Source organism: Pinus tabuliformis, chromosome 1_2, assembly GCF_031772625.1.
Source record: "Pinus tabuliformis cultivar Carrire ecotype Pingquan chromosome 1_2, CPIR1, whole genome shotgun sequence".
NCBI classification, from domain to species: domain Eukaryota; kingdom Viridiplantae; phylum Streptophyta; class Pinopsida; order Pinales; family Pinaceae; genus Pinus; species Pinus tabuliformis.
The window spans coordinates 838,493,043-838,765,378 of NC_142298.1; the positions used below are offsets into that span (position 1 = coordinate 838,493,043).

Here is a 272,336-nt window from a genome sequence, read left to right on the forward strand (position 1 = left end):
TCGATGCTGCCTTTTTGCTTCTGCAGGTCAGCTCGACTTCTTCTCTCTGCTCTTAGCTTTCTGCGTCTAACTTACTTTCTCTCTCTCTCTCTCTGTCAGTTCGTGGCTTTAAAGCCAATCTACTTTCTGACTGTTCGTTTCCACTTCCCAGCTTTCCGGTTTCCCTGCCTTTGTCCGTCTGAATCCCTCTGTTTTGCGTAATCATTATTGTATAACGCCTCACAAGGAGGTGGCCACCTATTTCGTAATGAACTGAGTGTCAGTTCTCTTGGACGTTTCAAAACGATCGTTTATTCCGTTAACTCCAAGAATGCCCGCGAAACACAACTTTCTGCCAACGCATCATCCATGTCGGACTTCAAATCTTATACAACTCTGCATGTTTACTTCGTCAAATCCGGTCACCCATCGGAACACATCTCAGCCGTTGATATGGAGCCTGCAGATCCAACGATCATCGTCCATATCAGGCGAATAAGTAACATGACGTTTACCCGTCTGATGTGAGCACTTTTCTCTCTCTTCAATCGGACACATGGCACCCATTGTGTGGCATCGGGTGGGACTCGGTTGAAACTGCTTACCGCTCGAAGCCCTTCCAATATTCTGTTGGTTTTTGTGGGACCCTGCCTCTAACGGAATCGGCGCAATATCCGTTACATTTTATAACTTTTTGGCTCTGGGCGCTCGGGGCTTTTCCTTCTTTGAGGGGTCTGCCCGGCGATATGCGATTAGCGACTTGTATCATAAAATACCCCCGTTTCTTAAATTGAACTTTGGTTTTGCTAATTTGTGTCAGCGCGCGTTACCATGGGCCGACAGCCTGCACGCTTGACCGAGGGTCCTCGTTGCTCCGCGTTGTTCACAAATTGCAACTGTTTCGAGGATATCTCTGATAAGCTTGATCTTTATAAGACTTTGAAACTTTGGCATAAAGAGTTCATGAAAACTTAGAGAGTGTTCTAGGATCCAATTCAGATCACTTTACCTTATCATCTCCTTCGTAACTGTTTATAAGCTTTTCTCACATCTCTTTTGTTGAGTCACAATGCATGACTTTAACAAACTCTAATTCTACAAGGCCATATAGGATAACATTCATAGTTTTTTCATTATTTGGAAAATAATTCTTACAAGCATCCTCAATTGGAGGAGTTGTTAGAGTTTTCTAACCATCCATCACAACTTGCCAAACTTCCACACCAAGAGACATCAAGTAGGCACTCATTTTCATTTTCCAGAAAGTAATTTTTTTTCCATTAAACCGAGGAGGTGTTTTTGAGGAATAACAATATTGGGTGGCCATTTTCCTTGTAAGATCTTCCTTCCAGTTGTTAGATTGTCACTAAAGTAAAATGCCCTGATACCAATTGTTGAATACTGAGAGGGGGAGGCAGGTGAATCAAAATTATTCAATCATTGCCTTACTTAACACATTCATTCATAATTAATTAAACTGGTTACATGATCTTAAGCATACAAGTACCATACAACATCAAGCTTAACATAAGACATAGTACTCAAAAATTTACATGGAAACCCATCCAATAGAAAACCAAGAAATTGCCTTGTTTTTATTAATGGATGTAGGCACCAACCTACTGTTACAATCATTGCAAGCACCAACTTGCAAGAGACTTCAATCCCCTTTCACATTTGCGGGGACCAACTTTTTTAGAGACGCCAATTCCCTTTCACATTGGTAGACACCAATCCCCTTTCAAATTGGGCGCCAACCTATTGGAAACACCAGTCCTCTTTCAAAGTTTTGCAGACACCCACTTATAGGAGAATCCAATTCCTCTTTCAGATTTCAGATTTCTAGTTAATTTCTTGTTGATCCAATTAACTCCTCTTCGATCACCTTCATTGTTCTTTAGATCTTCAATCTTAATTGTTTTCAACAGCTTACAAGATTTTGCTCTACTACAACTCTTTGTTTTGCTACAACTCTCTAAACAACGCTAGTCATTCAATCTCTCCTTTCAGCACTCATACTAACTGTCTCTCCGCTCAATTTGTTCAACCATATATTTATTAGTTGTTGTTTTATCATGTCTAGTCTTTGCAATGGTTTGGCACCCATGGTTTAAATTGACACATGATATTGTACCTTGACTGTAGCATGTATTCTCTTCTCCCTTGTACAATATTGCAAAGGGTTTTATTCCAAATAATTACAATAGAACAGATTGGATGATCATTTCAAATATACCAAGATATAACACCTGCCAACAAAACCATTCATTCAACAACTATCCCATATCCTGAAAACCGGTGATGCCTTTGTGCAAGATCCAACTCAACAGAGTCTGTAGACATAACTGTCTTCTTATCCTTTGGAACCAAGCTATCAACATGCAATTTTAGTCCCTTCAAACCTATTTGCCTGGCATGATTTACAGCTACAACAATGTCGCAGCCCCAACATCGATATAAATGACTCAGACCAAATATACCATCTAAATTCCCTTGTATAAATTTTGGTTTCGATAAAGAGTAACGCCAGGATAGTACACCAAGTGATGCCCCTGATTAGCAAAGTTACAACCACGAACGGAGTAAGCTATGCTTGCCCATCTAGATTAACAACAAATAGCCCCATGATGATCCTAAACAGTAGCTCAGCCGTATTATAGACTGTGACTAAAGCCAATCCATAGTTATAATAGCAAGATTGCAGGCAAAACATGTTGATGGAGAAATTCTTTTGGAGGAAATAAATCTCATAACAAATTAAGCACCAAAGAACCAAATGCGACAGAGAAACCACTATGATTACAGTGGCCCAGGGCATGTAACAGCCGAAAGAACTTTTCACTAAGCTTATCCATTCGTTGTTCACCTCGGGCGTTCAGTCTCACCCTAGGAAATGGGTTCCATAAACCATTGTTGGGCAAAATGAGCTCGTGTCAATTCTTGATATATCAACAAAGCGTTTGACCATTGAGATATTTATAGTTGGATATTTCGGAGGATTAATACTTGGATCATAAACTCTGACCAATGTACTTAGTCAGGACTCAAGAGGCTGAGCGAAGCGGAGCCTGCTAGAGTTAACTTAGCTCAACCAGCTTCTTTTGTTGCAACAATTGTTTGCCTCGGAGCATCAAGAAGTGACATTTTACCATGATTAACATGTCCCATGACTGTCACTATTGCAAGATGTGTTTCAACTTTTGCACCCTTCTAATATGCTGTTGAGAATCTCATCACCCATGCATCCTTGCAACTCAGGTTGCATGATGTGTTGTATTGCCTACATATTTTTCATGGTGCAATTCATGTTGCATGATACGTTGTATTGCCTACATATTGTTCATGGTGCACTACATAAGTCTCACTTCGCAATAAGTACTTGTTAAGTTTCCATCAACATCAACAACAACACATGTTCAACAAAATAATCAATAATAATACATGTTCAACAAAATAATGGTTAAAGTATAGTTAATGATAAGATTTTGATTAACTACTAAGTATAATGTATCTAATAGTGCCGCTATAATCTAGAGCTATAAAAAATAAAGACCAAATATTAGTATCTACATTTATGTTATATGAACTAGTATTAGTTAAATTTACCATTGCATAATCATACTCATCAATTTGAGTGCAATGAAAGAGTTTGGACTATGTTTTTATTTCAAGGGGCAATTGTTGCACTGCATAACACTAAAAGTCATTTTCTAAGAAATAATTACCCCAAAATTCAAGGACAAAAATTATAGGTTTATTTTGACCTTCTAACTTTGTGATAGTGTGTTTCATATGTGCTTCCATGTCTATCCTAATTTGATTTATCTTTCCATTGCAAGGCATCCACGAGTGTTTCATGTAGTAGCAAAATAGCTTTGCAACTTCTATGACCAATCTATTTTCAACAATAAGCCACAATCCTCAATAATGTCAACAACAATGATATCAATAATTTGGCCAACTCTAATGTTTGAGGCTAGTCTTATCATGACATCTTTGAATTCAACCCATAATTTTTACATCATGCTTATCCAACTAAATGATCAACATTAATATTTTGACAAATAAAATATGGCATCACAAAAGGATGACTCTACTAAATGTGCATGAGTTTTGAGCTTTTTAATATCTTATTTTAGGATCAAAAGACAATTTCAACCTAGATAATATCCACAAGAAAGCTAGTATCCCTTATGGTCATCATCTATAATACCTCTAATAAAATCATGTACTTTGGAGTAGCCTCTAATTTTAATTCCACACATGAAATTAAATTATAATTTAACCTCTTATCCATGAAATTAACTACTTTTATACAAAAACGATAAACATGAATAATTGAAATATTAATTTTTATAATAAAGTATAATAATTTTTATATTAAAAGAATATGGAGAAGTATACTATTTTCAGAGTAACCTATCCATCACAATTTTTTACCTTTTTGTTCGAAGATAAAAATAAAAATAAATAAATAAATTTCGTGAGATGGTGTATTTTTTGGGATGAGGACAAGAGTTTATCATCGGGACAAAGTAGCTTGAAGAATGAATAAATATAATAGAGATGCAACAACAATAAAATATTAAAATGAAAGGTTATAAGAAATGAAAAAAAATAATAATAATAAAATATTAAAATAAATTTAAAAGAGATAAAAAAAATGAAAAAAAAAATTGAAAAAAAAACCATAAGTAATGAAAAAATGATTAAAAATAAGAAAACGTTAAAAAATTGTAAAATAGAAACTAAATCTTGGGAAAAATGGAAACTAACTAAAACATCATTAAAAAACACAAATAATAGTAACAAAAAAAATCAAAATAATAATACTTATATATTCTTATTTTGTATATATATTCTTATTTAATATGTATAAATGGATGTATAAAAAAGAATAAAATAATTCAACTTTATAAAAGTTATTTAATTTAAAACAAAAAAAATCTAAAATTATAAATATATATATATATATATATATATATCAAAAACAGAAAGAAAAAAAAAATTAACGGTTGGAAACAAAAACAAACAAAAAAATTAACAAGAAAATGAGAGGAAACAAAAACTATTATTTTAATGAGAGGAAATAAAAATAGAAGGATTATAAAATAATAATTTTTCTTTTTATTGTTTAAATGTTTTTTAAAATGCATAAATGGATTCAAAAAGAAAGATTATTTTAATGAAAGGAAGTAAAAAAGAAATTATAGAGGAAAATAAAATAAAATTTAATGAGAAAAAAAAAAAAAAAAAGATTATAAAATAATAATTTTTCTTTTTGTTATTAAAATGTTTTTTTGAATGCATAAATAGATTCAAAAAAAAAATTATTTTAATGAAAGGAAACAAAAAAAAAGAAATTATAAAATAATATTTTTTCTTTTTGTTATTTAAAATGTTTTCTGAATGCTTAAATAGATTAAACATTCTCGTAGATCACATAGCTCAAACTTAGCATTCCAATCCTCCGCAAGATTTCATATAAAATTGGAAAATACTACCAATTTTGTCCTAAAAAAATGAACCATATTTTTTTGTAAGCTGGTACAATTTTTTTCCATTAATAAGAAAAGATTTACATAGAGAGCATACTTATCAAAAAAGACTAATTTGGGAGTGACTCTAACCAGATATCTCAAGATAACATCTAAGTTGTTAAAAACTAAAAAGACTAAACTAGATCATCATCATTGTTTTACAAAATATTACCCATGTATTAACAAATATGTTCCCAAACCAAGAAGTAGCAAGATTTTGGGTATGAAATTTCAAAACTAAAAAGGGAATGTCATCTAGTACACAAAAGCCCAATGAAGGTCGACCATCAATTTGCCGGGTTGATTTCATGTTATCCATCAAAGCCACTAGCATGCAATCGACACTGAGAAGAAAAGCCAAAACTGAACTTTGTAAAGAAAACGATATCCTTAGTCTAATATGACCATCGAATAAAGGGGAGCTCCATTACCTGGTCGATCAATATTGGGAGGTGGAACTAAGTTGATCGGTTGGACATCGATTACTGTAGTAGTGTCAACGAGGTCCTTAGAATCAGAATTAGATTCAGAGGCTACATACTTTTCCACCTGTTATAGACGTATGATTATGTCATCCAAACAATAACAAAACACTCCTTAGGAGTCGTTTGATGTCCTCCTGACCTGCAAAACTTTTATAATTATCCACCTGTTTGTCACGGAGCACCAAGCAAAATAAGGTGTCCAACTGTTGATGACTTGCGACAAAGTGTAAGAAATGCAGTCTTCTTCTTCAAAATTTTCCAGGGTCGGGAATCCATTTGAAATCTTGATTACCCACCTAAGAATTAGAGAAATATGCATTATTGCCAAATTCTTAGGATTCAAGTTGTCGAATATCCTTTCTGATCTCCGGAGGAATTGAATCAAATAAGGTTGCTACTGAATTCCATCCAAATAGACGTTTAGAATAAGAAATGGAGCTCCTAGTGGTGCCTCCCCAATGACTTTCCATTCTCTAACGAGGTGGCATAATGACATGGAGATGCGCAAGACTTGCACTTTGTTGACTGACCCCAATATTGACCCCAGGATTTAGAAACAAACACACAAAGTGATAAGTTGGAGAGCTCCCAAACATGACTATATTGTCCCCAAAACCCACAGAGCACAATACTAAACAACACCCAAAACAATTGAAATCCTTGTAGTACACAAACCCAAGCGGGGTTAAAAATTTCACCAAGTTTGAAGAGAAATCCTTTTTGGATTGTAGTGACCCTTGATAATTTCCAATTGCTTGTGGTAGAAAAATAGTGTGGGAAATAATCATGGTTTTTATAGTGGACAACTTGAGAGGCTTGGAGAGCCAATACTCTTTAACCCCGTAGAGACAATTTGAAACAATAAGAGCACCCACCCAGTACACTAACTCATCATCCTTACCTACAGACCAAATATTGTTACCAGACTGAACAAAAGGAGATTGTTGGCGACAAATTGACACAAATGAACAACCCACATGATAGAAAGGTAGAGAATTATCTGTTGGGTTGTGTTATATTGTTTCCACGACTAGCCCTAGTAGTTAAGTTGAGGAGTTAGAGGGGGGGCGAAGCCCCCCCTTCGTTGTGTCAGGCACAACGGAGGGTTTGAGGGGGGTGGTAGGCCCCCTCTACGCGGTCCGGGGCAGCGCCATGGGAATATTTTTTTTTTGATCCTATATTAGGTGGGCGAACCTACCTATGGTTTTGTGCATGGATTTCACACATGGTTTTCGGTCCATGGTATTTTGTAGATGCGGTCAAGGGAATTATGGCTATGTTCTAATCCAGGGTTAATGGATTAGGGTTTATGGATGCTTCAGAATGTATATATATGTATTGTAACATTGAAAGGAATATAATGAAAAAGCAATCTGGTAGTCCCAATTTTGGGATCCAGGGGAAAATCTCTGTGTATATTTGTTTTATGTGTTATGCTCTCGCCATTGTTTATTTTCAGTTTTTAGAATTCGTATGCAGGTAATTTTTGTACAGGGTTAAAACCTACATTTGGTATTAGAGTTGTTTTGGGTTCAAGGGGACAACTTTTTTGCTTAGGGGTTTTGCTCGGCCCTGTGGTAGACCCTGTTCAGTGGGAGATCTACAGGATCGATTCTTATGGTGCAAGAAGATGTCGAACAGTGCAAAGATAGAAATCGATAAATTTAATGGTCAGAGTTTTGAGTTGTGGAAACTCAAGATGGAGGATCTGTTGGTGGATAAAGATCACTGGATCACAGTAGATCCAGGTACTAAACCAATGACAGTGTACGATGAAGAATGGAAGAAGTTGGATCGGAAGGCAAAAAGCACAATATGATTGTGTGCCTCAGATTCAGTATTGCTGAATGTATCAGGGGAAGCTACGGCAAAGGCTTTGTGGGACAAGTTAGGGACTTTGTACTAATCTAAGTCTCTAGTGAATAAACTGTTCCTACAGAAAAATCTGTATAACTTGAGGATGAAAGATGGAGACTCAGTGACAGAGCATCTGAACGTATTTAATATTGCGATAAGCCAATTATTATTTGTTGATATTAAAATTTCAGATGAAGATAGGTGCATCAGTTTGTTGTGTTCTCTATCATATTCGTGGGATAGTTTGGTTGTTGCAATAGGTAGTAATGCAACTGCCTTGCAGTTTGATGAAATAGTCTCATCCTTGTTGATGGAGGAAATGAGATGAAAAGATATGGAGAGCCAGAATGGTGATGCCTTATTTGTATGAGGACGGTCCCAAAACAAAAACAAAAATAAATCCTCGAGTGGGAGATCTAAATCTCCAGGAAAACCTATAAAGGTGTGATGGAAATGCGGAAAGGAAGGGCACTACAAAAGGGACTGTAAATATAAAGCTCCTGAGAAAGGAAAGGGATCTGATGATGCTCCTTCTGTAGAGGCAAAAACCACCTCAGATGAAGGTGGGGATGTGTACTTGGTTTCTTCTTCAAGTACACATGTAGATCATGAGGCATGGTTGATTGACTCAGGTGCATCCTTTCACTTCACTTCCCATAGAGAGTGGTTCTGCGAGTATGAGAAATATGATGGTGGTGATGTCTTCTTAGGGGATGAAAAGAAGGCTAGAATAATTGGTCGCGGAAAAGTCAAGTTGAAGTTGCAAGGTGGAAGGATTATAACACTTCTGAGTGTTTTCCATATTCCCGCATTAGCCAAAAATCTGATTTATATAAGCAAGCTAGATGATGCAGGTGTAAAAACAGTGTTCAAGAAAGATATCTGCAAGATGGTTCGAGAAGCACTGGTATTGATGCGAGGAGTTCAGATTGGAACTCTGTACAAGCTGCAAGGTAGCACTGTTATTGATGGGTGCAATAGTTCTGTGGTTCTTGAAAGTGGAGCATCAAATCTAGTGGTCTCTTGAGAAAAGACCATGCTATTGCATTAAAGACTTGGACATATTGGAGAGAAGGGCTTCCAAATACTTCATGGTAAAGGTATGGTAGAAGATATGTCTAATAGCTCTCTGGATTTTGATTTCTGTGAAAATTGTGTATATGGGAAGCAGCGGGTGAGTTTACCCTCTGGTGGTAAGAGGGTGAAACAAGCCTGTGCATAGTGATGTGTTTGGACCTGTGTCGATTCCATCACTACGTAAGTTTGTGTACTATGTATCATTTATAGATGACTTCTCAAGGAATACATGGATATGTTTCTTCAAGAAGAAATCTGAAAGCTTTGACAGGTTTAAAGAATTTAAGGCTCTGGTGGAAAACCAGACAGAGAAGAAGATAAAGGTGTTGAGGATAGATAATGGTGGAGAGTTTTGCAAGAAGGAATTTGAAGAGATATGTAAGAAGTGTGGTATAGCATGGCAGAAGACTACATACACACCTGAAAAAAAATGGAGTTGCAGAAAGAATGAACAAGGTGTTGATGGAAATGGCAAGAAGCATACTCAGTGGTGATGGGTTAGGACAAGAATTTTGGGCAGAGGCAGTGGAGACTACATGTTACCTGATCAACATATCATCTTCATTAGCGTTGGAGGATAAGACTCCACAAGAGTTATGGACCGGTAAGAAACCTTCTCTTTCACATATGAGGGTATTTGGATGTGATGCATATGTACATGTTCCAAAGGAGAAAAGAACAAAGTTGGATAGTAAATCTGAAAAGTGCATCTTTATTGGGTATAAGGATTATTTAAAAGGTTATAAGATTTGGAACCCGGTAACAAGGAAGGTTGTGTACAGTCAAGATGTGGTGTTTAGAGAGGTGAAAGATGTTATTAAACATGAATTTCTACCAAAGGAACCTGAGAAGACAGAGTTTGAGCTAAAGGAGAAAGAATCAGACTCTACAACAAAAGATGAATTAGAATATGAAGAGTCACAAACTCCGGTTGTGAAAAGATCAGTTCGAGAAAGAAGACAACTAGAAGGGTATAGTCCATCTGCTTTCTGCTCAAATTTTGCTTTATCTATTACTGATGATGATCCCAGAACTGTGAAGGAAGCAATAGAATCAGAGGATGGAAAACTCTAGAAAGACACCATGGTTGATGAAATGACATCTTTGCACAAAAATGAGGCTTGGGATGTAGTGGAGTTGCCGGCTGAAAGGAAACCCATTGGTAGCAAATGGGTGTACAAGAAGAAGATGAATGCATAAGGAAAGGTGGATAAATACAAAGCTTGTTTGGTAGCAAAAGGTTATTCCCATGTGCCGGGGATTGATTTTGGTGATATTTTTTCTCCTATTGCCAAGGTAGCTTCTCTTAGATTATTTTTATCTATTGTTGTTGCTTTTTATTTTGAGGTAGAACAGATGGATGTGAAGGTATCATTTCTTGATGGGGATCTGGAAGAAGAAATCTACATGAAGCAACCTGAAGGCTCTGCGGTGAAGGGTAAGAAAGAACTGGTATGCAAGTTAAAAAGGTCTTTGTATGAGTTAAAATAGTCACCAAAGATGTGGTATCAAAAATTTGATACATTTATATGGGTACTTGGCTTCACTAGAAGCAAAACAGATCACTGCATATATTTTAAATTAATTGGTGACCATGTTATTTATCTGGTCTTGTATGTGGATGATATGTTGCTGGGTGGAAATGACAAAGAAATTATCCAAGATTCGAAGACCCAATTGTCCTCCAAATTCGACATGAAAGATCTTGGTACTACAAACTATATTTTGGGCATGGAAATTAAACGAGATTGGGCAAAGAGGAAGCTTTGGTTAAACCAAAGGAAGTATGTCGAGACAATACTGTAGAGGTTTAATATGCAGGATAGTAAACCGATGAAGTTCCTATTCCTGTAAGTGAAAGTTATCTACTGAACAGTGTCCCAAGACACAAGAAGAGGAAGATGACATGTCCCGTGTTCCATATGCAAGTGCAGTCAACATTCTGACGTTTGCAATGGTTTGTACTAGACCAAACATTGCACATGTAGTGGGAGTATTGAGAAAGTTTATGTCAAAACCAGGGAAGGAGCATTGGACATCAATGAAGCAAGTTTTCAGGTATTTGCGTGGCACTAGTGATTAAGGTTTTTCCTACCAAGGAAGACGAGGATTGGATAGAGTTTTGGACATCCATGGCTTTGTTGATGTAGACTAGGCTGGAGATCTAAATCAGAGAAGATCGACAAGTGGGTATGTGTTTAACCTATTTGGAGGCGCAGTCAGTTGGATGAGTAAGAGACAATCTATAATGGCAATGTCAATTACAGAGGCAGAATACATGGCAGCCACTCATGCAAGCAAGGAAGCAGTTTGGTTGCAGAGATTGTGTTCAAGTATGGGGTTAATACAATGAGCTATAAGGATATACTGTGATAGCCAAAGTGCAATTTTCTTGGCAAAGAACCCTTATTATCATTCAAAGACAAAGCACATTGATGTTCAGTATCACTTTGTGAGGGATATGGTAGAAGACAAAAAGGTGTCGCGGGTAAAGGTGGACACTTTGAAGAATACTACAGATGCATTGACAAAGTCTGTGAGCACTGAGAAGTTCTCTTGGTGTAGATAAGCAATGGGCATTGTAGGGTTGGATCAATGACTAAGCTCTCTTGTGCCCCCCTGTGGAAACAAAACAACAAGTGAGATAATGTTGGGTTGTGTCATATTCTTTCCATGACTAGCCCCAATAGTGGGCAGACCTACCTATGGTTTTGTGCATGGATTTCGCACATGGTTTTGGGTGCGATGGTTTTTGGTCCAGGTATTTTGTAGACCCGGTTAAGGGAACTACTACTATGTTCTAATCTAGGGTTAATGGATTGGGGTCTATGGATGCTTCGACATGTATATATATGTATTGTAACATTGAAATGAATATAATGAAAAATCAATCTGGTAGTCCTGGTTTTGGGATCCAGGGGAAAATCTCTGTATATATTTGTTTTATGTGTTATGCTCTCTCCATTGTTTATTTTCTGTTTTTAGAATTCATATGTAGGTAATTTTTGTATGGGGTTAAAACCTATATTATCCACTACAGACGAGACTTTGCTACCAAACACCAACATTAGACATTGGCCCAAAATTAAGCACATGAAGCGATAAAATTCCTCATTGTAACATCAGAAATCCATGGTAAAGGAGACTACTAAAACTAGATTGAAAAATTCCCGAATACCAAACCCCACATACCAAGACCGGGCAATTAAAAGAGATACATGGAAAGTGTAGGCCTTGGAGTGCTGATGAAGGAAGCACAACCACCAACTCGAAGACGAGCCCTGAGGATGCACATGCAGGAAGAGGATGAAAAACATTGACCTCCTTCAAAATTCGAAGGCCTTTGAAATAGGAAAAACTTGAAACCCCAATTTCCTCCTCCGTGTAAGTGTATTTCAGTCCACCAAGAGATGGCTTCCAACACACCCAATATGTAGTGCCAAACATCACATGATAAACTAAAGCACATACATCGTAAATCCTTTCTACCCCTCTCAAGAATCCAACGTACGCTCACCAACCTGTGAATGATCCATCCCATTTATAACAACCAGAGGAGGAGAAATGCCATAAAATCAAAATATCGTTAATCTTCCATTGAAGGACAAAGATAAGACACGTGTTAATCGTGGCACACTTGTTAAGGAAGACATTCCTTCTATGCTACAACATGCCATAAATGATCTGAGAGTGTGCATCCTTCTCTCCCATAGTGGAGCATGTCTGAGCCATTATGGCAACCCCGCCTAATACTAAGTGAAACACACCAGAGATGATGAACAAAAACAACAACTTGTAAGGTTCCTATCCCATTACCCTCACATATTGATGAGAAAATGCCACAGATTGTTGATATTCCTTGCTCACACTACAATGCTTCCACGTATTTCAATCATGTAGACACTCAACAACACACAATCCAATAAAGATATGATTATGGGCTCGTTCCCACCCATCGAGAAAAAATGAACCACACTTAAAGATTACAAACATAGACACAAAAAATCTACTTCAACACGAAAAAATCTCAATATAATATATCCATAATATGAAATGGAAACCTCAATTTTGAAAAATCCAAAATATCTCACAATTTTGAAAAGATCCAAAACATTTATTCTTTTCTAAAACATCTAACCATAACCACTCAAAAAAATCATTATTTAATATTTATTATAAATGTCATATTTATTTGATAGTTATTTCATTTGGCCAGGGGCTTTACAATTTGTAAACATTTACATGTCCACTCAATTCAATAATAATAAAATGTTAAAAGTAATATAGAGTTCAATATGGAGAGATGTTGTACTTTCCATAAAAAATTAAAGTAATAAAAATAATAAAATTCAATTTGTTATAAGTTAAAATAGATTTTAGATTATGTAACATATTTAAATTTAATTAATAAACACATAAAAACTTTAATACTTACATTAAACTTACAATATAACAATATTTTTAACCATGGATATCCATGCCCACTTTAACAGTGTGCCCAAAAACTATTTCTCATTTTATAATCAAAATATTTTATAAATATTTTATTTCAATTTAAGTTTATAACATTTTTTTAATTAAATCTAAAAGCAAAAATATTATAATTAGTTTTAAGATATATCTAAACCCCTATCACATTAAAATATATAAGATATAAATAATAGCTATGAATTAAAATCCATTTTACCACATAAGTTAAATTAATAATTTTGTAATCATATTTAAATTTAATGAATAAGCACATAAAAACTTAATACTTATAATATAACAAAATTTTTAACCATAAATATTCACTCCCACTTTATCATGGATATTATTAAGTTGTGAATATGATTTGTTACAATACCATGGCTTATTGATACCATTTGCCCAAAAACCATCTCTCATTTCAATCAAAATATTTATAATTTTTTTTTTCTTTTATTTTAATTTTATTACATTTAATATGGAAGATATTTTGTAATGTTAAGTTATGTTATGTTATCTAAACATTTTGATTCAATCAAATTATGTAAAAAAATAAAAAATTTAAAAAATATATATTAATTAAAATATTTTAATTCAATGAAATTAATAAAAATGGAATTAAAGTAATTTGTTTTTAATAATTGTAATTATTAATTGTTAATAATTAAACCTAGATCCATTTTAATTCTAAATCTATCAAGGGCTTACAAAAAGTTTACACCTAATTAGTGATAAACAGTGTAGTGGTTGGAATATTTACAACATTTATAACTTTATTTTGCAAATCTTAATTTGTGTTCCGGGATATTTTGAGAAAATCTGGCAAAGATTTTTGTAAATCCAAGTTACATTGGGTAAATTTTAAAATTTTAGTGTCCTTTTTTGAGAGTGCCGAATCTATTTCCACCATCAAAAACATTATTCAAACACTACTTTTTTGGTCGAAAAGTCATAGAAATTCTGGGCATATTTTGAAAAAATATGACAAAGATTTTTGTAAATCCAAATTACAGTGGTTAAATTTTAAAATTTTAAGTGTCATAGAGGTTTTTGATGGCACTGAATCTATTTCCACCATAAAAAACATGATTCAAACACTGCCTCTACAAAATTTTTTGACCATCCAAAAAATTCTAACCATCCAGAAAATTACTCAGTAAAACACTGCTTCAAATATATCCCATATCATATTTAATTATTTTTTACAGAATACATTATACAGAGTACTGGAACCAATACATTTAAGTCACCCAGACAGATGACGTCTTGTTAACGGGTGGATTTCATGAATTCAACCCATGCAGAGGTCATAGTTAGATTGTGACTTTAATGAGTTCAACGAATAGATGGGGCCGAGGAGGAAGATGAGGCCTTGGTAGCTTATGGATTTCATGAATTCAACGACTTCAACTAATATTCTGCCAGTGCAATACGGACACTCGATATGATTGATGTAAAATAAAATAAAATATTTTCCTGCAACAATCATACCTGCTGTGCTCGGGCTGATGACGCATTTTACCAAAACACACTGAATCCAAATATACGTGGCGGATTAGGGTTTCGAGCATTCGCAAAGGATTTTTATGATCGTAGGTCTCGAGTTCAGGCTTTTCTTGTTTTATTTACATGCAGTTTGGCACGTTTCTGATAGCATATCACTTCTTGACTAGAGCTCTATATTACTATGCTGAGGTATTTTGGCTGAGAAGTGCGCAGAGATGTTTTGAACGCTAAATGATATACTTCACAAATGAACTCACAGACCCAAATTCAGAACATCAATTCCGCAGGATTTGAGCCTCTGAGAATTATAACGGGCAAATAACATCTGAAAACCTAAAGCAGTAACTAACATCCTCAGGAATGGCGTATGCAATGCACGGTTTGCTCTTTGCGCCTTTCCATCCCAGAAACTTCTCCATGAAACCTTGGCAGTCCGAATCCATGCTTAACAGTAAGCTTCTCGTGGGGAATGGCTGGCTGAAAAGGCAGAATAAGCGTTGGAAAGGGTTTTCAGTTGTGTTTGAGATGGAGAATTCCCGGCAAACGTTAATACAGAATCGGCAGCAACAAAATCTGATGCCATTTCAGCCATAGCTGGCGACGGAATCAGGGTTTGGAGCGCCGACTCGAGCTTGATGGAGATTGATACCGTGAGCGAAGCGGAACTGAAAGAAAATGGTTTTCGTAGCACGCGGAGAACGAAGATTGTCTGTACAATTGGCCCTGCGTCCTGTCAATTTGATCAGCTTGAAGCCCTTGCCGTGAGTGGAATGAACGTTGCCAGAATTAACATGTGCCATGGTACGAGAGAATGGCACCGCAGGGTCATTAGGAATGTCAGGAAACTGAATGATGAGAAGGGCTATGCGGTCGCTATTATGATGGATACTGAAGGGAGTGAAATTCACATGGGTGACCTCGGAGGTGCCCCTTCTGTTAAAGCCGAGGTTCTTATTCAATCCCTCTACTCAGTATTCCAAATGTGCTTCTTCTTGGCCATCCGAGGGTTGTTTGTTACTCCAAATATGCGTCATAAACCTTGAACATGAAGCTGAATGGAACCATTTAGATATTGGTACCCTGCTTTTATTATTGTTTAATTCTTTCTCGTTGGAATTAGATTCATTAGCATCAGAAGTAGTAGTCATACTAAAGAGGAATGAAATCCCAAACAAGGGCTATCTTGATAGACTTGCGTCGCAAAGACAAGAAGCACAAGCAAGGAGACCCACAAAGAATAGAGATCCACCACCATCCAATGCTTCTACTATTTCAGAGACAGTGTATAATCGTTTTGTTCTGATTTGCATCGGATTACAAATGCTCCACCATTTGTCTGTATTTGTATGGGATGACAAATGCCCTCTTGGCTTTCTTCCTTATTTGTTCTGACGTCAGGTATGGAACCAGTCACCTTTAGTCCTGTTAAATATGGAGCTACTCTATCATTTGTTTTTTCAGCACACGATCCAAATTTAGTTCTGGGATCAAGTCCAGAATAGGTTGTCTTTACTATTTAAACCGCCTATGTAACATGTTAAACATAGACAAAAATAATGGACAGCAGCGTTCATTGCGTTTATTATTCAAAATAATGTACATTTATACATTTCCTTGTGACTCTTGGTCTTCACATATCAAGTGGTCTCTTGGACTATGGGGACTGTTCACATTCCACACCAACCCTTAGTGGATTAGGTGTCCAACATTCCCCCTTAATCCGAAGGGGTATATACGAGTCCAAGAAGAGAGCTCTAATACAAAAATACAACAATGCATGATAGTATTAAGTTGAAATGTGCTCTCTGAGACAATGTTTTAAAACTCCGACTCAGGTTCGGAACCAGCTGAGGGTCGACTCCGACTCGGTATCAACTCGGCCGGTTTGACTTCAATGAGTCGGTTGTTGTAAAAAATACATTAAATATTTTTTTTATTTATGAAAAAACATAATTTTAAAGATTTCCATTCATGTTTCCAAACACAAAGCATTAGAATATTTCAATATAGAGAGAAGACAACATATGATCAAAGTAGGCTCATGAATATATCCATTATATCAAAATGGCATCCAATGCACTGCCCAATACATACATGATATAGAGATCAAAACAAAAACACATAACCAAGGAGGCTCTAAATGGCCTCTACAACAAAAGTAAACTGTAAAACATCACTATTCACTAGTACTATTGACAACTGCTAGAGAAGCCAACATTATCTGGCTCAGAGTCTGAATGAGAGTAAGACAGGGAAACCCATGGCTCCTCCTCCTCATCACCCATCTCCAACTGCAACTATAGAAGTCGTAGAACTAGCAGGCGCATCAGCTGCACACTGAGATAGACGAGATATGCGCTTCTGTCGTGGCCGAGAAGAGGAAGTGCCTGCAACTGGAGGACTTGGTGCTGGGCTTGGTACAAGTGGATTTGCATTCAACTGAACATTATGCTCAACTAATGCCTCTGTTTGTAAGTCCAAATCAAGACCAATATCCTCATCAGAATCAAACTCTACTGGATGACTCTCCACTACCCAATCTAATGTTGGATCAATATCTTCCAACACAATGGGATTTGTATCCAGTCTTTTGTTCAGCAATTGGTTGCGTCTTAGCTGGAGGTTGTATTGGACATAGACTAGATCATTTAACCGTTTTTGTTCCAAACTGTTTCTCTTCTTCGTGTGAATCCTCTCAAAGATAGACCAATTGCGCTCACACCCAGTAGCACTACAAGTTTGACTCAAAATACAAATTGCAAACTTCTGCAATTGAGGACAATGGCTACCAAATGCCTATACTGCAAAAAACATAGTTGTGTAATGAGTTGTCTCAACAAATTATATCCAAGTTTCAAATTATAAACAATTTAACAAAATAAGAATTTGAAAATTGAAATTGTTTGTTTACCTAGCTCATCTGCTTCCCTTGCAATTCTTGCTAGGTTCTTGTCAAAGGTACCTGTGGCTCTGCTGAAACAAGTGATCTGTCGGTATATCTCCAGCTGATCACTCTCCTTAGGGATCATGTGGTCAATGGAGTGAATCAATCCATCTCTAACCTACTGAGTCAAAGCTTCTGCCTCCAGAGCTTTATAATGATATCTTGGGTTCAAAAAAAACCCAGCTGCATGTATAGGGCGATGGAGTTGATTGTTCCATCTTTGATCATTGATTTCCCAAATGGGCCCATACTTAGCCATTCTATCCTTGTATGTTGCCTTTATTTGTTCCTTTGCTTGATCCATAGCCTAATAAATGAAGCCCATATCCAATCTTTCCCCCTCCACCAATCGCAACACCTTTACTAGAGGCTCAACAACCTTCACAATCTCTGCTGCCTTTTTCCAAAATATTTCTTCATTAACTTTCTTTCACATGCTTGCCATCCAGTTTACGAGACCATTGACATTCATTCCATTCATCACTGAAAAACACCCTTTGCAAGTTTCTACGCTGGGAAAGCATAGATTGCAATATCAAAAAATGAATTGCAAATCTAGTGATGGCAGGCCTAATAATATCCCTGCCCTCTGTGTGTTTCCTCATCAGGTTCAAAGTCCATGAGTGATTGTAGATATATTTTGTTATGCTTTTGGCATGCTATACGGTGTTCTTGACCCAATGATGTCTATCCAATGTGCAGCACATGGGGTCCAAAAGATGGTTTTGTGTTTTTCCTCTAACATTTTACGAGCAAGAACATAGTTAGAGGCATTATCTGCTATGATTTGAACAACATTAGCCATCTCCACCTCTTCAACAACCTCATCCAAAAGCTGAAACAACAAGTGTGCATCTTTCACCCTATGAGATGCATCAATTGATTTTAGAAACATGGTTCCCTATGGACAAAAGATAAGAAAGTTTATGATGGTACAGTTCCTTTGATCCAGTCCATCCATGTTAATTTTAGATAACAATGGTACTATGCTTTAGAACAATTTTACTTCAATTTTCTTATTAGCCCAATATCAATATCCAATTTAGTAATCACATCAACATGATAGTAAAATGCAGATAGAACATAAATAATAATAGTAGAAGACAAGCCAATACAAGAGGACACAAGATATGGCACCAGCCAGGGACAAACCCCAATGTGGGGAAACCCTTGATCAATTCTTCTTATAATTCTTTAGAAGTTCAGGAGAGAGAGAGTACAATATACAATTTTCACTTGCCCAATCAAAGTGAAATCTGACCAGTCAAACAACAGTAACAGAAAGCCCTAACCAGAAAGTCAACGCTGGTCAACAGGGTAGATTTTGACCTCCAAAACAGCTCGGTCAAACTTTGTCAACTCGGCCTCCAACAGCTAGACAAATTAGCCCAAAAATAGTCCGAAAAAGTCTAGTCAAATCTGGTCAACAAAAGTTAATGCTACAACAAATCCTTCTGTAGTCAACGCTGGTAAAACAGTGTCGATTTCTGTGCCTAGAAATGCGGCCTACCCAAACAGAGATCCTCCACACAAAACCGCAGTCAAAATAGGTCAATGCTGAGTAACGCAAGTCAAAACAACCCTCCTGCAATTTCGGTCAACCTTGGTCAACGCAAGGACATAAAAACCCTTCTCTTCTTTGCACGTGTGGAGAGCTGCCTCTGAAATTTGTACCCAATCAACGAAGGAGAGAGAAGAATGTGTGTGAGATGAGGTGACAAAATGAGGAGGAGGCTCCTTGTATTTATATGCAACGTTGTGGGCGTGAGGGTGCAAATTATATGGTTGGCCGACCTTGACAATTTGCCCATAATCAATATAAATTCATAATTCCATTTGTACATGTTAAAATGGGATGATCTTTAGATCAATCCTACACCTCTCGGAGAGAGGAATCTAATAAAAATATCAACTGCCTCATATGAGCTGTCTAAGGTGAAGTTTGGCCTTATTTGCCAAATTTAACACTCCCTCTCAACTAGGGAGAACTTCACTTGCCAAACTGTCTGACAATCTGTATTATCCATGTCTCTGCTCTGCTCTGCTGAACCATGAAGAAAGAATAAATGATCGAGAATGTATCATACCATTCTCCACTGACCCGAAGTTAATTTCCAATAATAGAGAGTGTGTCATACCACTCTTAACTAACTCGAAGTCAGTTTCCATTTATCCCAGATCAATATCAACATCCTAGCATAGGGAGTATGGTAGTACACGATGCGTCCATCAGTGGTACTATGGCCCTTATCCTCATTTCCCTACTCATTGGCCAGATGAGAGGTACTTTCCATGAGTCTCGGACTGCATGGGTAGGGTGTGCTAGCAGGAGAAGGTGAACTACTCATCCTGCTCATATGCCCTAGGAGAAGGTGAACCACTCATCGTATGCATATCTCAACATGGTGTATCACAGGGGAAGGTGAACCACTCACCCTGTACATCGCGCACCATTAGGGGAAGGTGAACCACTCACCCTATGGTTGCTCATCGCTCCAAGAAGTACCCCAAGCCTCCCGGAGCCCCCAGAGCTCAACATCCATCTCATATAGGACCCTCATAAGAGGGTCTCTCCATGACTCCAAGTCGTTCACAGAAGGTTAAGAATTTACTTTCCCCAGGGGCTTTGTAAAAATATCGATGACCCGATCATTAGTCCTAATGTGCTGGAGCCTTATTGCTCCCAGTTGTACCATATCTCGGATAAAGTGGTACTCGATATCAATATGCTTGGAGCGGTCATGAGACATGGGATTCTTAGAAAGACGGATCCCACTCTGGTTGTCGCAGACGATCACGGTGGTATCCAACACATGTCCAAATAGCTCACTAAAGAACTTCCATAAACAAATAGCTTCACAGGAGGCCATACTAGCAACAATGTATTCAGCCTCAGCGGTGCTCAAGGCAACCGACTTCTGCTTCCTGCTCATCCATGATATCGAAGCAAAACTTAGAGAGAAGCAACATCCATATGTGCTTTTACGATCCACTAGATTGCCAGCCCAGTGTGCATCAGAGTAACCATGGAGCCTCACATTCCCGGCAGTGTATCTCAATCCATAAGTGATTGTGCTCCAAGATATCTCGAGAGATTCTTGGCAGCAATCTAATGTATGTGACGAGGTTCGACCATAAACTGAGTCAATGTATTCACTGCAAAACATATGTTCGGACGAAAGTTCACCAAGAACATCAGGCCCCCACGAGTTGATGATACTCGGAAGGATTTCCTAAATCGGGCCCAACAGCACTTCCGCATAACTTCTTGAAGTTAAGTTCCATTGGAGTAGTCATGGACTTGTAGTTCACCATTCCAAATCTTTCAAGTAGCTTCACAATATATTTTCCTTGAGAAAGGAAAATCTCACTTGGCTTTTGCCAGACCTCCAATCCTAGGAAATAATGCATTAGTCCTAGGTCCTTCATTTCAAATTCGGAAGCCAACTCTCTCTTACATTGATGAATAAGAGGGCCTACACCTGTCAGAAAGAGATTGTCCACATAGAGTACCAAGATGAGAGAGGTCTATTGTTAAAATTGGCAACTAGGGCCCAACTCCATGTGAGTCACCTCATTTATGGCAATTGATATTTTTCCTAGATTCCTCTTGTCGAGAGGTGTAGGATTGATCTAAATATCATTCGATTCCGACAAGTATTTATGGAGACATGAATTTATTTGTATTTACTTGACAAATTGTCAAGGTCAGCCAGCAGTTAAATGTGTGGCACACATGCCCAGTGAATCATATAAATACAAGAGAGGTTGATTCATTTTCTCATCATCTCATCTCCACATCTCTTCTCTCTCCTAGTCTCTTGGGTATGCATAGGAGGAAGAAGACTCTCTCATGTGGGAAGAAGAAAGAGGACGCAGTTAGGGCAGCAAGCTGTGACGTGGAAGAAGGAGGACGCAAGAAGGTACAACAACATGTTTTGGGTGCTAGAGGACTGCATTGACCAGCATATAGGCTCCCTTGACTGCAGATTTGTGTGGGGAGTCTCTCTCTTGCTAGCCGCAATTCAGATCAGCCTTGTTGACCTCTGTTTGACCACTGTTTTGGGGCAACGTTGACTGGTTAGGGCTGACTGCAGGAGCTGATATATTGACTGTTGTTTTGACCATGTTTTGAGGACTGTTTTGGGCTGCTACTTATTGCTGTTGAAGACCGAGTTCTTCAATTTGACTAGAAGTCAATCCGGGGTTGTTTGACCAAGTTTGACTTTGCTGATCTAGGGTTTGCTGCTGCTGATATAAAATTACAGAATTCTGATTTTGTACTATTTCTCTCTGTTGAACTATTGAAGATAAAAGAAGATTTGATCAAAGGGTTTCCCCGCATTGGGTTTGTCCCTAGCTAGCCGCCACATCTTGTGTCTCTTGTCTTGGCTTGTTTTCTGTTGATCGTTTAATGTTCTATCTGCACTTTACTTAATGTATATGTGATTGCTAATCTGTGGCTAATAAGAAGAAAAAAAGTAAATTGCTCTAAGCATAGAACATACCATAATTTAACATGGTAACAGAGCTGAGGTGAAGACAAAGCCCAAGCAAGAGCAATCACCGAAGGCTATTGAAGCAATCTTAAAGAAGTCATGGGGTCCTTAGCACACTTTCCCGCTGAAGACAAACTCTGTGAGAAGTCCGACTATCACGGATGGAAGATGTTTCTTGATCTAACATTGGAAGAGCAGGAAATGTTGAACCATGTGAGAGGCAATATTGTTGCGCCTCCATCAAATGCATCCGCTGTTGCTAGAAGCAAGTGGACCAAGGGAGAAGTCAAAGCAAGGAAGATCATCCGGGACTCTATCGACAAGTGCCTGGTGGCCTATGTTTTCGAGCTGACCACCTCCAAGGAAATCTACGATAGACTGGTGAGTTTATTTAAAGTTAATGATGCAAATCAAGTTTTGTTCCTTAGAAATAAGCTGAAGGAAATTAAGAAGGGCAAAGATGAGAGTATGCAAGCATATTTCTTAAGGATCACCGAGATCAAGAATGATCTCCTATCTATTGGGGAAGTAGTTCCTGACAGGGAAATGACACTCACAACTCTTGGAGGACTGCCACCTGAATGGTATATATTCAGGACTACTCTTCTCAACAATAATGTAATTCCTAGATTTGAGGAATTGATGGCAAGATGCATTCAAGAAGAAACAAGGATGGAAGAGCAAGAAATGCCCACACTTAAAGGCCATCCCTCTGCCTTTTCTTCTCATGCTAAAAGAAGAAACAATTCTGGGGCTAAATCCAAAGGAAAGGCTGGACCAAAAGGTGGAAGAAAAGGTCGATGTTACAATTGCAACAAAATGGGCCACTATGCGAGGGAGTGCCCTGATAAAAGGGACTCACACCATGACGATGATCAAAATCACTCTCAAGGCAATCAAAGGAATGGCAGGTCCAATGGTAGAGGTAAAAGAAATGTCGGAAATCAAGGAAGAGGACAACCCTTCAAGAAGGCAAGAAACTCCAGGTATGAATCTAATGTTGTTAACAATAAGCAAGATGAATATTATCTACCAGTGGCCCTCTCTACTACTGCTCCCCGGACTCGTTGGGAAATTGGCTTATTGATAGTGGTGCCTCAAGGCACTTCACTAGTTACAAAGAAGCTCTCTCTAATCTGATAGAGAAGGAGACCAACTTGGAAATTGTTCTTGGGGACAACTCAAAATATCCCATGAAAGGCGTAGGGAATGTCACTCTTCAATTGAATCAGGGAAATAAAATTCATTTACAAGAAGTATTATATGTACCTGATCTAAAAAAGAACCTGGTGTCCATTTATGGAAGACAAAGGCTACAAGGTGGCTTTCATCGATGGCAAGGTACGTGTATGGAAAAATAACTTTAAAGGTGCTTTCACTCTTGGGTTTCGAGTTGATTCATTATATCAGGTCGATGGAAGTCCGCTGGGTGTCATGTCTTGTGACACATCTCTTCAGTCCGAACTATGGCATCGGAGGTTTGCTCACCTTCATTATAAAGCTCTGTTCGATGTGAGAAAAATTGTGACCGGGATGCCCGAGTTCAGATTAAAGCAAGAAGGTGTATTACTAGGATGCGCCAAAGGAAAACTCAAAAGGGGACCATTCCCCTCAAGCCAAAGCAAGACCTCTGATATATTGCAGTTGGTTCACTCAGACATATCCGGTATGATGCTTGTGAACTCCTTGGGAGGATATTTATATTACCTCACTTTTACAGATGATTATTCTCGCAAGACTTGGATATACTTCTTGAAAAAGAAGGATGAAGTGTTCTCCTGGTTTCGTCACTTCAAAGCCTTGATCGAGAATCAAACCGAAAAGAAGATCAAGATCTTAAGGACTGATAATGGGACTGAGTATGAATCCAATGAGTTTCATGACTTTTGCAAAGAGACTGGCATTAAGAGGGAGACTACTACACCATATACTCCTAAGCAGAATGGTGTGGCAGAAAGGAAGAATCGTACGATTGTGGAAGTTGTCTGTGCTATGCTCCATGATCAAAGACTTCCGAAGTTTCTATGGGCCAAAGCTGCAAATACTGCCGTATATGTACAAAACCGATGCCCTCATCAAGCATTGGGTTCCAAGACTCCCGAAGAGATGTTCACTGGTAAGAAACCTGACGTATCTCATTTTAGAATTTTTGGAAGTCTTGTATATTTTCATGTGCCGAAGGAGAAAATGAATAAATTGGGTGCATCTGGAAAGAAAGGAATCTTCGTGGGCTATAGCGAAAATACTAAGGGCTATAGAATCTATGTGGCTGGTCAAAGGGAAGTCGAGATTAGCCATGATGTCACCTTTGACAAAGATATGGCTCTTAGCAAAGTTGACAATCTTCCTACTCTAAGGGGATCTAAAGAAGCTAACACTAGGGAATCAAAGGAAAAGGAAGATGAGACGATGCCCGATGTGGAATAACCTATGGATCCTATTGATCCCCCTTCGTAAGAGCCCTCCTCTTCTAGGAAGAGGCCTTCATGGCTTAGGGGGACACTTGATGATGCTGAAGGGCACGTTGCACCCAGGGGAACCTTCTAGGAAAGTAAGAAGCCAACCAGGTATCAGGGATACTTGACCATCATGAGCACAATCATCCAAAATGAGCCTTCGTCATTTGCAGAAGCTGTCAAGCATCAAGTATGGAAGGATGCTATGACTGAGGAATATGAGTCCATCATGAAAAACGATGTCTGGGATGTGGTCCCTAGACCCCAGGACAAAGCAGTTGTCACTTCGAAATGGCTTTACAAGATAAAGCATGCAGTTGATGGAAGTGCGGAAAAGTATAAGGCTTGTTTTGTCGCTCGTGGCTTCTCTTAGAAGGAAGGTATAGACTATGACGAGATATTTGCACCTGTTGCCCGATATACCACCATCTGCTCGATCATAGCCCTTGCTGCTTCGCAAGGATGGAACCTACATCAGATGGATGTCAAGATTGCGTTCTTGCATGGTTCAATCAAAGAGGAGGTCTATGTGGAGCAACCCGAAGGATTTGAGATTCATGATCGAGAATCTCATGCGTGCAGGTTGAAGAAGGCACTCTATGGGCTGAAGCAAGCACTCCGAGCGTGGTATGAGAGGATCGATAGCTACTTGATAAAGCTAGGATTCACTAGGAGTGAAGTCGACCCTAACCTTTACTTTAAGGTTGAAGATGACAATCCTCTCATACTGGTGTTGTACGTTGACGACCTCTTTCTAACAGGGGCAGACCCTCTCATTCACAAATGTAAGAGGGAGTTGGCTTCTGAGTTTGAGATGGAGGACCTAGGATTGATGCACTATTTCCTAGGACTAGAAGTCTGGCAGAAGCCAAGGGAGATTTTCCTATCTCAAGGCAAAGATGTGTTGAAGATATTGGAGAGATTTGGTATGGTGGATTGCTAGCCCGTAACTACCCCGATGGAGCTTGACTTCAAGAAGTTAGGCGGTAGTACTGCTGGATTTGTTTTACGAAATGCTACCGAGTATCGTCAACTCGTCGGAGCATTGATGTTCTTCGTGAACTCCCGTCTGGATAAATGCGTTGCAGTCAACACATTGAGTCAATATATGGTTGAGCCTCACCACACACATTGGATTGGTGCCAAGAATCTGTTGAGATAAATTCGTGGCACAATCACTCATGGGTTGAGATACACTGCCGGAGATGTGAGACTACTTGGATATATCGATGCTGATTGGGCAGGTAGTGTGGTGGATCGAAAGAGCGCTTTCGGGTGTTGTTTCTCTTTGGGATCTGCCTCGATATCCTGGATGAGCAAGAAGCAGAAGTTGGTGGCTGTTTCTTCAGTGAGCTATTTGGATTTACATTGGATACCACCGTGATCCCGTGTGACAACCAGAGCGGGACTCGTTTATCATAGTATTTCATGATCACTCCAAGCATATTGATATCAGGTACCACTATATTCGGGATATGGTGCAGCGGGGAGCAATAAGGCTCCAACATATCGGTACAGATGAACAGGTCGCCGACATTTTGATGAAGCCCTTGGGAAAGCTCAAATTCTTGACTTTTCGAGAATGACTTGGTGTCGTTTAGAGACCCTCTTATGAGGGTCGAGTATGATGTATTGAGGTCTGGGAGCTTTAGGGGGGCGCGGGGTACTTCTTGGAGTGACATGCGACCACAGAGCGACTCACCATCCCCTGGTGATGCATTACGTATAGGGTGAAAGGTTCAACCTTCTCCTGTGACACCTCGTGGCGACTGTAGGACAGGATGATTAATTCTCTTGTGGTCCAGGATGATTAGTTCTCTGTGGCAACTGTAGGACAGGATGATTAGTTCTCCTGTGGGCCAGGATGATTAGTTCTCCGTGGCGACTATGGAACAGGTTGATCAGTTCTCCTGTGGGCTAGGATGATTAGTTCTCCTGTGGCGACTATTGGACATGATGATTCGTTCTCCTGTGGATAGGATGATTAGTTCTCCTGTCGAGGCATCCTACCCATGCAGTCTGGGACTCATGGGAAGTACCTCTCATCTGAACAATGAGTAGGGAAATGGGGTTAGGGACCATTAGTAGTACTATCGATGGACGCATCGTTGTATCTGGGATTAGTGAGAGTGGTATGACACACTCTGAGATTGACTTCGGGTCAATGGAGGATGGTATGATACATCCTCGATCATTTCTTCTTCTTCATAGTTTGAGCAGAGTAGAGCAGGGCCAAGCTGTGCAGGGCAGTGCATTTGATGGCTGGGATAGTAGCAACGGTCAAACAGATTGCAGATGGAGTTCTCCCTAGTTGAGAGGGAGTGTTAAAATTGGCAACTAGGGCCAAAGTCCATGTGGGTCACCTCATTTATGGTAGCTGATATTTTTCCTAGATTCCTCTTGTCGAGAGGTGTAGGATTGATCTAAAGATCATCCGATTCCGACAAGTATTTATGGAGATATGAATTTATTTGTATTTACTTGACAAATTGTCAAGGTCGGCCAACAGTTAAATGTGTGGCACACATGCCCAGTGAATCATATAAATACAAGAGAGGTTGATTCATTTTCTCATCATCTCATCTCCACATCTCTTCTCTCTCCTAGTCTCTTGGGTATGCATAGGAGGAAGAAGACTCTCTCATGTGGGAAGAAGAAAGAGGACGCAGTTAGGGCAGCAAGCTGTGATGTGGAAGAAGGAGGACGCAGGAAGGTACAACAACACGTTTTGGGTGCTAGAGGACTGCGTTGATCGGCGTATAGGCTCCCTTGACTGTGGATTTGTGTGGGGAGTCTCTCTCTTGCCAGCCTCATTTCAAATCAGCCTTGTTGACCTCTGTTTGACCACTGTTTTGGGGTAGCGTTCACTGGTTAGGGCTGGCTACAGGAGCTGATATATTGAATGTTGTTTTGACCATGTTTTGAGCACAGTTTTGGGCTGCTACTTGTCGCTGTTGAAGACTGAGTTCTTCAATTTGACTAAAAGTCAATCCGGGGTTGTTTGACCATGTTTGACTTTGCTGGTCTAGGGTTTGCTGCTGCTGATATAAAATTACAAAATTCTGATTTTGTACTATTTCTCTCTGCTGAACTATTGAAGATAAAAGAAAATTTGATCAAAGGGTTTCCCCGCATTGGGGTTTGTCCTTGGCTAGTCGCCACATCTTGTGTCTCTTGTCTTGGCTTGTTTTTTGTCGATTGTTTAATGTTCTATCTGCACTTTACTTAATGTATATATGATTGCTAATTTGTGGCTAATAAGAAGAAAAGAAGTAAATTGCTCTAAGCATAGAACATACCATAATTTAACATCTCATTCTCAACCTTAAAGTAAAGGTTCAGATCAACTTCACTTCTTGTAAATCCCAACTTCATTAGATAGCTATCGATCCTCTCATACCAAGCTCGGGGTGCTTGCTTCAACCTATAGAGGGCTTTCTTCAACCTGCATACATGTGTCTGACGATCTTGAACTTTAAACGCCTCAGGTTGTTCTACGTAGACTTCCTCCTTAAGTGAACCATGCAAGGAGGCAGTCTTGACATCCATCTGGTGTAGATTCCATCCTTGCGTGGCAGCGAGGGCTATAATCGAACGAATGGTGGTGTAGCGGGCAACTGGTGCAAATATCTCATCATAATCTACACCTTCCTTTTGAGAGAAGCCTCGAGCAACAAATCTGGCCTTGAACTTTTCAGCACTTCCATCAGCACCATGCTTGATCTTGTAGAGCCATTTCGAGGTGACAACAGATTTGTCCTCGGGTCTAAGGACCACACCCCAAACATCATTCTTCATAATCGACTCATACTCTTCGTTCATTGCATCCTTCCAAACTTGGTGCTTTGCAGCGTCTTGGAATGTGCAAGGCTTAGATTGAACAATGGTGCTCATTGCAGTTAAGTGAACCATGCAAGAAGGCAGTCTTGACATCCATCTGGTGTAGATGTCATTCTTGCGAGGCAGCAAGGGCTATAATTGAATGGATGGTGGTGTAGCGGGCAACTGGTGCAAATATCTCATCATAATCTACACCTTCCTTTTGAGAGAAGCCTCAAGCAACAAATCTGGCCTTGAACTTTTCAGCACTTCCATCAGCGCCATGCTTGATCTTGTAGAGCCATTTCGAGGTGACAACAGATTTGTCCTTGGGTCTAAGGATCACATCCCAAACATCATTCTTCATAATCGACTCGTACTCTTCGTTCATTGCATCCTTCCAAACTTGGTGCTTTGCAGCTTCTTCGAATGTGCAAGGCTTAGATTGAACAATGGTGCTCATTGCAGTTAAGTACCCTTGGTACCTATTTGGCTTCTTGCTTTCACAAAATGTCCCCCTAGGTGCAACATGTCTCTCGGCACCTTTGAGAGTCTCCCTAAGCCATGAGGGGGTGGATCAATGGGATCCATTGGTCCTTTAGCATCAGGCATCAACTCATCCTGTGGTTCTCCCTACTTTCCTGAATCTGCTTCTTTGTCCTTCCTTGGAAGAGGAAGGTTACTAATCTTCCCAAGGGCAGCATCCTCATTGAAGGTGACATCATGACTTATCTCCACTTCTCTTTGACCAGACACATAGATTCTATATGCCTTAGAAGTTTCACTATAGCCCACAAATGTTCCTTTCTTGCTAGAAGCATCCAATTTGCTTCCCTTTTCTTTCGGCACATGAAAATATACGGGGACTACCAAAAATTTTAAAGTGAGAAACATTAGGTTTCTTACTTGTGAAAACTTCTTCGGGATTTTTGGAGTCCAAAGCTTGATGAGGGCATCTATTTTGAACATACAGGGCGGTGTTTGTAGCTTCGACCCATAAGAACTTTGGAAGGCTTTGATCGTGAAGCATGGCATGAGTGGCTGTTCTATGATAGAACAATTTTTCCTTTCGGCAACACCATTTTGCTCAGGAGTATATGCGTTAGTAGTCTCCCTCTTAATACCAACTTGTCTACAATAATTATTGAACTCATTTGATTCATATTCGGTTCCATTATCGGTCCTCAATATTTTGATCTTCTTCTCGGTTTGATTTTCGACCAATGCTTTGAAAGAACGGAACCATGAGAATACTTCGTTCCTCTTCTTCAAGAAATATATCCAAGTCTTGCGAGAGAAATCATCCATAAAGATAACATAATATAAATATCCTCCTAATGAGTTCACAGGCATCGTACCAGATAGATCAAGATGAACCAATCGCAATATGTCAGTAGTCTTGCTATCACTTGAGGGGAATGTGTTGGAATTTCTAAGTCTAACTGTTAGAAACCCTTCATGTACTTTTCTGATTTATTTCTTCCTACTTGTTTTGATTAATTAACAAGTTATTTACCATGTAAATACTGAAAATAAACACAAGTAAATGCTCAACACATTATAGATCATCAACCGAAGGAAACAAAACAAGCACACAAGTGACACTGTTGTTTTTGGACCAATGTCCCCGGAAAAACCCAATGCGAGAAAACCGGTGCAGCTATTTGAGGGTTTTATTATTATGCGGTTTCTAAATACAATTTGGGTGCCAAAACCGGCTCACCACCCAACAGAGAATAATCTTGGTAGTAGTACCTCTCTACTCGGAAGCAAATATTCCGACTGAAACCCCGGATAAACACTTCGACAGCTCCCAGCTCCAATCTGCCCCACGAAAACCCCAACGTCTACCTCCAGGGACTGCGTTAGCCCTTTCTGGCCCAACGTCAGCCCTTTCTAGCCCAACATCAACCTCTGGACTCCGGCAGCTCCCAGCTCCAATCTGCCCCACGAAAACCCCAGCGTTTGCCTCTAGGGGACTGCGTCAGCGCTTTCTGGCCCAACATCAGCCCAATAACCCCTGTATCAACCTATGTAGGCATTGCGTCAACCTCTAGAGCCTCTGCGTCACCCACGTTGGCTCTCTGAGGCACTGCGCAACTCTTGGCTGCCTTTGCATGGGCCCTAGTTGGCTCTGCGTGGCCTCTGGCTGGCTTTGCATCCCTCTTTCTTGACTTCTGCGTTGATTCTCCCGGCACCCTCTCTGCGTTTGTGTTCACTGCCCCTCACTGCTGATCACTGATTCTATCTCTCTTAGCAAACCCCACTCTAGGGAATAGAATGACTGATCACTCTGGTGTATTCTCCAGTGACCCTCAAGCCTCCTCTTATACTTTTCTCGTTGACAATTCAACGAGCAAGATTAAGTCCCTAATCAACGACTAAGATTAGATCTAGCTTGATCCATGACTTTTGGACCCTTCTAACACAGTTTTATATTAATTCACATTAATATTTTATTTTCCTAAATTTAGACTTAGGGACTGCATTAAAAATATTAATTATTTTAATATCTCCCAAATTGTTTAGAATCTGCCCAAACCATTTATGGGTATTGGAGATCTCATGTGCTTTAGCCTCTCCACCAATTTTCGTGGCTAGAGCACATTCGATGCTACCCCAAATCAACACTCCCTCTTAGCGAGGACTGTGCTCTAGTAATACTCCTCACTGAGCATCACCTTGATCATCCGGCATCGGTCCTTGCGCTGATGCTAGGCCTGCTGCCCAACATCCTCTGCACTGCTGCATCATGTACTGCTACCCATGGCCCTACCACTGCCACTGCTGCATCTGTACGACAACTCCCTCTGCATCCGTGCTGCTGCCCATGGCCCTGCCACTACCACTGCTGCATTTGCACTGCAACCCCTCTCATCATGCTGCATGCTGCCCATAGCATTGCCATTGCTAACTACTGCACTGTAACTCAGTTACTGAGAAGTAAGTAACTGATCTCCCAACTCTGACATCTTCGTCAAGCTAGAAACACTCCCGATGCTGAAGCTCCCTCTGTCACTAACAAGTGCTCCCTCTCTGACCTCCGCGTTGCTGCAACAACTCTGTGCATCTCGCACTGCTGCTTCATGCTGTCTTGGGACTTCTACACTGTAGCTCTCCTATCGCTCCATTCGCATCCATCTCTACTGACATCCGCCAGTCTTGCTACTCCTCTTCGGGGCTCCCGTAGCAAGGTATAATCCAAGAGGTTGGGTACCTCAAGGATTCTTGCCCCTCATCGCCTGTAGTCTGTCTGACTACAGCTCGATGTCTCCCCACTTCTGCTCAAGTGGCGTGTGAGCACTCATGGCACAATCATCATTTGTCTCCAATTCCTTCTCCGCCCTTCCTGGCGTAGCCTTGGTCTCGGAAGCCTCTCCCTTGCTCTTCTTCCTCGGACACTGGCTCGCATAGTGACCCAGTTCCCCACAGCTGAAGCATTTGACCTTGGAGAGGTCCTTCTTTCATTTCTCCTGCTTTCCCTCAGATGCTAGGGCAACATCCTCCTCTTCCTCCTTTTTGATTCTGATCCCCTTGGCGCTGCTTCCCGCCTTGCTTAGCCTTTTGATCTCTGGACAAACACCTCCCAGTCTTCTGAGACTGCGTTCAGGGCTGTTCTCACCATCAATTTTTGATCCGGTCTAGCTCCTATGGAAGTCAACTGATCCCGGGTCTCCTTCAATCAACTGAGGAAGGGGTCGATCTGTTCTCCCTTTTGCATCTGGTTTGATCACAACTGATTTTCTAGTAGCATCTTCCTCTGCACGAAAGTATGCTGATACAACTTCTTTAGGGTCTCCCACATCTCATTTGTCGTATTCTTCTCGTTAATGTGTGGTACTACATGGGTGATACTACATGGTCCTTGACCCCGTCAAGGATGATGCTCTTGGCCCTCGCCATTGCATCGTCGTACTTATTGTTATTAGCTGGGTCAACTGGGACTGCTATTGTCCTCAAGGGGAATTGCTTGAGACAGTTCCTATCTAAAACGAATAAGATTCTGGCCTTCTAGACTACGAAGTTTGAGGCTCTGTCCAGTCTGTCTTGGTCTCTTACCCCGTTCACTACCATCTTGCTGCTCCTCTACTTCCCTTCTGGAAGTTCTCTATGTGACTCCCTCTGAGCCTCGATTTCCCTCCTGGAAACCTTTCTGCCAATGTCGAGATGCCCCCACTCCGATCCTTAGTGCTGCTGCACCACTGATTCAGATTTCTTGGCTAGAAACCCTCTGTAGCAACTCCCTCCTCCTTGGTCTTGCCCTGTTAGGTACTGTTCTGAATACAGTACCCCACCAGCTTCACTCTGCAACTTACCCACAGCCTCCTAAGCCCCAACAAATTGAAGGTTAGAGCTTCTAGGCTCTATGCAATCCCAGCACCAACAAAATTCGCACCTCCTGGCCACGAGCGTCAATCCTTCCTAATTGAGAAAGATGACTGGGCATTGCGTAGGTCGAGTCTGCTCCCCTCTGCCACTCTGCTGATCCTCTTCCCGGCTCAAACTTGATGATGCAGGCACTGCGTCACCTCTTCCTTGCTGCTTTTCTGCTAGGAACAACTTCTGTCACTCGGGACAATTGTTTTCTGCTGCTGCTGCTCTGCTCGGCTGATGTCCTCAGTTCCCTTGTGATTTGCAACCACGCTTCGATACCATGTTGCAATGTCTAAGTCTAACTGTTAGAAACCCATCATATACTTTTCTGATTTATTTCTGCCTATTTGTTCTGATTAATTAACAAGTTATTTACCATGTAAATACTGAAAATAAATACAAGTACATGCTCAACACATTACAGATCATCAACTGAAGGAAACAAAACAAGCACACAAGTGACACCGTTGTTTTTAGACCAATGTCCCGGAAAAACCCAATGCGGGAAAATCGGTGCAGCTATCTGAGGGTTTTATTATTATGCAGTTTTTGAATACAATTTGGGTGCCAAAACTGGCTCACCCAAGAGAGAATAATCTTGGCAGTAGTACCTTTCTACTCGGAAGCAGATATTCCGGCTGAAACCCCGGATAAACACTCCGATAGCTCCCAGCTCCAATCTGCCCCATGAAAACCCCAGCGTCTGCCTCTAGTGACTACGTCAGCCCTTTCTGGCCCAACATCAGCCCAATAACCCTTGCGTCAACCTCCGGAGGCACTACGTCAGCCTCTAGAGCCTCTGCGACACCCATGCTAGTTCTCTGAGGCACTGCGCAGCTCTTGGCTGCCTCTACGTGGGCCCTGGCTGGCTATGCGTGGCCTCTGGCTGACTTTGCGTCCCTCTCTCCTGGCTTATGTGCTGATTCTCCCAATATCCTCTTTGTCTCTCTGCTTCTGTATTCACTGCCCCTCGCTACCGATCACTGATTCTATCTCTTTTAGCAAACCCCGCTCTAGAGAATAGAATGACTGATCACTTTGGTGTATTTTCCAAGTGACCCTCAAGCCTCCTCTTATACTTTTCTCATTGACAATTCAACGACCGAGATTAAGTCCCTAATCAACGACTAAGATTAGATCTAGCTTGATCCATGACTTTTGGACCCTTCTAACACAGTTTTATATTAATTCACATTAATATTTTATTTTCCCTAAGTTTAGACTTGGGGACTCCATTAAAAATATTAATTATTTTAATATCTCCCAAACTGTTTAGAATCTGCCCAAACCATTTCTGGGTATTAGAGATTTCATGTGCTTTAGTCTCTCCACCAATTTTCGTCACTAGAGCACATCCGATGCTACCACAAATCAACAGAATGGTCCCCCTGTATGCTTTCCTTCCGCATACCCCTAACAAACACCTTCATGTTCTACTTTAAATTCGTGCATACCTGTCACCCTCTTCCTCACATCGGATAGAGCCTTATAATGTAGATGAGCAAACCTTTGGTGCCATAATTCAGATTGAAGTGATGTGTCGCAAGACATAGCTCCCAATGGACTTCCTCCAACTTGATATAGGCTATCAACCCTGAAGCCAAGTGTAAATGCATCTTTGAAATTTTTACTCCACACACATACCTTTCCATCGATGAATGCCACCTTGAATCCTTTGTCCTCCATTGCCAAGATAGATGCCAAGTTCTTCTTTAGATCAGGTACATATAGTACTTCTTGTAGATCAATGGTGTTGCCTTGATTCAATTGAAGAGCAACATTCCCAACTCCCTTCACGGGATAGGTGGCATTGTCTCCAAGGATAATTTCCAAATTTGTATCATTTTCAATCAGATTTGAAAGAGCTTCCTTATACCCAGTGAAGTACCTTGAGGCACCACTATCGATCAACCAATTTCCCAAAGTGTTCGGAGGAGATGCAAAGGAGAGGGCAGATATAAGATAAATTTTTTTTGCTTGTTATCAACAACATTAGATTCATCATACCTGGTGTTTCTTGATCTCTTGGGAGGGCGACCATTTCCTTGATGAGGAGTGGGAGCATTCCTTTTTCCTTGGTTGTTGAATCTACCATTCCTTTGATTGTTGTTGCCCTTGAAATTGTTGTTGTTGTGGTTGTCATCATCATGAGGTGTATCCTTTCTATTAGATCACTCATTAGCATAGTGGCCAAACTTGTTGCAAATGAAGCATCTTCCCTTTCTTCCATTTTTGAAACTTGACCTTCCTTGACATTGCTTCTTTGAACTCTCATTGTTTTTCTTTTTAGCATGAGCGGAGAATGCAGTAGGATCATTCCTATTTGAAGGCATATCTAGTTCTATCATCCTTGTTTCTTCTTGAGAACATCTAGTCAGCAATAGCTTCTCCAATCGAAAGAAGATCATTTTTGATCTCAGTAATGCTCATGAAGTAAGATTGAATGTCTTCATTTCTTCCCTTCTTTATATCCTTCAGCTTGTTTTTGAGAAAGAAAACTTGGTTTGCATTGCTAGATTTGAACATGCCAACTAACCTGTCATATATCTCCTTTGATGTGTTCAAACCGGAGATGTAAGCAACTAAATGCTTATGAATAGAATCCCTGATGATCTTCTTTGCTTTGACTTCACCCTTCTTGTACTTTGTCTTAGCAGCAATCAGTGCATTTGAAGGAGGTTCTGAAATCTTTCCCTGCACATAATCCATAACATCTTGCTTTTCTAAAGTCAAATCAAGAGACATCTTCCATGCATGATAGTCAGACTTATCATGAAGCTTATCATCAAACTTGAAGTAGGATGTGGAGGTCATTGAATCTTGTCCTTGATCAGTGATTGCTGCTCTTAGTGATTGCTCTTCTCACTCTTGCTTGGGCTTTGTCTTCACCTCAACTTTGATACCATGTTAATTTTAGATAACAATGGTATGTTCTATGCTTAAGAGCAATTTTACTTCAATTTTCTTATTAGCCCAATATCAATATCCAGTTTAGCAATCACATCAACATAATAGTAAAATGCAGATAGAACATAAACAATAACAGTAGAAGACAAGAGGACACAAGATATGGCACCAGCCAGGGACAAACCCCAATGTGGGGAAACCCTTGATCAATCCTTCTTATAATTCTTCAAAAGTTCAGCAGAGAGAGATTACAATATTCAATTTTCACTTGCCCAATCAAAGTGAAATCTGACTCACTACACAAATATGTTTTTTGCAGCACAATGGTGGGAGGCATTTGGTAGCCATTATCCTCAAATGCAGAAGTTTGCAATCTGTATTTTGAGTCAAACTTGTAGTGCTATTGGGTGTGAGCGCAATTGGTCTGTCTTTGAGAGGATTCACACGAAGAAGAGAAACCGTTTGGAACAAAAATGGTTAAATGATCTAGTCTATGTCCAATACAACCTCCGGCTAAGACGCAACCAATTGCTGAACAAAAGACCTGATACAGATCCCATTGTGTTGGAAGATATTGATCCAACATCAGATTGGGTAGTGGAGAGTCATCCAATAGAGTTTGATTCTGATGAGGATATTGGTCTTGATTTGGATTTACAGACGGAGGCATTAGTTGAACATAATGTTCAGTTGAATGCAGATCCACTTGTACCAAGCCCAGCCCCAAGTCCTCCAGTTGCAGGCACTTCCTCTACTCAGCCACGACGGAAGCGCATATCTTGTCTATCTCAGCGTGCAGCTGTTGTGCCTGCTAGTTCTACTACTTCTACAGTTGTAGTTGGAGATGGTGATGATGAGGAGGAGGGGTTTCCCTGTCTTACTCTGAGTCAGACTTTGAGCCAGATGATGTTGTCTTCTCTAGCAGTAGCCAATAGTATCGGTGAATAGTGATGTTTTACAATTTACTTTTGTTGTAGAGGCCATTTAGAGCCTCCTTGGTTAATATGTGTTTTTTTTTTATCTCTATATCATGTATGTATTGGACAGTGCACTGGGTGCCATTTTGATATAATGGATATATTCATGAGCCTACTTTGATCATATGTTGTCTTCTCTCTATATTCTAATGCTTTATGTTTGGAAACATGAATGAAAATGTTTAAAATTATGTTTTTTATAAAAAAATAAATATTTAATGTAGTTTTTACAACGACCGAGTCATTGAGATCAAACCGGCCAAGTCGATATCGAGTCGGAGTCGACCCTTGGTCGGTTCCGAACCCAAGTCAGAGTTTAGAACATTGATTTAAAGTCTGTTTTGCATTATGTTACCCACTTTTTGGGTGTCCCCATAGTGTTGCGAAACCAAGATGCTAGTAGATTAGGGTTGATTTCTCTTAACTTGATAATTACTTGTGAAGGTTTATTGGCTTCTTATTAAATTTATATTTCCTTCATCAAACAATTACAAAAAATGTACAAAACATGAAGATCGCAAAGAGACAAAGGATACAAGAAATTAGGCTCCAAGAAAGGGCAAAACCCCACAAGGGGGGAAAACCCAAAAAATCCTCTTCTTATAGAATCAGATCAAAGTGAGATATCCAAGACCCAAGACCAAGACCAAGACTGCCACAAAGACCCAAGTCAACCCTCCTCCAAGTCGTCTCCAAGTGATGGTCAATAAAAGTCAACACTGGTCAAATCTCTGAAATCTAGTCAACTCTTGAAATTTCGGGCTTGTAGTAGCACAGAGTCTGCCTTAGGAAAACTCACACGTGTGAATAGAACTAGGGCAGAAATCAGCCCATTTTTTCTCTCCTTTGACTTTGGTTGTTTTTCTTCTTCATCCTACACAAGAATCGATATGAATGAGTGAGTGAATGGTTGAGGTTGAACTGCTTTTTATTTATACATGTCCAGGAGGTCGAATAGCTACCTCTTTAGGCTGACTTGACCAAGTAGGGCTGATTTGGTCTTGTGAATGATATTTTGACTCTTTGACTCAAATAAAATAATTTTTCCTTTTTTCTTACAAATCGAAATGGGACTTTGACTCAATTGCATTTCTTTGATTCATAATAAATTTTCTTTTGACTCAATTGACCCTATAAGCATAAATAACATGCTTTGACTATAGATAATGAATATAATAAATGAATAAATATATCAATAGTATATTTGAATTACATTATGAAGACCGACACTAGTTACATTTTCAACACTCTCTCTTAACAAGGGAGGTATTCATAATGCCACAACATGATACTTTCAAATTGAAATATTCATATAAGAAGGGTTTGGATTGATGAGTATCATCATAACCAACATTGTAGCAAGGCCTTGACTAACAAGCTCTATGTAATTAGTCAAGCATATAGCTTGAGGCATAAATTAGCACAATGCTAGGAGGCATAAATTTGGACACCACCACCTCTCTAGGCACATACCCCATCTGAATGTTCACCAAGTATGTCCTCATAGGACTATTCTTTTCTTAGATACACATCCTCAAAGAATATCGGTCCTCGGCGTTGAAAATCAAGGATCTTGTATATTATTGTTGACTTTCCTTACTTGATAATTACTTCTGATGTTAGTTGGCCTTTATTACTTTTATTTCTTGTTCATCAAGCAATTACCAAAACAATGAAGATCACAAAGAGACAGAGTACACAAGATATATACTCCAAGCCAGGGAAAAACCCGCCTAAGGGGAAAACTTTGAAAAAATACCTCTCTTCTTATAGAATCAGTTCAAAATGAGACTTCCAAGACCCAAAGACCAAAGCCAAAATTCCTCCCAATCACCAAGTCAACTCCCTAGCAAGATCTCTTTCAAGCAAGATGTAATTTTCAAGGTCAACTAGGATCGAACCTCTTCAAAGTTTGCTCCAAGATAGATGTCGGCCTCTACTTCAGATCTGCAACTTCGGCTTGCAATTTCGGCCCTGCAATTAGCCCAAAAACCCTAGTTTTCGCACATGTGGACAAAAATAGGTCTTCTTTCGTCCTTCCTTCGCTAGGTATTTCTCCTTGCTTTCTTGCCCTTCACACTTGCTATTCTTCTTCTTCAATTGCAGATCGAACTTGTTGTGAGTGAGTGCTTCAAATGAGTCGAAGTCCTTATTTATAGCTTTCTGAGAGCTCAAATAGGCTTCCTTTGAGCCGACTTGTCCTTGTTAGGGCCGACTTGGTCTTGGAGGATAAATTAGGTTTCTTGACTAAAAAATAATTATTTTCTTTTGTTACAATGAGTCAAAATGGGACTATAATACATGAAAAAAAGTCTTCATTTACCCAGAAAGCCCTAGAAGCATGACAAATAAAATTTCTTTTTCTCTTTTTATATACGAAATATACAATGTCATGTTTACAAAGGTCATTATAAAGACCGAATCTAGTTACTTTTTCCAACACTCCCTCTTAACTAGGGAGTTATTTATAATCCCGTCGTGAATATACAAAATATACAATGTCATGTTTACAAAGGTCATTATGAAGATCAAATCTAGTTACATTCTCCAACACTCCCTCTTAACTAGGGAGGTATTCATAATCCCATCATGAAGTACAAGGAATCTCAAATTGAAGTATTCTCATAAGAAGAGTCAGATTGATAAGCCATCTTTTAAACATCTATATTACAACCAACATTGTCAACAAGGCCTTAACTTGACAAGCTCTACTTATATGAGAGCATAATGCTGGGAGGTTTTACGTGAGACACCACACTACCTCTAAAGGCACATACCCCATCCAGATGTTCACTAGGTATGTCCTTTTAGGACTATTCTTATCTTGGATTCCCAATCCTCAAAGAATATTAGTCCTCTTCGACTACTCTTATCTTGGATGCCCTACCTCATCCTCAAAGAGTATCGGTCTATAAGTGTTGAGAAATGTAACTAGTATTGGTCTTCATAATTGTTGTCTAGCGCATGACATGATGTAATTATTATGTATTTGTCAGAAGAAAAGAAGAAGAAAAATTATTGTAAAAGAAAATTATTTATAAGCATGGGTTTCATGCTTTATTTATTTTGTTTCTAGGTCAAAGCACCCATTGAGTGCTTCTAGGGTTTATGTCATAAGTCATAGTCCTTGTCATCATGTAATAGACCCTTCTTGGGCTTTTTATATCAAGAAAGAAATTTGTAATTGAGTCAAAAATGTATTTTGTGCCTCCTCCACCAAGTCGGCCTCAAGAGAAGACAAGTTTGCCTCATTGAAGGGATTCGACCACCTTGAAAAGACTATAAATAAGCTAAGCATTTGACCTATTGTGGCATCTATTCAAGCAAGTTTCGATTTGCAGTTGCAAGAGGAAGAAAAGAAGTGCAAAATACCTAAGAGAAGTTTAAATCATCACAAGAGAAGGAGAAACATAGCAAAGAAGAAAGAGACACTTGTCTAGCAAAAAGACGCTAAAATTCTCTCTTTTCCTGTAACACGTGCGAGAATCTAGGTTGCATGAAGGGGCCAAAATTGCAGGTCTGCAGTAGGTTGAAAATCTGATGCAGGAGGGCCAGAATCTGTGCTTGATGCAGTATTGAAGAAGGTTGACTTTTGTTTGACTAGAAGTTGTTCTTTGTCATCTTGGAAGGACTATCTTGGGAGGCTGACCTGGTGGATTGGAGGTCTTTGTCTTGGTTGTCTCATTTGATTTGGTTCTAAAGGAAGAGAAAATAATTTCTGGGTTTTCCCCTAGAAGAGGGGTTTTGCACTGGCTAAGAGCCTATATCCTGTCTCCTTGTTGTTTTGATCTTCATGTATTTATGTTTTTGGTAATTGCTTGATGATAAGAAGATAAAAGAAGACATAAAAGAAGCTAATAAGAATTCAAATACATCACAAGTAGTTATCAAGATAAGGAGATCTTTCCGCCTTTCTGATTTTCTAACAATAAGTTCAATTCTATCTTGGATTTTCTAATCCTCAAGAAGTTCGAATCTCAGATGTTTATCCAATCCTCCAGACCCCATTCTTTCTTCATGGCCTTCACTAAGACTTACGATTGTTAGTCCTGGTCTAGTGCATGAGACATGAAGAAAAGAATATATTGTCCATCATCCCTCCCTCTCAATCAAGGAAGAGATATCTACCAAACCAAACCTGCTTCTCAAGTACTCAAGCTTCTTGTTTGGTAATCCCTTGTCAGAATATCAACTACCTATTCATTTGTAGGTATAATGTAGCTTCACGATCCCATCTTGTACCGGGCTTCTGATGTAGTGGTACTTATTGTTTATGTGCTTTGTCTTATCATGAAACACTAGGTCCTCTGTCAATCTTATGCAACTTCCATTGTCACAATGTATACATGTAGGGCTTAGTGGTCCTTCAAATAAATCTGATAGCAACTTTTCAAGCCAAACAACTTCTCTACAAACTTCACTTGCAACAATGTACTCGGCTTCAACACTACTCAAAGCAACAATATCTTGCTTCTTGCTCATCCATGAGATCATGGAAGATCCCAAACTAAAGCATCCACTTGTAGTGCTTCTTCCATCTGTCTCATTGCCACCCCAATCAGAATCTGTATATCCCATGAGCTATATTTCATTACCAATATATCGAAGGCAATGATGTATGGTCCCATGAAGATATCTTAGGATGTGTTTGTTTGCTCTCCAATGGTCATGCTTTGGTTCTATCTGAAATTGATTGAGGACATTTACTGCAAAACAAATGTCAGGTCTAGTATTCACAAAATACATCAAAGAGCCAATCAACTATTTGTAGCAAGTGGGATCCACCGGACTAGAATCTGAACTTCTCAACTTCTTTAGATTAGTAATCATAGGAGTTGTCATTGGCTTGTTATCCATCATGTCAAATTTTTGTAGTATCTTGATCACATATTTTCCTCGAGTGAGATATATTTATCTTGGTTTCTGCCAAACTTCTAGTCCCAAATGGTAATGCATAAGCCCAAGATCCTTCATGTCAAATTTCGCTGCCAATTGCTTCTTGCATTCTTGAATTCAATGTTCCACACCTGTAACAAGTCGATCATCCACATATAAAAGTATGATCACTGTTTCATCCTTGATCACTTTGATGTAGAGTTTAGGATTTGCAAATCTCTTGACAAATCCAAGCCTCAATAAGTTTGCATCCATTCTAGCATACCGTGCTCTAGGTGCTTACTTTAAGCCATATAGAGCCTTCTTCAATCTATAGATGTGTCTCCCTTTCATGGACTTCAAAACCTTGAGACTGCTCAATGTAAACCTCCTCATCAATGTTCCCATTTAGAAAGGCTGTTGTAACATTCATTTGATGAATGTTCCATCCCATAGTAGCAAACAAAGAGACAAGTGATCTGATTGTTGTATTTTTAGCTATAGGAGCAAAGGTTTTTTCATAATCGATGCCTTCCTTTTGTAAAAAGCCTCTAGCTACAAATCTTGTTTTGTACTTATCAATGCTTCCATCCACAACATGCTTTATCTTATGTATCTTCATTTTGAAGTGACTATAGATTTGTCACTCGGTCTAGGAACAATTTCCCAAACATCACTCTTCATAATGATTGGTAATCTTCTTGCATTGCATTCCTCCACTCTTGATGTTTAGCTGCATCTTCATAGGAGGGTTCAATTTCAATGAGTTTTGGTCATATAAGCTGCCTAACCAAAATACCTTTAGGTCTTTTACTTTCCCTAAAGGTTCCTTTTGCTGTGTGACCGTCTGCTTCTTGTAGAGTTGCCCTTAACCAAGCAGGCCTCTTACGGATTTTAGGAACAATAACTTGCTATATAGGTTCACGAGGACCTTCAACATCTTCTTGAATTGATTTAGGATCTTGACCATTGTTGTCCATTGAGATATCCTAAAAAATGGGTACCTCTTCTTCATCAGAATCGACTAGACTATCTTTGGATCTCTTGTAAGCTACATTTTCATAAAAAATGACATCCCTACTTACTTCAATACGACGATCCTCTTTAATGTAGATTGTGTAAACCTTTGATGAAGCACTATATCCAACAAAGATGCCTTTTGTACTGGTAGGATCTAATTTCTTCCTTTTGTCCTTTGGAATGTGCATGTAAATTGGACATCCAAATATTAGAAGATGATCCAAACTTGGCTTCTTTCCTGTAAATGCTTCTTCTAGAGTCATATTGTTGAGAATCTTATGAGGACTTTGATTCTGCAAGTAGACAACTATTACGCATGCTTCTCCCCATAAGAATTGAGGGAGATCTTGATCATGTAGCATGGCTTTGACACATTCTTCAATTGTTGAATTATTTCTTTCAGCCACACCATTTTGTTTAGGATTATAAGGAACAATTTGCTCCCTCTTAATCCCTACTTCCTTGCAAGATGCGATAAGCTCTTTGGAGGTATATTCTCCACCATTATCAAAGCTTAGGGTCTTGATCTTCTTTTTTGTCAGATTCTCCACTTCATTCTTGAATTTTTAAAATTTGTCAAATACCTCATCTTTGTTTTTGAGGAGGTATAACCATATTTTCCTTGAGATTTCATTGCCATAGGTCCACACACATTAGAGTGTATGAGATCTACGATTTCCTTTGATCTGGTGTCACTTCTTGCAAAGGGCTTCTTCACATTCTTGCCTAGAGTGCAATTCCTTACAGATTCCTTCATGATCTTCCTTCAATTCAGGGATGCCATTGACCATTTGATTTAGAGATGGAAAAACGTTGTAGTGCAGGTGTCCATATCTTCTATGCCATAATTTAGAAGGGCTAATATCTAAGTGTACTAGGGCTTGAGGGAGAGTTGTAAGTAGTCTACACAAAGTTCCCTCATGAATCCCAATTATCTTAGCATGATCAATACTAGAGCCCCTTCCCCAAACCCGAAATTTGCCATCAACTAAAGCAATCTTGGAAAATTGGATTCGTGGGGCCCGATCCGCGGATCCGGAAAGGGTCAGGTGCGGATTTGTGGAGGTTCGAGTGTCTATCCACTATGGATCGCGAGCGGATCCGAGAGAAGGTGGACGGTTCACATAGTTCCACGAGGCTTTTTTTGTTTTTTGTTTTGGAATTTTCGAACTGTTATGTGAGAAACTACACTTTTCGAATACTCCCAAGGTGCCCCTTGATGTTCCCTAGACGCTTCCTAGATGCTCCCTAATGGTAACGTTAAATTCTTAAAGTAAAAGTGACATTCTCCTTTATCTTTCGTTTCCATCTTTTTACTTAAATTTTTAACATTGCCATGAAATGACTTAGGATGTTTGAGAGTGGTTCCAACTGTTGAAGAATCTAGGGCAAAGTCGTATTGTGTTATTCTTCGTTACTTGATAAAAATTTGTGGAGTCTTTTTACTTTTCTTGTTAGCTTATTTTTCTTCTTCTTCTTATTAGTGCATATGTGTGTACTTCATCAAACTGCTACCAAACATAAAAACAAGAACACAAGATGTTGGCTCTCTGCCAGGGCCAAAACCTCTCTTTTCTTGAGAGGAAAACCCTTTGGTGAATTTCTCTTATTGAAGCTTCTATTGATCAATGCCAAAACCCTAGACCCTTGACAAAGAGATCCTCCAAGCACAAGTCAAGTCTTCACTTCTTTCTACATCATATACCTCGACACTTCTTCTGGCAATTTGTTTCCCGACACTTTGTCCTCCTTGTTCCAGCGCTATGTTCTCTTACTATGAATCTTGTTCTTCTTCTTTGAGTCTTCTAGATGAGATGTTCTTCCTTGATCCCTTGCTCAAATATACTTCAACTTTGACCAACCAAAATCCTTCTTGAGTGGGTGACTGTTCTGCTGTTCTACTGCCCTAGTTTCTAGCATGTGTGTGAGGATCACTAGGTTCATATGCTCTTCTTTCCTTTGCTTGAGAGTCTTCCTTCCACGCTGGAGTAGGAGGCCTTTTTAGGCCTAGTTACTAGCTCAAACCAGAAAGAATATACCACTGCAATTTCACTGCTGATCTAGCCGCAAACTGTCCCTCATTCCTTCGCACATGTGACTGTTTTCTGCCCTTGAAAACAGTCCTGCACCTCCGCTGTCCTTCCTTCTTTCTTCGCTGCCCTAATAGACCTTTGATCTTGGCTTCCTTTTATCTTCTTGTCTTCTCTTTGCTTGTGGATTTCAGAGCCCAAGTTGTGCATTCTAATTGGAGTGGACAACCTTTATAAATAGAGGACTGTCCCTCCATTTAAGCCGACTTGTAGGTCGACTTGACTGGCTGCTTTTAAGCCGAATTGGAGGGCTGTTTGTACGCTGACTGGAGGGTAGTTTGGTGGCTGATTTGCTGAGCAGAATTCACACATTTTCCATGGCGGTGTAACATGTTTGAAGGAGCTTCTTGAAGGTGTCCTTACATAGGATTAGACTTGACTTTGATTGTAGGTTTCCCTTTGACTTTAATATATATTTATACATAGTGTAACATGCCCTTAAGGCCTTCAATATTTTTTCTTGACTATTTCACTCACCTATAGCTCTTTGACATGTGCTAGACCTACTTCAATGAGCAAGAAACTCATTGACATATATTATAATTTTTTTTTTCTTGAATAAGTACAACTATCAAAAGTACATCTATAAAGACCGAACCTAGTTACACTTCCTTCAACACTCCCTCTTAACTAGGGAGGTATTCATACAACATTACAAGGTGTTTGGCTATTATCAATCTTGAAAAATTCACATAAGAGAAACCGGATTAGCAATCCCTCTGTTATAGCATCATATTCATCAGCATTGTCATAGTGCAAGGCCTTGACTAACAACTCCATCTCTTTACGAGACCATGAGCTACAATGCTAGCGAGACCAATGATTTATAGACACCTTCATCATTGTCTCTCAAGGTACATACCCACCCGGGTGTTCTCCGAGTATGACTTTCCAGGACTATTCTTATCTTGGGTTCCCAACCCTCAAAGAATATCGGTCCTCTTGCCTACTCTTGTCTCGGATGCCCTACACATCCTCAAGAGTACGGATGCCAGATGATTACCTAATACTCCCATTCTTTCTTCCCAAATGAAGACAAGAATGTTGTGTCTATCTTGTGTCTACATTTCCATTCATGGTCTTCATCTAGACTTATGGCTGTTAGTCCTGGTCTAGTGCACGACCCATGAAATGGAAAACACAGTTGTCACTCCTTTGTAATCAGGGGTGATTCAAAACTCCCTCTTGATTAGGGACCTGTCAGAGCTCCCTCTTAACTGGGGACTCTTTCCTTCATCAACAACTTCTTTGTGGGTCCTTCAACTGCTTGATCTCCTTCCTTTCTTGATGTCATGAAGTCTTTGTTCGAACTCCTTCTAGGTAGGGCGCCATCCATCGATCACTTTCTTTCTTGGTTTATCATGTCATTGCTTCGTGGAAAGCAACTATCAGGTTTTCTTGTCATCTTGGCTACTCCTTTGTTACCTTGTCCATGCTTCAGAATATTCTTCTCATGGATGCTTCGATGTACTTGCTTGATTACATGTTTTGACCTAGTAGCTCATCATAATTTCATCCTGATATTGCTTTAACATTGCCTTTTCTTTTGTTGGATGGCTTCTTCGTCACGACATCTTTGTGGAATAGAATCAGTTATCTGCACCTTTTATATCTCCAAGGCCTTCATAGGTGTCAAGGGTCTTTTCTTCCTTTATCAGAGTTGTCCTGCCTTCTTTCGGGAGATATCTTTCAAGGCATTTTGTCAGATAGTGATTCTTGGTGATCATGGTGTTCTTCACATGCTTGATCTCTTTCTTCATTAGCTTCTTCTCAGATAGATAGGTCAACCATCTAATGCTTCTTGTGAGAGCATTCCTTTATTGTTTGCTTTCTGGACTTGTCAACATTTCTTCTTGCTTCTGAGTCAACAATCTCATGCTCCTTATGTGAGCATGTTCTTTTGTTGACCTTCATTGCAGTGTGGTACATGCCTTCGAGCATGTTCTTGGTGAAAGAGATTCTTTCTTGATCATGTTATAGAACTATACCCATGACTTAATAATATACAAATGATAACATGAGTTAAACTTTGATGCATACATACCTCATCTTGGTTCTCCTATGATCATCCTTTGGTGTGACCCTTCTTGCTTCATCTTAGCTTGCATATCATTCTTTTCTTGAAACCCATGAATGGGATTCCCAATGAGACATTTGCTTTGGTCCATGAACCTTCTTTTGAAGATTCCATCATAGGATCTTAAAGATCCTTGCCTTGCAAATGTTTCATTTCTTTTGATGATGTAGGTATTCTAAGATTCTTATCATGATCAATTTTTCTTTAATCGTGTATGAGGTCCTATATTAGGTATGCTTCTTCTACACGAATATCTTGAACTATATCTGCCATGCTCCTAGATATTTCTACTTGTGCATTTTTGTTCTTATCATAAATGCTACATCTACATGAGTATCTAGAACTCTTTGTACATCATGTTGCTAGATTCTAGAGGATGTTTCTAGCCATGCAATTTTCATTTATTTCTACATGCTCCTATCCTACTCAAAACTTTGAAAGAAGTCTAGAAGTAAAGATTTTCACCTAGTCATAGTAGAGATCCGGAGGATCTTCCTTCTTTTTCTTCTTTCCTTCTTCTTTCATCTATTGAGTTATGTGAGCTTCTTCCCTCTTCCTTTTGTTGTTGTCCTTTTAAGCTTAGGACAATTCCTTTTGTAGCGTCCATATTCTTGGCATCCAAAACATTAGATTTTGGACATATCTTTGTTGTTTGTTCTTCGTGGACCAAACTGGCCAAATTTACCCTTTCTTTTGGCCATGGTAGCAAATGCTTGCTTCTTTGATCCCACATCTTCTTTTGCCTTAAGTCTGGTTTCCACTGTCTTGCATAGAGACCACATCTCACTGAGAGTGGTTGCTTCTTTCTTGGCATATATGCTAGATGTGAAGTTTCCCCACTCCTCAGGTAGAGCATTGAGTACTACAGTTGTCATCTCTCTATCAGACATGACTTCTCCAAGCTCTTGAAGTTGATCTCTCATTTCAGAGATTTTCATGAATTAGGGAGCTATTCCTTCCTTTGTTATCTTCATCTTGTATAATTCATTCCTCAGAGATATTACTTCTCCGGTTGTGGACACTGAGAATAACTCTACTAGCTTATCATAAATTTCTTTTGATGTCTCAAACTTGGAGACGTAAGGAATGAGAGAGTCTTTGATTGATTCTATCATAATCCTTTGAGCTCGTCTCATCCTTATTGTACTTGGCTAAGGCTTGAGTTTGTTCCTTAGCAGGGATAGTGATATTCCCTTTGACATGCTCTAGGAGTTCATTCTCCTTGAGTAGTAGATCAGTCCTCTTCTTCCATGCAAGAAAGTTATTGGTACCTACCAATTTATTGCTTTCCTTGCAAAAAGACATTGATGTATATTCAGAAGGGGACATGTACTTGATAGATTTTGAGATGTAATGAATTTGCTTCCTCCTTGAAGGCTCGATGGCTTCTCTTCCCTGGATCTTGATGTTCTTCAAGTTGCCTTCTCCAAGTGGACTTGCTTGGTGATGATGTTTGCTTGAAGACTTGTAGCTTGATGTAGGTCGTGCTTCAATTTGCTCTTCTTTGTAGGTGCCTTTATGTAAGGTTCTTCTTCTAGCTTTGTAGACCTCCTTGATGGATGATGGATTGTAGACCCTTCTTGACCTTGAAGTGATTGAGACTTCTAGGCTTGATGTTTCAATATTGTAGATGCTTCTCCTTGATGAGTGTTCTTGATTTGCCCTTTCCTTGATGTGTCACCTTAGCTCTGATACCATGTTGAAGACTCTAGGGCAAAGTAGTATAGTGTGATTCTTCGTTACTTGATAAAAATTTGTGGAGTATTTTTACTTTTCTTGTTAGCTTAATTTTCTTCTTCTTCTTATTAGTGCATATGTGTGTACTTCATCAAACCGCTGCCAAACATAAAAATAAGAACACAGGATGTTGGCTTTCTGCCAGGGCCAAAACCTCTCTTCTCTTGAGAGGAAAACCCTTTAGTGAATTTCTCTTATTGAAGCTTCTATTGATCAATGCCAAACCCTAGACCCCTGACAAAGAGATCCTCCAAGCACAAGTCAAGTCTTCACTTCTTTCTACATCATATACCCCGACACTTCTTCCGGCACTTTGTTTCCCGACACTTTGCCCTCCTTCTTCTAGCCCTTCGTTCTCTTACTATGAATCTTGTTCTTCTTCTTTGAGTCTTCTAGATGAGATGTTCTTCCTTGATCCCTTGCTCAAATATACTTCAACTTTGACCAACCGAAATCCTTCTTGAGTGGGTGACTGTTCTGCTGTTTTGCTGCCCTAGTTTCTAGCACGTGTGTGAGGATCACTAGGTTCATATGCTCTTCTTCCCTTCACTTGAGAGTCTTCCTTCCACGCTGGAGTAGGAGGCCTTTGTAGGCCTAGTTACTAGCCCAAACCATAAAGAATATACCACTGCAATTTCACTGCTGATCTAGCCACAGACTGTCCCTCATTTCTTCGCACATGTGACTGTTTTCTGCCCTAGAAAACAGTCCTGCACCTTCGCTGTCCTTCCTTCTTTCTTCGCTGCCCTAACAGACCTTTGATCTCAGCTTCCTTTTATCTTCTTGTCTTCTCTTTTCTTGCGGATTTCAGAGCCCAAGTTGTGCACTCTAATTGGAGTGGACAACCTCTATAAATAGAGGACTGTCCCTCCTTTTAATCCGACCTGTAGGCCGACTTGACTGGCTGCTTTTAGGCCTACTTGGAGGGCTGTTTGTAGGCTGACTTGGAGGGCAGTTTGGTGGCTGATTTTCTGAGCAGACTTCACACATTTTCCATGGTGGTGTAGCATGTTTGAAGGAGCTTCTTGAAGGTGTCCTTACATAGGATTAGACTTGACTTTACTTGGAGGTTTCTCTTTGACTTTAATATATATTTATACAGTGTAACATGCCCTTAAGGCCTTCAATATTTTCTCTTGACTATTTGAGTCACCTATAGCTCTTTGACATGTGCTAGACCTACTTCAATGAGCAAGAAACTCATTGACATATATTATAATAATAATATTTCTTTTCTTGAATAAGTACAAATATCAAAAGTACATCTATGAAGATCGAACCTCATCAGGGTTCATATGCAGAAAATAGAATTTCATATCCCATTCAAAATTCCGCAGACTTAATAGTTTTCAGGATCAATGGGATTGTGGCGTTTCATTGGATTATATCATGTATGAGGGCATGCGATTGGCATTTAATCAAGAGCACCAAGCCCTATATGTACCCTAGTGTTGGTGTTATTGATTGTTGAACTCCTTTGTCACGACCTTAGCAATTATGTGCCCTTCACTCAAGTCAAAATCATTGATCAGGCATGTTAAGCTTTCTCTACCATATTATAAGGCTTGGATTAAGCTGTTTGATCAAAATTAGGCAATGTTGACTAAAATCCCTATAGAATTGAAGTAGAGGCAAAGGCTAGACAAGAGAAGAGGAATCTAGATTCTAGATGGTTGATTCTGGAATAATTAATCATTGATGTACAATGGATGTCATATCTATCTTGATTTATGTAAAAATATGCATGTTTTCATGTCTTTTACAACTAATTTGGTATTTTGGATTTTTTTTTTTAAATATAAATGCAAAAAAAAAATATATATCTATATCTATATCTATATCTATATCTATATATATATATATATATATATATATATATATATATATATCAATGTTTTAAAACTCCGACTCCGACTCCGAATCCGACTCGGTATTGACTCCGCCGGCTCGATTTCAATGACTCGGTCGTTGTAAAAAATACGTTAAATATTTATTTTTTATAAAAACACATAATTTTAAAGATTTTCATTCATGTTTCCAAACGCACAGCATTAGAATATAGATAGAAGACAACATATGATTAAAGTAGGCTCATGAATATATCCATTATATCAAAATGGCACCCAGTGCACTGTCCAATACATACACGATGATGATATAGAGATCAAAACAAAAACACATAACCAAGGAGGCTATAAATGGCCTCTACAACAAAAGTTTGTGACTAGTACTACTGGCTACTGCTAGAGTTGCCAACATCATCTGGCTCAGTGTTACTTGGGAGTGGGAGCGAAAGTGGGGAGTGAGAGCGAAAACGGGAGCGGGAGCGACATTTTCAGAAGCTCCTGGTTTGGGAGCGAATCTCAGTGGAGTTCGACAACCAATGTCACTAACATCAAGGTACATAGAGGGATTGGTGCTCTTGATTAAATACGAGTTCCATACCTTAATACATGACAAAATTCAATGGAAACATTGCAATCCTCCAATCCTGAAATCCTGAAAAACTGATAAGTCTGCTGGATTTTGAATGAAATCTAAAATTCTACTTTCTCCATATGAAATCCAATGAGGCCGGAACCACTCTCAAACATCCTGAGTCATTTCATGGTAATGTTAAAAATTTAAGTAAAAGGATGAAAATGAAGATTAAGGAGAATGTCACTTTTACTTTAAGAATTTAACATTACCATGAAATTTGAATAGCATATCAATACTAGGAGAGGGGAATGGACCCCAAATAGCATTTAACTAATTTAGAAAACACCTTGGAGTCCAAACCAATCAGCAAACACTTCAAAATTTCATTAAAAAAATGACAAATCACTGTTTTGATGGGGTTACGGGCCGCAGGTTATGACTCGGCCGAGTCAATACGGAAACGGCCGAGTTGGCCGAGTCATGGCTGACTCGGCCTCCCGAACCGTTTCCTCCACCGAGTCACAATTCTGGGCATTGAAACGGATCAACTCGGCCGTTTCCGTTTCGAATTGGCCGAATTTTAAAACTATGATATATATATATATATATATATAGTAGACGCTTCCAAGACGCTTCACTTCCTAGATTTTTGGGAAATGACGCTTTTGCGTCCCCGCTTCCAAAAAATGTCCTCGTGCAACGTTGGGGTTTGACATGTTGTCCACCAACCTCTGCGCAAATGCTGCATCTATACTGCTGCTAACCTTGCCACTGTCAATACTGCATCCGTACTACGACTCCCTCTGAATTTTTGCATTCGTGTCACTGCTGGCAGTGGCATTGCCAACTGCTACTGCACTGCAAACATAAAAACATCCCAAATTACTGAACTAAATGTGTTCAGTATGATACCATGTGAATGCTGGAGCCTGAATGCTGCTAGTCTCTGCGTTGACCCTCTGAATCTACTGAGCTGTTGCTGACCTTTGCTCTGTGCCATCTGTACTGCTGCCAACTCTGCTCTGCGCAGCCCAGTCTCTGGCTCTCTAGGCACTGCAACTATCTTCCCGACACTCCTCGGCACCATCCGACACTAGTCCATCTTGCTACCACAAAATTGGGCTCCCGCAGCAAGGTATTGATCCAAGAGGTGGGCTCCTCAAGGATCTCGCTTATCTGTAGCTCTTTCGAACTACAACTTCAAATTAGCCCACCTCCCTCCTTGAGGTATCTCGACTGTCATGGCGAACTCCTTCTCTTTGATCTTTGCTGGCGCAACCTTCGGATCGTGTTTCTCATCTTTGTCCTTCTTCCTGAGAGGACACTGTGTAGCATAGTGACCCATCTCACCACACTTGAAACACTTGATCTTCGAGATGTCCTTATTACGTCTTTGCTGCTCCTACTATCCCTTCAATGAAAAGGCTGCATTCTCCTCCTCCTCCTTGGGCTTCGACCCACTGCTGCTGCTTCTGTCAAGTTTAACCTTGACTAAGTCTTTCCTTAGCTCCTCTTGTTTTAGAGCTGCCCACATCTCATCCCAATTCGACAAAGCTGCTCTGCCCAAGATACTCTGGACAAAGTCTTGCCACTCATCTGAGACAAAATTGAGGGCCAGTCTAACCAACTCTGAATCTTGAGGTGTATGCCCCACAACAGACAATTCATCACGGGTTTCCTAAAGCTTCGTGAGGAATGGATCCAAACGCTCCCTCTTCTGCATCTAAGTAGATCTCAACTTCTGTTCAAGGTACATCTTGCGCTGCACGGAAGATCCCTGATACAGCATAGACAATGCTTCCCACATCTCCCTAGTAGTCCCTCTGCTAGCGATGTGACAGACGATATGATCCTTCACTCTGTCGAGGATCATCCTTTTTGTCTTTGCCATCTCAACCTTGTATTTCTTCAACGGATTTGCATCTGTAGGGACAACCACCACGCTGTCGACATATGTCTTGAGGGCATGCTCATCTAGAAGGAATGACATTCTTGCCTTCCAAATGACGTAGTTGGATGCCCCATCCAACTTGTCCTGATCCCTCAAGCCACTGGTTTCCATTTCTACCACAAGAACTGTCGAATGACCTCCTCTCTCCTTTGCACAACACTAGACTGGCCTATGCACTCCCTGCTGGAGCTTGTAGATCTGCCTCTCTCTGCTGCTGCTCAGCGAGTGAGAATTTAGACTCCTTGGTTGGAAGTCCTTTGAGGAGAAATTTCCTCAACCGTGCTCCTTCCTTCTCCTCTGACGTCTTTCTGCCAACAAAACAGCCTGTAGAAAAGACTGTGTCCCACCAACTCTCCTCACATTAAGGCTTCTGCACTGCTCCCTCTACCCCGACAAAAACTCGATCTGGAAGCCCTTCTCTCTGTTGTCTCACTCTGAGAGAGACTGCCTCGAAATTTCAACCCTCCAGCGAGAACTACGCAAACCCTTTAGGGTTTCGAATTGTTGCCTCCTGCAGCTTTTTCTAACTCCCTCTTCTGCTTAGCATCGGGTCTCTGGTACTGTTCTTTCTTGCTTCCCCTGCAATGCTCTGATACCATGTGAAAATTCGAGAATCCCACCTGAATCACCTACTGCAGCAACTGATTAAACTTCTCCTATCTGTTAAATACTGAAAGAAATTATTTACTGTTTCCTACAACAAATATCGAAGCTAACACATTGCAACCTTCACTTAATTAATTAATTTGCCGAAAACAAGAATAGGACAAATAGAGAAAGATGCACAAGTGACAGTATTTTTTGGACAAATGTCCCTAGAAAAATCCAATGTGTGAAAACCGGTGCAACAACTATGAGGGTTTTTATTATTATGTAGTAGTTTTTGAATACAAGTGTGGATGCCCCTTCCGACAATCTAGTTACAAAGAAAATAATCTGGCAGAAAAACTTAGTGAGATTACCTCACTCTACTAGGCAATTCCGGCTGTTCGGCAGCTGAACCAACTGTCCTCGGCTATCTTTGCGCTGGCCCTGCGTCAGCTTCAATAGGGTCTGCGTCAGCCCAATTGGGAAACGTCTGCCCTTTGGAGCAGTTTCCAACCCTCCTGACTCAGAAATCTCAGCTCCCCGACAAATTTCGGATTTCTGCACTAGAAGATTGCTCTGCTTCTGCATGAGCTCTTCTGGCTTTGCGTCAGCTCTGCGTGGGCCCTTTTGGCCCAGCGTCAACCCCTCCTGGGTTTGTGTTGCCTCCTCCTGGTGTCTCTCTACCTCTCTGTTGCTGATCCTGGGTCTTAGAGAAGATACTCCAACCCAACTATCCCTGCCTCTCACTGCAAAAGCCCACTATCAAAAATCTCCCGGCAGCTGCTTTGCTTCAGAAAATCGATTCTCTTAACTCTCTCTCTCTCTGTTTTCCAAGTGACCCTCAAGCCTCATTAAATAATCTCCTCATTGACATTCAACAACCTAGATTAGAAGCTAATCAATGGCTAAGATCATTTTTGCTTGATCCTCGTCTTCTTCTAGAAGTTACACCCACAATTTGTATTAATACCCTTTAATTATTTTATTTTCCTAAGTTTAGACTTAGGGTCCCATTAAAGATAATTAATTGTTTTAATACAACTGTTTCTGGGTGGAATTTCCCAAAACGATTTTTGGGATCTTTGGAATACATGTGCCTAAGCCTCTTTGCAAAATTTGAGACTTAGAGCACATCCGATGCTACCTGAAATCAACAACAGGTCTGTTCTTTATAAATGTTCCTTAGGTCCTCGTTTACAGTGCCTTAGAGTTCGCATTTTTCATCATTTCGAGTGCTTCAGGGAAATGTTTCTATAGAGAATTTTTGTAAACTTCAGTGCTGTAGTAAGTGTTGTTGTTTGGTGTCATCATGGATGCTTGTTTCTGTAACTCGCATTACAAATATCAGTCTCCTTGTAACTCGCATCATTAGAGATCGTGTTCCTTCTGTAGCTTGTATATTTGTAGAGATAACAGACTTCCTCATACAACTTCTATACTTCTGAAATTTTACATTGTTCTTCATACTTGTTACTTGCTTCAACGAATTGTTAATGGCTTCAGAAATTCTTTAGTGACTTGTTAATAGTTTTAGTTCATAACATTATAGTCCACAGAACCTTAGAACTTTGCATATAGTGTCATAGGAGATTCGATCAAGCTGCCATAGAATAGATTCTCGAATTCTTCCACAGAAGAAGTTCATTTTGTGTATTCCTAGACTTGTCTACACATAAAATCTTGTATGGTTCAGATCTAAGTGTCATCGATGCTTTCAAGGAGATATCTTCCATGCTCAGTCTAGTTACAAATGTCGGATGTCGTACATAGTCTTCTTGCTCATACTTTTATAAAATTCAGATGCTTTCATTTTGAACAGAGTGATGAGACAAGATATAGTACAGACTTCGGATTTCTCTGATCATCACTCCTATTGTGAGATAAACACTGCCCCTATGTTCTAGAATTACTTCGCACTTTCAGGGTTTCCATAGAGATATAGCTTCGCTTTCACATATATACAGTTTTGTGTAGACCTTGTATTGTGGTTTCTAGATGCCTTGAATCTTTAAAAATTCATTGCTACAGTAGGCTTTGGATGCCTACAGTTTTTTTTTTTTTTCTTGCTTAGAATGAGAATACATAGTACACAAAGATTTGTGGATATGTCACAAGGCTTATATAGTTTTGTTTCTCTTTTATATTTCAGATCTCAGAACCATCATTGAAACTTCATAAGTATCATAGAGAGCATGCTTGTAGAAAACAAGGTACCATTGGAACTTGCATTCGCATCACCATCGATAGTTATATCATGAAAACATGCTACAAGAATTTGTGTCACAGGGAGCCTTATATACAGTCAATAAAATCTTTTCATTCCATAGGAAACAATTTCAGAGATCTGTCCTTGTTTGAGCGAGTGCCTATATTCTTACTTCTTAAAATTTGGTCTTGAACTAGATCTCCAGATAGCAATACAATTTGAGCAAGAATTTTAATTTCGAACCTTCCACTAGGATAAAGAGTATACTACAGACCTTGGCATTCTGTTCAGAGTAATGCCCTTAAAACAATATATGGGTCAAGGTTCTCATATAGAATTTGCATAGTCCTTTGCTTAGGGTGCCACAGAGATAAACCTTTTAGATAATAAACTTTGGTCTTCTATGCAGATGGATGTCGTCTGATATAAAGTATAGGAGAGCACGCACTTGTAAAAGAACGAGACACTGTCATGACAATGTCTTCAATAGTGAGTGATGGCTGCTACAAGGGTGATGATTCTTCAAAACTTCTTCGTTTGCCTTTGATAGAAAGAGATATAATTGCTGCAATAGTGTCCTCAAATGTAACCGCTGTAAGTGTGTCTTGAGAAGGAGATAACTGCTGTACGAGTGTCTTCAAATTTGCCGACAAGATGTGATCTTCAAACTGCCTTCCTTTCACCTTAGCTCTGATACCATGTTGAGAAACCAAGATGCTTGTAGATTAGGGTTGATTTCTCTTAATTTGATAATTACTTGTGAATGTTTGTTGGCTTCTTATTAAATTTATATTCCCTTCATCAAGCAATTACCAAAAATGTACAAAACATGAAGATCACAAGGAGACAAAGAACACAAGAAATTAGGCTCCAAGCCAAGGAAAAACCCCACAAGGGGGAAAACCCAAGAAATCCTCTTCTTATAGAATCAGATCAAATTGAGATATCCAAGACCCAAGACCAAGACCAAGACTACCACAAAGACCCAAGTCAACCCTCCTCCAAGCCATCTCCAACAAGTCATAGTCAACAAAAGTAAGTGCTGGTCAAATCTCTGAAATCTGGTCAACTCCTGAAATATCGGGACTGCAGTATTACAGAATCTGCCTCAGGAAAAGTCGCACGTGTGAACAGAACTAGGGCAGAAATCAGCTCATCTTCCCACTCCTTTGACTTCGGCTGATTTTCTTCTTCATCTTGCACAGAAATCAATGTGAATGGGTGAGTGAATGGTTGAGGTTGAACTGCCTTGTATTTATACATGTCTAAGAGGTTGAATTGCTGCCTCTATAGGCCGAATTGACCAAGAAGGGGTGACTTGGTCTTGTGGATGATATTTTGACACTTTGACTCAAATAAAATAATTTTTCCTTTTTCTTACAACAAGTTCAAATGGGATTTTGATTCAATTACATTTCTTTGTTTGATAATAATTTTTCTTTTGACTCAGTTGACCGTATAAGCATGAAGAACTTGTTTTGACTAGAGATAATGAATATAATAAATGAATAAATATATCAATAGTACATTTGAATTACATTATGAAGACATACACTAGTTACATTTCCAACACATAATAAAATTTTTCTCCTAGATATCTCTTCATCCAACAACTGACAGCCCTCGATAGCCGTCGATGTAGTCGATATATTGTGCCATTTGATCACCACTCCATGCATCAGTTGTATGTCCCCTCGCCCATCTGTCAAGACCATATGTTAGAAGGTGGGCAATCCAACCCAAAAGGTATGTTTTTCATTGTGCAATCAGGTGCTTATGCTTCTTTTTCTTGGGCATATTGGGCATGGATTATTGGGTGACTTGGAAGAAGGACTTTGACCGTGGTTTTGTTCCCTCACCTTAAATGTGGGGTTAATCTTCAATCCTAGTCCCGTGGGATCTCCCCTATTGACCTATGGTTTTAGGAAGATCATTAATTGGGAAACCCGGATTTTGGTTGTGTTCCCATTTTCCCATTCCACATTTTTCACTTTCCTCTGCACATTACAAGCCATATTTCATCATTTTATTTCTCTAGGTCCACAAGGCATTGACACCCCCCCTTCCCTTGTCCACATATTTGGGTTGGGCCTAGAAATGTTGCCCTGGAGGTTAATGCAACTAAAAAAATGTTAAAAGCATATCATGTCCACAACTTACAAGCAAGAAACAAAAGAAAAGAATAATATAAAATGCAAAAGATGGCCTAGACATTTAATATAACAAGTGGGCAAAAGCCAAGCATGATCTCTACCCCTTATCATGGCCATCAACCTGGTTCTTAATGCCCCATGAGTACCCCTACATCACCAAGGAACCCATGCACGTCCCAACCCCTGGTGGGCGATGAACTGCCCCACCTTAAGGGGGTAATAAATTCTTTACATCATACACAACATGCTCTAATTTCCCGGAGCCTTGAGCAGTAATACCAAGAAAAATCAATAAAAGGGAAAAGGCATATAAAGAGCGGTGGAAAAACAAAGGCCGGGGTAACTCATGTATCCACAATTTCTCCCTTCTATGTCTATATAACCAATATGTGGACATCCTGCATTATTGCTATCCTTGTACCCATGGCAGTTGGCCTCGAGACCCCTGTGACCCTACCCATTTAAGCATCATTCATATGCCACTTATCAATCGAAAGATGTACTAAGGACCTATATTTCCCCTTAGGGGTTGGGTGTTGAAAAATGTATAACTGGGTTCGGTCATCATAAGTATGAGAAAAGAAATTATTATTATTGTTGGAGCATGGGTTTCATGCTCAAGTTCTTTTATTTTATAGGTCAAGCACCCATTGAGTGCTTCTAGGATTTGTCTTTGGTAGAAGAGTCATTATCATATATGGAAGACCTTATGGGCACATTGTAAATTGTAAAGAAAAATTTATTTTGTCTTGAAAGTGTCAAAATACCTCCAAGTTCAAGTCGGCCTACATGAAGAGCCACGTCCACCCTTGAAGAAGCCTATACATAAGAGGAACTCGTCCTCCATTTGGATCACTCATTCTCTCATCTCTTAGTTGAAGAAGGAAGTGCGAAGAAGAGGAAGTCAAAGTGTTTCTAGGCCTTATCTATTCTTCTGGGAAGATCGAAGTTAGGGTTTTTTGCATTGGATCTTCTGGGTTCGATTTTGGAAGCAGAAAAGAGAGGAAGGCAAGCGAAGGTCTCTCAGGGAATCTTACTAGCCCTAGGACTCGAATCAAGGCAAGCGAAGTCAAGAGGAAGGCTATCAGAGGGAGATCGAAGTCTCCTATAGAAGCAACAATAGTTGCAGCAGTTGCTAGGGAGCAGAATTTTAGATCTACTGGGAGGTCGAAGATATTACAGCAGGAGGTCGTGGTAGACTTGATCTTGGAGGGTATTTGTCTGAGTCTAGGTCATGGTATTCGTCAATTGAAAGATCTGAAAGATAAAGAAGAGATTTACGAGTTTTCCCTTCAAGAGGAGGGGTTTTGGCCCTGGCTTGCAGCCTATATATTGTGTCACTGTTCTTACTGTTTTGGTAGTTGTTTGATGTATTGCACATTGGAATAATAACGAACAAAGCTAATAAGTAAAAGGTAACACAAACAGTTATCAAGTTAAGAGAATTAACATATTCATTGCCCTATTGAATTCTCAACATGGTATCAGAGCTTTGGTTCTCTAAGGGCATCATGAAGATCTCCTCTACAATGAAGAAGTTCATCAAGAAAATTGCAAGCCATCTCAAGAAAGCATGGAGTTTCTTTCTCTTCAAAGAAGACGTTAATCAATGAAAGGGATGAAGGTCTCTTTCGGCTCTCTCTGGTACATTCCAAGATGAAGACATTTGGGTAATTAATAGTGGTGCATCAAGGCACATGACTGGTCACTCCAACCAATTGAAGACCTTATCAAAAGGAAATTCCGCTTACTCTGTGGAACTTGGAGACAAGAAAAGCTATCCGGTGAAGGGCATTGGATCAACTTCCATAAAACTCAAGGATGGAAGCAACATCCACCTCAACAACATTATATTTGTTCCAGGTTTGCACAAAAAAATACTTTCTATTTCAAGTTTAGAAGATAAAGGAGATAGAGTAGCCTTCGTTGATGGAAAAGTAGTTGTTTGGGGAAAAGGCTCAAGCATATATCAAGCTAAAGTTATTGGTATCCGAGAAGGAAGGCTTTACAGATTACCATCTCTCGTAAACCAACCCCTACTTCACGCTGACATTATGTTGGAATTTCGAAGTCTAACCTGTTAGAAACCTTTCATGTACTTTTTGATTTATTCCGACCTACTTGTTCTGTTAATTAACAAGTTATTTACCATGTAAATACTGGAAATAAATACAAATACATGCTCAACACATTACAGATCATCAACTGAAGGAAACAAAACAAGCACACAAGTGACACCGTTGTTTTTGGACCAATGTCCCCGGAAAAACCCAATGTGGGAAAACCGGTGCAGCTATCTGAGGGTTTGATTTATTAAGCAGTTTCATAATATAATCTGGGTGCCAAATTCGGCTCACCCAACAAAGGAAAATCTCGGCAGTAGTACCTCTCTACTTGGAAGCAGATATTCCGGTTGAAACCTCGGATAAACACTCCAGCATCTCCACAGCTCCAATCTGCCCCACGAAACCCCAGCACCAGCCTCTAAGGACTGCTTTAGCCTTTCTCTAGCCTAGCGTTAGCCCAACGTCACTCTGGCTTAGCCTGTGTCAGCCTCCGGAGGCACTGTGTTAGCCCCTGGCTGCCTTTGCGTGAGTCCTGGGCTCTTGGCTGGTGTTGCGTGAACCCTTGGCTGCTTTTGCGTTCCTCTCTCCGGTTACTGCGCTGATCATCCCGGTGCTATCTTTGCCTCTCTGCTTTTGTATTCACTGCCCCTCAGCTGCAACTCTGATCACTCTCTCAACTTTCTCAGCAAACCCAACTCCAAAAAGTCGAAACCTTGATCTCTTGGTGTGTTCTCCAAGTGAACCTCAAGCCTCCTCTTATACTTTTCTCGTTGACAAATCAACGGCCGAAATTAAGTCCCTAATCAACGACTAAGATTAGGTCTAGCTTGATCCATGACTTTTGGACCATTCTAACACATTTTTATATTAATTCTCATTAATATTTTATTTTTTCTAAGTTTAGACTTAGGGACTCCATTAAAAATATTAATTATTTTAATATCTCCCAATCTGTTTAGAATTCACCCAAACCATTTCTGAGTATTGGAGATCTCATGTGGCTTAGTCTCTCCACCAATTTTCGTGGTTAGAGCACATTCGATGCTACCCCAAATCAACACTCCCTCTTAGCAAGGACTGTGCTCTAGTAATACTCCTCACTGAGCATCACTCTGATCATCCGACACTGGTCCCTGTGCTGATGCTAGGCCTGCTGCCCAACATCCTTTGCACCGCTGCATCTTGTACTGCTACCCATGGCCCTACCACTGCCACTGCTGCATCTGTACTGCAACTCCCTCTGCATCTGTGCCGCTGCCCATGGCCTTGCCACTGCCACTGTTGCATCTGCACTGCAACCCCTCATCATGCTGCCCATATCACTAGCACTGCTAACTGCTGCACTGCAACTCAGTTACTGAGAAGTAAGTAACTGATCTCCCAACTCTGACATCTCCGTCAGGCTAGAAACACTCCTGATGTTGAAGCTCCCTCTGTCACTGACAAGTGCTCCCTCTTTGGCCTCTGCACTTTTGCAACAACTCCATGCATCTTGCACTGTTGCACACCTCTCTGTGCCATCCTGCACTGGTGCAACACTCCCGTGCCTCTCACATTGTTACAGCCTGCTAGCCTCGTGCTGTCCTGAGAATCCTGCACTGTATTTTTCTCTGTCGCTCCATCCGCATCCGTCTCTACCGACATCGCCATTACTGCTACTCCTCTTCGGGGCTCCCGTAGCAAGGTCTAATCCAAGAGGCTGGGTACCTCGAGGATCCTGCCCCTCATCGCCTGTAGTACTTCTAACTACAGCTTGATGTCTCCCCACTTCTTTTGAAGTGGCACATGAGCACTCATGGCACAATCATCGTCTGTCTCCACTTCCTTCTTTGCCCTTGTTGGCGTCGCTTTGGTCTCGGAGGCCTCTCCCTTACTCTTCTTCCTTGGACACTGGGTTGCATAATAACCCAACTCCCCACAGTGGAAGCATTTGACTTTGGAGAGGTCCTTCTTCTTTCGTTTCTCCTGCTTTCCCTCAGATGCTAGGCCAACATCTTCCTCCTCCTCCTCCTTGATTCTGATCCCCTTGCCGCTGCTTCTCGCCTTGCTCAGCCTTTTGATCTCTTCTTGGTGAAGAGCAGCCCACATTTCCTCCCAATCTGGAAGGGTCGCCCTACCTAGTATGCTCTGGACAAACACCTCCTAGTCTTCTGAGACTGCATTTAGGGCTATTCTCACCATCAATTCTGGATCTGGTGTTGCCCCTATGTAAGTCAGCTGATCCCGGATCTCCTTTCTTCATCTAGTATGATCGCAACTGATTTTCTAGTAGCATCTTCCTCTGCACGGAAGTATGCTGATACAGCTTGGTCAGGGTCTCCCACATCTCCTGTGCCGTGTTCTTCTCGGCAATATGTGGTACTGTCTGATCCTTGACCTCGTCAAGGATGATACTCTTAGCCCTCGCCATTGTGTCCTCGTACCTGTCATTATCAGTCGGGTCAACTGGGACAGCTATCGTCCTCAAGGCGAAGTGCTTGACACGATTCTTGTCTAGTACGGATAAAATTCTGGCCTTCCAGACTACGAAGTTTGAGACTCTATCCAGTCTGTCCTGGTCTCTTACTCCGTGTAGTGCCATTTCGTTCCTCCTCTACTTCCCTCCTGGAAGTTCTTGGTATGACTCCCCTGAGCCTCGATTTCCCTCCTGGAAACCCTTCTGCCAATGTTGAGATGCACCTCTCCAATCGTCTGTGCAATTGCAACACTGATCTGGATTCCTTGGTTAGAAATTCACCTCGGCAACAACTCCCTCTACCTTGGTCTTGCCCTGTTAGGTATTGTTTTGACTACAGTACCCCACCAGCTCTACTCTGCAACTTACCCATAACCTCCTAAACCCCAACAAACTGAGGGTTAGAGCTCCTAGGCTCTGCGCAATCCCGACATCGGCAAATCAGCCTCCTCAGCCAACTGCGTCAGCCCTCCTAGCCTCTACGTGGCTCTACGTGAACCTGTCTTTGCTCGGTGATGTCCTTAGTTCTCCTATGATCTGCAACCACGCTCTGATACCATGTTGGAATTTTTAAGTCTAACCCGTTAGAACCCTTCATGTACTTTCTGATTTATTCCTACCTACCTGTTCTGTTAATTAACAAGTTATTTACCATGTAATAAATACTGGAAATAAATACAAGTACATGCTCAACACATTATAGATCATCAACTGAAGGAAACAAAACAAGCACACAAGTGACATTGTTATTTTTGGACCAATGTCCCCGGAAAAACCCAATGTGGGAAAATTGGTGCAACTATCTGAGGGTTTGATTTATTAAGCAGTTTCAGAATACAATCTAGGTGCCAAATCCGGTTCACCCAACAAAGGAAAATCTCGGTAGTAGTACCTCTCTACTCGGAAGCAAATATTCTGGCTGAAACCCCAGATAAACACTCCGGCAACTCCGCAGCTCCAATCTGCCCCACGAAACCCCAACGTCAACCTCTAGGGACTGCGTCAGCCTCTCTCTGGCCCAGCGTTAGCCCAATGTCACTTTGGCTTAGCCTGCGTTAGCCTCTGGAGGCACCGCGTCAGCATTTGGCTGCCTCTGCGTGAGCCCTGGCTGGCGCTGCGTGAACCCTTGGCTGCTTTTGCATCCCTCTCTCCAACTACTGCGCCGATCCTCCCGGTGCTATCTCTGCCTTTTTGCTTCTGTATTCACTGCCCCTTAGCTACAACTCTGATCACTCTCTCAACTTTCTCAGCGAACCCAGCCCGAGAAAGTCGAAGTCTTGATCTCTTGCCTCCTTTTATACTTTTCTTGTTGACAAATCAACGATCGAGATTAAGTCCCTAATCAACGGCTAAGATTAGGTCTGGTTTGATCCATGACTTTTGGACCATTCTAACACAGTTTTATATTAATTCTCATTAATATTTTATTTTCCCTAAGTTTAGACTTAGGGATTCCATTAAAAATATTAATTATTTTAATATCTCCCAAACTATTTAGAATCCGCCCAAACCATTTCTGGGTATTGGAGATCTCATGTGCCTTAGCCTCTCCACCAATTTTCATGGCTAGACCACAACCGATGCTACCCCAAATCAATAGATTAGTCCATGTGAACTTTGGCATCAAAGGTTTGGTCATCTACATTTCAAAATACTTCCAACTTTAAGTTCCATAGTAGATGGAATACTGAATTTGAAGGAGGATCATGAAGGTGTCTGCAAGGGATGTGCATTGGGCAAGAATACCAAGAGACCATTTGGAAGCAGTGCTTCGCGGTTGAAAGAAATCTTGGATCTCATTCGTGTTGATTTGGGGTAGCATCGGATGTGCTCTAGCCACGAAAATTGGTGGAGAGGCTAAAGCACATGAGATCTCCAAGACTCAGAAATGGTTTGGGAAAAATTTAACTAGTTTGGGAGATATTAAAATAATTAATATTTTTAATGAAGTCCCTGAGTCTAAACTTAGGGAAAATAAAATATTAATGTGAATTAATATAAAACTGAATTGGAATGGTCCAAAAGTCATGGATCAAGCTATATCTAATTTTAGCTGTTGATTAGGGACTTAATCTCGGCTGTTGATGGATCAATGAGAAAAGTATAAGGAGAGGCTCGAGGGTCAGTTGGAGAACACATTGAGGGAGACTAGTCAGTTTGGTTTCTGGAGCGGGGTTAGCTGAAAAATTCGAACTAGTGGCCTGGAGAGCAGTAGGAGGCAACTAGTACGGAGCAGAGAGTCAGGATCAACAACAAAAGACCAACGCAAAGGTAGGAGAGGCAGACGCAGGGCCTTTCAGGCAAATGCCAAGGCAGCTGGAGACTGCACTATACTAAAGGGTCTACGTGTGTGATGCATAGAGGCCCAGGGTTGACGCAGACAAGCAGGGGCTGACGCAGAGTGTCTGGGAGCTACGCAGAGGTCAGCCAGGCTGACGCTGGTACTGGGAGAAGTGCTGAAGAATTTTTTTCTCTGTTGGGTAAGTCAGTTTGGCACCCGGTTATACTGAAGAATTGCTGAATAATAAAATCCTCCCTTGCTGCACCGATTTTCCCACATTATGTTTTTTCAGGGACATTAGTCCAAAAACAACGGTGTCACTTGTGTTCTTGTTTTTTTCCTTCAGTTGATGATTTGTATGTGTTGAGCATGTATTTGTATTTATTTTCAGTATTTACATGGTAAATAACTTGTTAATTAACATAACAAGTAGGAAGAAATAAATCAGAAAGTACATGAAGGTTTTCTAACAGTTAGACTTAGAAATTCCAACATGGTATCAGAGCATGGTTGTAGATCACAGGAGAACTGAGGGTGTCAGCCGAGTAGAGCGGCAACAACAGAAACAACTGTCCCGAGTGACAGACGTTGTTCCTAGCGGAAAAAGCAGTAAGGAAGGGGTGATGTAGTGTTTGCGTCATCAAGTTTGAGCCAGGAGAAGGATCAGCGCCATGGCAGAAAGGAGCAGGCCTGACCTATGCAGTGCCCAATCATCTTTCTTAGTCAGGAAGGATTGACGCCCGTGGTCAGGAGGTGTGGATTTTGCTGGTGCCGGGATTGTGCAGAGTCTAGAGGCTCTAACCTTCAGTTTGCTGAGGCATAGGAGGCTGTGGAGAAGTTGCGGAGTGAAGTTGGTGGGGTACTGTGGTCAGAATAGTACCTAACAGGGCAAGACCAAGGAGGAGGGAGTTGCTACCGAGGATTTCTAGCCAAGAAATCCAGATTAGTGGTGCAATTGCACTAATGATCGGAGTGGGGGCATCTCGACATTGGCAGAGGGGTTTCCAGGAGGGAAATCGAGGCTTAGAAGGAGTCACACAGAGAACTTCTAGGAGGGAAGTAGAGAGACTCAAAAGAGTCGAAAGAGGAGTAGCGAGATGGCAGTGAACGGAGTAAGAGATCAGGACAGACTGGATGGAGCCTCAAACTTCGTAGTCTGGAAGGCCAGGATCTTGTCCGTTCTAGACAGGAATCGTCTCAAGGACTTCGCCTTGAAAACGATAGCGATCCCAGTTGACCCAGTTGAGAACGATAAGTACGAGGAGTCAATGGTGAGGGCCGAAAGCATCATCCTTGACGGGGTTGAGGACCATGTAGTACCACATATTGCCGAAAAGGACACGACAAATGCGATGTGGGAGGCCCTGACGAAATTGTATCAGCATGCTTTCGTGCATAGGAAGATGCTACTAGAAAATCAGCTGCGGTCATATCAGATGTAGAAATGAGAATAGATCGACATCTTCCTCGGTCGATTGAAGGAGATTCGGGATCAACTGACTTCCATAGGGGCCATGCCGAATCAGGAATTAATGGTGAGGACTGCATTGAACACAGTCTCAGAGGACTGGGAGGTATTTTTCCAGAGCATACTGGGCAGATCGACCCTTCCAGATTGGGAGGAACTGTGGGTGGCTCTTCGTCAGGAAGATATCAAAAGGCTAACCTAGGCAGGAAGTAGCAGCAAGAGGAGGATGCTGCCCTAGCATTTGAGGGAAAGCAGGTGAAACGAAAGAAGAAGGACCTCTCCAAGGTCAAATGCTTCCACTGTGGGGAACTGGGTCATTATGCGAGCTAGTGTCCGAGGAAGAAGAGCAAGGGAGGGGCTTCTGAGACCAAGGGTGCGCCAGCAAGGGCGGAGAAAGAAGTGGAGATAGATGATGACCGTGCCATGAGTGCTCATGCACCTCGTTAGAGGAAGTGGGGAGATATCGAGCTGTAGTCAGATGGACTACAGACGATGAGGGGTAGGATCCTCGAGGCACCCAACCTCTTGGATTATATCTTGCTACGGGAGCCCCAAAGAGGAGTAGCAGAACTGACGGAGATGTCAGAGTTGGGAGATCAGTGACTTCTCAGTGACTGAGTTATAGTGTAGTAGTTAGCAGTGGCAATGCTATGGGAAACACGATGCAACATGATGAGAGGGATTACAATGCAAATGCAGTAGTGGAAGTGGCAGGGCCATGGGCAGCAACATGGATGCAGAGGGAGCTGTTGTACAGATGCAGCAGTGGTAGTGGCAAGGCCATGGGCAGCAGCACGGATGCAGAGGGAGCTGCTATACAGATGCAGCAGTGGCAGTGGCAGGGCCAAGGGTAGCAGTACATGATACAATAGTGCAAAGGATGTTGGGCAACAGGCCTAGCAGCAGTACAAGGACTGGTGCCGGATGATCAGGGTGATGCTTAGTGAGGAGTATTATTAGAGCACAGTCATCACTAAGGGGAGTGTTGATTTGGGGTAGCATCGAATGTGCTCTAGCCACAAAAATTGGTGGAGAGGCTAAAGCACATGAGATCTCCAATACCCAAAAATGGTTTGGACAAAATCTAACCAGTTTGGGAGATATTAAAATAATTAATATTTTTAATGGAGTCTCTAAGTCTAAACTTAGGGAAAATAAAATATTAATGTGAATTAATATAAAACTGAGTTAGAATGGTCCAAAAGTCATGGATCAAGCCAGATCTAATCTTAGCCGTTGATTAGGGACTTAATCTCGGCCGTTGAATTGTCAACGAGAAAAGTATAAGAGTAGGCTTGAGTGTCACTTGGAGAACACACCGAGTTGATCAAGAATTCGATTTTTTGGGGCAGGGCTTGCTGAGGAAATCGAAGGAGTGATCAGATTTGCAGCTGAGGGGCAGTGAATATAGAAGCAGAGAGGCATAGAGGGTACCTGGAGCATCAACGCAGAATCCGGGAGAGAGGCATGCAGAGGCAGCTAGAAGCCATGCAGAGGCAGCTAGAAGCCACACAGAGGCAGCCAAGAGCTACGCAGTGCCTGAGGAGAGCCAGCGTGGGTGACGCAGAGGATCTAGAGGCTGACGCAGAGCCTCTAGAGTTTGACGTAGGGCTAGTTGGGCTAACACTAGGCCATAGAGGCTAACACAGTCCCTAGAGGCAGACGCTGGGAGATTTCGTCAGGGAGATTGGAGCTAAGAGTTGTGGGTTGTTCATCTAGGTTTTTTAGCTGGAAAATCTGTCTCCGATTGAGAGGTACTACTGCTGAGAGCATTCTCTGTTGGGTGAGCCATTTTTGGCACCCAGATTGTATTCTGAAACTTCTTAATAATAAAACCCTCAGATAGCTGCACTGGTTTTCCCGCATTGGGTTTTTCTAGGGACATTAGTCAAAAAATAACAGTGTCACTTGTGTTCTTGTTTTTTCCTTCAGTTGATGATCTATATGTGTTGAGCATGTACTTGTATTTATTTTCAGTATTTACATGGTAAACAACTTGTTAATTAACATAACAAGTAGGAAGAAATAAATCAGAAAGTACATGAAGGATTTCTAACAGTTAGACTTAGAAATTCCAACAATTCACTTTGATGTGTGTGGCCCTATTGTTGATTTTTGATAGCATCGGATGTGCTTTAGCTTCAAGATTTTGCAGGGAGGCTAGGACACGTATTCCACAATACCCATAAATCATTTTGGGAAATTCCACTCGGAGGAGTTTTAATTAAGATTATTAATTATTTTTAATGGATGCCTTAGTCTAAACTTAGGAAATTAAAATAATTAAAGTGTATTAATTAAACTGGGTGTGAATCTTCTAGAGAAAGACGAGGATCAAGTCAAGATGATCTGAACCATTGATTAGAATCTAATTTGGGTTGTTGATTGATCAATGAGAAGATTATAAGAAGAGGCTTGATGGGCATTTGGAAAGACACATCGAGTGAGATCAAGAGATCGATTTCTCAAGAGAGTAGCGCAACAGTTGCCGGAGAAGTCATCGAGGAGATTTCTTGCAGTGAGGGGTAGGGATAGTTTTTTGGTTGGAGAGTTTCCTGATCCGGGGATACATTGCAGAGGAGGCAGAGAGAGATCCAGAAGAGGTAGCGTAGAGCCATGCTGGGCAGTGTAAAGCCACGCTGAGGTAGCGTAGAGCCCTTGAGGAGATTCACAAATTTGCTGAGGGGCAGATCAGATCCAGTGCCATGAATCGGGGTGTGAGCCCGGAGGGCCAGAGGATCGAGCATCCAGCTAGCGGATCGATCAGCCAAAGGTAGTAACGCAAAGCAGTGTAGTGACTACACAGAGGCAACTTGGGGCTAGCCATTTAGTGGCTGGATCAGTGCCGAATCGCCAGTGATAGTGTGAGGTATTTCTCACTAATTTCTTTGCCAGTCAGATTCTTTGTATTAGATAGCCAGTAAGGCATCCAAAGATTGTATTAAGAAACTACTGCATAAAAATTAAAACCCTCAGCTACTGCACCGGTTTTCCCACATTGGGTTTTTCCAGGGACATTGTCCAAAAACAATGGTGTCAATTGTGTGTGTGCTATTTCCTTCTTGCTCAGTACTTGTTTCCGCAATATTTTATGTTGTGAAGGCTGCAGTAGATTTTATTTCGATGTTTATTGTGTAACATTGTAAATAACTTGATTTAGAAATTGACAAGTAGGAGAAATTTGATTAGTTACTGCAGTAGGGAATCGACTCATCGATTTTTCACACTTATGACTCCAAAATCTCTTGGAGGCCATCTATACTATGTCACATTCATAGATGATCATTCAAGAAAAACCTGGGTTTACTTAATGAAAACCAAGGATGAAGTATTTACAAAATTTCAAGAATTCAAGGCTGAAGTGGAGAACCTTACAGAAAGAAGAATCAAGATACTAAGATCTGATAATGGAGGAGAATATACATCCAAAGAGATTATAGCATTCTGTAAGGAGTCTGGGATTAAGAGGGAGCTGATAGTCCCATACAATCTCGAACAAAATGGAGTCGCAGAAAGAAAGAACAGATCCATTGAAGAAAGTGTAAAAGAAATGTTACACGATCAAGATCTACCTAAGTTTCTGTGGGGAGAGGCAACAAAGACAACAATCTACATTCAAAATCGATGTCCTCACAAATCTCTAGATAACAAGACTCTGGAAGAAGTGTTCACTGGGAAGAAGCCATCTGTAGATCATCTTCGAATCTTTGGGTGTCTTGTGTATATTCATATACCAAAGGACAAAAGAAAGAAACTGGATCCTTCCAGTATGAAGGGGATATTTGTTGGGTATAGTAACTCATCAAAGGCCTATAGAGGAGAATATACATCCAAAGAGATTATAACATTCTGTAAGGAGTTTGGGATTAAGAGGGAGCTGATAGTCCCATACAATCTCGAACAAAATGGAGTCGCAGAAAGAAAGAACAGATCCATTGAAGAAAGTGTAAAATCAATGTTAAACGATCAAGATCTAACTAAGTTTCTGTGGGGAGAGGCAACAAAGGCAACAATCTACATTCAAAATTGATGTCCTCACAAATCTGTAGATAACAAGACTTCGGAAGAAGTGTTCACTGGGAAGAAGCCATCTGTAGATCATCTTCGAATCTTTCGGTGTCCTGTGTATATTCATATACCAAAGGACAAAAGAAAGAAGCTGGATCCTTCGGTATGAAGGGGATATTTGTTGGGTATAGTAACTCATCAAAGGCCTATAAAATCTATATGAAAGATGGACGTCACATTGAAGTCAGTCGTGATGTCATATTTGATGAGAGTATAGCATTCAAGAAGCCAAAAGAACTTTCCATAGATTTTGATGACGAAGAACTTTTGATATTTGAGGAGGAAGTTGACAAGGAAGGAGAAGGATCACACCGTGAAGAAGAAAGGTCAAGTGAACTTGTTCAACCCGTGGTCATTCCTGAAACAAGGAAAAGACCTAATTGGTTGAAATCCACACTACTTGATGTAAAAGGTCATGGGGCAGCACAAGGATCATTTAGAGAAAGTAAGAGACCCAAGAAATATTCTGGGTATGCTACATACATGACAAAATTAATAGAAGTAGAACCATCCACCTTTGAAGAGGTTGTAGAACATTGAGAATGGAAGGATGCCATGAATGAAGAGTATCAATCTATAATGAAGAATGGAGTCTGGGAGATCGTACCTAGGCCTGAAGACAAATTTGTGGTTACTTCCAAGTGGATCTATAAGATCAAGCATGTAGTTGATGGAAGTATAGATAAGTATAAAGCAAGATTTGTGGCTAGAGGGTTCTCTCAACTTGAAGGCATCGACTGTGAAGAAACATTTGCTTTAACATCAAGATATATAATGATTCGATCATTAGTCTCTCTGGCAGCATCGATGGGATGGAACATCCACCAAATGGATGTCAAGACTGTGTTTCTGAATGGCACTATAGATGAAGAAGTCTATATAGAACAACCCTTGGGAATCGAAGTCAAAGATAGGAATTCATATGTTTGTAGATTAAAAAAAGCATTATATGGCCTTAACCAAGCACCAAGGGCATGGTATGCTAGAATGGATGCATACCTACAGAGAATAGGCTTCACAAAAAGTTTTGCTGACTTGAACCTTTATATTAAGGTTGTAAACAATGAACCTGTAATTATTCTTCTGTATGTAGATGATCTTCTCTTGATAGGTGTAGAAGGTCGAATTGAAGAATGTAAGAAGCAACTGGCAGCAAAATTTGACATGAAGGATCTTGGGCTGATGCATTACTATTTGGGACTAGAAGTCTGGCAAGGACCAAATGAAATCTATTTGGGTCAAGGAAAGTATGTGATCAAGATTCTAAAGAAGTTCGACATGATGGACTGTAAACCTATGACCACTCTGATGATCACAAACTTGAAGAGACTGAGGAGTTCCAAATCAAGCCTTGTGGATCCTTCTAGGTATAGACAACTTGTTGGCTCATTGATGTACTTGGTGAATACTCGACCAAACATGTTTTGCAGTAAATGTACTCAGTCAATTCCAAGTGGAGCCGAAGCATGATCATTGGATAGCAGCAAAGCATATTCTGAGATATCTACGAGGAACCATTAATTACTGTTTGAAATATGATAGAAGGAATGATGTCTAATTGATTGGTTATACAGATTCCGATTGGGGAGGCAATGAATATGATTAAAGAAACACTTCAGGAGGATGTTTCAATTTAGGAATCTCCATGGTCTCATGGACAAGCAGAAAGAAAGACACCGTTGCTTTGCGTAGTGCTGAGGCTGAATATGTTGTAGCATGTGAAGTAAGGGGAGAAGTAGTATGGTTAAGGAAGTTGCTATCCGACTTATTTGAAGGGCCGATGAACCCTACAGTGATAATTTGTGATAACGCCAGTTGTATTCATTTGTCTGAGGATCCAGTGTTTCATGGAAAGACAAAGCACATCAACAACAAGTATCACTATATTCAAGAGATAGTACAAAATGGTGTGTTGCAGCTACAATATATCTCCACTGATGAAAATATTGATGAAATCACTTCCAAACAAGAAGCTTGTATACTTAAGGGACAAGCTTGGTTTGGTGGATTTTCCCTCCCTAATTGAGAGGGAGAGATAGACACTACATTCTTGTCTTGACTTGGGAAGAAAGAATGGAGGATTGGGTAACCATCTGGCATTCAATACTCTTTGAGAATGTGGTAGGGAATTCAAGACAAAATAGTTGTGGATCGATATTCTTTGAGGATTAGCTACCCAAGATAAGGATAGTCCAATGGGAGGTCATACTTTGTGAACACCTGGATGGGGTATGTACCTTGGGAGACAATGATGATGGTGTCTATAGTATATACATCATTGGTCTCACCAGCATTGTGCTATGATCTTGTGGAGAGATGGAGCTGTTAGTCAAGGCCGCTATGTGACAATGTTGGTTAATATGATGCTAGACAGATGGGTTACCAATCTGAATCTTCTTACGAGATATCTTTAGATTGAGAATAACCATGTACCTCTTATGAATACCTCCCTAGTTAAGAGGGAGTGTTGAAAAATGTGTAAACTAGGTTCGGTCTTCATAAGTATGAAATGTATTCTTGTAAATATAAAATGGAAAATAGCTTATTATTATTATTGGAGCATGGGTTTCATGCTCAAGTTCTTTTATTTTATAGTTCATGCACCCATTGAGGTGTCAAAATACCTCCAAGATTAAGTCAGCCTAATGAGTTGTCAAGTCGGTCTACATGAAGAGCCACATCCACCCTTGAAGAAGCCTATATATAAGAGGAACTCGTCCTCCATTTGGATCACTCACTCTCTCATCTCTTAGTCGTAGAAGGAAGTGCAAAGAAGAAAGTGTGAAGAAGAAGGAAGTCAAAGAAGGAAGTGCGAAGAAGAGGAATTCGAAGTGTTTCTGGGCCTTATCTATTCTTCTAGGAAGATTGAAGTTAGGGTTTTCTGCACTGGATCTTATGGGGTTCGATTTTGGAAGTAGAAAAAAGAGGAAGGCGAGCGAAGGTCTCTTAGGGCATCTTACTAGCCCTAGGACTCAAATCAGGGCAAGCGAAGTCAAGAGGAAGGCTGTTAGAGGGAGATCAAAGTCTCTTAGAGAAGCAACACCAGTTGTAGCAGTTGCTAGGGAGCAGAATTTCGGATCTATTGGGAGGTTGAAGATATTGCAGAAGGAGGCCATGGTAGACTTGATCTTGGAGGGTATTTGTCCGAGTCTAGGTCATGGTATTCGTCAATTGAAAGATTTGAAAGATAAAGAAAAGATTTATGGGTTTTCCCCTCAAGAGGAGGGGTTTTGGCCTTGGCTTGCACCTATATACTGTGTCACTGTTCTTACTGTTTTGGTAGCTGTTTGATGTATTTCACATTGGAAAAATAATGAACAAAGGTAATAAGTAAAAGGTAACACAAACAACTATCAAGTTAAGAGAATTAACATATTCATTTCCCTATTGAATTCTCAACATTGGGAACACCTAATACTGTTGTTTTTTAGCCACTGCTACCTAGGGTGGTAACACTATTACGTGATTAAAGCCCCAAATTTGGAAGGGAAGCCCAATATGGAGTTTCAGTGTGCCCTTGGCTAACAAACTTGGTTCACTTAGATGCACTAATGGATTGTTGTACCTGATGGTGAGGATGCAACACTGGACATTATATGTGATTGGTAGGTGGTTTCACCATGGGTTGGGCAACTTAATTAGGGTTTGAGTCCACTAGAGGATCATATTGTCACCCCTAGGTGAAGCGGTGAGAGCCATGGGACTCCCATCATGTGCAGAGCATCGTTTCATGCCGCGGGCACCCTCAACACCCTCAACAGTTTGCTTATTGCCCCACATTATTCTTGAGATGATGCACTTGGACTAGTGTGCCCCAGCAGACTAAGCATTCACCACGTGGTGTGGTAGCTGATCCGAGGCCCAGAGGAGGTTTTTCTCACCTCTTGAGGCATGGAAGGGTAAGCACCGTTGTCAGAGCTCTTAGTATTGGAGCATTACAAGATATTATATCACTAGGAGACCCATGAGATCAACTTTGGTGCCCCAAACACAAAGTTGGGACCCACATGATGATTTAAGTGGAGAGTTAGGGGCTATCCCTTGGTTTGAGATTTATGGAGCCCTCTCACACATTTTGGCATAAAGATGACTCAATGTTGCCTTCCAACGACCCTACATCAGGATGACATCATCATTTTGGATAACATTTGGATGGCTAATTCATAGTTTCATAAAGATACTTGGTCGGCTTGTGACCAAGCGATGTTTCTTGCCCAATCTTGTAATGCTGTGGGGCTTCTAGGCTAAAAATTCGACTTAGTAGATCATGTATAAATAGATGAGAGCTCATTTGTGCTACTGATCACCATCTCTTATGATTTCAGATCTCATTAGAGAATTCCGACCTGCACCTAGGGTTGTTTTTGGAGGATCTTAGATGCACTTTGACATATGGAAGTTGATTTTGACATTATTTTGGAGCTATTTCTTGGTCTAGTGGATAGATATATTGCATGCCATCTTGTAAGTTGAATATTTTGTTGAGTACCCTTTTCTTGAATGTCTAATGCATGGAATTATTGATTCTAGATGGAATTATGGTGCCCTAATTAATTGAAGATCATTTATTGAAGTAGATCTAGATGAAAATTTCATGTGTTATTCATTGTGACATGTAACGGATGTTCCTAGTGGAAAATCTGTTGAATTTGTCCATGAAACTCCATTATTGCATAGAAGTGGGTAAATGTTGAATGTTGATCCCTCATGCATCAATTTTAATCCTCCTTAAAGGGAAATCTTGCTTATTTAAAGCATTCAATTCTCCATACACCCATTGGGCAAGGCACTGGTCCTTTCACTTGATTATCACTTTGAAATTTTATCCATAAATTTTCCTCTCTTAAAATTCGGTCCCCTAAAGTAGGATGGCTAAGGTAGGGAATACAACGAATTGCATTGGAGGAGGATTTGGTGAATTCTAGGAGCATAGACACCAAGCCTAGTATCTTGTCTCCTAGTCCTCAAAGTTTGGTGAGAATCCCATATCCATAAAATCTCTTGCCCTAGGTGTGCCCTTAGAGGGAAACTCTAGCTTGTAGTTCCTAAACTTGGGGACTTCTTTGAGGGCTATATGAGCTTAGTACTTGGTAAAGTAAATCACAAGAAGCCATTTCTCCTCCTTGCCTTGATATTGGAAGTGCCTGTATCCACGATTATCCATAAAACCCTAGATCTTGCACAAGACATTTATAGGTTTCTTTGAGGGAGCGAAACACCTTTAGAGGCATTATTTCATCACCTTAAACTTCCCTTGAGAGGTCCTACCCATAGTTGCAGGAACCCCCCCCCAAGGATCTGGAGGCAGAACCGCGTCCCGTACGGATTCGCCACCGATCCTTCGGCGGAACCGCGGATCCGATTTTCGAATCCACAGTTCCGCCTTTTTTTGGCGATTCCTGGAAAATTGGATCTGTGGGGGCCTGATCCACAGTTCCTGTCGTCTGATCAGTGGATCCAAAAAGGATCAGGTGCGAATCTGTGGAATTTGGGGCATGTATCCACTGCGGATCGCGAGCGGATCCGAGAGAAGGTGGACGGTTCACACTGTTCTGTAGGGCTTTTTTTGTTTTTTTATTTTGGAAATTTCGAATTGTTATGTGAGGAACTACACTTTCCGAATACTCCCAAGGTGCCTCTTGATGCTCCCTAGACACTTCATAGATGCTCCCTAATGGTAATGTTAAATTCTTAAAGTAAAAGGATGGAAATAAAAAATAAAGGAGAAAATAGAATTTCATGTCCCTCAGAATTTCATATACCATGAAATGACTCAGGATGTTTGAGTGTGGTTCCAACCTCATCAGACTTCATATGGAGAAAATAGAATTTCATATCCCATTCAAAATTCAGTAGACTTCACAGTTTTCAGGATCAATGGGATTGTGGCATTTCATTGGATTATATCATGTATGAGGCCATGTGATTGTTGGTGTTGTTGATTGTTGAACTCCTTTTTCATGGCCTTTGCAATTATGTACCCTTCACTCAAGTCAAAATCATTGATCAAGCATGTTAAGCTTTCTCTACCATATTATAGGGCTTGGATTAGGCTGTTTGATCAAAATTAGGCAATGTTGACTAATATCCCTATAGAATTGAAGTAGAGGCAAAGGCAAGACAAGAGAAGAGGAATCTAGATTCTAGATGGTCAATGCTGGAATAATTAATCATTGATGTACAATGGATGCCATATCTATCTTGATTTATGTAAAAATATGCATGTTTTCTTGTCTTCTACAACTAATTTGGTATTTTGGATGTTTTTTTCAATATAAATGCATATATATATATATAGTAGACGCTTCCGAGACGCTTCACTTCCTAGATTTTTGGGAAATGACGCTTCCGCGTCCCCGCTTCCAAAAAACGTCGCCGCTTCATGCAACATTGGTCCTACCACATCAACTAGCGCCATAAACCCTAGAATATCTATCAAAGGTGATTATCCATCTTACTGGGACTCCTCCCATCGGTGAAAGTTTGTAAAGAGTAGGGGACATTCGCTGTGGTGACAGTGGGCCATTGTTCCATTGTTATCACTTAGTCTAGCTCTTTGTTCTATAGGCTTTCCCTCCTTAGGGCTTGCTAGATTTTGTGGTTAACACATTATAACTTATAACTAGTCTATTGCCCTCTTTAATTTGCAATAGATGTAACTTGCCTCTTGTATGCTAGCTTAATTCTTGGGTGCCTTCTATGTGTAGAATGTTGCCTTAGTTTCGATGTTACATCTTGTGCCAAGCTTTAAATCAGCATGATTCTTTGACGACTCTGGATCAAGTGGTTGGTGTGATACCACTGTTAGAAATATTTAACATGCGCAGAGAGAGATATTTTGGACGAATCAATAAATGTGCTCATTCTAGTCAATGACATATGGTAAATACATATGCATATAGAAAGAAGCCATGTTCTGTGTTTCCCGTAATGTATGACTCGGATCTTATTGCATCATAACCATCTTACTACAAAGATTTCCTGACATATCATTATCTTTGTATTAACATTACACTTGTATCATTAACTTAACATTCATGACTCGCTGGGACCCAAGTATTACAAAATAGACATTACATAAATTCTCCAACAATAAGTACCAACATTAAAATAAAGCACAGTAAAAGTACTCAATGAGTATTTGTGACTTACTTAATTTGGCTCAAGATAAAAATGGATCACTTGCCTTAGACTGGGCTCAACATGATCATCATGTTAAGACCTTAGCTAAACTGGGCTAAATTTTTCATATCTCAGACGGCCTTGTATAACCTCAGATAAACTTGCAAAACTCGAATAAACTTGGCAAAGCACAACTTGCAAGTTGCCATTGAACTTGAATAGTTTCATCTAAAGTGTTGGAATGAAATCACGTTTTAATTATTTCTGTCGTAATTTCACTTTGTTTGCTGAGTTTTTCATCGAGTTTTGCCAAGTGGTGAGTTGTTACTTACTCTTTGGCTTTCTGAGTCGTCGCAGAGTCCAAGTTCCTTTACTACAGAAATTGTTGATGTGCTAGACTTGACGCTTACTTTCAGTCTTAAGATATCGTTCTTCCTCTGCTTTCAATGACTGAAATTGGCAAACTGTTACTCGAAAAGAGAGTTACTTGTGTGCAACACTAAGAGTCATGCAGAGCATAATTATAGTAACAAAATCTAGCTTTAAGTAACAAAACCATCTCCCACTATGGAGCTATTTGAGAAAAACTTTAAATTTGACGTTGAGTTGTTCAATCATAGTATTTGAAGCAGGAGCTCTGAAGCATGATTGAAAAAGCATATAATTCTAACATGATTTTGGTTTATTTAAAGAGATGCTGTCGCCTTTACAAATTTTACTTTTATTTGCAGTTTAGTGTTTTCATTCCCTGGAAGTTTTTTATGTCAAATTTGTCAAAACGAGGTAGCTTATCTGATTTGAGTCTGTTCAATGTGTCAAGAATGAACAACACTGAAGAAACTGATACATTTATTGGGCAGAAGGAAGGGTTAGAGTCTCTATTGTAATTTGTGAATTGCTTCCAAGGTATTGGTTCTATGGCTCAGGTGCATATTTCTAGCCCAGAGCTGCAGTGACATCTATCTCCATATTGAAGTATCTATTGAAAAATACATGTGGGTAGATTATTGCAGAATTCAGTAGGTTTCTTAGATGTATATGGAGAATTCTAATATTTAGTTCATATCTAGAAGCAGCAACATCTCACACTTGGGCATTGAAATAGCTTTCTGAGATTTCTTTTAGAGGCAAAGTTTGTTGTGCACTGGTTGAGTGTGCAACCAGTCAGGAAAGTTTCTGCCATGTGATTGTCTGAGACCTGTAGTAATTAATAGCATTTTCCCTTGTGTTTATTGTCAGCACGGTTTATCTTCATAGTATTGCCTCCTGATGTTAATAACATCATGTTATAGAGCTATAAATGGTTTTCTTTGAAGAGTAGTTGATTGTTTAGAGCTTCCTTATTCAGGAGACAAAATGTAAATTTAAGGTAATCTCTGACAAAGATGGTTGCATGCTCATATTTTTCTTCTTTTATCAGGCAACAAGATCGAATTGATGTTTATATGAACTTGTTTACTTCTCTGTACAAGAGACTGAATTGAAGTGGTATTCATTGTGGGTTATGCCTATGGCAAGAACCACTGTCTTGATGTTCATGATATTATGTTTAGACTTTAAAGACATTCAAGGAAATTATAATTATGATATGGTTCCTTTATACAAGTTAAAATTTCTTGTTTATATGATAGTAAAGAGTGAAAAGTGCTGTATGGAATTCTAGGCACCAGTGTTATGTAAGAAAAGTCTGAATGTTCTGATGAGTAAAGGAGCTATCCAAATTGTGGATAAAACATTAAGCAATTTAAGGTTGAAATTATGATCCATCTGATATGTACATTTATTTGTTTATGACCTTGTTAGTAGATTATCATTTAGAATGTTCGTTATCAATTATGTCTCAGTTGATGCTTTTGGAGCTTTAGTCAAGTATGGATTTTGATCCTTCTGAATTATATAGGATGGTGAGGTTTGGACTTTCAGCGTGCGAGATTTCAAAGTGCCTCTCCCTGCTCATACTATTCATGTCAGCTATGATGGATTTGCAGAGGGTAAGTATAAACATTCTTGATTAATATTAGTAGGTAGAAGTCTTTATTCAAACTTCTTCGGCAATAATATCTAATTTGTATGCGAATTTTACTAAGATGCATTTCTTCTATTTAAGTTAGTACACATGTAATGTCCTCGACCATTTACGAAGCTTATGACGGAGTCCGCTAGCCTAAAGTGGTTCCCATAGGCTAAAGCACGGAAATATTTAATAAAGGAGAATTAAATTGCCTAAGGAAAACATTATAAAAGTCTAAAAAGGAGAAAGGCCCAAAGGGTGATATTCCCTAGGTAAGTAAAAAGTCACTTTAACTTTATAAAATGAAATATCATAAAGTGACTTTATAAAAAGTGATTTATTAAAAGGAAGCTGACCCTAAGCTCATAAAAGAAGGAAAATTAGGAGACTCTCCTCATTCGTGCATTTGTGAGTTTGGAGAAAGAGCTTTTGGAGAATGTTGAAGCAGAAACTTAAGGTTTTGGAACCCTAGCCACCATAGCAGATTTCAATGTTGAAACTAGACACCTTAGTTTGAATTTGAGAGTAAAATCACTCAGATTTCACCACTGAGCTTCAATGGAGAATATGATTTCCGAGGAATATTGAGGCCTTCAAGTGTTATTAGTTGATTTTAAAGGCTCATTTGGTTTTCTTCATTTCATTTGATAGGTTGGGGAAACAAGTGAAGGGGGCTAGCCCCAATTCTAGAACTGAGGTTGATTTTGTGATTGAGGCATACATAGTTAAAGGAAACAAGTATTATGGAGTCGCTGGACGAATTCTTGTGACATCAAGGTTGGAACCACATTTCTCTCTTTGCTGGACAGAGTTTTTCCTGAGAAGTAGACGAGAGTCGAGTTGCCTCCCTTGATAGCCGAGGGAAGTATAAACTGCTAGAACAAGCTTCTGCTAAGAGAAATTGAGTTCTGGTCACAAGGGAGTTGTATTCCCTTTTATCAGCTCAGGCCGTGGGCTATTCTCAACTCCTGGGCATGTATTTCCTCCACAAAATGCCGCATTCTGCCCTTAATAAACTAGTGTGACTTGGATGTGGGTCAGTGAGGAATAAGACTTAGATTTGCTGGACGAGTTGGTATCAGAAGGAGCAAGAAGAGTCTCTGCGTTCTGGTCTGGAGCCTCATACATTTCCTTTGTTGGTGTACAAGAGTTCTGGGTCAGTTGAAGGCTATATCAGCGAACAATCTACACAATACAGTGATAACAACCACTCGGTACATGTTGCTGAAGCCAAATTCGAACTTGGTCAAGGTGCTGGAGGGTATCTTACTGATTCGAGTGCCATGTTCATCTGTTCCATTGTAATTTGTAACGCTGTAATTTTCCCTTTCACAAATACATGACTGATGTGGTTCACTGCTTATTTGAATTGAATGTGAAATTGTTTGTGGGCTTATACTTTCTGTTTCTAAGTTGTTCACACTTCTGGGTGCACTTCCAAATCAGCTTAATATATATATATATACTACAATGTTTTTATATTGAATGAAGACCATTGTGTATACATGCAATGTCATTTAAATGAAAAAAAACACTCATCTACATCAACATGTCTAAACTCTAATTTTGATAACCTGAGGAGGGAGACTCATAAAACTTAAGTTACCAAGATTCGGATACGGATCCGGATCCGGATCCGCTAGTTTTTTGAAAATCTAAGATCCAGATACGGCAAGGATACGTCACGTACAATATATATATATTTAAAATTTTCAAAAACACCTTAGAGCTAAAAAATCAAATACTCCATGAAACCATCAAACACTTTTAGAACATTGAATGATAAATATGAAGATTTAAACATTGAAATGGTGCATCGTCCCTCATACAAAGTAACAAAAAGGATCATGATTCATAATATCATAAATGATAATAGTATATACATTTACAGATCCTCAAATGGATCTATATTTTCTGCATATTGCAACTCTACATCATGAACAGATGATGGGGGTCCTGGAATGTAGGAAGTTGCATCAGTAGGCTGGACTGGTGGTGGAACAATATCCTCAAGTAGGTTGAGGTGAGTCATGGCATTCAGTATTGGGTTCAAGTCAGAGATCTCAGGCTCCACATCCCACATCCTGCTCGGACCTTTTTTATACTCTGTTTCAACATGTGATAGAAGACGGAGGTTGGAATGAACATAAACAAGGTCCTCAGCCTTTGCTGCTCCCAACGTGTTTCGCTTCACTGAATGGATGAAGCCATATGTACTCCAATTCCTCTCAGCTGATTAGGAACTAACAACCTGTGATAACAACCTGGTGGCTAGAGTAGAGAGATGAATGCTATCCCCACCGTGGAAGCCCCACTAAGTAATAGGATCAAGATGTCCTCGATCATCCATAGCTACTGGATCTGAAAAACTACCAGTAGACTGTACAAACCCTCCAAATTCTTGGCGGACTTCCATTGCAACTACCATATCTCTATAAATTTTCTTCAAGGTTGTCTTGTATCTTTGTACCACTTCAGAATCTTTATTTGGTGCTATTCTACCAGGTAAAGACAAAATTTTAGAATGATAGTATTTAGGGTGCAATGCATATGCCAGAAGGTGTAATGGCGTGGTCATTTTGTTCCACCTTTCTGTAACTATGTCCTTCACTAAATAATAGAATGTTTCATGAGGGTCATTTTCACTTGCCCTGATAATTTCCCTTATCCTCTCCAACATACTATAAATGTTTTCATAAACTTCCCCCAAGCAAGGTGTATCTGTATCAAATGCCCTGATCAAGGTCAAGATTGGTTCAGTGAACCGTAGAAGATATTGAATCTTGTCCCACCATGCATCATCAAGAATGATGGACTTGATTTTTTGCCTTCTATCAGAAGTGGAAATCCTCCATGATTCCCAAAGAGGGTCAATGACCATTGCTTGTAGTGCTTGTCTCACCTCTGCAAGTCTCTTTATGACAAGAGTGTGGGAGGCAAAACGAGTTTCAACAACCTACAAGTTTCAAAAAGTCAAATCTCAAATGAGAAACCATATGTAAATTTGTAATTAAAAATAAGAATTTCTAATACAAATAGTATTGATTAAAAAAAGTACCTTCAGTAGCTCCAACTTTGCAAAACCCCAATAAATGGCTTGGGACATTGAATGATTTGTTATGAACATTTGAATTTCTTTTGACGCTACATATATTTCATTAATTCATTCAATCTCACCAATCTTGGCAAGCATAAGGTTCAATGAATGTACTGCACATGGAGTCCAAAAGATGTGATCATATCGACCCTTCACAATCAAACCTGCAGCTTTACAAACCTGTGCGTTGTCCATAATGATTTGGACAACATTATGTGGCCTCACACTTTCTATTGCATCAATAAGAATTGTGGATATGAAAGATGCATCTTTCTCTATTCCACTGCAAGCAACAACATTCAAAAACATTTCCCCTTGGGGGCATACTGCAACAACATTAATTAATGGGCGGTTTCTTTGGTCTCTCCATCCATCAGAAATGATGGACACCCCTGTTTTTGCCCATGTATCCCGGATTGCCTGTAGCTGTCTATCCACGGATTGTCTCTCTGATGCCAACAAGGTAGTGTGGACCTTTTCATATCCAGAGCTTTTGTACCCTTTTGGCGCTTCATTAACTGCCTTAATCATTTGTTGCCAGTAAGGGGAACGCACCAAATTGAATGCTAGCCCATTTGCATAGATGCAACGAGCTACATGTTCATCAGCTATGTCTCTACCTTGATTATTGAAACACGCTTCAAGAGGGCCTAGAGTGGCCCTTTTATTAGATGTGGCAGCAGGCCTAGATGGCAATGGAGGCCTAGTTGTAGAGCTTTGCACAGGGTGTTTTCCCTTAGCAAGCTTCCTATCAACAGCTTCTTGTAAAGATGCATAGAATTTCATTTTTCCAGGACTCAAACCTTGGCCAGGTTTGCCATTTGCATTTTTTGGCCTGGTGCATACTTGCACCCCTGTGTTAGTTTGACCGGTGAAATGGGCCTTCACTCTACTATATGAGCCATTTTTTATATCTTGGCATTCATTGCACTTCCATTTAAATGAACCACCTCTGGGATTTTTTCCAATAATCTCCACATACTGCCATAAAGGAGATTTTGGGTCTGTTTTGATGATTTCCCCTTCACCATGCTCATGTTGTGAATCTTGTGATGGTTCCATTATGATAATGGTATAGACTCTATTGGTTACTTGCAACTGCATATAAAAGTCAAATTATAATATATTATCAATAAACAATTAAAAATTAAATTGTAAATACATTAAAAAAAATTAAATTTAAATTTTAAATACATTTTAAAAATTTAAATAGCATGATGGCTTAGGACATTGAATGATGGCTTGAGACATTGAATAGAGTTAAATTAGTAATTTAAAATTACCACTAGACAATTAAAAAATTTAAATTAGTATTTAAAATTTAAATTTTACTATAGTCTATGACTCGTAAACTGTAAAACTAAATACTAAATACAGTGAAAAATATATATATATATATCTATTATTAAACACTACATCTATTATTAATATTAAACACTAATATGATAATATCATATATTAATATTTAATAATAGGCAATTTTTAGACAAATGCATAAACACTGCAGTAAATTACTAAATTTTTAGACAAGTTAATAATACAGTAATATTATTAATTATTACCTAAACAGTAACACTACAATAAATTAGTAAATTAGTAAATAATAAATATTGTAAATATTATAAATTATAATGAATTAAATTTGTATTTGACATTTGTACAGAATATATATTATCCGATGCATAAAATTAAATTAAATTAAATACACTACACTATATAACAAGAAATGAATATTAAAAATTTAAATACCTTGTTAAACCCCTAATTCCTCTGGTGGCAGAAGACAACCTGACGTTTTAACTTTTGTGCGGGCCTGACTGTGTGCTGCTTGACTGTGTGCGGGCGTGAACAGTGAGTCAGTGCTGCTGAGTGTCACTGTGCTGTGTGCAGGGGGCCAGCAGCGTGAATAGAGGTGCTGCGTGCTGCGTGCAGGGGGGCCAGCAACGTGAACAGAGGTGTTGCGTGCTGCATGCAGAGGGGCTGGCGGTGAGCCCGGAACAAAATAGTGTGTGCAGGAGGGGCTGGTGGTGAGCCCGGAACAAATAAACGTGTGCAGGAGGGGCCGACTGGTGAATGCAGACAAAAGAAAATCGGACAAAGGAAAAGCAGAGTCCCGACAAAGGAAAAGGTTATAATATATACGCGGACCACATAATATCTAAACCTATAGCGAAAATCGAAACCTAGAAAAATTTTGCTTTTTCTGACTTTTTCGGCTACCATTTCATCGCTTCTGGTAGCCACCAGCGGGATCCGTATCCTGGGAAAGTTGTCCGTTTCCAAAAAGCGCATATTTAAAAAATACGTATTTTAGATGTATTTTTGGCGTATCTGTATCCGGATCCGGTTCAGATACGTGGATCCGACAATACTCCTCCTGCCCCTGTCGGATCCGGTAACTTAGCATAAAACTTGACAGAGACAATGGTATTTTTGGAGTCATTTTTGAGCAAGAACCTTACTGTGGTATCAGAGCCTTAATCCTGGCTCAACCATGGATTGTTGTTGAAAAACCAGAGCTCAAGAGTTTATTAGTAGCCTGATAGTGGTTACATGACAGAAAAAAATCCCTTCACATGGATAACATATAGAAGGAGACACACCTACAGGGAACCAAATCCCCTTACAGAAGAAGATATCCTTGATACTGAGAGTGAGGAGACACCAGGAAGGGAAGAGGTGATAGAGGAAACACCTGAAGTAGAAGGGCCAAACATAGGTGACAAAGAGGAGCAAGCTTTTAACAGTTTACTCAGGGCCATAAATGACTTGGCCAAAGGCCAAAAGGCGATGGTAGACTTGATGAAAGGCATGATCAACACAAGGACTTCCACAGGGAAGGAGCCATTGAATGGGGAAGGGTCCAACAATGCTGAGCGTAGTCAGGCCTGTACTCATGTGCAGAATCAATCACGCACTGCTAGTAAAATGCCCAGACCCAATATGCCTCATTTTATACATGATATATTAGAGGACATACTTGAGCAGTCCAGTCATGGAATTCCCTATGCAAAGTATGTTAGTGTCTGTTAGTCATGTCAGTCATCGACGACCAAATATGCTCTTACATAGTTTTTTTAATTAGGGTTTCAGGTCAAATTTTTATAGTTTCAAAGAGCTTTTCAATAAAAAATCTAATCACTGGTTAGGAAGGTCAGTCTCTACTATTCCTTTCAGTTCCATGGACAAAGAACAACATCTTGGTCAAGTCAAATCATTGTTAGACGAGTCCCATAGTCATTATGTTCATAATTCACCTAATAAGCCCATGCTAGGTCAATAGGTAAATCTCTGAAAACTGGTCTTTTTACCATTAAAATCCATTTTATAAGGAATAGTAGAGGTTAAGTTGGCAATCAAGGTTTTAAATCATTCTTTTATTTCATTTTCTTAAATGAAATACTTTCATAAAGGTCATGAAGCTGCAAAGTGTCAAGTTCAAGTTACAAATGTTATGGTGGGTCCACTACCACTTGTAAAGAAAAATCGATTTTCTCAAGTTATAAAAGGCTTTCACTCACTATCTATTTTCCCATTCCATTTTTTCCATCCAATCAGGGCGAAATTGTCAGGCAAGTAGAGGTTTCTGCATGCCTAAGTTGAGTTCTTCTTTTGTGCTGCGCAAATAACTTTACTGTGCTACGCAAATACCAGGCAACTGCTACATTTCTATTCCAAGGTTATAACCTCCTTGCAGTGATTTCTTCCATCATTTTCATAGCGTGCTGCTACAAATACAAGTTGCTGGTTTATCATAAAGCTCAATTATCTCTTAGTTCTCTCAATTGTGATTGCTAGGCTTCATTTCCCTCTCCTAGGGTTTTGAAAATAATCTTCAAAGATTTCATCATTTCCATGTTGAATTGCTGTTAAAACTTGTATCCAACTGTTTATACACCTTCTAAACCACAGGATCGTGTTTCTCTTGTTTGAAACCGTTCCACTCACCCAAATTCTAAATTTCCACTTTCCCTAGCTCCCTAACCTCCCTCACTATCCCTCCAAAATTTTCTAGAATTTTTTCATTTTCCTATCCCCCTCATTTCCCTAAATTTCCTCACAGCTATAAAAAATCCCTTGTTTTTCCTACAAGCAAAACCCTAGTTTCTATCCTAAGAGCTAGGTGTTGTCATGGAATCTGAAACCTCTGAACAAAGGAGGCATAGAGGAGGACATATCATCAGATATGAACCCACCTCAACCCATGAGATCTTGTCATCTCCCTTCATTAGAAAATCATTTGAAGATGCAGGCTGTCTTACATTTTGCCAAAGAATTGAGCAATTGAAGTTTCATGATCAATTGACCAGTGCTTTTGCCACCAAACTAAGAAAGGATAAAGTGACCATAGCAGTTGTTGATTTCACTGTTTCAAGACAACTTATCTCCACAACCACAGGGATTCCAAACACTGGAGAAATTTGATTCAAGAAAGAAGACCTTGACATTCAGAATTACGAAATGTACCTAAAAGCACCATATAAGGCAACTCCAAAACATGTTTTTCCATTCAGACATTTGCTGGAAAGATATACCCCTCATGAAATTGATCATGAAGTACTTCACATGTGAGGGTAGGTATTCAAGGCTGTATAAGTACCACATGAAGCTTTTGATGCATTTCACCGGTGTTCAACAACTCAATTTGTCTCACTATCTGTACAAAAGTCTGATTAAAATGACAGAAAAGGTACAAAGGCTGGGAGAGAATCACCATAATAGTCTATTTCATCATGGTTTGGTGAAAGTGCTAGTTTGTCATCAATTAGCATAGGTAAATTTGTCTTGGGATGACTTTTCAAATTCAACTTTTCCTCCATCTTCTCCAGCTATGTCTAGTGATGAATCAACACCTCCAAACTCACCAGTGCAACAAGAGGTTGCTTCTTCAAGCAGACCTACCAAGAGGAAATATAGGGTAAAAGTGGTTAAGACATACTCCAGAGGTGATAGGCTTGTGTTTGCTCCAAAGATTGTTGAAAGGGCCAAGCCTACAACAGGTGAACAGAGAGCATCCTCACAGCATGAGGAATTCACTCATCCAGGGACAAATGTGTTAGAGGTGAAGAAAGACCATGAGGACAGAATTGAAAATCAAATCATAGGAGATAAGGACACTGAGATCAAAAGGTTGGAAAATAAGTTGATAGAGGCAAATGCTTTAATAGCATGCTTGCAACAAGAGAATATGCAATTGAAAGTAAACCAAATGATCCAAGATCAACAAGCAGCCTATTCAAAGAAAGAAGATGTAAAGGGAAAAGCAGTGGCTCAGTTGAAAGTGTCAAAAGGCAAAGGAAAGCAAAGTACATCAGGGAGACCAAGAACAAGAGCCTCCAAGAGAGCCCTTGAGCTACAAAGGGAAGTTTCTCCACCAAGAGAACAAATCACTGTAGATGACCTAATCACTAGAGAAATCAATGAAGACAGAGTATATTGGCTTGATAAGGTCAATGGACACCTGGAGAAGCTCCTCAAGAAGGCAAATAGGGACAATAACTTGCAAAGGCATATGGCTATGCATTACTACACAAGAAACAAGGTATCCCAAGTCAGAATCAAACATTTGAAGAAGAAGCTCAAGGAAACCCTAACAAGACAAAAGGACAAGGAAAAGCTTGATCTACTTGCTGAGGCCTCCCTCATGGCATAACATATCATATTATAGCTTCACTCAACAATTTTGAGAAATTTTTGTCATTTTGAAAATTTTGATGGTTTTTGGTTTGTTTTAAAAACACAGTGGCAACTTGGCATTGCGATTTCTCTACAACCATCCAAATGCCTAAAAAGTTATATGCTTGGGTAGATAATCACCTCTACTTATCAGTTATCCACTTTTGTAAGTTTGTTAGTGGATAGATTGGGAGAAAAAGCTCAAAAACAGGTCAAAAAATCACTTTCTGCCACTGTTTTGAAGCAGGCGCTGCACAAATAGTAGTCTTGGGAAAATCAGTTTTTCTCCTAGCTGGATTGTCCAAATCACTTGCTTTAGTAGTCAAATGACAACTAGACACTTACAGCTTTCCAACGAGCCATAAAGTTCTCAATTTGGAGCACGGGAAGGCCTCCAAAATCCTCCTGCAAGATGGCGCTGCGCTTTTGCCTGAGTGCACTCCGCAAATGCCTGAATATGTTGCACTTTTGCCTGTAGTAGTCTTTCTTAGCATGTCTTCACCAGATCTTTGTTTGATGATGTAATTTTAATATTTTGAATTCTTGATGATGTAATTATGAAATAAATTAGCATGATAAGTTGTTTTTATGCTTAACTAGGCCTCATAAATGAAGCAAAACTCAAATCAAAGTCTAAGAGAAGAGTTTGTTTTCAACCTTCTCACTCTCACTTGTTGGTTGAGATATTCTTAGAAACTATTCCACCACTTAGGGATTCGACCCCTGAAGGTGGGGAAATTGTTTATCTTAGTCTATATGTATCATTTCTCATTCAGAGAGAAGGGTTGGACTTCAGAGGAGAGAATTTGTATCTTATGCTTTCACTTGGCTAATCAAAGGAGCAGTTACAACTATTTTTCAGGAATTCATGTGCAGTGAGTTTGTGATGTTGTTTTCTTTCTATGTCAGTTTCTTATGAATGAATCCATCTTTCTTAACATGCTTTGCTTTCCTCAGTGATTTTCCTTACAGTTATATAGGAAGAATTATTTATATTAAAGCTTTGTTTATGTGGAAAATCATTTCTGTGTATTTCTTCTAGATTAATGAATTCATTGCGCACATGCTCATTATGACTTTCTAATTTTCTCAGACCCTACACTACATTGACCAAACTCTCAGATCCATTACATTGACCAAACTCTCAGATCCATCACAAGGCACTGCTATCTTGCTCCTCCTTATGCCCGCCACTGCAACCTTTGAGGCCTTGACCTAGCTGGTTTTTCTCATCCCTGATCCAATAATCCAAAAACCCTAAATTTCCAAAAACTCATCAGAAACTATTGTATCTAGCCTAAAATCCATCTTTCTTCCAGTCATTGACTGTGAAATCCTTAGAGAGATCCCTCTCTGGTTTAGCAGGGCTAGCTGCTGAACTGCAAGTAATTTGAAGTTACCTCTTTCGATCTCCTCCTTAGCCTGGGACATTGTAGAGGATAACAGAGTACATGGACGAGTACAGGGCATTGGGACGGGAGTTTTAGTCTGCCATGAGCTTCATTGATTCTACCACCTTCAACTGAAAAGCAGACCCAAACCATTTCAAAAGGTTTCAAACCAGAATTAGGAGCTACAAAAAACTTTGGGGAAGGTGACCATCCCTTACTTTGATGGGTTGACCAAGTGTTCAACTTGATCATGGGTTCAAAAGCTGGATACATATTTCTAGTTACATGAGATGACCGAGGAGGAGACTATTAAGCTAGCCACATTACACTTGGATGGCAAGACTCATGAGTGGTGGTACCATGGGCTGGTGACGTTGGAGCATAGCAACATCATCTCATACACAGAGTTCACTTAGAGACTTATTGAGCGCTTTGACAGGAAGGATCCGAAGATTCATTTTAGAGAGTTGGCACAACTCAAGTAGACAGGTAGTCCAGAGGTTTATATTGCATAATTTCAGAGGTTGGCAGTCATGGTCACGAATATTTCAGAGATCAGATTGGTGATGCTATTTGTAGAGGGGTTGGTAGAACCTCTATGTGGATGGGTCAAAGGTTCTGACCCACTACTCTTCATGCGACAATCAACAAAACTAGGGACTTACAGGATGCCGCTTCTAAAAATAAATTCACTCCTAAACCTTCTTTCCCTCAGAAGGGTAAAGAGGTCAAGCCCTTTCAAAAGGCGTGGATCGGGAAACAAAAGATGGATGAGGGGCATCAAGGCAAAAGTGTGCTGGCAAAGACAAAGTGGGAAAGACTGAGTCACTACATTGAGGTATTCGGGGAGTGACAATGAAGATGGGGATGAGCAGCTAGTTCAAGGACCGATACAGGGACAGTTGCACCGGGCAGTTGGGGTGAGTCTTCACATGCCGAGGACAAAGCTCCTATTATTGCACCTATGTCAGGATTTCCTACATATCACACTTTTAGAGTTAGAGGGGTTGTAACAGGGCACAAGGTGACAGTATTGATTGATAGTGGGGCTTCCCACAATTTTATAGATGTGGAGATGGTGGAGCAGAGAGGGATTCCTACTCAAGAGTTCAATGGATTTACAATTGTCATTCATGGGAAACATCAAATGGACTGTAATAGATACATTCTTAAATTATAACTCACCATGGGTAACTATACAGTGACAGAGGATTTCCTTGTGGGGGATGTACAAGATACTCATGTGGTGTTGGGTTGTCAGTGGCTTTACTACATCGGGAAGTACACTACGGAACAACGAAACATGCAAATGGAGTTCAATGATCCCGTAGATGGCAGGAGAGTAGTTTTGAGAGCCATGCTTCAATACCCGCCAAAGCTAATTTCATCCAACCATATGGAGGCAGTTTTGAGACGAGGTGATATTGAGTGGGCAGTAGAGTGCCTTATTACCTAAGTAACCTGACACGAGAATTCAGGATTCGTTGGATATGGGGATTCGAGTGTCAGATTTAGACACGTTAACCCCCCGGAACAAGACACGTTAGGACATGTTATATATATATATATTAAAAATTAGATATTTCTTACACAAATTCCATTATTGATACAAATTCATTGATTTCAAACATAGATCTTTATCTAGATGTAAGTTTTACTGTTTACAAAGTAAGTTAGTAAGTTAGTAACATTATAGCATGCATAGTACATACAAAAGTCAAATACATGTCACATAAATGATAAATCAATGAATCATAAATTCTAAATCCATAAATGATAAATCATAATACATATTCAATTCATCAATGATCCAATAGGAGAAAGACAAGATAGTAAGATAAAGACACTGACAACTGTAGTTTTCTCATTAAGTCATCAAAATCAAAATGTGTTACATAGGTAGTGCAATGCCAATGGCAAATATAAATAGAAAATACAAAACAACTACAGGTATACAAGCCTCAAGGCAGTGGGTAGACCATGACTCATGAGTCATCAATCCTCATAGTCATCATCAGAATCAGCATCACTGTCCTCATCATCATGGTCACCACTGCTCTCCTCTGCATCCTCCTCCTCCCCTGTATCCATAGTCGTCTCTGCATCTATTGGTGTGGAGGATGACCCCTCTACAGTATCACCATCATCAAATCTAACAGGCTCTAGCACTGGATCATTGAGATCCATGTTGGCCAATGCCAACTCAACACTGCTGTCCAGACCCATATCATCAGGAAAGACATCCCACATCTTTGTCTTTCCCTTCAACCACTCTTCCCTCTGCCTGTAAATAAGACGAAGGTTGGTGTGCACATACACCATTGTCTTTGCCCTGGACTGCTCAAGCCTGCTCTTCTTAACACTATACAAATTCCCATATGTGCTCCAATTCCTCTCGCAACAAGAGGATGAAGTCACCTGAGAGGAGCCTCATGGCTAACTGCTGTAGAGGAGGGCTTGTTGCCCCATGATTTTCCCACCAAGAATAAGGCTTCTTAGCCCCCCTGTCTCTAATCACATCATATCATGCAAATCGACCAGTGCCAGTGGAAAACTCTGTAAAGGCATCCTCCACCTCATCAAGCAATGCTCTATCCTAAAAAACCCGCCTGAATGCATCTTTCCTCCCCTGTGAGATTTCACCATCCATGTGAGGAGGGAATCTGTGGGAAGGTCCACCATTCAGCCACTCATCACTATAGTATTTTGGGTTCAATGAGTGAGCCAAACAATGTAAAGGTGTGCAATTCTTGTCCCATCTGCTGACAAGAATATCCTGTATAGTACCACAGAAGGCCTCTGGTGAATACTCGGGGCACTCACTCTGTAGAATAATGCTCCTCACAGACTCAATCATGGAATCCCATCCCTCATAAACCTCTGTTAGGATGGGTTTGTCTGTATCTGCAAATCAAAGCAAAGAAATTATAGGGTCCATGATTTGAATAATTAGATATACCCTCTCCCACCAAGCATGATCTAGCAATGTGTCCTTCACTCTTTTAGAGGCTAGTTGATTTGTCTTTCTCCAAAAAGACCAAAACTCTGAAATAACCATGGCCCCAAGAGCGGTCTTGACCTCCCTCAACCTCTTCAACATGATGAATGAAGAGGCAAACCGTGTATCAACAATCTTCAACAATGATAGATTGATGTACTCCTTGTAGATAGTGATGGAATTTGTATGATTTTGCACAAAGTTACAGATATGTTGTGTATCCTCAATAATGTTACCAATCCAAAGCACATCAGAAGCAATGGATTTTAGTGCTAAGTTCAATGAATGGACAATGCAAGGTGTCCAAAACATTTGTGGATATTTAGCTTCCACAATCATGCCAGCAGCCTTGCAAACAGGTTCATTATCTGTAATGATTTGCACACAAGAATCAACACATACATCTTCAATAACTTAATAAATAACTCACCCATAAATTGTGTATCCTTGATTCTCCAAGTGTATCCACTGCTTTCAAGAAAACTGGACCATTCAAGGAAGACACCATGAAGTTGATGAGTGGGTGTCGTGCTAGATCTGTCCATCCATCAGAAACAATGCTAACCTCAAATGTTGGCCATGATGCTTTAATAGGCTCAAGCATTTTTTGCTCTTTTTTTTTGCCTTCGTTAACAATGTGGTTCTAAGCTTCTTTGAATCAGGAGGCACATACCATGATGGAGACCTGTGAGTTAGAGCTCGGCACATCTCAATAAATAGAGGTGAGCGTGCAACATTAAAGGATATGAAGTTTTGATAGAAAAAAGGCAATGGTGAGATCAAGCTCTTCCCGTTTCTCTTTTTGAAAAATCTTGTCCATTGGACCAAGTGAAATTGCCTTTCTTTTTGTTGCTTGTCCCCCAATAGAACTCTCAAATGGAAATTTGGTGGTGCCTTTCCTCAAAAATGGAAGGGGGTCATCATTCTTGGTTTTTTTATTTTGTTGCCACATTTGCCATATCAACAATGAACTCTTTTTCCATTTCTTTCCTCTTTTGTAAAGAAACTTGTGTACAAGCTCCAACTCCACAACCTGGTAAAGCCAACAAATGGCCTTTCACACGGTAATATGTGCTTGTGAAAGTATTGTGGCAAAAGTTGCATCTCCAATTCACATTGCCTCCTCCCTTCCCCTTGCTGCTTGGCCCATCCTCTCTTGTGACATATTTCCACAAGGGATATTTCTCAATGTTACCTTTAGGAGGAAGCCTTCCCTCAACATTACTTGCAACAGACTCTGATGATATTGAGGGAGGAGGGGCATCTTCAATGGGGATATTCTTCCCCTTCCTTTGCCCCCTACCTGCTGCCCTTGATTGAGCCATGAATACTGTAAAAAAAATAAACAAAACATGCACAAATTTGTAAAATAAATGCATATACAAACTGCTGTAATACAAATGCAAAAAAATAGAGAGGAAATGCACTTACTTGTTGCTTGAATCTCCTTGGAAACGCTCCAAACCCTAGGCTTCTTGCTCCAAACTCACAACAAACCCACAACTCGACTATTGCAAAAGAAATGACAACAAATGAGGAAAAAAACAGTCATTTATGCCCTTTATTGGCCGCATGGGTCCCAGAATTCCGGATTCATGTCCGAATTTCGGGACATGATCTGGATTCGATAGTGCTCCAATCGGACACGACGTGTCACAAAATTCGGACACGATTTAGGTCAAATTGTATAGGATTCGACGGATTCAGACACGTGGCCTTCTAAGAGCGAATCCGGTTTCAGAGCTTATTACATATATCAGGCAGCCAAAGAAACCACAACAACACTCAAATGACATTTAGGTATTACTTCATAAAAATCATAAAGTTTTTGCTGACACTCCTCTAGGTAGACCACGAGACAGAGATTTTGAACATGTCATAGAACTTGAGGAGGGTGTGCAAGCAGTAATAACCACTCCCTATTAGCATGCCAAGGTCTATAAATATGAGATAGAGAAGGCCATCAAAGAGATGTTGAGGTTGGGCCATATTTGATTGAGCTCTAGTCCGTTCGCTTCTTCGGTAGTGATGGCTAAGAAGAAGGACGACACCTTGGGGATGTGTATCGACTATCGGGCTCTCAACGAGAAGAAACAATAAAAAATGGTACATTATTCCCCGGATCGATGAGTTGAAAGGGGCCAAATATTTTTCGATGATTGATCTTTGTTTTGGCTATCATCAGATCTGGGTTCGGGAGCAAGATATCCTGAAGACAACTTTCCGGTGCCACTATGGGCACTACAAGTTTTCGGTTATGCCATTTGGGCTAACCAATGCTCCAGTGACCTTCCAATCCTGTATGAACCATGTGTTTAATAAGCAGTTGTAGAAGTATTTATTGGTCTTCTTCGATGACATGTTGGTTTACAACAAAACATGGGAGGACCAGCTGAGGCACTTGGACGAGGTGTTGGGAATTCTATGCAAAAGAATCCAAGTGTGAATTTGACATGACAAAGATGCTCTATCTCGGGCATGTGATTGGTCATGATGACGTACAGGGGCATCAAGAAAAAATCCGAGCAATCATTGAGTGGCCCACCCCAAAGAATATCACAAAACTGAAGAGCTTCCTTGGTCTTTGCACTTACTACAAGATATTTGTTAAGGGGTTTCACAATTAATAGCTCCTCTTATAGACCTCACTAAGAAGGGAGCCTTCAGCTGGTTGGAGAAAGCACAGGAAACATTCGAGAGGATGAAGGAGGTGATGAGCACATGCCCTGTGCTTGCTTTACCAGATTTCACCCAGTCATTCTTGTTGGAATGCGATGCTTTGGGGATGAAATAGGAGTAGTTCTTATGCAGAATCAACACCCCATAGCGTTCGAAAGTCGCAAGATCAGAGATTATGAGTTTGACTATTCGATCTATGATAAGGAGATGTTGGCTATAATACATGCATTGGCCAAATTTAGGTAGCATCTGGTGGGAAGCATATTTAAGGTAAAAATAGACCATAATAGCCTGAAGTTCATCATGGAGTAGACAAAACTGAGTAAGAGGTAGCAGAAATGGATCAACAAGTTGCAGGCCTATGACTTCGAGATAGAGTACGTCAAGGGTAATAACAACATGGTGGTCGACGCTCTATCAAGAATGCCACCCACCTTCTCACTCATAGAGATGACTGAAGATTGGAGGTCACTGCTGTTGGTGGAGTATTCAAAAAATAAATTTGCTTGTGAAATTCTTGAAGGTTTGATCCATGATGATAGGCTATGTCACATGGTTCAGGTTCGAATTCGAGTTCGACAACGATTAAGTTCGATTCGAATTTGAATTTTCCGATGAGGTTCGCCATTAAATTCGACTATACATATTATTCAACATATATATGACATAAAATAATAAAAAATCAAAATCAATCAATAAAGCTATATGAGTAAGAATTCTTATTTGTAAACATACATGAATAACTTAATCGTGATAGCATTGAATTATCAATGAAATTAGTTAAATCAAAATGTAAACATACACCATAGTAGTTTGCAAATACAAAAAAGAATGGCATAATTTTCAATTTCCAAAATTTAAAAGAAAATAGTATGTATAATGTCAAATAGTTATAATCTTGGAAAAAATCACATAATTAAAACATAATCAAAATTTAAACATACAAATTACAATAGAACTATATTGCAAAATCATGGAGAAATCACGAGCCACAAATCACGACCACGATTCACTTCATGCTCCAAGCGGTAGGGACTAGCAATGTCTAGAAATTGAATTCAGGAAATCGTATAGAATACAACACACAACAACAACACTGAGCACAATAGAGTGAGTACACTCAGACTGAAGTTGCCTTGTGAAAATCTATCGACAACCATGGTAAATAAAGCCAAACTAGTGGATAGCACGGGAAACTAATTGGCGGGAAGTGGAACAAGAGAAAACCATGTGCTGCTTATGGTTCTTCTCATAAACCTTAAAACAACTAACAAAAACCGCCCGAACTTTAACTTTGAACCCCAAAATTTTTTAAAAAAATATCTTAAAATTTGGCTTCAGGTTCGTCTTTAGGTTCGCCTTCAGGTTCGAATTCGTTGAGGTTCGACTATCAGGTTCGTCGAACCTGAACGAATTTGAATTTTTTTTTGGGTTCACTGAATTTCGAACCTCGAGGTTCAACTTCAGCGAACCCTGTGACATAGATGATAGGTACTAGGTTATGAATGACATTATTTAGTATAAGGTCTAGATCTATCTTGTACTAGAATCAAAACTCAAAGAGAGAATCATGCAGGAAGCTCACCCTTACCAGGACATCCGGGATATTTAAGAGCTACAAGAGGATTAGGAGGAGGTTCACCTGGAAAGGCCTCAAGATGGATGTGCTGAGATTTGTAAGGGAGTGCAACACTTGCCAACAAAACAAAACAGAGCACGCTCATCTAGCAGGTTTACTGTAGCCCCTCCCCATCCCAGAGCAAAAATGGGAGAGCGTTTCCATGGACTTTATCACTGGCTTACCTTCGGTGCGGGGCAAAAATTGCATATATGTGATGGTAGATTGACTCACAAAATTTTCCCATTTCTTTTCCATACCGTCAAAATATTCAGCTTCGTAGGTGGCTGAGCTATTTTTCAAGGAAGTCTTTAGATTGCATTAGTTGTCGAAGACCATTGTCAGTGATAGAGATAGTAGGTTCATGGACGATTTTTGGTAGGAGCTTTTCACACTTGTGGGACTGAACTAACTCCAAGCACTAGTTACCACCCACAGATTGATGGGCAGACAAAGATAGTCAACAAGTGGTTGGAAGGCTATCTCAAGAATTATGTAACTGACCAACAAAAGACATGGGTGAAGTGGTTGCATCTGGGAGAGCATTGCTACAATACCACTTTTCACATGGCCATTGGCATGACTCCCTTCAGAGCTTTGTATGGGTAATGACGCCCTGAAATTTGCGTACAGGATATTTGGGGATAGTCGGGCACCATTGGCCAAGGACTAGATTCAAGAGAGCCATGACATCTTAAAAGTCTTCAAGGACAATCTACATATGGCTCAGAATCAACAAAAGTTGTAGGCAGATAGGCATAGGGTGTACCTCTGTCTTCAGCCCCACAAGCAATCATCACTAAAAATAAAAAGGGAGGAAAAGTTGAAACCCAAGTTCTATGGGCCATTCAAAATTCTGAGATGAGTGGGAGAGGTGGCCAATGAATTCGAGCTTCCTGAAGGATGTAAAATTCACAACGTCTTTCATTTCTCATGCCTCAAAAAGGCCTTGGGGCGGCATGTTGTTATTTCCACAAAAATCCCGCCATTGGATATGAGGAAGGAGAATTGATCTTGGTTCCTGAAAGATCCTAGATACAAGGAAGAGGAAACTGCGGAATAAGACAATCAAGGAGTACCTTGTAAAGTGGAAAGATTTTTGGGTAGAAGATGCTACCTGAGAAGGTGAGTAGGTGCTCAAACATCCTGAATTTAAATTGCTTAAGGACAAACAATCTTGGGTGGGGAGCACTGTAATGTCCCCAACCACTTGGGAAGCTTATGGTGGAGTCCGCTAGCCTAAAGTGGTTCCCATAGGCTAAAGCAAGGAAATATTTAATAAAGGGGACTTAAATTGCCTAAGGAAAACATTATAAAAGTCTAAAAAGGAGAAAGGGAGATATTCCCTAGGCAAGTAAAAGGTCACTTTAACTTTTATAAAATGAAATATCATAAAGTGACTTCATAAAAAGTGATTTATTAAAAGGAAGGTGAAAAGGTGATCCTAAGTTCATAAAAGAAGGAAAATGAGGAGACTCTCCACGTGCATTTTTGAGTTTGGAGAAAGAGCTCTTGGAGAGAGTTGAAGGAGAAGCTTAGGGTTTTGGAACCCTAGCTGCCATAGCAAACTTCGGTGTTGAAACTAGACACCCTAGTTTGGATTTGAGAGTGAATCACTCAGATTTCACCACTGAGCTTCAATGGAGAATAGGATTTCTAAGGAATATTGAGTCCTTCAAGTGTTATCAGTTGATTTTAAAGGCTCATTTGGTGTTTTTCATTTCATTTGACAGGTTGGGGAAACAAGTGAAGGGGGCTAGCGCCAGTACCAGAACTGAGGTCAATTTTGTGGCTGAGCCATACACAATTAAAGAGAACAAGTATTATGGAGCTGCTGGATGAGTTCTTGTGACATTTCAGGGTTGGAACCACAATTCTCTCTCTGCTGGACAGACTCTTAGCTGGGTCGAGTTTTTCTTGAGAAGTAGACAAGAGTCGAGTTGCCTCCTTGATAGTTGAGTGAAGTATAAACTGCTGGAGCGAGCTTCTGCTAACAGAATTCGAGTTCTGGTCACAAGGGAGTTATATTCCCTTATGTCAGCTCAGGCCGTGGGCTATTCTCAACTGCTGGCTGCGTATTTCCTCTACAGAATGCCGCATTCTGCCCTTAACAAACTTGTGTGACTTGGACGTGGGTCAGTGAGGAATAAGACTCAAATTTGCTGGACGAGTTGGTATCAGAACGAGCAAGAAGAGTCTCTGCGTGCTGGTCTGGAGCCTCGTACATTTATTCTGTTGGTGGACAAGAGTTCTGGGTCAGTTGAAGGCTATACCAGCAAACTGTCAACACAATACACTGTACAGTGATAACAGCCACCTGGTACACGCTGCTGAAGCCAAATTCGGACTTGGTCAAAGTGCTGGAGGGTATCTTACTGATTCGAGTGCCAGGTTCATCTGTGCCATTGTAACGCTGTAATTTTCCCTTTCACAAATACATGACTGCCTGATGTGGTTCACTGCTTATTTAAATTGAATGTGAAATTGTTTGTGGGCTTATACTCTCTATTTCTAAGTTGTTCACACTTCTGGGTGCACTTCCAAATCAGCTTAATATATATATACTACAATGTTTTTATATTGAATGAAAACCATTGTGTATATCTGCAATGTCCTTGTAACGAAAAAAAACACTCATCTACAGAAGCATGTCTAAACTCTAATTTTGATAACCTGAGGAGGGAGACTATTAAAAATTGACAGAGACTGGTATTTCTGGAGTCATTTCTGAGCAGGAATCTTACAACACAATTGTTTTTCTGTTATCAAATTTGCATTCAGATGCTGCTGCTAATTTAAATTAGTAAGTTCAATTTATGTTTTTTTTCTCACATGTGATCTCTGATGACATACATACTGTTTGAAGCTTATCCACCAACATTTTCCATATTCAACATGTTTGATCCATAGACTGCTAAGATGGGATTTCTTTGGTGATTGAAACATCTAGTTTGCTTTCTGATAATTTTTAGCAGATGTTAAGGTTGGCGATGAGCTACTTGTGGATGGTGGCATGGTGAGGTTTGAGGTGGTTGAAAAACTTGGACCAGATGTGAAATGTCAGTGTACTGATCCTGGGTTGCTGTTACCACGTGCCAATATAACATTTTGGAGGCAGGGCAGGTTGGTGCGTGAAAGAAATGCCATGCTCCCCACAATTTCCTCCAAGGTTGGTTGTTCTCAAGTGAGACTTCTAGATGAAATTCTAAAATGTCACATTTCTGACAAAGTTCTGATGCTATCTTTTCTTGCAGGACTGGCTTGATATAGATTTTGGGATTTCCGAAGGAGTGGATTTCATTGCTATATCTTTTGTGAAATCAGCAGAGGTGATCAAACATTTGAAGAGCTACATTGCATCTCGATCTCGTGATGGGTAAGGATATTTGAACCTTGTACAAAATATTGTTATCTAGAATATTACCTGATTTTTCAATTGACATCTACTGTATTATAAGTGTTTTTTACTGTCATTTATGCAAAGTAGTAAAGTTTTAGCCATGTTCATATAGTTTGCAGTTTAAAAGAGATTCTTGTTGAGAATATGCAATCCTTAGAACATATTGGCAGTATGTAATACCCCAATTTTGACACTTGGGAGGTATTAGATTAGATTGTGGATAAATTGTAATGCATGTTTGTAATGATGGGTGTCAAGCCATGTGAGCTTGGATAAATGACCCTGTAATGTAATGTTGTAAATATGCTTTTCTAGGCTCCTAGTGCAGAGATCAAGGAAAAGATCTGACTAGAGAATGGTTAGGCATATATAGACAGTAAATATGCTTTCTATTGGACTGTGTGGTAGAGTTACCATGGTGCAATTATATGCTAAAATACAATGCTAGAATATAATATAATATACAATGCTCCAAGTGTTGGAAAATCCATATAGGTGGCAGTGAAATTATTTTCCTTATTAATGACATTAACTTGTGATGTTTTCATTATTAGTATTATCTTTTCTTATCATCAAGATTAATGCAAGCAACAAATAGAAGAGAACACAAGATATAGGCACACTGCCAGGGCAAAACCCTCCTTAAGAGGAAAACCCAGTCACAAATTCTTCCTTCAATAGATTCAAGATGAGACAACCAAGACCCTTACAACTTAGACTTGAGACTACCTCCATCAAGTCATCCTACTTTCACTGTGTTAGCACCAAGACATCATCATATCATTGAGACCTTCTTACTGTAGGTTCACCAAACTTCTGTCATTGTAATACTTCCGAACTGAGGTCGTTGCATTGTCATTGAACTGAAATGGCACCCAAACTGTAGCACCCAATCACTGTGACATCTTTGAAAATATGTGACCTTCAAACCCTTCTTACTGTGATAATTCTGAACTGTGGTAACACCGAATTATTAGAGCAGCGAAATAGCACCAGACTGTAGTTGACATAGCACCGAACTGTAGTCTCTATATTTTATTCAAGCTCCTGCACTAACACCGAAAAAACTTGTCTCTTGTCCGAACTGTTATCTCTGTGATTGCCCAACTTGATTTCAGAGAGATCTGATTTTTTCTTGACTGCCTTTTATGCGAAGTCCTTACTTGTATATATAGTGGTTTGACTATTACAAATGATCCAACATGTCTTCATGAAAGGTTGCGTCTCCATTTTAAGTTAGGTTGACATGTAGGCCGGCTGGTAGGCTGGCACATAATAACTCAGCTATTCAGCAAATTCATATTTTTTATTATTATTAAACAGATAGAAGATGATTACAATTTGTGAGAGGCCCCTAGCTTTATGCTGCCTTGGGTGCCTCTTGGTGAATGGGTATGAACTTTGATCATGCCCTTTGCCTAATAACTACTAATTAACTAAATATTTTTATATAACATTGCCTTCTTCCCAAAAAATGCTTTGTCATCAAAGCATACGTAACGACAGATGCTGTTGACGAAATGCTTCAGTCTCCCAAGAAGCTTCTTCTTTTGGTAAGTCCTTCCACTTGATCAAGTATTCCTTGATTACACGAGATCGAAGCTTCTTTTCCCTAGTGGATATGATACTTTCTGGTTCTAAAATGACCCATCCTTCATCATCTAAGGATGGAAGCGTTGTTTATGTTGATTGATGGTCGCCTAGTGCCCTTTTAAGGCAGGATACATGGAAGACGTTGTGAACACGACTTTTATCCGGAAGGCTTAAACTATATGCAACTTGGCTGATCTTTTTGTTGATCTGGTATGGTCCATAGAACTTTGGTGCTAATTTATTTTTTCCTTTTTGTTTCAAGGACAACTGTTTGTATGGTTGGAGCTTGACAAATACCCATTCTCCAACTTCAAATTCTCTCTCGGTTCTGTTTCGGTCAACTTGTTGCTTCATACGGTTTCTTGCATTATTTAAATTTTCTTTTAGGGTTTGGATGATTTTTTGGGTTTCTTCTAGTTGGTTTTTAACAACTGGTAGATTTGTCTGGACGGTAGCTAGATCCTTCCATTTCGGAGGTTCGTACCCATACAAAGCTTGGAATGGAGTCATTTTTGCTGACGTATGGTAAGTAGAATTATACCACCATTCAGCGAGATGCAACCACTAAACCCACTTATTTTGTTTTTCTGTAGCGTAACAACATAGGTAGGCTTCCAAACATTTATCGACAACCTCCGTTTGTCCTTCTGTTTGAGCGTGGTAGGCAAAACTCATATTTAGGTAGGTTCCTATATGGTTGAACAATTCCTTTTAGAAATTACCCTTAAATTTGGCATCTCTATCATTCACAATGACTTTCGGAAAACTGTGTAATTTATAAATATTTTTTCAAAATATCTTAATGATTTGTTTAGTTGAGTCTGATTTCTTCATTGCAATAAAGTGAGCATATTTGGTGAGTCAATCGACTACTACGAAAATCTTATCCTTTCCCTTAGATACAAGTAATCCCTCAATAAAGTCCATTGATATTTCTTCCCATTTCTGATTTGGAATGTTTAAGGGGTGAAGTAATCCAGGTGTCATAATATATTCACTTTTATTTCTTTGACAATTGTCACATTCTGCTACATATTTATAAATATCATGACTCATCCCCTTCCAAAAGAATGATCGATGTGCATTGTAGTAATTCTTAAAGAATCCGACATGTCCGACTGACAATGAATCATGTGACTCCTTGAGTATCTTGGATTTAAACTTGGAGTTTCAGATAGATTCATCCTTTGTACCATAGAATATCGTTCTTCCATTCAAATTTTGAGTTGTTTGGAAGGTTATTGATTATCGCAGTTATTTCTGGATCCTTGGCATACTCACTTCGAATCTCATTAAGCCATTCAGGAACAACAACCGAGACTGCAAGTAATGTTGGTTCTTCGTCCTTCCTAGACAGGGCATCTGCAACGACATTGTCTTTTCCCTTTTTATGTAATATCTCCATGTCAAAGGCGACAATTTTTCCAATCCATTTTTGTTGTTCCTTCGGAAAGTGTCTTTTGTTGGAGGAGGCGTTGGAGACTGTTATGGTCTGTTTGAATGGAGAACTTACTTCCCAAAAGATATTGGCTTCACTTGGCCAGTGCGTGCATAATAGTGAGCATTTCCTTGTTGTATGTGGATTTAAGATGTTCTCGTTTATTGAGCTTCCTACTTTCAAAAGTTATTGGATGCCCTTCTTGCATTAACACTGCACCTATATCGAACCCAGAAGCATCACACTCAATGATAAATGGTTTAGAGAAATCTGGAGTTGCCAATACCGGGGCGTTAGACATAACTTCAATTATTCAAAACACCTTCCTACTTCATTCCATTGAAATGAATTCTTCTTTAAAAAGTTTGTTAGAGGTGTAGTTATATGTGCATAGTTTTTAATAAATCTTCGGTAATATCCAGTCAATCCTAAGAACCCTCTTAGCTTGGATATATTAACTAGTTTGGTCCATTCCTTTATAGCCTTGATTTTATTAGGGTCCACTTTTACTTCTTCATGGGATATTATGTGTCCGAGATATTCTACTTCTTCCTTCCCAAAGGTGCATTTGGATTTCTTGGCATAGAACTTGTGCTCTTTCAGTAGTGTAAGAACTTTATCCAGATGTTGTAGGTGCTCCTTCCAAGTTTTACTGTAAATTAAAATATCATCAAAGAATACTAATACAAACTTCCTAAGATATGGACGGAATAACTCGTTCATAGTGGCTTGGAATGTTGCTGGTGCATTAGTTAACCCAAAGGGCATTACTTTAAATTCGTAGTGATCTTCGTGTGTTCAGAACGCAGTTTTTGGTATGTCTTCCAACCTGATTTTGATTTGGTAATAGCTTGACCTTAATTCCAATTTTGAGAAGTATTTTGCGCCATGTAGTTCATCGAACATTTCGTCGATAAAGGGAATTGAGAATTTCTTTTTAATCGTTATTTTGTTTAATCCTCTATAATCAATGCATAGCCTGAATGACCCATCCTTCTTCCTTACCAATACCACTGGAGCAACATAGAGACTCTTACTTTTCGAGATGATCCCACATTTTAAAAGGTCTTAGATTAATTTCTCAATTTCAGTCTTTTGGTGATGCGGATATCGATACGGTTTGATGTTGGCAGGTTCTAATCCTGCTTTGACTTCTATTGTATGCTCGATTTCCCTGTTAGGCGGCATTTTCATGGGTAGATCTTGGAATACTTTTTCGTGCTTCTGAATTAGCTCTTGTACTTCTGGTGACTCTTCGCTGATCACTTTTGCAGATAACATTTCTAATTGGTGACATTGTACTACATAGTCTGGTACTCCTTTTCGAATCATTTTCATCATTTGGGATGACGACACGATTTGATTTTCTGGTGCTTGAAATCCGTATAACTTGTACCTCTTCCATTCCCATTTAAAGCTTATAAACTGCTTTTGATGGTTGGCAAAGTAAGTGCCTAGAGTTTGTAGCCATTGGATACCTAAGACCACATCTACTCCTCTTAATGGTACAGTGTAGAACGAAGATTCTAAATTAAAGTCTTGAATCTACAATTTGACTTTATGGCATTTCCCTACCTTTTCAATCTTCTTACCGTCGACTACTATTACCTTCATGTTGGGCATGGAAAATGTGAAAATGTTGAGTCTCTTTGCCATGGTTGAGTCTAAAAAATTGTGGGTGCTACCGATGTCGATGAGAACCATTACGTTGTCCTTCCTGATATGTCCTTTTAATTTTAAAGTCTGGGGTTTTGATATACCTGTCATAGCCGATAATGACATTTGCGGAATGCTTTCGTCATCTAATTCTGGAGATAATTCTGGGGCATCTTCTATTCCTTCTATGTCCGATTCTTCACTATTTGAATCATTAGTTGCTTCACAGTTATATAGGTTCTTTGTCTCTTTTCCTTTAGCACACCTATGTTTAGGGTCCCACTTTTCACCACAGCGTTTGCACTTGCCTTCTTTCATCCTTTGCATTTCCACATTAGATTTTTTGCCTTCACGAAGATGTGGTGGAACATATTTTGTATTGGATCCAATTCCTGCCTTCCTTCTTTGTTCATCCCTATATGTACTATTACATTGAGGGATTACATCACTACATTACCATGGACCCAATACCATGGTTTCCAAAATACAAAGGACTATGGTCCAAAAGCATTCAACTTTTACAATATTATATGCTTTTACAAAGAGGGGCTTCGCCGCGAAGCCCCTATATTGCGCTGTGAGTTTGCTGTGCGGTCCTCGTTGTGCTCCGCTGCTTTGCTATGTGGTCCACTTCGCACTCCGCGACATCTTTTCTACTGTGCGCTCTACCCACAAAATTCGGATTCCTTGCCCAAAATCTGGCCAAGTTGGGCTGCACCCAACACTTCTCCAAAATCATAATCTAAAGGCTTAGGTGATTTGAATATAGAATCAAGGAGGAGCCTAATCGATTTCCTTAGTATCGTAGATTGGGCCTTTCCTAACAGGAAAATTGATCACTTTTAACTACCCCTCCTTATGCAAGGGAAAATAAAATTTCTCCTTCAAGGGCCTCGATGGATATGTCATCATAATTAATACCCGAGAGAAAGGGAGGACCAATTTCAGCCTTGTCCTCTTTGTTGGCGTCATAAATGGGAGCACAATCAAATTGAGGACCAACAATTTCACATTTCTCCTTTTCAATATGGAAGTAATCTTCAATATCATCTTCTAAGGGGCAAATGGGATCACCTTCCTCAAGGTTCTCAAAAGGAGAGTCATCAGGAGTAATATCCTCGAGAAAGGTAAGGTTAGTCTCAACTTCATCCTTCCCAACACGTGTTCTCAAAATCATCCTTTTCTTCACATGGGCCTGAGGAGGACTTGTCTTCTTGCTCATTTACTTAGATTCTCAATGTCTTGATTATGGTCAATGAAGGCTTCCTCTTGGAAGCTTAGTGTGGAGCATACTTGAAAATGTCTAAGAAAGCCATCAACGAACTCCCTAATATATGAGATGCTCTTAGGGTCATGATCATGCAACCGGAGTTATGACCACTGAGAGATCCCATGAACAACAACACAAGGACATCTTGTTGAACAACCTTCTCTCTTGAAGCATGTGCATTAAATCTTTCTACCTGGTCAATTGCGGAGAGTGGATGACCATCAAACACGGGCACCCCACGTACCATCCTTCCCGTGACATGATTAGGGTGCCTAGGGATGCTAGTAATGTCCAAAGCGAGAAATTTATCAAAGAAAGACAACCTATTTGAGATATACATGAAAAATACGTAGGAGTCGCTAGGGTGGATTTAAAGATGCCTAGAAAAATGCTTGCTTCACCCTACAAGCATCAACCTTAAAGTTCAATGAAGAACTAGGGCTTTGTTCTTCCAATGGAGTCGCCAATAATGTTATGTCAATATGTCATATGGGGAACAAAACACACATTTCGTGTCCCCGACAATGACGCCAAAATGTTACCGCTCAAACTAGCAGGGGTCCTAAAAGGGGATCCTTGAAGGGCTACTACTAGACTAAGGGCAACAAATGGAGGAATAGCCCACTATCACCTTAGCTAAGTCTCCTTGCTCTTTATGAACTTTCACTGATGGGAGGAGACCCGATCTATAGAGAATTACTTATAAAAGATAGATCAACTAAAATGGGTGTAAAATGATCTCGGGGACCCTTTCATAGGGGAGGCTCAAGAATGGGACTTGCTTCTTAAGCAAGGTACAAAGCTTTCTAGGAGAAGGGGATTAGGATTTAAGTGGGCCTAGGTTAGGTCAAGAGGAAGGAGTTTAGCAACCAATGATAGACTTGACCTAAACAAGGAGGAGAAGGGTACCAAATGATTGTTTTTCAGTTGAAGGTGCAAAAATGATCCCTATGAGGAATGAACCTAGGGAAACTTAGGGCAAAAACCAATCTCAAGGCTAGGGCTTGGGATATCTCTCATAACCCCACTGTCATAATTCCCTCAAATTTGGAGGAGGCCTAGGAGAGACACTAACGCAGTTGAGGCCAAGAGATCGAAGTTTTTCTTTGGGTGGTTTGTCAGAAAAATGATGCCTTAGGAGCCCTAATGTGGCTAGACCTAGAATAAAGAAGGAGAGGTGAAGAAAAATGTTTCTTTAAGTGATCACCTTATGGTAGACCAGTGCCTAATCCTTTGGGGAGATTGGAGTCAAGAAGAATATGAAGATAGACTTCGTTTCTAGGTCAAGGAGGCCTTAAGATCAACTTCGCTTGTCATTAGGGCAAAGTCGAGTGACTTTAAAAGATTTTATACTTCGTTTTGCAAGGTGAGGTGGCTTATCAAGATAAATTCAACCATAGAATTATCCCTAGGAGAATTCGTTCAACATACATGGCCCATACACAGAGATGTGCTATATAGAAACATAATTCCACAATTTCGAAGTAAATGCATGCAACAACTAGCCTAGTATAGTGATGTTATGAATATAATTCATATAAAAATAATAAATATAAATATAAATATAATAATAATAAATAATAGTTAATTAACTAATGGTTAGTTAGTTAGTAATGAAGAGGCATGTCTTAGAGACATGACCATTCATGAAGGGCATTTGCTTAGGGTATATAAGCAGACCCTCATTCTCATTTGTAATCATCTCATATCTCTATACAATATTCAATATATAGTTACATGTCTTATAATGGACATTTACGTCTTTGAAGTATTTAATTTTAAAGATTTCCGCTGCATATACGAATTTTGGTCGTTACAAGAGTAAATCTCATTATCAATGCATGTGGCAAAGTAAAAAAGAATAATAGCATTAAATTTGCACTTACATGTAAGAGAATATATCCAACTACCAATAGACTTGCCAATCGTAAAGCTTCAAGGTAAGAAAAAACAATCCATACATCAAAATTCATCCATGCTCCCAAATTTTGTCCTCCAAGAAGGAATAACGAAAATCTCAAGAGAGATACAAGTCCAAACCAAGTGATGATGCTAAAATAAATCCTCATCACTTCTATTTATACTATTTATACACTTCTAATGAGTTCGATTTAGCTACTTGGGCCTACATTAGCCCCTAAAATAAAATAATGTGCAAAACAACTAACTTTTGGTGACAAACCCACCAAAATAGCTCATAAACAAAAGAATAAGCCTCTCAAGAGGTCGAATGATCAATAATACATGTTGTTGGGCCTTCTAAGAAGCCTGATGAAGTGCACAAGTGCCATAATGATGAATAGGACTCCCAAGAGTAGTGGACAAGGGGTTGGCCCCTTATTATCCAAATAATAAACCTGTGGTGATCCTAATGGTGTGAGGGCACACAAGTAACCTCATGGGCCTCAAAGTAGGTCAAAGATGTCTGTAGATCATCTGTAAGGGCTCAGATGATGGTGTAAGTGATGCCATGTCAGCATACAAGTCCTGGGTCATCTGCCAAGTGTATGGTACAACTGTGGGGCCGACTGGGCATGGTGAATTGGGTGCATCTTCCTCGTCCAATAGGTGAATCTGGAGCAACCTATGAAGATCTTTGGGGATCCATGGAGTGCTGTCTACTGCTATCGAGGTCCATGTCTTTCAACACACACCTTGCGTGTGCCAATGTAGCCCTCGAGAGGGTTAGGACCCCGTATAGGGAGACCAAACCCAAAAGGGAGACCATCAGCAATCCTGCATAAGATCCAATGCGTCCCCTAGCCTTCCTGTATAACAAGTCATCAAAGGAAATCGAGTTAAAGAGCTTACAAACCATGGACAACAGGGGAGCACTTCATAATGGCATGCCGCTCCATAGTGGGATTTGGCATGTGCTAATGTCTCCAAGCTCCAAATGGGGTTAACCAAGTATCCTATTAGGTGGTTTCTACCTTTAAAGGGGATAGTATGTCCAAGGTACATTTTTCAAAGGGTGGTGGCATGTGATAAAGAGATGAATGGAGTAGGGAATGAAAAGGGGCAACCCTGGGGTACTAGGGTAGCTAGCAAAAGGGAAGCCCACACTTTAATGTATAGGAGGGAGAAATTGTGGTACATGAGGTGCTCCGACCTTGATTTTTCCACCCTTCTTTATATGCCTTTTGCCTTTTATGTTTTTTCTTTGAATAACTGCTCGAGGCTCAAGGGGTAAGAGCATGATGTGTAAGGTATAACAGTGGATAACCCCTTTAGGGTAGGGAGGTTCATTGCGCATTAGAGGTTGGGACAATCATGGGTTCCTGAATGATAAAGGAGGTTCATCTAGGGCCAATAGGAACTAGAGTGATGGCCATGATAATGGGATAAAGCTCAAATATTGGTTTTTGCCCACATGCTAAATGTGTTTGTCCCGACCATCTTTTGCATTTTGTGGTGCATTTTCCTATTAAATGTGGCTAATTATGCGTTTACTTTTCTTTTCAGTTGCATCAACCTATGGGGTATCGTTTCCGGCCCGACCCAAGGTGTGGGGAAGGGGAAGGGAAAGGCTAACCCTATGTGGACCCGGTGGAGGAATGTGGACCCAGGTGGGAGGAATGATGAATGGGGCTATAATGAGCAGAAGGGGAGTGATATATGTGGCTGAGGGAGCAAAATCACGCAACCAAAATCAAAGTTTCCCATGAAGTACCATCCCTAAAGCCTAAAGGTCAGTAAAGGAGATCCCACAGGACTAGGGTCCAAGGTTAACATCCAAAAGAGGTCTAGGGGACAAGAGCAGAGACCTAGCCCACTCTTTCCGCCGAATACCCCCATTTATCCATGCCCAAAAGTTTCCATGATAAATAAACTACAATACTCAATTACCTAATGACAAGGCATACCTTAATATTTGGGAGGCTCAACTTCAAACATATGAACATGACAGATGGGTGAGGAACCACATGGCTGGCTTAGGTGGCCGAGAAATGGCACAACTGCGCTGGTGTGTCCTCAAGAAGCTCTCCAAGTTTCATGAGATTCTGACGGTGGGATCTTGAAATATTGTAAACCCTAGCTTGAAGACCAATTTTGCCCTTGGTTTCCCTTAGGCTAGAAACCTCACTGGGATCCTTGCATTGCATTTCATTGAAAATTCACTCCTTGATCCCTTTCCCCTCCCTAATTAGGTCAAGCATATCATTGGTTGCTAAATCCTATCCCCTTGATCAAACCTCGGGTCCACTTGGTCCCGTGTGGTCCCATGCACTATTAAGGTTACTTCTTCAAAGATTACTTGGAATCCAAGTTTCCACAAGAATTTTAGGGCTTAGGGATCTCCTTTATAAGACACATACTCAAAACCTAACCCTGGGAATTTTCCCCAAGCCCTTCCTAAAGAGCCTTCCGTCTTGTCTTCCAAGACAAGCAAGCTACATATTTGAGCCTCTCTTGTGAATAGGCTTCTAGGATCACCCCTCACCCTATCATTGGTCCATCCAGTTCGTGATCCTTATCATAATGGGTCTCCTCCCATCGATGCAAATCTGTAAAGAGTAGGGAGCCTTAGTCGAGGTGATAGTGGGCTATCGCTCCATCGTTGCCCTTAGCCTAGTAGAAACCCTTCAAGGATCCCCTTTTAGGACCCTTGCTAGTTTGAGCGGTAACACTCCCATCAGTGAAAGTTTGTTAAGAGCAGGGGGTTTTGGCTGAGGTGACATTGGGCCTCTACCCCATTGTTAGCACTTTGTCTAGCTTTTGTCTTGTAGGATTTACCTCTTCAAGGCTTGCTAGATTTTGTGGTAACAAGCCGGTCAACCATGCAACTAGCAGCCCTTGACAACCACCACTAGCTGATGATATATATCTCCACCACTTGCATCAGCCGTATGCTTTTCAGCCATCTAGGATGAGCACATGGACAAAGGTGAGCTTCCAATCAAAAGGTATTTTGGTCATTTTGCAATCGGGTGCTTATGCTTGTTTGTTCTTGGGCATTTGGTATGGGTTATGGGGTTATCTGGAAGAAGGAAGGGCTTTGACCGTGATTTTGTTCTCTCACATTAAATGGGGAATTAATCTTCGATCCTAGTTGAGTGGGACCTCCCTTAATGGACCAATGGTATAAAAGGGGCACTACCTGGGAAACCCTGATTCAGATAACGTAGTTCCATTTTCCCTTATATCATACTTAATACTTTCCATCTTACATTACAAGCCCATATCTCACCTCCATTCTTTGGGTTCAACATGTCATGAGTTGTTTAGAATTTGGTTCCCATATGTCCACATACCTAGGTATGGCCTGAAAACTTTGCCTTGGGAGGTTCATGCAGCTAAAAGAAACAAAAAGAACATATCATGCCACAACAAATTTAAAGAAAGAAAAATCAAAATTCAAAAGATGGCTAGGAACATATAGATTAACATGTGGGCAAAAGCCTAGCATTAACTCTACGTCACTCATTATGGCCATCACCCGATGTCTGAGCAGATGTTGCTCCATTACATCAAAGGAAGGAACCCTTGCATGTCCGAACCCCAATGAGCGATAAACTGACTCGTCATTAAGGGGTAATACAACTACCACTTCATTCAAAGAAAGCTCTAACCTTTGAGCAACGAGTAGTAATACAAAGAAAAATCAAGAAGTGAAAGACGCACAAGAGGGGTGGAAAAACAAAGGCCAAATTGGTAACTCATGCATCCACGAATGCTCCCTCCTCACATCTATACACTCAGGATGTGGATACCCCCATCAGCTGGTCGCTTTGACCATGACACTTGGCCATGAAGTCTTGCCTCCTCTGTTGCCATCATTCTTATTCACTAACAACTATCAATTGAAGGGTGGATTGAGGAAATGTTATTTCCCCTTAGGGGTTGGAAACATCTCATAGGGTTGTCCTTTAGCGACTCTTACCTAGGGAGAAAACACCATTGTGAGTTCAAGGCCCTGGTTTTGGAAGGGGATCCTTATTTGAAGTATTAAATAGCCCATGACATTGAAGCTTGGTTCACTTAGATGTAATAATGATTTGTGTCTGTAATGAATGGTTGTTTTCCCTAGAATCCGTGTTATGATTGTGAGGTGATTCAACAACCCATGTCTTGGGCACCTCCTCCATAGGTACCCAAGCCATTAGAGAAGTAAACTGACACAAATAGGTCAAGCGTTGAGACTTTTGGACCTCGTAGCAGTAGCAATATATGACACATGTTCCAAAGCACCTCATGCACCAAGGACTTTGGAGACCTTTGCATCGGATTTGATGATTCTTGAGGATGACACACCTGGACCTAACATGCCCCCAAGCTGGCCTTAGCACCAATTGATGAATGGTAGCTGATTCAGGGCCCAGATGAGGATGGTGTCACCTTCATAGACTAGGAAGGGCTAGTTGCACTTGAGAAGTCCTCAATGCTGGAGTAAAGAAGGCCACTTTGAGTAGTTGAAAACCTATGGAGACCATTTTGTGGTGCCTCAGCTAGATCTTGGAACCACAAAGGAGCCATTGACGTGAATTTGAGGGCCAACGCTCAAATTTTGATTTTTACATGATTCTACATCATCTTGAACAACTCATATCACTTGGACATGCCATTTGGGGCTCAGTTTTAGTGTGACGTCAACCCTAGAGTGCTAGCGGCTCACACGTGTGTTAATTTCCCATAGTGTTCTATGTTGTTATAATCACTTAAAACAATGTCTTCCAATTTCAATCACCCTAATAACAAGCAATTATAGATAGAACAATAAACAATAAATACACAATAGAAGATGGCCAAGGACAATGAGACAAAGATTTGGTCAAAGACCAGGCAAAAACCCCACAAGGGGGAAACCCTTTAGTCAATTCTTCTTCTTCTTGTTGAAGAATCAAAGGCAATTATGTATAGTAGGATTCTTCTAGACTTGATAACAAGTTGTGAAGCACTTTTCCAATTTATCTTTGTTAGCTTTATCTTCTTCTTCTTCTTATTAGTGTGTGTTTACTTCATCAAACTGTTACCAAAACACAAGAAACAAGAACACAAGATGTTGGCTCTCTACCAGGGGAAAACCTTTCTCTCGTAGAGAGGAAAACCCTTTCATAAATTTCTCTTATTGAAGCTTCTATTGATCCATGCCAAACCCTAGACCCTTGACAAGAAGATCCTGCAACTGCAAGTCAAGCCCTTTCAAGATCACTTCCTCTTGCAACACTTTGTCCTCCCTCTTCTGGCACTTCGTCTTCCTCCTTCCGAAACTTTGTTCTTCTTCTTCCGGCAACTGTAGAAACCCTAGATGGTATGCCCTAGAGTGATCCTTGTCCTTTTTCTTCATTTGCTTGAGATGGAGCCTTTCTAACTTAAGAAGATGAACTTGTCACCTCCCAACCGGGCCTTCTTTTCTTTACAAAGATTGCAGACTTAGAGCAGCAGTAATACAACCCTAATTCTTCGCACGTGTGAAGGGGTACCTTAACAAAAGCTATGTTAGATTCCTTCTTCTTCCTTCACTTGTGTAGCCTTCTATCTCGCTTGAATGAGAGGCCTTATAGGCACTCTTTTCTAGCCCAAACACTTCTGCTTTATGACTGCAATAGAAGAGCTTGATATGACAGCAGAATAGCCTTCTTGCCTTCGCATGTGTGACTACAATTAGCCTTGGAATAGTTCCCAAAAACTCGCTTTACTTCCTTCCTTCTTCACTGCACTTGTAGACCTCTTTCCTTGACTTCTTCGTACCCTTTACTCGTCCTCTTTATCTCTGATTTAAGAGATGATATGATAATACTTTAAGGAGGTCGAATGGTTCCTTATATAGGAGTCTGTTTCCTTCTTTTAGGTCGACTTGAGGTCGACAAGAAGACTTGAAGCTGACTCTAATACATATTATTACATAGTGTAACAAGCCCATAAGGGTCTTTAATAAATACATTGACTCTTTGACTTCCTAGAAGCACTTAAATATGTGCTTGACCTAATCAATGAGCAAGAAACTCATTGTTATAAATAACAGAAATAATATTTATTTTTCTTTACAAGTACAAAGATCAAAATTACATTTATGAAGACTGAACCTAGTTACACTTTCTTCAACACTTGTATTAGTCAATCAATGTTCAACATGAGATACATAGTCCAAATAGTATGTCCACTAAGCAGTTAAAGTCAAATCTTTAACTATCCAATTCAAACAATCCAACCAATCCAATGAGAGAGAAATAGTCAAATATGGTCAAAGATACCAGTCTGCAATTCTTGGCTTGTGGAGGAACAATCAACAACAATCAACATTCTGCCCTAACCAGTCAAAGTCAATGGTCTAGCCTGCTTAGAAAAGTTCGGTCAACCCAACAATAAATTCGCCCTTACTCAGTTAAACTTGGTCAAAACAACAACAAAAATCTCGGTCAAAGGAGAGAAAATATTAGGTCAAACTTGTGGTCAAGCCCTAGTCAACCTTGCAGTCAACCTCAGTCAAAGTGCCTAGAAAATCTCGGTCAAAGTCTACCTCAATTCGACCTCCCAAAACAGAAAGAAATTCAGTGAAATCAAGTCAAATCAACCCAAGTCAAATAGAGTCAATGCAATCCCAAAATAGAAAAAGTCAACGTAGATCAGAACTTTCTCTTTCTCCTTCACACATGTGAATGTCTCCTGCAATTTCAAAGATGTACGAATTTTTTTGTGATGTGATGTCATGTCCAAATGAGGAGTCAACTAAGGTCTATTTATAGTTGGCTTAGGAGGGTCGATTTCCCTTGAGGTTGACTTGGTCAAAGTGCCAAAAATCAAGTTTTCTCCATCAATTTTATAGATGAAATTCAGACCATCGCTGCCAATTTTAACGCTTCCTGTCATCTAGGGGGGAATTTCTAGTTGCAACATAAGACTCATTTTGGATGTACATGTCTCGACTCTCAACATTAGAGAAGCTCATCTCGACTCATCTCATCTTAGTTGAACAATTGATGGCTTGATCCATAGAAGAAGAATAATGATCCACACGACAATAGGGGAGATTGATTTACCACAACCAAGTCCATGGCAGTCATAAATGACCTTGGTAAAGATCACACACCCTATGTCCATTGATTGACCCTCACCCAACTTGATCCTTAGTAATCAAGTGGTAGAATATTTGTATCCAATGCTTAGAGGAGATCAATTTACCACAACCAAGTCCATGGAAGGCACGTTGGCCCTTGGTAAAGATCACACACCTAAGTCTCCTCTCTCATGTGGCCAAGATGGGAGGGAATCCCAACAGGCTTAATGGAGTCCATGACCTCTTTATAAGGGTGAATTGTGGGTAGGATGCATACTGGGGTATCTACTTAGCCAAGTCCATGGCTTTAAGGAGTACCCTCACACCTAGGAGCTCTCATGCTCTTCCCTCCCTCATCAAGTCCATGGCTAGTCAAAACACTGGGGGTCCGAGCATAGCGCAGTGTTCTTGAACAATAGTGTTCCCTGTCGGGGAGGGATATATCCTCCTGCAATCCAAGTTTCTCTCTGAAGAGTAAGAACTTCGCTTTTAGCAACAACTTGGTGAGAGTGTTTGCAACCTACTCATCAGTCGAGATGTGTCAGAGCCTCACTGCGCCTCGTAGTACCATATATCTGATAAAGTGGTACTTGACCTCGAAGTGCTTCGACCTGTCATGGAATATTGGATTCTTTGAGAGTTGTATGTTGCTTTGATTGTCACAATATATCACGGTCGTATCAAGCACTTGCTCAAACAACTCTGCAAAAAGCTTCTGCAACCACTCTGCCTCACAACTAGCCATACTAGCTGCATTGTACTCTGCCTCGGTTGTACTTAGAGCGACAAATTTCTACTTCCTTCTCACCCAGGAAATCATGGCAGACCCCAAGCTAAAACAATACCCTGATGTGCTCTTCCTGTCAGTAATGCTCCTAGCCTAATCTGCATCTGTATATCCATGCAGTCTCAACTCATCGTCGAAGGTATATCTCAAACCATAGTTGATCATCCCATGTAGATATCTCAACACATGTTTTTTGGATACCTAGTGAACATGCAAAGGTTCCACCATGAATTGGCTCAAGGTGTTAATAGAAAAACATATGTCTGGTCTTGTGTTGACTAGAAACATCAGAGCCCCAATCAGTTGTCGGTACAAAGAAGGATCTGCTAGATCTGGTCCCGTAGCTTCACCACATAACTTCTTGAAGTTTGCCTCCATTGGTGTGGCCATGGATTTGCAATCCACCATCCAAACCTCTCCAAGATTTTGACAACATATTTTCCTTGGCTAAGGAAAATCTCACCAGGTCTCTGCCACACCTCTAAGCCCAGAAAATAGTGCATCAACCCAAGATCTTTCTTCTCAAATTCAGAGGAAAGCTTCCTCTTACACTGGATGATGAGAGGCTCTGCTCCTATCATGAATAAATCATCAACTTATAAAACCAGAATCAAAGGCATACCTTGGACAGCCTTGAAGTAGGGGTTTGGATCGACATTGCTTCTGGTGAATCCCAACTTGATCAGGTATCCATTGATCTGAGCATATCAAGCCTTGGGGGCTTGCTTCAATCCATAGAGGGATTTCTTCAATCTGCAAACATGGGTTTCCCTATCATGTTCCTCAAAGCCCTATGGTTGTTCCACGTACACCTCTTCCTTAAGTATGCCATGAAGAAAGGTTGTCTTCACATCCATCTGATGAAGACTCCAACCCTGATTAGCAGCAAGAGCAATGATGGACTGGATGGTAGTGTATTGGGCAACAAGTGCAAATATCTCATCATAATCTTCTCCCTCTTTCTGGGAGAATCCTCTAGCCATGAATCTCACCTTGAACTTCTCAATGCTACCATCAATTACATGTTTGATTTTGTATAACCACTTGGAAGTCACAACAGACTTCCCCTTAGGTCTCGAAACCACCTCCCATACATCATTCTTCATGATGGACTCATACTCCTCGGCCATGGCATCTCTCCAAACCTGTTCCTTCACTACTTCTTCAAAGTTGCAAGGTTCAGACTGTATGATGTCACTCATCAAGGAAACATATCCCTGATATATGCGAGGTTGCTTGCTCTCTCTGAAAGTGCCTCTCGGGGCTAAATGTCTCTTTGCATCTTGTAATGTATCACGAAGCCACAAGGATCTCTTCCTCGTGGGAGGATCACATGGAGGAGGATCCAAAGGATCCATGGGTGCCATAGGCTCATCAATAAGATCAGGCTTAGGGATGGATGGCTCAACATTTTCATCCATAGAATCATCTCTTCTATCAGAGATGGTAGGGGCAGGAGAGTCCCTTGCTTTTCCAAGGGCAAAATCTTCATCGAATGTCACATCTCGACTAAACTCAATGTTCCATTGACCCGACACATATATCCTGTAAGCTTTAGAATTTTCACAATAACCAACAAATGTACCTTTCTTTTTAGAAGCCTCTAGCTTTGACCTCTTCTCCTTCAGTGCATGAAAGTATACAGGGCAACCAAAGATTCTCAAATGTCAAACTTTCAGTTTCACACCTGTAAATGCTTCTTTAGGAGTCATGCTTCCCAAGGCATGTTGAGGTCTCCTATTTTGGACACACATAGTAGTATTCATAGTTTCTCCCCACAAAAACATAGGAAGCTTTTGATCATGAATCATGGCTTTGGCGACTTCCAAGATGGATATGTTCTTCCTCTTGTTGGAAAATCAAAGATATTATATTAGTGTTTGATTCTTCGAACTTGATAATTACTTGTGAGTGTGTTGGCTTCTTTTACTTCTTTATTATCTTATCTTTCATCAAGCAATTATACATACACGAAGATCACAAAACATGAGACACAAGATATAGGCACATGCCAGGGAAAAACCCCCCTCGAGGGGAAAACCCAGTCAAAGTAATTTTACTTTTCAATAGTATTCTTTGAGACTCTTCACCCTATACCAAGACTAGAATTTCCCTCCACACCATGTCAGCATCTAAGATCTTTGACATCCCTTTTCATCAACTTCGACTATGCAACAAATCCTGACAACATGCATCTTTTGGCAACAACAAAACCTTAGGAGACTTCGATCTCCTAAACCAGACCACGAAACAGAGAGAAAGAGGCACCAAAACTTCGATTTTCCTCTTCTCTAGAGATATCCACAAACTCACACTTATTTCCTACTTCCGGCAGCAGACTTCGCATCCCTGACACTTTCCAACACATCCCAGAAGATATCGAATTGCTTGTGAGAGTAAATGCTTCCATATGACTCTGAATTCCTTCTAGTGGGTCCAATGAGGGTCTCTAGGCCGAATTGATCTTCCTTAGGCCGACATGATGTGGAGGACACATAATTCATATTTTGCTTGATACAAAACCTTTTTACATGATCCGAAAGCCCAAGAAGGGTCTCTTCGAATGTACAATAATTCTATAGACCTAGAATAAATCCTAGAAGTCCTCAAAGGGACTTTGACCTAAAACATGGTGACCCAAGCATGGAACCCATGCTTTAATAAGTCACAATAATAATAATAATTTTTTTTTTCTTTATTCTTTTGACAGGTACATTACATAATGACTCAAGTACATTATTGAAGACCGAACATAGTTACTTTTCCCAACACTCCCTCTTAACTAGGGAGGTATTCATAATGTACAAATACAATGGAAGATCTCAAACTATATGAAAACATGAAAAACCTTTAGGCACCAGAATGCCATGGACTAGATTCCTGACCAGGGCAATCAATCCAACCAGTCATTTCAAAATTTAGGCACCTCAATTCAATGGACTAGATTCTTGATCAGGGCAATCCATCCAACCAGTCACTTCACAATTTAGGCACAACAATGCCATGGACTAGATTCCTGACTAGAGATATCTATCCAGGTGGGACTAAGGTGGACTCAAGCTTTCAGCCCCTCTAGGAACTATCAGGCTTACTTGCTAATCACCAACCCAGACATACAGGCGTGTATTCAAAAACTGAGCTCAATAAACAACACCACCTTTCCCATTCCAGGATTCCTGGCATCAAAACACAGTGCCGGCCTGATGTCTCCCCAGACAATGCTTCACTCACAAAGCTTCAACAAATTTCTTCCATTCCATTATCATCAATACAATCACCAATATCTACCAAGCCCATCACACTCCTAGCCTCATGATCCCATCCCGCACCAAGTTCCTAATAAAGTGGAACTTATTATTGATATGTTTCGTCCTTGAATGAAACATGGGATCTCCAGACATTCTAATACAACTTTGATTATCACAGTTAATCACAGTAGGACCCAGAGACTTTTCGAACAAGTGCATCAGAAGCTTCCTTAGCCAAGCAACTTCTTTTCCCACTTCACATGCAGCCACATATTCTGCCTCAGCACTACTTAATGCAATGAGATCTTGCTTCCTACTCATCCATGAGATCATAGCAGCTCCTAGACTAAAGCATCCTCCGGTAGTGCTCCTTCCATTGGTCTCACTACCACCCCAATTAGGGTCTGTGAAGCTAATCAACTTGACTTCCTTACTATCATACTTTAGGCTGTGATGTATGGTGCCACGAAGATACCTCAATATATGTTTGGCAACTATCCAATGATCATGACGTGGCTCCAACTGAAATTGACTAAGAATGTTTATTGCAAAACATATATCTAGCCTTTTGTTTACCAGATACATCAGGGAACCCAACAATTGTCGATATAAGGTGGGATCCACGAGACTCTAGTTAGAACTTCTCAACTTCTTGAGATTCGTGATCATAGGAGTAACCATCGACTTGGATTCCATCATCCCAAATTTTTGCAAGAACTTGATGATGTACTTTCCCTTCCTCAAATATATCTCCCCAGGTCTCTGCCATACTTCTAGACCCAGGTAGTAGTGCATTAGTCCTAAATCCTTCATCTCAAATTCCTCTTCCAACATCTTCTTGCATTCTTAAATTCTTCGTTCTACACCAATGATGAATAGATCATCCACATATAGCAGAATAATGACTGGCTCATTATTCACAACCTTGATATATAGATTCGGATCAACAGTACTCTTCATGAACCCAATCCTGAGAAGATATGCATCCATTCTTGCATACCATGCCATAGGTGCTTGCTTCAAGCCATATAGAGCCTTCTTGAGTCTGCACACATGAGAGTCCCTGTTGTTCACTTCAAATACTTCAGGTTGTTCGATGTACACTTCCTCATCAATGGTCCCATTTAGAAATGTGGTCTTAACATCCATTTGATGGATATTCCACCCCATTGTAGCAGCTAGTGAAACCAATGATCTAATGGTAGTGTACCTAGCAGTAGGTGCAAATGTTTCTTCATAGTCAATGCCTTCCTTTTGAGAGAAACCCCTTGCAACGAACCTTGCCTTGTACTTGTCTATACTTCCATCAACAACATGTTTAATCTTATAGATCCACTTCGATGTGACAACCGATTTGTCACTAGGTCTAGGAATAATTTCCCAAACCCCATTCTTCATGATGGATTGATATTCTTCCTGCATAGCTTTCTTCCAAACCTCTTCATGCTCAACTTCCTAAAATGTAGATGGCTCGACTTCAATCAACTTTGTCATATATGCAGCATAACCAGAATACCTTTTCGGTTTCTTACTTTCCCTGGAGGACCCTTTCGCAGCTTCATGTCCTTCAACATCTTCTAATGTAGATCTCAACCAATATGGCCTTTTCCTTGTGGTTGGGACAACCACTGATTGAATAGGCTCACTTGGTCCTTCTTCTTCATCATTTGGAGTAGAGTTCTCATGAACTTCATCTTCTTCAAATACAGGAACTTCTTCGTCATCAGAATCAATAGGGATATCCTTTGATTTCTTGTAAGCTTGATTCTCATCAAATATGACATCCCTGCTTACTTCAATGTATCTTCCCTCCTTTATGTAGATTCTATAAGCTTTTGAGGAGAGACTATAACCAACGAATATTCCCTTGATACTTGTCGAGTCCAACTTCTTTCGCTTGTCCTTTGGAACATGGACATATGTTGGACTTCCAAATATGCAGAAATGATCCACACTTGGCTTCTTTCCTGTAAATACTTCTTTGGGTGTAGTATTATCAAGACTCTTATGAGGACTTCTATTTTGAACATACACGACAGTCATCGCTGCTTCACCCCATAAGAACTTTGGTAGATCTTGATCAAGGAGCATAGTTCTAATACCTTCTTCAATTGACCTATTCTTTCTTTTGACCAATCCATTCTGCTTGGGATAGTAGGGAACAATGAGCTCCCTCTTAATACCTGCATCCTTACAATATGCGATTAACTCTTTAGAGGTGTATTCCCCACCACTGTCAGACCTTAGAGTCTTTATCTTCTTTTCGGTTACGGTTTCCACCTCAGCCCTAAACTCCTTCAACTTATCAAATACTTCATCTTTACTTTGTGTGGATAGAGCCATGTCTTCCTTGAATGGTCATCAGTGAAAGTTACATAGTAGAGATGACCTCCAAGTGTCTTGTCAGACATGGGCCCGCACACATCAGAATGGATGAGATGTAATATTTCTTTAGATCTAGATTCACTATGATGAAGTGGCTTTCTAGAATGCTTCCCCAAAGAGCATCCCTTGCATACACCTTCATGATCCAACGTCATATTAGGAATACCATTAACCAATCGACTAATGATGACCCTATAATGAAGATGGCCATACCTTTGATGCCATAGTTCAATGGGACTTATTTCCATATGAACAAGAGCTTGAGGAGATGGAGTGATAACCCGATAATGACTTCCTTCTCGAACTCCAATAACCCTAGCTTTGTCAATACTAGGGTTCTTTCCCCAAACCAATACTTTTCCATCAACAAAAGCAATTCTTTCCCCTTTATCTTCTAAACAAGAAATAGAAGGTAAATTCTTTTTCAAACCTGGAACATAGAGAATGTTATTGAGATGCAACTTTGATCCATTGTCTAGCTTTAATGATGTAGATCCCAGGTCTCTAACAACATAACTTTTGTTGTCACCCAATTCCACTGCATGGGAGGATGGTTCCTTTGATAGTGTGTGTAGTTGCCTACTTTCACCTGTCATATGTCTCGATGCTCCACTGTCAATGATCCATGCATTGTCATCAGTAAGAGATCCCGTAAGAGCAACCAAGAATCCATGACTCTTGACTTTGTTGAATAGGTAGTAGATGATCTTCTTGATCCATCTTCCAACAGAGTTGAACCCAATCTTATGTAGTTCACCATAGAGGGAGAATCCATGCCAAAAAAGTGATCTTCGACTTCTCTTGACCTTAGCTCTGATACCATGTTGGAAAATCAAAGATATTATATTAGGGTTTGATTCTTCGATCTTGATAATTACTTGTGAGTGTGTTGGCTTCTTTTATTTCTTTATTATCTTATCTTTCATCGAGCAATTATACATACATGAAGATCACAAAACAAGAGACACAAGATATAGGCACATTCAAGGGCAAACCCCCCCCCCCCCCCCTAAGGGGAAAACCCAATACCAAGACTTTCCCTCCACACCATGTTAGCCTCTAAGATCATCGACCTCCCTTTTCATCAACTTCAACTATGCAGCAGATCCCGACAACATGCAGCTTCCGACAACAACAAAACCTTAGGAGACTTCGATCTGTGAAAATTCCTAGTCCTCAAGGAACCCCTACTGCAACAAATCTGAACCTACTTCACCTACTTGATTTTAATTACATTCATCAAGTTATTCTTCTGAACAGTGAAGCAAATTACTTCTGCAACCTACACTACTTAAATTTGATCTGCATGAAGCAAGGAAACTGAGCAAAGAACAAGATACATAGGACAATTATTTTTGGAAAAAATAGTCCTCGAAAAAACCCAATGCGGGAAAATCGGTGCAATAGCTCAGAGGGTTTATTATTATGCTGGAGAAAATTCTGAATAAAAATCTAGGATGCTCAACTAGCAATCCTTTACATGGAAAATACTGGACAAAAGACTGGGGAAATAATCTCACCCTGTCACTAGAGAATAAGTGATTGATCCTTAGCTCTGGGAGGCTTTGTGTCACCTTGTGAAGGCCTTTGAGTCGAACTACGTCACCCTAGGCAGCTTTTGCCTCACCCTTCCTGGGTATTACGTTGCCTCTCTGCTTTGGATCTTCTGCTGGTTGAGAATTCAACTTTCTTTCCTCCAGTCTCACACCCTGGCTTCTAGCACTTGAACTTCGAATTCCCTCTGCAGAATTTCAACTTCCCCTCAATGACTGCGCTGCCTCTACGTCAGCACTGCATAGGCCAGCGTCAACCCTCCTCTGGACGTCTTCTGTCCTTTCTTTGCCTTGTATTCTTCGGAAAGTCCTCACGGAATCTCACTGCCCCTCAGCTGCAAGATCTCCCTAATCGATTTTCCTCCTGAGAAATTCAGCTCTGGGAGGCTTTGTGTCACCTTGTGAAGGCCTTTGAGTCGAACTACGTCACCCTAGGCAGCTTTTGCCTCACCCTTCCTGGGTATTACGTTGCCTCTCTACTCTGGATCTTCTGCTGGTTGAGAATTCAACTTTCTTTCCTCCAGTCTCACACCCTGGCTTCTAGCACTTGAACTTCGAATTCCCTCTGCAGAATTTCAACTTCCCCTCAATGACTGCGCTGCCTCTACGTCAGCACTGCATAGGCCAGCGTCAGCCCTCCTCTGGACGTCTTCTGTCCTTTCTTTGCCTTGTATTCTTCGGAAAGTCCTCACGGAATCTCACTGCCCCTCAGCTGCAAGATCTCCCTAATCGATTTTCCTCCTGAGAAATTCTCACCTCAGAAAATCGATTTCCTCAATCTCTCCGTGTGTTTCTAAATGAACCCCAAACCTCATACTTTTCCTGTTGAGACTTCAACGGTCGAGATTAAGTCTCTAATCAACGGCTAATATTAAAACATGACTTGATCCGCCTTCTAGATCATTCTCACCCACCCATATTTTGATTAATACCCATTAATATTTTAATTTCCCTAAGTTTAGACTTATGAACCCCATTAAAAATATTAATTGTTTTAATAAAATACAATCTGGGTGGAATTTTACCAAACGGTTTCTGGGTTCTTTAGAACTCATGAGCCTTAGCCCGTCCACCAATTTTCAAGGCTAGAGCACTTCCGATGCTACCAAAAACTAACACTCCCTCTTAGCAAGGAAAGTGCTCTAGCAACAATGTCCACCTGCATGTTGCTCTATCTTTGAAGCACCTCCTTTCTGCATTGTCGCTGCCACCAACACTGTGCTGCTGCTTCTACTGTACTACCGTCCATGACACTGTCATTGCCACTGTTGCATCTGTACTACAACTCCTTCTCAAATGCTGCATCTGCTATGCTGCTAGCACTGCATTTGTACAACAACTCAGTTGCTGAGAGAAGCAACTGAAAAATATCCAAAATTAGTTGAACTTGACTGTGTTCAGCATAATACATGAATGTTGGAATCTGACTGTTCTAGTCTCTAACCCTCTGAATCTTCTGCATTGCTGCCAACCTTGCTTTGCACTGATCAGGCTCTAGTCTCTGGCTACTGCATCTATCTTCCAAACAATCCACTGCATCATCTGACACTAAGTCCATCTCACTATTGCTGAATCTTGGGCTCTCGTAGCAAGGAATTGATCCAAGAGGTGGACTCCTCAAGGATCCTGCCCACATGTAGTCCTCCCGACTACAACTCAATATCGCCCCATCTCCCTCCTAGAGATGCGTGGGCACTCATGGCAAACTCATCTTCGTCAATCTTTGCTGGAGCAGCCTTAGGATCATGTTTCTCATCCTTATCCTTTTTCTTCAAAGGACATTGGGATGCATAGTGGCCCATCTTGCCACAACTGAAACATTTCACCTTCGAAATGTCCTTCCGCTTCTGCTTCTGTTGTCCCTTTGATGCTAGAGTTGCGTTCTCCTCCACCTCCTTGGTCTTTGTGCTACTCCCACTGTTTCCATTGAGGTTGACGTTTACAAGGTCCCTCCTTAATTCCTCCTGTTGAAGAGCTGCCCACATCTCCTCCCATGAAGGTAGTCTTTCCCTGCCCAATATACTTTGGACGAAGACTTGCCATTTATCGGAGACTCCATTAAGGGCTATCCTCACCACCACGGTTGATTGAGGAGTGGACTCCACTGCATCAAGCTGGTCTTTGGTGTCCTGAAAACGTTGAAGATAGGAGTTCACCCCTTCTCCCTTCTGCATCAATGTTCGCTGCAACTTCTATTGTAGGTACATCTTCCACTGTTCAGAAGAGCCTTCATACAGTGAAGACAAGGTTTCCCACATCTCTCGCGCTGTATCCTTGCCCTGCAAGTGTGAGACCACATGATCTCGAACTCCATCGAGAATGACCCTCTTCGCCTTCCCTTGGTCGGCGTTGTAATTTTTCCTTTGATCATTGTCAGCAGGAAAACTACAACACTTTTGATGTAGGCTTCGAGATCGTATTCTTCCAGAACAACTAAGATTCTGGTCTTCCATATGACATAGTTGGAAGCACCTTCCAAACTGTCCTGATCTCTGAGCCCATGCAATGCCATCTCACCCAACTGTCGAACTGAATCCTCTAGTCATTGTTCAGCACTGCTGCTCGGCAAGTGAGAAATTCGAATTTTTTGGCAAAAAGTTCGATGAGGAGAAAATTCCCCTTTTATGTGTCCTTGCTCTTTTCTGGGGTATTTCTTCCCCTGCAGAAACTGCACCCTTCAAGCACTACGTTGAGGCTTTGCATCACTCCCTCTGCCTTTGCCTCTGCAAACTCACGAACTAGAAATCATACCTCTCTGTCAACTCTCAGAGAGAGAGATTTCCTCAGAATCTCTGCTTCCCGGAAAGGATTGCACAATTCATTTAAGGGGATTCGAATTGCTGCCAAATGCAGCTTTCGGCTTCACTGCTCAGTGTTGGATCTGCTCTTCCTTGTTTCAAAATCAATGCTCTGATACCATGTGAAAATTCCTAGTCCTCAAGGAACCCCTACCGCAGCAAATCTGAATCTGCTTCACCTACTTGATTTTAATTACATTCTGTTGTCGCACACATCGTCACGACAACACTCAGATCGGGGGCTGTCACCCTGATCCCTGATCTCTCCGTTTAAGCCTGTCTCCCGCGGCTGAGGGGGGTAGACCCTATGGGAAAACGGATCACCAACTGTGAATCAGTTGGTTTGGGAGACACAAAGGGAAGCCAACACTAAAATGATTTTATTAAATTAATAGACCAGTGCCTTATGAAGTTAATGTTTAAATGATTACTTATTAAATGTTGCAGAAATGTAAACCATGTAGAGTAATCATTTATCATCAAATAACTTAAACAAAGATTAAATTTTATCAAATGCGAGAAAATGCTTAAATGATACTCCAACAATTCAAAACTTCGAAAGATAAAGTTCGATAATCAACCATGTAATTTTAAACGCTAACCAGATATCTCATTCATGATCATTCAAGCATGCTAAATCACACATAAAAATGATAAATGTTTTTTCCACATCAAAATTTTAGCCTCAACGAAAGAGATAAAAAGTAATAGATTCCTGGGCTAAGATTCAAACTGGCAAAATATTTCCAAAATATTTTTATGTTTTCAAATAAAACAAGACTAGGTTAACTAAAGTCTAAATAAATGAGACTTTTAAATCTAAAACCTAAACTATAGAATTTTTTTTTTTTTTATATGATTTTTATGATTTCTAATTTTTATACTTTTTTGTTTTTTATGATTAATAAAAATAAAACTTAAACTAAACTATAGAATTAAAATCTAGAACCCTTTTTTTATGATTTTATAATTTTTATGAATTTTATGATTATAAAAAAAAGGACTTGAAATCAAAATTTAAACTGAAACTAAAGTCTAAAAAGGATTTTTATTATTATTATTTTTTATTTTTATTTTTAAATGAACATAAAACTTAAATCAAATATAACCTAGAGCCTTTACAAACTAAGCTAAGCTGAAAGGATCTAACTCTAATATCAAAAGCTAATCAAAAAAGATTTCAAACTTGAAATATATATACATATATAACCTAAGAAAAAAGGAAATAAAAATGAATTTCAATATATATATCAAAATCTAAAAAATCTAAAAGCCAAAACAATTTTTATTTTAATTTTTATCAAGCCAAAACCAAAAAAAAAAAAGAACTTACGCTAATCCCTAACCATATAAAAAAAATGAAAATCGTATTTACGCTGCACCAATCTAATCTTAACTATGCACGTACCCAGACGCAAATCAAACCAGGCCGTAAGAAAAACGTGGTCTTGCAGGGTTTGTGACGGCGGGAAGGGAATGCTTGCAGGTTGGTGGCTCGACGGGCAGATGCACGCAGGTGAAAATTTGGCAAATGGACGTGCACGCAGGAGGGGTAGGAAACGATACAGGACTGCAGTTTAAGAAGCCACAACAATGGACAGGAAATCATTCACGATGGCAGCATAAGATTTGAAACGAATTGCTGAAGATAAGTGGGGTTTCACGTGAGGGGTGAGAGGATTGAGATGGAAAACGCGTGGAAGAGCTCGGCTTCGACCAAGGAGCAAGGGAAACCCTGAAATTTATCGTACATACACCCAAAAACAACGTGAGTTTGCTGTGACGTAGTGTGTTCAGGTGAGCTTGCAGTGGAGGCGGAGGATTTGAAGAGGGAAATTGATTGTGCGTATCAGGGAAAGGTGAAGATGCAGCAGTTGTTGGAGTGAGGATGGCCAGCGTAGGAGAACTGGGTGAATGGTCAATTCTGCAATTAATTTCCAGCTTTGCAAATAACTGAATCTGAAACCCTCAAACAGCAAAATCGAGACCCTGCAAAAAAAAAACTGATTGTGAGGCTAGATCTTGCCCCAGGGCCTAGATCTGGCTTCCAACGAGGAATCTCTTCCTGAAACCTGCAAAAGAAAAGCCCAGAAGTGATATGTGCATAAAACAAAATCAAAACCCTAGATCAGCTAAACAACATTTACAACTTTTGACTCTTAAACAACCAGATTTATGAATAATCAGCAGTAATATTATCAAAATTTCAGATTTACTATAAAAAAACTTCAGAAATCTCTCATGCAAATTAGAAAACAAACTTAAATGATAAACCCAGGATCGAAACTGGCTGGGCTCTGCAAGAAAATGCTTGCGGGAGTTGGCTGGTTCAGTCGAGAACTTCCCCAAATGCCCACTGATTTTCTTCAATAAGGGTTTCCTGCACAGCTGACTTCAACCATCAATAAAGAGAGAAAAAACAGTACTAGATCTCAAATGCAATGGAGATACCTACCATTACTTCAGAAATTCTAACACCATTCAAACACTAGCAAGTGAACAAGATACCTGTGTTCAACAGTGCTCTACAATAAGCTGTTACTAATCGCTGAAAATCAAAATATGCAGAAAATAAAATAGCTCACAACACTTCCAGAGAGTAACACCAGCAGGATTTCAACCCCAAAGTCTTTCTTTATTAGCACCAGAAAAGTTTACAAGAGATCTTCTTCAGCACAAGACTCACAGATCGAATCTGATCTCAAATGACCCCTAGCACCCTATTTAAAGGAAAAATTCCCAACGGCTAGTTCGAGTGATCCACGTCAAAATGATCTCGACCATCGATGAGGATCAAGACATTTCTTAATCTCATCCGTTGAATTTTTTAATGCATTAAAAATTGAAATTCTGCATTTATTTACTCAAAAATATTATTATTTTATTATTTTTAGGTTTTTACTTTATTTTATTATTATTATTTTATTTTTATTTTTATTTATTTTTTTAAATTTATTTTATAATTTTTTTTTTTTTTAATTTTTATTTTTCAGTTATTTTTTTTAATTTTTAATTTATTTTTAAATGGATCCTCGAATTTAGCCTTTGGAAAAATCACCTAGGACCTAGGACTTGGGACTTATGAGGGGATTAAAACATTTTCTAACCCTCAAGACACTTTACATCATGGCTTTTACAACTTTACATCTCAAGGGGGAGAACCCATTTGACATAGACCCTCATAAACCACCCAGTTCTGCGACACAACTATAATCTAGCAGATTAACACACTAGGATTCTCCTAAGATTCTAATGACAAAATCCATTCCGGCTTTGGGGTTAGGCTGAAGGAAAACTCTGCCGATCATAGATCGGTGAGACAAAAAACCTTCCGGAACGTAGATTATCACTAGGAAATTAGGTCCACCTAAGCAATTTACATACATGACTCGTATCTGCTAAGATTATTTTCAATTCACACATGCAAACTGGGTTTACAACATAGATTGATTAAGTCGACGATGACTGTCGAATGGCACGGACACGTCAATCAAGCGCTATCCCTTTTGCAAAGAAAAGGGGGTGTACTGCTATGGGAAGTTGACACGTAGTGGTCAACATCTGGCTCCACTTGGGGACACGTTGCTGCACTGCAGGAATGTGAGAATCCAGAATCTGCATCCACGCAATACACAATAAAACATAAGTAGCTTCCATCCAAAAAATCATCATATAACGTTAAACACAGGAAATATATAAGCTCTTTATTTATTAACTATCTAGTAACATGAAAAGTAAATTTAATCCTAAAACAGAAATGGAAATGCTGAAAAAACAAGGAGTAAGGTTAGAAATACAGGGGATGCCCCATGGCATCAGATGTGTTCAATATAGCGTATACTGAGCATTTGCCTGCTTTCAAGCAAATCTGTCGGCTGCTTGTCGGATGTGCCATGTCCAATTCTACATATGGTAGGACTTTTTCCTATCCGAAAATCAAGCTGCTTGCGGCCGTCTGATGCATCAAATCTTCTTCTCATTTTCTTTCTCTTGCGCTTTTTCTTTGTGGCAGGTTGTATTACTGATGACGTGGAACTTTCTGTTTCAAAGCTCTTAGATGAAGTATGTAAGATATGTGTGACATGTCTTTCTTCATCTTGCATCTGATCTTTATCGTTTTTAAGTTTATCTGGATCACCTTCAATTAACCACCTTTCAATCGAACCAATGACCTCCTCATAATAAGATGGAGCTTGTTGCAGCAAATGAGAAGGCTCCTGATCTATTGATGTTTCCTGGTTTCTCTCATCCTTAATCCGCTGTTGAAATTTATGTACCTGTATTGTAATGGCATTTATCTGGCTAGAATGTTCAACTTTCATAGCATTGATTTCCCTGGCATGATCTTCTTCCATGGTCAATAACTTTTTCTGAAGACATATCTGATTAGCTTCCATATCTTTTATTACTTTATCGTCTTTTTCCTTTATGGTCATTAAGCAATGCTGCATAGAGTTTATCTCTTCCTTATGATTTGCTTGCATGGTCGTCATTTTTTCCTCTAAGCCTGATAACTTGCTTTGCATAAAACTAATTTCTGTGTCATGATTAGTCTTCATGGCCTCAATTTCCTTAGTATGCTGATTTTGCATGATCTCTATCTCCCTATTACGCTTTTCCAGATGGGTGCATAAAATTCTCACATCATTGGCGCAATTAGTTTGATTGACCTCCATATTTTTTACCAGCAGTATTAGATCTTGTATAATTTGCTTATGATCTTTCTTTTCATTGTCAACATTGTTTTTACAATTTGTTCCTACTTTTCCACTATGATCTGCAATGGTACAAGTGGATGGCAAATTCTGATATGAAGCATTGTCTTGAAATCTTTCATTGACAGCTGGACCTTTTATAAGATTATTTTCATTCTGTTGCACAATTTTAGGGGCACAAGGCGAGCTATCTGGATTACCATATCTATCTTTAAAAGCATCGACAATGTCTTGTAAAGAAGTGAAGGAATCTTCAGAATCTTCAGGACAACTATTAAACCAATTCAAAGCATCATCTTCTAAAGAAAGGACAAATAGACGCATTTTGACATCTTCATGATTATACTGAGGAGATCTACAATACATGATCATTATACGAGTAAACCCGCCTAGATGCTTTTTAACAGCGACTGAATCACCACCCGAGAACACAGGTAATTTAGAAATGGCCACCTCCGGAATATCATGGCGAACATTAGTAAAATGACATGGTTTAAACGAATAATCCATGATGAATAATAAGGGATCAAATGGATGATAGAAAGAGATCTCTGCTCAAGAAAATTAATAAATGAAACCAGTGGAGTCGCCACTTGAACAATGAATCTAATTCTAGGATCCAAAAAGCAACCAATAAGCAGATATGAAGGAGGCTTCTTGTCTGGGAAAAATAAGAAAATGGAGTCGCCACCCAAACAAGAAACGAACTGAAGAGAAGTTGCTGATATGACGAAAGATAAGGTGATGAAAAGATCCAAATGATGCCAAAAAATGTTGACTCTGCCAGCTCAAATGAGATATGCGAAAGATGAAAGAATGATAAATGTCGTTGAAACGCCAGGGCCAGAAAAACTCTGTCCCCGGCAACGACGCCAAAAAATGTTGTCGCACAGATCGTCACGACAACGCTCAGATCGGGGCTGTCACCCTGATCCCCGATCTCTCCGTTTAAGCCTGTCTCCCGCGGCTAAGGGGGGTAGACCCTATGGGAAAACGGATCACCAACTGTGAATCAGTTGGTTTGGGAGACACAAAGGGAAGCCAGCACTAAAATGATTTTATTAAATTAATAGACCAGTGCCTTATGAAGTTAATGTTTAAATGATTACTTACTAAATGTTGCAGAAATGTAAACCATGTAGAGCAATCATTTATCATCAAATAACTTAAACAAAGATTAAATTTTATCAAATGCGAGAAAATGCTTAAATGATACTCCAGCAATTCATAACTTCGAAAGATAAAGTTCGATACTCAACCATGTAATTTTAAACGCTAACCAGATATCTCATTCATGATCATTCAAGCATGCTAAATCACACATAAAAATGATAAACGTTTTTTCCACATCAAAATTTTAGCCTCAGCGAAAGAGATAAAAAGTAGCTGATTCCTGGGCTAAGATTCAAACTGGCAAAATAAACGCTAACCAGATATCTCATTCATGATCATTCAAGCATGCTAAATCACACATAAAAATGATAAACGTTTTTTCCACATCAAAATTTTAGCCTCAGCGAAAGAGATAAAAAGTAGCTGATTCCTGGGCTAAGATTCAAACTGGCAAAATATTTCCAAAATATTTTTATGTTTTTAAATAAAACAAGACTAGGTTAACTAAAGTCTAAATAAATGAGACTTTTAAATCTAAAACCTAAAATATAGATTTTTTTTTTTTTTTTTTTTCTTGGTTTATTTATTTATGATTTTTATGATTTCTAATTTTTATACTTTTTTATTTTTTATGATTAATAAAAATAAAACTTAAACTAAACTATAGAATTAAAATCTAGAACCCTTTTTTTTATGATTTTATAATTTTTATGAATTTTATGATTATAAAAAAAAAGGACTTGAAATCAAAATTTAAACTGAAACTAAAGTCTAAAAAGGATTTTTATTATTATTATTTTTTAATTTTATTTTTAAATGAACATAAAACTTAAATCAAATATAACCTAGAGCCTTTACAAACTAAGCTAAGCTGAAAGGATCTAACTCTAATATCAAAAGCTAATCAAAAAAAATTTCAAACCTGAAATATTTATACATATATAACCTAAGAAAAAAGGAAATAAAAATGAATTTCAATATATATATCAAATCTAAAAAATCTAAAAGCCAAAACAATTTTTATTTTAACTTTTATCAAGCCAAAACCAAAAAAAAAAAAAAAGAACTTACGCTAATCCCTAACCATATAAAAAAAAAATGAAAATCGTATTTACGCTGCACCAATCTAATCTTACCTATGCACGTACCCAGACGCAAATCAAACCAGGCCGTAAGAAAAACGTGGTCTTGCAGGTTTTGTGACGGCGGGAAGGGAATGCTTGCAGGTTGGTGGCTCGACGGGCAGATGCATGCAGGTGAAAATTTGGCAAATGGACGTGCACACAGGAGGGGCAGGAAACGATACAGGACTGCAGTTTAAGAAGCCACAACAATGGACAGGAAATCATTCACGATGGCAGTGGAAGATTTGAAACGAATTGCTGAAGATAAGGGGGTTTCATGTGAGGGGTGAGAGGATTGAGATGGAAAACGCGTGGAAGAGCTCGGCTTCGACCAAGGAGCAAGGGAAAACCTGAAATTTATCGTACATACACCCAAAAACAACGTGAGTTTGCTGTGACGTAGTGTGTTCAGGTGAGCTTGCAGTGGAGGCGGAAAATTTGAAGAGGGAAATTGATTGTGCGTATCAGGGAAAGGTGAAGATGCAGCAGCTGTTGGAGTGAGGATGGCCAGCGTAGGAAAACCGGGTGAATGGTCAGTTCTGCAATTAATTTCCAGCTTTGCAAATAAATGAATCTGAAACCTCAAACAGCAAAATGGAGACCCTGCAAAAAAAAACCTGATTGTGAGGCTAGATCTTGCCCCAGGGCCTAGATCTGGCTTCCAACGAGAAATCTCTTCTGAAACCTGCAAAAGAAAAGCCTAGAAGTGATATGTGCATAAAACAAAATCAAAACCCTAGATCAGCTGAACAACATTTACAACTTTTGACTCTTAAACAGCCAGATTTATCAATAATCAGCAGTAATATTATCAAAATTTCAGATTTACTATAAAAAAAACTTCAGAAATCTCTCATGCAAATTAGAAAACAAACTTAAATGATAAACCCAGGATCGAAACTGGCTGGGCTCTGCAAGAAAATGCTTGCGGGAGTTGGCTGGTTCAGCCGAGAACTTCCCCAAACGCCCACTGATCTTCTTCAATAAGGGTTTCCTGCACAGCTGACTTCAACCATCAATAAAGAGAGAAAAAACAGTACTAGATCTCAAATGCAATGGAGATACCTGCCATTACTTCAGAAATTCTAACACCATTCAAACACTAGCAAATGAACAAGATACCTGTGTTCAACAATACTTTACAATAAGCTGTTACTAATGGCTGAAAATCAAAATATGCAGAAAATAAAATAGCTCATAGCACTTCCAGAGAGTAACACCAGCAAGATTTCAACCCCAAAGTATTTCTTTATTAGCACCAGAAAAGTTTACAAGAGAGCTTCTTTAGCACAAGACTCACAGATCGAATCTGATCTCAAATGACCCCTAGCACCCTATTTAAAGGAAAAATTCCCAACGGCTAGTTCGAGTGATCCACGTCAAAATGATCTCGACCATCGATGAGGATCAAGACATCTCTTAATCTCATCCGTTGAATTTTTTAATGCATTAAAAATTGAAATTCTGCATTTATTTACTCAAAAATATTATTATTTTATTATTTTTAGGTTTTTACTTTATTTTATTATTTTTATTTTTATTTTTATTTATTTTTTAAAATTTATTTTATAAATTTTATTATTTTATTATTTTTTAAAATTTTTATTTTTTAGTTAATTTTTTAATTTTTAATTTATTTTTAAATGGATCCTCGAACTTAGCCTTTGGAAAAATCACCTAGGACTTAGGACTTATGAGGGGATTAAAATATTTTCTAACCCTCAAGACACTTTACATCATGACTTTTACAACTTCACATCTCAAGGGGGAGAACCCATTTGACATAGACCCTCATAAACCACCCAGTTCTGCGACAACTATAATCTAGCAGATTAACACACTAGGATTCTCCTAAGATTCTAATGACAAAATCCATTCCGGCTTTGGGGTTAGGCTGAAGGAAAACTCTGCCGATCATAGATCGGTGAGACAAAAAACCTTCCGGAACGTAGATTATCACTAGGAAATTAGGTCCACCTAGGCAATTTACATACATGACTCATATCTGCTAAGATTATTTACAATTCACACATGCAAACTGGGTTTACAACATAGATTGATCAAGTCGACAATGACTGTCGAATGGCATGGACACGTCAATCAAGCGCTATCCTTTTTGCGAAGAAAAGGGGGTGTACTGCTATGGGAAGTTGACACGTAGTGGTCAACACATTCATCAAGTTATTCTTCTGAATACTGAAGCAAATTACTTCTGTAGCCTACACTACCTAAATTTGATTTGCATGAAACAAGGAAACTGAGCAAAGAATAAGATACATAGGACACAGTTATTTTTGGACAAAATAGTCCCCGGAAAAACCCAATGTGGGAAAACCGGTGCAACAACTTTGAGGGTTTATTATTATCCAGGAGAAAATTCTAAATACAAATCTAGGATGCTCAACTAGCAATCCTTTATAGAGAAAATATTGTACAAAAGACTGGTGAAATAATCTCACCCTGTCACTAGAGAATTAGTGACTGATCCTTAGCTCTGGGAGGCTCTGTGTCACCTTCTGAATGCCTCTGTGTCAAACTTCGTCACCCTGGGCAGCTTCTGCGTCACCCCTCCTGGGTATTACTCTGTCTCTCTGCTCTGGATCTTCTGCTGGCTGAAAATTAGACTTTCTTGCCTCTAGTCTCACACCTTGGCTTCTAGCACTTGAACTTCGAATTCCCTCCGCAGAATTTTGACTGCCCCTCACTAATTGCGCTACCGCTGCATCAGCACTGCGTAGGCTAGCGTCGGCTCTCCTCTGGACATCTTCTGTCCTTTCTCTACCTTGTATTCTTTGGAAAGCCTTTCTCTCGGAATCTTAGTGCCCCTCAACTATAAGATCTCCCTAATCGATTTTCCTCCTGAGAACTTCTCACCTCAGAAAATCGATTTCCTCAATCTCTCTGTGTGTTTCTAAATGAACCCTAAGCCTCTTTCTTATACTTTTCCTGTTGAGACTTCAACGGTCGAGATTAAATCTCTAACATGACTTGATTTGCCTTCTAGATCATTCTCACCCATATTTTGATTAATACCCATTAATATTTTTAATTTCCCTATGTTTAGACTTAGGAACCCCATTAAAAAAATTAATTATTTTAATAAAATACAACCCGTGTGGAATTTCACCAAACGGTTTTTGGGTTCTTTAGAACATATGAGCCTTAGCCTCTCCACCAATTTTCAAGGCTAGAGCACTTCCGATGCTACCAAAAACTAACACGATCTCCTAAACCAGACCATGAAACAGAGAAAGAGGCACCAAAACTTCGATTTTCCTCTTCTCTAGAGATTCCCCAAACTCACACTTATTTCCTCCTTCTAACAGCAGACTTCGCATCCTCGGCACTTCCCAGCACATCCCAAAAGATATTGAATTGCTTGTGAGAGTGATGCTGCCAAATGACTTCGACTTCCTTCTTTATATAGCCTTCTAGTGGGTCCAATGAGGGTCTCTAGACCGACTTGATCTTCCTTAGGCCGACATGATGTGGAGGACACATAATTCATATTTTGCTTGATACAAAACCTTTTTACATGATCCGAAAGCCCAAGAAGGGTCTCTTTGAATGTACAATAATTCTATGGGCCCATAATAAATTCTAGAAGTCCTCAAAGGGGACTTTGATCCAAAACATGGTGACCCAAGCATGAAACCCATGCTTTAATAAGTCACAATGATAATAATAAAAATTATTTTCTTTATTCTTTTGACAAGTACATTACATAATGACTCAAGTACATTATTGAAGACCGAACATAGTTACTTTTTCCAACATCTCTCAGCAACTCCATTTTGTTGAGGGTTGTATGGAACAATTACCTCCCTCTTAAACCCTACCTCTCTGCAAAAGTCTTTAAAATCATTTGAAGTGTGCTCTCCTCCATTATTTGTCCTCAGGATCTTAATCTTCTTTCCTGTTTGATTTTCCAGAAGAACCTTGAAATCCTTGAACACATCAAAAACCTGTTCCTTGGTCTTCAAGTAGAAGATCCAAGTTTTACGAGCAGTCATCAGCAAAGATCGGATAATGCTAGCCTCACTCTCTTAATAATCAATTAATAAATCCAAAAATTAAATTAAATTAATAAAATCATGAGAATTCCTCAAACTAAGGAGTCTAGTTTTGGATGAGAGATTTTCTCCAACTAGCTCTCCTAAATTAGTGTGTAAGTTGAGAAATTGTCTCAACCAAGTGAGTCTAAGATAGACACATTATCTTAAGACCACTTGCTCATGTATTTAAATGTATTATAAATTATTTGAATAAGAGAGAATTACATGAGCATGAGAGACCACATGATGGCTCTCTGCCTGTTCCGCTAGTTTATTGTTCTGTGAGTTAATTTGCTGTGCATATGATTTTATGGCTGTGTGATTCTCCTTCATGTGGTATCAGAGCTATACAGTAAAAGGTCTCACCATCACTCTCGTCTTTTAACAACCAATAATCACCCCAAATAATCACAGGAGATGGCACAAGCGTTCTTATGCCGCATTGGCACAAACGTGATTGCGAATGCTTGAGTAAAAATTTTGTTTGAATGTGGGATCTTTTATCACTTGTTCAATAAGATTATGAAGCCGATCTCTGTTTCCGCCCATTAGGGTGCGATCTTCATCTACATAATTAGATAATAGTCTCTTGCATAATCTCTGTTTTCTTATGGCCTCTCTTCTTTGTTCATGATCCTCGATTTCTAGAAGCAAAGCAAGCTGAGACCATTCTTGTATGGTCCTATCCCTTTTAGAGGCTTCAGTTCCTGAGGTTTGATTACCATTTGCAAAAAATCTCGGGTTAGTTGAGAAAGAGTCCATAGAATTCCCCGGCGACAAGGAAATCTCCGCTTCGAGAAAAGAGATCTGCCAGAATCTTAAGAATTGATGGTGAGTCGAACCCTGGACCTGAGACGATTTTTGTATTCCAGAAAGGTAAAGAGGGAATCCACCGGGCGAGTATTGTTGCATGAGAGGAGCGCTGCATCTCTTCTTCTTCAATAAAAATGGAATCTCTCATCAATCAATGAATGAGTGCCAGCATCTTCACAGCGACCATCCAGTCTTTTGTTGACCACAAACGTTCTTCAATCGCATGTTTCAGTCGTGATCTTGAGCAGAGTTTGTTACAGACAACGCGGTGAAGATAGGTTATCGCTGGGTTTAGTAAAAGCAGGATTCGAGGTGAGTAAATATGTTCCGTTTGGGCTTGTGGAGAAAGTGATCCCTTTTCTTATCAGAAGAATTGAAGAAAACCGCGGAATGCATGCTACAACCTTTCTGGACATTCAGCGTATCAAAAAAGAGTTGAAACGAAGGTTCAGAAGTCCAGAATTTTAATTCTGAGATACGCAGCTCGATAGTAGCAGCAGTTTTTGTAAATCAGTGAATTTGAGTAATGTTTTGTTTTTATTAGTCTTAATTTAAACAAACTTGCATGCAATTGAATGTTCTGGACACTTTCGCTGAGCTTATTGACAGCGTCGGCTAGATCTGGGAAATTCCCCAATGATACTCTATTCAGCCACGCCATGATTCCTGCTTTGCTTTAGAGGGGCACCGACAACCCCGCCCTTTTTCAGAATCTAGGAATCCACCATAAGCTTTCAACGTTGCAGACAATCATCTACTTGCTAGTGATCAGATCTGGAAATTGAAGACGGAGCCTTTGAAAGCATACGACAAAACCCTACAGATCTCCGAAGTTCTTCACAATTGAATTTGAATTTTATCAGGGAAAATATATGAATGGTTGGCTCTGTATCCTTATTTCCTATCGCTTTCCTTTGACATTTGGATGAACCCTGCCACCCCTGCTGACATTACAAATCACCAATGGGCTTTATTGTATTTTACTTGCTGAATGCCAGTTGTGTCATCAGTAAAGCCACTCTCGGAACTCGTACTTACTGGCAATAATCCCTGCAAGTTAATTTTTATGTCTTAGCCAGCCTAAGTTAGGGATTGGCTGAAGCTCATTTTCAAACCCTAAGATCATACTTGCCTGAATGTGGATTGTCGTGCAAGTTGAGCAGAGCAACACCATAAAAAAGGGAATCAAATAAGAGATCCGACATTCAGCATCCTGGCCCTTATTCTGTCACTGTTAGGTGAGGTGGGCGATTAAGCGAGTGCATGTATTCTGCTGGTCATTTTTGGAAGACAATTTGACGCCAAGGAGTTCTCAGTTTGTGCTTGAGACGCCTCACTGAAGACATTGTCATGATGATGTATCTTGAAGTTTAATAAAAACATATTTTTTTGTGGTGTTTGTGTCTTAGATCCGCCCGAAATTGAATAAGGGGATCATAGGTACACACTGTGTCGTGGATGTGTTTGCATGACTTGTGTCGAGTTTGTAAAATGCTCTTTTTCTTATGCTTCAACAAAACAACTACATGTAGATAAGAAAAGTTTACATATACAAGTCATCGATCAAGTTCCTGAAATTAAAGCTCCCATAATCAAGATTAAGTTCATAAGCACAAAGCATCACATCATCAACTTGATAAGATGATCTTCCAAGCAAGCAAATTTCACATCATGTAATCAAAGCAATCAAGTTAAGGACGCTACAAAATCAAGCATTTCAAGTCAAGACATTTCTGCTTCAACATCCAATCCAGCTGTCATCTACATCAACAATTTTTGTAGCAATTCAACAACAATTTTTTGGAAATTGCACTTGCACCATTTCTTTAATAAGCTCAATACAAAACTGCAACTTGCAAATCATAATTTGTAAGTTGAATTGTAATCAAAGTCAAATTCAGTTGAATTGTACGGGTGCATTCTCGGTTGTAACCGACACCCTAATTTGAATTGTTAAGGTGAATACATTAAGTCAAGTAAGTCTTCAACTGAGTCATCAAGATTGAACTTGTCATTTGTCTCTTGGGTGCACTTTCGACGGTGTTCGACACCCTTCCTTTTTTAAATCAGCACATTCAGTGAGTACATTCAAGAAAGCACAAAGTGTTAGTAATAAATCAAGCAAGTTCAAGCAAGCCATCTAGCAAGCAATCATCATCAAACAAGTGTGAATTCTTCAAGTGAGCATCAAATCAAGCCAATGTTTTAAGCAACAGATCAAGCGAGCGTGTCAAGTAACCAAATCAAGTACAATAGTTCAACGCACAACAAGCGAGCATACAATTAGCAGTTCAAGCAAGTGTTTAAAAGCATCAACAATCAACAACCAGTACAAGCGAGTGTGTCATTTCAGTGATCGACTCAAGTGAGCAATTTTTTCAAGCACAACTTCCACGACAAGCGAGCCTGACTTCAAAGTAAGCAAGGCAACATGGCGACACACATTCAGTTGTCCCAAATTATTAACAATTTATGCTATCATCAGCCGGTGACATGGTGCACATCAGCAAAACCACTCTTGCTGACATTCAAATGCATATTCAACATGCACATGAAACAATTGAGTTCCTTCAACTAGAATCGCAACTGCAGAGAATTGAGTTGCAAGAGAAGCGTGTTGCTTCCAAGTCTTTTCCAGATACAACGGATCATTCGAACTCATTCATCCAACCAGCGTCAAGTGTTGAAGTTGTTCCAGTGCAACTTTCTTCCAAACTCATCATCAAGCCATGGGAAGAAATCCAAAGTAATCGAAATCGACAGGGCTTAGGATATGTTGAAGATGATGACAACTTACATATCCCTGATTATTCAAAGCCCATTCAGTTCGTTAGTGCCAGATTACTTTAACATATCACCTCAGCAAGTTCTTCGCAAGTTGCAGACAGACATCAATGCACACAAACTGAAAGTGCAGACAAACAGAAATGCACACAAACTCAAGTTGCAGACAAACCGAAATGTTCTTATTGTCAAAGAACTGGTCATCTGGAAGATCAATGTTTTGATCTCCATCCTTGTCACCATTGTGGCAAGTCAAATCATTCAGTAGAGAAATGCAGCAAACAGCAACAGTCAGCCAGATTGAAGATAAATTATTCATGGATTGATCCCTGGGAATGGTCATCCACAGCTAGAAGATTGTACAAGTTTTACAATTGGATTCACTCACATATATTGCAACTAACAGTCAAATAAAGATGGTACTCTCGTGCAGTTGAATGGGGGAGTACAACAGTGAAACTCTCCTACAACTGAAGGGGGGAGTTCAGAGTTCTGATATATTTTGAAGAAGATTGCCTCTCCTTTTAGCTGACAAAGGGGGGACAATGTCAATGAAATTGACAAGTGGTTGTCAAACTGAAAGTCTCGACAACATCAGCGAAGCAGCCAGAGGGCATCTTCATTAGCCAGTGGGCATTTTTCATCAGCAGTGAGCATCAACAAATTCGCCAGTGGGTGATCGACAACAAAAGCAACAGTGAGTGGCTTTCATCATAGCAAAAGCAACATTGAGTTGTTTTTCGATCATCACCAGCAGATACGCCAATGGACGTTCATAAAATTGTGTCAGTGGACACCGGATGCTGTTTTCAAGCAAAGGACAGTTGGATCCTTTTGCAGCTTGGCACATGATGGAGTTGTCAAGCAACATTCAGAGATGAATCAGACATGCAGCTGATTCATGTTCTCTTAAGATTTGAGTTTTTTCAGCATCCAGCTTTGGAGGTTTTTTCAAGAAAATGATTTTTGAGGATCGACTTGAGAACTTGGAAGATGCTTCCTTGTTCGTTTTGGATTTATCATTGAGGGGGGAATGTTAGCCTCACTCTCTTAATAATCAATTAATAAATCCAAAAATTAAATTAAATAAATAAAATCATGAGAATTCCTCAAACTAAGGAGTCTAGTTTTGGATGAGAGATTCTCTCTAACTAGCTCTCCTAAATTAGTGTGTAAGTTGAGAAATTGTTTCAACCAGGTGAGTCTAAGATAGACGCATATCTTAAGACCACTTGCTCATGTATTTAAATGTATTATTAAATTATTTGAATAAGAGAGAATTACATGAGCATGAGAGACCACATGATGGCTCTCTGCCTTTTCCGTCGGTTTATTGTTCTGTGAGTTAATTTGCTGTGCATATGATTTTATGGCTGTGTGATTCTCCTTCTGATAATATAAATCTCCTCCAAGGGATTTCATTGGCATGGGCCCACAAAGATTAAAATGTATAAGATGAAGAATCTCCTAAGATTTACTGCTACCAGAACATAATGCTCCCTTGATATTCTTCCTGTTGTTACTCACTGCTTTACAAGTTATCAGTTGCTCAGAATACATAAGAGAAGTGAAGTTTGAAGCCATTTCCCAAGCCACAGAAGCTCTCAGGGTTTAATCAGTCCCTCTCTGTTAAAATTGGCAACCAGGGCAAAACTTCATGTGGGTCATCTTATTCATGGCTAATAATATTTTTATTAGATTCCTCTCGTCGAGAGGTGTAGGATTGATATAAAGATCATCCAATTCCGATAAATATTCATGGAGATATGAATTTATTTTGATTATGGAATTATTATCAAGCCGACCTACAACTCATGTAGGCTCAGAAGCCCAACAGTCGCATCTATTCACCCACCAACGTTGTGTATAAATATAAGAGGACTTTTCCTCATTTAGACTCACTCATCTCATCACATCTCTCTCTCTCTACTGCGTAGATATGAGTCTTTTCTCTACTGCGCTGAAATGGGTCTCTCTCTCTCACACATGTGAAGCCGGAAGCTGTTGAATTTGAAGCTGCAACTACAGAAGTAAAGATTGACTTGCGTGGCCTAGAAGATCTCCTCTTTGGAACTGCGCTGTAGGTTCATCTGAACCTCCTCTGGAAGCCGAAACTTTTGGTGGTGGAATGAAGTCAATCCAACGAACGGTTTGCAAGATATCGACTGCCTTAGTTTGAAGCCGGAAACTGCTGAAACTGACGCTGCAACTGCAGAAGCAAAGATTGACTTGCGTGGCCTAGAAGATCTCCTCATCTGAACTGCGCTGTAGGTTCATCTGAACCTCCTCTGGAAGCCGAAACTTTTGGTGGTGGAATGAAGTCAATCCGACGAACGGTTTGCAAGATATCGACTGCCCTAGTTTGAAGCCGGAAACTGCTGAAACTGAAGCTGCAACTGCAGAAGCAAAGATTGACTTGCGTGGCCTAGAAGATCTCCTCATCTGAACTGCGCTGTAGGTTCATCTGAACCTCCTCTGGAAGTCGAAACTTTTGGTGGTGGAATGAAGTCAATCCGACTGTCGATTTGTGAGATATGGTCTGCCCTAGTTTGATAATGAAGCCGCTAATGCTGATGCTACTGATCTAGGGTTTGCTATTGCTGATATGAATCAGATTTATTGTACTATTTCTCTCTGCTGAATTATTGAAGATAAAAGAAGATTTGATCAAAGGGTTTCCCCACACATTGTGGGGTTTGTCCCTGGCTAGCCGCCACATCTTGTGTCTCTTGTCTTGGCTTGTTTTCTGTTGATCGTTTAATGTTCTATCTGCACTTTACTTTATGTACGTGTGATTGCTAATCGGTGGAATAAAATAAGAAAAAGAAGTAAACTGTTATAAGCATAAAACATACCATAACTTAACATGGTATCAGAGCTGAGGTGAAGACAAAGCCCGAGCAAGAGCAAGAGCAATCATTGTAGAGAAGATTGGCAAGGCTATCCTAAAAGAACTATGGGGTCCTCAACACTCTTTCCTGCCGAAGACAAGCTCCGTGAGAAAGCTGACTATAACGGATGGAAGATGTCTATCGATCTAACCCTTGAAGATCAAGGAGTGCTGGACCATGTAAGAGGCAATATTGTTGAGCCTTCATCAAATGCATCCGCTGCTGCTTGGAACAAATGGAAAAATGGAGAAGTCAAAACAAAGAAGATCATCCGGGACTCTATCGACAAGCGCTTGGTGGCCTACATCTCTGATCTAGACACCTCCAAGGAAATCTACGACAGACTGGTGAATTTATTTAAAGTTAATAATGCAAATCAAGTTTTGTAGAAATAAGCTGAGGGAAATCAAGAATGGTAAAGATGAAATTATGCAAGCATACTTATTAAGAATCACCGAGATCAAGAACGATCTCCTATCTATTGGGGAAACTATTACTGACAGATAAATGGCACTCACGACTCTTGGAGGATTACCATCCGAATGGTACGTGTTCAGGACTACTCTTCTGAACTATAATGTAATTCATGGTTTCAAGGAATTAATGGCTAGATGCATTCAAGAAGAAACAAGGGAAGAAGAGCAAGAAATGCCCATGCCTAAAGGTCCTCCTGCTGCTTTTTCTTCTCATGCTAAGAGAAGAAATAATTATGGGTCTAAATCAAAAGGAAAGGATGGATCTAAGGGTGGAAGAAAAGGACGATGTTTCATCTGCGATGAAGCAGGTCACTATGCAAGGAAGTGCCCTGATAGAAAGTACTCACACTGGGATGATGATCAAAATCCCTTTGATGGCAATCAAAGGAATGACAAATTCAATAGCAAAGGTAAGAGGAGAGCTGGGAATCAAGGAAGAGGACAAGCATTCAAGAAGGCTAGAAATTCTAGGATGTATTAAATGCACCTGACCTCAAAAGGAACCTAGTGTCCATCTTGGAAATGGAAGACAGAGGCTACAAGGTAACCTTCAGCAATGGCAAGGTATGTATATGGAAAAATAATGTTAAAAATGCCTTTACTCTTGGGTTTAGTGTTGATTCATTATATCAGGTCGATGGAAGTCCGCTAGGTGTCATGTCTTGTGACACAACTCTTTAGTCCGAACTTTGGCATTGGAGGTTTGCCCACCTTCATTACAAAGCTCTACCCGATGTAAGATAGATGGTAATAGGGATGCCCGAATTCCAAGTAGAGAAAGAAGGTGTATGTCCGAGATGTGCCAAAGGAAAGCTCAAAAGGGGACCATTCCCCTCAAGCCAAAGCAAGACCTCCGATATATTACAATTGATTTACTCAGGCATACCTGAGGTTGGCATTAAGAGGGAGACTACTACACCACATACTCCTGAGCAGAATGGTGTGGTGGGAAGGAAGAACCACACGATGATGGAAGCTGTCCGGGCCATGCTACATGATCAAAGACTTCCAAAGTTTCTATGGGCTGAAACTACAATCACCGCCGTATATGTACAAAATCGATGCCCTCATCAAGCATTGGGTTCCTAAACTCCTGAAGAAATGTTCACCACCGGTCAAAGGGAAGTCGTGATTAGTCATGATGTCACCTTTGACAAAGATATGGCTCTCAGCAAGGTGGACAATCTGCTGACTTTGAGTAGCTCTCAAGAAGCCGACACCAGGGAACCGAAAGAAAAGGATGATGAATCAATGCCTGATGTAGAAGAACCCATGGATCCGATTGATCCTCATCCACATGAGCCTTCCTCTTCTAGGAAGAGGCCTTCATGGCTTAGTGGGATACTTGATGATGCTAAAGGACATGCTGCACCCTGAGGAACCTTCCATCAAAGTAAGAAACTTAACAGGTATCAGGGATACCTGACCATCATGAAAACGATCATACAAAATGAACCTTCATCATTCTCAGATGTCATCAAGCATTAACTATGGAAGGATGCTATGACCATATAATATGAGTCTATTATGGAGAATGATGTTTGGGAAGTAGTTCCCAGACCCTGGACGAGACAATTGTTACTTTAAAATGGCTATACAAGATAAAGCATGCAGCAAATGGAAGTATGGAAAAGTATAAGGTTCATTTTGATGCTCGTGGTTTATCCCAGAAGGGAGGTATAGACTATGATATTTGCACCTGTTGCCAGATATAGGACCATCCGCTTGATCATAGCCCTTGTGGCTTCACAAGGATGGAACCTACATCAGATGGATGTTAAGACCGCGTTCTTGCATGGTTCTATCAAAGAAGAAGTCTATGTGGAGCAACCTGAAGGATTTGAGATTTATGATTGAAAATCTCATGTATGCAAGTTGAAGAAGGCTCTCTATGGGCTGAAGCAAGCACCCCGAGCATGGTATGAGAGGATCGATAGCTACTTGATGAAGTCGGGATTCACTAGGAGTGAAGCTGGACCTAACCTTTACTTTAAGGTTGAAGATGACACGCCTCTCATACTGGTGTTGTATGTGGATGACCTCTTTCTAACAGGTGCAAACCCTCTCATTCACAAATGTAAGAGGGAGATGGCTTCTAAATTTGAAATGAAGGACCAAGGACTTGAAGTGTGGCAGAAACCAAGGGAAATTTTCCTATCTCAAGGAAAATATGTGGTAAATATATTGGAAAGATTCGGTATGATGGACTGCAAGCCTGTGACTACCTCAAGGATCTTAACTTTTAGAAGTTATATGGTAGTGATGTCGGACCAGACTTGGGAAATGCCTCTGAGTTTCAAAAACTCATTCGCATTGATGTTCTTGGTGAACCTCCGTCCGAACATATGTTTTGCAGTTAGCATTGTGAGCTCATATTTGGTTGAGCCTCACTGGATTGATGCCAGGAATCTTCTGAGATGTCTTCAGGACACAATCTCTCATGGATTAAGATACACTGCCGGAGATGTGAGACTACTTGGATATACTGATGTTGATTGGGCAGGCAGTGTGGTGGACCATAAGAGCACTTCCGGGTGCTGTTTCACCTTGGGATCTGCTTCGATATCCTGGATGAGCAGGAAGCAGAAGTCGGTGGCTTTGAGCACCGCCGAAGCAGGATATATTGTTGCTAGCATGACCTCGTGTGAGGCAGTCTGGTTGCGAAAGCTCTTCAGTGAGCTGTTTGGATTTACATTGGATTCCACTGTGATTCTCTATAACAACCAGAGATGGGATTCGATTATTGAGGAATCCCGTATTCGTCAATTGCTCCAGCAGATAGACATCATCTGGGATATGGTAAGTTGATGAGCAAGGAGGCTCCATCGCATTAAGATGATGTATAGGTTGATACACCTTGTCAAAGCCCCGAGGAAAGATCTAATCTGTGATTTTCCCAAACGACTTGGAGTCGGCAAGAAACCCTTGTACAAGGGTCCTGCATGTTGCATACATTGAGCTCTGGGAGCTCTGAGGGCTTGCGGTTCCTACTGGAGCAACATATGACCACAGGGTGACTCACCCTCCCCTGGTGGTGCACACTGGAACAAGATGATTCGCTCTCTTGTGGGACAAGATGATTCGCTCTCTTGTGGAACAAGATGATTCGCTCTCCTGTGTAGCAAGATGATTAGTTCTCCTGTGAGGCCTAGATTGATGTGTTCTCCATGGCAGCCTGGATTGATGTGTTCTCCATGGCAATTGTAGCAGGATTGATGTGTTCTCCTGTGAGGCCTGGATTGATGTGTTCTCCATGGCAATTGTAGCAGGATTGATGTGTTCTCCTGTGAGGACAGGATTGATTAGTTCTCCTGTCGAGGCATCCTACCCATGCAGTCTGGGACTCATGGGAAGTACCTCTCATCTGATCAATGAGCAGGGAAATGAAGTTAGGGACCATAGTAGTACCGATGGATGCATCGTTGTAACTACCGTACTCCCTACGCTAGGATGACCTCCATTGATCTGGGATCAATGATACTGGTCTGGGACCAGTGGTAGGAGTTGTACCATACTATGACGCTGACTTCGGGTCGGTTGAGACTGGTCTGGGATCAGTGGTACATACTCTGAGACTAACTTTGAGTCAGTGGAGGATGATATTGGTTTGGGACCATTGGAGTTGTACTCACTATGACGCTGACTTTGGGTTGGTTGAGACTAGTCTGGGACCAGTGGTACATACTCTGAGACTGACTTTGAGTCAGTATGATACATCCTCGATCATTTCTTCTTCTTCATAATTCGGACAAAAGCAGAGTAGAACAGAACAATGCAAGAGCAGAGCAGAATAGAACAAAAAAGTACAGATCAATGCAGGGCAGAACAAGACAAAGCAGAACAGGCAAAATAGAGCAGAGCAGGGCAAGGGTCAGGCTGTACAAGGCAGTGCATTTGATGGATGAATTGTAACGACCGATAGACAGATTGCAGATGAAGTTCTCCATGGTTGAGAGGGAGTGTTAAAATTGGCAACCAGGGCAAAACTTCATGTGGGTCATCTTATTCATGGCTAATAATATTTTTATTAGATTCCTCTCGTCGAGAGGTGTAGGAATGATATAAAGATCATCCAATTCCGATAAGTATTCATGGAGATATGAATTTATTTTGATTATGGAATTATTATCAAGCCGACCTACAACTCATGTAGGCTTAGAAGCCCAACAGTCGCATCTATTCACCCACCAACGTTGTGTATAAATATAAGAGGACTTTTCCTCATTTAGACTCACTCATCTCATCACATCTCTCTCTCTCTACTGCGCAGATATGAGTCTCTTCTCTACTGCGCTGAAATGGGTCTCTCTCTCTCACACATGTGAAGCCGGAAGCTGTTGAATTTGAAGCTGCAACTACAAAAGTAAAGATTGACTTGCATGGCCTAGAAGATCTCCTTTTTGGAACTGCGCTGTAGGTTCATCTGAACCTCCTCTGGAAGCTGAAACTTTTGGTGGTGGAATGAAGTCAATCCGACGAACGGTTTGCAAGATATCGACTGCCCTAGTTTGAAGCCGGAAACTGCTGAAACTGAAGCTGCAACTGCAGAAGCAAAGATTGACTTGCGTGGCCTAGAAGATCTCCTCATCTGAACTGCGCTGTAGGTTCATCTAAACCTCCTCTGGAAGCCGAAACTTTTGGTGGTGGAATGAAGTCAATCCGACGAACGGTTTGCAAGATATCGACTGCCCTAGTTTGAAGCCGGAAACTGCTGAAACTGAAGCTGCAACTACAGAAGCAAAGATTGACTTGCGTGGCCTAGAAGATCTCCTCATCTGAACTGCGCTGTAGGTTCATCTGAACCTCCTCTGGAAGCCGAAACTTTTGGTGGTGGAATGAAGTCAATCCGACTGTCGGTTTGTGAGATATGGTCTGCCCTAGTTTGATAATGAAGTCGCTAATGCTGATGCTACTGATCTAGGGTTTGCTACTGCTGATATGAATCAGATTTATTGTACTATTTCTCTCTGCTGAATTATTGAAGATAAAAGAAGATTTGATCAAAGGGTTTCCCCACACATTGTGGGGTTTGTCCCTGGCTAGCCGCCACATCTTGTGTCTCTTGTCTTGGCTTGTTTTCTGTCGATCGTTTAATGTTCTATCTGCACTTTACTTTATGTACATGTGATTGCTAATCGGTGGAATATAATAAGAAAAAGAAGTAAATTGTTATAAGCATAAACATACCATAACTTAACACTCTCCATTGCATAGTGCTCGGAAAGAGCTTTCCAACGGTATGTGGAAGTCCTAAAATGGACTTTTGGATCCGAAGATAGAGCATGTTGAAGTTACCTTTCGAAAAGCTAGAAAACAAAAGAAAATAGCCCAAAGGAAAAGGCTCAACACAAATCGCAATCGGAGCTTCCTTTGGCAGTAATTGAAGGTAGTAAGATCAATGATTAGCTGAGTGCCGATATTGCAAATCACAATGGGCAGGTCCAGTCTTATCGTAAATTGACTATCGGCGGGGTCCCAGGCATAGGCTTACGATTTATTGGTGGTTCATAAGGCAGAGTGCCGATATCGCAGGTGCAAAGGGGCACACACCAATGCAGGGCCAGAATCATTGCCGAACGTCAATATCGTGGAAATCGTCGATAATTCGGGCCCTTAGTGTTAAAGCGCCGGGAGGGGCTGATTTCATTTAACATAGAAAATCACTGAAAAACCAAGGGCAGGAAGACCCCTTTTCTCTCTCCTCCAGGGGGCGACGTGGCATACTACCATTGGTCCTCACAAATGACATGGCAACCAACGTCATCATGACGTGGCAGTACAGAGGACACGTGGCATGCAGATTCGATATTTTCAGGGGTTCTATGGGGGCATTTTCGGATGACACGTGTCACCACTGACAAAGTGACACGTGGTAGGGATGACGTCACCCATTGCTTATCAGCAATCGGTGATTGCACAAAGCAAAGTATTTCTTCCGTTGAAGTTCCTTCCGAGTTGCGATTGCGATATGCAAAGGATCCCCCCGAATGCGATATTTTATGTGTCACACTTTATGAAAGTTTCGCGTCCAAACAAGTCGGCCCGCTCTATGAAAAGAAGTGGAAGGGTCTCCCTCTCCCGTGTTGCAATTGCGATACCTCGGGTGGGCCTGGTCCCGCAAATCGATGATCGCAGGTGTCAGTGGGTGTTATCAAAGGCAAGTGCTATAAAGTGCCAGTGTGCGTGATATTATGCAACAAAGGAAAAAGGCCCCTGGACAAGAGTCTAAAGGCTCTAGTGCCTTAGGGCTAGGCCCCACGTCATAGCCCTCGATCTTATTATGCAGAAACATAGAAGGGGGCTAAGTCACAGGGGGCCAAAGGCGATTGGGACCGTTGTTCTGTGACGTCTTTTAGAGTAAAGGCCCCGATGCGGTAATGCTTCGATAACATTGTGCAGAGCTTTAAAGGGCAGATGGGTCGGCAATTGTGGTATTGAATGAAGGCATGGGGTAGTGGTACACCGAGATGGGCTAATCCTGTAGAAGCCCCTACAACAAGAAACCAAGGACTACATAGGCCGCAAAAATGGGTTCGATGGCTTCATTGCACGACTACTGTGAGTAAATGACAGTATGGGAGGCTCAGGAAGACTTAGCGCCTCAGCATGGTGCTCCACTCCGTCACACAACAAAGGACTACCACGACACGCTCCATTCCCACTCCACGATAGGCATTCACAATTGACCCACTCCCTACTCCAGAGAATGAGCTATTCAGGTAGTTAAGGCGGAAGTGACAGGAACCGGCCGAGCAGCAAGAGAAGCACATCACAATTGAGACATGGCTTGACCAAAGGCCACTCACAGGAACAACAGAGGGGACACTTCCTCCATTTTCTTTCCATTTTCCTCTTTCTTTTCATTATTTTGCAATTTCTATTTATTTCCAAGAAGGGATCAAATCCCGATTGTAATCATTTTGGGCAACAGAGCCTTGCACGTCGAGATAACTAGTCTATGAGACAGCTGGAACTCGGGCAAAGATATTTTGTAACTGTAATCCAAGCTCCCCCCTCTTCTTATAAATAAGGAGGAGAAACACTTAAAAAAGGTTCCAGAATTTCTCACCTGCAGGGTCTGAATTCTGAGATGTCACTTTGGTTCTATTTGCTCATTCATGGGGTACTTGATTGATGTTATGTTGAATGTTATGGACTGGTATGTTGGACTAATATTGGATTAATGAAACTCCCTGGTGATTCCAAACATGATCAATGTGAAACATGTTTCCTCTTGGTAAATCTCGTTTCATTTGTGTTTTCCCTTCTCTGAAATAGTGTAATGAAGCTGTGGTTTCTCCCTGATTGATGGATTTATCTAGGCCGCTAAATAGAGAACAATACTTGCGTTATTATTACAGATTTACTTGTGTCATTTAGTAGCATACAATACTTGTAGCAATTGCATATTTATTTGTGTTATTCGTTTAACCTACAATACTTGTGTGAGCCCAGATTTACTCATGTTGTTTGGTGCTAATGATACCCATGTTATTTCTGGCATGAAACCTTAATTAGTATACTGCTGTTTCTACCATTTCACCTCCTTTCTCTTCCATATTTCTGCTAGAACATTGTTGCTGAGGATTCTGTTTGTCTACAACCCTACGCATCTATTTCCCTCCTTCCTCTGTTCCTGTCCACCATCTCTACAACTTCAGTGTTAAGTTGTCTCATTGTTGTGTGTCGGCCACTAGAAGAAGACATTTCTCTTTGAGATTACCCCAATATAACCCCCGCATTTGGATCCATGTGTTGTCTTGAGTCTACCTTAATGAAGGTCTATTGAACCAAGCCCCCTTTATAACCTTTTTAACTACGTGACTATTGGAGTGCAACAGAAACCTCACTCATAGTCTTCCATGCACTCCTCTACCTAGGATGTCCTAGGCACTAGTCTACAATCAACCCAGAGGCTGTCTCTAGGAGGCTTTCTATGTCCCCTGAAGCACTCGTGCTACAGGTGCTAGAATTAGCCACAACATCTTTCTAGCGCCGTTGTCGGGGAATGGATTAGAATATTTTTCTCTGGGCACGACAAATTTTTACATTTCCTTTGTTAGGTGAGCAAGGGAAGTGTGGGTTGAAAATCTCTCACCTTGGTGACTCCACTATTTCAATTTTATGGTAAAAATCCTAGCGACTCCACTGTCCATATTTCCATTTGATCATCTTAGCTTTCAAGCAGCCTCATACTCGCTCTGATGATAGAGCAGCTGAAAACTTTCCCCACCTGTGAAACTGAGATCACTCATCTAGGAAGGTTTTCAAAATGGTCATTCCTCCTGGCCAACAAATTTGCCCCACTGGATTTTTCTTCTATCCCTGGTTATCCCAATCATGTCCCTTCGTTTCATGAATGGTATACCTATTTGCCTATATTTAGTGGGAGCACAGATAGAAGGCTTGACCATCACCTCAAAGAATTTCATGAATGCATGGAACAACAGGGTATTTTTCTTGAAGATGTACAAATGAAGTTGTTCTTGTATTCTTTAGAGGAGGATGCTAGAGTCTGGTACAAAACAATACGTCGTGATAGCATATCTTCCTTAAGAAGTTTTCATACAACATTCTTTCACTGTTACAAAAGACTATATCCACCGAATTCTCTATTTGAAGATTGCTGCGCATATTTTAATGATAAAGAAAAGCTGGAGGTTGATGACCCTGCTGAAGATGTTTGTGGAGCTCCACTCCAAGAAAACATCTACTCGCATCAAGAAGCATCGCCCAATGAGCAAGAAAGAGAATAAGGAGAACACATCGGGCTGCTAATAAACTCTCAGAGATCTTATTTAGTCTAGTCTAATGTTCCACCTTCTTATGATATATATGACTCCAATGGAGAGTCAAGTGATGCAGAGCCATCGCAATCCCAATCATGGGAAGCGAGGACTGTGCTCTAGTAATACTCCTCACTGAGCATCACTCTCATTATACGACACCGGTACCTGTGATAATGTTAGGCCTCCCCGCCCAACATCCTCTGCATTGCTGCATCCTGTACTGCTACCCATGGCTCTGTCACTACCACTGTTGCATTTGTACGACAACTCCTTTTGCATCCGTGCTGTTGCTGGTCCTTTCTCCCAACACTGCATCTTCACTGCAACCTCTTCTCATTACGCTGCATCGTGCTACTGCTAACCGCTACTGCACTGCAACATCATACCCATTTCTGCTGCTGAAATGGATTCTTTACCATCCCCATCTTCTTCTTGAAATAATCAAACTTGGTTCTTCCAAGGGCCTTGGTAAGGATGTCTGCCACCTGTTCACCTGTAGGAGTGTAACTCAACTGTACAACGCCTCGTTGGACACAGTCTCTGATAAAATGACACCGAATATCAACATGCTTTGACCGATTTTGAAACACTGGATTCTCAGAGAGCTTGATGCAACTCTGATTATCACACATGATCCTGGTCGCCTCTATCTTTCTTGTGAATAGGTTCACAAGCAGTTTTCTAACCCATATGGCCTCGCACGAAGCTGTGCTTGCAGCCATATATTCTGCCTCAGCTGAGCTCAGAGCTAGGATTTCTGTTTCTTACTGCACCAGGAGGTCATTTCCGATCCAATGTTGAAACAATACCCAGAGGTACTTTTCCAATCCTCTAAACTTCCAACACAATCTGCATCAGTAAATCCACTATATCTGATATCCTTACTCCTGGTGTACAAGAGTCCATAATTGATTGTTCCTTGTATATATCTGAAAACATGTTTGGTTGCTGCCCAGTGCGCCCTCTTCGGCTCCAGCATGAACTGATTGAGGGTGTTGATAGTGTCACAAATGTCTGGCCTGGTATTGACCAGATACATCAGGGACCCTATGAGTTGTCGTATAAGGTGGGATCAACATCCTTGTCTTCTGATGCATCAATTTTCTTCCAGTTGGTGATCATTGGAGTACCTATGGGTCTACAATCCTCCATCTTGAATCTCTTCAAATTTGTGTAGCATATCTCCCTTGTCCAAGGAAGATCTCCCCTTTTTGCTACCAAACTTCCAACCCCAGGAAATAATGCATCTGTCCCAAATCCTCATGTCAAATTCCGTGGCTAGATTCTTCTTGTAGTCCCCGATGAGCCTGGATGATCCTGTCAGGAAGAGATCATCTACATATAATACTAATTTAGAGACTCATTCTCTACAACCAAATAGTAGAGATTTGGATCTGCATCACTCTTTTGACAAATCCCATCTTCTACAAGTAGCCATTAATTCGGCCATATCATGCTCTAAGTGCCTGTTTCAGCCCATACAAGGCTTTCTTCAATTTACATACATGAGACTTCTTCTCATGTGTCTCAAAGCCTTCTAGTTGTTCAATGTATACCTCTTCTTCTATCACCTAGTTCAGAACTGCCGTTTTGACGTTCATCTGATGAATCTCCCATCCCATCTGTGCTGCAAGAGATATCACGGTTCCAATAGATGTATACCTGGCTATTGGGGCGAAGGTCTCTTCGTAGTCAATTCCTTCCTTCTGAGCATACCCCTTAGCCACAAACCTGGCTTTGTATTTTTCCACACCGCTGTCTACAGCGTATTTAATCTTGTAGATCCATCTCGAACCTACCACTGATTTGTCTTGAGGCCTTGGCACTACCTCCAAGACATCGTTCACCATTATGGAGTTGTACTCCTCTACCATCGCATCCAACCAAACCTGATGTTGAGCAGCCTCCTGAAAACTGGCAGGCTCCCCATCCTGAGCTACTAATGCCTGATATCTATCTGGCTGTTTTTGCTCCCTCTTATTGTTCCTTGGTGCACCGATGAAATCCTTTGCATCTCGCAGAATCTGACGAAGTTCCCTGCTCGTTCTTCCTTTGCCAGCAGGTGCTTCTGTTAGCTCCTCCTCCTCCTGTGATTCTTCCTGATCCGAGGAAGAATTCTTTACTTCCGTTGGTTGAAGAGGTTTGACCAACGACTCCTCTTTTGACTGCTCCTTGGAAGACATTTCTTGAGATTTTCTGAAATCCCTGTCCTCCATGAACTTCACATCTCGTCGAACTACTACCTTCCTACTCCTTGGAAGATAGATTTTGTATGCCTTAGCATTCTCGCTATATCCCACTAGATATCCTTTCTCTGCAGTTTGATCCAACTTCTTCCTCTTTTCCTCGAGGATGCGACAATATGCTAAGATCCCAAATATCCTGAAATGACTGACTTCAGGCGTCTTCTTGGTGAAGACTTTCTCTGGAGTAATCTTGCCCAATGCCCGATGAGGAGTTCTATTTTGAACATAGACTGCCGCGTTGCATGCTTCTGCCCACAAGAATTTTGGCATATGCTGATCATACATCATGGCCCTAGTTGCTTCTATGATAGTCCTGTTCTTCCTTTCTGCTACTCCATTCTGCTATGGATTGTAAGGAGTTGTCCACTCTCTTCTGATGCCCTCCTTAGTGCAAAAATCAGTGAAGTCCTTATCGACATACTCTCCACCATTATCTGAGTGCAAAACTTTTATTTTCTTCCCAGTCATATTCTCCACCAGAGCCTTGAACTCTTTGAATCAACATAAAACCTCATCCTCGGTTTTCAGAAAATAAATCCAAGTTTTCCTTGAGTGGTCATCAATGAAGGTGACGAAGTACTCGGCACCACTAAGAGCTTTAGTGGACATAGGTCCGTAGATATCTGAGTGTATCAATCCTAGTACACTCTTGGACCTGTTTTTACTTCTAGGAAATGCTGCTTTGGCATACTTTCCCAGAGCACATCCTCTGCATACAACATTGCGTTCTGTACTAAGATCCGAAACTCTTGTTACAGTATTTGTTAAGTTATGGTATGTTCTATGCTTATAACAGTTTACTTCTTTTTCTTATTATATTCCACCGATTAGCAATCACAAGTACATAAAGTAAAGTGCAGATAGAACATTAAACGATCGACAGAAAACAAGCCAAGACAAGAGACACAAGATGTGGCGGCTAGCCAGGGACAAACCCCACAATGTGTGGGGAAACCCTTTGATCAAATATTCTTTTATCTTCAATAATTCAACAAAGAGAAATAGTACAATAAATCTGATTCATATCAGCAGTAGCAAACCCTAGATCAGTAGCATCAGCATTAGCGGCTTCATTATCAAACTAGGGCAGACCATATCTCACAAATCGACAGTTGGATTGACTTCATTCCACCACCAAAAGTTTTGGCTTCCAGAGGAGGTTCAGATGAACCTACAGCGCAGTTCAGATGAGGAGATCTTCTAGGCCACGCAAGTCAATCTTTACTTCTGCAGTTGCAGCTTCAGTTTCAGCAGTTTCCGGCTTCAAACTAGGGCAGTCGATATCTTGCAAACCGTTCGTCGGATTGACTTCATTCCACCACCAAAAGTTGCGGCTTTCAAAGGAGGTTCAAATGAACCTACAACGCAGTTCCAAAGAGGAGATCTTCTAGGCCACGCAAGTCAATCTTTACTTCTGCAGTTGCAGCTTCAAATTCAACAGCTTCCGGCTTCACATGTGTGAGAGAGAGAGAGACCCATTTCAGCGCAGTAGAGAAGAGACTCATATCTGCGCAGTAGAGAGAGAGAGATGTGATGAGATGAGTGAGTCTAAATGAGGAAAAGTCCTCTTATATTTATACACAACGTTGGTGGGTGAATAGATGCGACTGTTGGGCTTCTGAGCCTACATGAGTTGTAGGTCGGCTTAATAATAATTCCATAATCAAAATAAATTCATATCTCCATGAATACTTATCGGAATTGGATGATCTTTATATCAATCCTACACCTCTCGACGAGAGGAATCTAATAAAAATATTATCAGCCATGAATAAGATGACCCACATGAAGTTTTTCCCTGGTTGCCAATTTTAACACTCCCTCTCAACCATGGAGAACTTCATTTGCAATCTGTCTATCGGTCGTTACTATTCATCCATCAAATGCACTGCCTTGTACAGCCTGACCCATGCCCTGCTCTGCTCTATTTTGCCTATTCTGCTTTGTCTTGTTCTGCCCTGCACTGATCTGTACTGTTTTGTTCTGTTCTGCTCTGCTCTTGCATTGCTCTGTTCTACTCTGCTTTTGTCCGAATTATGAAGAAGAAGAAATGATCGAGGATGTATCATACTGACTCAAAGTCAGTCTCAGAGTATGTACCACTGATCCCAGACCAGTCTCAACCGACCCGAAGTCAGCGTCATAGTATGGTACAACTCCTACCACTGGTCCCAGACCAGTATCATTGATCCCAGATCAATGGAGGTCATCCTAGCGTAGGGAGTACGATAGTTACAACGATGCGTCCATCGGTACTACTATGGTCCCTAACTTCATTTCCCTGCTCATTGATCAGATGAGAGGTACTTCCCATGAGTCCCAGACTGCATGGGTAGGATGCCTCGACAGCAGAACTAATCAATCCTGTCCTCACAGGAGAACACATCAATCCTGCTACACTTGCCATGGAGAACACATCAATCCAGGCCTCACAGGAGAACACATCAATCCTGCTACAATTGCCATGGAGAACACATCAATCCAGGTTGCCATGGAGAACACATCAATCCAGGCCTCACAGGAGAACACATCAATCCTGCTACAATCGCCATGGAGAACACATCAATCCAGGCTTCACAGGAGAACTAATCATCCTGCTACACAGGAGAGCGAATCATCCTGTCCCACAAGAGAGCGAATCATCTTGTCCCACAAGAGAGCGAATCATCTTGTTCCAGTGTGCACCACCAGGGGAGGGTGAGTCACCCTGTGGTCGTATGTTGCTCCAGTAAGAACCACAAGCCCTCAGAGCTCCCAGAGTTCAATGTATGCAACATGCAGGACCCTTGTACAAGGGTTTCTTGATGACTCCAAGTCGTCTGGGAAAATCACAAATTAGATCTTTCCTCGGGGCTTTGACAAGGTGTATCAACCTGTACATCATCTTAATGTGATGGAGCCTCCTTGCTCATCAACTTACCATATCCCAGATGATGTCTATCTGCTGGAGCAATCGACGAATACGGGATTCCTCAATAATCAAATCCCACCTCTGGTTGTTATAGAGAATCACAATGGTATCCAATGTAAATCCAAACAGCTCACTGAAGAGCTTTCGCAACCAGACTGCCTCACACGAGGTCATGCTAGCAACAGTATATCCTGCTTCAGCGGTGCTCAAATTCACTGACTTCTGCTTCCTGCTCATCCAGGATATCGAAGCAGATCCCAAGGTGAAACAGCACTCGGAAGTGCTCTTACGGTCCACCACACTGCCTGCCCAATCAGCATCAGTATATCCAAGTAGTCTCACAACTCCGACAGTGTATCTTAACCCATTGTGCCACGAAGATATCTCAGAAGATTCTTGGCATCAATCCAGTGAGGCTCAACCAAATATGAGCTCACAATGCTAGCTGCAAAACATATGTTCGGATGGAGGTTCACCAAGAACATCAATGCGAATGAGTTTATGAAACTCAGAGGCATTTCCCAAATCTGGTCCGACATCACTACCATATAACTTTTAAAAGTTAAGATCCTCGAGGTAGTCATAGGCTTGCAGTCCATCATACCAAATCTTTCCAATATCTTTACCACATATTTTCCTTGAGATAGGAAAATTTCTCCTGGCTTTTGCCACACTTCAAGTCCTAGGAAGTAGTGCATCAGTCCTAGGTCTTTCATTTCAAATTCAGAGGCCAGCTCCCTCTTACATTTGTGAATGAGAGGGTCTGCACCTGTTAGAAAGAGGTCATCCACATACAACACCAGTATGAGAGGCTTGTCATCTTCAACCTTAAAGTGAAGCTTAGGATCGGCTTCACTCCTAGTGAATCCCAGCTTCATCAAGTAGCTATCGATCCTCTCATACCATGCTCGGGGTGCTTGCTTCAGCCCATAGAGAGCCTTCTTCAACCTGCATACATGAGATTTTCAATCATAAATCTCAAATCCTTCGGGTTGCTCCACATAGACCTCTTCTTTGATCAAACCGTGCAAGAACGCAGTCTTGACATCCATCTGATGTAGGTTCCATCCTTGTGAAGTCACAAGGGCTATGATCAAGCGGATGGTCGTATATCTGGCAACAAGTGCAAATATCATAGTCTATACCTTCCTTCTGGGATAAACCACGAGCAACAAAATGAACCTTATACTTTTCCATACTTCCATTTGCTGCATGCTTTATCTTGTAAAGCCATTTTGAAGTAACAATTGTCTTGTCCAGGGTCTAGGAACTACTTCCCAGACATCATTCTCCATAATAGACTCATATTCTATGGTCATAGCACCCTTCCATAGTTAATGCTTGACGACATCTGAGAATGATGAAGGCTCCTTTTGTATGATCGTGCTCATGATGGTCAGGTATCCCTGATACCTGTTAAGTTTCTTAATTTGACGGAAGGTTCCTCAAGGTGCAGCATGTCCTTCAGAATCATCAAGTATCCCCCTAAGCCACGAAGGCCTCTTCCTAGAAGAGGAAGGCTCATGTGGATGAGAATCAATCAGATCCATGGGTTATTCTACATCAGGCATTGATTCATCATCCTTTTCTTTCGGTTCCCTGGTGTCGGCTTCTTGAGAGCTCCTCAAAGTCAGAAGATTGTTCACCTTGCAGTGAACTTTTCTTCAAGAGTCTTGGAACCCAATGCTTGATGAGGGCATCGATTTTGTACATATACAGTGGTGATTGTAGTTTCAGCCCATAGAAACTTCAGAAGTCTTTGATCATGTAGCATGGCCCGGACAGCTTCCATCATCGTGCGGTTCTTCCTTCTCACCACACCATTTTGCTCAAGAGTATGTGGTGTAGTAGTTTCCCTCTTAATGCCAACCTCAGGTATGCCTGAGTGAACCAACTGTAATATATCGGAGGTCTTGCTTTGGCTTGAGGGGAATGGTCCCCTTTTGAGATTTCCTTTGGCACATCCCGGACATACACCTTCTTTCTCTACTTGGAATTCGGGCATCCCTGTTACCATTTGTCTTACATCGGGTAGAGCTTTGTATTGAAGGTGGGAAAACCTCCGATGCCAAAGTTCGGACTAAAGAGTTGTGTCACAAGACATGACACCTAGCGGACTTCCATCAACTTGATATAATGAATCAACACTAAACCCAAGAGTAAAGGAATCTTTAACATTATTTTTCCATATACATACTTTGCCATTGCTGAAGGTTACCTTGTAGCCTCTGTCTTCCATTGCCAAGATGGACACTAGGTTCCTTTTGAGGTCAGGTGCATTTAATACATCCTAGAATTTCTAGCCTTCTTGAATGCTTGTCCTCTTCCTTGATTCCCAGCTCTCCTCTTACCTTTGTTGTTAAATTTTTCATTCCTTAGATTTCCACCAGAGGGATTTCGATTTGCACCACTGCATACTGTACCATGCTTCTCTAATCATGATTATCATCATGCTGCTCAAACTAGTGTGCATCATCATCATACTATCCTATATGTCCATGATCTCATGTTGCCCTTTATGTCCATGATCTCATTCATCATGATGCTCATGATCTCATACATAGTGACTTGCTTTATCGCAAATGTAACATCGTCATTTTCTTCTAGCCTTAGGTCCAACCTTTCCTTTTGATTTAGTCCCGGAATTATTTCTTTTCTTTGCATGAGAAGAAAAGGCAGCAGGAGGACCTTTAGGCATGGGCATTTCTTGCACTTCTTCCCTTGTTTCTTCTTGAATGCATCTAGCCATTAATTCCTCAAAACCAGGAATTACATTATAGTTCAAAAGAGTAGTCTTGAACACATACCATTCAAATGGCAATCCTCCAAGAGTTGTGAGTGCCATTTCTCTGTCAGTAATAGTGTCCCCAATAGATAGGAGATCGTTCTTGATCTCGGTGTTTCTTAAGAAGTATGCTTGCATACTTTCATCTTTACCCTTCTTGATTTCCCTTAGCTTATTTCTAAGAAACAAAACTTGATTTGCATCATTAACTTTAAATAAACTCACCAGTCTATCGTAGATTTCCTTGGAGGTGTCCAGTTCAGAGATGTAGGCCACCAAGTGCTTGTTGATAGAGTCCCGGATGATCTTCTATTGTTTTGACTTCTCCATTTTTTCATTTGTTCCAGGCAGCAGCGGATGCATTTGATGGAGGCTCAACAATATTGCCTCTCACATGATCCAACACTCCTTGATTCTCAAGGGTTAGATCGATAGACATCTTCCATCCGTGATAGTCAGCTTTCTCACGGAGCTTGTCTTCAGCAGGAAAGAGTGTTGAGGACCCCATAGTTCTTTTAGGATAGCCTTGCCAATATTCTCTTCGATGATTGTTCTTGCTCGGGCTTTGTCTTCACCTCAGCTCTGATACCATGTTAAGTTATGGTATGTTCTATGCTTATAACAGTTTACTTCTTTTTCTTATTATATTCCACCGATTAGCAATCACAAGTACATAAAGTAAAGTGCAGATAGAACATTAAACGATTGACAGAAAACAAGCCAAGACAAGAGACACAAGATGTGGCGGCTAGCCAGGGACAAACCCCACAATGTGTGGGGAAACCCTTTGATCAAATCTTCTTTTATCTTCAATAATTCAGCAGAGAGAAATAGTACAATAAATCTGATTCATATCAGCAGTAGCAAACCCTAGATCAGTAGCATCAGCGTTAGCGGCTTCATTATCAAACTAGGGCAGACCATATCTCACAAATCGACAGTCGGATTGACTTCATTCCACCACCAAAAGTTTTGGCTTCCAGAGGAGGTTCAGATGAACCTACAACGCAGTTCAGATGAGGAGATCTTCTAGGCCACGCAAGTCAATCTTTACTTCTGCAGTTGCAGCTTCAGTTTCAGCAGTTTCCGGCTTCAAACTAGGGCAGTCGATATCTTGCAAACCGTTCGTCGGATTGACTTCATTCCACCACCAAAAGTTGCGGCTTTCAAAGGAGGTTCAGATGAACCTACAGCGCAGTTCCAAAGAGGAGATCTTCTAGGCCACACAAGTCAATCTTTACTTCTGCAGTTGCAGCTTCAAATTCAACAGCTTCCGGCTTCACATGTGTGAGAGAGAGAGAGACCCATTTCAGCGCAGTAGAGAAGAGACTCATATCTGCGCAGTAGAGAGAGAGAGATGTGATGAGATGAGTGAGTCTAAATGAGGAAAAGTCCTCTTATATTTATACACAACGTTGGTGGGTGAATAGATGCGACTGTTGGGCTTCTGAGCCTACATGAGTTGTAGGTCGGCTTGATAATAATTCCATAATCAAAATAAATTCATATCTCCATGAATACTTATCGGAATTGGATGATCTTTATATCAATCCTACACCTCTCGACGAGAGGAATCTAATAAAAATATTATCAGCCATGAATAAGATGACCCACATGAAGTTTTGCCCTGGTTGCCAATTTTAACAGTATTCCTGAGAATTCTCAGAGCCCCATGGTGCAAATGTCCCATTCTTCTGTGCCATAGTTCGTTCAAATCTTTGTCTCCATGACTGCCTATTAGTGCCATTGGTGATTCTCTTTGTAGTCTGTACAACTTGTTACTTCTGATCCCGATCTGCACTTTCTTTTTCCAGCTCGGGTGTTTGACATATACTTTCTCCTTGATGAAAAAAACTTCATAGCCTTCGCCTTGGAGTTGCGACATGAAAAGTAAGTTCATCCTCAATCTTGGTACATACAGCACATTGGTAGCACGGAACTACTCTCCCGTTTTTGTTTGAAAAACTATGGTACCCTTCCCTACTAGAGTACACTTTGTCTTATTCCCCATTGTGATATGAAAATTCATCCTTTCCTCCTGATAATCTAAGAAACATTCCCGGATTCCTGTCATATGCCAAGAGGCTCAATTGTCTATATACCATACCTCTGATGATGCAGAGCTAGTCACACAAGCCACTGCTTCTTCTAGCGGGGAAGACAACATAGAGAAATCGAAATTACTCTCTTGTGCAATTTTCTGAAAAATTGTGCAAGTCTCCTGACGTAGATTGTTAATTTTAGGTATGTTCTATGCTTAGAGCAATTTATTTCAATTTTCATAGTTAGCTCAATATCTTTTCCAGATTAGCGATGACATCAACATTAAAGTAAGCTGCAGATAGAACATAAACATAAATCGCAAAAGACAAGCCAAGACAAGAGGACACAAGATGTGGCGCTAGCTAGGAACAAACACCAATGTGGGGGAACCCTTGATCAATTCTTCTTATATGTTCTTCAATAGTTCAACAAAGAGAGAGAGATAGTACATTTACAACAAAAGTCAACACTTTGACTTATCTAGATACGAATATAGATCATCTCTAAGAAGATGATACTTGAGATCAGTTGAAGACATGCTGGTTCAACTGATTCTCCAAGGTGATTTCTTCACCTATCATTGTGCTGCATCTCATCATCACGCTGCACCTCACCGTGCTACACCCATCATCACAATGCTGGACCTTATGACCATATTGTACACATCATACTACTGCACCTTATGCTGCACTGTTGTCCTAGTGTTTAGCACTGCTTTTCCTTGTGCCACTGCTGCACCATGCTATCACCCATGTGCTTGTTGCACCATTACTGCTTCATGTACTTGCTGCACCAAGTACCATACTGCTGTCCCAATGTGCTTGCAACACTATGCTTGTTGCACGTGGTTGTTGTTGCTGTCTCATGTACCATACTATTACAACACCATGAACTTGCTGTACTAAATACTAGTTGTCCCATGTACCATACTATTACAGCACTATGAACTTGCTGCACTAAATACTAGTTGTCCCATGTACCATACCACTATGTACAACCACCAATTTGGCTCCCACAGACTGCCCAACAATCTGGGCCAAACTAATCCTCAACACCTACAAGAAATGTCTTAGACAACATACCTTAGCTCACTGTTTTGAGGTCTGATTTGTTTGCTACAACTTAGGTTTGGTTAGGGCATATCATAGTGCCTTTGCCAACCTTCTTTTCTGCCTAAATTTGCTCCAAGGTAATGCGGTTGCCCTTCCTGGTGGGGATGAGACCCTTCACAATAGTCCTGGGCAGTTCTAGCCTTTACAAGGTCCACGACCTGCCCTCACAACAAGCTTCCATAGATTTGCAGCAAACTCATTAAGGGTTTCCCCGTCCTCTAAACAATTGATGCGGCTGCCCTTCCTTGCAATAATTCGGTCACTTGAGATGGCCTAAGACAGCCCTTCAAACCTTCGCTAGAATGCTGCCTTAGCTGCGGCCTTGTCATCCCTTTACTTGGCCTGTTACAAGAGAGAACAGTCCTCAAATACATCCGTTGCTTGACCTCCTGGTCTCCTCCTCATCATGCTGTCCAGAATCTCCTTGGCCTTTTTAATAGCCTCCAAAACCCACACTCTTCTGTCCTCTTTTGTTGCGGCTAAAACAGAGAATGTTTAGGGTGGCTGAACAACATTTAGGGCAGCTTCGATCTGGACAGCGTATAGCCTTGTGTCCACCATAAGAGTTGCCCTCCATGTAAGCTACCACATTAGGACGTAGAGCCTTCTCTTCATTGCCTGCATCTAGATCTAGGGCATGCCTTCTCTATGACAACATTGAGCTAGGGCATCCTCTCCTTAAGGCTGCGTAGATTCTTAGGATCTCTTCCTCCCACCAAAAACCCAAAGACAAGTGCAGAGGAAGAGAACACAAGAAGTGTATGTGAGAAATGACTGTCAAGTCATCTCCTTTTATACTAAAACGTTGAGCACATGTGGGGTTTATTTGGTTGCTGGCCGACCTTGACGAATTGTCTTATAACACAAATAAATTCATAACTCCATGAATACTTATCGGAATCGGATGATCTTTAGATCAATCCTATGCCTCTTGATGAGAGGGATCCAAGAAAAATATCAGCTGCCATAAATAAGATGACCCACATGGAGTTTGGCCCTAGTTGCCAATTTTAACACTCCCTCTCAACTAGGGAGAACTCCATTCGCTGATCCATATGTCCGACTGTACTATCTTTGCCATCAGTGCCCTGCACTGCTCTGCTCTGCTTTGTTTTGCTGAACCATAAAGAAGAAGAATTGATCGAGAATGTCTCTTACCATTCTCTAATGACCCGAAGTCAGTTTTATTTATCCCAGATCAATATCACAAGAGAGTGTGTCAAACCACTCATGCTAATCCCAGATCAATGGAGGTCATCCTAGCATAGGGAGTACGGTAGATACAAAGATGTGTCCATCGATAGTACTACTATGTTCCCTAACCCCATTTCCCTACTCATTGGCCAGATGAGAGGTACTTCCCATGAGTCCCATACTGCATGGGTTGGATTCCTCGACAGGAGAACCATTCATCCTGTCCCTAAGTCGCCACGGGGTATCACAGGGGAAGGCTGAGCCATTTACCCTATACACAACACACCATTAGGGGATGGTGAGTTGCCCTATGGTCGCGTGTTGCTCCAACAAGTACCCCAAGCCCCTCCGGGCTCCTAGAGCTCAATGCATGCATCATACAGGACCCTCATAAGGTCTCTCAACGACTCCAAGTCGTTCAGGAAAGTCACAAATTTGACCTTTCCCCGGGGCTTTGACAGAATGTCTGCAACCTGTACATCAATCTCAATGCGATAGAGCCTCCTCGCTCATCGACGTACCATATCCCAGATAAGGTAGTATTTGATGTCTATATGCTGGAGCAATCATGGAATACAAGATTCCTCAACAATCAAATCTCCCCCCCCCCCCTTGGTTGACACAAAGGATCACGGTGGTATCCATCATGTGTACAAACAGCTCGCTGAAGAGCTTCCACAACCAAGCAGCTTCACACGAGATCATACTCGTAGCTATGTATTCGGTCTTAGCGGTGCTTATAGCAACTGACTTCTGCTCCCTGCTCATCCAGGATATCGAATAGAACCCAAAGAGAACTAGCACTCGAAAGTGCTCTCACAATCCTCCACACTGCCTGCCCAGTTAGTATTCGAATAATCATGCAACTTTATATTTCTGGCAGTGTATCTCAATATATGAGAGATAGTGCCCTGAAGTTATCTTAGAAGATTCTTGGCACCAATCTAGTGAGTCTCAACCATATATGAGCTCGTCTTGCTAACTGCAAAACATATATTCGGATGGAAGTTCACCAAGAATATTAATGCGAATGAGTTTATGAAACTCAGAGACATTTCCCAAATCTGGTCTGGCATCACTACCACTTAACTTCTGAAGGTTAAGCTCCATGAGGTAGTCACGGGCTTGTAGTTCACCATTCCAAATCTGGAATCCAACTCCCTCTCACTTCTGCGAATGAGAGGGTTTGCACCTATCAGAGGTTGTCATCAGAAGGTGCCGGTATGAGAGGTCTATCATCCACAACCTTCAAGCAATGGTTTGGATCGACTTCACTCCTAGTGAATCTCAATTTCATCAGACAACTATCAATCCTCTCATACTATGCTCGAGGTGTTTTGCTTCAAGCCATAGAGGGCTTTCTTCCACCTGCATACATGAGATTCCTGATCATGAATCTCAAACCCCTCGGGTTGTTTCAAACCTGTGGACCTGCTACATGAGGGGAATGGTCCCCTTGTAAGATTTTCCTTCGGTACATCTCGGACATGTACCTTCATGCTCTTCTTGAATTCAGGCATCCGAGTCACCATTTGACTCACATCAGGTAGGGCCCCATAATAAGTAGACTTCCAGTGCTATAGATGAGATGATCCCCAATTGACATGATCCCCAATGGATCATCCTGCAACTTGAAACAAATTGCCAACCCTGAACCCATGAGTAAAAGCATCTTTGGAAATTCTATTTTCAAACATGTACCTTTCCATCGATGAATGCCACTATGAAACCTTTGAATTTTATTGCCAAAATGGACATCAGGTTCTTCTTCCGATCAAGTACATAAAAAGATTCTCGTAAATGAATCGAGTTACCCTTATTCAATTGAGGGGTAACATTCCCTACACCCTTTCCACGATAGGTGGCATCGGCTCCAAGTATAATCCCATGATTGTTTCCATCTCTACCAAATTAGAGAGAGCACCCTTCTATCCGATGGAGTGCCTTGAAGCACTACAATCAATAAGCCAGATTCCCAAAGAATCTGAAGGAGAGGGCCAATACAAGATAACGCTTCTTTATCTTATCAGAAACAACATTTGATTCTTCATACTTGGGGTTCCTTGCTTTCTCTAAAGAGTCAGCTGTTTCCTTGATGATCTGCATTACCTGTCATTCCTTTGATCATTGAAAATGTCCCTGGAATGATTGTTATCATCATCAAGTGATTTGTCCCTACCATTCAGACACTCCTTCGCATAGTGGCTGAACTTATTATTCCTTTCCTTCTACCCTTAGATCCAGACTTCCCATTGAAGTGATCTTTAGGTAGGCCATTAGAAGCTTCTGCTGTGCCATTCTGATAATATTCTCTGCTTCGACTTCACCCTAGGTGAATTTGAAGAGGGATGAGGAATCCACTGATCCTTTTGTCCTTACCCAACCGTCTTTGGTGATTTCTCATTCACTCTTGCTTGGGCTTTGTCTCCACCTCAGCTTCGATACCATGTTAATTTTAGGTATGTTCTATGCTTAGAGCAATTTATTTCAATTTTCATAGTTAGCTCAATATCTTTTCCAAATTAGCAATCACATCAACATTAAAGTAAACTGCAGATAGAACATAAACATAGATCACAGAAGACAAGCCAAGACAAGAGGGCACAAGATGTGGCCTTAGCCAGGGACAAACCCCAATGTGGGGAAACCCTTGATCAATTTTTCTTATATGTTCTTCAATAGTTCAACAAAGAAAGAGAGAGATAATACATTTACAACAAAAGTCAACACTTTGACTTATCTAGATAAGAACATAGATCATCTCTAAGAAGATGATACTTGAGATCAATTGAAGACATGCTGCTTTAACTGATTCTCCAAGGTGACTCCTTCACCTATCATTGTGCTGCATCTCGTCATCATGCTGCACCTCACCGTGCTGCACCCATCATCACAATGTTGGACCTTATGACCATGTTGTACACATCATACTGCTGCATCTTATACTGCACTGCTGTCCCAGTGTTTAGCGCTATTGTACCTTGTACCACTGCTGCATCATGTTGTCACCCATTTGCTTGCTGCACCAAGTACCATACTACTGTCCCAATGTACTTGCAACACCTAGTGGTTGTTGTTGTCCCATGTACCATACTATTACAGTACCACGAACTTGCTGCACTAAATACTAGTTGTCCATGTACCATACCACTATGTACAACCACCAATTTGGCTCCCTTTGACTGCCCAACAATTTGGTCCAAACTGATCCTCAACACCTACAAGAAATGTCTTAGACAACATACCTTAACTCACTGTTTTGAGGTTTGATTTGTTTGCTGCAACTTAGGTTTGGTTAGGGCATATCACAGTCCCTTTGCCAGCCTTCTTTTCCGTCCAGATTTGCTCCAAGGTAATGCGAATGCCCTTCTTGGTGGGGATGAGACCCTTCACAATAGTCCTGGGCAGTTCTAGCCTTTACAAGGTCCACGACCTGCCCTCACAGCAAGCTTCCATAGATTTGCAGCAAACTGGTTAAGGGTTTGCCCGTCCTCTAAACAGTTGATGCGGCTGCCCTTCCTTGCAATAATTCGGTCACCTGAGATGGCCTAAGACAACCCTTCAAACCTTTGCTGGAATGTTGCCTTAGATGCGGCCTAGTCATCCCTTTACTCGGCCTATTACAAGAGAGAACAGTCCTCAAATACATCCATTGCTCGGCCTCCTAGTATCCTCCTCATCACGCTGTCCAGAATCTCCTCGGCCTTCTTAACAGCCTCCAAAACCCACGTTGTTCTATCCTCTTTTTGCTGCGGCTAAAACAGAGAATGTTTAGGGTGGCTGAACAACATTTAGGGCAGCTTCGATCTGGACAGCGTATAGCCTTGTGTCCACCATAAGAGTTTCCCTCCATGTAAGCTACCACATTAGGACGTAGAGCCTTCTCTTCATTGCCTGCATCTAGATCTAGGGCATGCCTTCTCTATGACAGCGTTGAGCTAGGGCATCCTCTCCTTAGGGCTGCGTAGATTCTTAGGATCTCTTCCTCCCACCAAAAACCCAAAGACAAGTGGAGAGGAAGAGAACACAAGAAGTGTGTGTGAGAAATGACTCTCAAGTCATCTCCTTTTATACTAAAACATTGAGCACATGTGGGGTTTATTTGGTTGCTGGCCGACCTTGACGAATTGTCTTATAACACAAATAAATTCATAACTCCATGAATACTTATCGGAATCGGATGATCTTTAGATCAATCCTACACCTCTCGATGAGAGGGATCCAAGAAAAATATCTGCTACCATAAATAAGATGACACACATGCAGTTTGGTCCTAGTTGCCAATTTTAACATAGATGCCTCTACATCATGGTCTCGACCCATAATTGATTTTCCTTTCCTGTCTCTGATTACTTGCTTTGATACCATGTGAAAATTCTATCACTACAACAACTAATTTATTTTACCTACTTATTTCCCAATAAGTTATTTACGAAAAGCGTTTAGTAAACATTAAAATAAATTCTGTTGCAAATATCACACCATAATACAGAAACAAATACATGCACAAGAATCAGACACATTAACACAAATATTTTGGAAAAACCCAATGCGGGAAAACCGGTGCAGTAGAGGAGGATTTTTATTATTCAACAATTCTTCAGTACAAATGGCTGCGAACCTGGATTACCCAACAAAGAAAAAATTCTCCAACACTTCTCTCAGCGTCAGGCTTGCTGGCCTCTGCACAGCTCCCAGACCCTCTGCGTCAGCGCCTGCCTCTCTGTGTTAGCACTGGGCCTCTCTGTGTCACCCACACAGGCGCTCAAGTGACTGCGCAGTTCTGCTGCCTCTGCGTATGCCTGAGAGGCTCTGCATTTGCCTCTCCAACCTCTGTGCTATTCCTCTGGTGCTGTTCTTGACTCTTTGTTCCGTACCCGCTACCTCTTGCTGCTCTCCAGACTACTAGTTCGAATTTCTCAGCTAACCCCACTCTAGAAATCGAACTAACTGGTCTTTCTCAGTGTGTTCTCCAACTGACCCTCAAGCCTCTTCTTATACTTTTCCTGTTGGTCCTTCAATGGCCGAGACTACATCTCTAATCAACGGCTAAGATTAGATTTAGCTTGATCCATGACTTTTGGAACCTTCTAACCTAGTTTTATATTAATACCCATTAATATTTTTATTTTCCCAAGTTTAGACTTAGGAACCCATTAAAAATATTAATTATTGTAATATCTCCCAAATCGGGTACAATCTGCCCAAACCGTTTCTGGGTCTTGGAGATCTCATGTGCTGGTGCACATCCGATGCTCTCCATCAATTTTCATGGCTAGAGCACATCCGATGCTACCTCAAATCAACAACCCTGACCAAGAAGACATCGGTCAGTAGGCAGTTTGTGAAAAAGAGGCAGCTGCAAACTTTCCTTGCCAATTCCATGACCCTGTAGCCGAGTACATGAGCATATTCGTAAACCAATAGCAGAGGTCGGTTCAACAACATGTATCAGGTTCTTTGTTTGAAGACTTTTCATGGTGCATGCTTGTTTTAAATTTTATTTTTCAGCAGCATGAAGGCACTATGTCTAGTACTCTAATACTGGCCTGGCTCCATTGGAGGGTGGAACTTACTTAGGTGAACTGAGCCTTGTGCATAAGTAGGAATGTATATAAATAAGCTCACTAGCTGAGCATTTACTTTCCAGAAGATAGAATTTATGTTTTCTGCAATTTAGTTTGATGGAGAAAGGACCCCTTACACATAAAGTTTCATGGAGATTTCATGGTTGTACAAGTTCATTATATTTCTGACTCCATGCCCAATGATGAAGGATACTAGTCTGCAGGTTCTCAACACCTTGCCAGCAAGGCATTGTCCCTAGTAGGAGCCAATGTTGTCACTCAATGCTTTACAAGTTATCAGTTGCCCAGAATACATAAGAGCAGTGAAGTTTGAAGCCATTTCTCAAGCCACAGAAGCTCTCAGGGTTTAATCAGTACCTCTCCATTGCATATTGCTTGGAAAGAGCTTTCCAACGATATGTTGAAGTCCTAAAATGGAGTTCTGGATCAGAAGATAGAGCATGTTGAAGTTACCCTTGGAAAGCTAGAAAACAAAGGAAAATAGCCTAAAGGAAAAGGCTCATCGCAAATCGCAATCAGAGCTTCCTTATGTTGGAAATATTGAGGGGGGGTGAATCAGTATTTCTTTTCAATTGTTACTTTTACCAGTTAAATCAATTATATTTACAACACAAAATGAACAATAGGAATAAATACTTTCATTAATATAATCTTTACAATAAATTAGGTACAATATATATAGGGCTCCAACCCGTCTCCAAGCACCAACTTGGTATTTTGTGAGGCTCCAACCTCTAGGGCACCAACTCTATCTTGTCAAGGCACCAACCTTGGATTTAGGAGCACCAACTCCAAGGACACCAATCCTTCCAATTTTGAGGCAACAACCCCAAGGGCTTCGACCCAATCTTATCAAGGCACCAACCTTGTTTGTTCAAGGCTCCAACCTTCAAGTCACCAACCCTCTGGGATCCAACCCACTGCTATATTTTGTCTAGATATGTTTGATAGTAATTCTCAGCTCCCAATTTTTTATTCACTGAATTCTGTCAATCTATAGCTTCACTGCTACATCAATGACAATCTGTCTTCATATGAAGGAGTCTTCACAAGTCTTCATATTGCTCAAACAGATACTCCAAGTCACATCATGATGACTAACACACCATGGTCTTCAATAGTCTAGACTCTATACACTATTGTCAATGTATCTTCAATGATCTTACACACACACAACTCTTTGTTTCAACCCTCTGTTTTAATAGTCTCGATAACTGCTTCAGGAGTAATTGCTTCAAAAGAGTGACTATTGCAGCTTCAGGTTGTGCGCACAATTATAAAACAACCCTGTCTTATGCAATCTCTTTAACAGATTGTGGGCTGCGCTTCTACGGATTCATTATAAGTCCGAACCTTCAATGATTAACCTAGTCAGCATAATGTTTTTACCTTCGTCTTCCACTGGACCTTCGGCTTTCTTTCTACTCTTCCTTCATGTTCACGAGTTGTGAACTATCGTTTTGTTCTATGATCGATGCACACAATCGATTGGATAGAAATGATACGTCTTAACTTATATTTATATGGGTTTCACCAATGACTAGAAAGACACGTTTATTGGAAGGAGGCCGACTTGTATATTAAAACATATTGAAGAGTTTTTCATCCATAGACTTGATTATTCACGGAAACCATATAAGAGAGGCTATACCCACATGCCACGTCACTACCTCAATTGCAATTGCAACTTTCGGAGGTCTCGCAATCGCAACTCTTAACATCACCAATGTAACATGGCCGATATTCATACTGCCGATGAAATGGACACGATATAATATTAAACCATCGTCAATAGATCTGTCGGGTCCACAACAAATATCGCAATTGACGGTCGGGTTCACAAGACTTATTGCAATCGGCGGTCAGGTTCACAACTCTTATCACAATCGGCGGTCCGACAGTGACAACCCTTATGATTTGCGTAACTTCCTCGATACTTGGACGCGATATTACATAAAGGTATATTCTATGGAGCTATCGGGTCCGCATATTATATCGCAATTGGCGTTTTGACATCCCTTTGAAACTTGCAATTACTAATGATGTGATATTTCATTAAGTTGAATTGTAATGGTCCTGCGGGTCGGTAATATTATCGCAATCAGAGGATTTAAGTGGCATTCCTTTGTGATGCATAACTTCCAATGCGGATGCGATATTCCTTAGGGTGTGTTGTAATGGGACCATTGGGTCCTGTTGTCGCACAGATTGTCATGACAACGCTTAGACCGGGCGCTGTCACCCTGATCCTCGATCTCTCCGTTTAAGCCTGTCTCCCGCGGCTAAGGGGGGTAGACCCTATGGGACAATGGATGACCAACTGTAGACCAGTTGGGTTGGGAGACACGAAGGAAAACAAGCACTTAATTTGATTTTATTAAGTTAATAGACCAGTGCCTTATGAAATGAATGATGAAACGATTATTTATCAAATGCTGCAGAGATATGAGCTCATCAACAATCATTTACCATCAAACAAAGCTTAACTTTTTTACCAAATGCGAGATAATCAATAAATGCTTAATGGCTTAATGATACTCCAGCAGTTAAAATTTCGAAAGATAAAGTGCTTTGAACAACCACGTAAAGTGCTAACCAGAGATCACATTCATATAGTTAATCTTCAAATGAACATTTAAGCATGTTTAACCATATAAATATTTTTCCCACATCAAATTTTAGCCTCAGCAGAAAAGATAAAATATACCAAATCCCTGAGCCAAGACTGAAACTGGCAAAAAATTTCCAAAATATTTTTATATTTTTAAGTAAAATAAAACTAAACCAACTAAAGATGGACTTTAAATCTAAAGAAAATTCTAAACTATAGAACAAAAATAAGAAGTCTAAAAACTACTTTTTTATGCCTTTTTTTTTTTGAATTATTTTTATTTTATATAAAGCTAAAATATCAAAATAGAACTAAATCGAAATCCTAAATTAAAAACTATAGAATAAAACTTTAAATCTAAAAATTAAATAAAACTAAAATCCTAACTAAAGTCTAAACAAGGGGCTTTTTTTTAATTTTTTATGAATTTTTTATTTTTATGATTATAAAGTTGAGATCCAAATAAAACAAAGGCTAAAGCAAATTAATGTAAATGATGATAATTCTACACTATATAGAAATAAACGATCTACACTATATAGAAATTTAATGCACCCAAAAAAAAAAGAAAAATGAAAACGAAACTGAAAACGCTTCAAGCTAGAACCTAAAATCGGAATTGGAAACGCCTACATACAAAGAGCCCCAGCCGCAAACGTTACGAATGAAGGAAAATCGAAGCCAAAAATTGAACGCTGACCCTAACCAACCCAGCACACACGTGGTGATTAAAAAAAATGAAAAACGTGAATGTCTGGTTGCTTGCTGTCTTGTACAGGAGCTCGATGAGGGAAAGAAGAACTCGACGGAAGAAAAAGAATGACGCAGAGGGCATGAACGCAGGTTTTTGAATCTGAAAGCACAGGGAAACAACTGCGTGGTTCAGTGAGAGAGCAACAGATAGCGTGGAATGGAGACGCAGGCTTAAAAAAAATGTGCGGCTGCGATTGCTGATATGATTTTTGGACTGCGATTTGTATCCACAGGGCAGCTTTGAATGACAGTGCCTTTTGCAGGATTTAAAGATGGATTCGAGTGAGGCAGCAGCAAAAGAGGCCTGCGTGAAAATGATTGGAGCTGCAACAGGTTAAACGATGGAAACTGCGTGAGATTTGGGATAGCATGCAAAGCATCAAACCCTCAAATAAAACTTCGAAAAGAACTATGCCTGAACAGATCCCAGAGGGCAAACAAATATATGTATTTTTTTTTTTGTATAAATTTTCCAGAGAAATATAATATGCAGCCAGAAACTGGTAAACCCTTTAAAATTCCTCAGAAATTTGCAAATAAAGTGATATTCCTCCGCTTCAGCGCTTCCAGTTATCAAACCCCACAAAGATTTCCAGCTCTGAAATAAGTATTCCTGCAATAGCTGATTCTGAGGCCAGATCTTACCCTCAGGGCCTAGATCTGGCTTCAAAATCCAATTTCGACTTTAGATCCGCAACCTGCAATGTAAAAACAAAAAACCCAGAAATGATATGTGCAAGAAAAAAAAACAAAATCCTATAAACCAGCTACAAAATTTACAACTTTGTGACTCTGCAACAGTCAGATTTGTCAGTAACTACAGTGATATTATCAGAATATCAGATTTACTATGAGATACTTTCAGAAATCTCTCATGCATTCATAAGACAAACTTAAATGATAAACCTAGGATTGAAACTGGCTGGGCTCTGCAAGAGAGTGCTTGCGAGAGTTGGCTGGTTCAACCGAGAACTTCCCCAAACGCTCACTGATCTTCTCAATAAGGGTTTTCTGCACAACTCACTTCAACCATCAATAAAGCGGGAAAAAACAATACTAGATTCCAGATACAATGGAGATACCTGCCACTATTTCAGAAATACTATTACCATTTCAAACCCTAGTAAGTGAACAAGCTACCTGTGTTCAACAATACTCTGTATCAAGCTGTTACTAATGGCTGAAAAATAAAAATATGCAGAAAATAAAACAGCTCACAACACTTCAAGAGAGTAACACCAGCAAGATTTCAACCCCAAAGTCTTTCTTTATTAGCACTAGAAAAAGTTTACAGGAGAGCTTTCTTCAGCACAAGACTCACAGATCGAATGATCTCAAATGACCCCTAGCACCCTATTTAAAGGAAAAATTCCCAACGGCTAGTTCGAGTGATCCATGTCAAAATGATCTCGACTGTCGATGAGGATCAAGATATCTCTTAATCTCATCCGTCGAATTTTTAATGCATTAAAAAATTGAAATTCTGCATTTATTTACTCAAAAATATTATTATTTTATTATTTTTAAGTTTTTATTTTATTTTATTATTTTATATATATATATATATATATATTTTGTCTTTTCAATTTTTTAATTTTTAATTTTATTTATTTTTAAATGGATCCTCGAACTTAGCCTTTGGAAAAATCACCTAGGACTTGGGACTTATGAGGGGATTAAAACATTTTCTAACCCTCAAGACACTTTACATCATGATTTTTACAATTTTACATCTCAAGGGAGAAAACCCATTTGACATAGACCCTCATAACCACCCAGTTCTGCGACACAACTATAATCTAGCAGATTAACCCACTAGGATTCCTCTAAGATTCTAATGACAAAATTCATTCCGGCTTTGGGGTTAGGCTGAAGGAAAACTCTGCCGATCATGGATCGGTGAGACAAAAAACCTTCCGGAACGTAGATTATCACTAGAAAATTAGGTCCACCTAGGCAAATTACATACATGACTCATATCTGCTAAGATTATTTACAACTCACACATGCAAACTGGGTTTACAACATAATATGATCAAGATGACGATGACTGTCAAATGACACGGACATGTAAATCAAGCGCTATCCCTTTTGCGAAGAAAAAGGGTGTGTACTTGCTATGGGAAGTTGACACGTAGTGGTCAACAGGTCCGTAACTCATATCGCAATTGGGGGTTTGAGTAGTGTTTACATAACTTAATATAATAGAACCACTGATAAGATTTATGCCGATATTATATATTGTCAAAAGGGTTCCCATGGCTTATTACTTCCTTTGATATGGCTCCTCCGACGTTTTCTTCTTTGCTCCTCCGATATCATTGTTTCTCTTTGTTCTGTCGATGACACTTACCCTTGGGCATATGTGATAACCTGCTTCCTTGATGGCTTCTGATGAACTCTTCCTCTTACTCTTTGGCTTCATGGCTTCTCTTTACTCTTTCTCCTCTTCTGATGGCATCCGATAGTTCCACTGTTTCTATTATGTTTGTATTCAATCCTTGGATCCTCCATGAGCAGTATTATGATCAATGGGCATCAATGGGCAACCACACATGTCACAAGAATTTTCCATCACAAACACTGCCATATTGACATCAATGAAAACCTAGATTAACAATCTCCCCCTTTGTCATTGATGGCAATATTCTTCTTCTCTCCCCCTTTGACATCAATGGCAAAGGAGTGCACAAGGACCCCCCTTGTCAAACTGCTTCTGTTCTTTATGAATAATAGATTTTTATGGGTATGTTACTCCCCCTGTCGTGGTGCTCTTCTTTTTACTCAAGATGGAAGGATTGCTGCCTCATCATCAGCTAGCACATTATCTCCTCTTCATGTCTCCGAACTTCCTCATCATGGCTTCAACAGTGCTTAAAGGTGCTCCACTTCAATGCTTCAAAACAGACTCCAACTAGTCATACACTAAATGTCCAGGGCCAATTTTTTTATGCTTCTACATCGTATTCTGTTGTCTCCATAGTCAGAATTAAGAGGCCTTCACAGTCCAAATCAAGAGAAAATGCCACTAAAATTGTCATTCTCGCTATCTTTCTTCAAACCAGGATTTCTTTTTATCTTTGTGCTTCTCCTTAAGTTGTTGAGCTATATTCGACAGCACAACATTCTGCCCTTTTTGATATCCAATCCGTGACTGTTTTTTTTTTTGAATTTTTTCTACTGGTTGACAACTTTTTGCAATGCTTCAATTATGTTAGATGTTGCCAACTGCTCTTGTTTGAAGCTTCATTCTGAGATGTATCTGTTTGTTTGAAGGTTGCCTCTATTTGTGTTCATAATTTACTTGTTCTCACATCAAATCCCTGAGTCGAAATATTCAACTTCTGTAATAATAGCAACATAGTTATTCGCTTATTAGCATTAGATGGCCTCCTGCTGCTCCAATTTCTGTTTAGAGATCAAGTGGAAAATATTTTTAACAACAGTCCATTGGATAGATAGGAGATCATGTTCTTTCAAAGGAATTGCTCCTGAGAGGCGATCTATCAAAGGATGATTGTCCATGTGGCTCATCAAGGATTTCATAGGGCCCATTCACGGATAGCTTTTGCAAGAATGCTTAATCATCATAAGCTCCCCCTAACTATATGCATGATCTTCCTTTTGGCAGAGTCTCCCCATCAAATGCTTAGATTGTCGAAGATCAGGTCAAGAACATGTGTTGTTGGCTAGAGAGTTCAAGGGACTTTCGAATTGTATTTGCTTCCTTCTCCATACTTGTGTAACTTTCTTATCTGGCATAGTTCTAGCTTGAGTAGGTGCCCAAATCAAGTTACAATTATGTGCCATATGACCAATGTTATGAAACTTGAAGCATTCTATGTTGTTCATGAATAAGAATTCTTGACTTCTTCTTGTGAAATTGCTTCTCGGAGATTGACGGGGATCATTATAAACCCTACAATCTTTCTCCATGTGTCCAAAGTTTGTACAAGAATAACAATAACCAAGAAATAAACTTTGGTACCTGGGAGATTTCCTTGATGTACTTCTGAAACCTTTCTGCCTTGGGATTTGTTGATAATATTCACCACCTTTTGTATTCTTGACATCATCTGTAAGTCTTGTTGGAGTAAGATTTCTTCCATTGTTGCCTTGACTCTTCTCCTTGCCTTTTCTGGAACTGGGAGCATCATTATTTCCATCAGGCTTCCTCATGTCCTTGTTGTTTGAAGTATGGTCACCCTTGCTTGAGGATTCACTTTCATAGCCAAGAACTGATTTATCAAATGGAGATCTTTGATTGCTGAGCATGTCATCCAAGGCTTGAGAGCTCTTCAAGATTTTGTCCATCCCGCTTTTTCTTGAGGGAGACAATCTCTTCTTCCAATCTTTTGCAATCATTATTCTTCTTAGCAAGTTGTTTTTCAATCTCTTCCTTAATACGTATTGTTTGCTTCTAATATAAGGGAGATGATATCTAACTTCATTTTCCTTTGCTAGACTGCTCTCAATTTCTTCCTTGATCCTTGTAGCTTTACATGTTTCGGCCTTGAGAAGGTTGATGTCAGATTTTAATTTGAAGATTTCTTCATCCTTTGCTTTTAGTTGACATATCATGGTGTTTCTCTCCTTTTCTGCTTCATCAACCTGTCCTTCTATGATTGTCAATGCTTCCATTGTCTTCTCAGCTCCTTGTACTAGATTTCTTGCTTCTTCTAGTTGAGATTTAAGAGAGGATACCTCTTCCTTGTATTGATCAATCTCTACTTCAAGTTTGTTTAAGCTCTTGTGCCTTTGTGCAAGGTGGCTTGACAAGGTATCTTCCCATTTCTTTGCCTTATCCAATTGATTTGTCGTGGATATGACTTCTTCATGATGCTTTCTCTTGTTTTGGTGAAATTCTTCCTTAATCTTGGTGATCTCCTCATCTCTTTCTTGTACTTGAATCTTGACAAGGTCAACTTCCTTCCTTGGCTTGTCTTGGTCACCAACTTGTGTTTTCTTCTTAAGTTCCTCATTTTCCTTTTTCAGATTGTTAATCTCTTCCATGGTAGCCATAAGTTTAGTGAGGAGATCTTCAAAATCTTTTTCATTCTCTTCATCTTCTAGGTCTTCTTTAGCCTTGATGTTATCACTCTTATCTTCACATTCCTTGATGGGCTTTGGATTTCCTTCTTGTTTTCCATCATTTTCTTGACTAGAGAGATCATTCTCAATGCTCCTTTTGAGTGAAGATCATGAATTTTATCCCATATGTTTTTCGCTGACGAACATTTTTGAAAATTGGCCATCATAGAATCAGGTAGCCCATTCAAGATTGCTTTCATTGCTCTTGTATTATGTTCTTTGGATTCTCCATCCATAATGCTATCAACAATCACTGATTTCCAGACTTCAATGCCTTGAGTCTTTAAGAAATTCCTCATTCTTGCCTCCCATATATCAAAGTTTCCATTGGACAATGGAGCTTTCATAAATTGATTGACTTCAATTTTGGTGGTTGAGGGAGACACATCTTTAGGAGGATTGGAGACTTTCTTCCTTGGCTTCGCCATTTGTGTTCTAATGATCAACCTTCAAGCTGTTAGGCTTTGAGTGAAGGTACTGGCTCTGATACCAATTGTTGGAAATATTGAGAGGGGGGGTGAATCAGTATTTCTTTTCAATTGTTACTTTTACCAGTTAAATCAATTATATTTACAACACAAAACGAACAATAGGAATAAATACTTTTATTAATATAATCTTTACAATAAATCAAGTACAATATATATAGGGCTCCAACCCGTTGCCAGGCACCAACTTGGTCTTTTGTGAGGCTCCAACCTCTAGGGCACCAACCCTGTCTTGTCAAGGCACCAACTCCAAGGACACCAATCCTTCCAATTTTGAGGCAACAACCCCAAGGGCTTCGACCCTATCTTATCAAGGCACCAACCTTTTTTGTCAAGGCTCCAACCTTCAAGTCACCAACCCTCTGGGCTCCAACCCACTGCTATATTTTGTCTAGATATGTTTGATAGTAATTCTCTGCTCCCAATTTCTTCTTCACTGAATTCTGTCAATCTACAACTTCACTGCTACATCAATGACAATCTGTCTTCATATGAAGGAGTCTTCACAACTCTTCATATTGCTCAAACAGAATCTCCAAGTCACATCATGATGACTAACACACAATGGTCACAATTGTCAATGTATCTTCAATGATCTTGCACACACACAACTCTCTGTTTCAACCCTCTGTTCTAACAGTCGTGATAACTACTTCAGGAGTAATTGCTTAAGAAGAGTGACTATTGCGGCTACAGGTTGTGCACACAATTATAAAACAACCCTGTCTTATGCAGTCTCTTTTTAACAGATCGCGGGCTGCACTTCTACGGATTCATTATAAGTCTAAACTTTCAATGATTAACCCAATCAACAGAATGTTTTTTACCTTCATCTTCTGCTGGACCTTCGGCTTCCTCTGCACTCACTTGACCTTCGGATTTCTTTCTACTGTTCCTTCATGTTCAAGAGTTGTGAACTGTCGTTTGTTCTATGATCGATGCACACAATCGATGCATAGAAATGATATGTCTTAACTTATATTTATGTGGGTTTCACCAATGACTGGAAAGACACATTTATTGGAAGGAGGTCGACTTGTATATTAAAACATATTGAAGAGTCTTTCATCCATAGACTTGATTATCCACAAAAACCATATAAGAGAGGCTATACTCACATGGAGGTTCCACATGCCACGTCACTACCTCAATTGCAATTGCAACTTTCGGAGGTCCCACAATCGCAACTCTTAACATCACCAGTGTAACATGGCCGATATTCATACTGTTGATGAAATGGACGTGATATAATATTAAACCATCATCAATAAATCTATCGGGTCCACAACTAATATCGCAATTGATGGTCGGGTTCACAAGACTTATCGCAATCGATGGTCGGGTTCAGAAGTCTTATCGCAATCGGCGGTCCGACAGTGACAACCCTTATGATTTTTGTAACTTCCCCGATACTTGGACGTGATATTACATAAAGGTATATTCTATGGAGCTATCGGTTCTGCATATTATATCGCAATTGGCGTGTTGACATCCCTTTGAAACTTGCGATTACTGATGATGTGATATTTCATTAAGTTGAATTGTAATGGTCCCGCGGGTCCGTAATATTATCGCAATCAGAGGATTTAAGTGGCATTCCTTTGTGATACATAACTTCCAATGCGGATGTGATATTCTTTAGGGCGTGTTGTAATGGGACCATTGGGTCCGTAACTCATATCGCAATCGGGGGTTTGAGTAGTGTTTACATAACTTAATATAATAGAATCGCTGATAAGATTTCTGCCGATATTATATATTGTCGAAAGGGTTCCCATGGTTTATTACTTCCTCCGATATGGCTCCTCCGACGTTTTCTTCTTTTCTCCTTCGATATCATTGTTTCTCTTTGTTCTGTCGATGACACTTACCCTTGGGCATACGCGATAACTTGCTTCCTTGATGGCTTCTGATGAACTCTTCCTCTTACTCTTTGGCTTCATGGCTTCTCCTCTTTACTCTTTCTCCTCTTCTGGTGGCATCTGATATCTTTCCTCCTTGGTTCCACTGTTTCTATTATGTCTATATTCAATCCTTGGATCCTCCATGAGCAGTGTTATGATCAATGGGCATCACTAGGCAACCACACATGTCACAAGAATTTGCCATCACAAACACTGCCATATTGACATCAATGGCAACCTAGATTAACAATCTACCCCTTTGTCTTTGATGGCAATATTCTTCTTCTCTCCCCCTTTGACATCAATGGCAAAGGAGTGCACAAGGACCCCCCCTTGTCAAACTGCTTCTGTTCTTTATGAGTAATAGATTTTTATGGGTATGTTACTCCCCCTGGTGTGGTGCTCTTCTTTTTACTCAAGATAGAAGGATTGCTGCCTCATCATCAGTGAGCACATTATCCCCTCTTCATGTCTCAGAACTTCTTCATCATGGCTTCAATAGTGCTTAAAGGTGCTCCACTTCAATGCTTCAAAACAGATTCCAACTAGTCATACACTAAATGTCCAGGTCCAATTTTTTTATGCTTCTACACTGTATTTTGTTGTCTCCATAGTCAGAATTAAGAGGCCTTCACAGTCCGAATCAAGAGAAAATGCCACTGAAATTGTCATTCTTGCTATCTTTCTTCAAACCAGGATTCCTTTTTATCTTTGTGCTTCTCATTAAGTTGTTGAGCTATATTCGACAGCACAACATTCTCCCCTTTTTGATATCCAATCCGTGACTGTTTTTTTTTTGTTTGAATTCTTTCTACTGGTTGACAACTTTTTGCAATGCTTCAATTATGTTAGATGTTGCCAACTGCGCTTGCTTCAAGCTTCATTCCCAGATGTATCTGTTTGTTTGAAGGTTGCCTCTATTTGTGTCCATAATTTACCTGTTCTCACATCAAATCCCTGAGTCGAAATATTCAACTTCTGTAATAATAGCAACATAGTTATTCGCTTATTAGAATTAGATGGCCTTCTGCTGCTCCAATTTCTATTTAGAGATCAAGTGGAAAATATTTTTAACAACAGTCCATTGGATAGATAGGAGATCATGTTCTTTCAAAGGAATTGCTCCTGAAAGATGATCTATCAAAGGATGATTGTCCATGTGGCTCATCAAGGATTTCATAGGGCCCATTCACGGATAACTTCTACAAGAATGCTTAATCATCATAAACTCCCCATAACTATATGCATGATCTTCCTTTTGGCATTCTCCCCATCAAATGCTTAGATTGTCGAAGATCAGGTCAACAACATGTGTTGTTCGCTGGAGAGTTCAAGGGACTTTCGAATTGTATTTGCTTCCTTCTCCATACTTGTGTAACTTTTTTATCTAGCATAGTTCTAGCTTGAGTAGGTGCCCAAATCAAGTTACAATTATGTGCCATATGACCAATGTTATGACACTTGAAGCATTCTTTGTTGTTCATGAATAAGAATTCATGACTTCTTCTTGCGAAATTTCTTCTCAGAGATTGACGGGGATCATTATAAGCCCTACAATCTTTTGCCATGTGCCCAAAGTTTGTACAAGAATAACAATAACCAAGAAATAAACTTTGGTACCTGGAAGATTTCCTTGATGTACTTTTGAAGCCTCTCTACCTTGGGATTTGCTGATAATATTCACCACCTTTTGTATTCTTGACCTCATCTGCAAGTCTTCTTGGAGCAGGATTTCTTCCATTGTTGCCTTGACTCTTCCCCTTGCCTTTGTTGGAACTGGGAGCATCATTATTTTCATCAGGCTTCCTCATGTCCTTGTTGTTTGAAGTATGGTCACCCTTGCTTGAGGATTCACCTTCATAGCCAAGACCTGATTTATCAAATGGAGATCTTTGATGGCTGAGCATGTCATCCAAGGCTTGAGAGCTCTTTAAGATTTTGTCCATCCCTTCAACCTTTTTCCTTAGGGAGACAATCTCTTTTTCCAATCTTTCGCAATCATTATTTTCTTAGCAAGTTGTTTCTCAATCTTTTCCTTAATACGTATTGCTTCATTTGCTTCTAATTAAGGGAGATGATATCTGACTTCATTTTGAAGATTTCTTCACTTTCCTTTGCTAGACTGCTCTCAATTTCTTCCTTGATCCTTGTAGCTTTACATGTTTCGGCCTTGAGAAGGTTGATGTCAGATTTTAATTTGAAGATTTCTTCATCCTTTGCTTTTAGTTGACATATCATGGTGTTTCTCTCCTTTTCTGCTTCATCAACCTGTCCTTCTATGATTGCCAATGCTTCCATTGTCTTCTCAGCTCCTTGTACTAGCTTTCTTGCTTCTTCTAGTTGAGATTTAAGAGAGGAGACCTCTTCCTTGTATTGATCAATCTCTACTTCAAGTTTGTTTAAGCTCTTGTGCCTTTGTTCAAGGTGGGTTGACAAGGTATCTTCCCGTTTCTTTGCCTTATCCAATTGATTTGTCATGGATATGACTTCTTCATGACGCTTTCTCTTGTTTTGATGAAATTCTTCTTTAATATTGGCGAGCTCCTCATCTCTTTCTTGTACTTGAAGCTTGACAAGGTCAACTTCCTTCCTTGTCTTGTCGTGGTCAAAACTTGTGCTTTCTTCTTAAGTTCCTCATTTTCCTTTTTCAAATTGTTAATCTCTTCCATGGTAGCCATAAGTTTAGTGAGGAGATCTTCTTCAAAATCTTTTTCATTCTCTTCATCTTCTAGGTCTTCTTTAGCCTTGATGTTATCACTCTTATCTTCACCTTCCTTGATGGGCTCTGGATTTCCTTCTTGTTTTCCATCATTTTCTTGACTAGAGATCATTGTCAATGCTCCTTTTGAGTGAAGATCATGAATTTTATCCCATATGTCTTTTGCTGATGAACATTTTTGAAAATTGGCCTTCATAGAATCAGGTAGCCCATTCAAGATTGCTTTCATTGCTCTTGTATTATGTTCCTTGGATTCTCCATCCATCATGCTATCAACAATCACCGATTTCCAGACTTCAATGCCTTGAGTCTTTAAGAAATTCCTCATTCTTGCCTCCCATATATCAAAGTTTCCCTTGAACAATGGAGCTTTCATAAATTGATTGACTTCTATTTCGGTGGTTGAGGGAGAAACATCTTTAGGAGGATTGGAGACTTTCTTCCTTGGCTTCGCCATTTGTGTTCTAATGATCAACCTTCAAGTTGTTAGGCTTTGAGTGAAGGTACTGGCTGTGATACCAATTGTTGGAAATACTTGTGGGGGGGTGAATCAGTATTTCTTTTCAATTGTTACTTTTACCAGTTAAATCAATTATAATTACAACACAAAATGAACAATAGGAATAAATACTTTTATTAATATAATCTTTGCAATAAATCAGGTACAATATATATAGGGCTCCAACCCGTTGCCAAGCTCCAACTTGGTCTTTTGTGAGGCTCCAACCTCTAGGGCACCAACCCTGTCTTGTCAAGGCACCAACCTTGGATTTAGGAGCACCAACTCCAAGGAAACCAATCCTTCCAATTCTCAGGCAACAACCCTAAGGGCTTCGACCCTATCTTATCAAGGCACTAACCTTGTTTGTCAAGGCTCCAACCTTCAAGTCACCAACCCTCTGGGCTCCAACCCACTGCTATATTTTGTCTAGATATGTTTAATAGTAATTCTCTACTCCCAATTTCTTCTTCACTGAATTCTGTCAATCTACAGCTTCACTGCTACATCAATGAAAATCTTTCTTCATATGAAGGAGTCTTCACAAGTCTTCATATTGCTCAAACAAAATCTCCAAGTCACATCATGATGACTAACACACCATGGTCTTCAATAGTCTATACACAATTGTCAATGTATCTTCAATGATCTTGCACACACACAACTCTTTGTTTCAACCCTTTGTTCTAACAACCGCGATAACTGCTTCAGGAGTATGCTTCAGGAATAATTGCTTCAAAAGAGTGACTATCGCAGCTTAAGGTTGTGCGCACAATTATAAAACAACCCTGTCTTATGCAATCTCTTTAACAGATCGTGGGCTGCGCTTCTACGGATTCATTATAATTCCGAACTTTCAATGATTAACCCAGTCAACAGAATGTTTTTACCTTCGTCTTCCGCTGGACCTTCGGCTTCCTCTGCGCTCACTCGACCTTTGGCTTTCTTTCTATTGTTCCTTCATGTTCACGTGTTGTGAACTATCGTTTTGTTCTATGATCGATGCACACAATTGATGGATAGAAATGGCACGTTTATTGGAAGGAGGTCAACTTGTATATTAAAACATATTGAAGAGTCTTTCATCCATAGACTTGATTATTCACGGAAACCATATAAGAGAGGCTATACCCACATGGAGGTCCCACATGCCACGTCACTACCTCAATTGAATTGCAACTTTCGGAGGTCCCACAATCGCAACTCTTAACATTGCCGATGTAACATGGTTGATATTCATACTGTCGATGAAATGGACGCGATATAATATTAAACCATCGTTAATAGATCTATCGGGTCCACAACTAATATTGCAATTGACAGTCGGGTTCACAAGACTTATCACAATCGACAGTCGGGTTCACAAGTCTTATCGCAATCGGTGGTCCGGCAGTGACAACCTTTATGATTTGCGTAACTTCCCCAATACTTGGACGCGATATTACATAATGGTATATTCTATGGAGCTATCGGTTCTGCGTATTATATTGCAATCGACGTTTTGACATCCCTTTGAAACTTGCGATTACTGATGATGTGATATTTCATTAAGTGGAATTGTAATGGTCTCGCGGGTCCATAATATTATCGCAATCAAAGGATTTAAGTGGCATTCCTTTGTGATACATAACTTCCAATGCAGATGCGATATTCTTTAGGGCGTGTTGTAATGGGACCATTGGGTCCGTAACTCATATCATAATCAGGGGTTTTAGTTGTGTTTACATAACTTAATATAATAGAACCATTGATAAGATTTCTGTCGATATTATATATTGCCGAAAGGGTTCCCATGGTTTATTACTTCCTCCGATATGGCTCCTGCGACGTTTTCTTCTTTGCTGCTCTGATATCATTGTTTCTCTTTGTTCTGTCGATGACACTTACCCTTGGGCATATGCAATAACCTGCTTCCTTGATGGCTTCTGATGAACTCTTCCTCTTACTCTTTGGCTTCATGGCTTCTCCTTTTTACTCTTTCTCCTCTTCTGGTGGCATCTGATATCTTTCCTCCTTGGTTCCACTGTTTCTATTATGTCTGTATTCAATCCTTGGATCCTCCATGAGCAGTGTTATGATCAATGGGCATCAATGGGCAACCACACATGTCACAAGAATTTGCCATCACAAACACTGCCATATTGACATCAATGACAACCTAGATTAACACCTTCGGCAGTAGAGGAAGGCAGTAAGATCAATGATCAGCCGAGCCCCGATATCGCAAATCGCAAAGTCGCAAGTCGATCGCAAATTGGTGGGTCCAGTGTCCGGGCACAGGCTTACGGTTTATCGGTGGTTCATAAGGCAGAGCGCCAATATCGCAGGTCGACGATCGCAGGCGCAAAGGGGTGCACACCAACACAGGGCTAGAATCATTGCCAAACCCTGATATCGTGGGAATTGCTGATAATTTGGGCCCTCAGTATTAAAGCGCCGGGAGGGGCTGATTTCATTTAACAAAGAAAATCACTGAAAACCAAGGGCAAGCGGACCCATTTTCTCTTTCCTCCAGGGGGCCACGTGGCGGACTACCATTGGTCCTCACAAATGACATGGCAACCGACGTCATCATGACGTGGCAGTACAGAGGACACGTGGCACCCAGATTCAACATTTTTAGGGGTTCTATGGGAGCATTTACGGGTGACACGTGTCACCACTCACAAGGTAACACATGGCATGGATGACGTCACCCATCGCATATCAACGATCGCACAAAGCAAAGTATTTCTTTCGTCGAAGTTCCTTCCGAGCTGCGATTGCGATATGCGAAGGATCCCCTCAGATGCGATATTTTATGTGTCATGCTTTATGAAAGTTTCGCGTCCAGACAAGTCGGCATGAAAAGAAGTGTAAGGGTCTCCCTCTCCCGTGTTGCGATTGCGATACCCCGGGTGGGCCTGGTCCCGCAGGTGTGAGGGGGTGGTGTTATCAAAGGCAAGTGCTATAAAGCGCCGGTGTGCGGGATATTATGCAACAAAAGAAAAAGGCCCTTAGAGAAGAGTCTAAGGGCTCTAGCGCCTTAGGGCTAGGCCCCAGGTCATAGCCCTTGGTCCTATTATGCAAAAACACAGAAGGGGGCTAAGCCACAGGGGGCCAAATGCGATCGAGACCCGTTGTTCTGTGACATCTTTTAGAGTAAAGGTCTCGATGCGGTAATGCTTCGATAGCAGTGTGTAGAGCTTTAAAGGGCGGATGGGTCGGCAACTATGCTATTGAACGAAGTCATGGGGCAGTGGAACACTGAGATGGGCTAATCCTATAGAAGCCCCTGCAACAAGAAACCAAGGACTACATAGGCCGCAAAAATGGGTTCGACGACTTCACTGCACGACTGCTGTGAGTAAGTGACAGTAAGGGAGGCTCAGGAAGACTTAGCGCCTTAGCATGGTGCTCCACTCCGTCACACAACAAAGGACTACCGCAACATGCTCCATTTCCACTCCGCGACAAGCATTCACAGTTGACCAACTCCCTACTCCAGAGAACGAGCTATTCATGCAGTTAAGGTGAAAGTGACAGGAACTGGCCAAGCGACAGGAGAAGACATCACAACTAAGACGTGGCTTTACCATAGGCCACTCACATGAACAATAGAGGGGACACTTCATTTTCTTTCCATTTTCCTCTTTCTTCTCATTATTTTGTAATTCCTGTTTATTTCCAAGAAGGGATCAAATCCTAATTGTAATCATTTTGGGCAACAGAACCTTGCACGCCGAGACAACTAGTCTATGAGACAACTAGAACTCTGGCAAAGATATTTTGTAACTGCAATCCAAGCTCCCCCTTGTTCTTATAAATAGGGAGGAGAAACACTTAAAAAAGGTTCTGGAATTTCTAACCCACGGGTCTGAATTCTGAGATGCCACTTTGGTTCTATTTGCTCATTCATGGTGGACTTGACTGACGTTGTGCTGAATGTTATGGACTGGTATGTTGGACTTATATTGGATTAATGAAACTCCCTAGTGATTCCAAGCATGATCAATGTGAAGCATGTTTCCTCTTGGTAAATCTCATTTCATTTGTGTTTTCCCTTCTCTGAAAGAGTGTAATGAAGCTGTGGTTTCTCCCCGATCGATGGATTTATCTAGGCTGCTAAATAGAGAACATTACCTGCATTATATTACAGATTTACTTGTGTCATTCAATAACATACAATACCTGTAGCAATTGCAGATTTATTTGTGTTATTGGTTTAACCTACAGTACTTGTGTGAGCTCAGATTTACTCATGTTGTTTGGAGCTAATGATACCCATGTTATATCCGGCATGAAACCTTAATTAGTATACCGCTGTTTCTACCATTTCACCTCCTTCCTCTTCCATGTTTCTGCTGGAACATTATTGCTGAGGATTCTGTTTGTCTACAACACTACGCATCTATTTCCCTCCTTCCTCTCCTCCTCTCCACCATCTCTACAACTTTAGTACTAAGTTGTCTCATTGTTGTGTGTCAGTCACTAGAAGATGACATATCCCTTTGAGATTACCCCATTATGCTCCCCGCATTTGGATCCATGTGTTGTCTTGAGTCTACCTTAATGAAGGCCTATTGAACCAAGCCCCCCTTTATAACCTTTTTAACTACGTGACAATTGGAGTGCAACAGAAACCACACTCATAATCTTCCACGCACTCCTATACCTAAGATGTCCTAGGCACTGGTCTACAATCAACCCAAAGGTTGTCTCTAGGAGGCTTTCTATGTCCCCTGAAGCACTCGTGTTGCAGGTGCTAGAATTAGCCATAACACTTCCCACTGGCACAAACTTGACACACACCTTCATGATCCACCTAAATCATGGGTATCCTTGTAACCACCTTCCTCAAGTCAGGCAAGGCCTTGTAATGAAGTTGAGCAAATCTCTGGTGCCAAAACTCACACTAATTTGTAGTCATCTAGAAACTCTGTAAAGGCCTTCATTTCCAATACCAAGAGTGAACGCTGCTCTCAAGTTAGATCCCCTTGGCCAAGTAATGGATTTTCCATTGATGAATGCAACGCTAAATTCTGTGTCTTCCATGGAAGACATGGAGACAAGATTCTTCATCAAGTCCGACACATATAGCGCATCATGTAGATGAATGGTTTTACCAGAATTAAAATGAAAAGAGACAAAACCTGATCCTCTTAAGGGAGGAAGAGAATTATCTCTAAGGATAATTTTCAAATTAGACTCCCTCTCAACCAAATTTAAGAGGACTTCACGATACCCAGTAAAATGTCTAGATGCCCCACTATCCACTAGCCTGTGAAAATTCCTAGACTCGAAGGAACCCCTACTGCAGAAAATGTGAATCTAGTTCACCTACTTGATTTTTTTTTTAAATTACATTCATCAAGTTATTCTTCTGAATACTGAAGAAAATTACTTCTGTAGCCTACACTAATTAAATATTTGATCTCATGAAATAGAAAACATAGCAAAGAACAAGATACGTAGGACACACTTATTTTTGGACACAATAGTCCCCGGAAAAATCTAATGTGGGAAAACTGGTGCAGTAGTTCTGAGGGTTTATTATTATGTAGGACAAATATCTAAATACAAATCTAGGATGCTCATCTAGCAATTCTTTACAAAGAAAATACTAGCGAAAATCTGAGTGAGTTTTACCTCACTTCACCCGACAGAATTTCGGCTAATCCAACCCAAGACTAGCTAACCCCGACTATTTCTACGTTGGTTCTGCGTCAGCCCTGCATCACCATATCTGCCCTCTGCGTCAGCTCTCCTAGCTGTTTCGGCAGTTTCCGACAGTTTTGGCCGTTTCGACAGTTCTGGATTCTGTGTGACAGACAACTTTTGTGCATCAGCGCTCTCGACTACTGCGCTGCCTCTGTGTCAGCTCTCCTGGCTATTTCGACAATTCCTGGCAATTCCGGCAATTCCGACAATTCTCGACTGTTTCAACTGTTCCAACAGTTCTGGATTCTGCATGACAGACAACTTTTCTGCGTCAGCTTTCCCGGCTACTGCGCTGCCTCTTTGCAAGCTCTCTCTGCCTCTCTGTCAGTATTCTCCGAAAAGCCCTCCTCCCAAATTCTCACTGCCCCTCAGCTGCAAGATCTCCCCAATTGATTTTCCTCCTGAGAACTTCTCACCTCAGAAAATCGATTTCCTCAATCTCTTTGTGTTTCCAAATGAACCCCAAGCCTCCATTTTATACTTTTCCTGTTGAGTTTTGAACGATCAAGATTAAGTCTCTAATCAACGGCTAAGATTAAAACATGACTTGATCTTCCTTTTAGATCATTCTCACCCATATTTTGATTAATACCCATTAATATTTTCATTTCCCTAAGTTTAGACTTAGGGACCCATTAAAAATATTAATTATTTTAATAAAATACAATCCGGGTGGAATTTCACCAAACGGTTTCTGGGTTCTTTAGAACTCATGTGCCTTAGTCTCTCTACCAATTTTCAAGGTTAAATCACTTCCGTTGCTACCAAGAACTAACATAGCCAACTATCAATGCTATCTGAAGAAGAGCTAGAAAGAGCAGCGATAAGAACATTTTCAGATTGAGAACTTACAACCTTATTAACGTACCTTGTATTTCTGGTCCTCTTTTGAGGGCACTCGGGCTCTTCAAAACTTGCATGGGTAGCAGGATCTCTTCCTCCCCTACTATTGTTGACGTTGTTGTTGTTGCCATTATAACATTTCTTCTATCAAGACAATCTCGAGCAATGTGGCCAAGTTTGTCATACCTGTAGCATTGGACTCTTGAAAAGTCACTTCTATTGTTGTTGAATGTTGGGGGGTTGGCTTCTTTGGCTTCCCTTTCCTTTTCTTGACATTGGCTGCAAAGGCTGTAGCCTCTCCTTCTTGTGCCCGGATTCTTCCTCTAGAAATGAGCTTGGATTCTTCTTGAGTACAATTGCCCTGTTGACCACTGAAGTGTACCCAATTTTTTTTGGAAGACTCCATGCCCGAGGATGTACCATAGGCTTCATGTACCATCAAAGTTCACTATATCATCAGAGTTTTTCGACTCTACTTCTTCCTTTCATTTTCTGTTGTACTCAAATTCCACAAGCCCTGCAAGGATGATGTAAAGTGATGCTAGTATGATGATTCGAGTCATGTAACAGGGCTATGTAACTTTGACCTTGTCATCAAGTGAGTTTACTCTAGGAGGTTTTTTTTTCATTTGGTTAATTATTATGTTCTTATGGGTACTTAATAGTTAATTGGGTTTTTTCCTCCAAGCATAACCCCAAAGCTGGAGTACGGCTTGAAGGCGATGCCTTGGTTGAGTTCTAGTGTCTAGAGTCATTGTATATTACCATACTAGATCACTTGTAAAATTTCGTGGAATTTGATTAGGTCTAGGGTTCGTTTTTAAATTTTTTAAAATTCCCTGCGGGGTGGAAATTTGAATAAAATCTGAATGTATAATGTAATAAGTGATGTCTAGAGAAGTTGTATGGGGTATGTGTGTTCAAAATTACATCTCTCACTCTCATTTTTCTACTATGACACACTTTGAGGGGTAAAAAATAAGTTATATGTTAAAATTTAACAGCTCAAGGATGAATTTCTCCTAGAAGAAATCATATCTTTCAATTTTGTTTGAACCACCTATAATAAAATTTCATTTCTAACAATTCTAATATGAATTTCCAAAAATAGTAAGTCACATCTCAATTTGGAAGTGACTTTCCAAAAATAGAAAGTCATGTCTAAATGATCAAGGATGATCTCGACATATGGAATCCTTTTTAAAATCAAATCAATCATGAATATACAAGTCAATAATCAATATTTTTATCCTTGCTAGTATTATTATTATTATGATACTATTATCATACAACATATGCTACCACCCAATCTCACACAATTTGCAAACATTTCGCAATTGAAATGTTTTTTAATAAGGATGGTTATTTCAAAGAAGGTCCTAACAAGTTACCATGAATGAAAGAAGCACCATTTCCTTGGTCTATGCTGTAAACTCTATTTGAACTTGACATGAAAGAAGCTTTCCTTAATTGTAATCTAACTTTATGTTTCCATTGTATTTCATATCATGCATGCTTGGAAAATTTGATTGTATTTAATTATTTTATATATTGTTCTTGGGATTTGCAGTGAAATTGGTGTCATTGCGAAGATCGAAAGCGTTGATTCTTTAAAGTTTCTTGAAGAGATAATTCACATATCTGATGGAGCGATGGTAGCGAGAGGGGACCTTGGTGCACAGATTCCCCTGGAACAAGTTCCTTGTGTGCAGCAGCAAATAGTTGAGCTATGTAGGCAGCTAAATAAGCCAGTTATTGTTGCCTCACAGCTACTTGAGTCCATGATAGAATATCCACTGCCAACAAGAGCCGAGGTGATTTTTTCCTATATATCTTCTCTTTTTGTACTTTGGACTGGAGAGGATAAATAAATCAGAATACTAACCTGCTTGAATTTTTCAAAATTGATCCCTTTGCACATTTGACATCTTTTGTTGTTATTCATGCAAAGTTAAAGTCAAACAACTTTATAGCAACATCCAGTAGTGAAAAAGTACTACTTTTGGAAGTCTTTTGAAGGCACCACCTATCTGTTCATTGAATGTAGACTAGCACTGTTAGATCTTTGATTTTTAATTTACCTTTTACTGAAAATATGTATCTCCTCTTCTTCATTAGCTTTTTGCTTTTGCTGATTCAAAACCTCTGCTTGCAACTGTTGTCATCTTTGTAGCATTACATAACCATCCTCTTTCAAGAAGCCATGAATGTTCATAGTTTGGAGTTCAAAAGATCTTCATTCCAAATGATGAACTTCTGGTGGTTAAGGACTGCAGAAGCTAATGGCCATGGGTTAGGTTAGTATGAATGAGGGCTGTTATCTTAGTTAAGCAGGGCTTTAAGTTTACGTATGTTGCTATGCAACTTCTGGAATTGCAAAAGAGGAGAATTTCAAAATACTAAGCAAAATTGAAGAGGAAATCAGAATTGGAAAATATGTATAGGATCTCAAGGGGCCTTTAGACTCTGGAGATACCTGCAGCTCGTTGGATAGGCACAATTGGAGACAACTGTTGAGATATATTATAAGAACTTTACAATCAAATTGAGGAGGGAAGGAAAGAAAAATTCAGTTTCGGCATTTAAGCAAGACAGGTGGGTTGATAAGGCAGAAAAAAGGGCTCAGAGACTTGCTGAAGTATGGAATTTAAACTTGACAGCAGAAGAATTGTTGTACATAAAAAGTTGTTTTACAACATAGGCAAAACTTTTGCCACTATATACAAGGCTGTTGAATGTACACTGTAATCCCATTTCTTAGAAGGACCTTTCCTATTACCCTGGTCTTTGCAAGCGAGTAGAAGACAGATTGTTAATTTTAGGTATGTTCTATGCTTAGAGCAATTTAATTCAATTTTCACAGTTAGCTCAATATCTTTTCTAGGTTAGCAATCATATCAGCGTTAAAGTAAACTGTAGATAGAACATAAACATAAATCGCAGAAGACAAGCCAAGACAAGAGGACACAAGATGTGGCGCTAGCCAGGAACAAACCCCAATGTGGGGAAATCCTTGATGAATTCTTCTTATATGTTCTTCAATAGTTCAACAGAGAGAGAGAGATAGTACGTTTACAACAGAAGTCAACATTTTGACTTATCTAGATAAGAGCATAGATCATCTCTAAGAAGATGATACATGAGATCAGTTGAAGACATGCTGCTTCAACTGATTCTCCAAGGTGTCTCCTTCACCTATCGTTGTGCTGCATTTCGTCATCATGCTGCACCTCACCGCGCTGCACCCATCATCACTATGCTGCATCTCATCACGCTTCATTAATCATGACTGTACCCATCACTGTATTGCATTATGTGCCATTGCTGCACCATGTTGCCATATTGACCTATGTGTTGGCTGCATTTTGCTTGCTTGTTGTCCCTAGCTTGCTTGCTGTCCTTAGCATGCTTGCTATTGCATGCTAGCTGTAACATTGCATGCTTGGTGTATTTGCTGCTAAGTACGATACAACTGTCCCAATGTTAGTTAGATGTCCCTTGCATGCTGCTCTCCTTCGGAGACAGATGCTCCGGTTGTTCCGGCAGTTCTCGGCAGTTCCAGCAGTTCCAGCTGTTCCCGGCAATTCCGACAGTTCTCGGCAGTTCCGGCAGTTTCGGTTGTTCCCGGTAGTACTGGCAGTTCCGACTTTTGCCCTTTGTGTCAGCTTTCCCGGCAGTTCTGGTAGTTCCCCCTAGTTCTGACAGTTCCCGGCAGTTCCGGTTGTTTCGGCTTTTGCCCTTTGCGTCAGCTGTCTCGGCAGTTCCAGCAGTTCCCAGCAGTTCTCGGCAGTTCTGGCTGTTCCCGGTAGTTCCGGCAGTTCCGGCTTCTGCCCTCTGCATTAGCTTTCCTGACAGTTCCGGCTTCTGCCCTCTGCGTCAGCTTTCCCGACAGTTCCGGCTTCTGCCCTCTGCATCAGCTTTCCCGGTAGTTCTGATAGTTTCGGCTTCTGCCCTCTGCATCAACTTTCCCGGCAGTTCCGATAGTTTCGGCTTCTGCCCTCTAGATTAGGGCACCGTTATTCCTTAGGATCTCTCCTCCTACTAAAACCCAAAGACAAGTAGAGAGGAAGAGATCTCAAGTGTGTTGAAAGGACTTGAAGGCCACCTCTATTTATACTAAAACGTTGAGCACAAGTGGGGTTTATTTGGTTGCTGGCCGACCTTGATGAATTGTCCTATAACACAAATAAACTCATATCTCCATGAATACTTATCAGAATCGGATGATCTTTAGATCAATCTTACACCTCTCGATGAGAGGGATCCAAGAAAAATATCAGCTTCCATTAATAAGATGACTCACATGGAATTTGGCCCTAGTTGCCAATTTTAACACTCCCTCTCAACTAGGGAGAACTCCATCCGCTGAACCATATGTCCGACTATACTATCTCTATCATCAGTGCCCTGCACTGCTCTGCTCTGCTGAACCATGAAGAAGAAGAATTGATTGAGAATGTCTCATACCATTCTCTATGGACTCGAAGTCAGTTTCATCTGAAGAGAGTGTGTCACATCACTCTTATTGGCCCGAAGTTAGTTTTATTGATCCCAGATCAACATCACAAGAGAGTGTCTCAAACCACTCATACTGATCCCAGATCAGTTTCATTGATCCCAGATCAATGGAGGTCATCCTAGCATTGGGAGTACGGTAGATACATCGATGTGTCCATTGATAGCACTACTATGGTCCCTAACCCCATTTCCTTGCTCATTGATCAGATGAGAGGTACTTCCCACGAGTCCCGGACTGCATGGGTAGGATGCCTCGACAGGAGAACTAATCATCCTGTCCACAGGAGAACGAATCATCCTGCCCCAAAGTTGCCATGGGAGAACTAATCATCCCAGCCCATAGGAGAACTAATCATCCTGTTTCATAGTTGCCACGGGAGAACTAATCTTCTCGGCCCACAGGAGAACTAATCATCCTATTCCACAGTTGCCATAGGAGAACTAATCATCCCGGCCCACAGGAGAACTAATCATCCTGTTTCAAAGTCGCCACGGGGTATCACTGGGGAAGGTTGAACCTATCATCCTGTACATAGTGCATCACCAGGGGAGGGTGAGTCGCCCTATGGTCGTATGTTGCTCCAGTAAGTACCCCAAGCCCCCCTGAGCTCCCAGAGCTCAAATGCATGCAAAATGCAGGACCATTATAAGGTGGTCTCTCAACGACTCCAAGTCATTCGGGAAAGTCACAGATTTGACCTTTCCCCGGGGTTTTGACAAAATGTTTGCGACCTGTACATCAGTCTCAATGCGATGGAGCCTCCTCGCTCATCGACTTACCATATCCCAGATAAGGCAGTATCTGATGTCTATCTGCTGGAGCAATCATTGAATACGAGATTCCTCAATAATCGAATCCCCCCTCTGGTTGTCACAGAGAATCACAGTGGTATTCATCATGTGTACAAATAGCTCACTTAAGAGCTTCTGCAACCATGCAGCTTCACACGAGATCATACTCGTAGCTATGTATTCGGTCTCGGTGGTGCTTATAGCAACCGACTTCTGCTTCCTGCTCATCCATGATATTGAAGCAGAATCCAAAGAGAACCAACACTGAGAAGTGCTCTAGTGATCCTCCACATTGCTTGCCTAGTCAGCATTCGAATAATCATGTAGTTTCATATTTTCGGCAGTGTATCTCAATCCATGAGACACTGTGCCCCGAAGATATCTCAAAAGATTCTTGGCACCAATCCAGTGAGGCTCAACTAAATATGAGCTCACCATGCTAATTGCAAAACATATGTCTGGACGGAAGTTCACCAAGAACATCAACACGAATGAGTTTATGAGACTCAGAGGCATTTCCCAAATATGGTCCAACATCACTACCATATAACTTCTGAAAGTTAAGATCCTCGAGGTAGTCACAGGCTTGCAGTTTATCATTCCACATCTGGAATCCAACTCCCTCTTACTTCTGCAAATGATAGGGTCTACACCTGTCAGAAATAGGTCGTCCTCATAAGGTGCCGGTATGAGAGGTCTATCATCCACAACCTTCGGGTAATGGTTTGGATCAGTTTCACTCCTAGTGAATCTCAGCTTCATCAGACAGCTATCAATCCTCTCATACTATGCCCGGGGTGTTTTGCTTCAAGCCATAGAGGGCTTTCTTCCACCTGTATACATGAGATTCCCGATCATGAATCTCAAACTCCTCAGGTTGTTCCAAACCTGTGGACTTGCTGCATGAGGGGAATGGTCCCTTTATAAGATTTTCCTTCGATACATCTCAGACATGTACCTTCATGCTCTTCTTGAATTTAGGCATCCCTATCACCATTTGACTCACATCAGGTAGGGCCCCATAGGTAGACCTCCGGTGTTATAGATGCGATATGTCAATTGACATGATCCCCAATGGACCATCCTGCAACTTGATACAAATTGCCAACCTTGAACCCATGAGAAAAACATCTTTGAAAATTCTATTTTTTAACATATACCTTTCCATCGATGAATGCCACCCTGAAACCTTTGACTATCATTTCCGAGATGGAAACCAGGTTCTTCTTGCGATTAGGTACATAAAAGAGATTCTTGTAAATGAATAGAGTTACCTTCATTCAATTGAGGGGTAACATTCCCTACACCCTTTCCAGGATAGGTGGCATCGACTCCAAGTATAATACCATGGTTGTTTCCTTCACTACCAAATTCGAGAGTGCACCCTTCTATCCGATGAGGTGCCTTGAAGCACTACGATCAATAAGCCAGATTCCCAAAGAATCTGAAGGAGAGGGCCAATACAAGATAACGCTTCTTTATCTTATCAGAAACAACATTTGATTCTTCATACCTGGGGTTCCTTACTTTCTCTGAAGAGTCGGCCGTTTCCTTGATGACCTGCATTACCTGTCATTCCTCTGATCATTGAAGATGTCCCTGGAATGATTGTTATCATCATCAAGTGATGTGTCCCTACCTTAGACACTCCTTCGCATAATGGCCGAACTTATTACAACCAAGGCATCTGCCTTTCCTTCCACCCTTAGATCCGGGCTTCCCATTGAAGTGATCTTTAGGTAGGCCATCAGAAACTTTTGCTGCGCCATTCTGATAATATTCTCTGCTTCGATTTCACCCTTGGTGAATTTGAAGAGGGATGAGGAATCCATTGATCCTTTTTTCCTTTCCCAACTGTCTTTGGTGATTGCTCTTTCACTCTTGCTTGGGCATTGCCTTCACCTTAGCTCTGATACCATGTTAATTTTAGGCATGTTCTATGCTTAGAGCATTTTAATTCAATTTTCACAGTTAGCTCAATATCTTTTCCAGATTAGCAATCACATCAGTGTTAAAGTAAACTGCAGATAGAACATAAATATAAATCGCAGAAGACAAGCCGAGACAAGAGGACACAAGATGTGGCGCTAGCCAGGGACAAACCCCAATGTGGGGAAACCCTTGATCAATTCTTCTTATATGTTCTTCAATAGTTCAAGAGAGAGAGAGAGAGATAGTACGTTTACAACAGAAGTCAACATTTCAACTTATTTAGATAAGAGCATAGATCATCTCTAAGAAGATGATACATGAGATCAGTTGAAGACATGTTGCTTCAACTGATTCTCCAAGGTGACTCCTTCACCTATCGTTGTGCTGCATTTCGTCATCATTCTGCACCTCACCGTGCTGCACCGTGTTGCACCCATCATCACTATGCTGCATCTCATCACACTTCATTAATCATGACTGTACCCATCATTGTATTGCATTATGTGCCATTGCTGCACCATGTTGCCATACTGACCTATATGTTGGCTGCATCTTGCTTGCTTGTTGTCCTTAGCATGCTTGCTATTGCATGCTAGCTCTCCCTTGCATGCTAGCTGTAACATTGCATGCTTGGTGTATTTGCTGCTAAGTACCATACAACTGTCCCAATGTTAGTTAGCTGTCCCTTGCATGCTGCTTTCCTTCGGAGACAAATGCTCCGGTTGTTCTGGCAGTTCTCGGCAGTTCCGGTTGTTCTCGGCAGTTCCCGCTTGTTGACCACTACTGGTCAACTTCTCATGCAGTACACCCTCTTTTCTTGGCAGAAAGGGGTAGCACCTGAACGACATGTCCGTGGCAGCCTACAGTCATCAGCAGCTTGATCATTTCAATTGTAAACCCAGTCTGCATGTATGAATTGTAAATAATCTAAGCAGATCAGAGTCATGTATGTAAAATTGCCTAGGTGGACCTAACTTTCTAATGATAATCTATGTCCCGGAAGGTTTTTCGTCTCACCGATCTATGATCGGCAGAGTTTTCCTTCAAACCTGACCTCAAAGCCGGGATGCATTTTGTCATTAGAACTTTAGGAGAATCCTAGTGTGTTAATCTGCTAGATTATAGTTGTGTCGCAGAGCTGGGTGATTTATGAGGGTCTATGTTAAGTGGGCTTGTCCCCTTGAGATGTAAGTTGTAAAAGTCATGATGTAATGTGTCTTGAGGGTCGAAAAATGTTTTAAATCCCCTCGTGAGTCCTAAGTCCTAGGTCCTAGGTGGTGTTTTCGAAGGCTTAGTTCGATGATCCATTCTAAAATGAATTAAGAAATTAAAAAATTGATAAAAATAATAAAATAAATAAAAATTAAAAAATGAAATAAATAAAAAATAATAAAAAATTAAAAAATAAAGCAAAAACCCTAACTAATAAAATAATAATATTTTAAGTGAATAAATCGACGGATGAGATCAAGAGATGTCTTGATCCTCATCAACGGTCGAGATCATTTCTACATGGATCACTCGAACTAGCCGTTGGGATCATTTCCTTTATATAGGGTCTTAGGTGGTCATTTCAATTCATTGGATCTGTGAGTCTGATACTGAAGAAGCTCTCTTGTAAATCTGTTTCTGGTTAATAAAAGAAGACTTTGGGGTCCATATCTTGCTGGTGTTACTCTCTTGAAATGCTGTGAGATTGTTTAAATTTTCTGCATATTTTATTTTCAGCCATTAATAATAGCTTTTTGTAGAGTATTGTGAGCACAGGTATCTTGTTCACTTGCTGGGGTTTGAGTGCTGTTAGGGTTTCTGAAGTAATGGCAGGTATCTCCATTACTGTTTGAGATCTAGCAGCATTTTTGCCCTCTTTATTGATGGTTGTTTTGAGCTGTGCAGAAAACATTTTCTGAAGGAATTTTGTGGGCGTTCGGGGAAGTTCTCGGCTGAACCAGCCAACTCCCGCAAGCATTTTGTGTTGAGCCCAGTTGGATTTGATCCTGGGTCTATCATTCGGTTTATTTTTTTTAAGTTTGCATGAGAGATTTTCTGAAGTTCTTCACAGTGACAATCTGAAATTTCTGTTCTTTGAAAAATATTTCTGTGCCTATTGCTGAAATCTGGCTGTTAAGGGGCCAAATCTGTACATTAAATTAGCTGATCTAGGGTTTTCAAATTTTTGTTTTATTCAGTCTTCATTGGGGTTTTGATTTTGGTTTTATGTACCTATTATTTAGGTGGTAGGCATCAGAGAAAGAAAAATATTTTTGACATACGCCGGTTTTCACATCGATACATTTACTGTGCAGAGAATCGATCCACCATTGCCACGACTTGGATAGTAGCTTCGAAATATCCACGCGTTCCATTTAAGCACTGCAAAATCTATGCGGATCAATGTCAGCGTGAGGTATCGAAGCCATAAGGAAATATCAGTAGACGGTTTGGGTTTCATATGCGTATCCATTATTGTGGTTTTGTATCGAATGCATAAGATCAGCCGCCGACAGCCACAAGATCAGATTTCCAAATCGAATTTCATAAGTCTTTATTGAGCTCGTGGTCCATCATTACATCCTACGTGGATTCAATCTATATGAAAAGGGGCCGACCCAAAACGCCGTTAAAAAAGAAAAAATCGCATTTCCTTTGTCTCCTGCATAGATTTGTCATCAAAACCGCCGGATCAACCCTGCTCTCACTTCGGATTTAATAAGCCTGCGACTGCGAATTTGGTGAGGAATTTTCGGGTAGTTTTGAATCAGCTGGGCAGCGAGCTTCATTCACGCCGGCAACAGGTAATCTGCGGCTCAAAAAAATCGTTTTGCTGCTACGGGCCAGGTAAAATATCCTTCTGCCGTCGACTGTAAATTTTTTTTTCTAAGCTTCGATGCTGGGTTTTCCTTCCTCCGGTGGCCGAGAGAGTCGTTTTGCGGTTTGCGTCCAAGTAGCAGGTAAAATCGATTTCTGTTGTGGTCACATAAATGCGTATTGTGTTAGCGTAGATTTTACGTAGGGTAATTTCCATTCGATGCGTTTCACGTAGGTTTCATTTTTTTTTAATACGTTTAGTTTTTTTTTAGATTGATTTTATTTATTTTATTAGGGTTTTTAATAAAATGTAAAAAGATTCATTTATAAAAAAAAATTAGGCTTTACATTTAGTTTTAATATAGTTAGGTTTTAGCGTAAATTTGAATTAGATTTTTAATTAGACTTTAGGTTAGATTTTAATTTATTTTTAAGTTTAGTTTTAAGCTTAGTTTTAATTTTTGTTTTGTTTAGATTTATTTTAATTAAATTTTTAATGTGTTAGCCTTAGTTACTTTTTGTTAGATTTTAATTTTTTTTAGATTTTAATTTTTGTAGTTAATCATTTTCTTTTTTTTATAGATTTTTATTATATGAAAATTAAAAAAATATAAAAAAAAAAATTTAGGTTTTGTTTTAAATTTTCATAGTTTAGATTTTTTAGTTTTAATATAAAAAATAAAAAATATTTTTAAATGAGTTCTTTTTAGGGTTTTAGGTTTAGATTTAGAATTTTGCTTTTTTTAGTAAAAAAAAAAAAAATTCAAAAAAATATAAAAATTTTTGAGGAAAATTATTTTTGCCAGTTTTAGTTGTTTATCATGTTATACCTTTCATGCTGAGTTTTCAAGCCGAGATGCGAATACGATGTCTGGTTAATAATTCATGATTCTCGTGGTGACTTAAGGCATTTATCTCTTCAAAATTTTCAGTTGCCGGATATCGTTTTAATCATGTGATTTAGCTGATGACAAATGATTGCTGTTCACGGTTTATTTTTCTACATCATCTAACAAGTAATCGTTTTAATAACAATCTCATAAGGCACTGGTCTGCTAAATTAATCAAATCCATTGAGTCCTTTTTATATCGTATCTCGTGTCTCCCAACCAACTGGTCGACAGTTGGTCTCATCATCTCATAGGGACCACCCCCCTTAGCCGCGGGAGACAGGCTTAAACGGAGGGATCGGGGATCAGAGTGACAGCCCCCGGTCTGAGCATTGTCGTGCCAATCCGCGCGACAACACCGCTGTTCCCAATAGTTCCGACAGTTCTAACAGTTCCCGGTAGTTCTCGGGAAGTTCCGGTAGTTCCCGGTAGTTTCGGCAATTCTCGGCAGTTCCCGGCAGTTCCGGCAGTTCCAGCTGTTCCCAATAGTTCCGGCAGTTTCGGTAGTTCTTGCTTTTGCCCTCTGTGTTAGCTTTCCCGACAGTTCCGGCAGTTCCAACAGTTCCTGCAGTTCTGGCAGTTCTCGGCAGTTCCAACAATGCTGGCAGTTCTGGCAGTTCCCGACAGTTTCGATAGTTCTGGCAGTTTTGGCAGTTCCCGGCAGTTTCGGCAGTTCCGGCTTCTGCTCTCTGCGTCAACTTTCTCAGCAGTTCCGGCGTCTGCCCTCTAGATTAGGGCAGCGTTATCCCTTAGAATCTCTCCTCCTACTAAAACCCAAAGACAAGTAGAGAGGAAGAGATCCCAAGTATGTTGAAATGACTTGAAGGCCACCTCTATTTATACTAAAACGTTGAGCACAAGTAGGGTTTATTTAGTTGCTGGCCAACCTTGACGAATTGTCCCATAACACAAATAAATTCATATCTCCATGAATACTTATCAGAATCGGATGATCTTTAGATCAATCCTACACCTCTCGATGAGAGGAATCCAAGAAAAATATCAGCTTCCATTAGTGAGATGCCCCACATGGAGTTTGGCCCTAGTTGCCAATTTTAACACAGATACTATAAATATAAACCAAGTTGTCTACCATCTTATATCTCAATCAATTTCTCTTTACTAAATGAATAGAACTATAAGTATTCCAATTCCTCTTGTAGGCCGAGGAAGTAGTTACTTGTGAGAGAAATTTTATCGCTAATGCTCGTTGCTGTTGAACATGTGTACCATGAATGGTCCACCAATATTCTGGATCTTTTAGATGATGTCTATCACACAAAGTGATAATTGTGCCAAACTCATTGACCATGTGAAAATCATGCAATTTGGATTTGGATAAGGGATGTGTCTTTTGAATATGGGCCATAAATCTTCTTACTTGCTGTCATGAATCCCTTCATGTTCTCTATTATGAAGGGATGCATATATTGAGTATGGATCAAAAGTCTTCTTTGTTGTTGTCATGAATCCATTCATGATTTCTCTATCACTTGAAGGAGACCACTTTTTTCATTGCTTAATATCATTACCATTTTGGAGTCTTGTTAACATGTAGATTTGCCCCTCTTGCAAATCTGGAGGGTTAATGACCAGCACATTTCATCGGGCTGGAGGTTCAGACTCTAGACACATATGCAGATACAATATTGCTTGGGCTGGGGGTTGGCTCCCAGGAAGACTAGTTGCAGTATGGATTTATTGATGTTATGATTATTTAGACACAACTTTTTCAGAGACTAGAGAGAGTTGCTATTTTTAGCTGGCCCCCTCCCTTTTAGGAGACAAAAGGAGTTTGCATAGTAATATTGATTACATATTCATAGTCCTTAAGAACTCAAGATTCCAGTGAGACTTCTCTGGGTGACATACATGGTACTACTTATTTTTAGCAGGTTTGGTCCGAAGCCTTGCATGTAGGATTTACTTGCTGCTTTTTATTTACATATCAATTTCAGTAAGTTATTTATTGGGGAAAATAACAAAATTGTTAGATCTAAACCCCATTTTGATACAAGTTATTTTTTTCCCCATTTTGCACTAGCCTTTTGGTTGCACCTGTAGGTTAATAAGGGTGTTTTCCTGGTATTTGCATTTTACAGCCACCAGAAAAAATTATAGGTCTATAGGTGAGTATGCTACACTATAACTTGGTATTTTCAATTCTACATAAATTTTTAGTCACATTCTTTATGGTAGTGTTGACTTTCTTTCATTTTCCAGTTGTTTAAACTTTAAATCATCAAATATTTTTCTGGAAAATCTAAGGGTAAACAAACATAACCCAGAAGTTTTGAAAATCAATTTCCAGTTAGCTGGCAATTGCATTTTTAGTAAAAATTTAGTAGAGGGGAGGCCATAAAGGCTTTATAATTACCCTCTGTCTATTTTACACTTTAGGGTAACTCCTTAGAGGTGTTTTTCACACAGTGAATTGGCTGATAAAACAAAATAGGTTGAGGTCCCTGCGTTTTTACATAGGTTTTACAGTGCCATACATGACAACAAACTATTTTCCCATATAACTCAACCGTACATCAGAACTGATAATAATTACATTTTTTGTTAGGATAAATTTAGTATAGCAAAATGCATACCTCATATGCCATATCTTTGAGTTGTTTTGGCTACTAACATTTGTTGTCAGAAATCTGCATTGTTTTATAGCACTGTTTTTATGCAGAAAAATAGACAGATCAAGAAAACCTTCACCCCATTGACTTTATATAAGGCATTGGACACAATGTTCCACCAAGGTTCCGGGACGAGGGGGCGAGGGAGCGAGGATACGCGGGAGCAGCCTATGCAAAAGCTCCCCACCAATTTTTAGGAAACGTGGGGGGACGTCAGGGTCTTAAAAACTTATAAATATAAAATATAATTTATAAATTGAATCCACTATGACAATTGGGTTTGAATTGAAAAGCTGCAAAGCATGATCATTGATATGAATATCATTATCTAATATCATATAAATTTAAAATTCTAATTTATAATCATACATCATACATTATGATTAAAGTTTAAACCATATTGATGTTCCACTTCCTACTATGAACATTGAATACTGAATAGTGAATATTGACATAAAATTATAAAAGTCAAGTCTGATACATCATACATCAAGAGTCGAAATTTTATAGAATTATAAAAGACTAAAGTCAAGTCTGATATATCAAGAGTAAAAATTTTATAGACTCAGAATAACATAAGAACATCAACATATCAAAAGATAAACTAGCATAATTTTTCTCAAGCCTCAAGGTAATGCCCCGCTAGTCTCTGCATCCAGCTACTGCATGAATAAATTAGGATCAACCGTATCAATATCTGAATCTGAATCACTAGCATTCTCAAACATGCTAAGTGGCACACCAACCAACCCCATCTGTCTCTCATCAAGTCTCTCCTCCATATCTACCTGTGCATCATCCTCTGGATCAACATCCCATCATGTTGTTGGTCCCTTCAAATACTTAGGTGTCTTCCTATGCTCAAGACGTAGGGCACTGTGCACAGTAACTAACTTCTCCGCTCTTTTAGAGGTAAGCTTGTTCCTCTTGATAGAGTGGATGAAGCTATATGTGGACCAATTCCTCTCTGCTGCAGAGGAACTAGGAACGTCTTGCGAATGGAGTGAGGGGCCAGGGCGAATAATGAATTAAATTTATAAAAAAACGAATTGAAACCCTAAAGTATTAAAAATAATGTTAAATTTTAATTATAAACAAAAGTTTATTTAAAAAAATTGGGCCCCTTGACCCCCCACGTCCCCCCTCAATCCCCCACGTTCCTCCTCGACCGCCCCCTCGACCCCCCATGACCCCTCACAACCCCCTTTTCGGAAACGACCCCTTGGCATGTCCCCCTGCGTACCCTGTTTTTTGGGAGTGTGGGGAAACGACCCCTTCTCGTCCCCAAGTCCTCGGAGCGCGGGGGAGCTAGGAAACTAGACCCCTAGGGGGGGGGGGCGAGTCCCCGTGGAACACTGATTGGACATAAACTGCAGTTGTTGGGGGATATTTAGGGACTCCTCCCTTGGCTATTTATGGGGTATTGGGCCTAAGTAGTAAGGGCTTGGGTTGATGTACAATGGGTCCCTGCCTTTTGTGTGCCTAGCTCTTAGCAGCATTGCTAAAAAGATTTTTAACAATTTTTTCACATTGTTTCCAAGGAGAAGTTCATTCAACTTGATCATATACGACACTACTCCTCTTTTGGTAAGCTTGTTATTTTCTATTTGTGCTTGATGAGATATTTGTTTAAGGGCTAACTTGCAGTATCTCATCTGGCAACTCCACTTCAACAAAACATAAAAAGGTTCAGTACAAAAGATTGCTCTCCAAAGGTAAGAATCAAAGTTTTGGTGAACCCACATTTATAATTGGTGAGCAAATTTCAATTTAAAGGATTATCACTCTAATGTGTGAAGTATGGGTTCTAATAAGGGTTAATTTTTTGACTGTATATACGTTCCTTTGGATTATCATGCATTTTGAGATATCGACATCCTCCCATAACTGATTTGTATATGCAAATTCCTAGGTTTAATGAAAATATATTGTTAGCTTCGTATTATTTAGAATCTTTTATTAATTTTAGTGTAGATACTAACCTTGTCTTTTAGGATGAAATAATGAAAGCTTTTGCATTAGCAATGCAAGGATATGAAGCGTGGAAATGGTATTGTAGCTTTGAACCCAAACAGATAAAATCATTCCCACAATGCATCAAAAGTTTTCAGAAACGGTGGATTTATGGGTATGAGGAGGTTGAAGACATTTATGTCTTCATTGATATACAAAGGAGAATGCAAGAAAATATTAATGACTTGGTTGCAAAATTTGGTGAGCATCCTTCTAATGATCTTTTCATGGAAATAGAGCAAAAAGAGGTGCACTCAGTTTCTTGACAAACTATGTCAAAGCACAATATGGTGAGCCTTGTATGCAAAGGATAGAAGGAGGTTTCCATAAAGTGACTTGTAAAGTTTTGTAGATGTTCTATGCTAAGAGCAATTTCACTTTTCTCACAGCAATCATACAAGTAGATAAGCAAAATGCAGATAGAACATATAAGCAGATCTTACAGAAGACAAATCAGAAACAAGAAAAATGTATGTGTTTGTTTCGGCGGTCAACAGGATGCTTCAACCAGCAAAGTCTCCTTTGGTCAGCCAGCCCAGCATGTGTCACAACAACCCTCCAACCAGTAGATGAGTCAACCCAAGTCAGTTCTACAAAAGTCAACGCTGTCCTGAAAAGTCATCGCAGGGGCAGCAAGCTAAAAGTCAACGCAGCAGCAAAACGGTCAACCCTTTGACCTCGATTTTTGTGCCAGGTAGTATGGCCTTCAAAAATCGAACCTCCCACAAGTTTTCAGCTTGTTTGGACCAAGCATTGACCAAAGTCAATGCTGGTCAAACTTCTGCGAAACCCTAGCAGCAGAAACCCTAGCAGCAGAAAAATCCTCTTCGTCCTTCCCACGTGTGGCTGAAATTCGTCCTCCAGGTAGCTCGTACTTTTTAGGATGAGAGAGGAAGATGTGAGTTGTGTTGTAATCTAATTCTCTCCAACTTTTCCTTTATATATATATCCATCAATGAGGGTGTGTGACACATCTGTTGGGCATGTGAGCCTACATTACAAAACTGGCTGACCTTTGCACATATAATTTATTAAGAATAATAAATTCAAAATATAAGTTCTGCTCATCGGATTAAGACTATTTTTATATGGATTTTACACCTCTCAGAAAGAGGAATCCAACAAAAATATTAGCCTCTTAATCTGAGCATCAGAACATGGAGTTTGGACCTAGTTGTCCAAATTTAACACTCCCTCTCAACTAGGGAGAACTCCATCTATTAGTGCAATTAACATCGTGAGTCATCCCGCCGAAACTTGCTTTGCTGGCTTCTTTATTTCAGAACAGAAGTGGGTCAGTCACAAAGACATCATTCCCCGACTGACATAATCAGTCCAGAGGTCCCAGACCTCACAAATCTTGATCCCAGATCAAGTGGTTGGACCATGCCATCCTAGATAGAGAGTACGGCAATCTCTGATGCGTCCATCAGTCTTTGCTAATAGTCTCTAGCTTTTCCACACCTCATTGGCCAAATGAGAGGTACTTCCCATGAGCCCTGAACTCAATGGGTAGGATGCATACGGGGCACAGATTAAATGAGTGGCGAACCAGCTCAATAATCACAAGAGTGGGGCAGAAGCATTATGAGTGCTTATAGCTCCGAGAAGCTATCCCCAAAGCCCCCCAGAGCTCCCAGAGCTCATCGTCCAACAGGACCCACATCATAGGGTCTTTCCACGACACCAAGACTCTCACGGAAGGTTAGGAACTTGACCTTCCCCAGGGGCTTAGTGAGAATATCCGCGACCTGCTCATCAGTTCCTATATGATCGAGCCTTACGGCGCCTCGCTGTACCATATCCCGGATAAAGTGGTACCTGATATCAATATGCTTGGATCGGTCGTGGAACACAGGATTCTCAGTCATACGAATCCCACTCTGATTATCACAGAGTATTACAGTGGTATCTAGCACATGTTGGAACAGCTCACTAAAGAGCTTCCTCAACCAAACTGCTTCACAACAGGCCATACTAGCAGCAATGTATTCGGCCTCCGCGGTGCTCAAAGCCACCGACTTCTGCTTCCTGCTCATCCATGAGATCGAAGCAGAACCAAGATTGAAACAACATCCAGATGTGCTCTTACGATCCACCACACTGCTAGCCCAATCGGCATCAGTATATCCCCGGAGTATCACACTCCCGGCAGTGTATCTCAGCCCATGGTTTATCGTGCCCCGAAGATATCTCAAAAGATTCTTGGCACCAACCCAGTGAAAATGATGAGGCTCAACCATCTGTTGACTTAAAGTATTCACTGCAAAACATATGTCCGGACGGGTGTTCACTAAGAACATCAAAGCTCCTATGAGTTGACGATACTCAATAGGATTGGCCAAGATAGGCCCTGCAGCGCTGCCACTCAACTTCTTAAAGTTGAGTTCCATTGGTGTCGACACGGAATTACAGTCCACCATCCCAAATCTTTCCAGAAGCTTCACAATATACTTTCCTTGAGAAAGGAAAATCTCTCCAGGTCTCTGCCAGACCTCCAGGCCTAGGAAATAGTGCATCAGTCCTAGGTCTTTCATCTCGAACTCAGCAGCAAGCTCCCTCTTACATTGATGAATGAGAGGGTCATCACCTGTCAGGAAGAGGTCGTCCACATACAGCACTAGAATGAGAGGCTTTCCTTCCTCAACCTTAAAGTAAAGGTTTGGATCAGCATTGCTTCGAGTGAAGCCCAGCTTCATCAAGTAACTATCCATCCTCTCATACCAAGCTCTGGGTGCTTGCTTTAACCCATAGAGGGCTTTCTTCAACCTGCAGACATAAGTGTCTTGATCTTGAACTTCAAATCCCAGAGGTTGTTCTACATACACCTCTTCCTTTATTGCACCATGCAGAAAAGCGGTCTTGACATCCATCTGATGAAGACTCCATCCTTGCGTAGCAGCAAGGGCTATGATGGATCGGATGGTGGTATATCGAGCCACAGGTGCAAATATATCGTCATAGTCAATTCCTTCCTTTTGAGAGAAGCCACGGGCAACAAATCTTGCCTTAAACTTTTCAGCACTCCCATCAGATCCATGTTTAATCTTGTAGAGCCATTTAGCGGTGACAACAGATTTGTCCTTCGGTCTCGGGACCACATCCCAGACATCATTCTTCATAATAGCCTCATATTCTTCATGCATAGCATCCTTCCAAACTTGATGCTTGATGGCTTCTTCAAAAGATCCAGGTTCAGATTGTATAATAGTACTCATGGCAGCTAGATACCCTTAGTATCTACACGGCTTCTTGCTTTCTCGGAATGTTCCCCTTGGGGCAGCATGACCCTCAGCATCTTCGAGGGTGTCCCTGAGCCATGATGGCCTCTTTCCTAGAGAAGGGGAAGGATCAATAGGGTCCATTGGCCCTTCAACCTCAGGCATAGTCTCATCCTGGGGTTCTTCCAGATTTCCAGGTCTTTCTTCATGGTTTTCTTCAGATCTAGGAAGATCTACTACTTTCTTCAGGGAAGCATCTTCGTCAAAAGTGACATCATGGCTTATCTCTACTTCCCTTTGACCAGGTACATAGACTCTATATGCCTTAGAAGTCTCACTGTAGCCCACAAACATTCCTTTCTTCCCAGTAGCATCCAGCTTACTTCTCTTTTCTTTCGGCACATGAAAATAGACAGGACATCCAAAAATTCTAAAATGTGAGACATCAGGTTTCTTACCAGAGAAAACCTCTTCGGGAGTTTTGGAGTCCAAAGCGGAATGAGGGCATCGGTTTTGAATGTACACAGCAGTATTTGCAGCTTCTCCCCACAGAAACTTTGGAAGACCCTGGTCACATAGCATGGCACGGGCAGCTTCCACAATAGTCCTATTCTTGCGTTCAGCAACACCATTCTGCTCAGGAGTATATGCAGCGGTAGTCTCCCTCTTAATGCCAGCTTCTCTGCAAAAGTCTTTGAACTCATTTGACTCATATTCAGTGCCATTGTCAGTCCTCAAAATCTTGATCTTCTTTCCGGTCATATTTTCCACCAAGGCTTTGAAGGTACGGAACCACATGAAAGCCTCATCCTTCTTCTTCAAGAAGTATATCCAGGTTTTGCGAGAGAAGTCATCAGTAAATGTCATATAGTAAGAACATCCCCCCAGGGATGTTACAGGGAACATACCGGAAAGATCAGAATGGACCAGTTGCAATATCTCAGATGTCTTTGTGACACTTGAGGGGAAAGGTCCCCTTGTATGTTTTCCTTCAGCACAACCCTTACATACACCTTTATGATTATTTCCAAAATCAGGCATCCCTGTCACCACCTTCCTTGCTTCGGGAAGAGCCTTGTAATGAAGGTGTCCAAATCTTCGGTGCCATAGTTCGGTTTGACGGATAGTATCACAAGTCATAGCTCCCAACGGACTCCCTCCAACCTGGTAGAGTGTACCAACTCTAAAACCAATTGAGATAGCTTCCTTGAAGCTCTTCTTCCACATGAGTACCTTTCCATCAGAGAAAGTTACATTGAATCCTTTGTCTTCCATGGCAGATACAGACACAAGGTTCTTCTTCAATTTGGGTACATAGAGTACATCTTGTAGATGGAGGACTTGTCCTTGAGACAAGTGGAGGGTCACAGTCTCGGTCCCTTTCACAGGATAAGTGGCATTATCCCCAAGGATAATTTCTAGATTAGTATCCCTTTCAACCATGTCAGAAAGTGCTTCCTTGAATCCGGTGATGTGTCTTGAGGCACCACTATCGATTAGCCAGACATCCATAGTGTCGGGCAGAGATGCAGCGGAGAGAGCAGATATTAGAATATACTCATTTCTTTTATCAACAACATTAGACTCCTCATACCTGGTATTTCTGGTCCTTTTAGAAGGTGGATGGTTTCCTTCAAAGTGAGCCTTCCTCTTTCCTTTGGATTTGTCATTTCTTTGATTCCCATTCCTTTGGTTGTTGTTGTTGTCGTCACTATCGGGAGAATTCTTCTGGAAGGGGCATTCTCTAGCATAGTGTCCAGTCCTATGGCAGGTGAAACATTTACCCTTCTTCTTTTGAGTCTTAGTCCTTCCTTTGTCCTTGGAACCACCAGAGTTCTGCTTTCGGGAATGAGCAACATAGGCAGTATTTCTTTCATTATCAAATTCCTTCATCCTTGTTTCTTCTTGCATACATCTAGACAGAAGCTCATCAAAGTTAGGGATGGTATTATTGTTGAGAATGGTAGTTGTGAATACTTGCCATTCATATGGAAGTCCTCCAAGTGCGGTGAGAACCATCTCACGATCAGCTATTGTCTCCCCAATAGCTAGCAGATTGTTCCTGGTTTCGGTCAACTTCATAAAGAAAGTTTGAATAGACTCGTCTCGGCCCTTCTTCATATTCTTCAACTTGTTCTTGAGGAATAGCACTTGGTTCACATTGTTTACTCGGAACATAAGTATCAGTTTGTCATACATCTCCTTGGATGTGCCTAGTTCAGATATGTAGGCAACCAGACTCTTATTTATGGATTCCCTGATCAGCAGTTTTGCTCTGATTTCTCCCTTCTTATACTTGTGTTTAACAGCAGCAGAGGCATTTGATGGAGGTTCTTGAATCTTCCCTGTCACATGATCTAGGAGATCATGATCTTCTAATTTGAGATCTAATAACATCTTCCAGGCATGGAAGTCATCACTTCCAGTCAGCTTGTCATTCTCCCTGAATTCAAGCTTAGAGGAATCCATTTCCTTTGATGATGATTGCTATAGATAGAGTTTGTCTTCACCTCAGCTCTGATACCATGTAAAGTTTTGTAGATGTTCTATGCTAAGAGCAATTTCACTTTTCTCACAACAATCATACAAGTAGATAAGCAAAATGCAGATAGAACATATAAGCAGATCTTACAGAAGACAAATCAGAAACAAGAAAAATGTATGTGTTTGTTTCGGCGGTCAACAGGATGCTTCAACTAGCAAAGTCTCCTTTGGTCAGCCAGCCCAGCATGTGTCACAACAACCCTCCAACCAGTAGATGAGTCAACCCAAGTCAGTTCTACAAAAGTCAACGCTGTCCTGAAAAGTCATCGCAGGGGCAGCAAGCTAAAAGTCAACGCAGCAGCAAAACGGTCAACCCTTTGACCTCGATTTTTGTGCTAGGTAGTATGGCCTTCAAAAATCGAACCTCCCACAAGTTTTCAGCTTGTTTGGACCAAGCGTTGACCAAAGTCAACGCTGGTCAAACTTCTGCGAAACCCTAGCAACAGAAACCCTAGCAGCAGAAAAATCCTCTTCGTCCTTCCCACGTGTGGCTGAAATTCGTCCTCCAGGTAGCTCGTACTTTTTAGGATGAGAGAGGAAGATGTGAGTTGTGTTGTAATCTAATTCTCTCCAACTTTTCCTGTATATATATATCCATCAATGAGGGTGTGTGACACATCTGTTGGGCATGTGAGCCTACATTACAAAACTGGCTGACCTTTGCACATATAATTTATTAAGAATAATAAATTCAAAATATAAGTTCTGCTCATCGGATTAAGACTATTTTTATATGGATTTTACACCTCTCAGAAAGAGGAATCCAACAAAAATATTAGCCTCTTAATCTGAGCATCAGAACATGGAGTTTGGACCTAGTTGTCCAAATTTAACATGACTCAACCTTCTCCTCACTCTCCTGAATGATTATTACATGATGCGAAGAGCGAGGATGCATGGATAATTTGTTGGAAAATGTGAGACAAATAGCAAAGGATACACTATTAGAAAAGGAAACTAGGAAATTGTGTGTCTCCATTCCTAGAATGAAGAAATCAGTGAAGAGAACTTGGAAGAACCACATCAGCACGAAGAAAGACTCAAAGAATTCATCAATAAAGAAAACCCTACTGTATAGTTGAGTATCTCACTTCAAAAAGAGAACAATGGTGAAGAGCGTCCCTCAATGGTGACAACCTAGCAACGACATTTTCTAATGCATCCACAATTATGTTACACATTCTTGAAAGACAAAGTAGTGGAATTAGAAGAAGACACTGCAAAAATGAAGAGGATAAAGACTTTGAGGTAGAAAGAAAAGAAGAAGAATCTCCTTGTCCTTCCAGTAGGAATCAATAAATAAGTGAAGAACATGAATATGAGGAGATCCTTGATGACATCATAATTTAAGAACCCACCCTCCCTCTTCCAGGTGAAAACACAAATTCAACAAGCTATTTTCCTTTCCAAGCGCCTGATCTTCATGATTCATCTACTAGTGACTTGGAGGAAGAGGATTCAATAAACAGACTTATTATTGAAGAGGATGGGGAGCACAAAGAACCTAAATCTATTGATGCATTCCTTAAAGTTGACAGATGTAAATGGGACTTGAGTTATTTTCTCTTCAAAGGTGATCTCATCCATGACATTGACACTGAGGGATGCTAGATTGTAGAGCCTTGGTTGCATGAGCAACCATGTTGCCCCATTGATCATGAGCAACTATATCAACTCATGTTAGGGAAGACATATGTATAGGTGTCGAAAGGAGATTTCTACATGCGTGATCCAATAGAAAATTTTCATCAGTGGATAACGTTGGCATGTAACTCTCAAGTGTACAAAGATCCATTTGATAGGAATGACTTGAACCTAGTAGTAATGAGCAGGCCACAATGTATTTGGTATTTGACATTTCTCATGAGTTCTTAGCCTCCCTGGTCAATGTAGTTAACTATAAGTTGTTGGTTTCAATGTATTTTCAATTTCCATGAATTTTCTCATCATTTGTGTGTATATGTGATTAGGGGCAGCCAAGAAGGGTAGTGGTCTATGCGCAAGTTCTAGTTAGAGCTGCCATAAAAAACCCCTTTGCTTACTACTATAGTGAAAAATATTGATGAAATGCCTTATACACACACACTGAAGAATATCATTATCTTAGTCTTGTAGGTCGGTGGATATAGGAAGCATGTAATAGCACAGAGAAACCTTGGTACTTCTTGGATTCTTTTCCACATGATGAGGACTCCTCGGGGAATGTGGCATGAGCCATGAACGCTTTTCCAACTTAAATTTGTCACAAGTTTGACATTTCACTATTCTGCGTAGCAACCAAGCATAAAGGCAAAACCAAAAGTAAAGGTCAATTAATTTATTGGTTGCATTGGTTATATGATTTCACCTAACATGTTTACCTTTTTTCAGTAGGTTAGGATAGGATGCATAAGCTCTTAGGCAAGAGCATTAGATTAGATTAAACTTTTTGTAATTTCAATTTATGCTTGTGTGATTTTATTTTATTGTTGTGATGTACTTTCATGCTTGAGATTAGTTAGATGTTTTTCCTTGGTATATTTCCATTTTGTCAATTGGATGTCATTTCTATTCTTAGAATAGTTGTCATTTCACCTTGATTTTTATTACTATGTTCAGGAGGGATAGTTCTTTGGTTTGATTCTCTCATAGGGTACGGATGTTTTAATGATGAGTTTCTAGGTGACAGGTGGAAGATTCTGAGGTTCACACCCTCCCAAGTAGAGCATGTGTCTCACAATTGGTGCTAGTTGTTACCACTCTATCAATGGGGGTACATTGGATTTTCAGTGCATCATTCACCACCATTGTAAACCCAACGTCATAAGTTAAAGCCATGTAAAAACCATGTGAGGCATTGGATTAGGTCTCCTAGACCTGTGTCTTGTCAGTTGAGTCTATATCAATTTTGTTTTGGTTGGACCATGTCTTGTCCCTTGAAAGCCTCATGTAGGCAATCTTGTCCCTTATCGGATTGGAGAAACTTGGTGGAATTCTCATGAGGACTCATGGTTTTATGGGAAATTACGTTTATAGGGGTGATCACTAGTGTATGGGCCGGTCCAACCCGCTTTAAGGTGCACCTATGTTATTCCACCTGGTTAGTGTCTATAGAATCTACAGGTAACCATGGCTGTGGTGTAGTATTACTCATGATGACTCTCACAACCAAGCAGTCTCTTGTGACAACTTTCACATTCTTTGAGGTAGTTCACAATTCCTAATGCGAAATGGTCCAGGTGGTCAAAAAGTCAACCTAGTCTCTTATTATAGAGCATGATGAGAGGATTCCATGCTAGATGGAATTTTGTTGATCAAAGCATTTGGTGGTTAGTTATAATTTGGTCAAACTTGGTCAACAGTATAGGAAAATATTCCAAGTGGATTTTCAGGCCGAGCATTAGGTCGTTTGTGACATGCATGATGTCAAAAGTGGTCTACTCAATGAGAGAAACAAAACCCAAGTTTTAGATTTTGCAAATCCTCAAGGGTGATAGAGATCATCCACGTGGGCGTGATGATATGGCATGACAAGTTTCTATGAGGCTTAATAGGGGTAAAAAGTGATAAAATTTGACATATTATATGTCAAAATTGCTTTATAGAATGAGAGGAACAAAACCCATGTCTTGCTTTCTCCAAATTCCCAAGGGCACTAGAGCTCCAACAAGGCATGATGACATTGCAAGTTAGTGATAACATGGCAGTGCTTGGCAAGATATGAAGATTCGAAGAGATATCTAGTTTAGATCCAGGTCGGTTTCAAACTTTCAACTTACCCAAGTGTCAAAATTGTTAGAAAGTCAAGGGCGTTGGAGATCCAACTTCCATGTGGCTAAGTCGAATTACTAAAGGGAAAATTCAATTCAAACATAGCTTTTGCTGAAGTCAACTAGTTGTTAGAGAGTGTAACTAGACGTTGGAGACCTGATGGATCAATTAGTTGAGAAATGGACTTATGAACCAATGTTGCGAAAATTGCTATCGAGATAAAATCTACAAGGGTCCAAAAAAGGAAAAAATTGGGAAAATTGGTAAAAAATCGGTAAAAATAGACAAAACATCGACAACATTATAAAAATATGTATATTTTTTTCCAATTTTTCAAGTATCTAAAGCATCCACAAATTTTTAATGATTTTTACAATTTTTTGGCAAATTTTACAATTTTTCTGGCGAATTTTACGTTTTTTTTTGGAGATTTTTACAATTTTATCGCATTTTTTTCATGTTGGAAAAAATCGCTGATTAAATCACCATTTGGAAAAAACGCGATTTTCACAACATTGCTATGAACAAAGGGAATTTTGAGCCACACTGTGGAAATTTGTCCAAGTCGACCCCCTAGTGGGTGAATTAAAAATTATATTGTAATATTTTATGAACTAATTTACTAAGTCTTGAACATGTGGATGACTAGTAAATATTTTATTCAGGAGTCAAACAAGCCTTTTTATTTTTTTCTATAAAAGGATAGTCTCTCCTCATGTATAAATCATTGTTATTCACTTGAGACAAGTGCTATCTAATAAAATGATTTCATTTATTTGCAAACTCTTGTACACTTTGTATAATTGTGGAGTGGTTTTTGTTAATGTTCTTTTTCTTTCTATTGCAATTGGGCATTATTTTTTTGAAATCTAATTCCATTTAGTCTCTCCTCATGTATAAATCATTGTTATTCACTTGAGACAAGGACTATCTAATAAAATGAGTTCATTTATTTGCAAACTCTTGTACACTTTGTATAATTGTGGAGTGGTTTTTGTTAATGTTCTTTTTCTTTCTATTGCAATTGGGCATTATTTTTTTGAAATCTAATTCCATTTTATTAATAATTAAAGTTATCCTATGACTAATGTTCTCTACCATTGAGTGTTGAATTTGTAACTATGGTCGGTCTTCATAATGTATATTTGGTCACTTGATATACTTGTATTTATCATTGTAAACCATATTTTAGATGCTAGAGTCAAAAGAATTTATTTTGAGTCAAAGTCCCATTGTGACTTTTTTAAAGAAGAAAATTTGAATTTTTGAATCGTAATTTTTGGCTCCTTAAGTTGTCAAGTTAACCTCCCCTCTAAGTCAAGTTGGCCCTGGTAGAAGACACCCATTTGGCCAAGGCAGATCACTATATAAAGGTAGTTCGACCTCCTCCACTTGAGCAATTTGCATCTCTCTCACAAGACAGTTTTTGGGCAAACAAGTGAAGGACAATGACAAATAGGGCGAAGAAGAAGACAAATTGGCTCTCTTTCTCTCTCTCATCAAATCGCACGTGTGGATATAGTCTCATCAAGTGGATGACTTAGTCCTATTGAAAGACTCTATTTGGTCATTTGTTGGCATAATAAATTATCTGATCTTCAAGGTAATCAGGATGGGTCATCAAAAAATTCTTTAGTAATATCTTCAGTTTTACGCAGGTTATAGTTTAACACTATCTGCAGTAATAAGCAATTAGATTTGAGTTTCCTTTACGCTACTCCATTTTAGCATTTTTGTTTTCTATCTATATCAAGGACTGGATTTTTTATAAATAACATGGTTTATTTATTTTTACTTTACTAGTGACAATCATGGGAAGCAAATTTAAATTGTCACGATCATTCATGGCATAAAATGGGGAGCTTGGTCAGCTACCTATGACTATGCCTTAAAACTACAACTTATGATGCAAAACCTAAAACCATAAAATTTTACATCTTATTTACATTATTTCAGATGTTAACTTACATATTTCTATCTTCCAGTTAATCCTGTTTGTTATTCAAATTCCAATTTTTATGGTGTATTGAGTTCTGTCTTGCTTTGAGCTTACTTCAACACTTAGGGGCACTAATCAATGTTCCAATTATCTGATGCTTAGTACAATAAGTACCAATTCTTTGAGACAATGTTTAGTCTCTTGCTCAGGGACCAATGGAGTCATCCCCATGAAGTTAATAGAGTTCTTGTCCATAGCAAGGCCTTGTTCAATGATCCAGTTTGGGCCATGGCCATATCATGATATTTTTCACTTTGGTCTCAAATGTTATGCAAGTCTATGCTTGCGACGCCCATGCTAGTCCTAAGATCATCTACAAGGCCTTCTTAACCCTGCACATTCTCAAGATGACATCATCAAACAATGTTACATGGCTCCCTAATGTATGTTTTTTTATCAAGATGCTAAATTTTTAAAAAAGTATTCTCAAATTTGATTTTAAAAAACAAAATAAGTTATAGTTTTAACTTTTTTCACCTATCTTTTCTGGTTTTGTTGTCTTTACAATTTTATTCCGTAATTTCTCTTGTTTTAACCAACAGGCAATGCATACTTTGTGACATTGGTCATGTTAGTATGATGCTCTTTGTAGTATTGCTATCTAGTTTTTAACATATGTTATGGTCTGAATAGAATTTCCAACATTCTAATTACCTATATTTACTCATTCAACATTGTTAGTTCACTAAATAGTTTGGATCACTCAATTTTGCTGTTTAGGTTGCTGATGTGTCCGAAGCAGTAAAACAGCGTGCCGATGCTTTGATGCTTTCTGGTGAGTCAGCTATGGGTCCGCATCCAGAGAAAGCTTTGGCTGTTCTAAGAAGTGTAAGCCTTCGCATTGAGCGGTGGTGGCGTGAAGAGAAGGAATATGAATCTATGGACCTTCCAGCTATTACCTTATGCTATACAGATAGCATCTCCAAAGAGATATGTAAATCAGCTGCTAAAATGGGTATGTCTGATACAATGAATTATTCTGCCATTTGTTTTAAGTACAATAATTATCTCATACATTTGATTTCATTTGGAAAACATGATGATAAGAAATATGAATTTTGAAAGGAAGCAACAACCTGGGCTATTTCTTGTTTTCTTCTGGATAGTAAATATAGGCTGCCTCTCATTTATGACCTCAAATTTGAAATTGCCTTTGTTTTAGCCAACAAGCTGGCTGTGGATGCCATATTTGTCTACACAAAACAAGGACACATGGCTTCCCTTTTGTCAAGTTGTCGTCCAGACTGTCCAATTTTTGCCTTTACTACCTCAACGACTTTAAGGCGACGGCTGAATCTTCAATGGGGTCTCATTCCTTTTAGACTGAATTTCTCAGAGGATATGGAGAGTAACCTTTACCGTACCTTTGCTTTGCTGAAAGCAAGAGGTATGGTGAAATCAGGTGACTTGGTAATTGCTGTTTCAGATTTTCTGCAGTCCATTCAGGTAATCAATGTGCCATAATGACATTTTCCGGGTTTCTGACTGTTGCTTCACAATTTTCTTGGGCGGTTGTGTTACTAATCAAGAAGCAAGCATTTTCTCTGAAGGAAATGTTGGTGTTTGATCCCAATTTATTCTCCAGAGTGTTAAAGAGCCAGATAAGCTTATTCAAATCAGTTTATTTGCCTGAATTGCAAATAATGATGTAATTAAATCTGCTACATTTGTTTCTTGAGGTATAATATTTTACTTTAAGAGTTCAAAACTTTTCTTTGCATTCTGTGTTTCAGGTTTTTGTATGTAAATGTAACTAGTGTCACGGGTGCAAATTAGATTTTTTATTTCTTAAAAGCATCCCTAAAAATAGGATACCAACAAGAATAGTGCTTTTCGTGATTAAGCCGCGAGTGCAAGGTAGCATGAACAAAATGTGTTAAAAATAAGGAAAGTTTAATTGGATGGAAGTATGGAAAATGTTTTACTACATTGTAAATTAATTGAATGTAATTACTTGAATTCCTTTTAGGGCTTTGACATTTCACTGTGTATGCCATATTATCTATAGAATATTGTAACTATAAAAGTTGTCAAAGAGCAATTTTCACTATACAATTTCAACAAAAATGATTAAACTTGTCCTGATTACAGGGCATAAAGGAAATGGAATAGCACAAAGAATACTGGGATATATTATTTGATTCATAGTAACCCCATTGGCACGAGCTGCTGCATTGATCCAAGTAATCCACAAACGACAAAGATCTCTCTTGCGTTTACCTCTATCTCGGTGCATGGAAACTAAGGCTCTAGCTTTTCGTTGATTAGCAGTTCGAAAAAGTTTCGAATGGGCCCCTCGAGAGCCTGATACAAATGCAAGAATTTTTTTCCGATGTTTTCGAGGCCCTTTTTTCAATGGAACTCTGGCTATTGAAGCATACATGTACTATAATGTGCTTACCCATGAATATCAGGTAACCGGGTACGTACGGGAAAAATTGGCGATTTCATTGTATAAGTGATGAAGAACCCTAAATAGAATATTATTTCCAGTATTATGGAATACTATTTCTTATCCAATATTCCTGAACCTAATGTTGGTCTATCAGATCTCTAGATACTTATACTTAAAGCTCCAATTAGCAGAAAGATAGAATTACTCGCAGTGTATTGTGGCCAAATAGAAACATCTATCCCCCCCCGGTACGGATCGAAGTGGGTGAACGAAAATTGATTCCAGTTCCCGCATACGAAATAAAGTTATAATATCTCGAGGAGAAAATGATCCTAATTGGCTACTATATATTGCTAACATCAGTAAATGCAACAATCGAGGATTTTGAGTAACCAAGCAATTGAAATGGCTAAAGTGGTAACAAATCCTGTCAAATATAGTTTGTTGAGATTATGCACTTTTCTATCTCCAAAGTGCAGCTGGTTGGGCCCAGCCATATTATTCAAATATACAACTTGCACACACTCCCTTTCCAAAATAGCTCAGTACACTAAGCACCACACTTGAATTTATTATATTTGTTTCAAAAATATTGGTATTTGATCCGAAACCCCCAACGGAAGGTCAATAACTCAAGGAAATGAAAGGGTTCTATATAATCAAATTATTGTTTTTTTTTAAGTAATAAAAGAATTGAATGGTATTACACCTAACGCTAGGCAATATACATATCCCCTGGCCACTCCTTCTGGCCAGGCAGGTATTATCTATCCGTTGACAACCTCGTCACATAATCTTCCTTCCTCTAGTGGACCACGCCTCCACACAACCATCATCAATCTTTGTACCATATATGGATACTTGAATACTAAACAATAGTATGATTGTTACAAATCACGAAAATATTTCTTCGAATCACGTGTGAAAATCAATTTGAAAGGAGATCATTTTTCTCTTTGTTTTCCAAATGGTCTTTTTTTCGTCTTTTTTTTGGATCAACCAAATATTTAGCGAATCTTTATGAAAATAAGTCATTGGTATCGATCGTATCAATACGTGAGCCAATAGCCACATTCTTTATGATCCCTTCCACATAATATTTGAACATATAGAGAACGGAACTTCCAGGACCAATGTCAGTGCTTCTAGTACCGATTTAGAATATAAACTCTTTATTGCGATCAACTAATGGATTTGGATCACAATTCACGAATAAAACAATTGAATGATTTTGTTGATGTATTTGACCAATCAAACATTTTATAGTTAGGAAACTGAATTGATCATTGGAACTTAAATGTTCCATTGGTCTGGAGGAACTTGATCCATCCAAATAATTATCATGAGAAATTGTGTAAAGATCTTCTTGAAAAAAGAGTGGATATAATAAGCATTGTTGTTTAATTTACCTACCAAAACATCACTTGTTTCTATCCAAGATCCTAGCATTACAAGACCATTTTCGTCCAAATGATGAAGTGAATGAGATCCATCTGGAAAGAAGGTATGGTCTCGCCCTATCAATCCTCTCTAATCGAATCCAAACTGAATCTGAAGAATTGATAGAAATGATTTAATTGCACCTTCTTCATGCTCTTGGAAAAATAGACCCAATGCAGATAGACTTAATTCTGAGCGTACTTGTAGATTCTTTAGGATCGGAAATGAAATCTTAGTTTATACCAACCAATGATGGAGGACCACTAGAATGGTTAAAGCTAAACAATTTGAAGTCTAAGCACAACTAACTGGGTATTCTTTCCTCAAGTCCTTCCATCCCGGACTTATTTCATTGGTTCTTGTTTTCCCTTCCCTCGCTCTTCCCTTGAAATATTTATTGAAATTTCATTGTATGAAATGAAATAAATATTTATTGAAATTTCCTGATTGGATATTGATTCATGTTCCTTGATTCAATCCATATTCAAATGTCTTTACATTTGAATGTATGTTGAGGAATCAATGGTGCGAAGTAGAGTAGTCTGGTAGCTTGCAAGGTTCATAACCTTGAGGTCACGGGTTCAAATCCTGTCTCTATCTTTCCTGGGCTTTAGGTTATTTCCACAATGCACCTACCTAACGTTCCTGAGCTAAAGACTCTGAATTTTCCAATGCTCACGAGCTTGGGCACATTTCTCACTCATTTGGCAGGGTGTCCAATGGTAATGTACCTGATTGTTGTCTACTATGATCTACTTGATTTCTGTGTACTCTGATCTATCTAAGACCTTCTCTTCTTTATATGAGACTGTAGTAAGAAGAGGATATATCTGTCTACCACCCTTCTATATATATAGAATTCTGAGGCTCCTACTTCCTATATTATGCAATTTATTGTTCCAAACGAATGGCGGGGGAAACATCTGACCCGAGGGATGGGTAAAAGGCATTTTTTTCTTCATATAAAGTAATGAATTACTAATAAAAGCGAGTGCAACGATGGTTGAATGGTAAAATTTCTCTTTGCCAAGGAGAAGATGCGAGTTCGATCCTTGCTACCCGCTCGTTACATGGAATATGAAAAAGAATAGTTCATGTATTGATCATTTCTTTTCCTCACTTATCATTCAATTATAAAATGTACGAATTTTCTCTTCTAATTCATATTAATATAGAAATAATGCCAAAAAGAGATTTCGATAAGGCCTTATTATGAAGAAAAGTATTCGTCTATTGGAAAGGAACCAATATACTTTTAACATCAATTCACAATCGAACAAAACAAAGATTAAAAATTGGATTGAACATTTCTTTGATGTAAGAACTCTTCCTTTTTTTTATGTTATATGCCAAGGTAAATTTTTTTTTGGAGGAAAAATGATTCGGTCTCAAGCTTATTTGAATATAATGGATAACAGTGGAGAGAACAGACCGTGTAAGAGCAAATAAGTCATTATATATCACATCTATAGATGATATATTAATCCATATAATCTATAAGGCTTATAATCAATATAAATGGATTAATATATGAAACGAACTATATACAAAGTAAACACGTTCTAAAAAATCCTAAGTTTTCCTAAGTTTTCTTGTTAACTTTCCATCCTGCTGCCCCCACCCAGCCAGCTATGGTAGTTTTCATTGAACCGTTGTTGATTAGAAATTAGTTACAATCCTTCTTCCGGATAGCTCGTCATTCGAGTTATTACCTTAATCCTCCCACACCCCCGATAGCAGTTAGCTGCCCTTCCTCCTGACAATAGGATTTAGAATCGTTGTTACTCCCTAGGTGGCTCACGTCGAACCTACCTTCTTTCCTTAGTTCGATCATATATGAAATACCTCTTTCAATTTCTTTATTGGAACTCTGGTGACGAGGTGATGAACGATACCTTTGCAATTTATGGACTAGGTTAGATATATTTTTTGATGAAAAATATCATTTTTCTACTAAAGAGTAGAGCTATTATTGTTCCATAAACAATAATACTTTATGGCGGAAAAAGGAAAATTCTGAGCATAGTTCAAATGCTAAGTCAAAATGAGAACTTTATTTGTAGCTACTGCTGTTTTGAAAACCTGTCTATCCCCAATAATTAATTCTCGTTGACTATGTCCTATAGGAATAATAGAATCAATAGCAATAAGCTCCGTTTGAAAGGGTTCATATACGGAACGTCTTGATATAATACTTGGAGCGGGAGATTCAATCAGTGGAAATTCAGAAGCTGAAATTTGACCCTTACCATCAATGGGTTGGGCTAGAGCATGTCTAGTGGTGAGGACATTGTCTCCTCATGTCGAATACACGGGTTCGATTCCCGTAGGGGATAGGTACATACTCATTCTTGGTCTCATGTCTAAGTGACAGGCTGGCTGAGAAGCACACGCGCCTACCTATATAGGGAGGTACCTCTCCACATCTCTTCTCTTGACTCTCTAAACAAAATGGAATCCCAAACCCTAGTAGCCACACCTCAAAAGGAGGAAACGACAAAATCATAGCAAAGGGTTTCCCCTACATTTTATCCTAGCCAAACTTATGTGAAGCTACTTCAATGACCATCTATATCGGTCAAAGAATTAGGCTCCAACATGGAAAAATAAGGCTTCGGTACCGAAAGCTGTCTATTCACCCACAGAGGATAATTATTGTTTTTCCCTATTAGACTTTAGTTTTCAAATAACACAGTTTTGCAGATTGGTTCAGTAGATCCCACATTATTTGAGTTGTAATGAACAGGCCATAAACATTAACATGGTTTAGTGTAAATGGAATAGATTGAGATCTATCTTGAGATTTATTGTATGTTTTATCTTGATACTAAGATCTTGTCCATCTAAACAACTCTGGGTAGGGTATTTGATCGAAGGGTCGTTGTTTAAAATGATCATTTATCTATCTAAGAGATAAATGAATTGTTGGTTTGGCGCTATATTGGGACGAGATGTTAGATGCATCGATAGAAAATCATAGGCTTATTTGTAACAACAAAATGATTCAAATATTCGTCATCTTTGTATGGAATCATGTGGAAAAGAGATTTACATGGAGAGTATATAATAAAATAAGAATAATTTTGAGCCAAGGGCATTTGATCCGAATATGAAATGATGTCATAATCCATATCCACGAAGCCAATTATGTAAACTACCGCATCATTTCAGATGATGTTTTGAAGCTCCCTCCCTGATCTCGAATCATGATCGAGATCAGTGCCAACTTTAGCATAATCACTCTCCTATAGCTAGCCCTTTGGGATACATATTTCCTGATTGATCTTTTCAGTGCATTTACCTTTATTGCCTCTGCGAACATAGTAGTGCAATAATCCGATTGCGTTACATAGGGGAGATATTGTTTGGTTCTAAACAATTTGCTTCCTCCCCTCTATGTAAATATTATGATACTATCATAGGTATGTTCCGTGAAGATCTGAACTATGGTTTGTGTTAAACAGACATGGGCAGCAAGAGAAAATATGAAAGATAAAACATGCAGTACAATTTTTATTAACAACTGATATACATTTATAGTACATTGTTGTGACCGTTGGGTTTCACATCCCAAGGTCTCTTGGACTACTTAGTCTATTCAGCTTCCACACTAACCCATTTAGGATTAGGTGTCCAACATTCCCCCCCTTAATCCGAAGGGTTATGTATGAGTCCAAGAAGAGAGCTGTAATACAAAATGTGCAAAAAATGCATGGCAGCACTAGGCTGAATGTGCTCTATGAAATGTTGGTATAAAGGGCAGTGGTTTAAGGATGACCACCAACACTGGAACGCTTAGTGCAGTTCCCGGAACTCTTCCAAAACTGGCAAGAAGCTGAAGTCTTCTGCTAGAGGAAGTGCTCCTATTGTTTTGAAGAGGGAAACCTTCAACCAATAAAGGGAGGTCTCACCCCACATAAAAGGGAGAACTTCAACCTGAAAAGGGAAGTCTCAACCTGTGATGGTTTAAGGATAACCAACAACTCTGGAATGCTTAATGCAATTCCTGGAACTCTTCCAAAACTGGCAAGAAGCTGGAGTCTTCTGCTAGAGGAAGTGTTCTCAATTTTGTTCCTGGAATTCTTCCGAAACTGGCAAGAAGCTGAAGTCTTCTGCTAGAGGAAGTGTCCCAGATTGCCAACTGAAGGCATGTTCACGGGCATCTTTGTTGCTGGCTACAACTCTGAAACTGGTGTGGTAGGTTGTGGCTCAGGCTCGCTTGATGTGGCTTTGAAGCTTGTAGATGACCATCATTTCCCCCCCTGTCAGATACAAGGTGAGATGATGGAGAAAACTCAACTGCAAGACTGTTCAATATTCTGGAACAAGTTCTGACATGTGTTTGGAATATCTTCTTGGCTGTTGATGCCCATTGCCAAGAAGCGATCCATCCAAGATGAATCTTTGTTCTTGTAGGACGTTTGTTTTTGAAGCATATGTTTGAAGAATGACCGGTTTTATGATAGTGCTTACATGGATGAAGATCAAAACAGTGATCTTTCAGATGGCCAACTCGGTCACAGTGTTGGCATTTCACGATCTGTTGTTGTTGTTGTGGAAGAGGGGCAGAGTTTGGAACAGCTGAAGCTGAACTGTCATGAGGAGCAGGTGAACTTTCATGAATGAATCCAACACTCTGAAACTGAATGTGCTTGGCATAGTCTGGAATATGAAAGGACAAGTCCTTGTCATATCCAAGACCAGTTCTGTGCTTGTTGTGGACAAGCTGTTCCCAAGGTCTGATGATGGGCTTGGGAAGTGATGACTGAGTTTCTGCGTCTGCATGTACAACTGCTGCTTTATTTGAATGAACGGTAACATTATTGACTTGCTGTTGATGGGTTGCAGTCTCAATGTTCTGAACAAAAACAGGTTCAGAATGATGTCTATTTTGATGTAGCTCTTCTTGCTGTCGCTGTGATTCAATCTGCAAAAAATCAATCTTTTCCTGTGCATTTTGTAGACAGACCTGAATATCTGTGAGAGAAACTTTGCTGACTTTTAATGTATCATGAGCAGTAGACGACATTAGAGTTTTGAGGAACTCTAATACTTCACTGATTCTAGCCATTTTTTTTCTTCAATGTCAGATTTACACCTTACAACTACTACTTAGTGCAGAAAAGTAATACCTACAGTAATATCCTTTATACATGTGCAGCAAATGATCAGAGTTCAACCAGCAAGCACCGATTACAATCCATTACATGAAAATAAGAGTTTACTCATGACCAGCATTATGTTCTGACAAAACAACCGATAAAACTTTTCTCCATCAATATTATAGTCAGCCCACCAAACTCTTTATACAGCAATCGAATCAAGGAATCAATGCACTATAATGAGTTTTAAATACAATGCCACACTGGGGCAACAACGATTGCAAACTTCAAATACTAGAAAGAGCTGTCACAGTAGAAATACCAGCAGTAAATTTCTCTATTAGATCATCCTCTGAGATCAAGAACTGCACAATTCACTTGAAGAAAAACTCTCGAGGAATTTTATTTGTTTTCCTGGTGTTCTTCTTTGGAATCCGTCTTGACTGCAAAAAACGGTGATTTCAAAGGTCCACGGTGCAATCTTTAATTTGCCTTCAATTCAAATCACTTGAAGAAAATTTGTCAAGAAGCATTATTTTATTTCTTCGAATCCTAATGCTTCTGAAATACGAAAACCAATAATTTTAATGCACGATTTAAAACCTCGATTTGAAATGATTTGATTTGTCATCAACCAAAAGTAAAATAAACCGCCAACTCTCGTCGGAGAGATTAAAAATTCCTGAAGAAATAACACAACTACAACCACTGTGGTCTACAAAAGTATTTCATTTTTCGAAGCATACATTCCCAAATTCTTCTTGAGGGTCCTCAAGTCCAGCCTTCATGGGCTTAATCATACCCATTGCCATGATTCTGTTCATGGGCGCCGCTGCAGAAGACGAAAGATGAACCGAAAGACCAAGAACGGGAGCGAGTTATCCTGCAGAAGTCATTGTTCAAAATTTATGGGTCTGTAATTTATTGTGTCCTTCAACAATTCAAACGTTGCGTTAAAATGGGACAACATTACCATTTAATACCATTCAATAAAATGTTGATTCGCATTCAAGATATACCGTGTTCAATACTATTCAATATATATGCTGGACCATTCTATAAAACAACGTGCATTCAACAGCGTTAAATACCATCATTCAACACATTCAACGCATTCAAATTTGGACGGGCATATGTATAAACCCACAATCTTCAAAGAAATTCAATGCAGAGCCAATTTACAATACTCCATACCATTAACACAACATTAACCATAAACGGTCTTCAAAAATCTATGTACCGCAGAACATAAATACTTCATGGTATTCACATGGAACTTTCCGCAGAGACCAATGCGGGAGTAATCAAACACGGATTATAAAAAGAGGCACACAGTCTTCGCAAATCATGCAATAGAACATCCATCAATGCATATATCAACTTATGAAGCATACCACGGTCTTCACAGTCTCACGGTCAACTTTAACATATTGTATGCAGAGAAACGACTAACACATTCACGGTCTTCCACTGCGGTCTTCTACTGTGCATTCCTCCAGCAATATGTCATACAACATATAAAGAGCAAGGGGGCCAAGCGTGGAGCGATGAAAGGAGATATTTTGTAGAGATTTGATAGAGATTGAAAGAGAAGGTACACATTTTTTAACAACGTTCAAGCCACAGTCAATGCAATATGCATTCAAACTTCGAACATAACTTCATAACGTTGATACCAAAAACGCATTCAATAATTCAAACGCAATTCAATACCATATATACGCTGGACCAAACAGCGTTAATAGAATACAGCGTTCAAATACCACCACAGCGTTTCAAATACCATTATACAACGTTACCATACAACGCAGTTCAATGCCATTCAAAGGGACAACGTTACCTTACGTATACCATTCAATATATGCCAAGAGCGCTTCAAGCGTCGACAAAACCTGTTTCAGTGCCCGTTCAAACATATGGCAGCGTTAAACAGATAAGCTCAAGCGTTCAAGAGACAATGAGACAGCGGTTAAAAAATACAGACAGACAAGGAAACATATGGGACAACGTTAAAACATATGGCGTGGTTTGCAAATTAATGGTGCGACAGAATGGTATACAGTGTTAACACAACGTTCAATCCAACGTTAATGCCAATACCATAACACAGCGTTCAATGGAATGGTGCGACTGGAACAAATCAGAGCAGCGTTTCAATGAACAGAGAATATGAAATGTTTATGGAGTCTAAGCGTATTCAAATGAACAGGGTGCAGAAATCATAAATAGAATATGTTAGGGCAGCGCAGGTGTGGCAGACAGAACGCAGGTATCTCATTCAACAACGCATACAAGGAGCTAGACCTTCATCGATGGTGGCGTATCAGCTTCAGCGCTAAAACAGGAAATGACAGTATGGACAGATGTGCAGTGCTGGCAGAGGTAGGTTATTTCAGGTCTGAGGAGAATAACGCAGAGGCAGAGGTCAGGTAACGCAGAACTGACATATATATAGAGACCACAAAACAAGTGGCTCAAATTGGAGCAGGACCAGCAATCGCCCGCTCTGATACCATGTTAAACAGACATGGGCAACAAGAGAAAATATGAAAGATAAAACATGCAGTACAATTTTTATTAACAACTGATATACATTTATAGTACATTGTTGTGACCATTGGGTTTCACATCCCAAGGTCTCTTGGACTACTTAGTCTATTCAGCTTCCACACTAACCCATTTAGGATTAGGTGTCCAACAGTTTGTACCTATCATTTCCTCGTCACTAGACTTCCAATAAAGAAATTGAAAGAGGTATTTCCTATAATAAATTGAAGGATCTATCCCCTCTCATAATTATGTTGATTATGACCAAAGAATGATATAGTATCTAATTTCTCTTAGTTAGTAGCATGCATCACACAAATCTCCCTAAGATCTATTAGAGAGATGATGGTTCACAAATCTATACAAATTGACGCTGGTGAAATGTGGGCCCTACCAGTTAGAAATAATGATAAAGGACATATAGGGATGAACATATGAAAGGACCTACCTTTTGACTTCACCATGCTACCCTAACTAGGAGGCGAATTAGCCTATTTCGGGGTGTCCCCTTGAGTTTCTTTTCGAGTGTCATCCTATTAGTTATGACATTTTGAGGATCTATACGTACGGGCGCAAGAATTTCCAATATTCTGACTCATGATCACATTCACTAAAAAAAAGGTGACCTTATCTACATACCTAATAGGATTGAAAAACCTTATAACGTTGTAAGCAAACTTTACAATGTTATAAGGAACTTCAATACATTATAGCTATTCCTGGACTGGATGAATTATCGGAGGAAGATCATGTAATTGTGGCAAGAGCAAGAAAAATTGAACGTTTCCTATCACAACCCTTTTTCGTAGCAAAGGTATTATCAGGTTCCTCAGACAAATATGTTGGTCTCATGGAAACAATTAGAGGGTTTCAAATGATCCTTTCTGGAGAATTAGATGGTCTTACCGAACAATCATTTTATTTGGTGGGTAATATTGATGAAGCTACCACGAAGGCTATGAAATCCAACATGGAAAGTTAATTATGAAAATGACCTTGATCAGGAATCTGAAGTATCGATCCAAGATTATGATAGAATCCTTTATTCTGTTATAAAGAAAGATTCTCTCCTAAAACACAATGGAAAGGAATTTTCATTTAAAATACAACATCTTTGGGGCTAGAAGGGATTTGAACCCTTGACTTCATGGCCCAGAACCATGAGCTCTGATCCACTGAGCTACCAACCCTATCGAATGATCTATAAGATCATTGTAAAGGATGAATATGATTTGTTATCGAATGCTTGACCCAATTTCTTTTCATAAATCACTCTGTTTTTTATATTTGACCTTGGAAATTTCTAGTGCTGGTTATGGATCAATTGATTCAACAACAACTGGTGCTGACTCTTCTATTAAGGGAAGTCGTGATCCATTATATAGGATTCTCTACTTGTCTCTTCCTGTATCTCCCTGTCTTTGAGGGCCTGTCTCTATCTTCCGACTGAGCTAGCTTAGTCCTGTGCCGACCTTAATTGATTGGTTTTGTGTTGGCCATATCCTATTTGGTTGTTGATTGAATGTTTTCGGATTGATTTTTATGATCTCTTCTCCCTTCCCTGGTGTTACGGGAATAATACACCCTAGGGTATGGGTTGAGCACCCCAACAGAGCAGAGGGCATACACCAACAAGAAGCAAACAAACAAGCAGCCTTAATACTTAAACTACTAAAGTAGGAAGAAGAAGTATTACCCGAAGGTCCTACATTTGAGGTCGTTCCCGTAGGGTCCAAACCCTCTGCTTCCTCCAATGCTTCAAAACCTGCAACTCATTCAAGAAAAGCACATATACCAGTAGTAGTTCAAAGCATGTTCATGATATAGATGTTAGATCATATAAGCATATAAGTATAAAACATGAAATCATACATAAGTTAGATTAAAACATGAATTAAAGCATTAAGATCATAACATCAGGAACAAGACATGGCTTCTTTATTGATGACTGCAAAATAATGTGGAAGAATACAACTTGATTCGTCCATGGCTCCAAGCGAAACCTTCCTCTGGATCCGTCCAGCCCAAGCCTCAACAATCCTCTTTCAAATGCATACACATGGATTCCATATAAAGGAGATGGACATCACAATGAGGAAACATGGGTTTCCTATAACTAGGAGTGCAAGAGGCACAAGGATAAATCAGACTTGATCAGGGACAAGTTGGATATAATGTCAATATCCTATCTTTCTCTCCCCTTAGGCCTTCCCCATGAGGTGTATTTATATCACCTCAAAACAGTTTTTTTAGTTGGGAAACAATTAGGCCACGGGCTCCTGTAGGTAGGCTTCTAGTGTAACCCGTAAACCCCACCCAAAAAATAGGGATTTTATATTTTTTTCATATTTTAAATCATATACGCGGGTTGGGTATAGCTAAACCCATGTGTGCATGCATTTTTGAAGGGAAAAGTCGCATATGGAATTTAAAATAATATTTTTTAATATTTGGACCAAGTCTGAAGGGAAAGGGCTGCCCAAGGCCATGACTCAAAGCATCAAGTATACAAAGGTGGTAAATGATGCTATAATAGATGCCCCCTAATATATGAGGTCAGAAGGGGTACATGATGGCCGAAATGTATTAAGTGTATAGAAAGAATCATGCGAGGACTTGGGAGGAGATCACCAAATTCCAGCCTGCCAAACCAGTGGAAGAGATCAGAAAGAAAGCTCATGTTTGAGCGGGCATACCCATGCTCAAAGATAGTAAAGCATGTCTGCATATCAAGTGTAGAGCAAATCCAATATGTATACAAGTACAAAGGAAACTGAGAAATACATAGTGGATCATCTGATCATAGCCACAAAAGTACATATCAAGGCCATGTCACAATATCACATATAGAAGAACTGATCAATGATGCTGAAGTAGATATCTGATCACTGAAGTCACATAACTGATCCTCAAAAGTACCAAGTCAAAAAGTGGAATAATGGTACTGCATGCAACTCGGGTGCCAACATATAGGATGTTGCTGTGATGAACTGCAACATATAAGGTGGATGGTGTCACTGGCAGTAAACTGGAGGGACTGACATGTGAACCATGAAATGTTGATGCAACTCGAGGTCTTCACCGACCGCCATGGTACATTTCTACACTATGGGAATAAATGAGCTGAAGTCGACCATGTGAGAAATCGTTTGATTATCGGTCATTGATGTATACCGTTAACAAACGTGAGACAACTCACCGATAATGATGATGAGAGTCAAGGTACCCCAGTACAATCTAACAAGTGCGAATAAATGAGTTGAAGTCGAACACTTGAGAGAATTTATCAATCAAGAGACATTGATGTATTCTCACTATCGATAGTGAAGGAATATGCCACTAATGATTGCAAACCCTAAGGTACTGAAAAAAGGACTCTAGATCTTATTCCCAGAGCAATGAGTCAGAGTTGATGGGAAAAGATCTGCTGGAAGGCAAACATTAAGGCATCCTACATCAATCCAGCACGAGTGTAACCCACAGGCCAATAATGTGGAAGGAATCAGACGAAGAAAGATGAAGTAATCATACCGAAGCACGTTTCCGACGTACATAAGATGTGGCTAGCGCACGATAGAAAACCTCTGAACCAACCAATAATGAAAGCTGACACAGAGGCGAGGAATCCACCAATAGGGTCAAATGGAAACCAAGGTATTGCACGAATCCCAATGTATGATAATGTAAGCTGGCGTTGAACACAAGGGAAACTTCTCAGTCAAAGACCCATGATACTAATAGATGCTAAGCACAAGGTCACCTATCAATGATAGAAATAGGGCTATGGTGCAGCTCTAGGCCTACTCTTAAAGTAATGTGTCAAAGTCGATAAGAGTAGACCCACCAGTGAGAAGTCAATGGAGACCTTCTCAAACTGGGACAAGCAAAGGACCAAATAGTTGATGTGATATTGAACATAACTTTGACAAATCGAGTATGGCCGACTGAATATGAGTCAAGAGACACCGTAGAAAGGCCGACTCAAGTTTATTTCCCTTGAACAAAAGCATGACTCAAGTGACTATATGGCAGCATATGATAACTTTGTATAAGTTTTTCATGCAGGAGGCATAAACAAACTCTCCATATGATTGGAAGAGATAACCAACCGAAGGAGTACTAACTCAATAACAAGGTTATGGCTCTCCTAAGTCAAACTAAAGCCCATCCTGATGGAGGAAAGACTCATTTTGAGTACTTTGTTTAAGGGTGACACAACTGACTCTTGCTGCCATCAAATATGAAAGTAAAGTCCCGTTCCCGCTCTTTTTGTAATATATCATTTTTTGTCTTTTTCGTATTTGAAAAACCTGAAAAAGAATAAAAGAATGCCTATGGTACAGTGGAAAGAACGAGTGTCCAAATACAAATGCGCTAGTTCCTGGGAGGGGAACATTCCTATGCTCAATGCAAGGTGACGAAACTGGTCAATGACACTCAAAGGAATGTTCTTTCCACAGGCAAAAGGTGTCAAGTTACAGAGGCTAAGTGATTGCAAGGTTGATTTTGCAAAAAGACATGGTCAAAAAGTGGCTATACACGAGTCCAAGTGAATCCAGCTTAAGGCCAAAAGGTACGAATAGTCAACATGCAATGCAGCAGTACAACTAAACATGTGGGAACCTCTAGGGTATAAAGCCAGAAAGACAACAAAGAAGAAGGAGAATGAAGCTTCATCGCAAAAAGTCATGGTGAGACTAAAGAGGACTCCCGAGCCTACTCAATCTTTATAGCATGGGCAACATATGTCAGCAAGGATCTAACTAGGAAGCCCATGTAAAGGAAGACTCTACCATCATGTCATGATTTTATAAGTCGATGAGTGAAAATGGTTTTAAGAATCATAACACAATGGGGTCGACCCTAAGGCAACATATCATAGTATGGAGGCTAGAATGCATAATGCAACAGAAAAGTGATCTTCCCTAACCTATATGCCAGTGACGAAAAACGATACCTGCCATGACAGGTCAGCAGTCATGGAATTGAAGCGGTAGAAAAAATATCAAAGTCTTCAATTTACCCTGAAAGACAACCTATCCCAGCACTTAAAGCCGAAAGGTCACAATTTAGAAAATTATTAAAATTAAAAGATAAACTTTGTAAAAGTGGGTTTTTAAAAGTTTTTCAAATTACAAGTTATAAATAGACCTTTTGGCTCAACAAACCTCATTTGTGTTTTGAACAATTGAGAGAAGGAGCTCTGGAGCAAAGACTAACAACCACAATCCACCCTATTTCTCAGCCCGAACAATTACCAAACGTCTAAGTATTCCTCAAATTCGATCTTTCAATGAATTTATGTACATTTCAAGCATTTTTTCAAGAATTTTACTGTAGAGATCTTTTTTTTAGATTTTTACTATGCGTGTACGCAAGTTGGACATATCGAAGTCACGTATGAGTAAGCCCTATATGCCAATGTGTATGAAGTGCGGAGTGAAAAATTTCAAATTATGAATTTTAATGGATAAAAATGCTTGAATTGCAGGATGACTATCACATGGAAAGAAAGAGAGCACAATGCAATAGACAATGAAGTAATGAATGACCCACTGTCACTAGATGCATTGAGAGGGTGTGGATTATTGAAATATTTCAAAATGTCTGATATGAAAACCAACACAAGGTCGCTGGAGATGCTTGTGCATTACTGGGATCCAGAAGAGGATGCTTTTATGATTGATCAAATTCTCTTGTGAATTGAAGTAGAAGATATCTACTTCATCACTAGACTTTCCCGAAGAGGAGAGCTAGTTAACTTGCAAGGGAAGGCCCGAGGCAACCTCAGCGTAGATGATTATATTCGCATATATTGCCCCAGGAATAATGAGAAGGTAGGGACACAGATCCCAATAAAGAATGTGGAGATTCTGCCCCTAAAATTCTCCTTTTTACCATTGTGAGGGTAGCAAGTTCAACTTCATTGCACCAAGCATCGCGTGTTACAATGAGCCTAGCAGTCGATTGCCTCACCACAGTCTTTGATTGGTGTACAACCCTCCTAATCAATCTAAAAAAGCAACTCACTTCTATAAAAAAGAGTAATACCAAACATTTTGGGTATGGTACCATCCTTTGCACTTTCTTCTTTGAGAGGATACCAAGGCTTTGACCCAAAGTGCTCTCTACCATCAGCAGCCCGAGGGATCCACGTATAGGTAGATGGGCTAATTTGATGAAGAGACTAGGGGGTGGCGAGGTCACTAGAACAACTTTTGATGATGAGCGGATCCAGATCTAGTGCTTCCACTAGACGCTGCATGGGGTGCCATAGGTAAAAGTATTTTTAAGTTTTTAAAGTTTTTAAAGTTATTTGATTTTTTTGAATTTCAAAAATTATGAATTGAAATTCTTTTTGATGAGACAAAGATTCTTACAAAATTATTTGATCATGATACAGATCTAGGACTAGTAAGACGTGAGGGTCTGCCTAGGCATAGCGTCGTGGAAGAGACACAGAGAGTGCCGCAGCTGAGATTGAGAGACTCCTCCATACTGTGAAGAGGAAATTGGAGAGGTTGACTCACTAGGTACCTATGGCAGCGATACATGATCTACCAGAGGCTATGCAAAGACGCATGGTAGGAGTACCACGAGATTGGGTGCGACTCTTCCGACGGGTGGCTAATGCCATCGTCTTCTTCCGAGATGCACATCCGGGGCTGGACCCATAGATATAGATTAGAGATGTCCAGATTTTGATAGGAATGATTAGGCTTAAGCCCTAATTTTGTAGGACATTTTATCGCAATTTTGTATAACATTTTGAACATAAAACTTCTATCTATATATAGATGGTTTCATGATGTGATGACCATATATACAAATGATGTTTGATTATTTTTATTTTTAATGTGATGAATGATTAATATGCCAATCTAATGCTTGATTAGCTATGGAATCAGCAAATGAGTTTTCTGATCATGGAATATGAATAAATGTGATAAAATTAAATGATCTTTGTAATAAACACACTCTCAGAAATTGGCGATATAAATAAGGATCTCTCACGTGATAGATGTTGTTTAACTGAGAAACCACCAGTTGTGAATCCAAGTATACTACTAATGAATCAATACCAAGAGATATTGCTTCAGATAGTAAGTTAACCACAACAGTATATTCGGCAACATTATTTGAAGCAGGGCCGATACATATGCCTCTTGAAACCAACAATTGATCAGATGGATAGTAAATCACCCAAATTGCGGAAGCCAAATTCCAGGTATGTCGGCTAGTGCCATTAATGAACCCTAGATATACCATCACCCAAGCTGCGGAAGCCAAATTTCGGGTATGTCGGCTAGTGCCATTGACGAACCCTAGATATACCATCACCCAAACTGCGGAAGCCAAATTTCGGGTATGTCGGCTAGCACCATCGACGAACCCTAGATATACCAAATCATCCATCGATACCTGCCAAAGCAAGTCAAAAATATCGATATCACTATGAAACCTATAGACAAATGTGTTGATCTAGATTGTCATTGATGTCAATATGGAAATATTCTAGGGTACTAAATGATGACATGAAGCCAAGGAGAAGCAGAGCAAATCCGTGAAGAAACATGAGCAAGAAGCCAAGGAGCAAAGCCATCAGGGAAGCCATTGGAAAGACATTGGAAGCCAATGGAAGTCAAGAACATGAGAAGTCAAAGAAGAGCTATCATAAGAGTTCATCGGAAGTAGTTTATCGGAAGCCATCATGAAGCCAAAGCATAAGAGGAGGAGGTCATTAGAAGCCACGAGAAGCAAAGAGGAACACATCGGCGGAGGTCCATAAACAATGTTAACGGAGGAGTTAACAGTAATATCGAAGAAATAAGCGGAGGGAGTATTAAACAATGGAGTCAATAAATGAATGGCAGAGATCAAACCCAAGTGCTTGCGGAAGAAGAATGGCAGAGGAATAGATTTGGATCGTCAGATCTGTTAGATTGACGGTGATTAGCAACTATGGGGGTGGGAAAGTACGGATTTCCTTGATCATGGCTGAAGTCCCGCACTCAATCCTAGTAGTCAATCTCATATTCAACTCTTAGATCATAGTCAACTGCAGGGGTTAAGGCCGTTTTAATCCGTGTACCAGTTGAAGTCTCGCAAACCATAGATTGCGATATAATATGCAGACCCGATCAATGTATAGTAACAGCCCTAATGTAGTATCGCATCCACCTGTCGGAACTTTCATATCGCAAGACTTAAAGGGATGTTACATTAAAACTCCCGATTGCAATATGTAACACGAACCCGATAGCCCCATTACAATACGTCTTAATATGAATCGCATCCGCCACATCACAAGCCTCTTTAAAGTGTTGCCACATTGGAATCCGCTGATTGCGATATGTACTGCGGACCCGATCATTTTATGGTAACAACTCTTTTGAAATATCACATCTAGTGCATTGCAAGCTTTAAAGCATTATCATGTTGAAACCATAATTGCGATAGTATGTGGACCTGCTGCACCATTATAATACGTCCTAAAGAAATATCGCATCCGTTGCATATCGCAAGTCTTAAAGAGATGTAACAATGGAAAACTGCTGATTGCGATAGAATTGTGGACCCGATGGATGGATTAAAAATTGTTTAATATCACATCGCATCTGCTCATTTGGAAATAGGGGCATCAGATATGTTATATTGTGAATCCAAAGGGTTGCTATTGCGGGAGTTTTATAAAGTTGTGATTGCGATTTAAGCAATGATGTGGCATGTGGGATTGCGAGACATCTATTATAATATGAAATCCTCCGTAAATAAAACAAGTTTATGAGTAATTGGATGAATATCCATAAGTCAGCCTCTCCTTCCAAATGGACGTGTCCTTTGGTCATTGGTGAAACTCATATATATACAAGTTGAAACACTTCACTTTAGGTAATGGATTTCGGGCATCTATCACAGAGAATAAAGAAGTTCACAACTCGTGAACTTGAAGAGACAGAGGAAGTCGAAGATCGAGAAGTCGAAAGGTCGAGAAGCCAAAGGTCTAGCAGACGATGAAGGTACAAAAGAAGCCAAAGATCGAGTGAGAAAGAAGTAAGCCGTAGGTCCAGCAGGACAAAAGGAAGCCGTAGGTCCAGCAGGACAGAAGGAAGCCGAAGGTCCAGCAGGACAAAAGGAAGCCGAAGGTCCAGCAGCACAGAAGGAAGCCGAAGGTCCAACAGGATAGGAGGAAGCCGAAGGAAGAAGCAATTCTGTTGATTGGGTTGATCTTTGAAAGACTCAGACCTGTGATAAATTAATCTATGGAAGAAGTACAAAACACAATTTGAAGAACAATTCTGTGAAAGGAAATAAAGTTTCATCTGTCATCGTTTGAAGGGAGTAGTAGACAGCACCAGCATTGAAATGTTTGTGAGTTTGTTTCTTGGAAGTAAGATATCGCGACAATAAGAAGCTGTCACTCCCGAAACAGTTACCACAACAGTAAGAACAGAGGGTTGAAAAACAAAGAATTGTTTTTTTGGTGCAGACATTGAGGCTTAGCGCAACTTATCAAAGATATCTTGTTGAAAAACATCAACAGATCTTGGAGACATTATTAGAGATCGTGATGCCTATTTGAAATCATCATGAGGTAACTTTGCAGACTCTATGTGGGCAATATGAAGAGTTGTGAAGACTCCTTCATATGAACACAGGTTGTCATTGATGATGTAGCAAGGAGACTACAACGAAGCTGTAGATTGACAGAATTCAGTGAAGAAGATTTTGGAAGGATTGGTGTCCTTGGAGTTGGTGCTCCTAAATCCAAGGTTGGTGCCTTGACAAGATAGGGTCGAAGCCCTTGGGGTTGGTGCCTCAGAATTGGAAGGATTGGTGTCCTTGGAGTTGGTGCTCCTAAATCCAAGGTTGGTGCCTTGACAAGATAGGGTCGGAGCCCTTGGGGTTGGTGCCTCAGAATTGGAAGGATTGGTGTCCTTGGAGTTGGTGCTCCTAAATCCGAGGTTGGTGCCTTGACAAGACATGGTTGGTGCCCTATAGGTTGGAGCCTCACAAAAAGTCCAAGTTGGTGCTTGGCAACATGTTGAAGCCCTATATATATTGTACCTAATTTATTGTAAAGATTATATTAATAAAAACATTTATTCCTATTGTTCATTTTGTGTCCTAAATATAAATGATTTAAATGGTAAAAGTAACAATTGAAAAGAAATACTGATTCACCCCCCCTCTTAGTATTTCCAACAATTGGTATCAGAGCCAGTACCTTCACTCAAAGCCTAACAGCTTGAAGGTTGATCATTAGAACACAAATGGTGAAGCCAAGGAAGAAAGTCTCCAATCCTCCTAAAGATGTGTCTCCCTCAACCACCGAAATTGAAGTCAATCAATTTGTGACGGCTCCATTGTTCAATGGAAACTTTGATATATGGGAGGAAAGAATGAGGAATTTCTTAAAGACTCAAGGCATTGAAGTATGGGAATCAGTAATTATTGATAACATGATGAATGGAGAATCCAAGGAGTACAATGCAAAAGCGATGAAGGCAATCTTGAATGGGCTACAAGATTCTATAACGAACAATTTAGGAAAATGTTCGTCAACAAAGGGTATATGGGACAAACTTCATGATCTTCACTCAAAAGGAGCATTGACAATGATCTCTAGTCAAGAAAATGATGGAAAACAAGAAGAAAATCCAGAGCCCATCAAGGAAGCTGAAGATAAGATTGATGACATCAAGGCTAAAGAAGACCTAGAAAATGAAGAGAATGAAAAAGACTTTGAAGAAGATCTCCTCACTAAACTTATGGCTGCCATGGAAGAGATTATCAATTTGAAGAAGGAAAATGAGGAACTTAATAAGAAAGCACTAGCTGGTGACCAAGACCAAACAAGAAAGAAAGTTGACCTTGTTAAGCTTCAAGTACAAGAAAGGGATGAAGAACTTGCCAAGCTTAAGAAGGAATTTCATCAAAGAAAAGGAAAGCATCATGAAGAAGTCATATCCATGACAAATCAATTGGATAAAGAAAGAAACGGGAAGATACCTTGTCAAGTCAACTTGAACAAAGGCACAAGAGCTTGAACAAACTTGAAGAAGAGATTGGTCAGTACAAGGTAGAGGTCTCCTCTCTCAAATCTCAACTACAAGAAGCAAGAAAGTTAGCACAAGGAGTTGAGAAGACAATGGAAGCATTGGCAATCATAGAAGGACAGGTTGATGAAGCAGAAAAGGAGAGAAACACCATGATATGTCAACTAAAAGCAAAGGATGGAGAAATATTCAAACTAAAATCCAACCTCAACCTTCTCAAGGCCGAAACATGTAAAGCTACAAGAATCAAGGAAGAAATGGAGAGCAGTCTAGCAAAAGAAAATGAAGAAATATTCAAAATGAAGTCAGATATCATCTCCCTTAAAATAGAAGCAAATGAAGCTACTCGTATCAAGGAAGAAACTGAGAAACAACTTGCTAAGAAGAATAATGATTGTGAAAGATTGGAAGAAGAGATTGTCTCCCTCAGGAAAAAGGTTGAAGGGATGGACAAAATCTTGAAGAGCTCTCAAGCCTTGGATGACATGCTTAGCCATCAAAGATTCCCATTTGATAAATCAGGTCTTGGCTATGAAGGAGAATCCTCAAGCAAGAATGATAATGCTTCAAACAAAAAGGATGTGAGGAAGCCAGAAAGAAATGTTGATGCTCCCAGTTCTAGCAAAGGAAAGGAGAAGAGTCAAGGCAACAATGGAAGAAATCCTGCTCCAAGAAGAAATGTAGATGATGTCAAGGATGCGAGAAGCAATGGTTATCATCAAAGGATCTCAAGGCAGAAAGACTTCAGAAGTACATCAAGGAAATCTCCATCTCCCAGGTACCAAAGTTTATTTCTTGGTTATTGTTATGCTTGTACAAACTTTGGACACATGGCAAAAGATTGTAGGGCATATCATAAAGATAGATATTATGGGCCCCAACAATCTCCGAGGAACAATTTTGCAAGAAGTCATGAATTCTTATTCATGAATGCTTCAAGTGTCATAACATTGGTCATATGGCACATAATTGTAACTTGATTTGGGCACCTACTCTAGCATCACATTAAGTTGATTCATAAAGATGTTGCAGGATAGGGGGAGCAGTTCGACAGGGCGAGTTCGTGTGCACCTTTTTGCCATTGATGTCAAAGGGGGAGAGAAGAAGAATATTGCCACCAATGACAAAGGAGGAGATTGTTGATCTAAATTGTCATTGATGTCAATATGGAAATATTCTAGGATACTAAATGATAATATGAAGCTAAGGAGAAGCAGAGCAGATTCGTGAAGAAACATGAGCAAGAAGCCAAGGAGCAAAGCCATCAGGGATGCCATTGGAAAGACATTGGAAGCCATTGGAAGTCAAGAACATGAGCAGTCAAAGAAGAGCTATCAGAAGAGTTCATCGGAAGCAGTTTATCGGAAGCCATCATGAAGCCAAAGTGTAAGAGGAAGAGGCCATTGGAAGTCACGAGAAGAAAAATGGAACACATCGGCGGAAGTGCATTAACAGTGTTAACGGAGGAGTTAACAGTAATATCGAAGAAATAAGTGGAGGGAGTATTAAACAATGGAGTCAAGAAATGAACGGCAGGGATCAAACCCAAGTGCTTGAGGAAGAAGAATGGCAGAGGAATAGATCTGGATCATCAGATTGACAGATATGTTAGATCGGCGGTGATTAGCAACTGTGGGAGTAGGAAAGTACAAATTTCCTTGATCATGGCTGAAGTCCCGCACTCAATCCTAGCCGTCGATCTCATATTCAACTCTTAGATCACAATCAACTACGGGGGTTAAGGCCGTTTTAATCTGTGTGCCAGTCAAAGTCCCGCAAACCATAGATTGTGATATAATATGCGGACCCGATTAGTGTATAGTAACAACCCTAATGTAATATCACATCTGCCTATCGGAACTTTCATATCACAAGACTTAAAGGGATGTTACGTTAAAACCCCCGATTGCGATATCTAACACAGACTCGATAGCCCCATTACAATACGTCTTAATATGACATTGCATCCGCCACATTGCAAGCCTCTTTAAAGTCTTGCCACATTGAAATTTGCTGATTGCGATATGTACTGTGGGCCCGATCATTTTATGGTAACAACTCTATTGAAATATCGCATCCAGTGCATTGGAAGCTTTAAAGCCTTATCATGTCGAAACCCTGATTGTGATAGTATGCAGACCCGCTGCACCATTATAATACGTCCTAAAGAAATATCGCATCTGTCACATATCGCAAGTCTTGAAGAGATGTAACAATGGAAAACTACTGATTGTGATAGAATTGTGGACCCGACGGATTTATTAACAATTGTTTAATATCACATCGCATCCACTCATTCGGAAATAGGGGCATTGGCAATGTTATATCGTGAAGCCAAAGGGTTGCGATTGCGGGAGTTTTATGAAGTTGTGATTGCGATTTAAGCAATGACGTGGCATGTGGGACTGCTAGACATCTATTATAATATGAAATCCTCCGTAAATAAAACAAGTTTATGAGTAATTGGATGAATATCCATAAGTCGGCCTCTCCTTCCAAATGGACGTGTCCTTTGGTCATTGGTGAAACTCATATATATACAAGTTAAAATGCTTCACTTCAGGTAACAGATTTCAGGCATCTATCATAAAGAATAAATAAGTTCACAACTCGTGAACTTGAAGAGACAGATGAAGCCGAAGATCGAGAAGTTGAAAGGACGAGAAGCCAAAGGTCTAGCAGATGATGATGGTACAAAAGAAGTCAAAGATCGAGTGAGAAAGGAGTACACCGTAGGTCTAGCAGGACAGAAGGTAAGCTGTAGGTCCATCAAGACAGAAGGAAGTCGAAGGTCCAGCATGATAGAAGGAAGCCGAAGGTCCAGTAGGACAAGAAGAAGCCGAAGGACGAAGCAATTCTTGATTGGGTTAATATTTGAAAGGCTCAAAATTGTGATAAATTAATCTATGGAAGAAGTACAAAACACAATTTGAAGAACAGTTCTGTGAAAGGAAATAAAGTTTCATCTGTCATCGTTTGAAGGGAGCAGTAGACAGCACCAACATTGAAGTGTTTGTGAGTTTGTTTCTTGGAAGTAAGATATCGCGACAATAAGAAGTTGTCACTCCCGAAACAGTTACTGCAACAGTAAGAACAGAGGGTTGAAAAACAGAGAATTGTTTTTTTTGTGCAGACATTGAGGCTTAGCGCAACTTATCAAAGATATCTTGTTGAAAAGCATCAACAAATCTTGGAGACATTATTGGAGATCATGATGCCTATTTGAAATCATCATGAGGTAACTTTGTAGACTCTGTTTGGGCAATATGAAGAGTTTTGAAGACTCCTTCATATGAAGACGGGTTGTCATTGATGATGTAGCATGGAAACTACAGTGAAGTTGTAGATTGACAGAATTCAGTGAAGAATATTTTGGAAGGATTGGTGTCCTTGGAGTTGGTGCTCCTAAATCCAAGGTTGGTGCCTTGACAAGATAGGGTTGGAGCCCTTAGGGTTGGTTCCTCAAAATTGGAAGGATTGGTGTTCTTGGAGTTGGTGCCTTGACAAGATAGGGTCGAAGCCCTTGGGGTTGGTGCCTCAGAATTGGAAGGATTGGTGTCCTTAGTGTTGGTGCTCCTAAATCCAAGGTTGGTGCTTTGACAATACAGGGTTGGTGCCCTAGAGGTTGGAGCCTCACAAAAAGTCCAAGTTGGTGCTTGGCAACAGGTTGAAGCCCTATATATATTGTATCTGATTTATTGTAAAGATTATATTAATAAAATCATTTATTCCTATTTTTCATTTTGTGTTCTAAATATAAATGATTTAACTGGTAAAAATAACAATTGAAAAGAAATACTGATTCACCCCCCCTCTTAGTATTTCCAACAAAATATGCACAAATATATACAATATCTACAACCAAGCAAATGTTAGGTAGAAACATAGGCATAGTACTTTTTAAGATAGAGCCCATTTCTGGGCTCTGATAGCTTGTTTCCGTCAAAATCAACCAATTCGTAAGCTCCCTTTTTCAAGACCTTTTTAACAATAAAAGGACTGTACCACATGGGTTTAAACTTACCTTCCCCCAAGGCGTCTTTGTCTTGGTCATAGACCAGGACAAGGTCACCTTTAGAGAAAACCCTAGGACACACAACCTTATCATATTGGACTTTCACTCTCTTTTTATGAGCTTCGTTAATTGTGGCAGCATCTCGACGCTGCTTGTCAAGATGTTCCAAATGAACGAGGTGTTCTTCAAGACTAGAAGTGTCTGGAAGAAGTTCTACAACTAATTTAAGAGAAGGAATTTCACATTCCACAGGGAAGATCGATTCCAAACCATAAACTAGTTGAAAAGGAGTGAAACCCGTAGCGGTCTTAACCGACATTCGATATGCCTAAAGCGTAGGATATAACATGATATGCCAATTGGATTGAGCCTTATTAATTGTCCTTTGCAGGATAAATTTCAGGGATTTATTCACAGCTTCCACCTGACCATTGGCCTAAGGATAATAAGGAGACGAATGCTCTTGCCAGAAACCCAACTTGAGAAACAATTCAACCATCATCTTGTTCTGGAAATGACTGCCATGGTCAGTGACAATCTACTTTGGAATACCGAAACGACAAATGACTTGGTTGAAAAGAAACAGGGCTGTTGTTTCACCATCATTCACAACAGTGGGCATAGCTTCAACCCACTTAGTAAAGTATTCCAATGCTACAATAATATATTTATGACCCTTTGCTGAAGGCGGGATACAAGTTGTAAAATCATGGACCTCTTTTTGAACGGACCAATGGTAACAACAGGAAAGAGAGGAGTTGGATGAGCACACATTTTTTGAGTATAAACTTGACAAGGATGGCATTTTTTGACCGTTTCAGCACAATCTTTAAAAATCTAAGGCCAAAAGGACCCTGCACGTAAGATTTTTTTGGACTGTAGCAAGCCCATATAGATGACCACCACAAGCTCCACTATGGAAATCATTCAACACTGACTCAACTTATTCTAAGGTTAAGCAATGTCTAAGGATTGAATCAACCCCGCGACGATATAAAGTGTCACCTATAATAACATAACTTTTTTCTAAGTGACTCAATTTTCTTCGCTCATCCTTTGAAAAAGAGGGGAAACTTAGAAGTTTGAAGATATATTATAATATCTCCATACCAAGGATCTTGTGAAGAAATACGAAAATTATGCTCATCAGGGAATGATTCCTCATAAACTATTTCTTGTTCACAACGCAACTCTGAGATTAATTCCGAAAATACTAACGATTTCTTAGATTTGGCTGACAAGAACTCAAGATCAAATTCTTGTAAAATAACAATCCATCTATTATATTTTACCCCAATCATTTGCCTACTGATAACAAACTGAAATGGATTATCAGTAGCCAAGACAATATTTTTTCTAAGCAGAATGTAGTGTCTAAGTCATTGGACAACATGAACAACTGCCAAAGCTAATTTCTCTATATGAGAATATCATAGTTCAAGACCTACCAAGCCTCGACTTAGATAATAAATTGCGTGCTCAAAGAGAGCATTGTCTTCCTGAACTAGAACCATATCAATGGTTAATTCTTCCGTAGCAAGATGTAAGAGGAAATCCCTGCTATAATAGGGTGGACTCAGTAATAGAGCACAGGTCAATGCCGTTTTCAAAGCATCGAACAAGCGCTGAGTGAAATCGTCCCATAGAAATGGAACTCCTTTCTTCAGCAATCACATAAATCCCTTTGTAATCTCAACGTAATTGACGATAAATATCCTCAACAAATTGGGTTTTCCTTGGAGATTTCGAAGTTGATGGATGGTAGACGGGGGAGGCAACTGAAGTATTGCCTCAATCTTGAAAGGATCTACACAAATCCCTTCAGTAGATATGATGAATCCCAATAATCGACCAGATGTGACAGCGAAAACACATTTATTCAGATTCAACCTGGATTTTATAAAACTGACATCGCTCAAAAACCAATCGAAGATGATGAGGATGATCAATTCTCTTTCGAGAACGAGTAGCTAGGTCATCCAAATAAGCTTCGATGATATGTTTGATATCGTGGAAAGTGTAGGAGATGGTCCGCTGAAAAGTAGCTCCAACATCTTTAAGGCCAAAAGGCATCCTTTTGTATGCAAAAGTACCCTAGGGGTAGATAAAAGTTGTCTTATGCTAATCTTCAGGATGGGTAGTAATTTGATTATAATCCGAGAAACCATCCATGAAGGAGAAAATCTCATTTCCTGCACATTCATCGATAATCTGATCAATGCACGTTGTGGGGAAATTATTTTTAGGACACACCTTATTTAAATCCCTAAAGTCTATGCATATGCGGATTGTTCCTTGTTTTTTATCAACCAGGACTGGATTCGAGACCCACTTAGTCAACGTAACGGGGTATATGAAACCTGCCTTGAGCAGATTCTCAACCTCGGCTTTGATAACTGCCGCTTTCCTAGGGTTTACCGGTTGAAGCTTTTGCCGTATAGGCTTCACATTTGCGTAAGTCTTGATCTCATGCTAGACTATTGATGGATCAATTCCAAGCATTTCCTCATAAGACCAAGCAAACACATCACGAAATTCTTTAAAAAGATCAGTATAGATTTGAATTTCTTCAGGGGAGCATTCGGCTTTGATGAAAACATTCTCGATTACATTGGGATTCCTGGAGTGTTGGAAATAATACTGAGAGGGGGGGGGTGAATCAGTATTATTAAAAACTTTTTCATTTCCATACTCTAATTCATATATGTTGCTTCAGTTAAGAATACCTGCGTATATTCAGTGAACTTATGATTCAGTTAATTGATCTTCAATGAGTGCATTAGAACATTATTAACCATATTAACAGTAAACAGGTGCAGTAAAATAGAACAGATCATCACACATGAACACCATGATATAAGGTGGAAACCCAATGTGGGAGAAAACCACCTGCTGCAAGTCATCTTAATCTTCTTCTTAATAAGGAAATCTTTTTACAAAATTTCTGTACTAGTGCAGTCCTTTACCAGTATGCAGGCTACTACCTGCAGAGAGCTACAACCCTCTCTCGTTCTCCAGTCTCTCCTGGAAGGGAGCTACAACCCCCATAGTTCTTGTACAAGCCGATCCATTTACTAATACGCAGGCTGCTACCTGCTACAATGCTCCAAAGTTTTCAACTGCTACTGGAAGGGAGCTATCACCCCCTTAGCTCTTGTACTAGCTAAGATACTAGTACGTAGGCGCCGGCCTACAATCTTCTCTCCTCCAGGTACCGCGTTTCATACATTTTCAAACTGGATACTCTTGAAGCACAACACATAATCTGAAAGACCACGTTTCATCCAATTTTCATACTGGGCCCATTAATATCATTGAAGCACATAATCAATCAATCTTCTGAATCACCCAATCACCAGATCAATACATATACAAGGATAATATGTGAGTTAGCAACCCGATCTAGTCCATTAGATCACATAAATATGAGTCATTATGATCCTGATCCATTATTAGATCTCATCCATCAACACAATCAATCAAACTGAATATGTAGAATACTAACACCATTAAACAGTCATCAGAACACATCAACAACCTGAACCACCTGTAACTTTAAACATCATAGCTCAAATGGTATACGCTACTACAATGAACCAAACCTGCGTACATACGCGCTTTCACCAAAGCCAACCCGTGTACAAATCTATAAATATTTAATCATGACTTGCAGCGATTTCAAACTTAAGTTATACCCAGTTTAGATCATTACAAGCGTCAATATACAGATCTAGAATAAGCATAATCAACTATATAGAGATAGTTCATTTCAAACCATTTGATCCCGATCTATCCTTAGATCTTGTTCTCCATCAACCGATGAGATCCCTCTTTAGCTCAGATCCAGATCTGCACCATAACCCAATCACAGTATTCCAGATCTAGCACTTTATCAGATATTAAATAATTCAGGTGATGTTTTGCTAAATGATCTCCTTCCTCTTTTATAGTCTTAGGCCTTTCACAATACCACGGTCCAAAACCATAATAACACAATACCACGGACCCAATACTTGGGATCAACACTTTTGGATGCAATACCACGGACCAAAACCATAGGATCAAAAACTGTCGAACTAATACCATGAACCAACCATGAAAGTGCGTGAACTTTTCTCTTACATGAAGGGAACTTTTCTCTGCATGAAAGTGCGTGAACTTTTCTCTACATGAAAGAAACTTTTCTCTGCATGAAAGTGCGTGAACTTTTCTCTACATGAAAGAAACTTTTATCTTCATGAAAGTGCGTGAACTTTTCTCTACATGAAAGAAACTTTTATCTTCATGAAAGTGCGTGAACTTTGTTGCACTATAATTTATCATCTGAGATGATTTGCCATCAAGGACAACACTTGTCTCATAATGCCAACAATCTCCCCCTTTGGACTTGATGACAAAGCGAACCTGAGAACTGTCATCTGATTCCTTTGAGTTGTCCGGCATCCCATGCACTCTGTCACATCTGATATCTCTTCCATAGATTCATCTAGATATATATAAGTGAGTTGATCTTCTATGAGTTGGTTGCCATCAAGTACAACACATGCATCATAATGTCAACAATCTCCCCCTTTGGGCTTGATGGCAACAATACCAAATCACTCTCCCCCTTTGACATCAAGGGCAAAGGGCGGACCAAGATAATCTCTTCCTTTGTTGTCCATACTCCCCCTGAGTACCTGCTGAAATCTCTGAATGAGCTCCCCCATTGTATATGCCATGGTGCACCAATATATCCATGCTCTTTCTGAGAACATGCTGAAATCTCTGCTCTGCTGAAATATGCTCGTTCATGCTCCCCCTGACTGTAAGCAAGGTCTGCAAAAAGATGTTCTACAATAAGAACATGACTCTATACATCATAAATGACCTTCCTATCACCAAAGACTCATACATACATCTATCTCCCATCACAATGGTGATATACCGAAAGTTTACATATGATAACATAAGAGAATAACATCATTCATCCCAGGCATAGTGGGGAAACCAACATAGGCCGTTACATGACCTGAAGAGATCTCATCAAATGACTACAATAGATAGAGACACACTATTACATCATGAGTCTTGATATGACCTTTACATGACATTTATAACAGAGACCAAACACCTAAATAAGATCATGATAAACATCAGCAACAACACTGTATGATCTGCTCCATAGCATCTGTCAATAGCAACTAGACCAGCTACTTGTATTAGTGCATGAATCATCAAGGTATGTCCGTATCAACTCATCCTTTTGAACAAAATTTTGTATATACAGAATCATTCACATTCTATCATATGTGAGAAACACCATAGCCATCTAGATCTGCATGAACCAAGTATCATCAATTGGGAATATCTGCATCAATCAACAAATGTACGAAACAACCTATCATCATATAGGTAAGAACTCATCATCATCATGTCTCCAACAATGCAACTTTGAATAATCATCCATGTATCCAGCCAACAATCCTCGTCCATATATGTGCCAAGAACAATAGGAATCTTGCATCATAACTGTAATATATGATCTTTATGCATATGACGACAACAACATATGAGTGACTCAAGTAAAGAGGATGTGAATTAAAGCTATGTACTTCTCCTTATCCTTATGAAGATCACCATGTAAGCACCATTAGAGAATCAACCACAAATCTGATCTAAATATCAACTATGTAACCCCAAGAATCATCTGAACAACTCATAACAAGATGAATCATTTATCCATATAAGCATCATCACCAAGGACTATTAACCATAATGCCAACAATGCATTAAAAGCATATGCTCCCCCTAAACCTGTGCCATCTTGGTTACTGATCTAATCATGCATATCAGCAAGAAGTATCAAGACATCATCATTGTCAAGTTAGAAACAAAACACTTCTAACCATCAAGTCATTTCCACACATCATCAGCAAATTGTAACCATTATCAAACAGCGCAAATAATAAACCAAATCATAACTGATCCTTTTCCTGAACTTGTCCCTACTGCCTTTCCTCAAACAATCATATACGCGACTATGCCATAACCAACTCGTGTATATACGTGACTTCTCTTTAAGAAACTTGCGTATGAGATTTAGGACACTGAAGTTTTACAGTTCCAGCTCCCTCTGATTTTGTTATGTCTGTGCTGTGGCACCTCTTTCTGACTGTACTTCTTTCTTCTTCCACATCTTCAAGTGTGATGATGATGTTTTCTCCTTTTGGTATGGTGCCCATACTTTGTTCCTGCATTTCTTAGCTATATGTCCAAGCTTGTTACATGTGTAACATCTTACATGTCTCATATTTCTTCTATAGCAATCAACATCTCTCTGACCAAACATATTGCAAGCAAAGCAATATCCATTAAAGTACCTTGAATGTGATGATCTTTCTGCATGATGGTCTTGAACCCTTCTTCTTCTACATCTGGCTGCAACATGTCCAAGGTTATGACATACATAACATTCAACATTATTCATAGGAGGAGTAAAAGATTTTCTTTGAAGAATTTCTTTCCTTGGTTGATGATGAGATTGACCTTTCATCTCCTTATTGAGCATTTCAAATTTTGCAGTAGAGTCCCTTGTCTTACTTTGTGAACTAGATTCACCTTCAATAGATTCATGAAAACCAAGACTAGTTTTGATAGCAGGAGACCTTTGACTATTAAGAATATCATCCAAGACTTTAGTACTATCTTGAAATCGTAACAGTTTATCTTTTTCTTCTAATTTATCTTTTAGAATATTTACCTCAACTTGATGTTGCTCTTCCTTTCAAGATACTGCTTCTTCACGTTTTCTTCAGCATTTCTTTCTTCTTCCAACTGACGTCTTAGTTCAAGAACTTCATTTTCATGAGCTTGGAGTAGTTCTTTATTCTGCTTCTTTGATTCTTCAAGATCTTCTTTTAGTGAGCGGATCGTGGCTTCAAGACTTTCATAGTAACTGGATCTATCTCTGAGTTTCTTGATGGTTGTGCTTCTTTCATTGACTTCATCTCTTAGTGATGTTACTTCATCCTGCAACTTTTGATATTTGTCCTTGAATAACTTCCTTACCTTGTTTCCTTCCTCTAGTTGAGCTTTTAGTTTGGCAGCTTCTTCTTTGAAGACACATTCCCTTTTGTTCAATAGATCTTGTTGATCTCTAATTTGTCTGTAAACCTTTTAAATTCTGCCTCTATTTGATATCTTTCTTGCTCACCCATAAAAGCAAATTCAGTGGTTTCGCTCACTTTCATCTTTTCCAAATGGATAGATAGCTGGAACATCAGAGGATAACAAATTCATACCTGATAGTTCATCTTCATTCTGAAACGATTTTGAATTTGAAGTGCTTCTTCCACATAATCCCCAATCGATTCTCCCACTGTCATAGTTCTTCTGAGATGTCTTCTTCTGCTTAAGCAATTTGTTCTTAAGCTTCTTTCCCATTGTTCCACGGATCTCCTTCAAGCGATCAAGCTTCTACCAAAGGACCTGCTCTGAAACCAATTGTTGGAAATAATACTGAGGGGGGGGGGGGTGAATCAGTATTATTAAAAACTTTTTCATTTCCATACTCTGATTCATATATGCTGCTTCAGTTAAGAATACTCGCGTATATTCAATAAACTTATGATTCAGTTAATTGATCTTCAATGAGTGCATTAGAACATTATTAACCATATTAACAGTAAACAGGTGCAGTAAAATAGAACAGATCATCACACATAAGCCACACACATGAACACCATGATATAAGGTGGAAACCCAATGTGGGAGAAAACCACCTGCTGCAAGTCATCTCAATCTTCTTCTTAATAAGAAAATCTTTTTACAAAAGTTCTGTACTAGTGCAGTCCTTTACCAGTACGCAGGCTACTACCTGCAGAGAGCTACAACCCTCTCTCGTTCTCCAGTCTCTCCTGGAAGGGAGCTACAACCCCCATAGTTCTTGTACTAGCCGATCCATTTACTAGTACGCAGGCTGCTACCTGCTACAATGCTCCAAAGTTTTCAACTGCTACTGGAAGGGAGCTATCACCCCCTTAGCTCTTGTATTAGCTAAGATACTAGTACGTAGGCGCCGGCCTACAATCTTCTCTCCTCCAGGTACCACGTTTCATACATTTTCATACTGGATACTCCTGAAGCACAACACATAATCTGAAAGACCACGTTTCATCCAATTTTCATACTGGACCCATTAATATCATTGAAGCACATAATCAATCAATCTTCTGAATCACCCAATCACCAGATCAATACATATACAAGGATAATATGTGAGTTAGCAACCCGATCTAGTCCATTAGATCACATAAATATGAGTCATTATGATCCTGATCCATTATTAGATCTCATCCATCAACACAATCAATCAAACTGAATATGTAGAATACTGACACCATTAAACAATCATCATAACAGATCAACAACCTGAACCACCTGTAACTTTAAACATCATAGCTCAAATGGTATACGCTACTACAATGAACCAAACCTGCGTACATACGCGCTTTCACCAAAGCCAACCCATGTACAGATCTATAAATATTCAATCATGACTTGCAGCAATTTCAAACTTAAGTTATACCCAGTTCAGATCATTACAAGCATCAATATATAGATCTAGAATAAGCATAATCAACTATATAGAGATAGTTCATTTCAAACCATTTGATCCCGATCTATCCTTAGATCTTGTTCTCCATCAACTGGTGAGATCCCTCTTTAGCTCAGATCCAGATCTGCACCATAACCCAATCACAGTATTCCAGATCTAGCACTTTATCAGATATTAAATAATTCAGATGATGCTTTGCCAAATGATCTCCTTCCTCTTTTATAGTCTTAGGCCTTTCACAATACCACGGTCCAAAACCATAATAACACAATACCACGGACCCAATACTTGGGATCAACACTTTTGGATGCAATACCACGGACCAAAACCATAGGATCAAAAACTGTCGGACTAATACCATGAACCAACCATGAAAGTGCGTGAACTTTTCTCTTGCATAAAGGGAACTTTTCTCTGCATGAAAGTGCGTGAACTTTTCTCTACATGAAAGAAACTTTTCTCTGCATGAAAGTGCGTGAACTTTTCTCTACATGAAAGAAACTTTTATCTTCATGAAAGTGCGTGAAATTTTCTCTACATGAAAGAAACTTTTATCTTCATGAAAGTGCGTGAACTTTTCTCTACATGAAAGAAACTTTTATCTTCATGAAAGTTCGTGAACTTTTCTCTACATGAAAGAAACTTTTATCTTCATGAAAGTGCGTGAACTTTGTTGTACTATAATTTATCATCTGAGATGATTTGCCATCAAGGACAACACTTGTCTCATAATGCCAACATGGAGATGTTCACCGGGATAGTTTCTGAAATAACAAACATGTTTCCTTCGGAAAAAACTTGTGCTGGAGCCAAAGGGTTTAAAACTGTGTGAAAATCACCAGTCGACAAAGGACTATACAAACTTGATTCTACTTGACGCAGGTCTGGGAGAAAATATGACTGATGATGCAAATCATCCCACCGTCTATCTATACCCGTCATTGCTTCTAGGATTTCTTCCTCAGATGATAAAACAATATCAAGGTAGTCCATAGAAGAAGTAGAGTCAAGAGTCCAAGCTGGAGCCACATCTCCATCCAACTCCTTCGATGAAAGAGGAGTAGGATTGGAATCTGTAGTGTTAAAAATTAATTGATAAGCAATTTCAGCTGCAAACAAAGAGGAGTAGGATCAGAATCTGTAGTGTTAAAAATTAATTGATAAGAAATTTCAGCTGTAAACATAAGATATGCCATTCCACCCACTTGCCGTGCTTCTAATGTGGTGGTAGAAGAGGGTAAGGGCCAAGGGTTCGAAAAATAATGAGTTCTAAAAAAATCTCTTTGAGAAGGGGTCTTGGATGATGAAATGACATTTATTCGAGCAATAGGAGAAGGAAAATCAAAAGTACCCATCAATGAGGAATACATTCCAACTACTAAATTCTCAATAGGTTGCTTGGGATTATTCACTAAGGGAAGAGGAATTAAAGGATGCATTGGATTCTTTCGGAGAATACTCCATCTGATCAACAATAACAATTCTCCCTTCATGGGGAAAGCATAGGATGCAAAATAATGATGATACAATGGCATCCATTTCATAAATCCAATTTCATCCCAATAGAAGATTATAATCCAAATTTGCATCGACTATTTCCACCTCTATATTGACCACCTTGCCCCCAACACAGATGGGAAAGGCTGGAATAATTCCATGTGGCCTATGAGAATGACCATCAAATGCAGTCAAGAGAGTAGGTGAAGGAACAACTTGAGGAGATCTGATAGCTTTCCAACATGCAATGGACATGACACATGTGGAAGCTCCCTCATCAACTACAGTTCGAAAGATATTGATCTTTCAATATGTAGATTTAATTTGGAAATCCATGTGATCAGGTAGTCTCTTCTTAATATTTGCTAAGTTGCACGAAACGGGGAAACGGGTATGAGTTTCTGAAACGGGCACGAGTACGAAATGCGACCTCCCCAAATTTTGGAAACGGGGAAGCGCGATATATATATATCTTAGAATTTATGACATTTAAGAAATGTTATGTGCAATCATAAAGCATACATGATACATTATAATTTATTACATTTAAGCATTATGATTAAATTTAGAAGCCACTTTATTCGCCCAATAAAACAATAGAAAACAAAATAATAATAAAAAAACATAAGAAAAAGTCAATTTGCATGAGAAAACTCCGTCGTACAGCCCTAAAACTCGTTTCCGGGCCGTACGGTATGGGTTTCCCCATTTCCGTTTTGTTTCCATACGGAAACGGACCCTGAACCCACGTTTCCTGCAACTTAGAATATTTGACATGTCAAATGTAACAATAAGAGAGTTTTTCAGATCTGTGGCCCCAATCGCAGTGAGAAGCGCACTCCTTTGTGATGGACACGACTGGAGTACCTCTAATGCAGACATCACAAAAGGGCTTTGGGTAAGATCTTCAACAATAGAGTAGTTATGGGTAGCCCTGGTATTAGGTTAATCGTTGAACGTTTTGCAGAGCCCTTTGACATCTGAGGTATAGACTCAACTGTGGGCCTCTCAATATGGAGTGGCTCTGGAACATCGGGAGTGGCCTTAGCCTTAGAGGATTCCGGTTCACCATAATCATGTGATCTTGTAGCAACATTGACATGAGTACTCATCATATATACATTTGATGGATTTTCCCCTTCTTGGTTGCCCCCTGTGGGGTTTCCAGTACTAGCATTCGCGCCAGCAAACATTTGCTGCCCTTGGGGAAAAGGGTTAGTTAGAACTGCCTGGGAGCTAGAAGAACCCTGCTGCACTAACAAGTGTTGAACGTCTTGAATCTTAGGGCAAAGATGAGTTAAATGGTCTCCATTGCACAATTTGCAAGGAAACTTAACTTTCTTTTTGGACTCCTTTTTACCCTCCCCAGTATTATTACTGGGTTTTTTCGCATTACCCTTCCCATCCTTATATTTCTTCTTACCTCGTCCCTTTTTCTTCCCATGATATTGTTGATTTCATTTGTGGTTAGAATATTGGACAACGTCAATAGATGAAGGTTGAGAAGGCATAGACATTGACGACAATGTCTGAATTGAAGAAGCAATTTGTAAAGACAACTGCTGCAATTGACTTAGAAGGTTGCTGTGCTACTGTTGATCGATCCGATAATCCCGTTGGCATGGGGGCTTGGCTTTGGTTTAGCTAAATCGATCTTAGATTGAGGAGCATCAGGCAAAATCTTCTTAAGAATCCCAGACTGAGAATATATAAGTTCTAATTGCCGGGCTCTAAAGATAGCCTGTACTTCGGTGAATACTCCAGAGAGCGATACATGCTTAGAATTTTTTTGTTGTAAAGATTTTAAAAACCATTCGAGAAGGAATTCATTAGGAATATAGGGTTTGATGACCCTCTTCCTTCTCCACCATTCCTAACTATGGTCAGAAATGTGAATTGCTGTATCTTGTTGGAAACTAGCCAATAGATCAGTTCCAGCATCATACCGAACGAGAAACTAAAAATGTTTTAGAAACATAATAGCTAATTTACCAAACGAAGCATAGGTACCCCCATTAAGCTCTACATACCATTTAGCAGCATTTCCAATTAAGGTGCACTGAAACAATCTCAACTTGATTGAATCGTCAATTAGGGAGTTAGATGAACACCATAAATGGAATGTTGTTATATGGTCATTCAGATCCTCCCCAGACTTTCCTTCAAATTTTGGAATATCTAATGGAAGTTTAGTAGGAACCGAAGGCCACACCGGATTATATCGGATGGGATCGTTCATCAATTTTGAGAGATCTGGAAAATTTAGGGTTGCCAGGAATGGTAAGCGCGGAGGAGCTTGAGAATTCCACCCACTATGAGATGGATTCCCAACAGTCTGAAAATAATATCCTGGATTTGTAGAGGCACCAGGTTACCAAGGATTGCTCGTAGAAGAGATTGAATCGTAAGGAAAACCTTGTGGTCCAGAGAAATTCGGAGTTTGACCAACTCTTGCCGAAAAGTTACCATAACCAGGAATATTTCCCCCAAGCGAAGTATTAAAAGGAGAGGAGAGCCCTTGGTAAGGGTTCCATGCATTAGCGAAGGGAGAAAAATCTTGAAAGGAACTTACGGAGGAGTAAGGCATGTTCCCCTGTTGACCAAAAGAAAACTGATTCCTGGTTCCTAAACCACTAAAAGCAGGTTAGTCCACCCTTGAAAAGGATTATAACTTTGACCTTGAGCGGAAAAAGGAAGAGATCCTAAAGAAGGATTAGAATGAGGTATATGACCACTTCCAAAAGGAAAACCCTGAAAAGAGGCTGAACCACTAGCCATAGAAGTCATAGTTGTGGAAACAATGGATGGGATGGATAGAGGAATTGAGGGAATTTCACTAGAAGGCATCCCAAAGGGGAAGGAACTAGTGTGGGAAGCAAAAGCTTGGGTGCCCCCACTCGAAAATGGAATGGAGATAGAATCAAATATTGCAGCACTAGGAGTGGTAGTAGATATAGCAATAGTACCTCCTTCTTGAATTGAAAAAGGAGTATGCTCACTAGTAGCACTCATAATGGGATTCGTGCTCCTAGCAGTAGCCATCGAAGGAAAAGGACAATAAAAACTAGGGCTTTCCGGCCTGTGGGTCGGGGTCCAAACGTATAATAGAACGTCTGGATAATTAGGAGGAAGAGGTGAAGAAGGAGTCGCAGGTGACTCAAGAATCTCTTCGATCCCAACTTCATCTTTCAATTGGAAGTGGACCCTAGACAGGACAGGAGTATCCCTATCCAAATCACGACTTGCACTAGGTCTACCCTGTGAAATTATAGCCTGATGTGGAGGATCAATCTTTGATGCGTTCACTGCTACTGATTGAAAATCACTAGCAAAATTGCTCCTATGCCTTCTAGAAGAAGGCTCGACACTCGTAGGTGAGAGCCCACGAAGCCTCCTGGACCGACGAACTAGTCGATCAGCCACTTTTAATTATTATGAGAAGTTGTAAAGACTCAAAAAATTATAAAGCTATGGCAATCTAGGAGAAAATAGCACTCACTGAAATGTCCCTAAAGATACAATCAATCAAGCTACTTTCAGGTATTTCTACTTTGGGTGATTAGCACTGGACACCAAAATACAAGAAAGCGATATAAAGGACCTTCCGAAGATAGTTTGGGATAATGACGACCCAAGCCTACCAGTGAAGGTAATGTTGAAGAATCTAGGGCATGTACAATTAGGTTGATTCTTCTTATACATGATAACAATTTGTGAAGTGTTTATGCATTTTTATCTTAGCTTGATGTCACTTCATTATTAACATATGTGAGTTAGCTTCATCAAATTGCTATCAAAACAAAAGAGACAAGAACACAAGTGATTGGATTTCTGCCAGGGCCAAAACCTATCCCTCTTGGAGGGGAAAACCCATGCATAAATTCTTTTTATAAAGATTCCATTGACGAATACCAAGACCAGGACCCTTGACACAATTTACCTCTCCAAGACCAAGACATCACTCTCTTCCTTAAACACTGCTGAGATCATCATGAGTGCTATGCCATTGAAACTCTTATTGAGATCTTCATTACTACTTCTATTATCTGTTCCATGATTGTTTCTTGGTGCCGAGGTGATCTCTGCACCCTTCATCAAGAATATGATCTTCAATAACAAGATCATGATTTGTGATAACACCTTACTGTAGCTTGAGACAATGTGTGAGATCATGATCCTTGTCGAGACTGATCACCCTTGTCATCAATGTCACAACTCCCTTCATTATGCCGAGATTGTAACTATCACAGGTGCTTATTGCTCTTTTAGTATGTTGACACTGTAGCTCTAAAATTGATTATCACCACTCTTGATTATGCTTAGACTGTAGTAGACACAATCATCACTTAAATACTCTCCAACATGATCACATCAATGCTGAGACTGAGATAGAAACTTCAGGATTACTATGATCTCCATTAGACCGAGACAGTGAGGATAGTACAGGCACAAAAACTCTTCTGTATATGTCGAGATTAATAGCATAGACTTCATGCTAATGTTGTAACCTTATCCGTAGTTCTTTCTCCTTCATCCATCCAAGACCTACAAAGTATGAGATCTGAGATTCATCTAGACTGCGCCTACAGGTATGATGAGAATGGAACCTACTCCAGACCTTAGTTATTGCTGCGTCCTCATTGAATTAGTTCATGCATCTGAGATCTTGCCATGACTGCACCTAATGCCCAACCGAGGTGCAGTCAAGCCCTAATGCAAATCTTCTTTTGTTTGCGGATATGAGAAGTCCGTCTCTCCTTGACTTTGTATACCTGTAACCAATTCTCACCGAAAATTTCAGAGAGAAGTGCGAGGATCTGATTTGTAGCTTCTTGCTCCTTGACTGTGACTCCTTACTTGACTGTGGCTTCACCTTTTTGCGAGTTCAGTCCTGCTCCTTTGCGGATACCCCAACGAGGTATTTATAATGGTTGTGTCATATATGCAAGCCGACGTGACCTTGTGTTGAGCCGACATGTCAATTAAATATATATTTAATTTATTCATTGAAGCCGACATGATGTATTTCCTTATCGCTTTGCTTGCAGACTTCGAAAGGCTTTTTTTGAGGCATAAATCTTGGTCTTGGAGGGTTGTTACACTTGTTTAAGACTTGTATACATTTACACAAACTCATGAAGAGTTTCCGTACACATGACATGGCTCGTTGACATATAAAATAAATCCTAAAGATGTCAAGAAGAAGTCTTTTATCTAGTGACACTTCTTGCTCATGAAACCCATGTAACAAGATTACAAAAATAATTTATTCTCTTTTATTACGTCAAATACAAAGATCATGTCATTATGAAGACCAAACCTAGTTACACTTTCTTCAACACCCCCTCTTAATTAGGGAGGTATTCATAATGGTACTTGGTCATTCTCAAGCTGAAGAATTTCTCATAAGAAGAATCAGATTTGCAATCCATCTATTATAGCATCATTTCAACCAATATTTTTTCCATTTAGCAAGGCCTTGACTAACAACTCTATCTCTCACTTAGATCAGAGCACACAATGTTGGCGAGACCAATGACTGATAGACACACATCACAATTGTCTCTCTTAGGGTCATACCCACTCAGGTGTTCTCTGAGTATGCCCTACTAGGACTATTCTCATCTTGGGTTCCCAACCCTCAAGAATATCGGTCCTCTTGTGTTAATTTTTAGGTATGTTCTATGCTAGAACAATTTTTTTTTTTTTTCATATTAGCAATCACATCAGCATAAAGTAAACTGCAGATAGAACATGAATATAAATTGCAGAAGACAAGCCAAGACAAGAGAACACAAGATGTGGCACTAGCCAGGGACAAACCCCACAATGTGTGGGGAAACCCTTGATCAATTCTTCTTTTATGCTCTTCAAAGTTCAGCAGAGAAGGAGAGAGAGAGATAGTACATTTACAACAAAGTCAACCCTTTGACTTATCTAGATCAGAGCATAGATCATCTCCTATAACGATGAGATCAGTTGAAGACATTCTGCTTCAACTGATTCTCCAAGGTGACGGCTTCACCTATCATAGTGCTGCCTTTCGTCCATTTGCTGCACCTTACCATGTAGCACCATCATGCATCATCATGCTGCTCATGATCACTATGCTGCCCATGCATCATGCTGACCATGATCTCATCTATCATGCTGTCCATTGATCATGATCTCATTCATCATCATGCTGTCCTTGTCACTTCTTCGAAACATGTTGAGCTAGATCTGAATGCAGTGATGATACATATGCCAAGGATATTCTCATTGAATTCTTATAGCAAGACTGTAACAAGTCTGCTATAGGACTGCCACCGAAATTAGAACTGCTCCTTGTCATATCAAGATTTCCATGCCGAGAATGGATAGGATTTAGTTCCTTAATCCATCCGAGGAGACTGAACTCACTACGGCTCCATGACCTTGACTGTAACTCCATCTGACTGTGACTTTGCCTAACAACGGCTCTCTGCAGCTTCATGCCATTACAGTGATTCCTCTTCATAACTGCGGCAGTGTATAAAGAGTTTCCATTGCTGCGTATAATGACAACATATAGACTGTCCACGCTGTGCGTCGTATCAGGTCTTCCAATGTATAATAGTGTCTCCATATCTACGTATGACTTGCGAATGAGTCTTTATAACAACGTGTTGACTACGTTGGATTAGTCTTCATGACTGCGTTGGTTCACGATTGCGTTTCAATGTTTCCAAGGCCGCATGTTCCATGGCTGCGTATAGACTATGTCGTATAGAGTCTTCATGCTGTTGACTCACATTACATCGTATGTAGATCATCCTTCTGCTGCTTATTGCGGCTAGGTTATCATGATGGTGGCTTTGTTACCTTTACTTCATCTAATACGTCTCCACTTTGTCTACGTATATGGTGTCTTCATTTACTGTGGATTGGATTAGGGTGTTTCCACTTACAACAGATCATGACCTGCGTATATGGTGCTTCCTGGACAACATAATATCCTTCATTACGAACAGACCTTCATGACCTGCGTATATGGTGCTTCCTGGACAACATAATATCCTCCATCATGAACAGACCTTCATGACCTACGTATATGGCGCTTCCTGGACAACATAATATCTTCACCATGAACAGACCTTCATGACCGGCGTATATGGTGCTTCCTGGACAACGTAATATCTTCATTGTTTGCCAGCGTATATGTGTCTCTATTAACAACGTAATAGTCTCCATCATGAACAACGTAATAATGTCTTCCTTACTACGGCTAAGTGTACTGTGTTGGATTAGGGCATCATTTTAGGGCATCCTTCATTACTGTCTCTCCTTCTCCAAAACCCCAAGACGTGGAGAGGAGATCACATGAAGAATGTGTGTCAAATGACTTCAAGTCCTTGCCAATTTATACTAAAACGTATAGGTTGAATAGACATGACATTTAGTCTTCTTGAGCCTACACAAGAGCTGGTTCGCTTGATAATAATTTCATAATCAAAATAAATTCATATCTCCATAAATACTTATCAGAATCAGATGATCTTTAGATCAATCCTACACCTCTCAACAAGAGGGATCCAATAAAAATATCAGCTGCCATAAATAAGTTGAACCACATGGAGTTTGGCCCTAGTTTCCAATTTAACATCTTGCCCACTCTTGTCTTGGATGCCCTACCACATCCTCAAAGAGTGTCGGATGCTAGATGATTACACAATCCTCCATTCTTTCTTCCAAATTGAAGACAAGAATGTCGTTTCTGAATCTCCCTCTTAATCAGGGACAAGTTCCAAGTTTCTCTTTAGTTAGAAACTTGCTCGAGTTCCTTTGCTCATAGGAACTTTCCAAAGCTCCCTCTTACCTGGGGACTCTATCATCAATTCTTTACAGGTTCTTCTAGTTGACTGACGATTCAAGGCTTCAATTTCATAAATTTCTTCATATGTAGGGTTCAACCATCCTTCAATTTCCTCCGTCAGGTCATTCCTTCTTTCCTGAAAAGTATCCTCGGCTTTACATCTAGGGCTTCCTTCATAAGCTCATATGTCTACACTTTTTCTCAACAATTATTTCGCTGGATCACAAGGTACATAGTTGTGACATCCTTCACAAATATCCTTTCCTTGATTCTGCACACATACCCAGAGTTTTCCAAGAGTCGGACATCAAAAACAAATTACATATTACCTTTTGGTGATGGCCTTCTTCTAGTGACATCTTCTTGTAGGCACCAATCATTCTGCATACATGTTGACACATATCCCAATGATATATGTTGTCAAGGGTCCTCATCCTTTCAGACTTCCATCAAAGTCTTCACATCATTCCGGGAGGTTTCCTGGTCAAGTCTTCCTGATCCTCTGGATGTTGAATGCCTTCATCATGGTTGCATGCTTCACGATCTCTTCCATCCTCTTTTCATTCCGAGGAGCATTCATAGTTCTTCAATGGTCACCAACTACCTCATACCATATTATGAGGACATATTATGTTGATTTCATCTAGTCTTACTTATGTCTTTTGGCATCATTTTAGAGGAGTAGATCTATTCCCTTTTTGATCATGCTTGATCTATTTTATCTGAAACCACATGTCATGACATTACAATATCAAATGAAAATACAAATATAATCATACATACCTTATTTTCCTTTCGGTATTTTCCTGCAGCGTCCTTGATTGAAAAGATCTTCAATCCCTTGGTCTGCTCCATTCTTCATGTCATTGAACCACCAACTCATGAGTTCCAGGAGTTGGAATTTCTGACAAGAAATCTGCTGCCTTCCTGGACTAGGAGATCCTCCGTTGAGATCTTTATCGGAGATCCTTCAGGATCTAGTATGTCCCCATCTGGACTCGGGGATGATCTCAACCATCGATTAAGTTTTAATTGTGGTCATTGAAGTCTCAACTGGAGATTATAAGAGCATGTTGATGGGGTCGATGGAGAACACAATTCACTAGTGTAGATATTCAGTGATCTAGACAATTCGATTTTCCAGTGCAGGGGATTCAACAGGAGATATCGAGTAGTAGGTGGCAGAGGAGTGAGGAAGTATTCCAATATAGGTTTCTAGTGCTGGAAGAGTTAGATTGATGGAGTGTGAATTTTCCGTCAAAGAGACTATGCAAGGGATGTGTAGGAAGCATGCAGAGGCAATTCATTCTAGCTAGAGGAGGGTTTGATTCAGTTGCAAAAGGTCTGGAACTAGTCTAGAACGTCTAGCGAATAATCTTCTGAGGTAGAGACATCAATAGTAGCAATAATCATTAGCTTCCAAAGGAAAAGGAGAAGGGCCTACACAGAGGCTGACGCAGGGGTTGAGAAGGGGGCTTGTAGAGCCAGTTTCAAGAGATGATTTCTATTGTGGGGTGAGGAAAATTCCTCACAATAGTTTTTCTAGTGGTTTTCTCGGATTGGATTACCAGTTTCACATCCAAATTATTGTACTCAAATTTACTCATTGCATAATAATAATAAAATCCCCATCTGCTGCATCGGTTTTACCACATTGGGTTCTTTTGGCGACAATTGTCTAAAAATAACGGTGTGAAAATTTATGTGTGCTAACATTTCTTAGTTTCCAACATTTTATTTTCCGCAACGTTTTTATGGTGAAAATTGCAGTTGTAATTTCATTCATTGTTTGTTGTACCAAATAAACTGCATAATTAAATTTACAGTTAGAAGAATAATTTCCAGTTGTTGCAATAGAGTAGAAATTTCCACACCCTTGTCTAATGAACACTTCCTTTGCACCCTATGAAACATCTAGTCCCCCAAAAATAGTGCAATTTCCATAATGTCAAATGCATTGGCCAACACTACAAAATGAGCATGTTAGAATATTCTATAAGGATATGGTTATATAGACATGAGGCCAAGACAAGTAGATCATATTTATTAGAGAAAAAGTAAAGATCAAAGTTGACACAAGTTTTGGAAAAGTTCAATGTCAATGAATACTTATTGATTGTGGAGTACCGTGTTGTGTTGCCAACTTCAATGCATAAAGGTATTTCTTTAACATACAAACATGGGTCTCTTTCCATTGTATCCCAAAATGTCTTGCTTTATATATATCACTTCTTCCATCAAATTCTTTAAGAACGCTGTCTTTACATCCATATGATATATACTTATAGGCTAAGGAAGGAAAACTGCTAAAAGACATGATTGTTTTGATAGAGGTATACTTAGAAGAAATATCCTGTTATGAATATGAAATTTGGCAAATTTCTCTAAAAGGTGGTATTGTAGGAGAAGGGTAGTGGAAGAAATCAAGGACGAGGGTAGTTTCCTGAGATTTCTTACTAAGCAGCCAAATGAGAGGAAAAGTTAAGAGCAACATCCCTTATAAGGTTCCATTGTCGACACTTTGGATTTCTCGAGTGCCTAGTCTTGGGATGGACACTGTGCTTGATCTCGAGTTGATCCCCATCATTATTACATAGAGTAGTTCCACTTGATTCAAAACACTAGAGAATTTTTTTATCATAGTCAACTTTCTCTTTTCAAAATAATCATCCATCATTAAACTTATACTTTTTAACATTGCCATCAATCACATGCTTCTTATACAACCTTCTAGAATCAATAAAAAATTTCTTAATAACTTTTGGAACTATGTTCCAAATCTCATTTTTGTGAATGAAATTATAGTAACTCTTATGTTATGGCATCATTCCATCTCTATGTTGTAGTAGTTTTCTCAAATCTAAAAGGATTTGTTCCAATAATAGTAATCATTAAATGGTAACACAAGTAGGAGATTTCCTAGGTGGATGATACACTGAAAATTTAGTTTTATGGGTTTCAACTTGACTAATGCATCCAACAATCTTTGAGTAAGCCATTTTGGCTTTAGGTGGATGATTCATCTGACATTTAAATTTAAGGGCTCCGACTCGACTCATGTGCATCCATCAATCTTTAGGTAAAACACAATTATCAACTTGATTTGAACTCTCCAAAGTTCTTTTTATTAAAGGTTGCATTTTGTGGAAATTTTTATCCCAATGTCATCTCTTTTTTGGGGAGGTTAAAATCATAACTTTGTTTGAAATTTTGGCCTTGACAACCAATAACATTCCAAACCAATACCTTAAAATCAATTATCAAAATGAACAGTGACACTAGCAATAGCACCCCATTTATTTGAAATTAACATTACAACTTGTTTGAAACAATAACCTTGACAACTTATAAAATTGCAAACTGAAATGTCAAGATCACCCTTCAATTAAAATGTGGTGCTTCAAGGTGCACATTTGTTTTTTTGGTTCAGGCTTAAAAATGCAATGTTTTTGAAACCATAACCTAAAAATAAACACTAATGCAAATAAAATATGAAAAAAAAGAAAAAGAAAAGAAAAACAAATATCAATTATATATAAAATTAATTATTAAAAAGAAGATTAAATTAAAAAATAATTAATAATATTTTATAAATTAGAAAAATCATGTAAAACTGGAAGGAAAAAAAAAAAGAAAAATTACTCCAATGGAGTGATGGCCCAAAGGTACAAATGATAAGAGATTCGAGGATTTTCATCCCCATACTCCAATGGAGTGATGGCCCATGACCTTTCACTGGCAAGATTAGGGGAGGTGCAGGGGAGTGTATGACCTATGTATATATTTTTAGTTTTATTTATTTTAAATTTAGTTATTAGTTTATTCTTATTTAATTATATATATAATTTTATTTGCATAGTGTTGTTTAAGTTATGATTTTAAAAACGTTATAGTTTTAAATTTGAAAAAAAAATGATTGTGTTATTTGTAATATTACATTTTAGATTAAAGGATGATTTTGAAATTTTGGTTCACAATATTACTCATGGTCAAATTTATGGTTTTAAACAAGGTGTAATGTTAGTTTGGAAAAAAAGGGATTGTCACTGCTAATATTGATTTTCATTTTGGAATTGTTTTTAATATCTTCTTTTATGAAACAACATATATTATCAAGGTCATAATTTAAAACAAGTTATAAACCTTCAATCTTTGTATCCTTCTATTGTGTTCCAAGTTCCAATCACTTAAATCTTACCCAAAATTTTGTTAATGTATAAGTGAATACATAACACCAATGATTTGTTATTGTGTGAGTGAATTCATGATACCCAACCTTCAAACTAAAATATGAAGGGTTGGATTATGAGTCCCTTAAGGTGGCTGATAATGACCAATACCCATCATTTGAAGTTTATTTGAAATTTCTACATTTTATGGAAAAATAAAAACTACACACAAAGGACATGGGGTTTTAAGAATGTGAACAAAAATAGGAAGATATGTAACAAGGAATATTTGTGGAAAGATGAGGATATATTGCCTTTAATAATGTGAGCAAAAGGAGGAGGATGTGTAACAAACGATCTTTGTGTGTCTTTAACATGTGCTAGTCACACTCTCTAATGACCCATGATTGAATTTCAAGATAAGATACTAAAGGCGAGTCTTTTGGATATGAGTGGCTGGTGATTAGATTAGAGAGTTGGAGCCCCCTTCCAGTAGCACCTGGAAAACGAGTGAAGATGGTAGGCCAGCGCCTACATACTGGTAAACATATTAGCCAGTACAAGAACCAGTGGGTTGTAGCTCCCTTCCAGTAGAAACTGGAGAACAAGAGAAGGTTGTAGCCTTCTGTAGGTGGGTGCCTTCGTACTGGTATGAGTCTGCACCAGTACAAGATTGTAAACAACTTATTCTTTAGATTAAAAAGAAGATAGAGACAACAACAATGTGTGGTTTTTCTCCCTCATTAGGTTTCCTCCTTAAATCTTGGTGTTTATGTGTGTTGCTTATGTGTGATGGTTTATTCTGCTATTACTACACATGGTTACTGTTTAATAAAGTATTGGTGCACTGGTTAAAGATCAACATATGATGAATTAACTGAATCACAAGTTCACTAGATATACACTGATTTCCTTAAGAACAATTGCGTACACTCGCGAGTTCCCTTCACTGAAGTAGCATATATAAATATGATTATGAAATGGAAAAAGTTATTGATTTGTAAATATTGATTCCCCCCCCCTGTCCCCCTCTCAGTATTATTCCGAACAAAATTTATGGACAAGCAATATCTCAAACCTATGTAACCCTTCCTAATATCATATTTTTCATGTTTTGCTTAAGAAATCTCTCAAACCTTTGTAACACTTCCTAATATCATATTTTTCAAGCTTTCAAAAAGAAAATCTCTACCACAAAAAGAACTATCAAACCTATTTAACACTTCCAAGTTCTTGTAATTTTGGAAATTTGATTTATCATTTAGTTGATTGTTGGAAACACTGACGGCGGGGGGGGGGGGGAAGGGGGTGCATCAATATTTCTTTCAATTGTTATATTATGTCAGTTATATTTTATGACAAATTACACTAGAACATAAGATATAAAACAAGAAAATAATTTTATTAATAAAAATAGTAAGGGATCCAATTTAGGCTTCAACCAATACAACAAAATTATGACTTCTTTAAGGTTCCAACCCTGAATGAGGACTCTAACCCTCAAATACCAATCCATGCTCCAACTTGGTCTCAACGAGGCTCCAACCTCTTATGAGGACTCCAATCATAAAAAATCAGTCCAGGCTCCAACCGGATCTCAACGAGGCTCCAACCTCATATGAAGACTCCAAGCCTCAAAAACTAGTCCAGGTTCCAATCTAGTCTGTGAGGTTTGCTTTAGGTGTACTTCAAGACTACAACATCCCTCTAAATTTCTACTTCAAGATTTCTTCAAAAAGTGACTTTAAGATTTCTTACTTCAAGGCTTCTTCAAGTCTGCTCCAACACCGAATATGCTTTGAGGTGGCTTTAAGAATGCTACAAGAACTGCTCTAAAATGTCTTTAAAAAGGCTATTCCAAGGTCTAAAAAAGAACTTCCTCAAGAAGTGCTTCAAAGACTGATCTATATTTCAGAAGGATTTTCTCTAAATATTTTTTCAGGGGCTTCTTCAAAAGTTTCATTAGAGACTGATCCAAGGTCCACCTAACAAGATTTAAACAATCTGGTTCAAATTCCATTCAATAATGTTTCAGGATGTTACTTAAATTCTTATCAAGGATATTGTCAAAGATTACTTTAATAACTACAAAAATCCCTTAACTATTCAACAAGGGCTTTAAGACTTCTCCAAAAAGAGGGCTGCTTCAAAATGATCAAATTAAGCTTCAACGTTTGGTGTAGATCTACTCCAAATTGTCTTCAAGGAAGCTCTAGGAAGGATGCTCAAAAGTCACCCAAATCTATCAAGAAATCCCTTTAAAATAACTCAAGGGGTCTCTAATGAATGTTTTAAAATCAATCTAAAATATGCCCTCAATTGTCTCCAAAAATATTCTTAAAACCTGGACAAAAAATTTGTCTTCAAGGGGTCGAATTGTAGGCTAGTATTAGACCTCATAAATCCACGAATTTCAGTGTTGAGATTTAGTTGCAGTATCAAAGTGTTACAAAAATTACAGGGGCCTCATGGCCGAGTTGCGGACTTGCTATAAGAGGCCGAAATTTTCTCCATTACAGGTCGAAGTTACAAACAAAGTGTTTAATTTAATGTTGAATTTCATCCATTTTTCTAGGCAGAATTAGGGTTTCTTTACAGGACGAATTAGGTTTTCTTTTGCTACTTTATTAGGTTGAGATTTATGTAGATGTATTTTATTTAAAGGAGTTATTGATTTGTTCTGAATTCATTAGAAAAAAGAAAAGAAAAAAAACAACTAATAACCTTTACCAAGGGTGAAAGCTAAACCCCAATAATTGCTTCTTCAATTTTCCTCAAACCTCAAGTTCTCCTTGCCTTGTCTACACCAAGCTATTTAATATCTTCTCTTGAACGAGTTCTAGTTCATTATCTTCCTTCACTAAATTGTCTTACATTTATCCTTTATTATAGGTCCAAAAAATCTTTGTGTCTCTATGATTTCTCACCTAAAAATTTTCCCAAATGACGAGTCCAAAAATACATATTTATACTCGTCCTAAGGTTATTTAGGATCCGATCTGTAGTTTTGACCCATCATGTCATTTTTTTGGAGTTGACTTGTCAAATTAAGTCAAAGTTGACCTACAATGTTAATGCTCAAACTGATTTGGTGATAGAGCATGAAGGATAGGGAAGCTCAAGTACAGACACAGGGCCATGGAAATTGTGTCAATTAAAATATAAGCATTTTGACAAACAGATCCTGAAATCCTTCCATGATTTTCTCCATACATTTTTTTGAATACAATTTAGATTGCCATACTCACCATGATAAATCAAACACAATAGATTCTTAAATATAATCAGCGCCAACTGACCTACCTCTAAACCATAATGGACTCTTTAACCACACATCTATTGTAGAGGATTATCTAGAGCCTTGTGAGCACTCTTAAAACAATAATTATGGTGGTCCAACTATTGTTTATGGCTTTCCACTTGAACTTTGACATGAATTAGCCCTCCTCAATCCCACTTTGACATCAATGACAACTTTACTTGACATTGATAAGGTAAAAAATAAATAATTATTAAAAGATATTAAAATATGTTTAATTTTTTTTTTAAATAATCATTATATTAAAATAAGTTGCCCCACGACAGTCCCTGAACGTAGAATTTGTGTCCTCGCTTTGATATGAGTGTGGAAAATATTAATGCAACATGCGAAAACCCCCTAGTTGGCGGCTTGCATGTAAGTTAGGGCACATTTTGATGGCGAAGCTTGAGGTGAATGCATGTGAGTTATGGTTTGTTATGATCCTTGTGCCTTACAAATGATAAGAACCCAATAATTACAATCCTCTTCGAGGGTAACCTCCTTTTACAATGAATACAATGTACATGACAATATTTGATGATCCCAAGGCTATGTATCCTTAGTTTATATATAGGAGACAAATGGTGCAATTATAATAAAATGGGACCATGAGGGATTATAACCTCCATAACAATATACCAATAGATATGTAATCATTCAATATCTAGGGCTTAAAAGGGGTTTTTGGGTTAACATGGAGCTTATACAAGACTTAACATGCCCCTCTCCTTCAAAAAAGTGTTGTCCTCAACTCTTGACTATTCGTGGGTGTTCCTGCATGAGAAATGCATGTTCCCATGTCGCTTCTTCCATTGGTAGGTTCTTCCATTTGATGAGGTACTCAATAATTTCTCAATTTCTCAATTTCTCAACTAGTTAGTCATTTCTTCCAATATTTTTTTTTGTTCTAGTATTATTTTCTCTACTTCATTAATCTCTACTAGAATAGTTTAGATTAGTATCTTGTCACTGATTACATTCTTTAAGCAAGAAAAATGGAAGACTAGAAATACACATAAAAATGGAGACAACTTCAATTTGTAAGGCATACTTCCTGTTATACGGGATTTACGATTGCGGACAAAAGTATATCGCCTAGGTTTTGTGGCTAACTTAGAACAACAGAGAGACAATGAACACAATTCTTTCCTTAAAGTAAATAGATGATGGAATGAAACCTACCTGGAATCTGTCGCGAGATTCGCTCCTTTTTAGTTTGGATGTTCCAATTCCAGCTCCAATTGCCAAAATTAAAACTTGCATAGTCAGATAACACAAGCCAAGAAACTACGAGATCTATGCAGTATCATCTAAATACTCTATTCAATAGATCAACATGGTATTGAAATATATGAAATAACAACATCACATATAGGAAAACAAAGAATTCTTTGCATTAATATAAATTGAAGGAGTTTACAACCATAAATAGGTGTTGATCTTGTAGAAGAGCTCCTCCAGGCTGACTTGTCCTTTCCTTGTCACAATGTGCACCTCCAATCACCCCAAATGCATGAAATGAAACGTCTCACAACAAAAATATAAGAGTAATATCATTCTCCAAAAGCCAACCTCTAGCTTATGGAAGGCTGTAAATATATAGAGGAGTATGGTAAGTTGAGAGTTCTTATCAAATTACCAATCTAAGGTTTTAGATCCACCTTTGATGGGAGGATGGGATCAAAGGATAAGGGATGAAAAATCCAAGGTAGGATAGGATAAGATCTGGATGTTTTATCTGAGGTAAATAGTTGTAACAAATTCTGGAAGCTTATGGAAAAGGAGGCTTCCATAATTTCTCTCATTTTTCCGAATTTATAGAACCAGTGCAGGTGCAAAGTGGAGTAACTTGTAGGTGATCAACACAGACCACAGTGGAGAAACCTGTAGGTGAACGCTGTCCAACAGGAGGCTAGGGTGCATTGGTCCTAAAATTGGCTCAGATAATGTAGTTTAGGGCAGAAACTCT

General features: G+C 39.8%; 1 protein-coding gene, 1 non-coding gene and 1 pseudogene across 3 annotated transcripts; 1 reads left to right on the forward strand and 2 right to left on the reverse strand.

The window, feature by feature from the left end:
- The first annotated feature begins 14,699 nt into the window (after nucleotides 1-14,699).
- LOC149208542 (pyruvate kinase isozyme A, chloroplastic-like) lies at nucleotides 14,700-219,875 on the forward strand (annotated as a pseudogene). Its single transcript, XR_016252781.1, has 7 exons — nucleotides 14,700-15,858; nucleotides 79,366-79,456; nucleotides 99,911-100,104; nucleotides 100,190-100,311; nucleotides 192,879-193,122; nucleotides 219,129-219,363; nucleotides 219,571-219,875. The product of XR_016252781.1 is annotated as a pyruvate kinase isozyme A, chloroplastic-like (transcript).
- Nucleotides 137,493-137,980, reverse strand: LOC149208543 (uncharacterized). Its single transcript, XM_089396648.1, has one exon. The coding sequence runs from the start codon at nucleotides 137,978-137,980 to the stop codon at nucleotides 137,501-137,503; it is 480 nt and encodes a 159-aa protein (XP_089252774.1). The 3' UTR covers nucleotides 137,493-137,500.
- Nucleotides 219,876-231,008: 11,133 nt separating the features above from the next.
- Nucleotides 231,009-231,082, reverse strand: TRNAQ-CUG (transfer RNA glutamine (anticodon CUG)). The gene has a single exon. It is a non-coding gene; the product is annotated as a tRNA-Gln (tRNA).
- Nucleotides 231,083-272,336: the final 41,254 nt, after the last annotated feature.

What these genes read in the sequence shown, in the direction of transcription:
- LOC149208543 (XM_089396648.1), bottom strand. Translation starts at nt 137,980, where the DNA reads ATGCAACAATACTCGCCCGGTGGATTCCCTCTTTACCTTTCTGGAATA.